This window comes from Sciurus vulgaris (genome assembly GCF_902686455.1).
Source record: "Sciurus vulgaris genome assembly, chromosome: 16".
NCBI classification, from domain to species: Eukaryota; Metazoa; Chordata; class Mammalia; order Rodentia; family Sciuridae; genus Sciurus; species Sciurus vulgaris.
The window spans coordinates 2322875-2589481 of record NC_136477.1 but is presented as its reverse complement, the minus strand read 5'-3'; the positions used below and the strand labels follow the sequence as shown (position 1 = coordinate 2589481).

Here is a 266607-nt window from a genome sequence, read left to right as displayed (position 1 = left end):
AGCTCTTCCGGCTTCGCGCAGGGCGCCGGCCCGCAGTCCAGGTAAACTGCCCGCACTCCTCCCGCCGCGCGCCCCGGCCCTGCCCCAGCAGAACCGCGCGGTGAGGAGGCGGCGGCGGCGGCGTGGTGGGAACCGGCGAGCTGCCAGGCTGGCTGCGGCAGAGGTGGCCACAGATCCGACTGCCAGGGGCGAGGAGGGGGCTCCTGACGTGGGAGGGTCCCCGGGCCTGTGGGGATGGAGCACCGTCGGGGGCGCCAGCGACGGCTGAGGGAGTCCCGGGAGGCACCTGGGCGGGCGGGGAGGCCGCGACCCTGATGGGGAGACCCCAGATGGGGAGAAGGGCCTTCCGGGCCTGGGGGGCAGAGGGCGCGACCCCAGTTGGGGAGACCCCGGATGGGGAGAAGGGCCTTCCGGGCCTGGGGGGCGGAGGGCGCGACCCTGATGGGGAGACCCCGGATGGGGAGACGGGCCTTCCGGGCCTGGGGGGCGGAGGGCGCGACCCTGATGGGGAGACCCCGGATGGGGAGACGGGCCTTCCGGGCCTGGGGGGCGGAGGGCGCGACCCTGATGGGGAGACCCCGGATGGGGAGACGGGCCTTCCGGGCCTGGGGGGCAGAGGGCGCGACCCTGATGGGGAGACCCCGGATTGGGAGAAGGGCCTTCCGGGCCTGGGGGGCGGAGGGCGCGACCCTGATGGGGAGACCCCGGATTGGGAGAAGGGCCTTCCGGGCCTGGGGGGCAGATGGCGCGACCCCAGTTGGGGAGACCCCGGATGGGGAGAAGGGCCTTCCGGCGCCTGGGGGGCAGAGGGCGCGACCCTGATGGGGAGACCCCGGATGGGGAGAAGGGCCTCCTGGTGCCTGGGGGGCGGAGGGCGCGACCCTGATGGGGAGACCCCGGATGGGGAGAAGGGCCTCCTGGTGCCTGGGGGGTGGAGGGCGTGACCCTGATGGGAGAAGTGCCTTCCAGGTCCCTGGGGAGCAGAGGGCACGACCTCCTGGTGGGACATGGAGAACTGGGAGGGTCCCTGGCGGGGTGTGCGGGAGGAGAGTGGTGCTGGCCCCTGACGAAGAGGAAGTAAAAGGGATCTGGGTGTTGGGAATCTAGCTGAGCAGGTGGACAGAGGACCCTGACCGCTTATGGAGAAGGTAGAAGACAGGGTGCCGGGGGAGGCAGAGAGGAGCCAGCCCCTAATGAGGGGGACAGAGGACAGACCTGGGAGGGTCCCTGGCTAGGCAGGGGCTAGGGTTGGTGAGTGGTTTTGGAGAAGAGAAATCAGACCTGGAAGGGTACCGGAAGGAAGGACAGTGCTGGAGCTGGGAGGTTGCTGAGACCTGACTGAGGGTCGAACAAAGTCTTGGTAGGGCAAACTTGCCTGGCGGAGGTCCTGAGACCCAGTGGGCGTGGGTCACCTGGGCTTTCCAGGGAAGGGGACCAGTGGGGAGGGAGGGAGGGAGGGAGCTGGGATGTTGAAACCCAGTGGAACCGGTAAGGGATGGGACCCGGAGTTTGAAAGGGAAGTGGGGATGGGAGCCCAGAGGAGAGATGAGTGGGTAGGGGGCAGGGGGCTTGTATGGACAGGGACACTCAGGGTACAAACACACCCCCTGCCTGTTCTCCAGGGCCTGCTCACTGCAGCACCTCTGCTGCCTCCTGCCTGTCACCCAAGTCAGCCAGCCAGGGCTTGCAGCCCTGGGGAAAGGACGCTGACCCTGTCATTTTTGTGTACTACCCTGTTTCCAACTGGTAGCCTGGTAGAACCTCTTGGGCCAGCTTTGCAGCCCCTGTGGAGCCCACCACCCACGTGAACCGCTCCTTGGGCACCTCATAGATGATTGTTCTCTGAGCAGAGGGCCTTTGCCACATGTTTGTCAGGGTCCCAAGCTGATGGTAGCTTCCAGCCAGGGTTTTGGTCCCACACAGTGGACAGTTAGACCTGGACCAACGTTTGTGCTACTGTGGAGCTCCCTCCTATGGAATTGTAAGGAGAAGCCGTCAGGCTTGCCCCTGATGTTTTCTGCACCCCAGTGGTTTCCCCACGTCAGGCTTGGCTAGCTGTGAGTTTTCCATCAGGGGAAGAATGCTTGGCTGCTGTTTTCCTGAGATGGAGCATTTTGCTCTTTGCTGTTTCTCTGCCCCAGTGGCAGTCTGAGGGCCAAGGCCTGGGCTCGGCCCGCCTCCAGCTGAGGCTGTGTGCTCCTGGCAGCAGGCCCCTGCCTGCCCGCCAGCTCTTCCTTTTCCTTCTCTCTCCAGTGTCTCGCTCATTCCCATGTGCACGTTGCCTTGACTGTTGGGCTGTTGGCATTGCCTTCCAGAGAGAAGTCGAGCATTTACGCTGTTAGGATAGGTCATTGCTGAGGTCAGTGATGTTTTTGTTTTGGTTTGCGTTAATATACTTGCACATTTTAATGCTGCTTTTTTCTGTCCTGTGGTGGCTCGGGCAATGCAACATACACATGGCCATGTGTGTACCACTGCCACCAAGTGAGCGTCCAGTGTCTTTAGGATGGTCTCTGCAAGAGTGTTACTCTTCAAGAAAAGAATAAATATTAACTAAAACTGAGAGTACTATGGAAGTCAGAGCAAAATAAACTTAAGTCTCACCAAAGTTGAAAACAAGATAATGTGTGTTATTTGAATAATTTTAAGTTGCCCCAGCCCTCCTGTTTTGGGGGAAGCCACTTTTTCTTGGAAACTTGAGCCACTTTTAAAATATGTGTTTCTTGAGTAACATGCCATAAGAAAACTGACTGAACAGCAGATTTTGGAAGTTCCCACTTTCTAGCAGTCTTTGGACAATAGTATTTACAATGTCTGCTTCATGAATTGCCCAAGCAAAGACAACAGTACTCCTCAGGAGTTCTGAGTGGGTTTTCTTGGCTTGTAAAGCTGATACTCAAGGCCCCAGATGAGGCTATTCCCACACATAGGGTTGGGGTCTGAGCTGTTCTTCAGCTGTTGGTCAGAGCACTGCATGCACGTCCACTCCCAGGGGGAGGAGGAGAGAGGAGGAGAGTCTGCAGTTACTCATTGATGTTCATTATCTCTTTCTTTAAGGTGCAGGGATGGAACCTAGGACCTTGACATGTTACGTAGGCACTGTACTGCCGAGCCGCACCCTGGTCCTTTTTTTAAAAAAAAAATGTGTCTTGAGACAGGGTCTCTCTAAGTTGCTCAGGATGGCCTAAACCTAGGGATCCTCCTGCCCCATGTCCTAAGTAGCTGGGATTTCAGATGTGTGCCACCATTGGCGTTGGTCATCATTTCATTATTTTATGTAGCCTGGAGTCCCCCATACTCTCTCACAGTTAGAACTGCAGGGATTCAGAATGAAGAAGTGACCCATGTGACTCCAACCGTGCTTTTGCCTGCTCAGGGGTACTGCTTAGCTATGAGGTCAGGGTCTGCTGTGGACACCCCATCAGTGTTTAAGTCTTGTGGGTCACGGGTGTGTGAAGCTCGAAGGGCTGCCTGCTGGGCTCCCCCAAGACTGTGCAGGGCAGGCCAACTTCTGCTGCTCCACAGCTGCCTTCCTGGGGCAGTGTGATGGAACTCTGTGTTCACGCAGTCGCCTACCTGTGTTCCACACACTCCACACCCGTGGTGCTAGGATTGAGCCTGGGGTGTCTACCACTGACTACCCACCCCACCCCATTTTTAAATTTTATTTTGGATAGTGTCTTCCTAAGTTGCTGAGGCTGGCCTTGAACTTGGGATCCTCCTGAGCAGCTAGAATGACAGGCATGGCTACAGTGCCTGGCAAGAAAAGTACATTTTTAAGAAAAATTTTTGCATGACAGAATTATGCTTTCTCAAACCCTATCACAAGTGGATTGGATGCACTTAACACATTTTCAGGGCTGGGGATGTAGCTCAGTGGTAGAGCACTTGCCTAGCATATGCTAGACCCCTGGATTTTATCCCCAGTACTGCCAAAAAAAATGTTTTTCAAGTGTAGATTTTGAATTTTCATATTATCCATTTTAGAACCAAAAATTAATTCATAAACATTGGGGCAAAAGTAAATTCTTAGAAGATCTTTTAATGTCCCAAACATGTTCTCTGTTTCTGAATTTTTATAATCTAACTTTATATTTTTGTTTTCTGAGTGTGGCCATGTGTACATTTAGAATTACCAGACTGACTACATCAGACATAAAAGCTTATTGTCATCATTGTCGTCATTATTATCATTACGTGTGGGGGGCTGAGGATTGAACCCAGGGGCACTTTACCACTGAAACACATCCCCAACCCATTTTACTTTTTATTTTGAGACAGGACCTCACTAAGTTGCCCAGGCTGTCCTTGAACTTGTGATCCTCCTGCCTCAGCCTCCCCAGTAAATGGGGTGACAGGCGCGGCCACCACGTCCAGCTACAAAAGTATTTTCCCATGACTCTTGGAAACAGTCTTTGTCATGAGTGCAGTTGGTTTTCTTTTATGTGGTTAAGAGATGAGGGGACAAAGACCTCTACCTGGATAAACTGGAGAAATCTGGAAGTCAGGGAGCGTGGAGAAAGGAGTCCATGTACTATTTGCTCTCCTTGCAGCACGCGTTAGTGAGCTGACCTGGGATTACATGCAGCCTGACCAGAGCCAGAGGCCATCTCAACCTGTCAGCCGCACATGGGGTGGGAGACCAGGTGGCAGGACTTCTGGTTTCTAGGGGGAGCCCTCCAGTGCTGAAAGGCCAGCACCAGGCAGGGCTGTGCAGAACTCGCGGAGTTTGCCTGTGGAGGACAGGCTGGCGGAGACGCTGTCGTGGCCGGGCATTCATAAAGGGAGCTGCACGCGCAGCCGGAGGAGAGCCTGCTCCTGCCGCGGTGGTTGCTGGAGAGGCTCTGAGGACTTCAGTTTGTGTTGTGAGGTCTGGGCCAGTGTTGGTTGTCATCAGTGCTCTGAATTGAGGTCTCGCTAAGCTGCTGAGGCTGGCCTTGAACTCACGGTCCTGCTGCCTCAGCCTCCCTAGTAGCTGGGATGACAGGCCCACCATGCTGGCTTGCTTCCCTTCCCTAAGGTAGGTGCAAGGCAGCCAAGGCGCCGTGTCCCAGCTGTCGGCCCCCAAGGGCTGACAGTTGTGCCTTGACACCGGGCACTCCAGGGCGACTGCTGCCAGCGGCTTTTGCCACCTCTGCCTGTCGTCTTTTCGAGGCTGCCATTTCCCTGGCTGGAAGCCTCCTGCTCTGTGTTTGCTTGGCGGGTGCTTTGCCCTGGGCAGCTTCCTCTGCTGTTCTAGTGACCGAGTCCCATCAGTCATTTGTCCCTGTTGGCTGAGACTCAGACTGCTTCCTCCAATTCTGCAGCACTTCTTACCTTGAAAAGTCGGATCTGTTGCAGGAGTGGGCTCCTCAGAGAGTTGCTCCCAGAGCAGAGCTGAGCCCAGCCTCAGAGGCCTGGACTGAATGTTCTGGAAGATCAGTGGCCAGCTTTGATTTTGAATGCAGTGGTTGCGTCCAGGGCCGCTGTCCTGTCTGTGGAACTTGCTTGTAAGTGCCTGGCTGGCTGGCTTGTGTGCCGCTTCCTTCCCACAGCAGAGGCTCTGTGCTGGGCCTGTGGAGCCCGGGGAAGTTTCCCATCCCCGCAGGCAGGAGAGGGGCGGAGCCCCACACTACCTCACTGCTCCTGAGGTGTCCCGAGAGGTCCGCAGCAGCTGGAAGCTCTTCACCTGCCTGTTCCTGGGGAGCGTGCGCCTTCTGCCCTCCCTCCCGCCGAGCCAGCAGCATCAGTGAGCCGCTGTTCCATAGTGCGTGACTGACAGGCCGCCACCCACCAGGCTGCCCTCTGTGGGGCACACTCCTTCAGCTGGATGGAAGAGAAGCCCAGGGGCTGCTGCCAGACACAGCCTGGCCCCTGGGAGGCTCCAGTGCAGCTCCAGAAAGTGGCTGGGCTCTGTCCCGAGGGGCTGGGCTCGCCCTGGTGTGGAGCTGGCCTCTGACTGCAGCTTCAGGAAGGTTGGGATGGGGTGGGTGGGGCGGTAAAACCTCTGTGGCCTTGGAACAGCCCAAGATCTCTGCAGCGCACTGGCATGTTTTCTGGGGGTATCTGGGCTTGGAATGGGGATTCCACCTAGAGACACATGTAAGCTTTCAGTCAAAAGAAAGAAAATGTCGGTTCTGCTGAGCCTCATGAGCACACCGTCCAATAGGCGGTCTTGGGGCGGCTCCAACGCTGAGGCCTAGGGTCCCATCCAAGCCCCAGAAAGGAACCAACGTGTATATATAGTATGTCTAAACAGAACCTTGAGAACCTGCTGCTCCCTGGGCAGCACCGAGGGCCTTGCTCGTGCTGCACTGATCGTGGCCTCCAGCCTTCGCAGCGGACCCTCTGCACCCGAGTCCTCTCCTTCCAAGCTCAGCATCTGGAACCAGAGTTTCCCTCAGTGGTGCTGAAAGAGGTGCGCCTGATGCCAGGTCTCTGGCTGCCCGTGCTGGCGTCTCACCGCTGGGGGCGCTAGAGAGGCCAGCAGCAGCAGAACTGTGTCCCCAAGTAAGAACCTCCTCAACAGAAGAACCACTGGGTTTCTCGGGCCTGGGATTCTGGGAGATGCTCTTCCATTTGGTTTTCATGTCTTGGACTCTGTCTTCTTGTGTCTGTGTGCTCCACTGAGGTGTTCTTTGGAAGCACTATCCAGCAGAACCATCACTATACGCCACTGGAAGGACATGTCCTCCTTCCTGATGGTCCCTGGAAGGAGGACACCACTGGCCTCCACCTCTGGTTCCACACTGCATTTCAAAGCCTGGTCTGCCCTCAAGGTCTCCATCCCTTGAGAACAAGCAAGAGCATGTCCCAAAGGAGAGAGGCCTGGGTGGGGAGACCTGGACTCTGGATCAGCCCCCTCTATTCTCAGGACCTCGGTGTCCCGGGAGCTCAGTGACCTTGTGAGCAGAACTGTATCGATGGGTTCTGTCTCCTTTGCACTCTGAGTCTAATCTAGAAATGTGCCCCCCGCTCTGCTCCAACAGAGATTCAGAGTAAAGAGCCACCCAGAGACAACAACTTGAGGCCCAGGGACAGAATTCCAGGCAGGATGTGAGAGCTGGCATCAACAGAGTTGGGCTTAATCCTGGTTTCCCCTGCCAGTGGTGGCGTGAGCATGTCCAGCTTCCTGCCTGAGCTCCCCACCCCCTGGGTTCGTCTCCAGCCCTGGCATTGTTGTCATGGCGACAGCAAGCATGCAGCATTGTAGTGCAGGGGCTGCTGTCTCTCTGAGCAACAGGTGCCTCTGACGGCAGCAGCAGGAGACCGCTGGCTCGCAGACTAAGGGCAGCTTCCCTGGACGAATCTGCAACATCCTGTTCCTGTTCCTAGGTGGCGCGGGCAGCGTTTGATCTCACACCAGCTCTCTCTGAGTCGGTGGCCAGTACTTACAAGCTGGCAGGTTTCACAGTGAGTCCTGGGGCCTGAGTCCTAGCATTGCTTCATGCAGGCAGCTCTGGCCTCCCTGGACACGGTGAGCACCGGCCCCCAGCTGGCCCAGTGGCATGGACTTCTCCTTCAGTGGTGGCACTGCCTAATACCAGGTTAGATGTTCCCATTTTACAGGTGAGTAAACCGAGGCAAGAAAGAGTATGTGGCCAGCCCAAGGCCCTGCAGGCCACTGCAGATCCCACAGCCTCTGCTGGCCATGGTCCCCACAGTGCCTGAGCCCAAAATCCTCTTGGCCATTGCCAGAACCACTGGTGTCCTCAACCCTCCTGTCCCTTCTTGCTCTCAAGTCACATGCACCTGCAGGATTGCCGTGTGGACCGTGTGGTTATGTGGAGAAGCCAGTGCCACAGAAGGACTTTCCTACAGTTCCTGAGGAGGGGCCATGCCACGCCTGCAGGATCCCAGGGGTTTGGGTGATGTGCAGCAGGCACCCTGGGGGCTCCTCAGGAATGAAGGGTAGGCAGCCTGGACGGCCAGCTTACGCAGTTCCAGGACCTCGGGCTGGGCTGCAGGGTGGCCCTCACTGCCCGGAACCTGGCTTTGTGGTCTGACCCTGTGCCTTGCAGAGCTCAGGTGTTGACAGTGGATCTTCTGAAGAGGCGCAGAGGCCACAGGCCTCCCCTGCGGGTGGGCCTCAGGCCTTCAGCTGTCCGGGAGCACTCCTGTCTCCCGCTCTGCGTGGGGACACAGCAAAAAGGTCCTCCCCAGCCTCAGCCAGCTCCTTGCTTTGATCTTGGGCTCCAGCCCCCAGACTGTGAGCAATAAACCTCTGTGCTTTACAAAACCCCGTCTGTGGTCTGTTGGAGACACGCACAGTGGCTGAGACGCTGGCCCTGGGGTGAGGGGTGAGCTTGGTGTGCCTGCAGTGGGCGGCTGGTTTGCAGATGGAAGCTGTGCTGCCAGCAAGCCGGTGCCGTCTCTAGAAAGCTGCCAGCCCTTGGAGGGGCCTCTCCCTGGTCAGCCAGCACCAGGAGGTATGGAAGATAAAGCGCAGCCACTGCAGGGAGGGGGCTCTCCCATGGGCACCGCCTTCCTGAACTCCCTCCCCACTGCCTGGAGCAGGCGGGAGACATGGGGTCTCCCTGCTCTTGCTTGTGACTTCCCGACTGTGAGTGCACCTCCTTGAACCCCCGGCTTTGGCTCTCAGGGCATCTGATGAGTGTCGCCATCCTCCCCTCAGATCTTGGAGGTTGTCCCCAAGGCGTCTCTGCAGAAGCGTTCCTGCAGCCACCCTTAGTGGCTGTTAATTCATGCTGGTGCCCTCAGTCTTGGCCATGCGCTCCCGTATCCAGCCTCAGCCCAGGCCCAGCCCTGGAGCTTTGGCTCTGTGTGGTTGTCAAGAGCAAGACCAGGAACACAGCCTGCGCACGTGGCCTGCAGCCCGGGAGTTTGTGCCCTATGTGGAGAAGTGGCCAGCCCCACCTCAGGCCCCGAGCACACTTCCTCTGTGAGCCACCGGGCCACAGTGTGGGACTGGCCTTCTGGGCATCCTTGCCCTAGTCCTTTGGCCTCCACGGACCTCCTGTCTCTGCCAGGCTGCCTGCCTCTGTGTGAGTCCACCGTGGCTGCTGTAACGAACAGCCACACACTCAGGCGCAGAAACCACACGTTAACTACTTGGCAAATAATGAAGGTCAGAAATCCAAATGGATCTCGCTGGTTTGAAGTCGGGGCGTGGGCAGGTCTTCCTGCCCCCTCTGTGCTGGCACTGGGCATCCCTTGCCCGTGGCCTCACCACTCCACCCACGGCGGTGCGACTGCAGGCCTGGCACCGCCTCGCCTGTCTCTCCCTCTCACCCTCCTGTGCTGGGGCTCTGCTCCTCCTCCTGCCTGTCTCAGTCCCTTCTCACCCTGCTCTATGTGGGGCTCCCCAGCGTCACCCAGAGTGGAGGCCACAGCTTGCAGCTGCCCCTGAGGCCACCAGTTTCCTCAGGCCTCCCACTGGGCTCTCCGCCTCCACATTTCTCCTACAGCAGGCTGGGCACCCAGCTGGCAGCAGCCAGCATGTGTCCCTGCCCTGGACTTGTCCACTGCTGCCAAGGGTTCTCCCACCTTCCCACCAGGATCTCATCCAGACAGCTCTCAGTGCCACCAGCAAAAGCAGTCACCTTACAATTCCCGAGGTCCTCAGGCACCTCCAAGGCCTGGGTGGCATCAGCCAGCCCGGAGGTGGCTCCCCCCCGCTCCCTCGTTCTTCACATGCAAACAGTTTTTCATGCTAAGTTGAGACTTAAAGTAGAAGAGAGCAAGTCACCCTGCAGAAACAGCTCAGTGAAGCAAGTTCGGCGCCCTCCCGTCCTCTGCAGGGCTTCTTCCTGTTCCGCTGCGTCTCATGCTGGGTTTCTGTTCGCTTGCCTTCTGTCCCTGAGCACCTTGCCTGGTGTGTCCCGGCTTCCTGTCACTGTCACAGATACCTGAGATGACCAATTAAAGAGGACTGGGGTGTTTTGCTCAGGTTTGGAGGTTGCAGGGCGCAGCAGCACAGCGTCGGGGGAGCCCATGGTGCCCCAAACCCCTTGCCTAGTGGCCAGGGAACAGAGAGCATCCCACTCTCCCCTCCAAGGGTGCACCCCAGGGACCGAGGCCTCCCACCAGACCCCACCCTCAGAGGCTTCTCCACCTCCCAGTGGCAGCCCCCTGGGGCCAGGCCTGCAGCACAGGCCTCTGGAGGTGTTCCGGGTGGGCCTGCAGCAGTCACGTTTCCTCTGGGTGCGACGAGAACCCCCCAGTTTTGCGTCCTCATCAGGGTTGAGCTGGCCCGTGGCCTTCGGTGGATGGGCTGAGCCCCTGATGCCTCCAACACCTGCTTCCCCCACGAGTTCCTGATCCTTTAATGTCGTAAGACTTCCCAAACATGACGGCTACTCAGAACCCAAGGCGTTATCCAAGTGCCTTTTAAAACCGTTCCAAACACAGGTGACTGTCCTTCTCACAGGCTTCCCCACCTGTGCCATCAGCGACTCCTCGCTGCCGGCAGTGGTGGATTTGTTGCATGTTGGCACGCGCACACAAGGCCATGACAGTGCTCCCGGTGCGTCCTCTCCCCTCAAAAAGCACACCCAAAACCACGGTTCTTGAGAGTAGCTCACTCCACCGTCCACCCTTTTAAAGTACAGCAACGGGGCTGGGGAGGTGGACTGGTAGAGTGCTCACCTCGCAAGCACAAGGCCCCGAGTTCCATCCCCAGTACTGCAAAAAAAAAAGTGCAGCAACAGTGACTTTCTGACATGCATGGGGTTATGCACCCATCGCCCCTAATCCAGAACATTCCGTCATCCCAAAAGAAAACCCATGCCCTTGAGCAGTCCCCTGCCCTCCCAGCCCTGCCCCTGCGAGATGACTGGCCTGGACGCAGCCGCCTGCTGCCAGTGGAGCCACGCTGTCCGGTGCTCCCCACAGGTGGGGGTACTGGGGGTCCCGCCGCCTGGGTGCCATTGCAGCTGCCCCGCTCTTGCTGGCAGAAGGTGTCCACGAGAAAATCAGCTGCTTAGCCTGGGAGGCAGCAGGGCCTCTGCTCAAGCTCTAGTCAAGGTGACCCCAGACAAATCCATCGGCCTGTGCCTTTCACAAGGAATGGGGGCAGGGCTGGTCAGACTCCAGAGGACCCAGGAGACGCTGAGGCCCTGCAGGAGTGGGTAAAGGCCCATGAGGCTCCTGCTATGGGAGACTGAGGAGGGTGGAAGCCTCCCATGGGGCCTGGGCAGCTGCCTGTCCATCCTCAGGCCGGCTTCCAGCCCTGTCCTCCCCTTCTGAGTCTCTCCACAGCAGCTCTGCACACTAGGGCCAGGTCAGCCTCTGGTGGGGTCCTGGGCCCGGCAGAGTGCTGCTGGGCAGTGTCCCTGCCTCCACCACTCAGCCCAGGAGCTCTTCAGTCACGACAGCCACATGTATCCCCAGACGTGGCCCTTGAGTCTGGGGCAGAATTTCCCAGTGAGACCCTTGCTCTCGAGTCCCCGGCGCGGGGCAGTGCTACAGAGCTCCCCTGAACCCTGCTTTCCTGCTGAAGCCGTGGTGTGCTGGCTTGGCTGCCGCAGCCCAGCCGGTCCTCTCTGTGGCCTCTCGGATCTTGCAGCTGTGCATCCAGGTGTCCTTGTGCCCTGCCTGTGCCAGCAATCGGCACAGAAGTGACTGCCCTTCCTGAGCCCCGGCACTGAGCGGCCTGGCCTGCATCCCCTCCTTCCTGGGGGACGTGAATGGCCTACCCTGGCCCACGGAGGAGGCGAGCCACCATAAGCCCATCTGACAGCTTTGGCCTGAGGCGCGGGAGGGAGCCAGCTTGGGTGGGCCTGCAGAGTCAGGAGCAGCAGGCCCCTGGCCTTGCTGTCAAGGGACACACGGCCAATGGCTTTGCCTCTGCAGCCACTGAACTCCACCACTGCAGCCAGCTCAACCTGCAGCAGCTCAGGGAACAGCTGCTGAGCGCTCAGGCAGCTTTGGTGTGAGATGCTCAGATGTGTGTCTTGGGTCACTTGTGTCATTAGATCACACCCTTTTAACTCTTTCCAACCATTTAAAACTGGGAAGACTGTTTTTCCCCGGGGGCTACGTGAAACCAGGCTGCAGTTAAAGAACAGAGCCAACGGACCAGGCAGGTGGGATGTGGCCACCCTTTGTCTTCCACGCTCCCCCATCCCTTCCTGTCTAAGCTCCCCGTGTGATGCCCTCAGGGGGCTGTGACCCCGAGCAGGTGGCGTGCTCCGCAGGCTGGGAACAAATTCCACGCGGGCTTGCTTGGCTGGATGAGGCCAGGAGAGATGCGTCTTCCCCAGTGTTGGCCCCAGGCAGCCCCGGGGTGTGTTGGTGGCTTCATGGCGTCATGACAGCTACTCAACATGAGGTGGGCCAAGCATTCCCCTTTTGGGTCATTGCCACTGCATCGTCGTCACGAGTATCCCTGACACTTGGCTGTCCCAGCCCTGTGGCGGGCATCCGCGTCTGCGAAGCCCTGTGCCATGGAGCTGTCTTTGAGCACACCTTTGCAGGTGGCCTCTCTCCCTCTCCTTGGTCAGCTCGGGCCACTGTGACAAAATCCTGCAGACTGGGTGGCTTCACAGTAGACATTTATTTCCTTGCAGTCCTGGAGGCTGTTGTCCAAGATCAAGGCGTGGGTAGGACGATTTTCTCCCACGGCCTCTTGGCTTGTAGATGGTGGCTAGTTGCTTTCCATCACTGTAGCAAAATACCTGAGGTAACTAACTTATGAAGAGCAAAGGTTTATTTTAGCTGTGGATTCAGAGGTTTCAGTCATGATGGGGGCCCATGGCTTTTAGATATGTGGCAAGTGGCAGTCACATCATGGTGGGAAGACATGACTGCAGAACTGCTTACCTCATGCGCCAGAAAGCTAAAGGGGGTCTGAAGGCCTGGCCGTGGTGGAGCATTGGCCTGACACGTGAGGCCGTGGGTTGGATCCCCAGCATGGCAAAAAAAAAAAAAAGAAGAAGGGGCCAGGGTCCCACCAACTCCTTCTAGGCTGCATCCCCAGTCCTGCAGACCCCCTAGGCTCACCCCTCAAAGGCCCCACCGCCTCCCCAGGGCACCCCTGGGGATCGAGTCTCCGACTCCAGTTCCACAATACACAGCCTCTTCCTTGCGTGGCCTTGCGTGGCCTATGAGCTGTGTGCCCTGCAAGCCTTCTCTTCCGAGGACCCCAGCCCTGTGGGGCCAGACCCCGGCCCATGGCCTCATTCACTCTGCGTCAGCTCTTTAAAGACCACATCTCCAAATACCATTGTCATGGGGCTCGGGCTCGGGGCTCGGCGTCCTACGCTGGAGGGGGCGCAGGTCCACCTACAGCACAGCCGCGGTGTCCTGAGACGGCTCCAGTCTTGCCGCCACATGCCCGGTGGCTCCCTTTGCTTCCTGGGTTGATCCCAGAGCCCTGAGCCAGGTCGTGCCGCTGGGGCTCTTCTGTGTTCGGCCGCTGTCAGTCACACCATGTCCCCATTTTCACTTGCTTTGGGCAGACACCAGGCATGGAGCTGCTGGCTCACCTGGCAGTCCATGGCCCTAGAGAGCTGCTGGGCGCTCCCTGTTCCCATGGGGCTTCTTGGAGTGACGGAAATGTTCTAAAACTAACGTGCGAAGGTTGCACACTCCCCAAGGTACTGAAGCCTCCACACTTTACACTTGAAATGACAAGTTGCGTCGTGTGAATTAGACCTCAGTAAAGCCGTTTTTTTTAAGGCAGCACAGAAATTATAATTTACTGAGGATCAGATTTTTAAATCACAATGATTAAAGTGACTTTTTGATCCTAAACCACGGAGTTGCGGGTTCTTCCGTGCCTCTCCGAGGTCAGTTTGCAATCCCAGGGCCCAGGCCCTCTGGCTGCCTCATGAAGTGCCTTCTGCCCCACCCAGCCACACCAGACCCAGTGTGAGAGCATCGTGGGCTTACACCATGCTAACACACACCCGCCTGGAACCTCAGGTGGGACGGGCCCAGCACTGCGACTGCAGCGTGGCACTTCCTGCCTTCGCAGGCCTCCCAAGAGCCACCCTGGGCCCCGAGCCCATTGCTCCCAGAGCCTCCCAGAGCCCCAGATGGACAGGCCCCGGGCCTGAGCCAGGGTAGCCATAGAGTGGTCACTCCTCAGTGGGAGTGTCTGCAGTGGCCACCACTAGGCACGCCGAGTCAAAATCTGTATCGATTAAAGTGAAACAGGGTTGGAATCATCTCCGATAACGCACGCACGTGTGTGTGTGTGCGGGGTGGGGGTGCTGGGTAGAACCCAGGCCTCGAGCATGCTGGGCAGGTACCCCCACCACCGAACCACACACAGCCCCTGACCACTGTCTTAATCTACTTTTTTTTTTAAAAAAATGTGTTTTTAGTTGTAGATGGGCATAATACCTTTATTCTATTTATTCATTTTTCTGTGGTGCTGAGGATTGAACCCAGTGCCTCCCGCGGGCTAGGCAAGTCTGTACCACGACCCCCAGCCCAGCCCTTGGTCTACTCTTTGACCTCTGAGGTAAGGAGACAAACCAACCTCCCCGGGCTCACCTGAGGAATCTGTTCCTTCGTAGCTGCCAGGGCGCTCCTGCGGTGGCACAGACCAGAGCGTGTGGCTGCTGGCACACATCACTGCTCTTGGGCTGGGTCAGGAGCCAACAGGAGCACCTGGGTCGAGAGGGCTTCAGTGGGTTCCAGAGAAGCAGTGTGCAAGGCACCAGCCAGGGCCACGCTGTCCTGCCCATTCCCAACCTGTAATGCCAAGCAGTCTGGCACCTGCCGCGGTGCCATGGGATAGAATGCCAGGGATGGAGGTCTGGCTGCTCCATTAGGGAAGGCCTAGCAGTGACGTCTGAGCAGCCACCACAGGCAGGAAGAGGTGCTGGAAGGGAACGGAGGGCCTTGAGCAGGGGAAGACACGGACTGTGGGGCTCTGAGCGGATCCCTTGGCTGCCAGATGATGGAAGGATGGTGGCAAGGAGGGCAAGGGGCACAGGCCAGGCAGCCTGAGAGAACATCAGGTCCTCTGGGTGGCTCTGCTCGACTCCTGCTCCTGAGTGGACGCCTCTGTGCTCGCTCCACGCGCCCTGGGTTGAGTGAGCCACAAGCCCAGCACTCACTGTACACACCTGCTTCTACTGAGCACTGAGACTTTATTATTCCCTGAACCGTAGAGTGTCACACCTTGTGGCAGGTGGCATGAGTCACCTGGAGATGGTCAAAGGTCTACGGCATGCTGCCTAGCACCCAAGGTTTGGTGTCCGCGAGGTCTTGGGATGCGCTCCCCGTGGACACCGTGAGATGGTGTGATCCGTTCTCGCCCTGCCGCCCAGTGGGGCTTGGCGCGCTGTCTCCTGTGATCCACGTGGCGTGGGCTACAATCTCTCCTCTTTCCTTTCCATGGCGAAGGGCCCTCCATTCCCACATTTCCCCCTGAGGGTGATGGAGAGTAGAAGGCCCTGGGCTCAGACAAGCACCTGTGTTGGCTGTCTGCGAGATGGGAGCCCCCATCCTCCTCTTCGGAGGGTCTCCTGCTGACGGTCCTCTCTGTGGGTGAGCCAGGCGATGTGGACAGGGGCTCTCAAGAACTGGTTCGCACACAGGAACAGTCCTTGGGGCCAAAAGACCTTCTGTGTCTTAATGACCAGGTGGTGACCTGTTGTGTTAAGCCAGATGGCTCCCAATCCAGGGTGATTCCAGCCTGCCTTGCGGTTCCGTCGCGCCATGTGCGCTGTGCTCAGCAGTGCTGGAGGACATGGTTCTTCCGCACAGCGCAGGCTTTGTGCATGGCCATTTCGCCCTCGCAGGCTGGCGCTCAGCTGTTTGGGGTAGGCGGGCTGAGCCCCGGCGTCTGGGCGGCAGCTATGCGAGATACATTTCTAGGTCGTGGTTATTTTGGACTTGGTCTAATCAGCTGCAGCCCACTAGTACATGGAGTGGCCTTGCTGCCGTGAGAAGTCAGCTTTCTTGGAAGAACCCTGATGCTGGGCTGGAACACGGGCCGCGCAGTAGCTTATCCACAGAGTGGCAGAATGGGTTCGTGTCACCATGGCTGCTTACCCTGTCCCGGTTTCCCCATCTATATATCAACTCAGTAGTCCCCATGCTTCAGGTCGTGGAGATGGTGGAAGAGAATGTGAACCTGTGCCTGGGCAGGAAGGTCAGGAGCAGCAGCAGACTCAGCGCCGGCTCCGGCTGGCTGCAGCCAGGCCGCTTGCTCAGGTGTGCGGGGAGCTGTGTCTAATCGGCTCGGGCTTCTGTGATTCCAGCACCCAGCCTCCCACAGCCTTTCCTCTCCCGGCGTCGGGGGCCAGCTACTCCGTGCAGCCCACTTCTGGGATGGACCCCTCTGCGAACCTGGCCTTCGCCCCGGCTGCCCAGCCGCCCAGCCCAGGAGCTCCCGCGGGGTATGGCTGCTACCAGCCCCACTCTGGCCAGGAGTTTGGTTATAGCAGCCGACCCCAGGAGCCTGTCCCCGGGCCCAGCTCTGCACCCACCTATCAGGTACCCCAGCGTGACCATGGCGGGAGACATAGCTAGTGTGGCATGGATGAGTCCAGTGGTCCCTGTGACCCCCTCCTGTGGGCACTGTCACCTCCTTTCTAGCATTGTCTTGAGGTGTGGGAAGTTAACTTACAGTTCCCTCCTAAGGGACAGTCCCCTGCCGGTGGAAGCTGCACCTGGGGACAGTGAGGCTGCCCAGGGGTGGAGGGGGCAGGGGGCAGGCCTGCTCCGAGACACTTCCCCACCCACAGCATCCAGCCACCGCCAACCTTCCCCCATTTCCACTAGGTGTGACCCAGGTGTCCTGTGCTGGCTGATCAGCCTGCCTCCGGCTCCTGTCCCCACCCCCAGTTCACATCAGTGGACAGCAACACAGGCAGCCAGATACCCAAGCCACCAGCGCCCATCGGGCCCCTCTTGCTCCCTCTCTCTACTCCTCACCAAGGCCTGGGACGTCTCCCTCCAGCCTGCCCTCCTCCCCAGCAGCCTCCTGAACAGCACCTGAACAGCACATTCAGGCTGTTGGGAATTAGCGTCAGCTCCACTAGGCCACTGCGTCCCCCTCCGTCTTCACTCTGTCCCCAGTTCCCCATCGGGCCTGGCATGGGGGAGGGAGGCATGGAGAGCGAGTGGCGGAGCCCAAACCTGGTGGGAATGTGCCCTGGCCCAGGCCCTGAGCTGCTTCCCCTCCTGCTGTCTCTCCCTCGGGGAAACCCTCATGCAGGACACTTACAGCTACGGACAGTCGACAGTCACCAGGAGCTACGAGGACAGACAGCACTACCATCCTGCGGCCTCAGACTCGCTCTGCCAGCCAGGTGGGTGTGTGCTGGACCCGCGGGCGGGACAAGGGGGTATTGGGTACACAGGGAGGATTACGGGAAGTTCCATCTGCAACCTTCTAGGAGATCAGTGAGTGCCTCCCACATATGCCCCAGTCTCAGCAGGCAACTAGGCCTGTGAATGGCAGGGGGAGGAGCCTAGAAACAGAGGCGCTTTGCTGGATGGAGGGGGCGAGTTCTGTTGTGGAGACAGGAGGGAGCCAAGGTGGGCGTGTTCAGCCCTTCTGTGCCTAGCACCAGAGGAAGAAGCCAGACCGATGGCAGTGGTGGGCACAGGCTCACGGGCATGTCACTGCCAGGACCTGGGCTCAGGCTTAAACTGCCAGTAGTCTCCAGCCAGCAGGACCCGGCAGGTCCCCAGGCTCAGCACCTCTGGAGACCATGGTAGGAGGTGGGCTCTGCAGGGAACCTGGGCCTGTCCTCTAAAGACCTACAGAGGCCATGGGAGCTTAGGGGCGGTCAACGCTAACCTCAGCCCCATAAGAGGCAACCAGAGCCAAAGCAAAGTCACCAGCCAGCGCCCGTACTCAGGCCACACCTGCCCATGGCCATGAGGGTTTAGCCTGAGGCCTCCTTCTCCACTTGTCCCCACTTACCCAAGGACACAGGTTCATGCGGATAGCCTGTCCCTCCACCCCTGTCATCAACCACGTTGGAATCCGCCCCTCCCCGTTTTTCTCTCCTTCTCAGGAACGAGCCCCCCAGGCTCTGGCACATCTGTGTACTCGGCAGCCAGCACTTACTACCCGCCGCCACCCACGCAGCCGCAGCCCTCGCCTCCCCCAGGGCCCTCTCAACAGCTGCAGCCCCTGCCACCCCAGCAGCCTTCCCCACCACCGATGGCACCAGTGGGCTCAGCCCCATGGGGTGGCCCAGGAAGCAGCCCTAGGGACAACTCTGCCGGCAGCTTCCCTGAGAAGTTCCCCAGCAGGCCACCGAAGCCCAAGGCGAGCCCCAGGCAGCCCCAGCTTCACTACTGTGACACCTGCAAGATCAGTTGTGCTGGACCCCAGGTCAGCCTCCACCACACCAAGCGGGCACTCGGGCCAGGACCCTTGCCTCTGACCAAGGTCTGCTGGTGACCTTGCACTGTAAAGCATGCGTTAGCATCGCCTCAACCAGGGCCTGCTGGCACCTGGTGGAAAAGCGGGAGCCAGCACAGTGTTGTCGGTGGCCACAGAGGCCCAACCCTGAGCAGGGCGCTCTGCTGGCCTAGGGATGAGATGCAGCAATGGGGGTGTAGCAATTGGGATGAGGTGCAGCAATTGGGATGCTCTGCCAAGCCTGGGTGTGTGCACACGTAGGTGCTGTGTGTGTCCTGTGTAGGCACGTGTGGGCGTGAGAGCATGTGTGTGTGCACGACGCACATGTGAGAGCGAGGGTGCGGCCGGTAGAGCAGTCCCCATCATGTGCAGCACAGGGTCCTGATGCTCAGAGGTGGCCCAGTGGAATCGGGGCCTCCTTCCCTGGGAAGCATCAGCTGTCAGGCTGCATCTTGGCAAAGCACACGCCTGCAGGAGGGCAGAGTCCAAACCAGACTCTGGAGACTTGAGAGGAGCCCCAGAACACTCTGCAGGCCCACCCCTGCCTGCCCTTCCTGGTCTGGGGCTCTCCCCCGAGGCTCTGGGCCTCGAGGCTCACGCGCTTCTGCAGAGTCTGGGACAGAACCCTGAAGTGCACCTCCTCCCTTGTGCACGTGCCCTTGGCAGGGCCTGCTGAGTGCCAAGGCCTGGGTTCCATCTCCAAGAGACCAGAAAGCAAGAAGAAAGAGCAGCAGGCAGGTGGCCTCTGTGAGCCTCAGTGCACTCGGGCGTCGGGGGTGGCAGTGCAGCTTTGGCCTCTCCGGGTGCAGGAGGCCCAGCGAGCCACCCTGGCCTGGCATCTGCCACGTAGGTGATGTGCTCTGAAGAGCCAGCGCTCGTTAGTCCTGGGGCTTGGGCAGCACGTGCATGCTCTGCGTGGCGCTGTGCACCCAGCGGAGGACAGACAGCACCTCACTCCCACCACGCTGGCAGCATCTCCCAAAGCCAGCAGCCAGGCCCCAACCTGACCCTGGCGTCCACACAGTGCCCCCACTCGGGAGTCCGCTTCCACCTGCCCCCGCTGAGGATTCCTGCCCACGTCCCTCCGGCACCCTGCCAGGCCCATTGCCTTCAGTCTCAGGCCGCCTCTGCCTGTTGCCCACTGTGGATGTGGGTCCCTGTGGGCCCCAGGGCCCCAGAGGACATCTCTCCTGCATCCCCCTGGTTGTCTAAGTGGGTTTTCTAGGTCAGAGAAGTGGCAGTTTCTGCTGCAGTCCCCCTGAGGGGCTGTGCCTCCAGGGAACCAGGAGGATCAGGGCATGGGCTTCAGCCAGAGCCCCTGGCAATGCCTGACCTCTCTCTCTCTCTCTTGCTCTCTGCCTCTCTCTCTCTTACGTTCGTTCTTTCCTGCTTTCTCTGTCTCTTCCTTCCTTATTTTTCTTTGGGTCCTTGGGATTGAACCCAGAGGGTGTCTACCCCTGACCCTCACCCCCCACCCTGTTTATTATGTTTTGAGACAGTCTCTCTGAGTCACCCAGGCTGGCCTCCCACTTGGGACCCTCCTGCCTCGGCCTCCTGAGCAGCTGGGATGACAGGCGTGGCCCTCCCCTGGTTCCACACACCTCTTTTCTTATGATGCTCCCACCCTCCATCCTTGTAACTCATGTGACATGTTCACACAGGAGCCTGGCCCTCTGGGGGACACAGCTTCCCTCTCCTTGTGCGTGGAGCTCTGAGCATGTGACATGAAGCATTTAGTCCTGACACCATCTCTGGGTGTCTGAGGGAGGGCCATCCTCCAGGAGCTTGGAGTCAGAGTGACCACAGAGACAGGTCACCCAGCGTGATCAGAGACGGGGAGAGGGCTGGGTAGCTCCAGCTGGAGTGCTCCCGGGTCCTGCCCAGCACTCCCAGGAGCACCTCCTCCAGACCGGTCCCTCCACAGGAGACACTCCCTGGCAGGGCCAGTGCTCCCCTGCACACACCCAGCCCTGCCCTCACGCGCCACGCAAGTCCTGTTGCTCAGGCGACGCACTCGCAGGTTTCCACCTCCCACCCCTGCCTCCGTCTCCCCCTCCTGTTTTTCCTCCCTAGCATCACGGTGGTACCATGTCTTGCATGCTTCTGGGGACATGCTATCTGCAGGGGCGGGTCCTTGGCGTGGTCAGAGCGTCCTGGGCTGCATGCCGCTTGCCTCCCTCCAGGGCTGCAGGAACCCAGTGGGTTCCCCTCGAGGGCTGGGTGATCAGACATTTGCGTGGAGCCCCTCCGTGTATATCAGCAGGTTCTAAAAAGCAAGTGTCTGCACTGTCATCTGGCAGCTTTCCCAGCCTGGACAAGGCCCAGTTGGCTTCAGGCAGCTCCCCGCCCCGCCCCACCAAACCTGTGATTCTTCGGCAACGCTCTCCTAAGTAGGGTGTTTTTTAGCAAAGGGAAGAAACCACCAAGACGTCTTTTGGTCCCAGCTTCGGAGTTTGCTAACTGGGCTTAATGAAGGGACACTTGCTCCTCTCAGTGCCAGAGGGTAGGAGGATGGGGAGAGTGACCTCCGTCTCCCATGGGGGTCTTGCCAGCTATGTCCACGGCCTGCTGGGGAGGGGCAGTGCCTGCTGGGGATGCCAGCTCCGTCCACCTCTTCCTCTTTGCGGCAGACCTACCGGGATCATCTGGAAGGACAGAAGCACAGGAAGAAGGAGGCGGCTCAGAGGACGGGCGTGCAGCCCAACGGCAGCCCATGCGGGACGCCGGCGCAGCTGCACTGCGGCCTATGTGCCGTGTCCTGCACTGGGGCAGAGGCCTATGCTGCCCACATCCGGGGAGCCAAGCACCAGAAGGTAGGGGCCCACACACCGCCAACCCAACTGGGTCCCAGAGGGCCACATGCTGGGGTAGCTACACAGACCAGCAGGGGTCTGGGGGCCTTCAGAGCATGAGGGCCACGGTCCCCAGGCCCCAAGAGCCACACACCTTCTCCCAGCCATGAACATGACCCCTGCCCCTGCACAGACACTTAGAGACCAGTGGCCTTTGCACCTGGGCCACAAAGACAAAACCACACAGCATTTGGGGGCATGCAGAGTGCTGGGGTGAGGCAGATGGTGTTCCCTAGGTGCTGTTTTCTACCCTTCCTGTCTTAACACCAAAGCCTTCCTGTGGCCTGAAAGATGCTTGCAGGGGAAGTTAGTGCAGCCCCACCTGAGAGGGCAGGGAGGCCTGGCCTGCGCCCCAGGCCTGCCGGGCCTCTCAGTCAGCAAGGTCCTGTGAATATCTGCAGGATGCTCACCTCCAGCAATGGGTGGGGCAGAGCTGCAGATTGCTGAGGGAAGCTCACCTTGACCCCACATGGTTACTGAGCAGGTCACCGAGCAGGACGGCTGGGAGTGCCCTGTCCCACTGCCACGGGCCCTCCTGCCCCTGGGGCTTTGCACAGGGCTGTCTTCCAGCCACCCTGAGGAGGCCCACCTCACTCACCTCGTGCTCATTGAGGGCAGCATTGCCCAGCCCAGCCCAGGGCAGGCTCCCTTATGCCCATGGGAACCCGCCCAACCAGAGCCGGCAAGGCACAGGATGGACACAGGAAGGAGCATGGTGGGAGATGGAGACCAGGCAGGGCAGGGCGCAGGTATCCCCTCTGGGCCTGGGGCTCCGTCTGGGCGCAGGGAGGCTCTGCAGCCCGCTGGATGGGGCAGTTCTGAGGGCGGACACCAGGCAGTGCTGGCAGGTGCGTCAGGTGGTCATGGGTGCAGGTGCTAGAGGCCACCCAGCAAGGCCTTGCCAACTGAAACCTTCCACAAATGCCTGGACCCGCAAGTGCTGAGGGATGTGGCCAGAATGTGGGTGCCTGCACCTCTTCTGCAGAGATGGCTGTGTCCAGGAGCACATCCGTCTTAGTTGGAGGCCCCGGCCGCACAGCCACACACCCTGAGCCCCACATCTGGGGCTCTGGGCAGGGGCCTGGGGGGGAGCCTCGCAGGTGCTGAGAGCGGATACCTCACGACAGGAGGAAGGGGCCTGGAAGCAGGGGACAGCTCGAGAAGGCCTCAGCGGGGAGTGATGCACCAGAGACATTTCAGGGGCGCCTGGGAAGGGTGGGGTCCTGATGCTTCCGACAGAGGGACGGGTCCTTTCCAGGTTTTCAAGTTGCACACGAAACTGGGGAAGCCCATCCCCACCATCGAGCCGACGCCCAGGAGCCCCGCCCGCAGCAGCAGAGCCGAGGCCCCCACAGTGCCCAGCCTGCATACTCCAGGCAGGGCAGCCCTGGCCAAGAGACCTGTGGCCTCCAGCACTCCGAGGGAGGGTAGGTGTCCCTGCTTTCCCCGCCCGTGTGCCCCTGGGCAACCTCGCCACCCTCCTCACGTCCCGGGAGAAGCAGCTGTGTGTAAATTTGTGTGCGTGTGTATGTGAGGGTGGGCGACCCTTTCCAAACCTTGGACTTGAGACCTTTCCAGGAAATGGTAGTGTTGCATCTTCCTTTGGCACCGGGGATGGCGCTGGGTGCTGGCAGGCCTCCGGGAGCCCTGGCTCAGCCTGGAGCGTGCCTCCCGCCCTGGTGCTCAGGGTCACACTGGGCCCTGATGAGTGAGGTGGGCGCTGGCAAGCCGTGGCTGCCCTGCCCCCTACACCACAAGTCCGGCTTCCTGTCCGGTGACCTGAGTGGTGACAGCTCCTGTTCTGCGCTCTGCACTCATCTCATGCACCCTCCCCAGCAGCTCCCCCAGGGAGATTTTGTCACTCGTCCCAATGCACAGATGGAAAGACCAAGGCGGGTGCCTGGCCCGGTCACGCAGCAAGCGGCTATAGCTCCCGCCCAGCTCCGTCCAGTAGTCCCTGCTCAGACATCGGCATCCTACACTGAAGGGTGGGAGGTATTTGGGGCCTAAGCAGCATGTCTTCCTGAGTAACAACATGATTTTTAAACTTCTTGCAGTCTTGGGGACAGATCCCAGGGCCCCTTGCAGGACAGCAAGCTCCCAGATGAGCTGCACCCCGGCCTGTGAGGTGGCTTTGAAGACAGAATCACTAAGCAGCTTTCTAGTTTGTTTTTGTGGTCCCAGGGCTGGGACCCAGGGCCCAGCACGCGGTATACACGCTCTACGTCTGAGCCACCTCTGCAGCCCTGCTTTCGTGGTTTGAGACAGGGCCCCACTAAGTTGCTTGCCTGGCTTCCGCCTTCCATCCCCCCTCGGCCTCCTGAGCAGCGGGGACCACAGGCCTGCACCACTGCCTCCGCCACTGAGAAGTTGGCGCAGTGTCCCCCCCCCAGAGTCCACAGTGTGCCTCATTAGCATGCGAAGGGAGACCTTTGGTCCGCAGCCTCGTCATGCTGATGAACTAAGGGTGGAGGCTTCCAGCAGCTGGTGGGTCCCCGGAGGAGAGGTGAAGCTTGGGCTTCTTCCCCATGGATTCGAGTTGGCTTCATGCTTCCTCGCTGTGACTCGAGCAGGCACGGCAGCAACGTCAAAGTCAAACGCAGACAGAGACGAAGCTCCAGCAGAGGAATCTGTGCAACAGGAAGGCTGGGTTCTTGCTGAGCCTGGGAAACATAGGAAAGTTATTTAGTTATTCTGTGGTGCTGGGGATGGAGCCCAGGGCCTCCCACACGCTGGACAAGCATCCCACCACTGAGCTGCACCCAGCCCTTTTGTTAATTTTGAGACGGCCGTGCGAAGTTGCCCAGGCTGGCCTGGACCTTGCCATCCTCCTGCCTCAGTCTCCTGAGTAGTTGGAGTCGTGGGCATGACCACCACACCCAGTCAGAAGTCATCTCGAAGGAGGCCCAGGTGCTTTCTACGCGAGGGCGACTGACAGGGCAGTGGCTCCTACCTGAGGCAGCTTGCAGGTTCGAGAAGGGGCAGGTGTTTCCTTGGGCACCGTGTCACACTGCTGTCCTCTTGTACGCGGCCAGCTGTGGCACACTGTTGTCCTTGAGGTCCTGCCCCAGAGCCCTCTCTCCACACCCCAGCCCACTCCACCGGTCAGGGCTTGGCCCGGTGACTCCGGCTGAACCTGACTACTTTGGCAGGAGCACAGCCCACTGTCTGGGAGGCTCTGATGGCCGTCACTAGCGGAAGGACAAGGAGGGGCTTGGGTTTGTGCACCTCATGCCTGCGTGGCCGGGTGGGTGTGCAGCCAGCTCTGGTTTCTGCTGGAGTGACATGGCTGTCTCCCTTCAGGGACTCCCAAGTCACAGGCCACTCGCAGCAGACCCCAGGAGGGGAAACCGACTCGACACAAGTCTGAGGGGCCAGGAGAACCACCCTCCCGGGGAGGCCCGTGGGAAGCTCCCGGGGGCTGCTGTGACGTGGAGCCAGTGGGGCCCGACTATGTGGAGGAGGTAGGTGGAGGCTGGCCTGGTCCACGCCTGGTGCACGAGGGCCAGACCCAGGGTCGGCTTCGCAACCTCGATGGTTCTCTGTGGGAGATTTAAGTGAACCCGCCCCTCTCCGTGGTGTCACAAGCAGACCTCCGTGGGCCGGAACTCCGCACAGACCCCCGACGGCCCCGGAGCTAGCCAAGCGAGGCGCAGGTGTGGAGTTGCCCCTGAGGAACTGTCCATCTTTTCCCCAAGGAAGGAGGGTGGAAAGAGAAGTTGGGGGGAGAGAGCGCGGCCAGGGGAGGGAGGCCCTCTGCCCAGCCCCTCGTTGGGCCTGAGTGCCTCGGGACCCACAGGGTCATGACGGGTCGGCCAGCTCCCTGCCAGCCAGCTTCCAGACCCTGGCGAGCCTCTCCCGGGAGAAGTGGAACTGGGTTTCCTGCAGCTCACCCACGGCCTGGGCTTCCAAATTCCGGCCCAAGATGGGTCCCTGGGAGTCACCATGCACCTGTGTGGCTGCCACGGATGCCCAGGGAGACGCAGTCAGCCCCGCAGCCCTGCTGCCTCCAACGCCGCCTTGGTGCTCCAGGCACAGAACGGCCCTCACGGTGTGCCTGTGTGCCTCCTGTCCCCGGGCATACCTTCTGTCCCAGCAGCCTGGCATCTTGCATTTTGCCCAGGGCAGAAGGAGCACAGCAGCCAGGACCATGCTGCTGGAGACCCTGCCACCCCGTCACGGGCGGCAGGATCGTGGCAGCGACCCTCAGTGAGGTGGCTGCCAGGGTGGGAACTGACTGACCATGTGGCGCCTGTTGGTGACGTCCCTTGCCCTCGGGGCTTTGGCCTGGAATGAGCAACTGTGCTTCACGTCTCAGGTGTGCAACGACGAGGGGAAAGTGATCCGGTTCCACTGCAAGCTGTGCGAATGCAGCTTCAACGACCCCAACGCCAAGGACATGCACGTCAAGGGGCGGCGGCATCGGCTGCAGTACAGAGTGCGTCTAAGGGGCGCCTCCTGGCTGCCCACCCTCCTGCTTGCTCCGGTTACCGTGGAGTCCCGGGGTAGGGGAGGGAAGGGCTTCTGTCTGCCATATCTAGGTCCACATCATGAAGCACGTCTTTGGCCTCCATGAAACTGAGCCATGGATAGTACCTCCAGTCCCCTTGGGCCTCCAGACACTGAGGTCTGGGCAGCTACCTCCTCCACCATGGACCTAGCACACCCTGTGCCCGCTGGGAGCCCACCCATCCTGGGCTACTGCCTGCCACCTTCCCACAGCACCTCTAGTGCTGCCCAGCCAGGCCGCAGCGTAGACCAACCTTGGGGTCACTCTGCACTCCTCAGGCCCTCCTCACTGTGGATGCTCCCTTTCAGGGTCCTGCACGTCCTTAGAAACAGAGTCCTGTTCCTCTCACCTCAGCTCACGTCTCTTCTGGGTCAGCACTTGCCATACTGCCTGCACACAACACTCAGAGATGGAGCTGTGGATGGATGGATAGATGGACGGATGGATGGATGGATGGATGGATGAATGGACAGATGGGCGGATGGACGGGTGGATGGACAGATGGGTGGATGGATGGGCAGATAAATGGGTGGATGAAAGGATATGTGGGTGGATGGATGAATGGATACATGGACGGATGGATAGATGGATGGGTGGATGGACGGATGAGTGAATGGATGGGTGGATGGATAGATGGATAGATGGGCAGATGGATGGGTGGATGGATGGATATGTGGGTGGATGGATAGATGGACAGATGGATGGGTGGATGGATAGATGGGTGGATGGATGAGTGGATAGATATGTGGGTGGATGGGTGGATGGATAGATGGATAGATGGGCAGATGAATGGGTGGATGAATGGATATGTGGGTAGATGGATGAATGGACAGATGGACAGATGAATGGATAGATGGATGGGTGGATGGACGGATGAGTGAATGGATGGGTAGATGGACGGGTGGATGGATGGGTGGATGGATGGATGGATGGATGGATAGATGGGTAGATGGATGGATATGTGGGTGGATGGATAGGTGGATGGATGGATGGATGGATGAGTAGAGGAGGGATGGATGGATATGTGGGTGGATGGATAGATGAGTGGATGGACTGGATGGATGGATATGTGGGTGGATGGATGGATGAATGAATGGGTGAGTGGATAGGTGGGTGGAAAAGGGATAGATGGGGAAATCAGTGACAGTTTTGTATCATTTGGTCATGCAGATTTGCAGGCAGGTTTGTAAAACAATGAGGGTAAACCCACAGGAAAAACTATAGAACTCTGCCGGTTGTCTCGTCTCTTGCCAGATGGCTTTGACTGGGGGTGAATGTTCTGGCTTAGTCAGGTTGTTTGCACTGTTCAGTGACCACCCCTGTCACTCAGCAGTGCAGTGAGGCTTCCACCTGTAGCAGACAGAACACTAAGGGAATGTAGTAGCCCCTAGAGGCCTGGAGGCCTGTGCAGATGCGCCCTGAACTTCAACAAGCAGCATGCACTCGCTCAGCTTCTTCTTTGGTCCTCTCATTGGGAGCACAAGCCAGGGGTCAACTCTCATTCTTGGTCACTGTAACTGTCGCTCATCCTTGTGCCCCCTCTGCAGCCCCCTTCCCCACCATGGCCTTTGGGCTGAGCAGTTTCGGGATGTAAACCCAGCTGTAAATGCACGGCAAGGTGGCAGCCCTGGGGCTCTCCCTGTGTCCCCGAGGCTGCTGTGGCGCCTGTCCTTTCTCACGACTCACCTTGCCTTCCCAGAAGAAAGTGGACCCCGACCTCCCCATTGCTGCCAAGCCCAGCAGCAGGGTGCGGAAGCTGCTGGAGGAGCAGATGAGGAAGGAGCGGCAGCGGGCCCAGCGGCGGCTGGAGGAGATGCGCAACTGGTGCTCGGAGCTGAGGTGCCTGCAGGACAGGGGCAGGCCTGCCCTCATCCCCTCCCGTGCTGGCCTTTAGGACCAGCCTTTAGGCCTCACTCTGGACGGGCCTCTGTCCCGGTTGGTGAGACTCAGTGCAGTGCCACCACAGAGGGTCCATTGCTGCTGCACCAGAGGCACCCAGTGGCCCCCGCATTCCGCACATCCCTGACCTCCGTCTTCCCCAGTGCGCCAGTGGGCACACTTTGTCATTCCCCCTCTTCACCCTAGAGCAGTCCCAAAGCTGTTCTCTCTCATACCTGATCTGTGGGCTCTCCAGCACCGGCAGGCCTGAGTGAGGAGGAGAGAGAGGCTGCGCCCAGGTGGCAAGGCCCAGCCCAGGGCCCACCTGCCCCCTGTGGCCACGGTCAGTCCTGGCCTTCCCCGGCCTCAGTCTCTCCAGGCACACAGCAGGCTGTGCAGGGCCTGTGGCCTCAGTTCCTGGGAGCAGTGTGAGCGCCTGGCAGGCTGGGCCAGGAGCCCGCAGTGTGAGCTGGGCAGGCGAGGGCGGCCAGCGGTGCCCGCATGTGAGCACATCTGCGGTGGTGGGCTCCCTGTGGCCTGGGTCCCTCACAGCCCTCTGCACTCATCTGGCCACAGGCACTACGAGGCGCGCTGCAGAAGGCCGGAGGAGGAGCCGCGGCCCCAGGACGAGGAGACACAAGCGGCCTCGCCCGAATGGGCCCCTTCGCCTGTCCTGGGCAGGCTGGGTGTGCCTGCTGTCCCACTCCCGGTAGGTGCCCAGGGCGGTGTGAGGTGCAGGCTGGCCTCTTCCAGTAGTGAGGAAGTCCTCTGAGGGCACCAGGCCTGCTGCGGGCCTGCATCGGACCCCCACTCCACAGGCTGGAGCCCAGCCTGCCTGCCCTGCTGCCCGGCCCCGGGAGGCCCTTCAGCTTCCTGCAGCTCCAGGTGCTCACATCTGCGCAAGCCTCATCTTGTGCCCCTTCTGTCCCAACTCCATAGCTCCTGCTGGCCGTGGGGCATGTGTCCTCCCAGGCCAAGCACCAAATTGATGGGAAGCTGAGATTTGCACCTTGCCGAGGGAAAGACCCTGGTTGACTCATGACCCTCTGGCCAGGATATGGCAGATGGGGGGCCTTGGGCCACCAGCTCAGACCTGAGCTTCCTGCAGCCACGGGGAGCCTGCGCTCCTCCTGGTTGCTGCCCTGTGACTCCTACAGTTCTGCCCCAGGACCCCCACCCAGCTGTGCCCTACCTCTAAGCCTGTCTTGCCATTGTCACCTGCCCACCTGCGCCTGGCTCTCTGAGCCAGCCTGGCTTCAGGCTCCTTCTGAGTCCTCATGGGGCCTTGGGTGCCCTCTGAATGCTGTGTGCAGCCACAACATGGCCAGCTGTCTTGTCCCCTGCCCACTTGGTCCCACAGACCACTCGGCGCAGCTCTGACAAGGGTGACCTCTCCCCATAGCCCAAGCGGCGGCCGGAGTCCAGTGATGACCGGCACGTCATGTGCAGGCACGCCACCATCTACCCCACGGAGGCAGAGCTGCTGGCCATCCAGAAAGCTGTGTCGCATGCAGAACGGGCCCTCAAGCTGGTGTCTGACGTGCTGGCCGAGGAGGAGGAGGGCAGCCAGCACAGGTATGCAGAGGGCCCGGCCCTGAGGATGGGCAGCTGCAGGGACCACGGGGGCCAGGGGCCCAGGCCCGAGGAGACCTGGAGCTTGCTCCACCTCTGGTCGGCCTCCGAGGCCCACAGAAGCTTCGCACCCCGAGCAGAGAGACCCATCTCCAAACTCCAGGCTGCAGAGGTCGCTTTCACCTGGGGGCATCGCCCTAGGGCCGCACAAGCCTCTCGCAGCCTATGGAGCAGCAGAGGTCTCGGCTGGGTGGCACTCAGGGAAGTGCTGAAGTGCCACAGGGACGAACCGCTCGGTGAGCCTTGGCCCCCTCGCTGCCAAGGAGTCCCACTCACGGAGCTCTGCGTCAGGGGTCGCATCGGCGTCCTCAGGGGTGCAGGCCCCACGCTGCGTATGCGGAGGAGCTGCGCTGAGGGCCGCGGCCCTCTGTTCCTCTCCTTGGTGTTTTTCTGCATTGGTAAACTGCACAGGACAGTTAAGCACTGGGACTGTGTCCAGGAGCACAGCTCAGCCACGGGCTCCCCTGTGCCCGTGCTGCACTGAGCCCCGTTGTCTAAGGCCCACAAGTGCACTTCCTGCCTGCGGGCTGGCCGGTTCCGCACCTTATACCAAGTGACCCACCGCCTCTGCTGAGCCTGGGCAGCTCTTCTCGCAGTGTGTGACCCACATGGAAGGCATGTGCCCTGGCATGTGGGTCAGGGTGTCCCCATCCAGGGACAACTGTATCTACACTGTCCTGGCAAGTGCCAGAGAAGGAGACCATAGCTGGGAGAGGCTTGCTGGGTGCTGGGTTCCCAGGGCTGGTGGTGGGCAGCCAGGTGGGGTCACTGGCACCCTTCTCTGATGGTGCCTCCATGGCTATCTCAACAGCAGCGCTGTGCCCTCACTTCGGATCCTGAAAGGCGTCATGCGGGTGGGCATCCTGGCAAAAGGCCTGGTCCTGCGGGGGGACAGGAATGTGCAGCTGACCCTGCTCTGCTCAGAGAAGCCCACACACGCCCTGCTGCGGAGGATCACTGAGCACCTGCCCCAGCAGCTCCTGGTACGCTTACACGGCAGGCTCCCTGCAGGCACCTGGCAGGGGTAACCATCCTGGAGGACTTTAGGAAGGCAGAGGCATCGCTACTCGAGAGCCGCTGGCTTGTTTTCACCAGCTGTTGGAAAGAGGGTCCTGGCAGCTCCCGGTTCCCTTGTGGAGGCTGAAACAAGGAGGCTGTCTAATGTCCCAGCCTGGGATGGAAGCTGGGTCGCGGACGCCCAGCATCAGAGGGTGAATAATGAGGAAAGCTGTATGGGAAATGTTTCCAAGCTCAGGCCTGGGCTGGCGGGTGGGCGTTCGGAGCGGTGGCCGGGACCTGGGCTCTTCCCTCTGGGGACCAGCGCCTGTCCTCACCTGGGAGGAGTGGGAGGAAGAAGCCATGGCAACGCAGATTGATAGACACGGTCAGAACCAACCCGCCCAGAGGCCTGGTCCCCCTGCGCCCCTTTCCATGGGTCCAGCACTTGAGGGGAACAGGGCCGTGGAAGTCAAGGGAATAAACCCACCTGAGAAGGCAGGCTCCAGTTTGTCACCTGTGAAGAAACCCAGGCTGGGAGCCAGGTGGAGCGCAGGGCCTTCTTCAGACAGGATGGCGCTTGGGTGCCCTGACACAGGACCTGCGCCTTCTGGAGCAGCATTCCTCACCGCAGGGCCAGCCCTGCAGAGGCCAGGGTGGACAGGAGAGGGTGGGAGGGACCAGGGCCTGGGCTGAGCCAGGCCTGAAGCAGGTGAGAGGGGCAGAGGGGTGGGGGTGACAAGTGCCTGAGCACCTGGGAACGGCCAGGGTGCTGCAGAGAGGGCCCAGAGGCCGCCCTGCTTTCTGGAAACAGCCTCGTGGTAAAGACAAGCCCGAGCCCCAGGGTCATGGGAAAGCGGGCAGGCCCCGCCCCAGAGCTGCAGGCAGAGTCCCCGGGTCGCCCTGAGGGGGGAGGAGACCGGGGCAGCTCAGAGTGGACACAGGCACTGGAGGGATGAGGATGCACAGGGAGCCTGGGCTGTGGGCAGACCTCTGGAGAGTGTCCTTCCCCTGGGGGACGATGGCACCTCGTGGTGGTCGTCTGCTCCTCTCCGTAAGAGGCTCCGTGTTTCTTTTTCTGCCGACCAGCTGCTGCTTCACTCCCTGGGGCTTAAAACTGGGTTGTCTTCTCTTACCGAGTCCTGGGTGTCTTCCACCTGGGAGGTCTCCTCCTCAGGCCCAGGTGCACCTGCCCACTGTGCCCCTGCTTGTCCGCACGGGACCCTCAATGGCCGTGATGTGGCCTGCGTTGTGTTCCAACCCCCAGATACTGACGGATGACAAGTACGAGGTCTCCTCTGACCCCGAAGCCAACATCGTCATCTCCTCCTGCGAGGAGCCCAAGATGCAGGTCACCGTGTCCCTCACTTCTCCCCTGATGCGAGAGGACCCCTCTGTGGACCGAGGTGCGGCCAGGCCCCCAGCCCACACTTCCTGGGCATTGCAAATGCCCATCTTGGGGCCCCACCCACAGCCCTCTGGCACCTCTGGCACCCCAAATTTCACTACTTACCCAAGAGCCGGGTCTTGGGATAGCAGAGGACAAGAGTTGGTGACAGCATCCCACAGCTCAGCTCCCAGGCCATAACACCATCCTCTGGTGGCATCCGCCCCCATAGGCAGGGCCATGTCACCTTCTCTAGCTGTCACAGGCTGGGCACTGGCTGCCTCTGCCCAGGTGAAGTGTGGAGGGAGGTGGTGGCCACAGACAGGGCTGAGCAGCTTGCCCATCTTGCCAGGACCACTTGTCTGTCTCCTTGAAGCCAGACTTGCCCCCGCTGGAGGAGGCCAGGGGCAGGATGGCCTCTAGAACTGGGCACATGCAGGCTAGCAATAGGCACGCCCACACATCTGTGTCCACTGGGGCCTGTCACAGAATCTTCTAGAACAGTCTCTGGAGCTGTTCCCCAGGCCCAGCTGTCCTGAGCCTTCTCATGTCACGGCTGAGGCCATAAGTCACCGTTTAAATGGATGCTCTTTACAACTAGAAGGCTCACAGCAGCCTTGGACCCTGGAGGAGAGCCATGGGCAGTGGTGTGGGCAGTATGGGGAGACACAGGGCCACCCCAAGTGGAGGCCGGGATCTAACAGTGGCAGAGGTTTTGCAAGCACTCAAGATAGGGACCCACTCGAGGTCCCTGCCGGTCTGGACCCTTGGAGACCCCATCGCTCTGACAGGCAGCCCCAGGGGAAGCTCACCAGGAAATGGCACTTCCTGTAGGCCAGCCCCTAAAACCCCTCCCCCCACACATCCCTGCCAATCCCATCCCAGCCTGGTGGAGTCGTTGCCATGGTGGACAGACAGGTCCATGAGGACATCGTGGAGGGCAAAGCCGTGCCCATCCTAAGGTGCGAGCCAGCCTGGGCTGCATGGGCCTCGCTGAGCCAATGCTGTCCTTCCCCCTCCTGGGTCTTCGTCATCAGTGACCAGACCTGTTGCCATCCCATCTGCGTCCTCCTTTCTGTGGTGTATTTGGAAGCTTCCAAAAACAGGCGCAGACTGCGGCTTCCCATCTGCACCTTGACTGACTAGTGGAGAGGACTTAGCACCCACCCTGAACTCCAGCACCCTACAGCTCGCCCCTGCTGGGCAGAGGGGGTTCATAGCAAGGTTTCCAGGGTCCCTTCCCAACCCTGTGGGATGATCTGGGGGGAGTCAAGTACTTCCCAGATCCGAGCTGCCCTCCAGGATAGGAGCAGAGCGGACCGCGCCCTTCCCACTCACCCTCCCTTGGGAACTCTCTCCCATTCCTTCCAGAAGGAACAGAGGCACCTCGGCCAGACCCAGGAGACGTCCTGAGCCCAGAGAGGTGCCTGGAGTCCCTGGCCGCCCTCCGTCACGCCAAGTGGTTCCAGGTCAGGGGCCTGGGGCAGGACGGGGCCTGGCGGCCTCCACAGAGGCTCAGCACAGGGTGCCTCTGTGAGGCCTGCTGGGTTCCATTGCCCCTTTCCTGCCCAGGACAGACCGGGTGGGCCAGGTGGGCACTGCAAGGCATGACGGCTGCTCCTGGTCCTCGGGACTGGATGCCACTGCCATCCACGGCTTGTGCCCACTGGAGGCGGGCCTGCCCTGCCGTGCTGCCCTTGATGCTGGCTGCGTGCCATTCCTGCTGCCCCTTCCCAGCCTGTGCCCTCAAGTCAGGGCCACTGTCCCTCGAATCAGCCGTCACCCAAGCAGCCCAGCTGCCTCCCCAAGAGCTGACTGGCATTTCCTCCCCAGGCGCGAGCCAGCAGCCTGCAGCCGTGCGTGATTGTCATCAGGGTCCTGCAGGACCTCCGCCGGCGTGTGCCCAGCTGGGGGGCCCTGCCAGCTTGGGTAAGACCATCGATGTCCTCACAACCCCCAAGGGCCCTGCAACCCTGACAAGCCAGGTCTCATTTCTCCCAGACAAAAATGCCCCTTCCGGGCACGCCCTGCCAAGAGGGCAGCATGAGCACGGACAGGCGAGGGTATGGAACAGGGGAGGCTGCGGGCGGGAGGACCTGGGCTTGTTACTCTAAAGCCACACTGCAGGGGAGGCCAGGGCCGCATGCAAATGTGGGCACAACAGGGAAATAGGTGGCAGCGGCCCAGACCTGGTGGCGTCAGGGCAGGGAGCCAGAGCCTCGTCCTGGCTCCTCGCTGGTGCTGGGCCACCTGCTCAGGGGGAAGCTCTGCAGCCCCACCCCCCAGTCAATAGACAGTTGGGCCCAGCCATGAAAGGAGGAGAGAAGAGGCCTCCGTGTCCCCAGCGAGACCCTTGGGTCCCCAGTGACTCCCATACCTCAGTGCCAGAATCCGCCACCCAGCACAGGCTCCTCCCACTGCAGATGCCCCTCTTGGTGGCTCAACTGTGCCCTCCCCTACGGGGTCCCCACCCCATCAGCACCTAGAAGTGGCACCTATGTCCTTTCCAAGCTTTTCCACTTGTGAAGTCCTGCTGCGGCCGGCTGCGGGTAGCTGTGGGCACAGCCCAGTCCCTCCCCGACTCTGAGGGAGGCCTGCCGCCTCTCCAAGCCCTGAGCCTGTTCTGGGACAAGCAGGGCCAGTGTCTGCACGGTGTCTGCATGTCCACTCCAACCCTGGGGAGTTCAGGGCCACGTCAGGCTCGTGACCAGCCCCAGGCCTGCCTCAGCCTGCAGAGCTCCCTGCAAGTGTATCAACCCTGTGAACCAAGAAGTCCCACAGTTTCCTGGGGCCACCTCGCACACGTCCCTGCCCTGCCCCGGGAGCTGGGGTGGCAGCTGCTCCTAGCTGCGTGGGTGGACCCTAGCTGAGGCACGGTGGCCCCGAGTAGGCCTCTTCCCTCAGGTGGGGCTGTGACATTGTCACAGCCCAGATGCCACAGGTGGGAAACTGCTGAGAGAGGCACAGGGAGCCGTGCAGCCATGGCAGGAGGCGGAAAGGAGGGAGGGCCGGAGGGACCTGGCATCCCAGGGCCCTGAAGTGTCTGCACCCAGCGGTGGTGGCTGCTCTGGTGGGAGAGGCTGTCTGCGTCCCCAGCACAGCGTTGCCCTCGCCCCCAGGCCCTGGAGCTGCTGGTGGAGAAGGCTCTGAGCAGTGCGTCCAGGTCCCTGGGCCCTGGGGACGCCGTGCGGCGGGTCCTGGAGTGTGTGGCTGCCGGCGCACTCCTAACAGGTCAGTCACTGAACAGAGAGCCCGGATGTGGGCAGCACGCCACGGAGGCCGAGGCCGTGGCTGGGGAGCCAGGGCCGTCCACACACACCTAAGGTCAGGGGCACCCCAGACAGGAAAGCACAGGGCTTGGAGCTGGTGGACGGGTGGAGCAGGGGCTGCTGCTGGGGCGAGGCTGGAAGCAGCCAGTCTGCCTCTGCGCTGGTGCCAGAGCCATCCCTGGTAGCCACACCCGCCAGCAGCAGAGTGCCCGGCAGCTCACACCAGGTGATCGCCGCCTGCTTGGTCCAAATTTATTTGAATAAATACGTTATTTATTCAAAGGAAACCAGCAGAGCCCAGATAGCGGCTGTAGGGAGCCACCCGCAGCGCTCCGCCAGCCCTGAGGAAGTCGCGGGCCTGGGCCAGAGGGCAAGTGGGCAGGAGGGTGGCAGGCAGGCCCCTGTGTGGCACTCCCACCCTCAGGGCCACAGGCCCCAGGCCCTCCAGTGTGGCTGAGAGGCCCTATGTGGCCGAGCAGCCTGTGTCACTGCAGTCCCCCACCAGATGTCCTCACATTCTTTGCTGTCCCCTCCTCCCCCCACGCAGATGGGCCTGGGCTCCAGGATCCCTGTGAGAAAGAGCAGAGGGACGTCCTCGGGTCCATGACCCTGCAGGAGCGGGAGGACGTGACAGCCAGCGCCCAGGTAGGAGGCCAGGCCCGGAGGCAGGGCCGCTACACAGCATCCCCCAAAGAGGCCCCAGCCCCCTTCCCTCCCCCTGCAGAGGTGCTGGGCAGAGGTGGCCAGAGGTGGCAAGGCTGCTGCCGGCATGAGGCCCAGACCTTGGGTTCTGCTGGCCAGGACTGCCCTGGGTGCCCTGGGCTGGCCCTGCCCATCTGGCTTCCTCGAGTGCAGCCAGCTGTGAGTGAAGCCTGGCGCCTACGAAACTCGAATCACGGGTCCCCTTAGCAAGGTGGAGATGCGCAGGGCTGGGCCTCTGGGAGGCGGTCAACAGCTGGCCACACAGGGCCCTGGGAGAGCCCGCAGCCCAGGCGCACCCAGCCACATGCTCTGTGCCCGCTGCTCAGCAGAGATGGGAGGGGTGCGTCCTAGCTGTGTGGGGCTGGTCGGAGCTGCCTGCTGATGCCATGTTGCCTGCAGCATGCCCTGCGCATGCTGGCCTTCCGGCAGATCCACAAGGTCCTCGGCATGGACCGGCTGCCGCCCAGGAGCAGGCCCGGGGCCCGCTTCCGGAAGAGGCCACGAGAGGCAGGCATGGCCGAGGAGGGCGCAGGTGAGAGGAAGCGGGGCCGCCAGGGGGGCGCGGGGCTGTCCTGAGCTTCCGCCTCCCCCGGCCTTCAAGCACATCTGGACATGCACCCACACCTGCCACCGGCCCTCGCGGTGGACAGCGGCCTCCTCTGCAGTGAGGGTCCATGGCGTCTGCCAACACTCGTGTTACACTCTCCCTTGGCCGCAGGCGCTGCCCCCCACAGCCGGCCAGGGGCAGCCCAGTGGCCCACACGCTGGCACTTCCCTCTGGCTTCACACTCTTCCCATACAAAGTGTGTGAGTTCACGACTGGCAGAGGCCTCCAGGGAGGGCGGCTGTGGGGAGCAGGCCGTGGCGCACCCCGCTGTAAGCAGGCCTTCCCGGGGACAAGGGACCACCCCCATGGAGCCCCACCTCACCTGCTCGGCAGCCTGGGGTCAGCAGGGCCACAAGACACGTGTGCCCTCTGCCCCTCCCGCCCAGCACCACCCCTACCTGAGTGCCTTCTGCAGGGGGCCACTCTGTCACAGGCTCTGTCATCCCGCAAGGCCTGGGCTTCTTCAGTTCCTCCTGATGCTATCCCAGTAGGGCCTGAGGCAGGTGGTCCCCAGTGCCCCTTTGGGGGAGCAGGGCCCGGGGCCCAGGCCGGGAAAATGCCCAGCAGGTGTGGTTGTCCCGTGGGCCCTGGGGACACCACCTGCTGCTCCTCACCCTGCCCACCTCTCCCCCTTTCCTTTCCCGACGGCATCGAGTGAGGAAAGCCCCTGTGTTCAGACGTGACCTGTGGTCATTTGAGTCCTTTGATTTTATCTCTGCATCTGAAGGACGGCATGTGTGGCTCCATGCCAGGGCCTCTGTCGTGCTACCTGGAAGTTGGCGGGGAATAAAGGAGACCTGCTTGTCTGCGTGTGGCCCGTGCTCTCCTTTGACTCAGGGTCAGCAACCTCAATGTGGGGCCTCAGTCTCCCTTGCAGGGTGGCCTCTCTCCCTGAGACTCGGTAGCAAGTGTGTATACAGAGGAGCCCAAGGGGCCCCAGTGTCCCTGGCTGCACCCGTGTGATGCCCCCCGCTGTCCCCACGCAGGGACCCCTTTGGACACCAAGAAACACCCTGCCCTGTGCACCCTTCAACCTGGGACCCCACCTCAGGCCTCAGAGCCCTTGGCCTGGTCCCTGCTGCACGCCAGGGGCTAGGAGGCCCTGGTGCTTCCTGGGGAGGGGCCGGAACCCTGAGCTTGGCAAGATGATTCTGCCCACAGAGAACGTCCCCTGCAGTTTCCGCCAGTCTTCACGCTAACCTCAGGGGGCGGACGGGGTTCAGATAAGGAGACCTTTCACAGTGGGCAAGAGCCTCAAGCCCCGAGGCTCCCCAGGCAGTGGTTCAGGGGCAGGCAGGGAGCCATGGAGGCAGAAGCCAGGTGGACGTGGCACCTGCCCTGCTGTTGGGGAGTGGCATGTGTACTTTGGAATGGATAGGAAATGGCCTGGACCCTCTGCCCAGCCAGGGAAGGACACCCCCTGGAGCTTAAGGCCCTGGAGGAGCGAGCAGGGGATACAGGCCATACGTTACCTGTGGGGTACAGGTCAGGGCTCGATCTCCTGAAAAGGCAGGCCAGGCCACTCTGCTCTGCCCTGCCGCCCCTGCCTCTCAGGCACAAGTGGCCCAGTCCTGGGGGTGGCTTCAGGACCCCCTGGGGCCTCCTTGGCCCCCGCCCTTGCCACTGCTTCCCTCAGCAGCCCCTCCTGTGGGGCTCCGCTCCCTCCCAAGCCCTTAGCCCTGGGCCCCACCTCAGGGATCTGCAGACCACTCACCCAGCTTCCAGGCTGGGCCTCCCCACCCCAGAGCCCCAGCCCTCATGGCCAATATGCCAGGAAAGCCCATCACAGCACTTGTCTTTCCAGCCTCAGCAGTAGTCACTGCTTTAGCCCTGGAGGGGCCTCCTCTGTGCTCAGGATAAAACTTCAGATCCCAATAAAGCCCCCAGAACCACCTGCCAATCTGTCATTCCACTGTAGATCCACCAGTCTCTTCCTATCCTTGGAGAGCCAAACAGACTGCCCCAGGGCCTTGGCACATATTGCTACCCTTGCCTACTGAGCTCTCCCCAGGCTCTTCCTCCTCCCCTTCTCCAGATCTCTGCTCCAATGTCACCTCCTCAGAGAAGCCTCCCTGACCACCTCGCCCTGCCACTAACCCTGTTCATTGTCATTACCCAGCTCTGGCTGCAAGCAGGAGGCCCGAGTGGGACCCCATGGTCCCAGGTCTGGGTACACACAAGAGTAACTGAATAAATAACTGTTGAAAGCCGACACCATGTTCTGGACGATGGTAAGGGTGGGCAGTGGCCACGGGGGCAAGTGAAGGGCCGCCTGGCCTCTGGGAGGGCGTTTAGCAACCGCAGCACAGCTTGATGGAACGCGCCCCAGGAAGGGAGACCGTGGTCGTCAAGCCAGGTAGCAGAAACCATCCTGCTGTCAAAGAGTGAAGCGGCCGCCTAGCAACTCCAAGGCACGCAGCTGGGGCGACAGCAGGATCCAGCCTGGGCTCGTGCAGGGCTGGGTGCAGAGGGAGGCTCCGTCTGGGCGGGAGCCCGCTGAGGACCTTAAAGGGCCGTCGCTTCCGACGGACCTTCATCTCAGCCCCCGTCCCACCGGGCCGGGACCCCCGGCGGGGGCCGACGGATGGCGGGCCGCGCGGGAGCCTCCGCAGAAGCAGCCCGAAGCCAGACTGCCGGGGGCGGAGGAGCGTCCCGGGAGAAGCCGAAGAGGGACCGCGGCGCGGCGGCGGGCGTTGCTAGGAGACGCGGGTGAGTGTGGGCGGGGTGACGCGGGCGAGTGGGCGGGGCCGCGGCGCGACCCCGCGGGCGGCGGGGACAGTGGGGACGGCGGGCCCGGAGGGCCGCGGGGACGGGGGCCGGTGGGCTCCCTGCGTGAGGTCCCTGCAGAAAGGCGCGGCGCGCCCGGCCCCACAACGAGGCCCCAGGGGGGTCCTGAACCCACCCCCAGGACCGGGCCACTTGTGTGAGGGTGCTTGTGAGACGCAGGGGCGGCAGGGCGGAGCACAGTGGCCTGGCCTGCCTTCCCAGGAGATCCCAGTCAGCCCACGCGGGGCGCATCTCCGCGCGGCCTCGGGGGACGCGCGACGGCTCCTGCTCCCGGGTCGCCTCCGGGGTTCCATTCCTGCGGCCGAGCGGCTGCCTCGGGGAAGCAGGGGAAGCTTCCGCGGGGCAGGGAGCCAGAGGACCCCGGGAAGCGGCCCGGGGACGCAGCTCCTGTTGAAGCGCGTGGCCCGCGTCTTGGAAACACGTGCTGGGAAGGAGACCCTGCACTCCTGCGCTCGCGGAGCCAGGGGAGGCAGCGCCGCGCCGCACCGCGCACCGCCGGCCACGCTGGAGTGCTACGCAGCCCCACGCCGGCGGCCTGCGCGCAGTGGGTGAGCCGGGCACCAGCAGACACACTGCAGGATCCACTCACAGGAGGCCCCTGGCCTCGCCAGGCCCTGGAGACAGGAAGCGGTGTGGCAGGAGCCAGCCCCTGGGGAGAGGATGCAGCAGTGTTCAGCGGGGACAGTTTCAGTTTGGGAAGGTGAGGAAGCTCTGGAGTTGGACGCTGGGGACAGCCGCGCAGCCCCGTGATTGTGCTTAAGGCCGCTGAGCTGTGACTTAGGCATGGATAAGATGGCCCATTTTATATGTATTTTACCACAATTAAATTGTGCTTAAGATGTTGGGTTTTTCCTACGTTAAAAATTTTGAAAATTTGGGAAAATGGAAAAAGGAAACACATCAATCAATTGCTGAGAAACTCTCCTTCCCAGAGGCTTTCCTGCCTAAGTGCACCAGTGGTGACAGGCGGATGGTCTTCCTCACTGGACCTGGTGACAGCTTTGAATTCTTGCCCAATTATCCTGCACTTGACGGGTCAACTTCGTCTAACTTGATTCTTCTGATGACCTTATGAGACGTCTCTTCTCCTAAGTGTGGTAAAAAACAAAATCCACCCGTTCAACCATTTCAAAGTGTGCAACTTGGTGGCATTTGGGGCATTCACAATGTGGTGCAGCCGTCACCACTTCCTGGAACATTCCACCAACCCAAAAGGAAACCTCATCCCCATGAGCACTCCAGCCCTCCCCGCCCTGCACCCACGACCCACTTCTTGTTCCTGGACCCCCCTGTTCTGCATGTCACTGTGACCTTGTGTGTCTGGCTCTCACTGAGCACAAGGTCCTCAGGTCCATCCACGCTGCAGCTGTGTCACCTCGCTCCTACTCTGGCCAAGGACACTCCAGGTGGATAAACTGAGCTGTGTCCACTGGTCCACTCATGGACACTGATGGGCTGGTTCCACCTTTGGGCTGCTGTGAGGTGTGACTGGGGCGGCTTGGCACAGCACTGGACGAAGGTACCCTCACGTGCCCAGCTGTCCCCTATGTCGGACATCCACATTGTTTTCAGGGTGTAAGTTACGCTGGACCAAACTCTGCTAGATTCCCAAGAAAAGGTCTGGGTGGACAGGTAGGGACGCGTCGAGGCCTTGGAAACGTGTGCACGAAGCTGTTCCAGGAGAACCTTGCCAGTTCACTCCCTTCCTGGCTGAGGGCCTCTTTCCCGATCCTGGCCCTCCTGCACTTTCCCTCCCTGTTTAGTCGCCCAGGCTGGCCCCAAACTCCTGGGCTCCAGCAGTCCTCCTGCCTCAGCCTCCAGAGTAGCTGGGGTGCCAGGCGCGTGCACGCTGCATGGTGTCTTCCATTTTAAAGATTCCTTTCCATGTCTGCGCACGAGTGTCCCAGGGGTTTCCATCTGAGTCATAGCTGCTGCCCTCAGCCCTCCGTCCTCGCCTGTCCCCAGCACCGATTCGTGTCCTGGGCCAGCCTGTGCTGCCTCCCCATCCTTTAGCCATCCCAAACACTACCCTCCCTGGGAATGCCAAAGATGAGCCAGCAAACATCTCTGCACCTGGGCAGAGAAGCCTGCCCTGGGCGCAGGCAGCTCCCACCTTCCCATCCTCCTGTAAAACCAGAGGAAGGCTGGCAGCTGCAGCCTCGCAGGCTGCTGGGAACTCAGCAGTGCCACGCACTTCCTAGTGCTGAGCAGAAAAGGTCAGGCGTAGAGACCCAGGCAGGCTGAAGGCAGGGAGGAGGGCCAGGAGCAAAAACAGGTGATCTGGTTGGAGACCAGAGCTGGTCACAGCACCGGGCCATCATCCCTGCAGCTCGGGAGGCTGAGGCAGGAGGATGGCAAGTTCAAGGCCAGTCTTAGCTACTTAGCAAGGCCCTAAGCCACTCAGTGAGACCCTGTCTCTAAATAAAATACAAAATAGGGTTGAGGTTGTGGCTCAGTGGTCGAGTGTCCCTAAGTTCAATCCCTAGTACCAAAATAATTATAAAAAGAAATAAAGAGGAATAATTGAAAACCCTGAAAGAAGTCTTGAAAATGTAAAAGATCTGACACTGCAAATGTCAATAGAAGGCTGTGGCTCGGTGGCCGAGCAGTGCCCCTCAGCACCACATAAAAATAAAGGTACTGTGTCCATCCACAACTAAAGATGTTTTAAAAAAAGGAAAAGGGACAGGAATTGTCACTAGAAGTAGAATGAAAGAGGAAGAAGAGGTGGCAAGGGTGTGAGGACGGGGACAGAAGTGCGGTCCTGGTCCCGGAAGGGCTCCAGGAAGAGGGCAGGCGCCCCGAGGAGACTCAACCCAGGCGGCACCGCCCGCCAGAGCCCTGCACCAGCGACAGACTCACCAGGCGCAGCTCGCAGAGGTGCCAGGGAGGGAAAGAGACCCGCAGGTCCAGCAGGCCACATGCCTGCCCCCCGCAGAAGCTGGAGGCACTGGGCAGGGGAGCAACACTGCCCCTTGGCTGGAACCCTATCCTCTGCGGCCATTCATCAGCCTTCTGGAAAACCAAAAGGTCACATGCTCCCAAGGCAAAGGAGCCAACCAAGATGGGGAAGCTGGGCCTGGGAAAGAGCTCCCGGGTGCCCGGGAAGACAGGGGCCAGGACTACAGCTGCAGGTGCAGAATGTCATTCTGCTGGGGAGGCCAGAGACCAGAGCAAGTCAGACACACAAAACCAAAGCAATGACTAACTCCAGGGAAATGGAAAAGCACGTCCTAGAAAGCAAGCGTTCCTAGTGTGTGTGGCTGCAGGGCAGGCTATGTTTACACATGGTAGGATAAGCACAGAAAATTTGCTTAATGGGAGTGTGGTAGGTAACTCCCTGGGAAGCAGAATGTCCCGTAGAGCTAAATGTTGACCTTCAGGAACAGGGAATTAGTGGACAACACTCAGCTGATAAAAGACACATAAAAGATACTGTTTGGAAATGTGGGGGAAATGCCAGAGAAACACCAGGGCCTGACCCCTTGACCTCTCTTCTTCCGTGAAGAGTCACTGCATGGCAGGACACATGACAAGTACCCCGAATTCAGACAGTGTCCACGAACAAAGTGCCTTGGAACGCAGCCTCCCTGCTGGACTCTGCTAGCTTCTGCCTGTAACAGAGACCACCAGGCACTGCAGAGTGTGTGACCCCGTTAGAGGCCGAGACTTGGGGACAGGGGCGGGGGTGAGACATCCTGGATAGGGCCTTCGGTGACGCGGCTCCCTGCGCTTCCTCCTGAACCTTCAATCTTAGGTTCCCTGAGGGCCTGGACGTGGCAGGCTCCAGGGAGAAGCTCAAGACTCCCCAAGCAGTGGGGTGTCCCGGGGGGGCCATTCTGGCTTGGACAACAGAGGATGAGAAGATGAGCGGCTGAGAAGTAGCTGGCCTTGGGCAGAGCCACCAAGGACACAGGAGGCAGCTGAACCACACGTGCTAAGTCTCTGGGGCTGGGCGTGTGCAGCTGCGGGGCGAGGGTGCTGGGGGTGTGCAGTGGGAAGCGGCTTCCTGTGCCCCTGCGCAGTGGCTCCGGCTCCCACGCGTGGTTGGTGGAAACATGCGTCCAGCTCCGTCTTCACCATGAGGAGGATGGGGCTCCAGGCAGAGAGCACCTTCCCCACCAGGGCACCCAAAGCGGTCACCCCAAAGGCCCTCAGTGAGCACCTGGAGAAAGGCCCGGCAGGCCCAGCGGGAAAGCAGACCAGGGGGGCAAGCTCTTCCTGGAAAGCACCCGCACGCTTCCCTGGACCCGAGTCCCCGGGCGGGAGGAGAGCTAAATTTAAAGGCCTGCTAATTGGGGCAGTCTGATCTGGCTGCTCTGTTGACAGCGGCCCTGCAGCAGCTAGTGTGCGCCACCTCCCCTGTCCTGGGCTCCGTCTTCAAACTGGGCACGAGGAGGCTGGCCTCGCTGGAGCTGGCACCCCTGCAGCACCTATGGGCTTAAAAAATGATGCTCCGAGCGCCCACCAGCAGCTGCCTGCCCTGAGTTCACGACTGTGCGCGCCCTGCCCACCCCGCACTCGCCCTCGGGTAAGCACAGGGGGCCAGACAAGGAAGGAGAGCAGCGTGGGATGCCACGCTCAGGGCCACCGCAGCAGGGGACGTGGGGATGTCCCACAGGGCCTCAGAGCTTGAGTCTGGTCCTGAGGTGGGAGTGGGCAGCCTTACAGCTTGGCAGAGGAGGCGGCCAGAGCACCTGCCTCCCTCCTCCTTAGCCTCTGGTGTTAAGACTACATTTCCCAACTTTCCATTCTCCAGGATGTGTGGCCTTGTTCCACCAGCTGGGATAAAGCAACAGATCGGTGATTTTCCAGGAGGAGTCCTTAAAAGGGAGGAAGTACTCCCTTCTCTACTTCCTGTTGACTGGGATGTAGATTCAATGACTGGAACTTGAGCAGCTATATTAGATCAAGTGGCTGGAATTTGGGGTGGTCAGTCATACCTATCATCCTAGCAACTCTGGAGGCTCAGGCAGGAGGATCCCAAGTTTGAGGCCAGCCTGGGCAACTAAGCAAGACCCTGCCTCAAAATGCAAAATAAAAAGAACCAGGGTGTAGCTCAATGGTAGAGCACTCCTGGGTTCAAGCCCCAGTACCAAAAAAAAAAAAAAAAAAGTGAAAATATGTGTGCTAACGAAACGTACAGTCACGAGACGGCAGTAGTCCACGTCCCCAACACTGCCCAGAATCACCTCCCTCCATCGTGATTACCTCTGATTCAAGCAGCTGTCAGATGGGTCTCCACCCCACAGCCAGCCCTGACCCGCGCGGATGCCTTGGTGAGGTGCCTGCCGCAGGCCTCCTGGGTTCGCAGCCACTGGTGGTTCTTGCAGCACAAGCAGAACAGATTAGAATGCAGCCTGCGCCTGGCCTCCGGGAGGCCTGGAGTCCCACCAGAGGCATCCACAGGACCATTTTGGCCCCGGCCAGCTGCGTCCCACCTCTCTGGCACCACGATCCAAGGTGAGCTCAGGAGCCTGGAGAGCAGCAGGCATGCAGGCTGCGCCTGCGGGGGGCACTCTGGGCCAGCAGCCATGCGCAGAAGTGGGTGGAGGGTCGGGGTGCCTGGCCGGTGGCAGAAGCCCAGACCCCCAACTGAATGAGGGCAGATCTGCCGCCTTGCGGAGGGGAGGCCAAGGCACCCCTCTTTCTACCTGGTTGGACACTCACTGGACGCACGTGACAGGCCATTCATCTTGACGCCCCACTTCTGGTACCGGGTTTGGAAAGAGGGGCCCTTTGGCTGTAAGTGGCAGAAAGGTCCTGCTGAAGGGGAAACATCAGCTTCCTAAACCAGGCGTGGCCTGCGCCCCAGGCCTGCGCCTCCTTCACAGGCCAGCTGACAGCCTGGCCCCAAGGCCAGGGAGACACAGCCATGTCCAAGCCCCTGCCACTGACAGAGGGACCAGGCATCTCCAGCCAGGGTCCTTCCTGAGCAGGCCCTCTCTGAGAAGGCTTCACAGAAACAGTGCCACGTGAGTTGGGCGCGAGCACGGGCTCAGAGCTGCCACTGGGCAGGCAGGAAGGGCATTCTGAGCAGAGGGAACAGCCAGGGCAACGGTGACCAGAGCGCAGCTGCTCAGTGAGAGGGGCAGACTGGGCGGTCCTCTCCTGGTGTCCCTCCTGGCTCCCCTCCGCGCGCGGCCAGAGATGCAGTGCATGTGGCCCTGCCTGCCCCCAGTCCTTCAGGGCTCCCCGGTGCCGCTGGCTACCACGCATGGACTGCAGGGTCACCTGCCTGCACCAGGGCTCAGGATGTCTGACGGGGGCCAAGAGGCTGTCACCAAGGATAAGAGCAGAGGACTGGTAGACGGGAAGGCCAAGTCCCTCGAGTCCTTCGACAGGGGCAGGAGGTGGTGTCCTGGGCTCTGGGGGCTGGAAGAGTCCATTCCTGGGCACCTCCCGGGGTGGGCAGCTCCCTCCTGGCCGAAGCTCCCTGTCCTGTGGTTCCGACCCGGGTCAACCAGGAGCGCAACTCTTGGGAGTCAGGCGCAGCTTGGGGCCTGTGCCCACGCGGCCAGGGAGCTCTTGGAGATTTGGAGCTCAGCACCTTGATTCTTCGGACCATCATCGCCACAAGGTTGCCTGGGGTCCTGGGAGGACTGCTGGTGCTTCTCCAGCCCCGGGGTTGCTGGCTCCCCGCTGAAGACAGTCCCTTCCCACCCTCTTCCCGTGTCCCTGGCATGTCACGGAGATTGTCACCACAGGGGCCTAGGGCATCTCTGCTGCCCCTCAAACAGAAGGTGCCCTGTGGGGCAGAAGGAAGGCCACCCTTGGCGTGGCGTGCGGTCGTGGCCAGCAGCAGAAGTGGGATTTCCTGGCACGGTTGGGTTTCCGCTGTGGTTATTGAAAGTTCCATTTCATGCCAGTGATGGGGGTTGCCATGTAGGGTGCTCTAGCCCTGTGGCCCTAGAATGACAGCAGCTGGGTGCCCCGCCCTTCGCAGGACCCCACCCTGGGCCATCCCACAGCAGCCCCAAGAGCCATGGGTGCTAAGCCAGTGGATGCTGGGAGCCCAGTGTGGAGGCCCCTCTGCAGACGCCACTGCTGATAACTCAGGGCCACCAGAGAGCTGTGGCCCTCACCCTCCATGGTGCCTGGGTGAGTCTCACCAGAAGGAGCCTTCCCACCCATCCCGTGACAGGAGCCCACCGAGGTGGGTGGCAGGGGCGGGGGCCTCCACGCCCGGAGACTGAGCCGTTTCCTAGTCTCACCACATGGCACCCCACGCCTGGGCCTCCTCACCTCTGGTCAAGGAGGTCAGACACGAGCATGGGGAGCCTGGACACAGGCCTGTCCACAATGAGAGCAAACAGACCTGTGGCCCAGCCTGCCTGCTGGGCAGTGCGGGGAGGCCCTGCAGGCGCCCCATCGGGCGCCCTCCCTTGCCAGAGTCTCCCAGGTGCTTTCTCTGCTCTCCCCGATTTCCCCTGCATGGTGCCGATGATGATGGCATGCCCAAGCAGGTGGCGATTTTTAGGGCTTTTGTTTTTGTTTTCTGGCACCAGGCACAACAGCCCTCTGCTGTGGGTGCTTAAGTGAGACCGAGAGAGCTGAAACCGCAGGCTGGGAAGGGTCCTGGCGTCCTCTGGGCTCTGCGGCTTGCTTACCTCCCCAGATGGGCAGCTCATGATTCCCCCAACCCCTGAGCGCGTGCACGCGCGTGTAGCACCTGCTCCGCGCTCTGCGACCCCACTTCCCGTGGTGGGTGATGGCGCGTGCTCTTGGGCGCCAGGTCAGGACTCTTTGTGGATCCAGAGTGCGTCCTGGGACCCCGCTCTGTCCGCGCGCGAGGCGCAGGGGACCTGGAGGGCGCGGCGGGGAGGGGCCGGCGGCGGCGGCGGCGGCGGCGGCGCGCGAGCAGACCGCAGTGCGGCCGGCGCTAGGACCCGCGGGGGCTCCCGGGCCGCGGCGCCTCCCGCTACCCCCACTCCCTGGCCGTCCTTCCCCCCCCAAAAATGAGGAAACCGAATAACTTGCTCCAAGTCGTGCTGCCCGAGCCGCCCCGGGGTGCGCAGCGGGCTTGCGGGGGCCCTCCTGGGGGCGGGCGCGGGGCGCAACCCGGGGACGCCCCCTGAGCAGGTGAGCGCGTCCGCGGGAATGGGCAGGAGATACCCCGCGGCGGGTGGGGACCCCACGGGCTCTGGGCTGGGGGCCCGGACTGCACAGGAGGGGCCGGTGTGCGCGCGAGTGCGCGCGTCCCGGCGCGAAGCGAGTACGTGGCTGGGGCGGAGGGTGGGCAGAGCGATCCCGGCGGGGCGCGGCGGGGCAGGTTTCTGGGTGCGGTGTGCGCAGCTACGAGCCCCGGGTGTGTATCGGCGCGTCCACGTGGAGGGCTGTGCGCGTGTGGCCGGGATGCGTGTGCCCGGCCCTGCGTGGAGCTCTGCGCGCCCGGGTGGCCCAGCGTCTGGCGCCCAGGTGTTGGTTGTGTGTGTGAGTTGGGGGCGGGGGACAGGTGCACAGTTCCCGGGGTCCGGTGTCTGTCCGTGGATACACACTCGTGCGAGAGTGTGCGCACCTGTCTCTATGCCGAGGGCCCGGTTCATTGGTCCCTGGGTCGGAGCCCGGGGCTGTCTGTGTGCCTGTTCATCAGTGTGCGCGGGAGCGGGGGCTGGAGGGCTTGGGGGGTGTGCTGGAGGAGCGGAATCCCCCCACCCGCGTCCTCCCTGATGCTCGACCACCTGCAGCAGGGGACATGGGAGAGGCAGCCGGGCCCTCCAGCCTAGCCAGCAAGGAGGGGCTTTGGTGTGTCTGTCCTGGACTGGGGCAGGAGATCCAGCTTCTCCAGCAGGGCTGCAATGCCTGCCTCTGGCCCTGCTCCACCTCAGGGTCAAAGGTTCTTGGTAATGACCTTGACTCATCCCTGTTCCCCCTCCCTGCCCCTGCCCACTGCCAGAAAAGAGGAAGAACCAGGCGTGGTCAGGTGGCACCAAGCTCCCTACACATTGTGCTGGCTGCCGGCCTGAGCCAGGCGGGTCCTCCCACACAGCCTATGACCACGGGCTCTGCCTTTCCTGTGCCTCAGTTTCCCTTTGGGGGAGATGGCAGGACGAGGCTCCATGGTCTCCAGACTGGCATTTCATGGCTGTGACTCAACTAAGGAACCTCCCCGGGTAAAGAGCACCTCCCCAAAGGGGACTGAGGGGCCAGCACCTGGGCCTGACCCCGGATGCCTTGAGGGGCTCTCTCTGCCTCCTGGCTGTTGCCCCCACCTGGCCTGGACTGCGAGTGACAGGGACTGGACCCTGGAGTCCCAGCCTACCTGGAATCAGGACTCGGAGCTTGACTCTGCCCCCTCCCCAGGTGAGCCCTCGCCTTCTTGGAGCCTGGCGCCCCCCACCCATCACAGTCAGGATGCCGACCGTGAGTATCCCAGCGTGGGTGCCTCTGTCCCCAGTCCTTCCTCAGCTCGTCCACACCCCTGCAGGAGGCCAGCACAGACCACAGCCACTGACCCCAGCTCCAGCATGCCTTCCCTGCCTTCTGTCCAGAGTCCCCTCTGTTGACTTCCAACATTTCTTAGCCCTCTTGCCCGCCCTCTCCTCCTCTGCCCCTGCCACCCTCTGGTTGTTTCCCTTGTCTGTCTCTCCTCTCCCTGTCCCTCCTCCCCTCGCCTGTCCTCACTCTCTGGCTTCCCCATGCGCCCTCACGTCCTCCCCGCGCGCTCCACCCCCTCCCCAGAGGCGCTGGGCCCCCGGCACTCAGTGTATCACCAAGTGCGAGCACACGCGCCCCAAGCCGGGGGAGCTGGCCTTCCGCAAGGGCGACGTGGTCACCATCCTGGAGGCCTGCGAGGTGAGTGCGGCGGGGGGCGTGTGCGCACGCGGGGCTGGGGTGTCCCTCGGGACCCAGAGCCCACCCTCGACCCTCCCCCGCAGAACAAGAGCTGGTACCGCGCCAAGCACCACGCCAGCGGGCAGGAGGGGCTGCTGGCGGCCGGCGCGCTGCGGGAGCGCGAGGCCCTCTCCGCTGACCCCAAGCTCAGCCTCATGCCGTGAGTGCGCCGGCGGGCGGGCGGGCGGGGCGGGCAGCGGCCGGCTGGGCCCCAGCGCGCTGCTCGGTCGCCTCCGCAGGTGGTTCCACGGGAAGATCTCGGGCCAGGAGGCGGTGCAGCAGCTGCAGCCGCCGGAGGACGGGCTGTTCCTGGTGCGCGAGTCGGCGCGGCACCCCGGCGACTACGTGCTGTGCGTGAGCTTCGGCCGCGACGTCATTCACTACCGCGTGCTGCACCGCGACGGCCACCTCACCATCGACGAGGCCGTGTGCTTCTGCAACCTCATGGACATGGTGGAGGTGCCTTGCCCCCAGGGGGCGCAGAGGGACCCAAGGGCCCCTCCCAGGTCTTGGCAGCTGGGCAGACAAGGGACATCCTCATCCCCAGGAAGCTCCAAGGCCCCCACCCCATCCCTGGCGACTGGGATCCTCCTCAGTGCAGAGGTGGAGGGCTTATCCCCAAGGACCACCCACCCCATGGGTGGCGAGTCTCTGAGGACTGGCTGGCCTCTCTGGGGAGCCTGGGAACTTCCAAACGGAGGTGTCAGTCCAGAGGATCTTCCAGAATCCACCGGACATCTTTTTCCGGTTCTCATGCAATCGGCCAACTTTGGCATGGGACCCGAGCCCCTCCGCCCCCGACCCGGAGACCACCCCAGAAGCGGGCAGGGCGCAGGGCCAGGCTCACGGCCCTCCCTGTGTCCCTGCAGCACTACAGCAAGGACAAGGGCGCCATCTGCACGAAGCTGGTGAGGCCCAAGCGGAAGCAGGGCACCAGGTCTGCGGAGGAGGAGCTGGCCAAGGGTAGGTGGGCACAGGTCCGGGCGCCTCCCGGCATGTGCTGGAGCTGGTCGCTATGGGACTGAAGGTTCTTGGGCTGCCTGGGGCAGGCGGAGCGTGCCCACAGGGACAGATCAGCCCCATGTGCAGTGGATTCCTGCGCCTGCTCATGCCACGTCACCTGAGCCAGACACCTGGCCTGAGCTCCTTCCCTCCGAGCCGGTCCCTCCCCGGCCCTGGCCACCCTCCAGCCTGGAGCCTGAGTATCCAGTCTGCCCCGGAAGCACTTGACTCTCCCAAGCTAAGGATGGACCCAGTACCAACCGGGAAGCGCCAGGGGTTGGGAGGAAGAGGAGGCTGCAGCCCAGCTGCAGGGCAGGGCGCAGAGCAAAGGAGTCTGGGGAAGCCAGAGTCCTGGAAGATTCCAGAACGTTTATGGGTCTCCATGTTTATTGTATGTTTTGCCTCTATGTGTTCATGGGTGGTCAGAGATAAAGGAGGGTGACGGGAAGCCCATGGGCATTTGGAGGGACAGAAAGGATGGCCCCAGCCTGAGACCGGAGGGTTTCCTGGCACTGCCTCTAAGCTCCAGGGCGAGTCCCGGCCAAGGCTAGGTGTGCAGGTCTGAGGGGGATGGCTTTGCCAGCCACCCAGCTTAGGTCACTGGTCCCGAGCATGGGGTTTCTTGGGCACTGCTGGGGAAGGTGGCTGCAGGAGTGTGTGTCCACGGCAGGGTGCCATGTGGACCCCACGGGAGGGTCCCGCCGAGCACCCCTGACCAGGCCTTCCCCTGCAGCTGGCTGGCTCCTGGAACTGCAGCACCTGACGCTGGGGGCGCAGATCGGAGAGGGAGAGTTTGGAGGTGAGTGGCCAGAGCAGGAGGTGGCGGGCGGGGTGGACCCAGGATGGGCGTGCGCCTGAGCCTCCGCTTCCATCTGCCCTGCAGTAATGAAGTCTGGCAGGGGAGCCCCAGGCCCTGCAGCTTCCAGGCTGGCCTGGGGCGGAATGCCATGCCCTCTGGCCCAGGGCAGGGGTTCCCACCTCCTCTGAAAAGGTCCAGAGCCTGAGCATTTCTGGCTCTGTGGCCCGGTGGCCGCTGTCTGGGTCACCGAGCCCATGCCATGGAGCCCTGAGAGTCCACTGGGCGGGGTGACGATCCCATGCTGTCCGACAGTCTGCACCCTTGGTTGCGCGTTTTTGCTTGTTTTGTTTTTGGGGTTGTCTTTTGGTGCTGGGATGGAACCAGGGTCTCGCCCTGGCCAAGCGTGCCCTCTGCCACCGAGCCACCAGCCCTGTCCTCTTGGCATTTTTGAGCCCTTTGCAAACAAACATCCCTGAGCTGCGGGCCTTCAGCAGTCCAGAGGCCGGGTTTTGGCCCCAGGCGGTGCGTCTGAGATCCCGGCCTCCCAGGGTCCCTGGCCTGGGGTCTGGGCCTGCAGGGCGTGGGGCTGGTTCCTGCAGCTGTGTCAGTGTGCCTGGCGGTCCCCATCGCTGGTGCTGTCCTGATCTCTGTCCCCACCCACGCCCCAGCTGTCCTGCAAGGTGAGTACCTGGGGCAGAAGGTGGCCGTGAAGAACATCAAGTGCGACGTGACGGCACAGGCCTTCCTGGACGAGACCGCCGTCATGACGTGAGTCCCGGGCTGGGGCGGGCCCTGGGCGGGTCCGGCCGCCTCTCACGCCCCCACCCGCCCCCAGGAAGCTGCAGCACAAGAACCTGGTGCGGCTCCTGGGGGTGATCCTGCACCAGGGGCTCTACATCGTCATGGAGCACGTGAGCAAGGTGCGGCCCGGGCGCAGGGTGGGCGGGGCCGCGCGGCCGGAGCCGACCTCTCTCCACCCACAGGGCAACCTGGTGAACTTCCTGCGCACGCGCGGCCGGGCCCTGGTGCACGCCGCCCAGCTCCTGCAGTTCTCCCTGTGCGTGGGGCTCCTGGGGGGAGGTGGGCTCCAGGGTCCCGGGGAAACCGAGGCAGTGAGCTGGGAGGGCCCGGCCTTCTGAGGCTCTCGGGGTCCCCACCCAGGCACGTGGCGGAGGGCATGGAGTACCTGGAGAGCAAGAAGCTGGTGCACCGAGATCTGGCCGCGCGCAACATTCTTGTTTCCGAGGACCTGGTGGCCAAGGTCAGTGACTTCGGCCTGGCCAAAGCCGAGCGGAAGGGGCTGGACTCCAGTCGGCTGCCTGTCAAGTGGACGGCGCCCGAGGCTCTCAAACATGGGGTGAGCCCCCTTCAGCACTGAGGGCTGCTGGGTCCCACAGAGTAGACTTGGCATCCCAGCTCTGCTGTGTGACCCTGGGCACAGCACGAGACCTCTCTGAACCTCCAGGGCAATGGCCCTCCAGTAAGCACCAGCTCGTAACCCTTCCTTTTAGCCCTGCCCTCTGCTCAGTTTGCCCACCTTTAAGTGGGCATGGGCTCTGGGCTGAGGGGAGGAGTGTCAGGGCTCACCTGGATGGGGACCCTGCCAGAGGACTTCCTGGAGGAAGCGAGGCCGCGGCAGGAGCCCTGGCCTCCTCATCCTGCTTTTGGGCCCACAGAAGTTCTCCAGCAAGTCGGACGTCTGGAGTTTTGGGGTGCTGCTGTGGGAGGTCTTCTCATACGGACGGGCTCCATACCCCAAGATGGTGAGCAGGGCCTCCTGAGGACTGGGCACGGCCCCGCCGCCCGCGCTGATGTGCCCTTTGTCCTCAGTCGCTGAAGGAGGTGTCGGAGGCCGTGGAGAAGGGCTACCGCATGGAGCCCCCAGAGGGCTGCCCGGCGCCCGTGCACACCCTCATGGGCAGCTGCTGGGAGGCCGAGCCCGCCCGCCGGCCGCCCTTCCGCAAGGTGGCTGAGAAGCTGGCTCGGGAGCTGCGCAGTGCGGGCGCCTCAGCCACCGTCGGGGCACAGGACGCTGACGTGTCCACTGCACCCCGAAGCCAGGAGCCCTGACCCCAGCCAAGGGCCCAGAGGACTGATGGAGCAGGGGTGCAGGGCAGCACACGGGCCAGGCCCAGGGAAGGCCAGGCCGGCGTGGGCAGGGCAGGGTGGACGCGCAGACCTGGGAAGCAGAGGACGGTGGCCTTCATAAAGACCAGCTCCAAGGCCTGTTGCTGTCGTGTGTCTGTGGCCCCGGCCCCCTCCGCCCGGGGACCGCATGGACCTTGCTGGCAGCCTTCGTGCCCCACTGAACCCGCTGTCCCCGCCTGGTGCTCCACTGATGGGCCCCGTGGATGTGGATGCCACCTGGAGCACGCAGGGGCCCCGTTGCCGCCCATCGAGGTTCGCCTGCTGGGACCCGCCTGCAGACCTCCGAGGGGACAGTGCCCAGGGATCTCGCAGCCTGGGGGCCACAGAGATCCCCACGGGACGCAGCTCTCCCTGAGGGAAAGCCCAGCTCTAGGGTTCCTGGGAGAAGGCCGACAGCCATCACGCCCCGTCTCCTGTCCCTGGCCACCGCCCACCCCAGTCCCAGCCCGGAAGAGGCTCTGCTGTGGCCTCACCCTCCTCTGAGAGGCTCGGGGAAGCCACCTTGCCCTTCTCCGTGTCTCCGGTTCCCGGGTGGGCACCATGCTGGGAGCCCGTCAGCCCCAGGGCACCAGGGCCCACAGTGCCGGCAGCTGGGCAGGCGCCAGAGCCGAGGCGCACCCAGCCTCTGCATCCAGAGCCAGCCTCCCTACCCGCGCCTGCAGCTCAGGCCTCTCCCAGTTCTGCCCCCACGACCACCAGACCCCAGTCACAAGGATGCCATCCATGTGAGCAAGAGGGACACGTCCTGCCCCCCGCCCCCTCCCTCCAGGGCACCCAGGGTGTGCAGGCCCTCCTGGGCACAGGGCCCACAGCCCTGGTGTGACACACCCTTGTGCAGGGCCTAGCCCCTGAGCCGTGCCTGGGCTCGCACCTCTGAGGACGGCTGGCCAGGCTGCCCCTCCTGTTGCAGCCCGGCTGTGTGCCTGGGACAGTGGACCTCCAGGGTGCCAACTTAGGTGCTTACCCGGGGAGGCCTGGGCACACAGGCTAATTGACCCCTGCTGGCTGTGCTGTCCCTCCCGGGGCCTCAGCAGCCTCTGCCATAAGCCAGGCTTTTCCCCAGGTGTGAGGACCCTGAAGGCTCACACCAGTGAAGGAACAGTCGCCACAGGGCTGGCAAACAGCTGGTGCTCAATGTTGGCCCTCAGCTTTCTCAGTTGACTTTCCCATTCGCCAGTGATGAGGATACTGCAGAGGTGGGGCGGGGCCGGGCACGGCCCTCTCGGCCCAGTTTCAGTTGCTATCATGGAATGCCTGAGACCAGGCCAGGTGTGAAGGAAAGAGGTTCATTGGGCTCTGGCCAGGAAGTCCAAGGGCCCTCACCAGGGCCTTGGGCTATGTGGAAGGTCCAGTGGGCACGTGCCCCACCTCTCCAGAGCAGAACCAGGTTCCAGCACAGGAGCTGCCGGGGGCACAGGACCACACAGGCTTGCCCCAGCTGGCAGTGGCCAGAGGCTGCAGCCCGCCTCTCGTGCTCACCCAGCCCTGCCCCAGCTGAGTCCCACGTGGAGCTGTCCCAAGGTCAGGCTGGGCTCCTGCATGGCCCCTGAAGCCCTCCCCGCTCTGTGGCCACCAGCACCTGAGTAGTTTAGTGGGAAATGGAAGGGCAGGAGGCTGGGAGGGTCGCCTAGCCAGCTGGAGGGCCCCGTCCCTTGCCGCCAGCCCCTAATCCGCCCTCTAAGCTGACAGCGTCTGGAGCGCCAGCCCCACCCCTCCGAGTCCCCGCAGGCCCCTGGCCTTCCGGGCCACCCAGGGCAATGAGTCCACTGAGGACGGGCTGCCTGGGTGTGGAGGTGCAGGGCAGCGGCCCTTGCGCCCACTGCAGCTTTCCGATGGGGCAGCCCTGGCTCAGGCCCGGGCCTCCCGCCCCTCGCCTCTGCAGCTGGACCCGACGCCGGCCGACTCCCGGGGTCTGTGTGGGCCCTTCCTCGCTCCTGCGCCCCCCTCCCTTGGAAGCCTGCGTCCCTCCCCTGGCACCTGCCTGCTCACTGCGCTGGATTGGCCTCCCACCTCCCCCATGCCTGTGTCCAGGCCCCTTGGCCCCTCACCCGGGGGTCTGACCCTCCATCCCACGTCCTGCTCCTCGTCCCTCCCAGGCCCCACCAGGCCTCCAGGCTCTCCCTGCTGGGGCCACACCAGCCTCCTGGTCTGCTACCATGCTCACGTGGACGCCCCTTTGCTGTGGCCTCCTGTAGTGCCCAGCACCCTCCCTCGCCCGGGTCGCCTTCCTTCCCACGGGGCCTCCCTGGGGAGTTCTCTCCAGCCGCCACACTGACGGTCTGTTTCCACCACAACGCCAGCTGTATGACATTCCTGTGTGTTCCCGGGACACAGTACATGCTCAGGAAATGCTTCTCACAGGAGCCAATGAGCAGAGGAATGGCGAACTTCTATTCATACCTCAAGACCCAGCCAAAATGCCCCTTAGCGCTGCCTGTCCAGAGGAGCCCACCACACCCGCCCCCGGCTCACTTCTGCTCAGCTGACCCCGGGACTCTGAAAGCCACCCTTGCTGGCCCCCCCTGATAAAAATGGTGACAGTGGACGCTCCCTGAGCAAAGCTATCTGCTCTCTCCACCGAGACTCCATGGGGTGGGCCTCGGGTCCCCATTTTGCAGCCAGGGAAACTGAGCCTGGAGGGGGAGCCAGGCCTGCAGGCTCAGGGCAACCCCGCCTGCAGATGGGGCCGCCTCAGTTAATCGGCTCCAACTAATCCTCCCCTCCCCTGGGCTCAGCAGACGCCTGGGCCCGCTGGGCCGGTGGAGGGCGGCCAGGCCGTCAGGAGGCACAGGTGGAGGCCTGAGGCCAGTCTCCTCCTCCTCCTCCTCGAGGGTCCTCACACACAGAGACAGGGACAGAGCTGGCACCAGGGAGAGGGCGCAGGAGCCGACGCACCACGAGTAGTGGAAGAGAAGCGGCGGAGAGAGGCCCACCGGAGAGGACCCCGGCGGGCAGAGGCCTCCCACTGTCCTCCCCGCCGGGCGAGAAGCATGTTCCTGAGCCCGGGAGAGGGGCCGGGGACTGAGGGTGGGGGCCTGGGGCCAGGCGAGGAGGCCCCCAAGAAGCACCGGAGAAACCGCACGACCTTCACCACGTACCAGCTGCACCAGCTGGAGCGGGCCTTCGAGGCCTCGCACTACCCAGACGTGTACAGCCGGGAGGAGCTGGCAGCCAAGGTGCACCTGCCCGAGGTGCGCGTGCAGGTGAGGCCCCAGCCCGGCTGGGGGCCGAGGAGAGAGGGGCTTCCTGCTCCTAGAGGCGGGAGCAGGAATTTGCGGCTGGGAGGGGTGCATGGAGGGAGGGGCCACGGGAGCCTGCGAGCTGGGGGGCAGGGGCAGCACCCCAAAGGCCTCCAGTGCCAAGAGATGAGCCTGGACTCCCGGAGGCCAGGGGGGCACTGTGGCAAGGACCAGTGGAGGCAGGGTGGACTTGGGGCCGACCCCTGGGGCCGGGCGCAGGGACCCATCAACCCGGAATCCAGGGCCAGCACAGCCCGGCCACTGGCGTCCTGGCGGTGGTCGTGGGTCAGAAGGCTGCGAGGCTGCGAGACGGGAGGGGGCCCGGGAGTGGGAGGCAGGGTCCCCGCTCACGCAGCCCCCTCAACCTCCAGGTGTGGTTCCAGAACCGCAGGGCCAAGTGGCGCCGCCAGGAGCGCCTGGAGTCGGGCTCAGGAGCTGTGGCAGCCCCGAGGCTCCCCGAGGCCCCCACACTGCCCCTCGCCCGCCCCCCTGCCCTGCCACTGGCCCTGGAGCCCTGGCTGGGCCCCGGGCCCCCGGCTGTGCCGGGCCTCCCCCGCGTGCTGAGCTCAGCCCCCGGGCTGCAGGCGTCCCTGGGGCCCCATGCCTTCGCTCCCCCCTTCGCTGATGGCCTCACCCTGGAGGAGGCGTCCCTGCGGCTGCTGGCCAAGGAGCACGCGCAGGCTCTGGACAGAGCCTGGCCACCTGCCTGAGACATGCCTGGTGACAGCAGCCAGTCAAGCCAGGCTGTCACCAGGGAGTAAGACCCTGTCCTCCCTGTGCCCTCTCCGCCTTGCAGCGAGGGCAGCACCCTCCTGCCCAGCCAGGGCCCTGACCTGCCCCGTGGGCGTCCTGGGCCAGGGATCCTGGAGTGTTCGCCTGCACACCTCAGCTGCCCAGCCCCCCAGAAATGACAAGTAACAGCACCAGCCTCTCCTGCATGGCCCCGTCCCTTCACCACACACCCACCAATCGCTCTTCCCGCCACCAGTCCTGGGAGGCGGGCTCCACGGTCAGCCCCTCAACCAAGGAGGCCCGTAGATGGAGGCCCATTGCCTAAGGTGCACGGCCGGCAGGGGTGGAACTGGTGCTGGGGGGCAGCGGCCACGTCAGGGACACACAAGGTAAGGGTCGCAGCAGGGCTGGCTGCTGGTGCCCCACCTGGCACACCCACCCCAACCCCAGCCCCCCACTGGAGCCCGTGCCTCGTCCCGGACCCCCAAGCCAGTCCATGCAACCTGCTGGCCCTGCCCACCCACTCTCCACCCCAGCGCTTCACCGTGTCCCAGGTACTGGAAATGCAGCAGTGAAGCAGACATGGAATATTTTACAAAACAACAATAAAAACAAAACAGTATAGAACATTAGACAGTGTAAGTGCTAGAAAAAAAAACCAGGTGACTGCAGCATACGGCAACTTTAATGGGGTGATCTGGGCAGGAGCAGCCATGGAGCAGTCCGGGAGAAGAGCACTCTGGGCATTGGCAGACCTGTGCAAAGGCCCTGGGACAGGTGGCCTGGTGTCCTGAAGGCTCAGCAGAGGGCCCCTGTGGCTGGAGCAGTGGAAGGAGGGGTGCGGGAAGTGGCCAGGCAGGCAGGCACAACCCTGAGAACCTGGGCACCGTCTGCCCAGCAGGGGCAGCACCCGGTAATCTGCTCTGCAGTCTGCTAAGAGGATGAGGGCTCCCGCCTCCCTGGGACGGGGCAGTTAGTCGGAGGAGCTCTTGCAGGGTCAGCAACCAGAGGGGCCTGGAGGGGACAGGCCCAGCCAACACCCCCCCACCCACATACACACAGCGAGCACCTGAGGCCAGGCCCAGGGTCCTGACCATCAATAGTTCTGGGTAGGGCAGGTTCTCCAAGAGGCCCCCACTGGCCCTAACTGGACACTGCCCCTACACCCCTCCAATCTGATGTGCCTGGGTCTGGCTCCTGGGCCCCCCACAGCTGGGCTGGGTAACGGGATGCAGGAGCTGGCCTCCCCCTGGGCTGCGTGTCAGGCTCACGATGCAGCTGGGGAGGGCAGAGAAGGAGGCTGAGCCCCGGGCTCAGCGGGACAGAGCGGTGGAGGACCTGGAGCTAGAAGGGAGGACCAGGCCTCTGAGCCTAGCTGACTGGCCCTGGAAGTCTACCCCCAGTTCCACTCAATGAGTGGCGGTGTTGGCTGGGAGGCCTGGGGCTAGGCTGCCCTGAGCGCCACCCACTGGGAGGATAAAGATCGGGGACAGACAGAGCCACAGATCTGGACCCCAAAGCCGGACAGCCGACCCTTGGACCTTTCTGTTCCTGATGCTCACAAAGGCTCTTCTGCCTCCAGCGGCTCAGGTCGAGGCTCAGGCGGGACCACCTCCCTGTCCATGTCCGGGGTTCAGACCGCTGGGCCAAGGCTAGGAAATCCAGCAGCCCACCGAGGCTGGGGAAGCGGGAGGAGCAGAAGCCCAGCCGGGGTGTGGGGGTGCTCCCGCCTGCGGTGTTGAGCGCACCGCGGGGCCTGGGGCCTGGAGCCTGGAGAGGCCTTCCTCCTGGACCTGGAGCCCCCACTGCCCAGCTAGAACTTCCTGCCCCTGCTCAGTCGGTTGTGGCGCCAGATGTTGAGCTTCCTCAGCAGCCGCCAGTACTCCGGGGTCTCGGGGTCCAGCTCATCCAGCTTCTTTGGGGGGCCCACGTTCATCTGGAACAGCCTGGAGGGAGGGCGGGCGGGAATCAGGGCTGGCGAGTCCCCGGGTGGTGACCATCAGGGCCCCGGGCTGGCCACCCTGCACAGATGTCCTCAGCCTCGGCTGGGTCCACTCACCACTCAGGGTACTCGGCGTCCGGCTTCAGGGCCACATCCTGGCCTTCCTTGTAGATGTTGACGCCCATGGCGTGCGTGGTGAGCCGGACAGGGTCGGTACACACTTCCGGGTCCTTCAGGGCCTCGCTGACCACGCTGCCTTTCCCGCCTTTAGCCCCCTTCATGACTGGGGGCGGAGGAGGAGTCATGTCAGCCCAGCTCCGCCCTCCAAGGCCCGCCTTCCCTTCCTGTCCTCTCTTCGGGGGCTTCTAGCCCTGGCAGGACTCTTCTACCTCCGAATCATGGGGACCCAGCTTGCTGAGAACTCCCTCTGAGTTGTTTTGATTCCTGTTCATCTCACGGAGAAGGCCTCCCTCCACCGGCCCGACGCGTCCGTAATTCCTAACATTTGCCTACTTCCTCCTTTCAACACAGGAGATCAGGCAAGGCTGCATCCAGGTAAAATTTAATAACTAAAGTAATAAAATTTGGTACTTAAGAGGGGGCGCACATCGTTCTCGGATTCCCGGGGCGGCTCGTCCAAGATCACACAGCTACTTGGAAGCATAAATAGAATGAGAACCTTAGCCCCCCGCTTCCTTCCAGCCTACCCGCGCCTGCGCACTGAAACACACCGCTCCCGCACAAAATATTCTCGCGCGCCGCAGGGGCTCACGCCGACGCCTGCGCACTGGATGCAGTCGCGCCCTGAGGCGTCCGCCGAGCGGCCAAACTGCGCCTGCGCAGCCAGCCTGGCATCTGTTTCCGCACCTGCGCAGGAACTCTAGGCCCGCCTTCTCAACCAGCGCCTGCGCGCTACCGATTCCCCGTGTGTCCACCGTACCCCTCTTGGTCCCTGTTACCCCGGCTCACTCGGTTTTTTGGCATAGTCCCGAACCAAGAGTCTTCCAGGAGAGGCAGAGTCTAGGATCTCCCGGGTTCCCCAGCGGGCCCACGCACCAGGAGCCCCGAAGAGGCGTCGAGCCGCCATGACGTGTGACGAATGCGTGCACGCGCTCGTTTCCGGGAGACTTCCGCCGGCCTGCCCGAGGGGGGTACTTGGGATCGTAGGCCCCGGGTGCTCCTGGGAAGTGTAGTCTTCCCAGCCTCGGGCATTACGTTTATTATTGTAGACGGTTCCAGTACGAGATGATACGCAGAGGACGTTTTACTAATTTCTTGCTGTTCTTCAGATACTTATTTATTTTAAATATCTCACCTTACATAGTCCTGATTCGATTCAATGAGCAATTATTTGAAAGCCTAAAAGAAAGAAAAGTCAACGCTTTAAATATATTATTACTATATTCTAGACCTACTGCTAAATCCTTAACCTGCAATTAGGAGGTGGGTCCCACTATCCTGCTCGGGTGGGTAAAGTTCCTAGGCCGATCCCAAAGCCCGGGAGTACCACTGTCTTCCTGCTGTGAGCCAAACCAGAAGTGCTTCTTCAACAAGATTCTTCGCTGCGCCCAAAGTTCCAGAAACCACCTGTCACTCTTCTTCAGTATTTCTCAGCCCCACTTCTTGCCACGTGCCATCACAGCCATAAGAACCAAGCAGTGATGAGTAATCCCATTTTGCGGATAGAGGGCCCGTGCTGGCTCTCTCAGAGCGTCGAGTCTGGAATTCGAACCCGTGACTCTACACCGCCGGAGCTCCAGCGCCTCCTGGTGGCGAGATGGGCGGAAGGACTACATTTCCCAGCAGGCCCTTCGAGGCCGCGCATGCCCGGTGGGCGGGGCGTCGGCGGACAGATGAGCGAGCGTCCGGGCTGGGAGTCGGCGAGCGGCGGCTGGCAGGGTCATCGGACATGTCGCCGCGGGCGCGGGGGCCCCGGGGCCGCGCGGGCGGGCTCGGCCTGGGTTCGGCAGGTGAGCGGGACGGGTGCCGGGTCCGAGTCCGCTGGGCCGGGGACGCGCGGGCCGGGAGGAGCCCCGCGGCCTGCGGGCAGCGCTGGGCAGCCGGGGCGGCTGGCTGGTCGGTGAGAGCGGGGCGCGGCCCTTGCAGGCGCGGCGAGGACCACGTCGCGCGCGCGGTGGGAGCAGCACCCGTAGGAGCAGGTGCCCAGGAAGCCCCAGCTTCGGGTCCCTCTGTGAGCCGCAAGAAGACGCCGGCCTGAGCCCCAGTGACCGTGGAGTACCTGGCGCCCCCCGGGCCCGGCTCAGAGCCTCCCGCCATGGACTTGGAGGAGCCCAAGGACACGCTGGTGCCCTCGGAGGACCTCACCCCAGAGGGGCAGTGGGACGCGGTGCCGGAGGCGCCCGGCAGCCTGAGTCGGATGGAACTCGAGGGGACGAGCGTTCAGGACCTGGTGCGACACTTTGAGGCTCTGCCCAGAGATCTGGCGGGCCTGCCCCCAGACAGCGCGCCCTGCCCTCTGCACATTGCCACTGGCCAGGGCCTGGCCCCGCAGGAGTCGGCCGACGTCCGTGGGCTCTTGTCGGCCGAGGCCGGCCGGGATGACCTCCTCAGCCTTCTGCAGTGTGAGGGGCACTCGCCTTCTGAGCCGGGTCCCCAGGAGCCTCCAGAGCCCGCCCATCACCTGCTGCCGCCCCCTGAGGATGCAGATGGAGAGTCAGGGCCCCCCGAATGGGCAGAGGGCGCCTCTGCCGAGCAGGGCGGTAGCAGGAGCTCCAGCAGCTCTCCCGAGCCTTGGCTGGAGACCTCACCTCTGGTCACAGCTGAAGAGCCACCTGCCGGTGCCCAGGTAGTGCCTGCTCTGCCCTCCAGGTGTCCTCTACAGCCTGGACCCAAGCAGGGGGACTCAGCCCTGTCCCTCTTCTGTCTCCTTCCAGAGCCCCAAGACCCTGGCTTCATACCCTGCCCTCCAGGAGGGTGAGTGCCCTTCCCACCCCGCCCAGGGATTAGGGCTCCCGAGGGGGCATTGAGGTTTACCAGTAAGGATGAGGTTCTGCCGAAGCTCTTGGCATTTTGATTAGGTTCTGGATGGCCAGGGAACAGAGTCCAGAGAATGTTCTGGAGCGAGTAGGGGGTGGCAGGACAGGTGTGGCCTTGATAGCGGTGAGTTCCAGAGTGAAGGCTGGCAAATGACCGTCTGCAGGCTAGTCTAGCCTGCTCTGTTCTCACAGGCCTGTCTCTTCTTAGTACTTTGTTTTAGCTGTAGGTGGACACAATACTTCGATTTGATTTTTCTGTGGTGCTGAGATGGAACCCAGGCCCTCACGCATGCTAGGCAAGCGCTCCGCCGCTGAGCCCAGCCCAGCCTCACAGGTCTCCTGAGCCAGGATGGCTCTTGCGTTTTTTTTTTCTCCAATTCCTTTATTTCTCTTTGCTTATTTTTATGTGGTGCCAAGGATCAAACTCAGTGCCTCGCACATGTGAGGCGAGCGCTCCACCACTGAACCCCTCCCCCAGTCTGGCTTTTGCATCTTTACATGGTTAAAAATTTGAAAGGAAATTGGTATTTCTCACAGGAAACTGACGCGTGATTCCGGTTTCAACGTTAATAAAGTTTTATTGAAACCTTGTCACACCTACGCACTCATCACCTGTGGCTGAGGTGGATGAGGACAAAGCCCAGGACAGTCATGTTCTGTGCAAGGACAGGTCAGTTTCTGGACAGACCATGTGGTGGTCCCAAGGACTGCCTTGCCTGGGGACAGCACAGTCACCCTGATGTGAGTCCCCGAAGTCCTGTGGGTGTTTCTCAGTGAGCCCACCATTAAGCAGCATACGACTGTTATGCTGTTATGAAAATACTGTTTGGTCCTTCACAGAAGAAACTTGCCAGTTTTATGTCCTAAAGGTGTGAGAAGAATCTGGCCATTTGGATGTTCTAGTGTTTTCCCCAAACCACCTTAAGATAGAAATCAAGTAGCAAGTTCTGTGGCAGAGAGGGGAGCTGGCTTGAGCCTGTTACTCTGAGAAGGTTCTAGGTTCTTGGGTGGGGCTAGCACTTGCCTAGGGGGTTCCAGGGCTTGGCATTCTGCCTCTGGTCCTAAACTCAAGGAGCCTGGGCTGTGCAGGTGTTCTGGGTCACTGAGCTGAGCTGTCTGGTGCTGCTGGACTGGGAAGGTCCAGCACCCTGGAGGGAGCAGACTTTATCTGCCCTCTTCTGGAACCCGGGCGGAGCTGCCCCACGTCGGCCTGGCCTGTGCTTCCAAGGAGCAGAGTCAGTGCTCCTCGAATCAGTGGCAGAGCTGTCAGGGTCTGGGCAGCTCCAGGAAATCTAGGCTCTGCATGGCTCTGGGCTGGGCTGGTGCTAGAACTGTCCAGAATGCTCCTAGAGCAGGATTGTTTGTGGACTGTTCATACAATTCTGAGAACAGTGGTTCAGTGAGGTTGCAGACATGGAGGGGCTTCCGGAGCCATAGGAAGATATCCACAGCCACGGTGGAGACTTCTAGAACCAGGGTCAGGACCTGGCTCAGTAGGGTGCTTGCCTGGCACGTAGGAGCCCCGGGTGTGAGCCCAGTGCCACAAACAAAAGTTTCTGGAATCCTGAAGTGGGGCGATCTGACTCTGGAGTGCTGTCGGTTTGTGGAACCCCTGCTGAAACGAGGTCACCTAAACCTGCCAGGGAGTTCTGGAATCGTGGGTTCAGGGCCTTCTGTCCCACACGGGACCGTGTGAGTTCAGACGTGGGCCGTCATCTCTGCCCCACCGAGGAGCAGAGTTGTCATGTGTCCTGGCCTGGCTGGAGGGGTCCTGAGCAACCGGGCAGAGTAGGGTCTGGCATTGGTTGGGCAGTTTCAAACCAGAGCAGTGTTGGAAGCGGGAGGAGGGCCATCAGGTCCAGGCTGAGAACAGGGTCCTGCACACAGTGTCCAAGAGTGCTGTCTGGGTTGGATCTGGCTGCGGGCCTGGATCCACATGGGAGTCCTGGAGGGGTGGAGGACTGCTCTGGACTGATGAGTCCTGGACCTGTGAGGGCCCAGCCTTCTGGAGGGTTTGGGGACTGTGGGCGGAGCTTCCTGACTAGCACGGTGAGCCAGGGCAGAGAGACACTCAGGAACTGAGCTGCCCAGAGCCCCAGGGGCAGGCAGGCCCCGGGACTCCTGAGGGCCAACCCTGTCCCCACTGTTGCCCCCAGTACCTGGTCCCTGTGACCACGAGGACCTCATGGATGGTGTCATATTTGGGGCCAAATACTTGGGCTCCACCCAGCTGGTGTCGGAGCGGAACCCGCCCCCCAGCACGCGCATGGCCCAGGCCCAGGAGGCGATGGACCGTGTCAAGGTGAGGCCGGGCGGGTGCACAGGGGCCCAGGCCTGTGGGTGGGTCTTGGGGGCCTCCATTCCTGCACTCCCCACAGGCCCCCGACGGGGAGACCCAGCCCATGACAGAGGTGGACCTCTTCGTCTCCACCAAGAGGATCAAGGTCCTGGCTGCGGATTCCCAGGTACCGCGCAGGGCGGGCTGGGCCACGCAGGGTCAGGCCCGGAGCCTCCCCCGCACTCCCGTCCTCCCTCCCCAGGAGGCCATGATGGACCACGCCCTGCAGACCATCTCCTACATCGCCGACATCGGACAGGTGCTAGTGCTCATGGCCCGGCGGCGGCTGGCTCGGAGGTCGCCCCAGGACAGAGGCCGCCGCCTGTGCAAGATGACGTGCCACGTCTTCCACGCAGAGGACGTGAGCCCACACCGCGCCCCGGAGCAGGGCCACAGGCCTCCCTCGGCCCCACCTACACAGCTGCCCCCTGCGTCCCCACGGCCCCGCCCTCCCGGGAAGCTTGGGACTCAGCCGGCTGCTGCCTTCCGGCCTGGGCTCTGGAAGTGCAGGATTCAGCCTGAGAGCCACTGGCCCCCTGGTCAGGGACCAGGGCTTAGCATCTTCCCTGGAGGACTGGGGAGGCTTCTTGAAGGAGTGGGGTTGGAGGAGGCTTTGTAGGTGACAGGTGTGTGTTGATGAAGCCCTGCCACGTGTGCCCGCAGGTCTCCCTGCTGCCTCCACAGCTGAGGGCTGCTGGCTGTCCCCTTCCTCCCCTAGTTTCCCCAAGGTAGTGGCTGTCCCCAGCTCCTAAAGTCCCAGGGTGGTTGGCCATCTCCTGAGGATCCTGTCCTAGGTAGGGCCTGAAAGGCCTATCTCTGAGGATGTCAGGGACTTGGGGACCTGAAGGGGACTGTGAGGCGCCCTGGGACACCACACCTCCCGCAGGCCCAGCTCATCGCACGAGCCATCGGCCAGGCCTTCACTGTGGCCTACAGCCAGTTCCTGCAGGAGAGCGGCATTGACCCCAGCCAGGTGGGCACCGGGCCCAGCCAGGGGGCCAGCAGCCCTGGCCATCTCCACAATGGAGACCTGGACCACTTCTCCAACAGTGACAACTGCAGGGAGGTGAGCCCGCGCCCGGCCGATGCCCACTCCCTGCCCGCGGCAGCACGCCAAGCAGCCCTCCCCTTGCCGCCCTGTCCCCACCAGGTGTGCATCGAGAAGCGCAGGGGCGAGGGCCTGGGCGTGGCGCTGGTGGAGTCGGGCTGGGGCTCCCTGCTGCCCACGGCCGTCATCGCCAACCTGCTGCACGGGGGCCCCGCCGAGCGCTCGGGCGCCCTCAGCATCGGGGACCGCCTCACCGCCATCAACGGGACCAGCCTGGTGGGGCTGCCCCTGGCGGCGTGCCAGGCGGCCGTGCGCGTGAGTCCCCGGGAGGCAGCGCCCCAAGGGCCCCTCAGAACCGAGCTGACCCCGCCCCTGCCCGTGCTCCCCACTTCACCAGCGGCCGGCCGAGGGCCCAGCCCCCGGTGAGGCCCGCCCCGCCCCGCAGGAGGTGAGGCCGCAGCTGTCGGTGAGGCTCAGCATCGTGCACTGCCCGCCCGTCACCACTGCCATCATCCGGAGGCCCCACGCGCGTGAGCAGCTGGGCTTCTGCGTGGAGGACGGCATTGTGAGGCCCGGTGCGGCGGGTGGGGGGCGGCCCGGTGGGCGAGGCCTGAGCGCCCTCTGCCCGCAGGTCTGCAGCCTCCTGCGCGGCGGCATCGCAGAGCGCGGGGGCGTGCGCGTCGGGCACCGCATCATCGAGATCAACGGGCAGAGCGTGGTGGCCACGCGACACGAGCGCATCATCGAGCTGCTCACCGAGGCCCACAGCGAGGTGCGCGCGGCGGCAGGGCGGGGCCGGGCGGGGCCTGCGGCTCGGGCCTGCCCTCAGCGTGTCCTGTCCCCCAGGTGCACATCAAGACCATGCCGGCCGCCACCTACCGCCTGCTCACAGGCCAGGAGCAGCCGGTGTACCTGTGATGGTGACCACCTCCGTGCCTTCGCCCTGGTGGCCCTCTGCAGCTGCCTGGGACCCCAAAGGATTTGTAGCCACGTTATTTTCTAATGTAAAAAATTAAAGGTTTATTGAATGGGCAGTTTTGGATCAGGATCTGTGGGGCCGAGAGGAAGGTGTGGCCCACCCTCTCACCCCCCATCCTTCCCAGAAGTCACTAGGAACCAGAAAAATCCTGTTCGCCAGCTCCCGGGAGCCGGTTCCAGGTGCTGCAGGGGAACGGCTGTGGGGAGGAGGCTGGCACCCGGGCGGTCACAGGTCTGTGGCCGGGCCCCAGTCGTAGCCGTCCTCGTCAGAGGAGTCCACGTCTCGGGCTCTAGTGAACTTTTTCCTTAGGGCTTCCCGTTCGTATGTCCTGGGGACCAAGAAATGAGAGCAGGGACCTTGGGTGCGGAGGTGGCACACGCTTACCGGGGTTGCCGCCGCCTGGCACGTGCGCGCAGGCTGGTCAGCACACCTGGCGTTCCTGGGTAGGGCCTCCCAAATGCCGGCCCCCTCAGCCTCGGCCAGCTGACGGGGCTTGGGGACGACTCGGCTCTGTCGTAGCCCCTAGGCCGGGTGCACCAAGATGCCAGAGCCTGGTGGGGGGTCTCCCTCAGCCCCCAAGGTTGGGTTGCAGGAGAAAGGTCGAGGGCCCCAGCCTGCAGCAAGGAGCCCCTTACCTCATGCTATCCTGTCGCCACTGGCCCTGGGGGCGACTGCTGTCCACCTTGAGGGAGAGAGAGAAAGCAGGGTTCAGACTAGCCCACAGAACGGGCTGACCTCTGCCCGGGCACCACAGTCCACCCTGATTCTAAGTGGGAAAATGTGTGGGGAGAGCCAAGGCCTGAGGGCCAGAGGAGAGCTGGGTTCCTCTGTCCAGCTGTTGGGGGGGGACAGTGGTCATGGCTCAGAGGCGTTCATGTGTGAGGTGCTGGCCACAGCAGCAGCCCCTGAGCAGCTGCACAGGTTGGGCACTGCACGACCCAGGGAGCACCTACAGTCTGACAGCTTTTCGGATTATGCAGCTGGAGGGTTGGAGGAAGTGGCCCTGCTGAGAAGGAGTGGGGTAACATCCGTGGTGTTAGACATTGGGCCACCATGTGCTGAGGCGCGGAGAGGGTCGTCACCACAGCCACCCTGCAGCCTCAGGAGCTGGCCTGTGCCCAGAGCTTCCACCAGCAGGGCTGCGAGCTTCAGAAACGGCTTCCTACCAACCAAGGTGGCTGTCCCGCTCCTCACCCTCGCTGCTAAGCGACAACAGCGTAACAGCTATTGACAGCATCTATCGAATCACGCAGCTCAGGAGGCGGACGCAGGACCGCCCCAGGTTCAAAGCCAGCCTCGGCCGCTTAGCAAGGCTGTCAGCAACCTAGTGAGACCCCGTCTAAGGGCTGGGCGTGGCTCCAAGGCAGAGCCACCCTGGGGTCAACCCCAGCACTGCAAACCGGTCACATTCACACAGCCCAGGGGCACGGTAGCCCCGGCCCCAGGGGAGCTGAGGCCGAGGATGGCTGAGCAGGACTGGAGACCAGCCCGGGCCCACGGGGCCGCAGGAGGCGTGCTCAGATCCTGTGCACGCCCACCCACACGGGGCCTGTGCGTCGCGGCTCAGGCCACTCCCTGCGGCCACTCCTGTCCTTGCTCTAGAGTCGCTAAGTGGCTTGAATACGCCACGCCTGGGGCCGCCACCCGTCCCTGGATCCTGGCCAGGACCGGCCCTGCTCACCTGGGGGCCCTGGTGAGCTGGGACCCCCCCACAGTCCCTGGGGCTCAGGGGCTCGTCCAGCTGCACAGGCTCTGAGGACCGGGCCAGGGCCGGAGCCCAGGGCCCCTCATCCAGGTCCGTGAGGGGCCCGCCCTCGCCGTCCGTGTCCTCGTAGTCGCTGTTGGCGCGGCTGTCACAGCTGAGGTCGGCGGCGCTGTCGGCCAGGCCGAGGCCAGGCAGGTCCAGGACGTCCTCCGAGGGGCTGTCCAGCTGCAGGGGAGACAAGACCCCCACCCGGGCACAGCCTGAGCCCAACCAGACCCCGCCCGGGCTGCCGCGCTGCGATTCCCGTCCCAAGCCAGGTGCAGCCGACCCCCAACCTCCACTGGCCTCGGGCAGAGGCCCACGCATGGGCCCAGACCTGCGCCCGGACCCGCGCCCAGCGGAGCCCCAGCTCGCCACAGTCCAGGCACTAAGCCCAGGCCCTCCTGACCCCGAGCCCCGCTGGGGACAGCGCCTGTGACCCTGCGCCTGCTCGGCTCGCCCCCGGCACCTGGTCCTCGGCCGTCCAAATGGGCCGAGTCTGCTGCTCCTGGACGATGGCCTTGAGCTCCTGGTACCAGGAGTCGCTTGTGCCGCTCAGGGCGACGGTGGCTGTGGGCACAGGGTTTCGCTGGGGCTGCCATGGTCGGGTGGGACCCGCGCCCTCCCTGGGCCCCTGGCTGCCCACCCACCTGTGAAGAGGTGGCCACTGTGCTTCCGCAGCTTCTGCGCCTGTGTGTACAGGCGGCGGGAGCTGCGACGGGAGGCAGGTGCCAGCCACTCGCGCAGGGCCTTGAGGGCCGCCCGGCTCTCCGGGGAGCAGAAGATCACGATGGGGTAGTACTGCACGTAGTTGAGGCGCTCGATCGCTGAGGGCGTCACATCCAGGAGCGCGTGCTTGTCCTGGGCAGGCTCACGGGGGGTGGGCAGTGTTCAGAGAGAAAGACGCCACAGAGACGAGAGGAGAGGAAAGCGGGAGGGAGTCTGAGGTCAGAGTGGACCACAGCTCCTCACTCACAGCCCACAGCCAGGCGGGGTCTGCACAGCTTGGTCGGCATCCAGAGCTCCTATCTGGCCTCTGCCGCAGGCTTGCTGCCATGGGACTCTGGGCAGGCTTCCTCTCTCAGCCCCCACCTCACAGTCTCCAAGAAGGCATGGTGACAGTGGCCCGGCCAGGCCTCCCTCCGCAGCCCGATCCTCAGAAGGGCCTGGAGCAGGGCAGAACTCACTTTCTCGGCGATCACCCGCACGGTGTCCAGTTTGATGATCTTGCTGGGACTGTCGGTCCTGGACATGCTCTCTGGGGAGGGCAGGGCTGGTTGGCAGCTTCAGGAGTGGCCCCTTGCCCCTGAGACCATGCCTGCCAGCACCCCCTACTCAAAAAGCCACCATGGCCCCCACTACCCTTGAGGGAAAGCCAGTGCTGCACCAGGGGCCAGTGCTGGCCTCCTGAGCAGGGCACTGGCCCTGGGCCCCTGCAGACCTGGCCTTGGGGACGAACATCCCACAAAGCCTTGACCACTCTCAGTGCGTAAGTATTCCTGGCTCCTGGGCGGCGTGGGGTGAACCTCAGTGGTTAGCGCTTGCCTAGCCTGAGCCCTGGTTCACCCCGGCACCGGCACAGGGCGAAGTCATGGGCCAGACCCATCCCGAGAACGCAGGCAAGAACTGCCAACCCCACGGCAGTGCGTGAAGGAGGGTTCAGAGGTCCACCTGGACAGATGGTGCCAAGACCGACTGTCGGTGCCTGGTGTAGGCCTGGGGGCACTGGGGTCTGTTTGTCTAGTGTCACCAGCGTGGTCCTGCCTCTTCCCCCCTCGGGACCTGGCTTCTCACCTGCAATTTCAAACTGATCAGGCATGTCAGCTGTCAATTTCTGCATAGCTATGTCGGCCACGGGCCCCAGGATCACCACTGGGCGCTTGAAACTCGCTGAGGGGCAGAGACCAAAGACAATCAGGGTGCCACGTGTGGAAAGGCTTCCCTGCGCTGCACCACATCCAGCTGGGTCCCTGCCGCCGGCTCGGACTACATCTCCCAGTCTCCCTTGCCACTAGGGATGACCAGGTGGTGAGCTCTGACCCATGGGGTGCACGCAGAGCTGATGGGGGGTGCTGGGTCACTTCCCTCTGGGGCACAGGCCCCCTTCCTGGACCACACGGGGTGGAAAGCAGGATGGACGCTGGGTGCGGCTCGCTGCTGCAGTGCTTGCCTAGCACGCACAAGGTCAGTTCCTGGGTTCACAGAAGTCTGTCTTCTGTTTCTGCTGGTATTCTCTGATGTGTTACAGCTGCAGAGCATACCTAACCCAGGGGTCAGCAAACTAGGACCCGAGGGCCACATCTGGCCCACTACTTGCTTTTGTAAATACAGTTTTATCAGGACACAGCCACGTCCACTTGCTTACGCCCTGTCTGCACCTACCTCTGAGCAGGGGTCAACGTAATAGTTTCAGCAGAGACCATTGGGCCCAGAGAGCCTGAAATGGTGAACTAGCCCTCTTCCCACAGGAAACATCTGCCAGTCCCTGGCCTAACAGATGAGCCATTTACCATGAAGAGAAGAGGTATGGAATGCATCCTGGGGAGAAGGGTGGCCTTCCCCTTGTCCTCCAGGATGATCTGCCTTACAAAGCTTGGTACAGGGGCTGGGGCTGAGTGGGCAGCCCCAGTGGGCATGTGCGAGGCCCTGGGTTCCATCCCCAGCAAGGCCAAAAAAAAAAGCTCACTACGTCCAGATTTCCACAGGCTCAAGAGCTGGGAGAGCGGGAGGTGTGGCACCTCGTGGTGGCCTCCTGTCTGGATGGCCACTGTGCTCACCGAGGACGCACTCTGGCATCTCCAGAGGCCCACCCACACCGCCTGGAGCCAGCGCCACCTGACTTCTAATACGCTCTCCTGAGCCTCCCCTGGGTCTCTGCGGGCAACCATTGTGCAGAGCTGCGTGGCCCCTGTTGCTTACGATCGTGGTAAAACACCAAGGACATACACGTGACAGTTCCGACCTAAACACAGGCTGAGTACAATGCCCAACCACTCTCAGTTCCTCCACAGGGCCGTGGGGCCCTCACCTCCACCTGGCCTAGAGCATTCCATCCCCAAGGGACCCAGCCGGGCAGCGGGCACAGGGCCCTGGCTCCATGCCAGCACCTTGAAGAGCCGCCTGTGTCCCTGTGTCGGCGCTGATGGGAAAGATACTTTGCATACAGCACATTAAGTAAGTTGTCAGAACGAGCTGCGACTCCTCCTTCCTCTCTAAGGCACAGTGGTCCCCCGGTGCCCTCGCGGCTTTGGTTCCAGACCCCACAGACGCAGAGATCCGAGCCGCGAGTCCCTTCTATAAAACGCAGTGCTGTTTGCTTAGAGCTGCTGGGGCCTTTGGATCTCCTCCGGACCGTGGCTCCCCTAATGACAAGAGGCCCCGCGTCCGGGAGACGCGATGACCGGGGTCCCTTTCCTGGGCGCATGCCCGGTTCTGCTGCCTTCAGAAACAGGTCCCACTCACGTTAAGGAACGCCCGCCCCGTCCCCTGGCCCTGCAGTGACCCCCGCGGCCTGCTCCGCGAGGGGCGGGGTCCCTGCCCGCCCCGCCCGCGGCCCCGCCCACCTTCTCGCAGCACCACGCGCTCGTAGGGCGGGTAGCGGCCCTGCCTGGTCAGGGCGGACAGGTCCTCGCGGCTGCGCTGAGTCGTCCTCTTGGCTCCTCGACGGAGACCCCGCAGCCGCCAGAACTCAGCGCGCGCGTTGGAGCCCCCGGAGGAGCCGGGCCCCAGGCCCGCTGCCCGCTGCGCGGCCTCCAGGCTGGCCAGCTGCTCCGCCCTGGGGAGAGGGGACAGCCCTGAGCTGGGCAGAGCCCGGCCCAGAGTCACCATGCCCTGATCCTCAGGCCGGAGGCCACGGCCCCTCCCCGGACGCAAGGGGCTCTGAGGCGGGGCCGGGCAGGCCCTGAGCTGGGGTCGCCCGGGGTCGCCACAGGGTCTTCAGGAGGGGCTGGCTCTGGAGCTGGAGGAGGACACGGGACTGGGTGGCCGAGCCGCTCCGGCCCTGTCCCGGGAGGTGGGTTTCCTGGCCCAGCGACTCCGGGGTCCACCCTGGTTGCCAGGCAGTGGGGCCGCCCTCTCCAGCGGGAGACAGGCTGGGCGGCGGGCGCAGACGCACCTGCTCTGGCTGGGGATGAGGCCCCGCTCCTGCTCCCGAAGGTCGCGGCCCATGCGCGCTGCCAGCCAGTGGCCTCCCCGGTGACCGGGCCCGGGGCCCCGGTAGAGCGTGTCCACCACGTGGAAGACATCGCCCCGCGTGAAGCCCAGGCCCGAGGGTGGGCTGGGCTCCAGCTCGAAGTGCGTGCGGACATAGAAGGAGTCGCCCAGGCGGGACTGCACCATCTTCTGGAAGACTGGGGGCGGGGCGGGCGTCGGCAGCCGCGCAGGGCCAAGGACTCGCCGCCCCAGGGACCGGCCCGATGGGCCCCGGGGCCCAAGCCCTGCGCCCACAGCTGCGCTCCATCCAGGCCCAGGTGGACTCACTGTCCTGCTTCCGCTGCATCAGCAGCTCCACGTCCTCGCCCGGTGGCAGCCCCAACAGAAACCCCACGGCCTCCTCGCGGGTCAGGCTCCGGAACGGCGTGCCGTTCACCTGCCGGAAGGGGTGAGCCAGAACGAGGCCCCCAGCTGCCCTCGGGGACAGCGAGACCCACGGTCTCCAGTGGCCCTCCCCGGGGCTGGCCACCATGGAGACTGGGGACCTCAGCACAGACAGCTGGGACAGGACTGTGCTCAGTGCATGGAAAACCAGGTGTCAGAGACACGGGTACATGGCTCAAGGGAGTAGGGACGGCCGGACAGTGACCACACTTGGCAGCCTAGCCTCTTGGGAGGCTGAGGCAAGAGGATTGCAAGTTGGAAGCCAGCCTCAGCAACTTCATGAGACCCTGGGCTGGGGGTGGCACAGCAGTCAGCGCTGGCCTGGTGAGTGCAAGGCCTGGGCTCTGCCATGGACGAGGACACAGTCAAGGACTTTGAGACAGGGCTGCCAACACGAGGCAGGTTCTGATGCCCACAGCCAGCATTGTGGCAGAGGTGCCACGGTGGGGACAGAGGGCCAGAGGGCACAGACGTGGCTCCCAGGTCAAGATGTGGACATGAGGGTGGCCCAGGCCAGAGCAGGAGGCCTCCGGGCTCCTGGGGTGGACTAGGAGGATGCCTGGTGCCACCTGCAGGGAGGCGCCGGTCACCTGCAGGATCTGGTCTCCCTCCTGGATGTCCTGCCCGTCAGCGGGGCTGCCCGCCTGCACCCCCGACACAAAGATGCCCACGTCGTTGCCCCCGGCCAGCCTCAGCCCGATGCTCGCGCCCTTGGGGAAGCGGACCACCCGCGTGTCTGGGCTGTACCTGCAGGAGGCAGAGGGGTCGGGCCAGGGCGGACGGGAGGAACGCCGCCCCCCGCCCCCTTCAGCCACTCCGGAGGACGGGGCGGCGCCCTGGGCGGGGCACTGGGCGGGCTTGCCTCGGGACACACACCCGCGGTCCTCCAGACTCTGGCCGCTGGGCGCCCTGTGAACGTCACAGCTGCTCTCCCTGGGCGAGTCTGAAAGGGAACAGCTGGCCTCTGACCCCGCTGCCCAGATGGCCTCCTGGGTTGCCCCTGGGCGCCCACCTCTCGGGCACCAACCCCCCCCCTTCAGCTCGTGCCCACCTCCTCCTGCTCTGCCTGGCACAGCCTCACTGGCTGGATCAGAAAATCCAGGGGAAGGTGCTCAGAGTCACCAGCCGCCCGCCCTTCACTCACCTCCTTCTGAAACGGTTCTGGAGTCCACTGACCTTTCCCGCCGAAGCTGGGGGCTCTCCCTGGTGGGGACCAGATTCGGGGTGAGTGGGGAAGAGGTCGGGGGCAATTTTATCTTTTATTTTTAAAGGTCTTAGAGATGGGTGTGGCTCCTTGTATCACCGTCAGCACCTTCTGGGTGCACTCGAGGCCGGCAGGCAGGGGCTCTGGTCCAGCACGGCAACGAGGCTCCCATAGGACCAGGTCCCGAGGGGAAGAGACCGGCACCACCACCACCCCCGTGAGGGCCAGCGAGGGCCGTCTGCAAGCCGGGAGCACGGGGCCACCTCCACCGACCACGGCCTCCGGGACCCGGGATGGCGCCCGTGGCCACGCCCGTGCCACAGCAGGGCTGGACACCCGGGACCCGCCCGCTCGGCTGCCCTCCTGGGAAACCCTGCGTCAGCGCCTCTCCTCCCGCCCGGGTACGCACACGGGGGAGTCGGCTGCGCTGGCCTCCGGGCTCTGCTGCCTGGGCCCCTGCCGCGGTGGCGGTGGGACGTGAGATGGTGGCGCCTGTGACAGCTCCGAGGTGAGGTCCGAGATGTCTGTGAGCGAGGAGCGCCGTCAGCCAGGGTCACCTGCCGGCCAGCTTCCCGGGGGGAGGCCGAGGCCCCAGACCAATGGGAGCCTCAGAAGACCCGCCTCGGGAGGCTGGAGCCTCCGTGTGCTGTGTGGCCTCCGGCAGGCTCCTGGCACTCTCTGAGCCTGCAGGCAGGCTGCGGGCGCGGGCTGGGCCCTGCCTGGGGCTGCCTACTAGCCCCTCACCCTCCAGGACGGAGCTGTCGCTGTCACTGACGGCAGGAGGGATGTTCACCAGGAACTGCCCCTGATCCCTGAGCACCAGCAGAGTTAGCTTCCCTTCCGACTTCTCGATCAGCCGCCTGGTGTCGCTCAGGGACAGATTCTCACTGGACACTCCATTAATCTGAAAGGGACCGAGAAGGAAGAACAGAAATGAGGAATTGAGAGGTGGGGACCCTAGTAAACAGAGCGTTTGGTGGGAAGGGGAGACCAGAAACAATCTCCAGGGGTTACTAGAAACAGACACTCCCTGGGATAAATGTTAGATCAGATTCTTTTCTTTTGGTGCGGGGGATTGAACCCAGGGGCGCTCAACCACTGAGCCCCATCCCCAGCCCTTTTAATCGTATGTAGAGACAGGGCCTCACTGAGTTACTTAGGGCCTCGCTAAGTTGCTGAGGCTGGCTTTGAACGCATGATCCTCTTGCCTCAGCCTCCAGAGTCTCTGAGAGGACCGGTGTGTGCCGCCATGCCTGGCTGAGAATTGGATTCTTGCTGCGGACGGAGCCCGTGCAAACAGACTGGCCGCAGAACTCTAGGAACGATTTCCTCTGAAGGGTGAGGAATACGAGGGGGACACAAATAAACGGACCCTCCCCTCCTCTGCCTCGAGGAGCAGGTCTGAAGTGGTACGAGCAACGTCGCAAACGGACCCGGGAGTGGGACCAATGATAGCGGAGCAGCCGTCGGAGGCGGCTTGGACACACAGTCCCTAGGAAGGGCTTTGCGTCCCTGCCCTCACCAGGAACCCATTTCTCACCTTTTCCCTGGGGAGCATCTGTTTTCAGCCATCCTGGGGATTGTGAGTTTCTAGTGCCCCCATCAAGTTATCTACTGTCTGCCCCAAACCACTAGAAACAGACAACTCTAAGGAGACATCAGAAACAACCAGTGGAAGCGTTCGGGCGTCCCACAGCCGGACCCACTGGAAACAGCGAGGTGGGGCCGTTCTAAGTCCTGTCTCTGGGCCACCAGGCCCGACCAGCTAGGGTGGTCCCAATTCAGCACTGCAGCCAGCTGGCCGCAGGATTCAGAGGCGCAGCACAGTCCAGGGAACTGAATGTCCACCCCAAGGGGACACCAGAAACCACCTCTGGCTCTGCGCCTCACTAGCTGGGGAAGCCGCGCTTGATGCCCGCCACCTCCGCGACACAGAGGAAAATGGCTTGGGGACTGTCTGGGCCACCTCCCCGAGTTGGACACCGCCAACCCCGGCCCCGGTCTCGGCCCGCGAGATAAGCCCAGGCTCACCTGTAAGACCAGGTCTCCTTCCCGTAGCCCGCGGTGCCGGGCGGCCAGGCCAGACTCCGCGATGTGCTTGATGAAGATCTGGCTGCCCAGCCTGACCCCGAAGTCTGCGTGGAGGAGGGAACTCAGGGCCCTGGACCGGCCCCCAGGCCCCAGGTGGCCAGGTGTCCCCATGGGATGGCCTCCTGGCGGTCAGGACGAGGACGCCCTGGGACGGTCAGGTGGCCCACGCGGTGCGGTCCTTTCCTGGGGACACCTGGCGGCTTGTGCTCACCCTCGCTGCTCTTCCTCTTCACCAGGACGGATTTCAGGGGCCTCATCAGCACATCCTGCCGCGGCAGCCGCTTAAAGCCGGACACCAGGGCCAGCCCGTGGGCCTCGGAGCCCCCACCCGGGCTCCTGCGCCCACGGCAGCCAGCCCTGGCCCGGCGGGAACGCTCGCCCCCGGAGCGGCCAGAGCCACTGGACGAGTCGCCCTCATAGCCCTGGCCATGGTCAGCCTCCTCCAGCCACCAAGGCCCGTCCTCCTCATCCGAGCCCTGGTGCCCTGGGCCGAGGGTGCTGGACTTGGTGGCCGGCAGCTGGACTCTCCGGGGACGTTTCACCGTCTGTTAGGGTATGGACAGGAGGGGTCAGCCAGCTGTTGGGCCTGGAGGTGCTGGCGCACAGGGCATGGCTAGGTGTGGCCCTCGGCCACAGCACTGCCCCAGCCGGGGCCACTAAGGACCCCAGAGGACGAAGAGCAGACAGTGCCTGCGGGCAGCCCGCACCCTGCCGCTGGCCAGGCCGCTCACCACGTTGGCCACCTTGGCGCAGGTCCTGAGGATCTGGATGACGAAGGTGGATGAGACGCTTTCCACGGAGACGCCGTTCACCATCACAATGTGGTCCCCCGTCCTGCGGGGACGCGACTCAGGGAGGGGGCCTCCCGGGGACACCTGCCCTCCTGGCCCCAGTGACCTCCTCTGGCGACAGGCCACGGCGGAACCCAGGAGGGGCACGGCCGCTGTCCGTCCTTCCTGCTCCCCTCCGGCCCTCCCTCCCTCCCCTCTGGCCTGGTCCCCATTTGGGGCCTGGCCTCTAGCCTCCGGCCCCTGAAAGGTTCCCAGGACTCTGGTCCAGCAGGGCCTGGGGGCCACTGTGACCCCAAGAACCACAGGAAGAGGACCGTGAGGCAGCCCTGCCTGGGTCACGCGGCCCCCACGCCGCCCCTGCAGGCGCCCCGGTCCTCACAGCAGCCTGCCCTCGGCCGGCCCGCCAGGGACCACGTCAGACACGACCACAGCTCCCCCAGGCCCGCGGGGACGGTCCCGGCCTCCAGAGATGGCGATGCCAAAGCCTCGGCGGGGGTCCTGGAGGAGGAGGAGACCAGAAGGGCTTTGCCCTCGCCCAGGACAGGGGCTCCCACGTGGAGCTGGACAGAGCCGCCGGGCCTGGGCGCAGGCAGGGAGGGCTCACCTTGCAGAGTGTGGCCGTGTGCTGTTCCCAGATGGTCAGCTCCTCCATGCCTGCCACCTGGACAGAGGGGACAGGGAGGTGGCGTCAGGCTCCTGTTCCAGCCTCCAGCTACCTCTCACAGGACCTCAGTTTTCCTACCTGAAAAGTGGGTTTGCCTCAGTGGCCCTCCCTGGGGCTGCTTCCGGCCCCAGGGGACACCGCGCCCCATCATGGCCCACTGGCCCACAGGGACCTACAGAGAGAGCCGCCCCCTCCAGGTCCCCAGCTCAGTCCTCCCCCCCGGACCTCCCTGCAGCCCAAGTCCTCCCTGTGGTCCCGGAGGCCCTGCTCGACCTGCCCCGTCCCCTCCGCTCCTCCTGCCCCTGGGCCTCCCAGGGCTGGCGCCCCTCCTGAGTCCCTCACCTTCCATCAAGGTCACGGTCCCTGCTCTCCTGGCCCTGCCCACGCTGTTGGGAACTGCAACCCTTGCCCGGGGCACACCCCTGGTCACCAGGGGCGCGCCCTGGACTTCCATCTCTGTTCACGTCCACCTCTCGCTCTAGAATGTCAGCCCACAGGACAGAGATGCCCACCTGTCCTTTACAGCCAGCCCCGTCCTTCCTGACCACACCCAGGCCGCGGCCTTCCAGCAACACTTGCTGATGGAGGAGAGTGAGGGCAATGCTTCCCGTGCCCTTAATGCCCTCACCAGGGGCCCTGCACCGTCTGCGCCCCAGGCGAGGAGACGGAGGCACAGAGAGGCAAGCTTGCTTGCCAAGACAACAGAGCAGGAGGACGAGACGGGAGGTGTGTGGTTCCCACAGTGACAGGGGTTCTGTCTGTGTTTGTACCAGGCCTTGAACCCGGGGCCTTGGCCACTGAGCCACGTCCCAGCCCTGTTTTGTATTTTATTTAGAGACAGGGTCTCACTGAGTCACTTAGTGCCTCACTGTTGCTGAGGCTGGCTTTGCACTTGAGATCCTCCTGCCTCAGCCTCCCCAGCCACTTGGATGACAGGTGTGCGCCACTGCCCGGCTCCGACTGGGTCTCCCTAAGTTGCCAAGGGCCTAAGTTGCTGAGGCTGGCCCTGAACCTGTGGTCTTCCCGCCTCAGCCTCCCAACCCTGTGCGCCACGGTGGTGGCAGTAGATTCTGTTATTCCCATGCCCTGAGCAGCTGGCAGTGGAAGCCGCCTGGCCTGCTCCGTGCCAACTCCTATGCACCCTTCACAACCACGCTGCTGCCTCTGCCCCCACACCCACCCTCCCTCTGGACCGGCCTGATTGTGGGCTCTGCGATGTCAGACTCTGGCCTTGTCTCCTCTGGGGGCTCTGGGACCAGGCGTTGTCCCCACAGGACTGGCCCTGGGGAAGAAGTGATGGATGGCACAGGTGAGAGCCCAGCCTCCAGGCCCAGCCTCCCTGCTTGGTCTCAGAGTCCTCCAGGGAGGCCTGTTGCTGACTCCCCAGGGAGCCAGGCTGACACCATGCTGGCTCTGCCTCTGCAGGCCCTGCCCCTCCCCACCTGAGCCCCCATCTCAGGGCTGCTGTACGGAGGAATGCACCCCAGCCTCCAGCCACAGCACTGCATGCTTCCCTCGGACCGGTCATTTAACCCTCAGAGTGACCGCAGGAAGCCACCTGGCTACTATTCTATTTCACACAGAAAAAAAAGGTGGCCCAGAGAGGCTCAGGAACTTGCCCAGGATTGCACAGCACATGGGAACCCTGGCACCCTACCCTGGGTCCTTGCTTCTAACCAGCCCAGTGTGGCTGTTAGGGTTTTTTTTTTTTTTGGCTTCTGAACTTATTTTTCAAACACAGCCTCTTGGATGGGGGTGGAGCTCCGGGGCGGGCCCTGGGTAAGGTGCTCCAGGCCCTGGGTTCACCCGCTCTGCAGAACAGCAGAACACACACAGATTCTATTTCCTGGCTTTACTTAAAAACAGCCCCAGGGAGCCAGGCCTCTGGGGGGCAGGTGGCCCAGGCTTGTCCCTGCTTGCTGGTGTGGGCTGTCTCCCTGGACACCAGGCTTAGTCTAGACCCACCGGGCTCCCGTGCCCCAGCCAAGCCCTGTGAGGCCCACCTCAGCTTGGCTCTGCTCCAGACCTGTGGCGGCTGTCCCCTGTGCCGAGGACACCCATGACTTGAGGAGTCCCCTTGTTCACCCAGCTGGCTGCTCTCAGGGAGCCCCTGACCCGCCTCCCTGCTTCAGAATCGATTCCTGTTCATGGCATCTAAACCCACCTGTCACTTGATCACCTGGTGGTAAGTTCTGTGAGGATGAGCACAAATCACTCTGGATGTGTAATGCCCAGGTGACCAGCCACCAGCTCCTCCCCTGGCCCCTCCAATCAGCCACCTGGCCTGATCCCACAAACTCCTATTCACCCTTCACAACCCCACACTGCTGCCTCTTCCCGGGAAATGAGTCCTCCACCTCTCCACACCTCCACCCGGCCGTCGGGACCAGCCTGATAGTGCGGCTCTGGGAGGTCAGAATCTGGCCCGGTCTCTCCTACAAGGTCCCCAACCTGGGGACTCCAGGTGGGCAGGGCTGGGGGCTCTGGGACCAGCGTTGTCCCCACAGGAACCGGTGAAGGGTGGAAGGCCTCAGCAGGTGTGTGCTGAGTGCTGAGTGCCAAGCCCCTGCGCCCCGCCCCTCAAGGTGAGCTGCAGAGAGCGGTCCCGCCCCACGGGACCAACCCCGGGAGGAGAGGCCCGGCGCGCTCTGCCCCTCCCCGCCCCTCCGGGAACAATGGCAGGGGAGGGCGGCTGGGAGGCCGATGCCCCAGCTGCGGAGGGGACTCGGGGAGGTTCCTCGCAGCCGGGAGGAGGTGGCGGCTGGAACTAGACCCGCCCGCGCCGGAGCCCGGCGCCTGGCGCTGCGCTGGGTTCACCCTGCAGGCGGGTGGACAGGAGCCGGGGCTGGGGCTCCGCTCGGGGGGAAGCCCCCGGGGCACGAGGCCTCCCCGCCGGCCGCTTTGCTGGTGCGCCCGCGGCTCGGCGCACAGTGGGCGCCCGGTGAGCGGCGGCGCGCTGGCCCGCAGCCCGGCCCCGCGCCAACGGCTCGCTGGGCACCTGCGGCCGCGGCGCGCTCGAAACGCCTTCCCCGACCCTCCGGGTCCCCGCGCGCGTCCCCTTCCCAGACAGGCGCGGGGAGGGCGGGCGCTGACCGCCCCGAGGTTAGCAGCGCGGTGGGCCGGCAAGGCGGAACTCGAACCCAGATCCGCACCGCCAGCCTCGGGGCCTCCGTTCCCTCTGCCCTAGGTAGGCGGAGTGCTGGGGCCCTGGGTCCGACTCCAGAGCCCCCTCACCCGCACCCCAGCGATCCCCTCCCCCTCCGGCCCCGCGGGCTACTCGCCTGGAATCTCACCGCCATGGTCCACCCTGGGGCTCGCCAGCACCCCGGCCCGCGGGGGGCCTGGAAACAGACAATCCGACCCCACGCCGGGGTAGGGGAGGAGGTTGGGCAGGGTCGCGGCGGAGTGGGGACCCCGCTGTCGCCCTCCTCGGCCCGCTCGGCGGCTCCCGGCTGCACCTGCCCCTCTTCCTCCTCCAGGTCCCAGGCCGGCCCCGCCCCGGCCTGACACGCCTCCGGGAAGCCGCGAGGCCGTCTTGGCGCTCGCATCCCCCGTCCCGGGTTCCAGACCCAGGCGGAAGATCCGCGCCGGACTTTCCGTGCAGCCGAACACTCGCCTGCGGCCGGGGCTAGAGACCGGCTGGGCCGGGCTGAGAGAAAGAGCCGGCAGGGAGTGCGGCGCGCTCGGAACGGAGCCGGGATTTGGACGGTTTTTCCATCCGCGAAAGGGGCACTTTTAGAGGTTCATCTGGGAGACCTCCTGGATCAGGAGCTTGTGGAGGTCCAGAAACTCCTGGTTCTTCCGGGTCACCCCATCTCCAGGAGGCCGATCTCCAGGAGGTTTATGCCATTTCACGGGGGGAAACTGAGGCCCAGAGGCAGGTGCATGGTCTTCCTCCAGGGGCGCACGGCGGTCGCGGCCTCGCGGGTCCCCGCACACCCGCTGCTGGCCGCCCGCAGCGGCAGAGGGGCGCAGAGCAGGGGCGGGGGCGGCGCGGCAGGGGATTCGACAGGCTCGGGGAGTAAAGGTCGGTCCTCGCCAGCCCAGGCCGGGATTCGGAAGGTAGGAACCAGGAAGGACAGCGCGGCGCGGGAAAGCCTTCACCTGGAGGAACGCGTCCACCTGCGGCGGAGGAAGGAAGTCACCTGGTGGGCGGAGCGGGCGGCGGCTGCGCCCACGCGGTCCTGCTCCTTAAGAGGAAACGCACCTGAGCCCAGCTGTGCCCGCGACCGGCCCGCCCGCAAGGTCGCGGGAGCAGCTCGGCAGAAACCCGGCTTCGGGGTTGGGCAGTCCGACGCCAGGCCAGGCCGTGCGGAGGGCGGCAGAGCTGACTGCGGCCGCTGGAGGGCGCCGCAGCGAGGGTTTTGAAGGCTGGGCAAGAGTGCCCCTGGGGCAGAGCGCTTGCCCCGCCTGTAGGTCCAGCCACTCCTGAGAATCGCGAGTTCAAGGCCAGCCCCGGGGAATTCAGTGAGACCAGCCTCGAAATTTAAATTTCAAAAGCGCTGGGGTGGCGGGGGTGTAGCTGAGTGGTGGATGTCTTGCCCAAACGTGCAAGGCCCAGTACCACAAACGAAAAACTCTGAAGGCCCCCAAAATGACTTCTCACCCTTTCCCTGAAATTCTACCCAAAACACTAGTCCAGGGATCCTCAAGGACCCCCGCCCCACAATGAACCTTTCCCAAAGTGCCTTCTGGAGTCGCTCTTGGAACTTCAGGTCTGGGAGGGTTCGAAATCCAGCCTTTTCACCTGTTCGCTGTGTGACCTCAGTGAAGTCACTGTCTCCTCTCTGTGCATCAGTTTTCACTTCTGCAATTGGGAGAAATAATGACTCCTACATCTGACATTTAGCAAATGTTACCAGTAAGGCCCAGAGATGGCTCACAGCTCCCTGGGTGCACAGCAAATGTCCTGCAGGCCCAAGCCCCACACTCGCTCAATGCAAAAAGCCATTCGCCTGGGCTGGGGTGCAGCTCAGTGGCAGAGCACTTGCCTTGCATGTGGGCAGCACTGGGTTTGAGCTTCAGTATCACATAAAAATAAATAAACAAAATCAAGGCATTGTGTCCATCAACAATCAAAAATATGTTTTGAAGAAAAACACCTTCAACCAAAACTAGGGCTTGCTGAGCACCTACTGTATACCCATGGGCATCTCAGCCTTTCTCCCACGAAATCCGGCCACTGGGGGCAGCACGACCAGGCAGAGGAAGCCCCAGGGTCCCTTAGCAGCTGGGTGAGTCTTAATGAGTCAGAGAAAGACATCAATTCCCGGCCACCCACACTCAGGGCTCCAGGCTACAACTGCCCAGGAGTCACCACTTGGGTCTAGCAACATCCAGTTGGCGACACACACTGGTGACAAGTCGTGTGTCCCACCCCAGATGCCTCTGGACCTTGGCTCGGAGGCTGGGAGTGGTGGCTGGCCTCCACCTACCCTCCCTGTGGGCAGCCATATGGCCAGATGGTGGAGGGGCGATCCCGGCCCTGTGGGCCCCAGAACCAGTGCCTCTCGCCAGGGAGGAGAGACTTGGTGCCTCAGGTTCTGGCGCAAAGGCGCTCCCGGCCGCGGGCGGACAGGCAGGGTTCTGCTCACTGCCCTGCAGTGCTGAGAAACAGTCCTATGTGTCCCTGCCCGAGGTACCGAGGTCCCACTCCAGCCCCTGACCGAGGAGGGGCGACCGTCCAGGGCCAACGTCCTGCCACCAGAGGCGAGGCAGGGGCAGGGGGCCCCTGGGGACCGCTCGAATCACCTGTGAGGGCCCAGGTGAGCGGCAGCTGGCGGAGGCTGTCCTGCTGCCCCCATGCCGGGAGGTTGGGGCCACACCTGTGACCTACCCGGTCAGCTGGAAACCCAGGAAGGCCCTAAAGAGACAGCAGCACCACAGGCACTGGCTCATGGCTGTAGCATTTATGGAGCCCCTGCTGTGTACACAGTGGCCAGCCACAGGGCTGCTGAGGGGGTCAAGCCTATAGTCCTCGGGGAGACAGACGCTGCGGGGAGTCTCAGGGGAAGGAAAGGCCCAGAATGGCGCTCATGGCCATGCTGAGGAGGCCGTGCGGGAGACGCAGGGTGGCAGGAGGGACGGGGAGAGGATCCAGCCCCAGGCGCCCTGGGGAGGGGGAGGCGCTCCTGGCAGAGGGCAAAGGCCCTGGCGTGTTGGGGGCACAGCGGGGCGCCCGTGGCTGGAGCAGAGGAGGGAGGCAGGGAGGGCGCGGCAGGGGGGCAGGGCCCGCAGGACCCGGGCTTTGGCGGGGAGAGGCTGGGAGCCTCGCGGGCTGCGGGCCGAGGGAGGGCCCAGGCTCACCCGCGCCCTCTGGTGGCGGCGCGCACAGCGCAGGCTGTGGGTGAGGGCGGCGCGGGGGCCAGGGAGTCGGGGCTGCGGGAAGGCGGAGGTGACCTTCCTTTGTGGGACCCTTTGGGGACAGGGACACAGCCAGGCTGGAGGGCGGCGTCCCTGAGGGACGTCCACCAGAGGGACCCACCGCCCGCCCGCAGCCCCGCCCCAGGGTTCCACCGCAGGGCCCCGCAGGCCAGGTGGGCCGCACAGGTCATTTGGGTCTATTGATCGTTCTGCTGGGGGGCACTTTAAAATCAGGGAGCAAAAGTTCCGGGGTCCCCCTCCTGGCTCGCACTGCCGGCCACTCCCAGGGACAGGGACGCTGTGGAGACCCAGGAGCGGGCTTCCCGCACCCCCCCCCCCCCGGGCCGTCGGCCCGCCTGTCCTTAGTGTCTGTCCTTCCCGAGACCCCAGTCCCACCCGGCGGGATTTTATAGACTGTCCCTGGGGGGTGAGGGTCCCCGAGTCAGCCAGGGTCTCGATGAAGGGCAGGCCCCGGAGCAGCGGGACCTGCCACCATGCTCAGGGGGACACTTGAGGGCCTGGGGCACTCTAAGGAGGAGGTGGGGGGGGCAGAGCCTTCTAGAAGGCTGCTCGAGTGGCGCTGGGCTTCCTCTCCTGAGCCCCAGCAGGAAAAGGAGGTGAGGTAAGGCGCCCTGCGGCTGGAGGGGCGTCCCCACTCGGGAACGGTCTGCACCGAGCCCCTGACCTGGGCAGCAGCTGGTGGAGGGCCCGTAGCACTGGCCTCTGTCTTCCAGTCCCTGCTCTCAGCCCCCCCGGGCCCCACCCTGCCAGTTCCCCAGGGCCGGTCTGGTCCCTATGTACCTCGGGGCCAAGCCTGACTCTGTCCCTAAAGGGCACTGCTCAGAATCTTAGATGGCTCTCCTACGGCTATGTGTTCAATTATGGAGCACCTACTGCATACCAAACCCCGTCCTGGCGCCAGGAATCCTCCAGTAGTGATAAGCACAGCTCTGCTGGGAGATGTTGAACAGAGAGGCCCCGGGGATGCACAGCCTGTGAGCTGAGCGTCCGCAGCTCCTAGCACGCCCTCAGAGGGCACCAGCTCTGGGCCCCTCCTAGGTGACCTGTGCTTCTCCTTGCCTCCAAACTACTTTAGAACCTGGAAAATGGCAGCAAATCCCCAGCCAGTGGCACATGATTTTTGGAGGTTCAAATGCAAATGACTTGCTGTACGCGGTGGCCACGCGTGTCATGCCAGCAGCTCGGGAGGCTGAGGCAGGAGGATCACGAGTTCAAAGCCAGCCTCAGCACAAGCGAGGCACCAAGCAACTCAGTGGGACCCCGTCTCTAAATAACACAAAACAGGGCTGGGATGGGGCTCAGTGGCCCAGTCCCCTGGGTTCGATCCCGGCACCAAACCAACCAACAAAACCAGATGACCGTGTCCTGGGGAGACCTGATCATCACTGGTGGCTCGTAAACACCAGTTTAGTGATGTTTGCTGTGCCTGGGCCCAGGTCACCCTTACTGGCAGCGTGTGTGCCATTCTCGCTGGCTCCCTGTGGGAGAGACCCCCTGCCCGCTGCTGATCTGCCGAGGGCCAAGACTTCAGCTTCCTGTGGACTGACGTCTTGATTCTGGAGCTGGGGCTGGACCCAGGACCCCGCGCCCCGAAGCTGCACCCAGCCCAACCCTGGACCTTCCAGAAAGGAAGCTGTCCCCGACGGTCAGGAGGCCAACGGCTTCGTACTGGCGCTTGAGGGTGCCCCTCAGCCCACTAACCCTAACCCTAACCCTAACCCTAACCCTAACCCTAACCCCAACCCCAACCCCAACCCCAACCCTAACCCTAACCCCAACCCTAACCCCAACCCTAACCCTAACCCCAACCCTAACCCCAACCCCAACCCCAACCCCAACCCTAACCCCAACCCTAACCCTAACCCCAACCCTAACCCTAACCCCAACCCTAACCCCAACCCTAACCCTAACCCCAACCCTAACCCCAACCCTAACCCTAACCCCAACCCCAACCCCAACCCTAACCCTAACCCTAAGCGCCCGTGCACTCCCATCTTAACCCTCCCCTTCCCTCCTCGTCACCCTGGGCGTCCGTCTGATCGGCAGGAGGCACTGGTTCTACCAAAACCTTCCAGAATGTGCTGGCTTCTCCTGCCCTTCGGCGTCCACCTGGTCCCCCTGTGGCCTCACTCACAGCCTGTCCTCCCCACAGCAGCCACCGGGGGCACGCAGGAGCACCTGACTCAGGTCCCTCCTCTGCCCTCAGCCCTCATGGCCCCCACCTCCCTCTAGGTCAAAGCCAAGTCCTCCCCGTGGTCCCCAAGGCCCTGCACCGCCTGTCCTGTACCCTCCTGCCTCACCTCCCCTCTGCTGCAGCTGCAGGGGCTTCTCACTGTACCGACAAGATGCCAGGCTTTGTCCTGCCCCAGGGCCTTTGCACACCTGTGCCCTCTGCCTGAAGCACCCTCCCCAGGCATCAGTGTGGTCAACTCTTCAGGTTCTCCGAGTCTTTGCTCAAATGCCAGCTGTTCAGTGAGCACCCTCGTCTTTCTATTTGAAATTGCCGGGTGTGGTCAGCAGTGGGGTGCTTGCTGAGCATGAGTGAAGACCTGGGTTCTAATTCCAGCTCCGAAAAAAAGGAAATAGAAACCCGCTAATCCCTGACACAGTCTGTGGCGGAACTTACTCACTTGTTTTTCTGTCTGTCTGTCTTCCCCCCAAGCCAGGAGCCCCACAGAGCAGGGTCTTGGACTACCCACTGCTGTACCCAAAGAGCTGCCGACTATGCAGCTGGCACACAGTAAGTGCTCAGTAAATGCCAGTTCACTCCCAGGCAGCCCTGCCCCTGCTGTGCCTCCCACTGGCCTCAGCCATTCCAGAGGGTGTGAGGCTGCACCCTGAGCAAACACTGCTCCCTGGCGCCCTGCCAGGCTGAAGCCGCACGGCAGCAGCCCCAACTCCCTGCTTGGACTTTCCCCGGACTCAGAGCCATGCGGAAGCACTGGGCCCGGCAGGCAGGACTTTTTCAAGATGTTGAGCATGGGGTGTTGGTTAGAGGACAGGGTCAGTCTCCAGACCATCCCCCTCTTCTGCATTTGGACTCTTGTCTACCTGACAGCCCTACTTCACTGTGCAGCCTTGGGTGGGTGGCTGCCCTCTCTGAGCCTGGATTCATCTGTAAAATGGGGTATGAGATGGGGTAGTGGGACTGGCTTCGCGTTCTGAGTTTCAGTTGGGGTGGGAGGGCGCACTCTGAAGCCTGCGCGACCTGGCACCTACAACTCCTCAGTTTGCTGTTCCAGGAGGCCACCAGCCATGAACTCATCACCTGCAGGCAGGCCAACCATGGCCCAGGGAGGAGAGGGGCCCAAGCCGGAGCTCTGGAGCCCAGCGTGGGACCTGGTGGCAGAGGTCCACAGGCCAGGGCTCCAGCCTCCCTGCAGCCCCTGGCCACAGTGCCCCAGGCGACCCCCAGTGCCCAGCCCGCCCTGTGTCCCCGGCCACAGTTGCGGCTCCTCCCAGCCCCAGAGGCCTCCTTGGGCCTGGACAGAGCCTGGGGTGCAATCGGACACTGGCCTCTCCGGGAAGCTATCTTTGTTCTCCCGTTTGGGAGCAAATGACCCAGAAAACACGTCCCTGTCCCCTCCCTTCCTCTCCCGGGTCCTTCGCCTTCCTCTCCCGGGCTGCCCATCCATCCTGCGCTATGCAGTGGGAGGTTTTGCCAGCAGTGAAGATCAGCCGGGTCCCTCAGAGTGCCCCCCATGGTCCCCAGGCAGGGTGGGGCCGCCAGGTCTGGGCCTCTGGGCCTCCTAGGGAGTTCTGGGAGGGCCGGACCTGGTGGCCGCAGCTCTGCCCCACGAGGCGGGCTCTGGGTCTGGGCAGGGAGGGAGGGCCGGCCTCCTGGGTTTGGGGATGGAGGGAGGCCCTCCGGTCCCCTCACTGCCCTGCCCCAGCACCACCAGGCCAACGACAATCCTTCCAAGGTCCCAGTGTCCTGGGCAGGCTGCCAGGGCAGGGACGATCCTCAGGAACGCTGTCGCGCCCTGGGGAGGGGGTCCCACCTGGGCCGGTGGGCCTGTCGGCACAGTGTGGGGTCCAGCAGAGCAGGGCTGGTGCTGACCTGTCCGGCAGGCTGGGCAGACCCTGGAGGCGGCACGGCGGGGAGGGGACTGGAGCCTGGCTGCACTGCCGACCTGTCGCCGGACTGGTCCTCCCTGTGGCGGCAGCCGGCGGGCAGGTCCCTGGCCAGGTGAGCCGCACAGCTTGTGGGCGAGGGAGGACCCAGCGGGCTGGCTGGGCGGGTGCCTCTGTCGCAAGGGACTCTCACGTGGGAGCCGCCGGCCTTAACCCCTGCTGGCCCGGGCGGCTACGCCGAGTCCTCCCTGTGCGGCGCCCCGCACGTCCGAGGACGGCGGGCCGCGCGCGGCGGGAGTCGGCGAGCGGGGGACCCCGGCTCCCCGCGCGGGTCTGCGCTCTGCTCCCCGGGGCGCGGGTCCCGTGCGCCCCGCTTCCCGGGGCTTCAGGGAGAGCCGGCAGCGACGGCCACCCAGGCCGGACCTGCGCGGCGGCTCCTCCGAGAGCTAGGGAGCCCACGACGAGTCAACGTCTGCCTCTTGTCGCTTCGTTAAGAGGCGGTTTAGCCACTTGAGATCGGTTTGCAGACGGCGCCAGAACAGGGCTTCACACAGAGCTTGGGAAGCGGGCGCGGGCGCCACGGCGGTGATCCCAGAGACTCGGGAGGCTGAGGCAGGAGGATCGCGAGTTCAAGGTCAGCCTCAGCAACCTAGCGAGACCCTGTCTCAAAATAAAAGCTGGGCATGTAGCTCAGTGGTTAAGCACCCCTGGGTTCAATCCCCAGTACAGGAAACAAACACCATGAGCTTGGAGCCCAGCCTTCTGTCCTAATTGTTATTATTACTTGGTGTTTCAAATTTCTTCCAGTATGTACTGTATTTATATAAAATATTATATATATTATATAATTGGCCCAGGGCGCTCTACCACTGAGCTACATCCTCAGCTCTTTTTATTTTTTATTTTGAGACACGGCCTCACTAAGTTGCTGAGACTAGCCTGGAACTCGCCATCCTCCTTCCTGAGCCTCCTCAGTTGCTGGGTTGAGGACAGGTGTGCACCACCGTGCCTATGGAGATATATATACACACATATAAACATACCTCTCTATATCTATATGTATTCACCTGCTGTTTTTTTACCAGTTTTGTTTTTTCTTTTTTGTGAGCTGGGGTGGAGCCCAGGGCCGCATGCGCGCTAGGCAAGCGCCCTTTCCTGTGCCGGCCCGCAGGTCCGCCGGTGTGCGTCACTCCGTAGGCGGCAGCCTTTGAACCTGCCTCCTATTTCCTCGTCCGCTTGCTGGCCATCTTCAAGGCGGGCATTTTGTCTTGCTGAATCCTGGCATCCCCTGTGGTCCAGACAGTGCAGGGTACACAGTAGGTGCTTGATAAATTTGGGGGGCCGGATGGCGGATGGTCTGCAGGCATGTGATGCGGGGCGGGGACTCACCTGTGCTGACGTCAGAGCCACCTGGCCACCACCAGGGGGCGATGGAAACCAGGCCACCCGTTGCCGCCCGGCAGCCTCAGTTTTCCAACACCGCAAAATGGGACCGTGGGGCGGGGAGTGGAAATGAATGGCCGAGACCAACAGCGCTGTCGCACGGGACCCCGCCCCCGCTCCCTGCCTGCCCCCCGTGCCTCCGCCCCGGCCAGTTTCCTTCAAGGTCATTATTTTTAGCAAAGGCACACACACGCATTTCGCGAGCGGAGCCGTCCCTGCGGTGGAGACAGTGGGAGCCGACCCTGCGTCCCCGCAGCTCTCCCCGGGGCCTCCTCAGCCTCTTGGACAGATCATCTTGACTTTTACTTCCGCGTCTCTGAATCATGCCCTTTGATGCCACTTCTTGATCTTCCAGTTCTGCTTTTTTTTAAAGTTGCTTCCTTTTTATTATTGGCATCGTATCCACCCGCTGCCCTTCCTGAACTGCCCAGGCCAGCGGCCTCAAATCGCCCTGGCACATGCGTGGCCACGCGGCCTCATGGACTCAGACTGTCCCACCCCCCACCCACCGGCCTTGGGCTGCAGGTCTGGGGCAACCCTGGGGACCTGTGCCTGTGGCAGGCTCCAGGGGAGGCCAGGCTGCCTCCAGGGCCCACACTTAGGAGGCTGGACTGAGTATTCTCTCCCCACAGTTTCAAGGCAGGTCACTTCTATTCACGGCAGGTGGCCAAGGAACACTTCCTTCAGAAAACACTGGTGAGCGCGCACGCAGGATGCCAAGCGCACCGCTCCCCACTGCTAAGGGTGCGGCTGGGGCCACCAGCTGTCACAGGGCAGTGCAGCGTCCCCATCACCCTCTCCAAAACTCTGTCCCTTCAACACTAACCCTGTCCCCTCCCAGCCCCTGGCTCCCACCAGGCTGATTCCTGTCTCGGTGGACCTGAGGACTCCAGGGGCCTCCCGTGGATGGACCCTGCATGTGTCCCTCTGGGCCTGACTGGTGTCACTGAGCACCTCCTAGTAGGTGTGAGGATGTCTTCCCTTTGCATGGCTGAGTGTGCAGGAGGCCCGCACCCTGTGGGCCCCTGACCCCTGCGCCTGTCCCCTCTGGGTGGGCTCCCCTCTAGCTGGGCACAGCTAATGGGGAGTCCCTGGCCCTCCGGGGCCTGTTGACCATCTCACCTCTCCTCCTTTCTTGGTCTGCCTCCCTGTACCCACAGACAGCTCTGCCCAGGCATCGTCGGGGCTGAGGCCTGACTGCCACCTGCCCATCAGTCCATCCCTGGGCCCCACACAGTCCATCCTTATGGGCTTCCCACCGGCCCCTCCAGCTGTGGCGACAGAGCAGGCCCAGGCCTCTGGAATGGGGCCCCTGGGAGCAAATACCCCGGCTCCATTCCTCACCAGTGGGAGCCGCACCCGGCCCGCAGGGAGACGGGCGAAGAGTACAGCCTCTCACAGCAATGCTTACTGGCCGCCGGACCTCAAGCTTGGCTCAGGGCTGCCCAGCAGAGCCACCAGGTGCTTCGGCAGCAGGACCTTGTCCCTGGTGCCAAGTGTAGGACCCCCGGAGCACCATTCGCCTTGCCATTCTGAGCCTCTGGCAGGAACCTTTTCTCTCGAGTGGTGCTGAGATGGAACCAGGGCCTTGGGTGTGTGAGTGACCCTCACCAGGAGCCGCATCCTGTCCCTGTCCCTGCGCAGGTGGCTAAACGGAAACGGAACCACAAAGAAACAACCCCTGGCTTCGGGAGACCTCGCACGCAGGCCCCCGAGCCTGGTTTTCCACGTCGCCACTCATGACTTACTATTCTCAACGGGAATATGGAGTGGGGGCACATGGCATGCACCTGTGATCTCAGCCCCTCAGGAGGCCGTGGCAGGAGGATGTCAAGTTCCAGGCCAGACTCAGCAGTTCAGCAAGACCTGGTCTCAAAATGAAGTATAAAAACGGCTGGGATGTGGCTCAGTGGTCGAGCACTTGCCCAGTAGGTGTGAGGCCTTGGGTTCCGACCCCAGGACCCAAAAAAAAAAACCAGAAAAAAAGGTAGAATCGTCATACATATTAACATTTATGTCGTGGCAACACACACTTTCGTTTCCTAAAGTTGATATTTACCATATTGTCTAATTTATATATTATGCTTAATAAAATATAACAGATTCTTAGCACATGACATTTATTGTTGACATTCATATGAATGATTAAAATTTATTATTTAGATATAGACATGGATCTAAACATTCAAGTATATATTCATATAGGTACACTGGTTTATATGTGCATATACTTCTGTAACTCATGTAAATTCATATAAACATAAATGAGTATCATTACATGAATAATGTACGTGTATCTATGTGATATACAAATGTAATTATGTTTCCTTATATTTATATTACTCATATAGATACAATTATATAGTATAAATGCATTATATGTCACCACATGTAAACATAATATATAAATATAAATATGCAAGTACTTTATATTTGTATCACTCATAAACATAAATCAAGCATGATACGAATAACGTAAATTCATTCCTTAATATGCAAATATAAACATAGGTAATTCATACTTCCATATTAATTTTATATTATTTATCCAATTACCAGCACTTATTCGTGTTCACAGTATATAATTTATAGATTATCTCATGTACTTTACGAAATAGGAATATGACGTAATATAACTTATTTATGTTCAGAGAAATAACATAGACATTTTACCATTGTTTCTCGTAACAGTATAATACGTGCTAATAAGAAGCAGAATGAAACGCCTGCATGAACAGTGCGTAACGTGAGCGGCGGAACAATAACGCTGCTGTCGGTTGCGAATGTTACCTGCGGCTCGGTGCACAGCGCTACCAGTGATCTACCCTGAAGACAACGCGCGGTTCTTCCAGCCCTGGGCGCGCGGGGGCGCTCGCGGCGCTTCCGGCCGGGGCCGCACGAGGCCCGCCCCCGAGCCCCGATTGGCGGTGCGCGCCATACGTCAGCTCCTGGCCCCGCCCCGGCTCCGCCCCCGCGCGCAGCGGCCCCTCCCTCCGCCCTGGGCCGGCGGCGCTTGTTGTTTAGCGGCGGCGGCCGAGCTCGGCTGCTGCCTCGGGCCTCGCCGCCGCCATGGAGCTGGAGGTGCCGGACGAGGCGGAGAGCGCCGAGGCGGGGGCCGTGCCCTCGGAGGCGGCCTGGTCGTCGGAGAGCGGGGCGGCGGCAGGTAACGGTGCGGCTGGCGGCACCCCCCTCGGCACGAATGGGCCGACCGGGTCCCCCCTGCCGCGGTGCAGTGGGCCCGCCCGGGCGCGGAGGGGCGCGGGGACCCGCGGCCGGCGCGCCGGAGCGTTCCACTCGCGGGCGCGCGCGGGGGGCGCCGGGACACCCCACGCCCTGCCCGGGGGATGCGCCGCGCGGGCCGCGAGGCTGCAGCGCCCCGCCCGTTCCGGGGTCCCTGGAGGGGACAGCCGGTGTAGGGGCGGGAATGGGTGCGGGGCCCCGTCTGGGAGCCTGTGGGTGGAAGGAGCTCCCTTTGGAGGCGTGCGGGGAGGAGGGGTCCTCGCGCCTGGGGGGACCCGGCTCTGGGAAGCAGGGTGGGCGAGCTGCCTCCTGCTGTGGGCACGGGGTGGTCGACCTCCTCTGTCTTGTTGGGAGGGGCCGCTCTGGGTGTGTGGGATGCTGGAGTACCCCCATTCTGGTGGGCGCCCTACCTCCAAGGCGCTTCAGGGCTGGGGGGTGACATTGCCCCAGATGCAGCTTCTGGCCTGGAGCCACCAGTTTGGGCTGCCCACCTTGTGATTGTCACCTTTTGAGCCTCCCCCCACAAGCAGTCACCCCTAGGGTCTTGAAGTGCTGTGGCTGTTGGGGTGAAGGTGGGGTTTCTGCTTTGGGGCAGCCTCTTGGTTCTATGTCATCCCTCCTTCTGGAAGTCTCCAGACCTGGGTGCTGGTGCAGTGACTGTCCCCTCCCTTTCTGGGCCTCAGTTTACTTCCCTGTGAAACATGGGGTCTAAAGGGATTGTGTTTTAAGGTGTCTTCTGTGTCGGAGCAAGTGCGGTGGAGGAGACCTTGCTGCCCTGTCCCTGTCTCCCCCTGCCCCCAGGCCTGCTGCCCGCCAGTGGCCGCACCTGCTGTGCAGGGCATGGCTTCCTTGTCCTGTTCCCATATGCCTCCTGGCCTGCGTCTCGCTGGGTGGTGTGCAGAGCCCAGAGAACGGAAGGGTTCCTTCTCTGGCGAGGTCACAAGCTCCCAAATAGGAAGTCACTGGATTTGCAAAACCCTGCGCTTCCCGCAGGCAGCCCTTGCCGACAGCGGTGGTGGTGTCTGCAGACACCCACACGGGTATCCGTCCTCCTGCTTCGACCGGCCTCCCGAAGCTTCCTTGGCAGGAAGGCGAGGTGATGCTGTGCTGCCCGGGAATTGGAAGCAGTGTCTGGAGATGGGAGAGCGAGGGAGAGGACGAAACCCCCCACTGTGGGTCTGGATGCTGCTGCCTGCTTCCTTCCCCACGGCCATCTGGAGCCGCCTGGTAGCTGACCCCATTTAGCCCCGTGAGCCACTCGCCTGCCTTCTTTGCTGTCACCTGGTGGCCTGGCCAGCACCAGGCATGGTGGAGGCAGCGGGCCCCAGAGGGCCCCTTCTCAGCCCTCCCAACTTCTGCTGTCAGCCCTCTGCTTGGGCAGTTCAGGGACACGGTAGCCCCAGCCCCAGTGGCCACGAGAAAGCCACACGGCAAATATTTGCCTTCTCAGCGTCTCGGTGATCCGACTGGGGACAGAGGAGCTAGATCTGGGCAGGGGGCTGGGAGATAGGGAGTGGCCTGCCCTCCTGTCCAACCCGCCAGCTGGCTGGGATGGATCTGCGCTGCTGCCCTGGGAACCACTTCTCCCACCTCGGTGTGGTGGAGTTTGGCCCGAGACTGCCCACGTGCCTTCGCTGCTGCCCCTGAACACACAGAGCGAGCTCACCCACGAGCAGTCACCAGCAGTGGCTCTGCTCGCCCTCCGCCCGGCTGCCTCCTGAACCGGGCCTCTGCCTCCGCACCGTGGCCTTTGGGGCTGGAAGAGTCCTCATTTTAAGGGCTGAACGGCGTCCCTGGCCTCCTCTGTGCTGGGGCGCCCTAGCCATGATGGCCACGAGTCCAGATGCGGTGCAGCCTGCCCGGGCGGGGTCCCCCATGAGGACCTCATTTTGCTGTGTGACTCGGTACCGGTCCTGGGGAGGAAGCCCAGAGCAGTCTTGCTGGGCAGTGCTTCCAGCCCTGCCACTCTCCTGCTGTGTGACTTTGACCTGTGCGCCTGGGTCTCAGGGCGGGAAGTGGGGCGGTGCTGGGTCGGTCAGCATCCATTGCCGCCTGCCAAGGCCTCTGCCCAGGGGGCTTCATCCAGCCCCTGGCAGGCCTGTCCTCGTGGGTGGGCTGTGGAAGCAGCGTCACCAGCCTGTGCCTGGTGCTTGGTGTCTGGCGCTTGCTGTCCCAGCCGTGCACTGTCTGGGTCAAGGGCAGGCAGATTGAAGCAGCATTCCCAGAAAGGCTGGGCACCTTGTCGCCTGCAGCACCTGGCGGGGGTGCCCCCAGCAGGGGTGATTTTGGCCAGTCTGATGGCAGGTGAAACGGTTCTCACTGGTGCTTAGTCTGGTCAGTCTGGGGGCTCCTTGTTCCTGAGGCCTGGCCTGCAAAGGCTGCCGGGCTGGCCTGCGGCAGTGTCTGTGGCTGCCAGGCCCATGGGGGTTGTTGGGGGCACCTGGTTCATGGAAGGGCTCCCAGGAGGCTGGAGGCTTGGGGACACCCGCAGGGCCCACTGGGGGGCCTGAGCCAGGGTCTGGGTGTTCCTGAGCCCGTCTCCTGAGGCTGCAGAACAGTGGCCTCATTCCTTCCCCCGCCCCCGCCCACATCTAATCTGGAGGCAAATTATGTCAGCTTCGCCTTCAGAATCAAGCCAGAGCTACCCGCATCCCCTGCGCCTCGGCCTCCCCCTGCGGCCCAGCATCTCTGCCTGCCTGGACCAGTGCTCGCTCCACTCCTGCCTCCCTGCCTCTTCCTCTGCTCCCACAGCTCATTCCAGAAGACCCGTTAAGAACTGGCTCAGGCCCTGCCCCCTCTGCCCACAACCCTGCATGCTCCCACTCACTCAGGGTCAAAGGCCACGTTGCCACGTTGCCACGTCCTCCCCTCGACCCACAGAGCCCTGACCCCTCCCTGCTGCACCACTCCAGCTCCTCACTGCTCCAACAGCTCACCAGCTGGATCCTGCCCCAGGGCCTTTGCACAGGCTGCATCCTCTTCCCGGAATGTTCTTTTTCGGATCTGTCATTTGCATTCTTAGATCCTTCAAGCTTCTGCTCACATCTCTCAGGCCTCCTGAGCCCTCCAGCCCCTCCCTGTGCCCCTAGTTATGCCCCTCCCACCCTGGCACTTGTCACCTCCTGACACAGTTGGCTTTGCAGCCATCTTCTGACTGGCTCCTCTCCCTCTGGAGAGCTCTAGGGAGCTGGCTAGTGTGTCTGGCTCCCACGGTGTCCCTGGTTCTGGAGCATCCCAGCACCCACAGGTGGACTGTGACCAGGTGCACCAGGGCGGCCACTGGGAGGGTGGCAGGTGGGGAGGCCTGGCGGCCTGCATGCAGCTCCCTCGGTACCTCCTCTGGGCCAGGGGAGGTTGGCGACCTGCCAGCAGCAGAGCCCAGGGTCCAGGCTGGCCTTGGGGGCAGAGGGCTTGCTAGTGGCCCCTGGCCACCTCCTGGCTGTGTGACACCAGGCACTCTGACCTGGCGGCCTTGGCCTCCCCTGGGAGTGTCCCCTGTGCTCACGCCAGCGTCCTGTGCCAGCTGGTAGCGTGGGCTGATGCCCTCGCCCAGCACCACCGCCTCGCACCGTGGTCGGGGAAGAAGAAGGCAGAGCAGCCGCTGTGGTGACGGCGGTGGCGGGTGGGCAGGGCAGGAGGCCAGGGCGTGAAGGAGAAGCGGCTGCCATGGCGTGCATGTTGGTGGCAGAGGGAGCAGCTGTGCAAAGGCCCTGTGGTGGAACGAGTGTCCCCTGGGAGGGGAAGTCGGGGTGGCGGCAGCTAGCGGGCCCCATGGGTGGACCAGCTCTGTTCTGGGGACAGTGAGTGGCCCTGGCAGAGGGAAGATGGACAAGAGGAGGTGGGAAGTAGGGAGAGGGCAGGCAGGTCCTCCAGGGCCCTGTGGGCTGCCGGGAGGATTGGCTTTGACCCCGAGGAAGGCAGGAGACGTGGAGGGCTGAGGGCAGAGAGAGGGCCTGACTCAGGTGTCTTCTGGCTGCTGCAGGAGGACAGGCTGTGGGAGTGAGAACAGGAGAGGGCACCGGGGTGGAGGCCCCTACTGCTGGGGACAGCTTGGTGGTGGCCCATCCCTGGCCACCTGCAGCACCATCTCCATGGCTGACCCTTGGGAAGCCAGCCCCGTATTGAAACAGGCCGGGCTTGGTTCTACTCGGGCACAGCGAGGCCCCGGGGCCTGCTGGCTGCTGTGCCCCACTTGCCACATGCAGGGTCCCCAAGGAAGCACTGGCCAGCAGGGCGGAGGCCTAAGACCTCCCCAGGGCTCCGGGCAGGGCGGGCCAGGCCTGGCAGCCTTGCCCCGTGGGGTTGTTTCCCAGGCTCAGGGCCCTGGCTGGGGTGGGCTGGGGCGCTGTGCGGGCTGTGGATGGTCCCCAGCCGTGGTCCTGCACTGAGCCGCCCGCCCGCCTGCTGCGCCGCTGCCGTCACTGCTGGTGACCCCTGCTTGCATGAGCCAGAGCCTGGGCGGCTTCTCACTCTGGTGCTGCCCATCTCCTGGGCTCGCGGCTCGGGACGGCGCCAGGGCTGCGCTGTCCGAGCTGGGGAGGGGTTACCTGCGGGGCAGGCCGTCCGTCCTGCGCGCCAGTGCCCCCTGCTTGGGGCTGAGCCGCCGGTCTTGTTTTAGGAGCTCTTTGCGTGTCACGGGCCTCTTATTCCCTGTGACGTCTCTGTGGCCATCGCCTGGACCACGCGGGGTGGCCGGGGCGGGCAGCCCTCCCTCACGGTTTCCCAGTGTCCTCCTGGTCTGGAGTCGTGGTTCGAGTTCTAGGAATCTGAGGTCTCCCTTCCACCCGGTGACACCTGTCCCTGGGGTGGCCCTGGGTCAGGTGCGGGGCCCGCACTGGCCAGGCTGCTCGCAGAGGCCCTTGGCATCTGGACTGGGTCTGGACCGTTGGCCATGTGTCCCCTGGCTGCGTCCTCCTCCTTGGGAACAGGCAGCCGGCAGCCAGGCCCCTGGCCTCCCGCCTGCCCGGGGCTCAGACGCCCTTCGATGTCGCGCTGCAGGGGACTCCGCGTGCGTGCCCTGCAGGCTGGGGTGGGGGCGGAGCCCAGGCCTCTGTGCTCTGAACCCGACCTTTCACGCGGCGGGAGCAGTGGGCAGCTCCTGCGCTCGCCGGCCACCTGGATTCGTCGTAGCCAGTGTCACTCGAGGCTTTGTCCCGCCTGCGTGGGACTCCACGAGGCCCCTGGAGAGTCCCCCTGGAGAGTCGGCTGCGCCTGACAGACGAGGGCCCTTCGGTTTCTTTTTTCATTTTGGGGGGCGTTTTTTGGTACCAGGGATTGAACTCGGGCACTCGGCCACTGAGCCGCATCCTCAGCCTATTTGGCATTTTATTTAGAGACAGGGTCTCACTGAGCTGCTTAGCACCTCACCCTTGCTGAGGCTGGCTTTGCACTGGAGATCCTCCTGCCTCAGCCTCCCGAGCTGGGGTGAGAGGTGTGGCCACCACATCCAGCATGCGGTGCCCTGCTCCTGGCGGTGCCACTCTGCGGAGCTGGACGCTGAGTTAGGGTCGCTCCCCCTCGCCCTGCCCAGGACACAGGCCGCGGAGCTTGGGCCGCCTCAACAGGGGGGTCACAGACGCAGAGTCCTCCCCTAGTGGGAAGGAGGCCGAGCCCCTGCCCTGGAGCCGCCATGCACCGCCCGAGTGTGCACTGCAGAGTTGGGTTGTGCCCGGCTCCCCGGCTCAGAACCTGGAGTCCTGAACAGGCGGCCCGCCTGTCTGTCCGCGGGGCAGGACCTCATGGCGATGGCCTCCTGTGGCCTGGTGGCAGAAGTGTGAACCAGAGGGAGGGACCGCAGGGTGGGGCGGAGCCAGGATTGCTTGGCGCTGGAGATCGAGCAGAGGGACGCCTCTCCCCGGGCCACATCCCGGCCCTTTTTTATTTAGAGACATGGCCTCACTGAGCTGCTGAGGCTGGCCTAGAGTTTGTGATCCTCTTGCCTCAGCCTCCTGAGAGGCTCTGGGGTGCCTCTGGGGAGCTGGCTTGTCCCCACGGGAACGACACTGGCCCCCACGAAGGCGGGCTCCCAGACTAGTCCCTGCCCCTCAGGCCGCACCTCTTCCGTCTCGAGCTCCTTCTCCGTGCTGGGGATGGAAGCGGGGCGCATGGAGCTCCACCCCTGAGCCGCAGCCCCAGGCCCCACTGCTGACGGGGGTGCACAGATCCTGGGGTCACACTCAGCCTGTTCATACTGTGGCACTGTCCAGGCTCGGGGTGAGGCAGTGAGCTCTCTGGGGACCTGCGCAGGTCACCTGGGAACAGGCTGCTGGCTCCCTGGGGCTCTGCGGGCCACCTGGCAGCAAGCTGGCCGTCCCTGTGGCCACCATGCTGCTCAGGAGCGTGGTGGCCTCTGTCTGCCAGGCACTGCCGGACAGCAGCTGAGCCCCAGTGAGGACTGCTGGGAGCGCCCCATCCCAGGGCCTGCTTGAGGGGCATCTGCCTCTGCCCTGCTGAGGACAGAGGGCATGAGGGTGGCCATGCGCCAGGACCGGGGACCCCTGTTCAGCTGTGCCTTTCCTGGGCCGCACTCCGCCCTGGACCTGACCCTCCCACCTGGGCTTGGGTGGTAGAGGCCAGGCTGGGAATGTGCAGGTGTCCCCCAAGGCCCCAGAGTCTTCCTTTGCTCTCTGTTGACCATGAGGCTGGTCTGGGTGCCTGGGCATCGCGTCTGCCCCTGGAGCCGGCAGGGAGACACGTCTGTCCATCTGTCCTGCACGGGGGACACGAGGGAGGTGTGACCCCGGCTGTCCCGTGACCGTCCCCCACGCTCCCCCGTCCCAGGCCACTGCCGTGGTCCTTCCCCTGCCTCTGTTCCCGGGAGGGCAGCTGAGGCACAGGGAGGCACGGCCGCCCCCGACCTCGTCCCCGTCACGGCTACGGCCACCTGCACGCCCGTCCTGCTGCTGGGCCTCTCTAGGTGCCAGAGGAGCAAGGCGTCTGAGGGGGCACCACGCACCCCGCCTGTGGCTGCCTGTCTAGCTGGGCTGCGGGCACCCAGAGCTGCCCGTCCCGCCGGCCAGGAGCCCTCCTGCAGGCCCCCACCCGCCGCAGTGATGCCCAGGGACTGCCCTCCCAGGGCGCCTCATGCGGCCGGACAGCATCCCGCTGGCCAGTGCTGGCGGGGCTCTCCCTGGGCTGCTGGCTTTGGGTCAGAGCCCCCACCGCAGCCGCCCCGGGGGACCGGCCTCCTTCCTCCGCTGCGGCCTCTCCTTCCTGTCGCCGCGTGGCTCCGTGGTGCAGCCTGGAGGCCCGCGGCTGTCCTGGGAGATCCCGTCCCCCAGTGCACATGGGTCCTGCTGGATCCCAAGCTTGTCCTGTGCCTGTGGTGAGGGCCAGTCTGCTGCCCGCCAGGGGAGACCCAGCCCCCACACTGCTTGCTGAGGATGCATCCTGCCCAGAGCGGTCTGGCCTTGTCCGAGGCCATCGCCGACTGGGAGCACGGGCGGGGTCCTCTGCCGCTGCGCCTTCCCTCCTGTGTCCTCCCGCTCAGCCAGGCGGGGCAGGGTGGCAGCCCCGGGTTGGCCGCGTGGTGGGTTCTTGAGCCAGGTGCTCCGCGGGATGCGGGTGGCCTCCCACGGGCCCTATGCAGCGAGTGGCGGACAGAGGCGGAACCCGGCCAGGTGCCCGTGTGACTGCTGAGGCCCTCGGGCTCCCGAGGTCGGTTCTCGGACGCGTCGCCTGTGCCTCCCGCACCCCGTTGCACAGGCAGCGCGTCCCACCCCGGCCCACAGGTGACCACCGGGGCACAGGCTCCCTGCCAGGCCGGGCAGAGAGCCGCCGGGCTTCATGGCCTGGGCCCCGTGTGCCCCTGAGCTAATGGTGGCCCCTCTCCGGGCATGTTTGCAAGGGCAGGTCGGTCACCACTGCCCAGTCGAGAGGCTCTGCCGGGTTCCATGGCTGGCTGGCTGGCGGGCTGGGCCAGGCAGGGCGGGCGGCGCCTTCAGTGTGGGCCCCGTCTGCTGGTGTTGGGGCAGCTCAGGTGGCCTCGACCTCTAGGTGGGAGGCACTCGCTGACAGCGTCCCTTCTGCCTCGTCTGATGGGCTGAGCAGCCCGAGGCTGCCCTGGGCAGCAGGGGTGGCAGGCGCTGCTGCCGCCCAGGCCTGGCTGGGGTGCCGGTGGCCATGTCTCTGTCCCTCTGCTCCTAACGACCTCGCTGCAGTCCCCAAGCTGGCCCTCTTCCTCCTGAGGACACTGAGGCCTGGAGGGAGAAGTTCAGGCCACTTGGTAGCCCGGTGGCCGCAGGCAGAGCTGCAGCTCCAGAGTGCCCAGCCTGTGTCCTTGGGGCCTCCCCTGGGTGGGGACAGGCCAGTGTAGAGCCAGGCCGCCTAGGGCCAGGCACAGGGAGGCGGAGGAGGGCCAGGACGGGCAGGGCAGCTTGGGCGCTGTGGAGCCTGGGGGAGGCACAGGGGCGCTGGAACGGGCCGGGTGGCGGCCCAGCACCACACAGGGCCCGCCCCGTGCCAGGGGTGTCCCAGCAGCCTGGCCTCCAGGAGCTCCCAAGTGTGGAAGGGCAGCCATGGCCTGGGGTCCATGGGGCAGGCCGTCACCACCTCACTGCCCACCCCGTGTTCTCCTGGCTCTTGCTCCAGCCAGGGGACTGATGGTCAGCGGGGAAAGGCCAGGGGGGCCGTGCCAGGCCACACCCCCCGGCTTCACTCCCACGGGACCAAGCGTGCCCACGCGTGCCCGTGGGCTCCTGTTGTGTGACTGGCAAGCGCAGAGTGTGAGCGCAACCACGCCAGCTGGGCTCCGGGTCTGGGTCCAGCACTGGGCCGAAGACACCGGCTGACCCAGGTCTGAGGCTCTGCGGGTCCTCCTGGCACCTGGCACCGTGGCGGCTTCCGCACTGCGAGGGTCTGAGAGCCAGGTGGACCGGCGACCTCACCTGGGGTCGCAGGTCTGTAGCTGCACTCAGGTTGTGTGGCCTCGGCCTCCCTGTCCTCTGCAGGACGGGCCTCCCCCAGCACCAGCTCTTCCCGCGCAGGTCCCGCTGCTGAGGAGGTACAGGCCTGCAGCCTGCCCGGCCCTGCCCGGCCGAGTGAGGGCCGGGAGCCACCCGGGGTGCTGGGCTTCGGACGGCGTGGGGGCAGCTTTGCCCACAGGTAGCCATCGGCCTGGAGCAACCCCGTTCTTGTCCTCAGGCCTGGCCCCAGGCGCCAGGGTTTCCCAGTGCGTCCACTCTGGTGCTGGAGACCCGTGGTCACCCCTGACCTCTGCTTTGGTGACCTGGTTTACCCTGGCACCTCCCAGCATCCCATGCTCAAGCAGAATGAGTTGGGGTACAGAGACCCAGTCCTGGCCATGGGGACTGGATCAGGGTGGACGGTGATCTGAATGGGCCCTGGGGCTGTCTGTGGAACGGGCACAGTCTCAGGTCTCCCAGGATAACAAGCACCTGCCTTGGTGGGGTGAGGTCAGCAGAGAGGCCTGGAGCACTGAGAGGTAGGGAGATGGAAGCCTCTGGCCCCTGGATCCAGCCAGACCTGACGCCAGTCACTGCCCTCCTCAGTTACGCCAGGTCTGGAGCATCTCCTGAGGAGGGCAGGAGTTCTTTGTTGCACCTGGTCAGCCCACTTGCTGGGGTGGGGGTGATGTGCTCATGTGAGGGAAGGGTGTGGCTGTGTGCCAATAAGGTTTTATTTATAAAACGAGGCTGCGAGGCTTTGCTGGGCCTTGAGTTGAGAGGCGTGCCCCAATGCTCAAGCAGCCCAGGGAGCCATGGGGACCCTGCCTTCCCACTGCAACCTGGTAGCCAGGGAGTGGTTAGGATGGAGGCCAGCTGGGGACAGGCCTGGGACGGCGTGGTGGGAGGGCTGCCCCGCACAGGTGGCCAGCAGAGGAGGTGGACTGCAGGCCCCACAGCCCAGGCCAGGAGGGAGCTGGAACGGTCGAGGACCCAGAGAAGACGGTGGGGCCAGGGGCTTGCCCCCGCCCCGCAGCACCCAGGGGCCTGGGCTTTGCAGGCGTGAAGCCTTGAGCGGGGGCTTGGGGTTGGGAGGTGTCTGGGCCCCTGCATGGTGGGCAGCAGTGGGTGGGGTGCAGGCAGCCAGGTGTCACAGTGATGTGGGGAGCCCTGGGGGCCACTGCTCCCCAGGCCCAGCAGCAGAGCAGGAGCGGTGGGCCAGAGCCCCCTGCATGTAGCCGGGAAGGAGCCACATCCAGGCTGTGCTGGCCTTTGGCTGAGGCTTCTTCCTCGAGGAGCCCCGCCTAGGGAGGGGGACAGGTGGCCAGGGACAGCAGGACCTCGAGGCCAACATGTGGGAGCACATGGGCCTGGCTCCATCTGGACGCTGGGCTCCCTCTGTGATGCGGGGGCAGCGGGCAGGCGTCCACCGCTTGCCAGACCCAGCAACACCAGGAGCAGCCGTTCTAGGGTCCGGGTACCTCCTCTGTGGGCAGTGTCCCACACGCCCAGTCCTGAGTGTCCAGCCGTGTCCAGGATCCCTCAGGCCCCAAGCCCAGCAGCCATCTTGGTGGTGGACCCACTGTGCGCTGAGCAGGTGCCAGCCCACCTCCTGGGAAGACCCTGCGCTCCCTGGCTGCAGACTGCCCGCCTCACCATTGCCCTCCTCTCCGTCCCAGGCGTCTGCCTGGGTCCCCTCGCCTGCTGTCACTGTGCTCCTACTGTGTGCCTGGCATGGGGCCGGGTTGTGGGGGCGTAGCCACAGCAGGGCATCCCAAGTCTCCAGTCTCATGGGAAAGAGCAAGACGCTAAACGGAGTGACCCCAGATGGTGCCGCACTCGCCACGAGGAAACAAGTGGCAGGGGGCGGCTGCTGCAGTCAGTGTGGCCACCATGGCGAGCAACGGTCTCTTGGAGAGATGTCAGGCGAGCATCGGGCAGAGGCCCTGAGGCAGGAATGCCCCTCTCAGAGGCAGGGGCGGGCACCAGGGCCCCAGCCAGCTGGCGTCCGGTCTCCTGGGGCAGAAGGGTCCCCACAGCGCTGCAGAGCGTGGGAGCGTGGGGAAGGACTCTTAGGGAACTCAGAACACGGACGCGTCCACGCGCTGGGCGTGGGCACCTGCCCGTCCTGGCGTTACCCGTGCCCTCGCTCCAGCGGTGTGCTGGTGCCTCCCAGGTGCCCCCGCCCTCCTTCACAGCACGGGCAGCGCCAGGTGCGCTGTCCTTACTGTGTTCCAGAATCAGCTGCCCCCGGAGGCCTGAGTCCAAGAGGCAGCAGAAATCAGACCCAGTCCTGCTCAGTGGGACAGGTGGGGACAGCAGCTGCTGGGGTCTTGGTGCCCCTCAAGCCTGGGGAATATGACGGGTCCTCCCTGATTGGAGAGGACCGTCCCCACTGGACAGATAAAAGCCAGAGTGAAGCCAGCCAGGCCAGCTGTGGACACGGCAGGTGTGGGTGCCAGGCAGCTGCCTGCCCTGGTCCTCCTGGCACCGTGGCACGGCCTCGGCGTGTCCTCTGTGCCACCTCAGGCCGCCTTCTCCACTTTCTTTGGTGGCGATGCCTGGTCATCAGGCTCCGAGGGCCTCCGGGAACCCCGTCCCCACTCCTCCTGCTCCTCTTACTGTCGGACCCGCGCCTCCACCGCAGAGCCTCGTGGGCGCTCACCCCAGGGTGGACGCTCCGCCTCCCCTGCCCTGTCCTCTTAGCTGTGGCCAGTTTTGTGGGTGGTGCTGGGGGCTGGACCTCGGGCGCCTAGACCAGCTCCTGCAGAAAGGCTGCGTCGACCGCTCCTCAGCGCGGTGCGTGCTCCCGCGTGCTCCTGGGTGGCACGCGGGCCTCCCGTGTGCTGGGAGACCTCGACCCAGGGCCGTGCCCCGCCTGGCTCGGTACCCGGGTGCCTCCTGCGCTTAGGGCTGCTCTGGATCTGGAGGTCTCGCGCTCTGGGAGGCTCAGGTGTTTCCAAAGTGGCCATGGTGAGAAGAGGCGATTCAGGCCGGCTGTGACTGGACTGGGGCCCACGGGCGCCTGACGGCGGGGCAGGTGCGAAGGGGCCACGGTGCCAGGCCAGCGGGCCTGTCGTGGCGCCATCTCCAGGACTCACGCTGAACTGCGGGGCCGGGGCAGAGCCCGCTGGGTTGCCACAGCTGTGCACCAGGATGGAGGCCGCGAACGAGAGCGGGCCATGGCGAGGGTGATGAGGGGCCGTGGGAGGCGGGGACGTGAGGCCTCTCTGCTGGACTCCGGAGCCGGTCTGTGAGCAGGGAGGCAGGCTCCAGGCAGAGGGCGCAGCTGCCCAGAGGCCCGGGGAAGGACGGCCTGGCCTGTGGAGGCAGGGAGGAGCAGAGGTGGCGGGGGTGGCGGGGCAGAGCCGCGGCCGTGCCCGAGGCACAGGGTCCTTCGGGGCAGAGGGCAGAGCTGGAGTAAGGCTGGCCGAGCCCTGGCCCCGGGCGGCAGGGCCTCCCCTCTGCTCCCCTGCCCACCTCGCAGCCGCTCCATGTCGGAACACCCGCCCCGCAGCAGGGCCCTGGGACACGTGGCCCAGCATCAGCCCCCCACAGCGCCCAGCGGCCTGGGTCAGCAGGCGCCCGGGCCCAGCCCGCTGCTGTGCCTCCTGCGCGCCCCATCTAGCTCTGCTCCCACCTCTTCCTTCCCTGGGGCCTGGCCCCTCCACCCGTCTGGGCTCCGGTCTGCCTGCCCAACTCCGCCTGGCCCTGCTGACTCAGCAGCACAGCAGCCCCGGGGGGCTGTGGTGGCCCCAGCTCAGCTGAGGCCCGATGTGCCAAGAGGAAGCGACATCTGTCCGTCAGTCCGTCAGCAAACATAGATGGGGCCACACCCAGCCGGGGGACCAGGAAGGGGCGGTGGGTCAGGCGGCTGGCGAGGGCAGAGCACGAACAGAGGGACTGGCAGGGACAAGGGCCAGGGCCAGGCAGTGGGTGCCCGAGAGGGTCAGGAATGCCGAGGCGGGAGGGCTCATGCTGCAGGCCGGTCAGCTCTGGGCCCGTGGGAGGGGCAGGCCCGTCCCCCTGGAGCGCGGGATGTCTCCTGCTGGACCCAGGAGCTGCCCAGGGGCGCAGAGTGGGGGTGGCAGGGGTCCCCGCCGGATCCTGGTGGGAGCCAGGGAGGAAGGGGACTGGGGCTCACCCAGGCCCTGGCCGCCGGGTGGCCACCCACAGCGCAGCCCGGAGGTGGGCACCCAGCACAGCCGCCTCTGCTTCCCCTACCGCTATTTTTAGAATTTCATTTCCTCGAGCGCGTCGGTCACGACTCAGGCTGGGTGGAGCCCCTCAGGACGGTGGCCACTCACCGAGGCCTGCCCAGGCCCTTGGCGCTCCTGCCCTGCCTTCCTGGGCGTGCCGTGCAGGGGCGCAGAGCAGGGCCTGGCAGTTCGGGAGGCAGCGTCTGCTGGCCTGCCCTGGGGGTGCCCACGTGGGGCTGAGCTCCCGCCCAGGCCCCCAGCCCTGGACTCTGCGCCCAGGACTCGCCCTCCACGGGGCCTGCTGGGCTCCCTCACCTCCTACCGTTGTTTGCTCCAGCCGGCCCGAGTGGTCCCATTCCTGGCTCTGCGCCTGCCTGACAGTGCCCGGGGTGCCAGAGGAGGTGCCCAGGCAGGAGTGGGCTCCTGCGGCCACTGGGCCAGCTGACCGCAGCCTGGGCCTCAGGACAGTGGAAGCTTGTTCTCTTGGTCTGGAGCCCAGAAGGCTGCCCCACGGTGCCGTTGGGGCCGGAACCTGCCCAGGTCCGTCCCAGTGTCAGACGGTGGCCTCGCGCCTGCTCCTTGGTGGCATGGCGTCACCGTCCCTGCCTCTGCCTTCTGGTGACACCCGTCGCTTCCCCGTGGGGACGGTCATCCTGGGGGAACCAGGCCCATGCCACCGCACAGCCTCAGCCCGCTGGTCAGCCTCAGAGACGGTCAGGTCCTGGGGCTCCCCGGGGACAGGCACTCAGGAGCCCTGGGTGCAGGCCAGCAGGGCAGCGCCTTCCCCAGGCCAGTTCTGCCCCCAGCGTCCCCCTCAGACCGTGCACATGGCGCTTGGTGGGTCTCTGTGTGCCCAGTGAGGGCAGGGCACCGACTGGCCGGGGACCCGCGCGTGCAGGAGCCGGAGGCTCTGCAGGGCCAGGCCCACCCATGAGGACCAGCAGGGTGGCCCTGGCCACCCGCAGCCCCCGGCCTCTCCTCCTCCAGTGACCCCGGGAGGACCAGTCCCTCCCAGCCTGCTTTAGAGGGGGCCCCTCCCTGGCGCTGCCCCTGCCCCCTCAGGCTGGACGGCTCCGTCCTCACAGCCCCCCCAGAGCAGGGAGGCCTGGGCCAAGCCACTCCTGGCACCTGCAGCTCCTGTGCGGGCAGGCACGTGGCACTTGGGACCCTGTCCCAGCACTTGATCCCAGGACCTGGTCAGATGCCCTGGCCTCCCTGACCCTCAGTCTTCTCGTCTCTGAAGGGCAAGTGAGGAGCCCGCTCCCACGTCCTCAGGAGAATCCAGGCTGGGCTGTGGTTGGGTGGCGCCTGCACATGCCAGGCCCTGGGTCTACCCACAGCACTGCAGGAAAGAGAAAGTGACCCTGCTGGTGCCCAGGACGACGGCCACCTCCACCCTGGCTCTGGCAGGACACTGCTGTGTGTGGCACAGTGGCCCTCTCCTGCCAGTCCCCTTCCCTGAGGCGCAGACCTAGCCAGCGTCGCCTCCTCGGATGCGCCTCTCATCTGCCAGCCCCTTGGGCCAGGGGCTGCCAGGAACAGGGCAGAGCGGGAGTCCCCTGGCCCCTCCTGTGCCCGCCCCGTCCCCACAGGGCAGAGGGCCACAGGTGCTCAGCCCGGGGCACTGGCCAGTTCCCACTGACCACAGCCCCCAGCTGCTGCCTGGCCCTGGGGACCTGGCAGGGACTACGCTCCCGTCTCCTCCTGTTATCAGCTTCCCTGTGACGCCTGGGCCTGGTGGGTGGAGCTTGACCCCGGGTCCCCCCCACCCAGAGCCACGTCCGGCCCACTCCTGGGTCCTGGGGCGGCCCGAGGCCTGCAGTCGCCCAGCCTCTGCCACCTCTCGCCTGCTGTGGGGCTCCCAGCCCAGGGCGATGGTGGCAGGCGCTCAGGGCCCACACCTCTCCCCAGTGCCACCAGGCCGCGCAGCGCCAGGCTGCTCGGGGCTGCTGGGGCTCCGGGTGGTGACAGCGGGTACCCAGCGGGGCATCTGAGCTCCTGGAGACAGTGCGGGACGGGACGGGGGCTCTGCAGGCTGAACCGTGTCCTTCTCCCCTCAGGCCTGACCCAGAAGAAGTCGACCCCGTCAGAGGTGAGTCTCCAGGGGGCAAGGAGGACAGGGTGGCCGGCGGCTGTGGGTCCTTGGACAGCTTACTGCCCCTCTCTGGACCCAAGTGCCATTGAGGGTTGGTGGGCAGAGCGAGCCCGTGTCTGCCCTGCAGGGGTCAGGAACAGGCGGGGGTGGACCGTGCCCCTGCAGCTGGCCAGGCGGGCTGCCAGGCTGGGCGGGGGCCGTGACAGGCCTTGGGTCCACCTGAGCTGGGCGCTCCGGTCCAGCTGCTGCCAGGGTCCTGGAGTGTGCCTCCCGCAGCAGCGGTCACTCTGCACTCCACCCCACCTGCCAACCCCTTCGTCCCTCTTGGAGTCTCCCTAGGCTTCCTGGGCCACAGCCATCGTCCATCCAGCCCCCTTCATCCACGCTGCCTGTCCTAGCCTGGTGGCTGCACAAGGGTGGGTTGGTGCGGGTCAGTGTCCAGCGGGAGTGGAGCTCCTGGGCGGCTGTGAGGGGCAGGAGGCCCAGACCGCTGGGGAGCAGCCTGCGTGGCCAGCCGTGTGAGCCCCCGGCCTCCAGCAAACCCAGGAGAGCGGAAAGGGCTCTTCCACCTGGCAGGGACCACAGCTGCGTGTCCACCTGGGTGCAGCCCCTGGGCACCTCAGGGCAGGGGCCACTAGGGAGGAGTGTCATGCTGCAGGCCCAGCGCCCAGAGGACTGTGGTATCCGTCCCAAAGGGCCCCCTGATGGCCAGCAGGGGGTGTGTGCTGCTGCTCGCCGGGTCGAGGCCCAGGCCCTGAGGCCCAAGTCAGCTGGGCTCCCTGAGCGGCCAGGGTGGGCGCTGGTCCAAGGTCGGTGGCCGCCAGAGGGGCCAGGACCCAGCTCTGCCCATCCCCCGGCCGGCTGTGTCTCAGGTCTCTCTGGGGTCCCCAAGGGGTCCGTAGCTCACGCCACCTGCCCTCCAGCCTTCAGCAGCCTGGTCCACTCCCCGCCCAGGGCCTTCTTAAGAGGCACTGCCCTTGGACAGCAGCCGTCATGACGGGGCAGCTCCTGGTCTGCATAGTGGAGGTCTGGCAGTGTGGCCCAGGGCCCTCTCCCGGCCCGCGAGGGTGGGCTGCCTGTCCTGGCAGCTCTCCTCTGGAGTGAGCGCTGTGGCTGTCTGTGCTGGACACTGGCCCGGACAGCCGCCTGCCCTGCCTGCGGCCCACCACCTCCCTAGTCCCAGCTGGCCTGGGCAGGCCCCGCAGGCACCGCCTCTGGCCCTCGCCAGGTTCCCAGGGCCCAGGCTCCTGGTCCACTTGACTCCTGTTTCTTTGTTCCAGGCCCTGTCAACGACGGGACAGCCCGGCCCTGGCCACGGGAAGAAGTTGGGTCATCGCGGCGTGGATGCGTCTGGAGAGACCACCTATAAGAAGGTTCCCTTTCTGCCCTCGGCGGCGGGCGGCTCGGGGCACGGGGTCAGGCGTGCACTGTGGCGTGAAGGCTGGAGGCTCGGGAGGCCCAGCCCAGGCAGGGGCCTGTGTGCGGTCCTGTCGGGTGACCTTCAGGCCCCAGGACAGGAGCGCTGGGACCAGTCGGGGCGCCAGGGTCTGTGCCAGGGCTGCCCTGGGCTTGGAGTGCAGGTGATCAGCAGGGAGGAGCGTGCCTTGGGCTGGCATAGGTGGCCCAGGGGACCCAGGCCTGCAGGCAGCACTGCCCCTGCTGTCACGGAGCCCCAGAGGACAGGGTGGCGGAGCCCAGGTCTGGAGACGGTGCAGCTGCTCCCTGTGGAGCACTGGGGCCCCAGTGAGCGCAGTGGTCATGCTGCCATCCCAGCGACTTGGGAGGCTGGGTCAGGAGGAGGATGGCAGGCCGGAGGCCAGCCTTGGCAGCTTTCAAGACCCTGTTTCAGAATCACAGGCTGAGCTGGCTCCGTGGTGGAGCCTGCGGTTCAAGTCCCGGCACTGCAGGAGAGCGGGGAGGGTGGGCTGGGCGTACCGCTGGGGGGCAGCGGTCAGCACCTGCCCCGCCACACGGGCCCCAGCCCCATCCAGCACTGAAAAGCAACAGGACCTCCTGGCAGTGGACTGAGCCCTGCCGAGCCAGGGCAGCGGGGCTCGGGCACCGGGGCTTCCAGGACCTAGCCAGAAACGGACTCTGGGGCTGTGGAGTCGGGCCGGGCCCTGCTGGCGGCGTGGCTGGTTCCCTCCCCTGCAGGGCCGTGGCTGCATGGACCCCACGCTGGGGGCAGTTGTGCCAGGGGCTGGCTGCAGGCTGAGCCATGGAGCGTCCCGGGCCCGGGCTGTGGCCAGAAGCCCCTACCGGGGCCTGATGCCCGTGTCCCTGCAGACCACCTCGTCCACCCTGAAGGGGGCCATCCAGCTGGGCATCGGCTACACTGTGGGCAACCTCAGCTCCAAGCCAGAGCGCGACGTGCTCATGCAGGACTTCTACGTGGTGGAGAGCATCTTCTTCCCCAGGTGGGCGGCTGGGCTCTCCTGCGCGCAGTGCAGCCCCCTCCTGAGGACAGCAGCAGGCCTCTCCTGGCGTCCGGGGCTCTGAGTCCCAGCCCTCCAGGAGTCAGCACTGGCTGTGCTGGGTCACTGGTCCAGGCCGATTCTAAGAGAGAAGCAATGGTCAGGGGCGGCTCAGGTGGAGCCCTTGCCTGGCTCCCCTGAGGCCCTGAGTCCGTCCCAGGCACCACAAAAAGACCCAAGAAAAGGTGGAAGCTTGTTTCTGTCTCATCTAAAGATACCCATAGGCAATCCCTGGGCTGGTCAAGTGGGTTCGTGGTGTTGGTTCCTTCTAGTTACTGTGCTTTGTTATCCTCCATGTGTGGCTTCTGTAACCAGCAGTCCCTTGGTGGCTGCCCAAGCTCCTGCCATCACATCTGCATTCCGGCAGCAGGAGGGATGAGAGGAAAAGGGTCCACCAGTAAATAGTGTGTTCCCCTCATGTCTCATTGGCCAAGTAGAGTCACGTGGCCATGCCTAGCTGCAAAAGAGGGTGGGCGGTGTCGTCTACCCTAGCAGCCACGTACTCAGGAACATGGTGGGCTCTGTGGCTAATGAGAGGAGGGGTGGGGCTGCTGGGAACGCCCGGGACTGGCCACAGCGCCTCTGTCCCAGCAGGAGCCCTGTGGACTGGTGGGACTGGGCACTGGGACCAGAGGGAGGCACCCAGGAGCCGCCGTCCTCATGGAGCCCCGCGTCCTCCTCCACAGCGAAGGCAGCAACCTCACCCCCGCCCACCACTTCCAGGACTTCCGGTTCAAGACCTATGCGCCCGTCGCCTTCCGCTACTTCCGGGAGCTCTTCGGGATCCGGCCGGACGACTACTTGGTGAGTGAGCGGCAGCCCTGGGGCAGCGGGGTCAGGGCCACGAGCCCACCCACGGGAGCGTCCGCTTGTCGGCCTGCACGGCAGGCCCCGGTCTCATGGCCAGGATGGCCATCCTTGCCTGCACCCCGTCAGCTGGCCGCAGGGTCGCAGGCCACGGACTCGGGCGGCGGGCAGAAGGCAGAGGGCCTGGGCGGCTCGTTCCCACCGCCCGCCCTGCTCCAGTACCCTGCTGGGTCCCACCCATGGCAGAGCCAGTGGCTGGCCATTGGCTGGCCATCGGGTGGCCCTCTGCAGTCCTCCCCTGCGCTCCTGGGGTCTGGTTGAGGGGCTGCCGGGCGGCCCCCGGGCACTGCTGCCCCGGACCTGCTGAGGCCACGTGGGGCGCGTGGCCCACCCAGCCTTCCCCTCCCCTGGGGATGCGCCCAGCGCCCCCGCGAGCTCAGGAGGGCGTGCAGAGGACCTGGTGCGGAGCCTGGTCCCAAGGCCGGGGTGTCGGGCTGTGGCGGGGCTCTGGCTCTCCTGTCGCGGGGGCCAGCACACAGACGGAGACGGGGGCACCGAGGCTCTGCTGGCACTAGGGAGAAGCAAGTTCCCTCGGCGCCAGGCGGCTGGGCGGGCCCTTCCTCGCCCGCGGTCTGTCCAGGGGAGGCTACGGGGCCTGCACGGGGGGGCCCTGGGGCCCAGTGTGGCCTCTGCTCTCCGTGGGTTTTGTGGCTCGTAGCTGTGGGTGAGGAGAGGACAGACAGATGGCCAAGGCCTCTCCCAGCCCTCCACACCCTCCCGGTGTGCGGGGAAGGTGGACCGAGGACAGGAAGGTGCAGCAACGTCCGTGGGGTGCAGGGAGGGACGAGCCACACGGCTCCTGCCGTGGTACAGCTTCCATCCCAGAGTTGCCTCATGGCCCATTGTGGCTCCTGGGTCTGCAGCTCTCAGCTCAGCGTCCCAGGATAGGTAGGAGAGGAGATAGGTAGGAGAGGACAGCAGCTGCGCCAGCCCTCTGTCCCGTTTCAGCCCTCCCCGAAGCCCACTCCAGCTTCCGCTCGCGCCTCCTGGGGCAGCGCTGATGACCCCCCAGCCATAGGGGCACCTGAGAACAGGTCTCAGCCCCTGCCCCTCAGCCGCCTCCCTCGCCGCGAGGCGCGCGTCCTGGGCCGCCGGCAGTTTCGGCGAGGCCGGCGCTGCCCTGTCTTCCAGTACTCCCTGTGCAACGAGCCGCTCATCGAGCTGTCCAACCCGGGGGCCAGCGGCTCCCTGTTCTACGTCACCAGCGACGACGAGTTCATCATCAAGACCGTCATGCACAAGGAGGCCGAGTTCCTGCAGAAACTGCTGCCCGGCTACTACATGGTGCGCCTGCCGCCGTGCGCCCCAGTGGCCCTCTGGCCAGGGGAGGGGGGACACTGGCAGCCCCCCGCCCCCACTGCATGAGGCTTGGGTCCCAGGAGTCCTGTGCCTGGGCAGCAGCGTCGCTGGGTGACCCCCAGGGCTGAGCGGTGGTGACTCAGGCAGGGGGCAGGGATGGGCCGCCAGCTGGTGCCTCACAGCAGACCGGCTGCTTGGGTGGGCATGGGTGGGCTCTGTCCCCCTCTCGGCCCTGGGGAGGGACGGGTGGGAGCGGAGCCCCACTGCTGGCTGCAGGCTGGCGGCCCCTCCCCTGCAGAGCCTGGGGCCAGGACGGGAACCGGGGCCTGCGCCTCAGTGTCCCTGCTGGTCGTCCCCTGCTGTACGCCGAGGGCGAAGCTTGGGCTCCCTCGTGGGGGCTGCAGCATGGTCTGTAGGACCAGAGGGCCTTGCCTCCTGAGCCAGGCCTGGAAAGGTCCGGGGGCAGCGGGAGGCGGTGGGCGCAGACCTGGGCCCCCGAGGAGGGAGGCAGCAGGCCACGTGGTTCTGAGGCTACCACCTCGCCGATAGAACCTCAACCAGAACCCGCGGACGCTGCTGCCCAAGTTCTACGGGCTGTACTGCGTGCAGTCAGGGGGCAAGAACATCCGCGTGGTGGTCATGAACAACGTGCTGCCGCGCGTGGTCAAGATGCACCTCAAGTTCGACCTCAAGGGCTCCACGCACAAGCGGCGGGCCAGCCGGAAGGAGAAGGAGAAGAGCGCACCCACCTACAAGGACCTGGACTTCATGCAGGACATGCCCGAGGGGCTGCTGCTGGACGCCGACACCTTCAGCGCCCTGGTCAAGACGCTGCAGCGCGACTGCCTGGTGAGGCTGCCCATCCCCACAGAGCCCGGGCCCTGTGTCAGGGCAGCGGGCCCCCCCACCAGGCAGGCAAGGCCCCTGGGGAAGCTGCGTTGCTGCCAGTGGAGAGCAGGACATGGCCCTGCCCAGCCCTGGTGGCCTCACCTAGGCCCAGGCACGCAGGCTGCCTGTCCTCAGAGCTGAGGAGTGGAGGCTGCGGCCTCGCTGACTCCCAGGTCCCTTCCAGATGCAGCCTGGCCCTCAACCTGTCAGCCACCCTGCTCCATAGGGGTGGGCACTTGCCCTGGGTCACAGGCCACGCGAGGGAGCGCTTCCAGGTCGGGCCACACCCCAGGCTGTCACCTGAGCCCCGGGGACCCTCTGGGGTGGGCACTAGGCCTGCGGCCAGCCACGTCCAGCATGCTGTCCCCCAGGTGCTGGAGAGCTTCAAGATCATGGACTACAGCCTGCTGCTGGGCGTGCACAACATTGACCAGCACGAGCGTGAGCGGCAGGCCCAGGGCGCCCAGAGCGCCTCGGACGAGAAGCGGCCCGTGGGCCAGAAGGCGCTCTACTCCACTGCCATGGAGTCCATCCAGGGCGGGGCCGCCCGCGGCGAGGCCATCGAGACCGACGACACGTAGGTGGCCGGTCCTCGCCCGCGCCCCTTGCGGGAGGGTGACCGTGGCACCGTGCGTGGGCAGAACATCCCGAGACACCTCCCAGTGCTGTGGAAGGTGGCGCCCGCCCCCGCCCTGAGGGAGGTGGCGTTCGGGCCCTGGTAGTGAATGGGGCCAGCTGCTCCCCTGGAGGGCGTGCCAGGCCCTGCAGGTGCTGTGCAGCGGCCCTGCCTCCGTCTCTGCATGCGAGGGTGGCTGTACGCGTCCCAGGTGTCACCCCAGGGGCGAGGTGGACCAGTATTTGTGACCCCGTCAGGGTGGAACCTCATCCCAGCAGCACCTGGGCACTTTGCACTGACCATGGGAGGCCACCCAGAGCGGCCACGTGTGCCCAGTTCAGCCCCGGGGCCCTGGAGGACAGTGGTGCCCACTTCCTGCTCAGGAGGAGAGGGCTGGGGCCAGGACCAGGGTGCCCCCGGGGCGGGCGCAGGTACCCTAGGTCCCCGGCTGTGGCAGGGCATTGGAGGAACAGCCTGGGGCCCCGTGGCATAGGGGGTGCGGGCCTGGCACGGCTGTGCCCTAAGACGGTGGTCTTGGCGTCCGTAGGGTCCTCGGGGCCAGCAGGGAGCAGGTGAGCTCAGCCCTGCCTGGTGTGGCGTGACAGCCTGGGTCGGCCCTGGGGTCTGGCTCGCGGTGGCTCTGGGACAGCTCGCCCGCCGGACCTCACTAACTGCACCGCAGCAGGGCCTGGGTGTGGCCGCCTGTGACTAACGCGGGCGCGGGTGCTGGTGCTGGCCTGCGCCGGGTGGGGCCCCGGGCAGTCCCAGCCTGGAGGAGGGGCAGGACTCGGGCTGCCCAGCGGCTGCAGGCTGGGTGCCGGGACCCTCAGCTGCCCCCCAAGCGGGTGGCCCCCTGACTGCGCCCCTCCCCGCAGGATGGGCGGCATCCCGGCTGTGAATGGCCGCGGGGAGCGGCTGCTGCTGCACGTGGGCATCATCGACATCCTGCAGTCCTACAGGTGCGCCCGCCCGCGGGGCCCGGGAGGCCTGGGCGGCCTGGGCCAGGGCTGGGTGCTGACCCACGGCCCCTGTCCTGCAGGTTCATCAAGAAGCTGGAGCACACCTGGAAGGCCCTGGTGCACGACGGGGTGCGTGGCTGCTGCTGCCTCTGCCCGTCCCCCAGGCCAGGCAGGGGCGGGGCCCCGGGGAGGGGACCCTAGGCCCAGGCTGAGCGGGCAGGGCTCCTTGGGACAGCTGATTTGTAAGTCAGTGTCCACCGGTGAGGCATGCAGCCACCCATGAGCACTGTGGGTGAGGTGGCCAGATTCCCTTAACACGAAGACTACAAGGACCACACGCCCGGGGCCCGGGCCCCCTGGTCTGCCCCTCAGGCGCCACTCCAGTCTTCTCTGAGGACTGAGGCCCACCACGGTCTTGGCTGGGTGGTGGGCTCTCCTTCCACAGCCCCCACATGGGCCAGTTCTGACCAGCGTAGCCATAGCACCTCAGGGATCCTGGCCTTGACTGGGGAGCTGCTGGCCCCGGGGGGTGGAGGCAGGGGCGCTGCTTGTCACCCTGCATGCTGCAGGATGGCCCCTGTCCAACCCAGCCTCTTCAGACCCCCGAGTTTGAGAATGGTGCTGTGGACCGGGGTGGACGGCAGGGCCTCTGCTGTAAAGTGCAGGCTCCCTGCTGGTGTAAATCTACCATTGTGCTCTGGCCATGGCCTCCTGGTGCTGGGACCCCCGGTCTGCCCAGTACCAAGGAGTGGTACCATCTGTTGCTGGTCACGAGAGTGGCCAGAGACCCGGTGCGTGGAGGTCTGCCAGGAACGCCTGTGGGCAAAGCCGGCTTCAGGCGGAGCTCTGCCCACGCCTGCCGTAGGTCTGCTGGTTTCCTGGATATGTACTCGTGCCCTGGTGCACAAAGCAAAGACGCAAGTGTCTGTAGTGGGAAGACTTCCTTCCCGTTCCCTGCCACCCGGTTTCCAGCGGGAGCTACTGCTGCCTGTCCCGCGTCCCCTCTCTAGAAGCCACAGCACCATTTAAGCAGAAGGCGCCTCTGTCCCAACGTGGCACCTGTCCAGGGCTGCCCTCACAGGGAGTGTCCACAGCAGCTCACCCAAACCCTAACCCCTTGGGCGCCCCTTCCCTTACAGGACACAGTGTCCGTGCACCGCCCCAGCTTCTATGCAGAACGCTTTTTCAAGTTCATGAGCAATACAGTCTTTCGGAAGAATTCCTGTGAGTTGCCTGAGCCCTGCTGGGTAGGAGGGACTCCAGAGCACTGGGCTGGGTAGGGGACAGGGAATCCAAGGCCCAGAGCACAGGGGCTAAGTCCCTTAACTGTGTTGCTGCTGTCCAGGCCACTGGCCCAGAGATGCTGAGAAACCCGCCTAGGTCACACAGCGGGCAAGGGTGGAGAGCTGAGTTGCAGCGCCCCCAAGGCCCATGGAGTCCACCTGACGGTGGGGGCTGCCGTAAAGTCCTGCTATCGCTAGGTTGATCGCAGAAGCTGCTTCTGCTCTTTCTGGCCCCCACCCCAGAGGAAAAACCTGGTGCTGGGTCCCCAGGAGTCCGAGGGAAGCAGAGTGGGGTCAGCAGGAGGTACTCAGCCTCCCTGGCACCTGTGGTGGCCCTTCCCTGACCTGGAGGGACAGGCAGACAGGGGCAGGACAGTGGTGTGGCGTGGGCAGCTGATGCATACCGGGTGGACCTGGAGGGCACTGCGCAGCGGGGCTCCCAGCACAGATGCCCGCCCTCCCTCGCAGCCCTGAAGTCCTCACCGTCCAAGAAGGGCCGAGGTGCCTTGCTGGCCGCCAAGCCCCTGGGGCCCACTGCTGCCTTCTCCGCCAGCCAGATCCCCAGCGAGCGCGAGGATGCCCAGTACGACCTGCGGGGCGCCCGCAGCTACCCCACGCTGGAGGACGAAGGTGACTGCCAGGAAGAGCAGGGCCTCAGTGCAGCCAGCCCATGCTGGGGGGTCAGGGGGGCCTGGGAGCAAGAGCCGCATGGAGGACGGAGCACAGAGGACGTGTCCCTGTCACCGGAGGGGAACAGGGATGTTGCCAGAGAAAGCACTGCATGGGTCCTCCCCGTGGCCCCCACCCCAAGGGTTCCAGGCCGGACCGGGCTGGTGTGCGCAGGCGCGAGGGAGCCGCAGGGCGGCTGCCCGCTGCTCACGCCTCCTGCCTCCTGCCTCCTGCGGGCGTATTCAGCACACTTGCCTCCACGGGCCAGGGCAGGACGGGAGGTGGGAGGTCGGGCGGGACATGCGGCCTCAGGGCCGCAGGGGTGTGGCAGCAGCTCCAGGAGGTGTCTAACGCCCCTCCATGCAGGCCGGCCCGACCTCCTGCCCTGCACGCCACCCTCATTTGAGGAGGCCACCACCGCCTCCATCGCCACAACCCTGTCGTCCACCTCCCTCTCCATCCCCGAGCGGTCCCCCTCGGAGTCCTCGGAGCAGCCTCGGTACAGGTGGGCGGGGCTGGTGGGAGGGGCTTGCCGCCGTGGGGGCGGGGCAGTGGGCTGGTGGGAGGAGCATCTGGCGGGCCGGTGGGCGGTGGGCGCTGTGGTCTCCATCCTGGGCTCTCCTGGGCGGGACTTGGGCCCCCTTCACCTGCTGCACTCTCTCCGTAGGCGGCGCACGCAGTCCTCCGGACAGGATGGCCGGTGAGACCCCAGCCCCTCCGTGGTGCCCCAGCTACCCCCTCCGACGCCAGCGATCTTTGCCCTCTGGTCTTGGCGCAGAGATTGAGTGCTCACACCCTGCTGCCAGTGTGCTGATCCTCCGCAGGAGCAGGGGGACTGCTGTGCCCCACACCTGCTGTGCCAAGGGCCCTGCTGAGCACCAGGGTCACAGAGGAGCCAGGCTCAAGCAGGGACTCCCCACAGGGCTGGCTTGTGGGGCCCTGGACCTGAAGTGACAGGGGTGCTCCTGGGTGGGGGGCCTGCCTCAGCTCCCCATTGCCTGCAGGCCCCAGCAGGAGCCGCACGTGGAAGAGGACCTGCAGGTCACGGTGCAGGCAGAGCCCACGTGCAGCGTGGAGGTGATGGTCCCCAAGGAGGAGGACACAGGGTGAGTGCAGGCCTCCCGCAGGAGGAGGGGCCAATGGCCTGGCGTTTTCTTACTGGTTTAAGGAGAGTGACTTTATTTTAATTTCTTCTTGGATGAGACACTCAGTCGCATGACTGTCCCCCCAGGGTACCCTCGGCGATGTCCAAGGGTGTGTGTGGTGCCTTGACTGGGGTGCCCTGGCCTGCAGTGATGGAGGCCGGGGAAACTGCTTGGCACCATGCAGGGCCAGGACCCACCAGAGAGCAGTCTGGCCTCGGGTTCCACGTGTCCAGGGTGCCCTGGATAAGAGTCTCTGAATATCTGAGGAATTGAGGCTCTTTAGTTCCCTCTTATAGGCGTTTGTTTCTTCGTTTATTGAGGGTCTTGGTTTTAGTCGCCTGGGGCAGGGCTGGGACGGAGCCCAGGGCCTCCCTTGCTGGACAGCTCTGCCCCAGCCGCCTGGCCTTGCTGTTCTGTCTCGAGACGCGTCTTGCGGGGTTGCTGAGGCCGGCCTCCTCCTGCCTCGGCTCTGCCGGCGCTACAGTAGCGCAGGCTCCTGGGTTGCGCCCACACCCGGGTTTGCTCACACGCAGTCTCTGCCACTCAGCACGGGTGGGTTCCTGAGCCTGGTGTGTGTGCTTGCAGGGACATCCTCACCGCAGACACAGTTCTTGGCACTGTGGCTCCCAACACAGATGCCCAGTCACGGAGCCTCAGTGGGCACAGCCTTGCTGTCTCCCCCCGTGCCTGGGGGCGGCAGTGGCACCACCGCGTGTGGGCCGACTCGGGGCTCCTGCCTGGGCCTGGCACGTGGCAAGAGGAGACAGCGGTCCCTGCCCTGCGGGGAGAGAGACTGAGGCTCAGAGGGCATGTGAACTCCCAGGGTGGCCAGGGGTGACCCCGGCCAGCAGATCACCAGGCTCAGCAGCATCGCTGGGCATCTTGTGCTGCCCACGGGAGACGGAAGTGCCGGCAGTGTCGGTCGCCGGGGCCTTTTGCTCCTGAGGTCAGACAGGGAGCGGGAGGACCTGGCTCAGAGCCATCCGTGTCCCCAGGGTGGAGGCCTCCTTGACCGGTGCATCTGCTACCACCGTGGAAGTGGAGACTGCCAGCCAGGCCTCGGAGCCCGCGAGCCAGGCCTCGGACGAGGAGGACACGCCCGCCGCAGACATCTATTTCGTAAGTGCCCTGCGGGCGCAGCCCCAGCTCCCGGCGTCCGTCACTGCACACGCCCGTGTGCACGCGCGCTCTCACACTCTGAAGTGCACACGCGCACTGTGCACCTCGCCCGGCACACTCAGTGTCCTACGCGGGCACTGTCCTGCTACACACTGCTGCGGTCACGTCCACGTCTGCCTCCCTTCCTGCCCCACCTTCTTGGCGGCGGCCCCGCCCAGGCTCGGCTCCATGGCTCTGGGCTGACCCCAGGCCCTGCTGGCCTCGTCCCCCCTCCTCCAGCTGCGCCGTGATCTCTGGCCTCCTTGGACTCTCAGCATCGCTGGGCAGCCAGGGCAGCCCCAGGGCTTTTTCCTCTGGGTGGTGGGCTAGGCCAGGTGGACTCTGGGAAGGCAGGAGAGCCCTGTGCGGCCCTCCGGGGCTAGGGACCGGGCTTCCTGCCCTGGGAAGCTGGCACTTCCCTCCCCAAGCCAGGGGTTGCCCCCACCCCCACAGGTGGACACAGGTAGTGGGGCTGCAGTCCAGACCCCCCAGGTCCTGGGTTTTGGGGTCGCTGGCTCTAGCCCCACTTGGGGTCAGATGGCCCCAGCTGCAACAGGAAGGGCCAGAGACCCCCACCCTGTCCTCTGGGGCACGGTCACGGGGGAGCCGGCTTCCTCGCTAGCACGCCTGCCTTACCTCTGTGCTGCGCCTGCCAGGGCCCAAGAATCCCCCATGGCCCTGGAGAAGGACAGAGGGCGCGGCCATCCCCGCTGGGGGCTGGTGTGTGCGTGTCCTGGCCTGCTGGGGTCCTCCGAGGGCGTTTCCCTGCCGGCTGGGCCCCGGGCAGGCACAGCCCACAGGGCCCGTCTCCCGCTTTGGCCGCTGCTTGCCTCGCCCCTCCGCCCGCCTGGCCTGCGGCCCGCCTCACCTGTCCTCTCTTCCTCCTCCGCCCCGGCCAACGGCCCGAGCAGTTCACCGATGGGAGGTACTGGATTTACTCCCCCCGCCATCGCCGACTGCGGGCCGTGACGCCGAGCCCCTCGGGGACTGTAAGTGACCGCAGCCAGCCCCTGGGGAGAGGGGCCTCGCCCACCTTGGGGCAGCAGGGAGCTGCAGGTCCCTGGCCAGAAACACGGTGACCAGCAGCCTTTTTTCCTCAGGACTTAGGAAAGTGACAAGGGGTTGAGGTCAGCCAGGCTTGCCCCACAGGGCACTGTGCTGTGTGGCTCTTGACAATGTTACTTAGTCCCAGATCAAAGCGGGCACTAAAGAGGACCACCCGTCCCTGGGCCTGTCCTACAGGTGGCAGCAGGATCCACTTCAACCCCAGCCTGCTGCCACCCCACCCGAGCTCTCCTGTCATGTGGTGGGTGGAAACCTGTCACCACCCAGCCTCACCGGTCAGGGCCAGCCAGGACCAGTAGGACGGCTGCAGACCCACCGAGGCAGCAGCTGGCCCCCATGTGCCGTCTCAGAGGTGCAGAGGCCAGCGTGCCCCAGAGCCCGCCACAGCTCGAGGCTGTCAGGCCCCAGCCTCCACTGCTCACTCTTGGCCAGACTCTGCACGCCCCCCTGGCCCAGCGGGCTGAGTGGGCTGAGCTTCATGGCCCGCAGGTGCAGACCCCAGGCGAGAGCTTCTGCTCTCCAGGTGGAGCCCTCTGGGCACTCACCCTGCTCTGCAGTCCTGGGTGCAGCCGAGCCAGCAAACGTGCCCGGGGACGTCACACCTGCGTTAGCTGTGGCCCCTCTGTCTCTGGAGGACAGGAAACTGGCTGTGCTGCCTTTCCTGGAGTGTCCAGTTTTCAGTGTCCCTGTCCCAGGAGCAGTGTGGCCTGCAGGCCCCGGGGGCTGCTGCCATTGGGACTTAGGGGGCAGGACCCCGCGGGTGCTGGTGGAGCCGTGGGCTCTGTGGCCAGCTCCTACCGTGACCTCCGTGTGGGTCCCTGCGCCAGCTCCCCGGCCTTTGTGTTGCCACTTGAATTCCCCTGAGGCCCAGGGCTCCTGCGCCCCCTGCTCCCGGCCAGGCTGTCGTGTAGGGCTCGCTGCCCATGGTGCCCAGCAGCCTGGGCAGCTCACGTGGGAACGGATCTGGCAGCAACTGGAAATGAGTGGGCAGAGGTGCGGGGGCTTTCTTGGTGGACGGTGCCTGGCAAGGCCCAGAGTGGTGGATGCCCCAGGGGCAGAGTGGGGCAGCACCAGAGTGCTGGGGCGGGGAGCAAGGACAGCTTGCTGCTGGCTTGTGTAGTCCAAGGGCCCTGTGGGGCCCGGCTGAGGGACAGGGTGGGCGTGTGTTCTGGCCTGGGAGTCTGCCCAGGGAGGCCGGAGGAAGAAGAGGAGGCCCAAGAGCCCCTGGGGGCCAGAAGGCTTCTCAAGCAGGGAGCAGACCCAGGAGGGACAGGGATGGGCATCCTCCCTCCTCCAGACTCCTCCCCAGACATAGCTAGGACAGGTGCAGTTGGGCCTGGCTTGCCGGGCCCTGGAAAGGCGCCCCTGGGCCTGGGACTACCAGCCTCCTAGGTGCTGCCACTGTCCAGGTCCCGACAGGCCTCTGTCAGGTCCAGAGATAGGTCGGGTGCCCGCCCACACCACCCAGGACGGTCTGTGAGGATGTCCCGGGGACCTGCTCCCTGGTGCCTGTGGCAGTGGGTGGGAGGCTGGAGAAGCCTCCTGGAGGACAGAGGCCAGCCGCACCTGGCACTCCCTGCTGTCCCCTGCTGCCTTGCACCGCTTCCTGCTGTCTGCGGTCTGTGCCCAGGGCCGTGGTGGGGCAGAAGCGCCGTCAGAGAGGGCAAGGGGCCTCGCCCTGTCGGCCCGGGGTCCGCCTCTTTTATTTTCTCCTGTCTCTTCTTCCTCACCGCCTGTCGCGCCTCCTCGCACCCTGCTCTTCTGTGCCCCTCCTGCACGCGCACTCGCCACCTGCAGCCCACCGACGAGAGGAGCTGGGTGTACTCCCCGCTTCACTATAGCGCACAGGCGCACCCCGCCCCCGACGGCGGCAGCAACACAGTAAGTGGCCGGGCGGCCGCTGGCCCAGGCCCAGCCCAGAGGCTGAGAGGACGGCCGGCCAGGGAAGCAGGCGGGGCGGGAGGGTGCAGGCAGCCACTCTGCCTGGGTAAGTACCTGCCTGTCGGCCCGCAGCGGGCACCTCGCCAGGCTGGCTCCTGGCACCAGGCGTGGTCAGGTGGGGTCAGGCCGCACAGGTGGCCTTGGGCGGGCTGGGGTCCGGGCCCAGCCCACAGCGCGCTTCACTGCTGCCCCACTTTTGCAGTAATCTATGCAGCCCCCAACCTGGAGCCCAGCGCCCGCCGCCCCCAGAGGCGTCGCCTGCCCCCAAGGCCTGGAGCCCGGAGACCTGGCCCAACCTCATCCTCCTTCGTCCTCCCCCGGACGCTGATGGCCAAGCCCCTCCCTGCCCCATGGGGGCGTGGCGTCCACCACCGACCTGCACCCACGGGACGGTGACCCTCCAGAGCGTCAAATCGTGTAGTATTTACTTTGCACAGAGAAGGAAGCACCTGTGCGCTTTTTTAGGAAAAAAACAAAAAAGAAACAAAAAACAGGAAGAGAAGAGACTCCACCCGCTGCTCTGCGGCCTCGCCCACCGCGCTCGCCAGTCTGCAGGGACAGGCCTCCGTCCCCGGGACCTGGCCCAGCTGCCCGCAGAGCCCACACTCCCATCTCAGCCTGGCGGCCTGTGGAGGAGACTGGTGGCTGGGAGTGCAACGGCCACTGTCCAGAGGGTCCTGAGGCCACCCCCTCCTCACCTGGGAGCAGGACCCCTTCCTCGGCATCACGTGCATCCTCAGCAGTGGCCTCCGCACCTGTTTCCGGCCACTAAGAGGGACAGCCGAGCCTCGGCATCCAGCACCAACGTCAGAGGTTGCAATTCAGACCTCGCACTCGGGTCCCCAACAGCTGCCCCTGGTGGAGCCCGGGGCCGGGGACCTAGCTGTCCCTTCCTAGCACACTGGTGCCAGAGGGGAGGACCCCCCGGGAGACACTCCTTTCAAAGCCAAATGTCCGGCTTTGGGAGGAAAGGCGGCCAGGCCTCGGGCCACGGGGTCCCAGAGCTGGTGTCCCGGCGAGGGGCCAGGCGCAGTCAGGCCTGCTCGGCGGGTCAGGGCACATCCAGCCCGGCCAGGGGCTTCCCTCTTTCAGGGATGGCCATGCATGCTTGCACTTGTCTCCTCCAGCAGTGACAGCTGCTCCTAGCCACCATGGCCCCAGACCCTTCTGTGTCTGGAGGGGTGGGTCGGAGCCGTCACTGTCCCCGCAGGACCACTGGAGGGGTGTGTTGGGGTGGCAGGGCCTCGGTGGTGGAGGCAGAGGTGGGCCTGTGGCAAAAGCCACTCTGGCCTTCACTGGGCAGGATGCACAGGGACCAGCCCCCCGGGAACGTGGAAGTCCGTCAAGCCCCGTGCCACCTCACGCCGCCCTAGCCGCCACTCCTGGTCTCCAGCCCACAGCAGTGGCAGGGGCCAGTCATCTCCCCACCTCCACCCAGAAGGCCCCTGGAGTCTCTTCGCCCAGGAAAGGGACCTCATGACCTCACAGGGGGCTGCTGCAGGGGCTCAGGCCCATCAGGAGGAGCTCATCTGGGGTCCCCAGCACCCTCCCTCCTCCGGCCAAGAAAGGTCGGTTTAGGCTGCAGAAGCAGCCTTGGCCGTTCACGGACTTCCCCATCTGCTGGCTCTGGTCAGTCCCTGCCCATTCCGTGGAGACACCCAGCAGGCACTTGGGGAGACAGGGCAGAGGTCAGAAGGGGCACCTAGCATCTGGATGACCAGCAGGCACAGCTGTGTCGTCACTGCACCTGGGTCCCCAGGGGCCTGGCACCAGGAACACAAATCTGCAGAGGTGGCCTGGAGCGGTGGGCACCACCCCTCATGCAGCCAGAACTGTCCAGGGCGGCTTGGCAAGGCAGGGAGTGGCCGGCGTAGCCCCTCCCGCCTGGGCGGTCACAGCCCGCCTGTGCTGGTGGGGCCATGGCAGGAGAGACTCGGGACCTCGTGGACGCCACAGCAGTCATGTTTTTGTGCTAAGTGTCACAAAGAACCCTTGGAGACCCACGTTGTGTTGTGTTTTTTATGCCTTTTGGGGACTGTGAAGCAGATGTCAAAGTTCCCCTGACCTTTTCGAGAGGCCATGTTTGCTTGTGATGTGGGGAATCGGGGTGAGGAAAGATCTGTTTATGTCGGGCAAACTCCTGGCCGTCCTCAGACCCCCACAAGGAAGGCGCTGGGCTCACCTGCCATCTCTCCTCCCGTGGAAATCTGTAAATACCGTCATGATCCACTGCCCTCCCGGCTGGCTCTCTAATGGCTGCTATTGCTCAGACCGTGGACAGTGTCCACATTACAACTGTATAAACTGTACTGTAAAAACCAAGAGGCATTTTCTCTGAGACTGACAAGGTGGAAACTCCCAGAGTCCCCTTATGGCCTGTGTCCCTCCTAAGCCATCCCACCACATCCCCCCCACCCCCGCACCTGGCTCAGTGCAATATCCTGTCCCCATGGGGTCCCATGCCATGGTACTCTCGCCACAGCCCCTCGGTCCCACCCCGGGATGAACATCCCCCACCTTTTCTCTGGTGGTTGAAAACTGCGTCCCCTGTGCCCACCCCATCTCATTATTATGGCCAAGCCAATTCCAAAACGGCAAACCTTGTGTGTCTTAACTATCACCAGGGGTTCCTCGTCCTCAGCCCCTGTGGTCTGGTGTGTGACAATCCAGAGCATGGCTTCCCACGGCACTGACGAGGAGGCCGTGTCCCTCCAGCCCAGAGTGGTGGGCACCCCTGACAGTGCGACCACTGCTGGCCCCAGATAGCACTTGTATGAGCCCGGGCCCCCCACCCGGCCACTTCCCCTCTTTTTACGTTGAGGAGATCTCTAATAAATCGGGTATAAACATCGACTTGCCTCTGCCTGCTACTCTGGTTTCCCATGGTCTGGTTGGGAGTTGGAGGACTGCTGAACTGCAGGGGAAAGAAACCTTTGTGAAATCTGTAACAACAGTAAGACCCACCTGTCGTCCCACTGACTCCCGAGGCAGAGGCAGGAGGATCACGAGAGCCCAGGGGATTGAGGCCAGCCTGGGCAACACAGTAAGCCCCAAATACCTGAATGGGTATGACCTCCTGTGCACTACAGTGCAGCTCAGAAAACATTTCAAAGCCTTCCTTCATCATTCACGAGTCCCAGCTCAAAGGACAGACCCCATCCCCAAAGTCTTCATTCCTACCAGAGTTGATCCAAGGAAGTGAAGTATGGACCTCTTTAGGAGGACAATATTTCTCTAAGTTAGAAACTGCACTGAAGGCAGACCCTGCCTGTGAGCAAGCCCTGGGAATGATGGACTTGGAAAGTGATGGACACTTGGGTCTCTAGCTGTCTTCCTTACTTCCAGTAATAGCATATGGTGCACAAGAGGCAGCTTGGGGTAGAATGTCTGCCCCATATGTAAGGCTGGTTCTCAGGAACACATCTATGTGTCTTCCAAACAAGGCCAGGCCTTCCCATTTGGGGCCATCCTGACATCCTCCACCCCATGGCCAGCAGGATCATTATCAGGAGCAAGAGGAGTGGCTTCTGGGTTTCCTTTGGAGGAGCAGAGCGCACACAGCCAGCATTTATGGCCTGTCATGTTGTATCTGGAGATAGGCGTTTAAGAACAGTTAGCTTAAAACACTAAGTATTGCCGCCCTCCAAACAGGCACCCCGGCCAGCTGTGGGCAGACTGCTGGTGGGCAGCAGACACGGGCTGGGGAGCTGGGGCCTCCAGACCTGCCCCCTGCTGTCCCACACTCCCCACTGACCCATGGAACTCCATCTAGGAGCTAGTCCTGGGCTTATCTCTCCCCAGGATCCACACAACAGATCCCAACTCCACTCTACCTCACTGGGGTAAGGAGGGGTGTTAAATGCCTTTCCCTCTCCAAATCTGTTTCCCCATCTATAAAATGGGTTGATGGGCATTTCAGGAAGTCATCCAAGTTTTCAAGAAGCTTAACCTGCGAAATGCACAGCTGTTCACTGCCAGGTGGTGGAGCACGACGGCAGACTAAGACTTGCTGCCTCCGGCTTTTCTGGAGCAATCTAGACTCCAACTGTCAGTCTTCCTTGTTCCCCGCCTTCCCGAAACCGTGCTCCCGGACACACCTCCTCCTGTGGCCACGCCCTCTCCTGGTCCACCTCCTAGGCTCCGCCCACCAGGCTCCACTTCCCCCTTGGACCCACCTCCCAAGACCCCGCTCCGTTCCTGGTTCGTCTTGGCTCCGCCCACAATTCCCCAGGTCCCCAAGGCGCGAGGACCCGCCCGGGACAGCCTCCAGTACTGCCTGAAGGAAGAGTGCTCCGGCTCTGGAGTCGACGGTCCAATCGGAGTCCGTCACGCGGACCGCATCCGCGGACAGGGAGGAGGCTCTGGGGTATGGGGTCCTTGCCGGCTGGAGAGACCGGAGGGGCTGTTCTCTAAGCTCAGGCGCGACCTGGGCAGCCCCGCGCGCGACGAAGCCGAGGAAGGCCCCCGGCGGGGGCCCGGCTCTTTGCGTCTGCGCCGCCGCCGCCGCCGCCAATGGGTCGAGATACACGCTCGCGCTCGCGGTCCGTGGGGCGCAGGAGCCGAAGGCAGCGGAACCAGAGCGGAAGTCGGAGCCGGAGCAGAAGTCGGAGTGGGAGCCATGAGCGGCGAAGCCGGCGGCGCCGGGAGGACGAGCGACGGCGCAGGCGGAGGCGGCGGAGTCGGGAGCGCAGGTGGGACGGCCGTGGGCGGTGCAGGGGAGGCCAGTGTCCTCGGCGTCGGGAGCTGGGAGACCCTCGACGTGTCAGGGCGGGTCTCCCGGAGAAGGGGCTGTCGGCACCCGGCAGGGCGGCCGCTGGTTAGAGGGGCCGCAGGGAGCGAGGCGCCGGGCAGCAGGAGGTGAGGCGGCGCGGTAGCCGGAGGCCTGGCGGTGCAGAGCCCGAGTGCGTGGAAGCTGGTCATTGTCGGCAGGGAGCCGGGGAGCCGGGGAGCCGGGGGAGAATATCGAGCGGGAAGGTGACAGCTACCTTTGGCTTTCGCAGGCAAGGACTGGGGGCTTGGCAGGAGTGGCACCAGGTGGGTGGTGCAGTTGTCCCCGGTAGACGGCCGTCCTGCTGGGAGGCATGGTGGAAAAGTGCGTGGAGCTGAGAGGGACTTCGGAAGTAGAGGTGGCAGCCCTTGCAGGTGGAGTTGGGATGTGCCAAGGGAGAAGGGCGATGGCAGGTAGTGGATCTCGGCTGACTCCCAGAGCCTAGTCTCGGCTTCCCCGGAGTCCACAGCCCTTTTCTCCTGGAGATGGGGCATTTGACCAGGCTTGCCTGAGTCCACCAGGCACAAGGAAAACAGGACAGTGACCCCCAGACCTGGGTCCCAGTACTAACTCAGTCCTAGGTGGCTGCGATGCTCAGGCCAGTCCTGCCCCTCTGTGGTCCCAGTTTGCCCATCTGTGTCCTCAAGTCTCCACAGGGTTTCTCCAGCTGTTGTCCATACCATAGCCAGAATGGCATAGTAAAACACGCTTTCCCTTTGAGTCTGATAAATGGATTGTCACCCAGGAATTCCAGGAAGATACAAGTGGCAGGATAAAGAAAGAGATGACATGGGGGTCAGCAAACTATAGCCTATGCACCAAGAATAGCTTCTACTTTTTTAAACGCCAAGAGAGGGAAAATCAAAAATAGATGTGTAGTTCATGACCCCTGAGGATCATATAAAGTTCACATCTTCGTGTCAAAAAGTAAAGCTTTGGGGCTGGGGTTGTGGCTCAGTGAAAGAGCACGTGCCTGGCATGTGTGAGTCCCTGGGTTCGAGCCTCAGCACCGCATACAAATAAACAAAATAAAGGTTCATTGACAAAAATTTATATATATTTAAATAAAAGAAGTAGAGCTTTAATGGAACACAGCCATGTTGTGCCCTGTCCACAGCTGGGTCTGCGCCACAACAGCAGAGTTGAGTGCTCGTTCATAGCCTGTGTGGCAATCAAAACTGAAAACATTTACCATCCTGTCCCTTGCACTAAAAGTTTGCTGAGTCTGGTTGAAGCCCCAGGGTTTAAGTAAGACCCTGGTTTAAATGAACTTGACTTAGCATTGGGTGAAGCATGGCAGTAAGTCTTGTCATCATCAACTTGGTCTTTTTCTGTGTACTATTTCCTGGTGTCATTCATTCACAGTGATTATCCGTCAGATTAGAGTGGTATCATTTGTGATAACAAACTGAATTTGTGGGCTGGGGATATAGCTCAGTTGGTAGAGTGCTGCCTTCCAACGAAAGCCCTGGGTTCAATCCCCAGCACCGCAAAAAAAAAAAAAAAACTGAATTTGTAGTCAGTATTCAAAATCCCCAAAATGGTTGGTTTTCAGAGTTTAGGTGTTTGACATGAGCTGAAAAGGTAAAGTCTTTAAACAAAAAAGTGCTTGGTTGTGGTTCTCTGCCTTCAAAGACCCAGGACATTAAAGAAGTCACTCCAGTGACCTGTGCCTGGTGGACCCCTGACGTCCTTTAAATCAGTTTAAATGTTGCTTACACCTGGAGGCCTACCCTGATGCTTTGAACGAGGTCAGGGACTCTGGTTCCTGCTCTTGCAGTCCAGCTCACCTCCCGCTGCCCTGCCTGCCTCTCCTCAGCCACCCTGGCCTCCCAGCAGAGGACAGAACCTCCTTGCTGGTCTTTGAACATGCCAGACATGTTCCTTCCTCAGGGCCTTTGCTTCTGCCGTTCCTCCTTTCTGGAATACTCTTCCCCCCATCCCCACATGTCCCCTTAGCTCCCTCTCCACTTCCTGGAGGCCTCTGCTCCATGTCACCACCTCAGAGCGGCCCCCTGACTTGTCTGACCTGCAGCGCCCCCCAGTCAGTAGTCTTTGTGACTCTTATCTCAGTGGTATGCGGGGTGTAGGGGTATGTGGTTTTCAGGTGGGCCCCTGGGTAGCGAGCCCAAGAAGGCAGTAGTGTCAGGGTTTTGTTCCCTGCCGTGTCCTCAGAACTGGGGACAGTGCCTGGCAGTCAGCATGCTCTTGGTAAACATCCGAGCAGTAGGCACTAAGTGGGCCTTGACGGGCACTCTCCTTAGGTCGGATTCAGAGGAAGAACGGTGGCCGCGACCGGGCAGGCGAAGCCGGAGCCCCCCTGCACCCCAGTGGTGCTCTCGGGATCGGTCCTCACAGTCTGACTCTGGGGAGGAGCAGCTGCGGGGCTCATGGGCCCGCCGCAGGCGCCGGCGCTCTTGGTCCCCCAGCTCCTTAGCATCCAGTGCAGCGTCCCCGGGGCGTCCCCAGAGCCCTGGGGCGGCAGCAGCAGCGCTGAGCCAGCAGCAGAGCCTGCAGGAGCGGCTTCGGCTGCGGGAAGAGCGGAAGCAGCAGGAGGAACTGCTGAAGGCCTTTGAGACCCCCGAGGAGAAGCGCGCACGGCGGCTTGCCAAGAAGGAGGCCAAGGAGCGCAAGAAACGCGAGAAGATGGGCTGGGGCGAGGAATACATGGGCTACACCAACACCGACAACCCTTTCGGCGACAACAACCTGCTGGGCACCTTCATCTGGAACAAGGTGAGCAACGCAGCTCATGCCCCGCATGCTCCAGGCGCCTCCGCCTGCGCTCGGGCAGAGCTGGAAGCTGAATTTGCTTTTTTGGTGCTTGGGATTGAAGGCACGTGCCAAGTCATGCTATCCCACCGAGGTCCACCCAGCCCCCAAAAGTCATTCTGTTTTAAGTGATCCGGTGCTGGTGTGGCGCTCAGGGCCTCGTGTGCACCGAGTGTGCCTCAGCGTGACGAAGCTGGCACACACGTGCATCACACACTCCTGCTTCCGCCGCGGAGACTGCAGCTGGTTCCACAGCCATGGGTGCTGTGGCTTGTCATTTTGTCCACTGGCCAGTTAGCCCTCAGCCCTGGGCAAGAGGCTGACACCTGCAGCCGCTTTCTCACTGTGTGCTGCCAAAGGTGACTCCAGCAAGGGTCCCCCTGCCTCTTTGGCCTCACGTGCTCACCGGCAGACCCTTGGTGGCCCTTGGCCTGTGGCATCCCTCCAGCCGCTGCTCAGCTGTCAAATGACGTCCCCATACCTGTGTCTTCACATGACCTTCTTTTTGCGTGCCTTTGTCCCGGGCATCTCTCCTGGGGAAGACACAGTCTCAGGGCCCAGGCACGCCAGGCGGCCTTGGCTCAGCTCCCCAGTACCTGTGCCATCTTCCACCGAGGCATGCCCAGGGTCCCAGCATAGGATGTGGACAGAACCCAGAGCAGCTCCCACCAGTGCAGAGACATCATACAGGGTACCGTCCCCACCCAGGCCGAGTGTGGGGAGCAGCTGCGCACCCCAGCCACTGGCACCGCCGTCCCTCTGCCGTGTCTGCTGCTGCCCCCTGTGCTCCTTCAGATCTCAGCTGATGTGTTCCCTCTCCAGAGAGAACACGTTGGCCCCTGCCCATGTACCTTTATCAATATCAAGGAAGTGCTTCCAAACCCACCACCTGCCAGGGCCTACCACAGGTGCTGGGTGCGCAGCCGTGTCCCCCACTGGCAACTGTGGAGGCAGGAATGCTGTCACTGCCACCGGGGCTGGAGAGGGCCACTGAGGGGCTCCAGAGCCAGACAGCCCCAGGGCATCTGGAAGCATGTTTTTCTGGGTACCAGGGGGATTGAGCTCCCTCACTGGGTGTTGGGATCCTGGATTGGAGGCAGTCACAACTGCTAGATGATGTCAGAGGGTTCAAGGTCATTGGGCCAGAGCCAATTGTGTGCTAAGCCTGCACCCTCACACCCTCTGTCAAAGGAGAGGGACATAAGGAGAACACTTGCTACGCACTGGTGCCCCTTGGGGTTTGAGTTGGGGAACCATTTACTTCCTTCTCCATGGTGACCCTGGCAAGGTCGCAGACTGAGTACCCTCGGTCCCTGTGCCACTGCCTCTGCCCTTGCCACATGTGGTCAGGAATCTTGACATACTGAGGCCTGGCCTCCACGGGGTCTCTGCAGCAGACTCTGTGAACCTGATGAGGCCCCAGGACTGCCCAGGAGAGCTGCTTGCAGGGCCTCCTGCAGGGTGGGGTGGGGTCAGGACAGCACTTCAGTTCTGCTGCTGGTGGTGGCCCTGCTACTGTGTGCCATGTTGTATGGGTTGGCTTTGGGGACACACTGGGCGTCAGATGCGCAACCGCAGGCAGGCACTCCTCTCTACAAAGGAGAGGCTTCAGCCAGTTAGTGCTGTTGAGGAGGCCAGGGCTCACCGGGGAGGTGGCAACTGTGCTCAGTGGGCGTGAATGGTTGTTCTAGGCTCTGGAGAAGAAGGGGATCAGCCACCTGGAGGAAAAGGAGCTGAAGGAGCGGAACAAGAGGATCCAGGAGGACAATCGGCTGGAGCTGCAGAAGGTATGGGCACTCAGGGTTCGCCCCACCCAGGGTCAGGAGGGCTTCACTCTGCAGAGCCTGGAGGCTGACTCACCAGGTGTAAGACCCACAGGACTTGGTTAGTTTGTATGCGGAGTCCAGGGGCCTGGCTTCAGGCACAGCTGGATCCAGGTTTCTACTCTCCTCTGGACTTTACTTCCAGATGCTCCTTTGAGGTGGCCCTGATCACTCCCAGCTGCTAGGTATCCTGTAAAAAGGGGGGGCATCTTGCCCCAGGGTCTTTCCAACACCTCAGGACTCTCTGGAGCCATCTCCGTGTGCAGGGCACCCACAGCGGGCCTCTCACCTGGCATGCTGCCTGCAGGTGAAGCAACTGCGGCTGGAGCGGGAGCGAGAGAAGGCCATGCGCGAGCAGGAGCTGGAGCTGCTGCAGCGGGAGAAGGAGGCGGAGCACTTCAAGACCTGGGAGGAGCAGGAGGACAACTTCCACCTACAGCAGGCCAAGCTGCGGTAGGTTGCTGTGCCCCACACCACTGTCGTAGGCTGCACGCCTGCTTCCACCCACACTCTCACACTGAGCCCACACGAGGGCCGTTCCTCATCAGCCTGATGGACATGGACAGCCAGGCTATGGCGGCATGTCCAAGCCCAGGCCCGGCCCCTCCTTGCCATGCTGGTTGCTGGCAGCACTGGCCCCAGCGAGGGACTCCCTCCTGGTGACCTCAAGCTCTTCCCCCCTCCACTGGGGCTAGACCAAGGTCAGCTCCTGGAACATGTCCCTGTGGGTGCAGAGCTAAAGCCCAGTGGGAGGTGGTGCCCTCTGGTCCCCTGACCCGCCTTCAGGGCCACACAAGAGCCAGGTCCAGGGCAGCCCCAGAGGCCCTTGAGGCCTCCCTCCATCTGGACTCTCCTCAGGGCATGCTCCCTGCCCCACCTTGGCCGGCCTCTGCCTCCTGGCCACTCCTGCTCACCCCTCCTCCGGGAAGCCTTCCTGGGAGTTCATCTCCTGCCCTGCGCAGGGCAGGGCCTTCAGCAAGGAGGGGGCACCTGGCTCCAATTGACGTTGCATACCCCACAGCTCCAAGATCCGCATCCGGGATGGGCGGGCGAAGCCCATCGACTTGCTGGCCAAGTACATCAGTGCCGAGGATGACGACCTGGCTGTGGAGATGCATGAACCCTACACCTTCCTCAATGGCCTCACAGTAGCCGACATGGAAGACCTGCTGGAGGACATCCAGGTACCGGGCCGCACCCTGCCCCTAGCCACCCCCTGCCCCGCCCTCCTACCCTGACCACCCCCTGCCCCCAGGTGTACATGGAGCTGGAGCAAGGCAAGAATGCGGACTTCTGGCGGGACATGACCGTCATCACCGAGGACGAGATCGCCAAACTCCGCAAGCTGGAGGCCTCAGGCAAGGGCCCAGGTAACTGTGGGGCCAGCACTGCCCCAACGGGGGACCTGAGGGCCAGCCGGGCAGCTGCTGGAGCAGGTGGGAGCCACTCCAAGGCCTGGTGCCTGTGCAGCCTATGTGGCCTTGTAGCCACGGGGAGCAGAGGAGCTGCCTCTACCTGACGCAGGCTGCCCGGGAGCCCAGGGCTGTCCAGACCAGTCCCCATCATGCCTCCAGAGCCCCGGGTGTGTTGGCCTAGAGCCTCACACTCAGCCTGTCCGGTCCCATGTGGCTCCTCGACCCTCTGCCACCAGCAGGGCTTGGAGAAGCCAGCCTTTCAGGCCGGAGGTGGTCCTGTCCCGCCTCCCCCACTGCGTGCCCGCAGCAGTGGTGCCCTGCTCCCCAGCCCGGCACAGTGCCAGGCAAGCTGCAGAGAGCCTGGCAGTGGGGCTGTTGCAGAGGTGCCTTCGTCCTGGTGGGAGGCGGCCCCCACGAGGGGGTTCTCAAGAGCACGAGTGGTGTGGGTAGGCAGGTGGAGTGCGCAGATGCAGACAGCAGAGCCTATGTGAGCCCAGGACCAAAGGAGGCTGGCTGTGAGGCCACACTGCCTGGGGCTGCAGCCGCCTGATGGGCAGGTGGGCCAACTGTGGGGCTTGGTCTTGGCAGCACCTTGCTTCTTCCTGGGGCCTTAGTCTGGTGAGGAGGGCCTTGTACCTGGCCCCATCCTGTGGTGATGGTCTCCAGACTCCATGCAGAAGAGGGGGCTTATCGGTCGTGGGTGGCTCTCCCTGCCAGGGTGCAGTCCTTTCATAAGCCTCTTCAGGGGGAACAAGGCACAGAGAGAATGAGCCACTTGCCCAGGGCCACACAGCTGGAACTGGCAAAGCCAAAGTGTGGCGTCTGGCTGCTGGGCCCCTCCTCCCAGCCTCCGTGTGGTCCTTCAGGGTATGTTGGAGAAAGTCTATAAGTGGGGCCGCAGAGTACTCACTGAGGACCGGGACGCTGAGGTCCCCAAACCCAGTGTCACTCACCTGGGCAGGAGCAGGAGCCACAGTCCAGCCTCCCCTACCTAGCACTCAGGCCCCAGGGCCAGGCCCTCAACACCTCCCAACCCAGGTCCCTGTCTCTCTCCAGCCTTGTGCAGGGGCAGGATCTGGCAGGGGTGGGGGTGCTGCTGGGCCGAGGGCAGGGGGAGGGCTGGCCTGCTGAGCAGCCCAATCCCACCCTCCGCAGGGGAGCGCCGCGAGGGGGTCAACGCCTCGGTCAGCTCTGACGTGCAGTCGGTGTTCAAGGGGAAGACGTACAGCCAGCTGCAGGTCATCTTCCAGGGCATCGAGGGCAAGATCCGCGCCGGCGGCCCCAACCTGGACATGGGCTACTGGGAGAGCCTGCTGCAACAGCTGCGAGCCCACATGGCCAGGGCCAGGTGAGCCTTGGCCTTTGCTTTCCCCTCTCAGGACCTTGCTGGGAGCCACTGCAGACCAGGGCCATGCAGGAAGGTGATACTGGGGCCACCAGCCTGGGGTCAGCCCCCACCCCCACCCGGCCCAGATCTCCCTCTGGCCTTTAACAAGTACCAGCCACCAGGCCTCACTCCCTGGAGTCAGGCGTCACAGGAAGCCCTGGGCTACTGTCCCCGCCTGCCTTCACGGGCCCTGTCTCCCAGCCTCTGCAGCTGTGCACGGATTCCCCGCGTGCTTGGCTCAGGCTTGTAAACACAGCGTCTGGTCCCCGTGCTGTCTGCCACTGTTATTGTATAAATGCCTCCAAATTTGTCCTGATCAGTGTCCTGCCGGGCCCCCACTTTTGACCCATCCCAGCCTTGGCCGTTTGGGTCATGTCCCCTTGTGCATGCCCTAGGATGGGCATGTGTCCCCTGCTACCGGCTCCCATGGTTCACACGGTCCTGGTGGCCAAAAGCCTTGACTTGGGGTTGCTGTCCCTGGCTGGTCCCTCAGCCCCAGTTTCCTGGAGAAGGCAGGGTCGGAGTGGGTCTGAGGGCACAAGGGCGGGGCATGCCCTCATCCCGGCTGCCTGCCCTATTGCAGGCTCCGGGAGCGCCACCAGGACGTGCTGCGGCAGAAGCTGTACAAGCTGAAGCAGGAGCAGGGCGTGGAGAGCGGGCCCCTGTTTCCCATTCTGAAGCAGGAGCCCCCATCTCCCAGCCACAGGTAGGCGGCGGGCAGTGTGCCAGGCGGGCGGGTGCTGCGGGCAGCGAGGTGACTGCCCGGCCCACCGTTCCCTCCCGTGCAGCCTGGAGCCTGAGGAGCCGGCCCCCACGCCGCCCGGGCCCTCTGTAGAGGCCGGGCCCGCCGAGTCCGAGGGCGACGCTGCAGCCCCGGCGGAGGGCGAGGCCGAGGGCGAGGCGGTGCTCATGGAGGAGGACCTGATCCAGCAGAGTCTGGACGACTACGACGCGGGCAGGTACAGCCCGCGCCTGCTCACGGCACACGAGCTGCCGCTGGACGCGCACGTGCTGGAGCCAGATGAGGACCTGCAGCGCCTGCAGCTGTCGCGCCAGCAGCTTCAGGTCACAGGTGGGAGGCGGGGCGGGGGCGGGGCAGAAGGCGGGGGCGGGGCCGGGGCGGAGGCCGGGCCGGGGCGGGGCGCGGCGTTGACGCAGCCCGCTCGCAGGAGACGCCAGCGAGAGCGCGGAGGACATCTTCTTCCGGCGGGCCAAGGAAGGCATGGGCCAGGACGAGGCGCAGTTCAGCGTGGAGATGCCGCTGACCGGCAGGGCCTACCTGTGGGCCGACAAGTACCGGCCGCGCAAGCCGCGCTTCTTCAACCGCGTGCACACGGGCTTCGAGTGGAACAAGTACAACCAGACGCACTACGACTTCGACAACCCGCCGCCCAAGATCGTGCAGGGCTACAAGTTCAACATCTTCTACCCCGACCTCATCGACAAGCGCTCCACGCCCGAGTACTTCCTGGAGGCCTGCGCCGACAACCGCGACTTCGCCATCCTGCGCTTCCACGCCGGGCCGCCCTACGAGGACATCGCCTTCAAGATCGTCAACCGCGAGTGGGAGTACTCCCACCGCCACGGCTTCCGCTGCCAGTTCGCCAACGGCATCTTCCAGCTCTGGTTCCACTTCAAGCGCTACCGCTACCGGCGGTGATGGCGGAGGCGGCCTGAGCAGCGGAGCCATCTGGGGACCCCGGCCAGCCCACATCTGCCTCAGGCTGGACCTTCCGCCGGGCCTCTCTTCCCCCGTTGTGAAGTGGGGGTGGCCACAAAATCTGCCTGGCTGAGGGGACAACAGGACAGGATGGTCAGCTGGTGTCCCCACATGTCCAGAATCTGCAGGACCCAGCAGCTGTCACTAAGCCTCCCTGGCCAGCAGGCTGAATGAGGCCCAGGCCGGCCTCCACCCTGGCAAGCTGCAGAGGGGAACCAGCCTGCACCCAGCCACCTGCCTCCACCAGGAGGGCAGGGCAGGAGGAGTGGGGCCCAGATGTGGGGTGCCAGTGGTGGGAAGTGTGGGCCCAGGTCCAGCCCCCAGACTGTCACAGCATGTGATCAGCCCCAGGACGGGTTCCAGGGCCCGCCCACATGGCAGCAGCGGAAGCTGGACCCTCACACACGTTCCAGAAGAGACCAGGCTCTGCAGCCAGGGCCCCAGCTCACCCTGTGAGCCACAGGGTCAGTTCCCCTACCCCAAGGACAGACGCATCGCCCACCAGTGTCCGTCTCAGCCAGGACCGCAGGCGGGTCAGGGGTGGCAAGGGCTTCCCCGGGTGTGCCCCAGGCCTGGTCCTCAGCCACGCAACCCCTCTTCTCAGGTGGCCACCTGGAGGGCCAGACGGGGCAGTGTGTCAGGCAGCCCCAGAGGACCCATTCCAGCCCAGGACCGGCCTACCACCTGTTTGATCTGGAGATGATTTTTTGTTTTCTAAAAAGGTTTTTTTAGGTGGGGAAAAAAAAATGTAGTTTGGTTTCTTTTGACACGGCCAGCTCTGGAGGGCATGAGCGGGTGAGCCGTGCTCTGGGCTGGCAGAAGTGCAGCAGGTGGCACGGCCCTGCCTAGCACGTGCCATGGTGCAGCATCTCAACAGTCACAACCAAGGCCTTTCACACAGCCACAGCATAGGAGGCAGCCGTCCCGGGTGGAGTCGCACGGTCCCCAGGCCTCCTAACCCGCTTCCCAAGGTGGCGCACTGCCACTCTGCGGCCAGGAAAGGAGTCAGGCTGCTCTCCCGGGCCGGGCTTCTCAGGAGGAGGAGAGGGGAGCCAGGCGCTGTCAAGGAGCTCCTGGCGTGGAGAGGCAGAGGCCAGGGATGCTGCCTAGCACCTGGCGGCACCCAGGCCTGCCCTGGCATCTAGCTGCCCAGGCTATGGAGCTGCAGTGCCCAGCAGGCATCAGGGCCTGCTTCCCTCAGGACAGGGTACCTCCTCTAGAGCCTCTGATGTGTGGAGGGTGGCAAGTGCATCTGACCAGGGCAGATTAGACTGTTTCCTTTTTTCGTGGGGGTGGGGATTGAACTGTGGGGCACTCAGCTACTGAGCCACATTCCAGCCCTATTTTGTATTTTATTTAGAAACGGGTTCTCCCTGAGTTACTTTAGGGCTTCATTAAATTCCTGAGGCTGGCTTTGAACTTGAGATCCTCCTGCCTCAGCCTCCCGAGCGCTGGGATGATAGATGTGGCCATCGAGCCCGCTTAGACCATGTTTCGTGAAAGGCGGGGGTGTGGCTCGGCCTGGCCTGTGGCTCTGTGCCAGTGCTGCACACACACCAAGGGCACCCTCTCCACACCAGACCTCGGATCTGACTGTCCCATATGGAACCCATGGCAGACGTCACTGGTGATCACAGTGGATCCCCGGCCTGAGAACTTGCGTGGATCCTGGCGTGGAGGTGGCGCTGGTGGTGTGGCCAGGCTGTTGGGCTCTGTGCCCGCCAGGGGCTGCATGATGGTGCGCATGTCTCCTGCAGGGCCTGGCTTCTCTTGGTCATGCCTGTCTGCAGTCCAGGCAGGGCGTTGGCCCCAGGACGCGGACCTCTGCAGGCAGAGTGACCATGCAGTGCTGAGGAGGAGCCCCTGGAGGGGTGGGCTCCCGGGAGGAGTGACCGAGGGAGAGGGTGGGGCCTGCCATGAGGGGCAGGGAGCAGGCGGGCTGCAGGCCAAGGAAGGAACTGGACCCTCCTGGGGCACTTGGAGCCGTGGGAAGTGTGGCCCTCGTGGAGTGTTGGGAGACTTGGCGGCTGGAGGCCCTGCACCCTCCCGGCCTCTTCCTTCCCTTGCTGTGTTGGAAGCTAAGAATAGCTGCCCCCTGCACGGCCCCCACCGGAAGCCTCGACCACAGGGGCACATCCTGAGCCCAGCCTCTGTTCCCACCATCAGACCCCAGGCCACCTTGCCTCCTCCCACCCGTGCCTCCTGTGTGCCTTCGTAGGGGTGGGGACCAAGCAAGGCTGAAAGGTCCCCGTAGGCTACACACACCCTTACTCCCACCTGTCAGAGGCACCAGGAGAAGAAAGTGGAAGCTGGGTGCTGTGGCCATGCCTGTCAGCCCAGCACTCAGGAGGCTGAGACAGGAGGATGGCAAATTGGAGGCCAGCCTGGGCAACTTAGTGAGACCCTGCCTCAAAATTCTAAGGAAGGGCTGGGCGCCTGCCTATCAGAGTGAGGCTGTGGGTTCAGCCCCAGCACTGAAAAAAAAAAGTAGGAAGTCAAGTGTCCTCCGGCCCCGTCCAGGCTGTTCCAGAAGGGACACTGGCCTTGTTATCTCAGAGCTGAGGACAGAGGAAGAGCGTGGAATGACCTCGGTCCACCCTTCCTCAGCACCACCTGAGCTCCGGCCCTCACCCTCTTCTTGCCACCTCTCCTCTTTTCTGGTACTGGGGGTTGGGTCCAAGGGGGCTTGACCACTGAACCACCTCCCCAGCCCTTTCTGGTGTTTATTTTGAGAGAGTCTCGCCAAGTAGCTTAGGCTAAGTAGCTGAGGCTGGCTGGACTCACACTTGTGATCTGCCTCAGCCTCCCGAGGTGTGGGGGCTGCAGGTGAGCCCACGCCTGCGCATACCCACCTCCCTGTTGACCTGTTTCCTGAGGCCTCCTGCTCCCTCCCCTTCAGTCACAGATCTCAAACCTGAGAGATGCCCAGCCAGCCCACAAAGGCCCAGTCTCCCATGTCCTTTCCCCAGTGTCTGCCTGGCTCACCCCTCGGTTGCCCTAAGCCATATCATTTCTTTGGCCCAGCCTTGTGTAGGGCTGGAGGGTCTGTGTCCAGCTCTTGGTCCAGCCTTGGGGATCCTGAAGGGCAGGCCCAGCTGGAGTTCAGCATTATCCCCTTGTAGTGAGGGATCCAGGGAGTGAGAGTGCGTGGGCAGTCGGGGCTGTACAGAGGATGGGGCCTTGGAGCCAGGGCTTTGCCAGATGCATAGGAGTTGGTGGGCCTCCTTGTGGAGCAAGAGAGAAGTTAGGGTTAAGTGACCCTGAGACTCGGACATCTGGAGGGATGCAGAGTGCAGCCGGCCTGCAGGCCGGAAGAGCAATGGGTGGGGAAGCAGGGAAGGGGCTTCCGGACCCTGGGGGGAGGGCAGGACTGGGCCAGGCGGGAGCCCATCCTAGGGGACCGGTGGAGCAGGGTCAAGGCCCGGCCAGTCATCCTGATCACGCCAGACCTTAATTCAGGGCCAAACTTTGTGTGTGCAAACTAAGGCCAAAGGGGCCCAAGTGCCCCTCCGGCCCCAGTCCTGCCCCTCACATGGCCTCAAAAGGTGATCCAGGCTGTGGAGCCCACCAGAGGCGCCCAGCACCTGGGTACGCTGGGCAGGGAGGACATCTGAAAGGCTGCCTCCCTCTGCCGGGAAGTCCCAGCACTCCTCCAGACTCCGCCCTCTCCAGTGCCACGCCCGCCCGGGCCTCCCCGCCTTCACATCCCTGAGGGGGCCTTGGGGCTGGTGACAAGCCATCTGCCTGGGAAGTCCACCCCAGCCCCGTCTCGGCCTCCTGGCCTCTGCTTCTGGATCATTTCTGCAGCGACGCCTACTTCCATCCTCTCCACCCTACCCTGAGTCGGCCGGAAACAGCACCTCTCCCCCGCCGCCGCTAGCCCTGGTTTCAGGCCACTCCCGGTCACCCAGCCACCCGCGAAGGCCAGCACCCACCCTCAGGTCTCTTCTGCTCCTCTTCCCAACCTTCCTTAGCCGGCCTAAGGAAGTTGGAGGGACAGGTCACCCTCCCCCAAGTGACTGCATCTTCCACATGCACCTCCACAGGGGCCTCGAACAGATCCTGCATTTATTACGCACCGACCGTGCGTCAGATGCGACCCCACCTGGTTAGCCAGCTTGGGACCCCCGTGCACCGGGTCTGGACCTCCAGGGAGCCAACCGGGCCCGCCCCGCCCCTTTCGGGCTCAGGGGCCACCCAGACCGCGAAAGCCGTGGGAGCCCCGGGAGGGCCCCCAGAGAGGCCGGGGACCGGGCGCAGGTCCGAGGGGCACCCCTGCCCCTGCAGCCTGGGGTCCACAGGCGCCCCAGCCCCGGGGTGTCCCGGGCAGCGTGGAGGCCCCCAGCAACCCCTAGCCAGGGCCTGGGGGCGTGGCCACCGCAGGGCCGGGGCGGGGCTGGTGAGCCCCGAAGGGCAGAGACAGACTGGGAGGCAGGACGCGAGAGCCGGAGCAGAGGCTGCGTGGCGGGGCTTGCACCCACCCGCCAGGGCCACCCGCACCCCCTCCTGGTCGGGAGCGCCCAGGGCCTGCGCCGCGCGAGGCCGCCCTCACCCTGACTTGATCTCCCCGCCTTCCCAGGACCCTGCGCCGCCCACCCGCCCAGGTGAGGTCTGCGCTGGGCTGCGGGTTGGGCGTCTGTTGCGGGGTGCCGGCCGTGCGGGCGTGGAGGGACCTGGCGCCCCGGTGGGCGGGGAGCACTGCCGTGGTCCTGTCTCGGCCTGGGCTGGGAGGCAGGCATCCCAAGGCCACCGGCGCCAGCAGGACTGCCCAGCCTGGGGAGGGTGCGCAGCTGCATGTGGCCCCCTGTGCATCTGTGTCCGCCTGTCCCTGCCAGGCGGCTGCTTGCCTTTGTGTTCTCCGTGTGTCTACCTGTGAGCATGTCTGCCTGCCGAGCTGTGTGCCCCGCTGTGTGCTGTCCCCGCGGGGCCACCTGGGCACATGTGCCTTGGGGTGGTCACGGCAGCCCTCCTCTCCACCATGATCCATCAACCTGGCCCCCACCGGCCCCTCGTGCTCTGATGGGAACCCCGCTGGGCAGGCGAAGTGACCCAGGCTCAGAGGGGGCCACATGAGGGGGACCCAGCGAGGCACCCCCAAGCGTAACTGCTCTGGAAACACCGAGGGCCTCCATCCGGGCGGGGGGCCTCCTGCGACACAAACAGGAAAGGTTCCCGGAAGCTGCTCTGTGGTGAGGGGAGGCGGGCAGGCTGGGGCTGGCAGGTGCCCTGGTGGGAGGGTGTGCTGGGTCACACTGTGGGCCCTCCATCAGAGTCCACATGGGGAGCTGGGCCAGGCTGGCCAGGTCTGCAGTTCCAAGCTATGTCCTGAGAGGTCAAGGTCACCACTCCTGCCTGGTGGCCCCGGGGCAGGAAGGGCATCAGGCTGGGCATCCAGCAGAGCCCCGGCGGCGATGGCGTCAGGATGGGGCAGGGCAGCCAGGCGCCAGCAGGCCTGTGCTGCCCCTCTGTCTCACAGGGGCAGAGCCCCGCGCTCGGCGTGGCAGGGAGAGATCGAGGCTGGCCTGGCCTCTCTGGGAGCTTCAGGGCTGGTCCAGGACCCAGGGCCAGGCCGAGGGCTGGGTGTGGACAGGGAGAGGGACAGGCTGGGAGGTGGCGCTGGGGGGATGGGGCCGAGATGAGCCCCCGCCAGAGGAGGGGCCGTGCCGGGAGCCAAACGCCACATTCCTCAGGCTCGGCTCGGAGCCCAGCCGGGAGCCAGGGCGCAGCGCCCGGCCTCGGGCCGCCGAGGGAGCCCCTTGCACCGTGGGACCCTCGGGCCTGGCGCCCCAAGGCGTGTCCGGACCAAGGACTCTGGGTCCACCCTCCAGGGGGAGAAGGAGGCTGGCGCGAAGGTGATCCCAGGAACCCGGGACCCTCTGGATCCCGGGGCTGGGGGCCCACTGGAATCCCAGAAGCCCGGACCCTGCACGGCCCAACCTCCCCACTCCGCATCCACGCCTCCCGCCAGGTACAGGGAGGGCGTTCCTCCAGGGCCGCTCAGCACGGTGGGTCCTCCACCAGATGGGCGCCCCCGCCACGCTTCCTGGCTGACACAAGAGGCTATGGCAGGTGCCCCTGCTGGTCCGCCCATCTGGGGGACTTGAGACAGCCGTGAGCACCTGAACCCAGGGCGGGACAGGGCACGGGGACTGGAAACCACCATCTGCGGCCAGGGGACTTGCAACAGCTCTCAGCCTCCCCAGGCCAAGGGCTTGGGGTCAGGGCTCTGCTCCCAGCCGCCCACAGTGTGAGCCGCCTGGGGTGGCCGAGGGGCCCGGGAGGCACGAAGGACTGGCACCACCCAGGCTGGTGGAGGCTGACCCAGGCAGGGGTCGACTCCTGGAACATTTGGAAACAGCCCTTGCCAGCTGGAGGGGGCCGTCCCTGGGGACCCCAGCCCAGGAGTTCAAATCCGAGCGGCAGGAGCTTGTCCTGTGTGCAGCCCAGGGCTGCCTCGCTGTGGCCTCAGGGAGCCCTCCAGTTCTCGGCCTCCACTTCCCTCTGGGGGACCACCCCACCCAGGCGGCAGAGGCCCTGGCTCTTGGCAGGGGGACATCCAGGGTGGCCGTCAGGAAGCTGGGAGATCTATGAGGCTCTGTAGGGAGGAGCCGAGTGGAGGCCGTGCTGCGGGGCCAGGAACGACCTCAGCTTGCAGGGAACCTGGCCCGGCAGCCCTCCCAGCCTGCAGGGGCACCCTTCACAGGAAGGGAAACTGAGGCCCAAGCAGGATGGGAGTCCCAGGCAGAGAGAGGGCACTCGGACTGGCCGGGGCTTGACTACCGCCCGCCCCGTGAGTCTCTGGTCAGCTCCCGACGCTGTGGCCTTGGAGGCGACGGCCCGCCCAGTTGCCATGCCCCGCGCGGCTCCGCCCCGGGCAGATCCAGCCCTGGCTCCTCGGGGTGGGGGGCCGGTTGGTGCCTTTCTCGTCCTCTGTGGTATGTCCTCAGCAATCAGCTGAGTTTTTCTTTTTCCTCTCTCTCTCTCTCTCTCTCTCTCTCTCTCTCTCTCTCTCTACCAGGAATTGAACCCCCAGGGTGCTTAACTGCTGAGCCACATCCCCAGCCCTTTTTTTTAAATTTGGAAACAGTCTCGCTAAGTTGCTTATGGCCTCACTAGGTTGCTGAGGCTGCCCTCGAATTTGCAATCCTCCTGCCTTGACCTCCCAGCCACTGGCCTGCAGGGAGCTGACTTTTTAGCGCCTCGCTTCATGATCATCCACATCTGGCCTGGATTTTGCTGTGCGGTGTTCGAGCGGCTGTGTGCTGGGTTCTCCCCTGGGCCCACCCAGTGCCTGCTGCCTGCAGAGCCCATCCCTACAAAGGCGCTGGCTTTTTTATTTCCCAAAATGGAATTGGAACTTCTGGGTTATTTTTTTATTATAAAAGTAAAGCCACGAACATGGAAAAAAGGAATCACCGCTTCCCGGGAGAGGCAGGACGTCAGCACACCCTGTTCTCCAGGCTCACCAAGGAGGTGCCCGCGGGCCCTCACCAGGAGCAGGACCTGCGGGGGGGGCGGAGCAGCGCCCTGGCTGGCAGCCAGCCGTCCGGAGCCTGGTGCGCTGGAGGCCGGGTCCGAGCCGGCGGCTGAAGTCCGTGCTGGGCCCGTCAGGGCTCAGCCGTGGGAAGGATGTGAAGCTGAGGCTCCAGAACAGGAGCCACCAGCCTGGGGCTGCGGTGAGACCAGGGCTTGCCTTCCAACCCCGGCTCCTTGTCTTTCTCTAGGACCCAGAAAATCTCTCCCGGTGCCCCTGAGGAGAGGGCCCTGGTCTTCGCCCTCGAAGCTCCTGAGACTGCGGTAAGGGAGCGCCGTGGGACGCGGGCGCGGGGTGGCGGGGGGGCAGGCCGGGCGCAGCAGCGGGTGAACGCAGCCTCTCTCCACCCCAGGTGCGCCTGCACCGGTGCCAGCCCAGCCGCCGTGCCTCACCGGATGGGGTGGTGACCGCCCCGCACCATGTGGTCCAACAGCAGCGCCCTGGGGCCCTGTTTCCGGCCCACCAACACCACGCAGGAGGAGCGGCGTCTGGTGGCCTCGCCCTGGTTCGCTGCCTCCTTCTGCGTGGTGGGCCTGGCCTCCAACCTGCTGGCGCTGAGCGTGCTGGCCGGTGCCCGGCAGGGCAGCCCCTGCCCACGGTCCTCTTTCCTCACCCTCCTGGGCGGCCTGGTGCTCACGGATCTCCTGGGGCTGCTGGTCACCGGCACCGTGGTGGTGGCCCAGCACGCCGCGCTCTTCGACTGGCGCGCCGTGGACCCCGGCTGCCGCCTCTGCCACTTCATGGGCGTGGCCATGGTCTTCTTCGGCCTGTGCCCGCTGCTGCTGGGCGCCGCCATGGCCTCTGAGCGCTACCTGGGCATCACCCGGCCCTTCTCACGCCCAGCAGCCGCCTCGCAACGCCGCGCCTGGGCCACGGTGGGCCTGGTGTGGGCGGCGGCGCTGGCGCTGGGGCTGCTTCCGCTGCTGGGCCTGGGCCGCTACACCGTGCAGTACCCGGGCTCCTGGTGCTTCCTCACGCTGGGTGCCCAGCCAGGGGACGTGGCCTTTGGCCTGCTGTTCACGCTGCTCGGCGGCCTGTCAGTCGGACTGTCCTTCCTGCTCAACACCATCAGCGTGGCCACCCTGTGCCACGTCTACCACGGGCAGGAGGCCGCCCAGCAGCGCCCGCGGGACTGCGAGGTGGAGATGATGGTCCAGCTCCTGGGCATCATGGTGGTGGCCAGCATCTGCTGGACGCCACTGCTGGTGAGTGCGGGGCCGGGGTGTGGGAGGGGCGCCCCTGGTAACTGGGCAGGGGAGCTCTTGGGCCCGAGAGCCCCAGGAGGGTTTCCAGGCTCCGGCTGGGGTGCCGGGGCCTCCCAGAGGAAGGGCATGGGAGCCCCGGCCGGGAAGGATGAGTAGGAGCTGCGCCAGGCAAAACCTGGAAGGCATTCTAGGCAGAATCATGCAAGACCTGTTTCCTGGTGCGACTCTGTGCCCGTGCCCGGGGCCGGCGGGAGCTGGCTGGTGGCAGGAGCTGCACAGGCTGCTCTTTGGTGAACCGAGAGCAGCCAGCACCACTTCATTTCCACTGGAGTCAGAACAGGGTGAGCCAGCCACCCTGGGCCAGGGGCTCCATGTGGACGCTTACCAGGGGCCTGTGAGCCTGAGGCCCTGGGGTCCACCCAGCACCACACACAGGCAGAGGACAGGAGGCCCACCTGTCGGTGTGTCTGCAAAGAAATCCGAGCATTTATTCACTTATTCCCTCCACAAACACCTGCCCTGGCCCCACGAGCCAGTGAGAGCGCTGCAGAGCCCGCAGAGAACAGAGTGAGGGGCCCGGTGCTTCCCGGGTCTGCCCAGCAGGTGGACTCCTATACATCCTTTAGAACCTGCCTCCTGTGGCCGAGAACTCAATGCTTCAAGAGCCCGAAGCCAGCTGGGCATGGAGGCCGGGGCACGAGGATCTTCTGGGCAACATCCAAAGGTCTGAGGATGTAGCTCAGTGTTAGAGCATCGCTGAGTTCAATCCCAGTATCAGCAAAGGAAAGGAAAGAGCAGGAAGGGCGGGCCTGGAGACTGGAAGGCGGAGAGGAGACCGCAGACCTCGGGAGTGTGGGGGAGGAGCGCTCCGGGAGGAGGGCGCAGCCGGGCACAGGCCCTGGGGTGCAGCCTGGCGAGTTGCAGGCACAGTGAGGAGCCCATGTGGGGGAGCAGGGAAGGAGAGAGAGAGGGGGTGAAGCAGGTCGTGTAGGCTTGACCCCGGGGGAGGTGGGAGCCACGCAGGGCTCTAGGCAGCGGGGTAACCTGAGTCAGGTGCTTGCAGGCGCCCTCTGGCTGCTGCGGGGAGGACAGGCTGGAGGGGCCCTGGTGGCAGTGTGAGGTCTCAGACCCACCAGGGTCTGCTCTGTCCCCAGCTTCACCCAGCACACAGTAGGTACTTAGGAAATAATTCTAATGTAGCAATACATTTTAATAAAATACAAATTATTTTGACATACTATAAATTTTAGTTATAATTAATTGTAATTATACAAGACAATTATATTTATTTTCTTATTATAACTAATAGTTGCATTATTATGCAAGGTCGTGATTACATAGTGCATGATACCTAATGTTAGGTAATTATATACCTAACAAATTATTATCATTAATAATTACATTAATTAAATAATTATTATGTTACTTTAAAAAATCATGCTATATAAAAACATTAAAACAGTCCTTATGTTTTTATAAGTCTAAACTTCATATTGAATGAAATGTGTTAAAATAATCAAGTATAAACTATTTAGCATGTAGAAATTCAACACATGTAAAGGAATTTTTTCCTTTTTGGTGGGTGTGGTGGGATACACCTGTAATCCTAGAGACTCAGGAGGCTGAGGCAGGAGGACTGCAAGTTCGAGGCCAGCCTCAGCTACTTAGCAAGAACCCAAGCAGTTTAGTGAGATCCTGACTCAAAAACTAAAACGGTCTGAGGGCATGGCTCCGCGGTTCAGTGCCCCTGGGTTCCATCCCCAGCACCACAAAAAAAACATGTGAAAGGTAAATGTTAATAAAATAGTGCTTGAAACCGGACAGGCGAGGTTGCCAGCGGGATGGTGCTGGCGGCAGCACACTCCGCTGGGCTCTGCCTTTTGGCGGAGTTCAGTTGTGTCCAGGAGAGGGGCAGAAGCAGGTGCTCCTTGTGGACTCAGCAGCAGCAGCTCAGAGAGGTGGGCAGTTCTCCCCAGGTGGCACAGCCAGGGGGCATTTCAGGGCCAAAGGGCCGCCTGGAGGCTTGCCGCCTGCTAACGCCCTGGCCCTCGCAGGTCTTCATCGCCCAGACGGTGCTGCAGGACCCGCCTGCCATGAACCCGGCGGGGCAGCTGTCCCGGGCCACCGAGCAGCGGCTGCTCATCTACCTGCGCGTGGCCACCTGGAACCAGATCCTGGACCCCTGGGTCTACATCCTGTTCCGCCGCGCAGTGCTGCGGCGCCTGCACCCGCGTCTCAGCGCCAGGCCCAGGTCGCTGTCCCTGCGGCCGCAGCCCGCCCCGGGGTCCAGGCTTGCAGTAGGGCCTGCGGCCAGACCCGGGCCTGGCCCCCTGCTGACCCGTACCTCTCTCTCACCTGGCGCCTGCCTGTGCCCCTGTCCCTGGAGCCGCCTCCCCCGGAGCCCCGCTCCCAGCCCCGACGAGGGAGGCGCGGGACGCTGCGCCCAGGACCAGCGGCGGCCCGGCGCTCCTGGGAACCCGCCCGCCAGGCTCTGCCTGGAAGCCGCCAGCGCCGTCGCCCCTTCTTGCCCAAATACACCTGCGGCCCCCGCTCTAGTCCCTTCGCTTCCGGAGCAGCGGCCTGGACAGGGGAGGGTACGGGGGTCCCGCCTCGCAGGGCGAGGGACGGAGGACCGGCTGCGCGCGCCTCATGGACGGAGCGTGCGCCCAGCCCTTTGCAGGCGGCGGCGCCCCAGGCTCCCGGCGCCGCGGGGCTTCTGGGAGTAAACCCAGTTGGCGGCTGGGGAGAAGGGAGGGAGGCCGTCGGCGGGACGGTGACCGAAGCAGGCCCGCAGGCGCTCCGCAACCAGGCAGGGCGGCCCTCCCGCCCAGGAAGGGCCCACGAGGGCGCGGCACACAGCGGGCGCCCTGCAGGCCTCGGCCTGATGTCCGTCCACTCCCAGCCCCGCAATGACACAGGCGGCTGCAGGGCGCCATGGGCCTTTATTGCCAGGAGCCCTGAGGTACCCAGGACGGAGCGCCCGCCCTCCCGCCCCGCCTGGATCTGCTTACACCTCCCCGAAACCAGGGCCCTGAAACCCAAGCCCCTGTTTCCATCCTCCGCACCTGCTGGGAAATGAGGTCACCTGCCTCATCTGGGGGCCAGCTGGGAGGGGCAGGAGCCAGGAGGATGTCATGCGCAAGCAACCCGTGGTGGGGGAGGGACCCCTGACTCCCTGAGCTTGGGGGAGGGGCACAGGGTGCCGGGACCCCAGGAGGTATCCCCGGGGACAGGACTAGGAGTGGCAGATATGGTGGGTCGGGTCCCAAATGGGGCTTGGGGAAAAGGGCTGACTTCTAGGGGCTGAGGGAACTGGTGGCGGGGGGCAGGTGGGAGGTGGTGGTGCCCTGCTTGGGGCCAGGGCTGGCCTAGGTCCCTGTCCCAGACGGCGGGGCTGAGGTGCAGGCCCAAGGGCCTTGCAGGGGCTGGGGTTGGGGTTCTGGGGGATGGACCTGGGGGCTGGGCTGGGTCTGAGAGACCAGGCTGAGCTCCAGTCACAGCCAGGGGCCTGTGGGTGGAGCCTGTTGCTGGAGCTCAGCTGGATGCTTGAGCTGGGCTGGGTTTTGGAGGAGTGCTGGGTCTCTGCGCTGGACCGGGATCTGGAGCGGAGATGGCTCCAGAGGTGCTCTGGGTTTGCGAGCTGAACTGCATCCAGGGCCTGCACTGGGCTCCAGGGCTGGACAGAGGCTCCCAGCTGAGCTGAGTTCCAGAGCTGGTTGGAGTTCTGGTGCCGAGTTGAGTTCTAGAAACAGGCTGGGTTCTGGAACTGGAGCGGGGCTCAGAGCTGGGCTGCATACTGGAACTTGTCTGTGTCCCTACGTCCAGCTGAGTGCCAGAGGTGGCCTGGGATGTCGCCTTGAGCTGGGATCTGGCTCGTGGCAGGGGTTCAGAACTGAGTGGAGGGCCAGGGTGGGTGGAGCTTCCGGGCAGTGCTGGGGCCTAGAGCGAGGCCAGTCCCAGAACAAGGCAGGGTCCTAGGGCCTGGCCCCAGGGCTGCACTGGACTGTGTCCCAGAACTGGACTGGACTCCAGCACTTAGCTGGGTTCTGGAACTCAGCTGGGTCTCAGCAGCTGACTGCATTTCAGAGTGGGCTGCGTTTTCAGAACCAGGCTGTGCTCCAGAGCTGAGCTGAGTTCTGGGGCTGGGCAGGTGGACTTCTGAGCTGGCTTGAGCTCTGGAGCTGGGCCAGGCCGTGCAGTCTGTCCGGGTCCCAGAGCTGGACTGTGCTTTGCAGGGAGAGTGGGGCTCGGCACGTGGCCGAGTCCCAGAGCTGGCTTCAGGGGTGGGTGGCATTCCAGCACTGGAGATCGGCCTCGTCAAAGCCGCCAGCTGGGCTCCAGAGCCGGCTCAGTCACAAGAGCTGGACTCATCGCCATAGCTGGATGGTGGACTCAGGAGAGGGGCAGGTACTTGGAAGCAAATGGGTTTTAGAGCAGAGTTGAGGTTGGGTTCTGGATTGGGCAACAGTGTGGGCCTGGCTTTCTGAGCTAGTCTGAGTTCTTGAATGGGGTTTGGTCTGAGAGCTGACTTGAATTCTATGACTGGGCTTATTCTGGAGTCTTGCCTGCGTTCCAAAACTAAGTGGTGCTCCCAAGCTGGCCTGAGTATCCAGGTAGGGCGCAGCCACCCAAGTGTCTTGAGCCACAGAGACAGGTCGAGTTTTATAGCCAGGCTCAGTCTGAGAGCTGGACTGGGTTTCAGAACTGGGATTGATCGCCAAACTCAGCAGAATCTTAAAATCTGTCTGGGTTCCAGAACTTGGTCTGATGTCAGGGCTTGACTGAATTCTAGAATTGGGCTCAATCTCAGATCTGGCCTGAGTTCTAGAACAGGGCTTGGTCTCAGAGTTGAACAGGGTTCTAGAATGGAGCTTGGCCTTGGTGCTGCTCTGAGTTCTAGAAAATGGTTTGTTTTCAGAGCTGAGCTGGGTTCTGGAGTCGGGCTTGATCTCAGAGCTGAGTTTTGTCTCCGAGCCTGTCTGGTATCTAGAGGTGGATTCTAGCTCAAAGCTGGCCTGAGTTCTAGGGCAAGATTTGGTCTCAGAGCTGAGCTGAGTTCTGGAGTCGGGCTGGTCTTGGTGCTGCTCTGAGTTCTAGGACATGGTTTGGTCTCAGAGTTGAGCTGGATTCTGGAGTCGGGCCTGGTCTCAGAGCTCAGCTGAGTTCTGGAATTGGGCTTGGTCTCAGAGCTGAGTTTGGTCTCAGAGCCCGTCTGGTATCTAGAGGTGGATTCTAGCTCAAAGCTGGCCTGAGTTCTAGAGCAAAATTTGGTCTCAGAGCTGAGCCGGGTTCTGGAGCCAGGTTTGGTCTCAGAGCTGAGCTGGGTTCTGGAGTTGGGCTTGGTCTCAGAGCCTGGCTGGTCACTAGAGGTGGATTCTAGCTCAGGGCTGGCCTGGGTTTTGGAGCACAGTTTGACTTCAGAACCGGGTTGCATTCTAATGTAGGACTGGGTTGTGGAGCTGGGTTGGGACTCTGAATGGACTGGGTTCTGGAGACGAACCTGGCCTCTGAGCTCTGTTGGGTTCTGGAGCAGGGCTGGATCTCAGATCCGGACTGGTTTCTGGAGCAGAGCTGGACTGTGGACACTGGCTGGGGCAGTGGGTTGGGCTCCGGGCTGGGGCTGCGTCCAGCCCTGGGGCAGACTAGCCACAAGCCTCCCTGGCCTCGCCAATGGCGGCCCACACCTCCACCACAAACTCGTCCGGGAAGGCAAACTCGCCCAAGACGGAGTCTAAGCAGCGTGCAAACTCCTGGACGCTGCCTGTCTTCTTGGACGTCTCCACCATGGTGGATGCTGTGGGCAACGTGGAGGGACACGGATGAGGGCGCTCTGGCCTGGCCTCTCCTGGGGTCCCACCTCCTCCCAGGGATGCCCGCCCCCAGGCCCCCGCTTACCCTGGCCCCTTACCCAGCTCTGGGTCGCGAATGCCCATGTAGCTCTCCAGCAGGTCGTCCACCTTCCGAGCGGCCTCCTCCTCAAACTCGCTGGGCTAGGGCACAGGAGAGGAGGCGGGGGTGAGAACCGCCACCCCGCGACCCCAGGGATGAGCGGCGGGACACCCAGCACTGGTGCCCCGGGCTCTGGAACCACCGCCCCCTCCATCAGGACCCGCTTCACGGGCCGGAAACCGACGCTGGGAGGTGGACCGCGCTGGGCCCCACAGCCCCGGAAGACCCTCCCCACGCTCACCGCCTCCTCACCGTGGCGGCACCCCCAGAGCGGAGCCGCAGGGTCTCCCTCCCGCTGGCCACTCGTGCTTCCACAGGACATTTGCTGCTCCTGCTCCTCTGGCTGATCATATCTGGAGGGGACACAGTGGGGCACAGGCCTGTGTTCTGGATGTGGAGAGCCCTGGGAGGCCACAAGCTGAGCCTCCCTAGAACCTTCTTGTCCCCCACCTTCCACGGGTGAGTCTTCAGAGACCCCATTCAAGGTTCCACTCTTCCTGCCTAAGACACGAAGCCACCAGGCCTCTGGGGTGAGCCACGTAGCAGACTGGACGGAGACCCATGTGCTCCTGCCTCGGCGGTTCCCCGAATCCCCCACCTCAAGTGACTCGCTACAGGGGACCCTCCTGTGGCTGGTGGCTCCATCTGCAAAAGCCCCCTCGGGGAGACTCGCTCTTCCTTGCAGGCCTGGCTCCCAGAGTTCATGGCCCGAAACAAGACAATCTAAAACCTCATGCGCCTGTCTCCTGGGCCCCCTGCGCGCGCCAAGGCACTTCTGGAGTCCCGCTCTAGAGCGGTGCTACCCAAGGGGCCCCCACGATGGGCCACGGGCAGCCCGTGTCCGTCCACATCACTCCCTCCAGAGGTCCCGCCCTGAAAAGGAAGAGGCCAGCTGTGGAGGCCCCTGGGGGAGGTCCCGTCCCCAGGCACCCTAGCGAGGTCTAGGACATCTGTGACGGTCACGTGCTCCTGGCATGGCTCCTGGTCTGGAGCAGGTGGAGGTCAGGGATGTTGCTCAGCACCCTGCAGTGCCCAGGATGCCCCTCCAGAGAAGGGTCCAGCCCAGTGTCCACCGTGCCCAGGCTGAGAAGCCACATCCAGAGCAAGCTCGTCTCGTCCAGGGGCCAGTCACAGACTTCCCTGTCTAAAGTGCCATTCTAGAACATGCCACAGTGTCATGGGGCCACCTTCCAAGCTCCCAACTGGCCACAAGGCGGATCGAGACGCCTCTCTATCCGACCCCTCTGCCCAAGCTTTCCCCCCACAACCGACCCTCTGACGATCTAGAAAACCCCTACCCGTCGGGATGCAGGGCCAGGGGCTCTGCCACGTACAAGAGGCATCTAGAAACGTCCTTTGTGCCTATGGTGCTGGCGTGGCGCCAGGGCCCTGCACACGCTGGGCAGGTGCTCGGCCACTGACTGTGTCCAGCCTGCCCCCCACACTGCGCGGTCGCCAAGTGGCCCCTTTCCGGGAGCCCCCGCCAGCCCAGGTGGCTCTCACCAAAGGCTCTCCTGGGCTGCACCAGGCGCAGGGTGAAGGGTTGGGACTTGGGCAGCTCCCGGAGCATCTTGGCCACCTCATAGTGGCGGCAGCCGACAATGGAGTGGTCATTGATGGCCTCGATGCTGTCGCCCACGCACACTGCCTCGACCCGGTTGATGATGCTGCCCTCCTTGATCCTCTGTGGGGACCCAAAGTCACTCTCAGGCAACCTGGCCACCTGCCTCGGGTCCCCAGAACCCACTTGGGTCCAGAGGGGCAGTCACTCAAGTCAGATCCCCAAGCACCCAGGAAGTGACCGGCCCACCCCAGGGCACCTTGATGAAGGCATAGCCGGCCCCGTTGTCCGTGATGGTCAGTCCCAGGGCATCCTCTGTCTTGGTGAGCTCGACCTCCTTGGTCTCACCACGCACATGGGCAAAGATAAAGTCCTCCAGCCCTATCTGTCCACCCAGGAGCTTTTGCATGTCCACCTTGTGGCTGTTGAGGGTGCAGAATAAGATCTGTGGGAGAAGAGGGGACCCGAGTTCACCTCAGCCCATTCCCTCTGCACCACCCAGACGCTGCGAATCAACCACTCCATGAGCGCAGAGCCAGAAGGGGAAAACCCGGTCCAAAGAGCTGCGGAGCTCACCTGTGGGAAGTGGCAGGGGCTGGGACCTGGGAATGGGGAGGGGGAAGAGGGAAGCTGCGTGGGGGATCCCTCTCCCCCACCTCCCCCACCCCGACTTCCATGTTATACCCTGCTGAGGTGTTTTAGGAGGATGGGAATTTCCTGGCGCCCTCTTGGGACTTCAAAGCACATAACCTGGCTGGAAAGCACCCGCTCCGCAGCCGGCTGCAGCAGCGCACTTCCCACCTGTGAGAGGTCTGCCCAAAACCCAGGGCCTCGGCGCCCAGGGACCACCGGGCGCCGCCCAGAAGGCAGGAATCCACTCCTAGCTGGCCCGCGGAGCGGGTTCCTGGAGGACGTAGGAATTCCCAGTCCCAAGACCTACTAATCTTTTGCGCAGGGCGTGCCAAGGGGTCCCTTGTGGCATGGTGGCATGGCACGCCCCGACCTCCGCCAGCTCCCACCATCCGGGGGGCCTGAGATCTAAGATTTCCTAGGAATCTGGGATCCACGGTCTCCCGTCTAAGGTCCAGGCTCCCCTCTCCGCCCGGGCACCTCGGGAGCGGGAACCCGGGGCGCTCACCTCGGTGGGCGCGATTCCGAAGGCCTCTGCGATCTTGGCGTAGAGCTCGCGGACGTTGGTGAAGCCTTCGATCTTGCCGGTGGGGCTGCCGTGCGCCAGCTGCGTGCGGAAGACGAGGCGCGGGCGCACGCGGGGCGCGGCTGGGGGCTCCGCGGGCGAGGGCGGGGGCACGGGGGCGCGCGGGGTCTCAGTCCGCGGGGCCTCACGGGCAGCAGCGCTCTCCATGGCCCGAGGAGCTCCTCCACCCACACAGGCTGCGGCCGCAGCCTCCGGATCCACCGCTTCCTGCAGCCTCCCCTCCCCCTGTCCAGGGCGCGACAGCCGAGTCACCCTGGTAAGGCGATCCGGGAACCAGAGCCTCCCGGGAAGGCGACACCGTGGGGTGGGGAGGGGAGCACGGGCCCCAGGTGTCCGGGCCCTGCCAGGGCCAGCAGCACCCTCCCTGGGGACGTCTGGCGGTCCTCAGGGGCCTGAGCTGTGGACAAAGAAATAACAAGGATCACAAATAAGGTCGGGGACAGCTGAGGTCCCCTAGCACTCATTCTCCGCTAAGTGTGTTCATTTAATTCTTGCAACAACCCTAAGAGATGGGGAGGGACGTTATGCTGGCATGCTTTGAGGGGCACCCGATCCTCCTTTGCCCACAGCCCTCCATGACTCCTTTTGGGTCAAAGCTCAAGTCCTCCTTGCACCCCCGAGGCTCTGAAGGGCTCTCCGTCCCACCCTGCCTCCTCCCTTTTCCTTCTCTCCACACCAGCTCCTGACTATGCCTCCAAAGTCAGGCTCATCCCTGCCCCAGGGCCTTTGCACAGCTGTGCCTTCTGCCTGGATGGACTTCCCCAGAGCTCTGCATGGTTCACTTCTGCACCTCTTTGTCTTTGACCAAAGGCTACCTGCTATCACCACCTCTGAATCTATCTTCCCCAATGTCTCCTTAGCATTTAAAGGTAGCATTTGACACATTAGCTACTTCACTTTCTCACCTTGTGTCCTGTCTGTGTCCCTGTCTACAGGGTCAGCTCCAGGAGGGCATGGCTGTGGTGTCCTTTATTCCCTTACTGCCTCGCTACACACAGTGGGTGCTCAAGCAGCCTTGGTGAGGGAGCTGCAATGGACAAGGACACTAGCCCCAGAAGTCTGTAAAACCCCTGGGTTGTGGCACTGGAACCACCTGGGCATCCATCAAAATTCCTGGACAGGAGCGTTGGCTCATTAAACTGCTCCTGTCCTGTGGGTGGCATCCAGCCACGTGAACCAGGCATTGGTGGAAAGAGGCAAGTTCCAGGAGGCTTTGGGCAGGGAGCAGTTGCTGTAACTTAGAAACCTGCCAAATGAAGCCAGGAGGTGTCCTCGCCTACCATCCCAGTTACTCCGGAGGCCGAGCCAGGAGGATCACACATTGGTGGCCAGCCTGGGCCTCTCTCCCCACCCCCCACAGTGCTGGGGGTTGAATCCAGAGCCTCATGCAGGCTGGGCAGGCACCTGTCTCAGAACAAATTCAACAGGGCTGGGGATGTAACTCAGGGATAGAGTGCCCTGGGCTGCCTCCCCAGGACCGTGGCCAAACGATGCCAGCTACGGGCGGGAGGGCCTGAGGACCTGGCTCAGTGTGGGATCAGACAAAGGGCACACAGTGTGGCTCCACTGACAGGAAATGCCTGAACCGAGACAGGAAGTCAGTCTGGCTGTCAGGCGCTGGGTGACTGGGGAGTGGCTGCTCACAGGGATGGGACTGCTTTCGGGTGGTAAGAACATTCTGGAACTCAGTAGAAATGATGGTGGCCTAACACCGTGAATGTGCTCAACGCCAGGGAAGCGTCACTTTCAAGGGCTGAAACGGCAGCTGCTGTACGGCAGCACACAGGAGGAGCTCACCACCGAGCCAGTGCCCGGGAGCCGCACGCTGCCCTCAGGAGTGGGGGTGGGTGCATGAGTCCCCCGCTGGTGTCACGGGGGACCCGTGTGTATCTCCTGGCTCAACCACACCCCAAAAAACTGCACACTCACAAGCCCGGAACGCAAACTCCCCGTGTTTATTTTAGAAGTCAGGACTGAGCTCCACACGGGTCCCTGGACCAGACAAGGGGCCTGCACAGCCTTCCCCCGGGGTGCAGCAGGGATTCTGGGGCCCACCCGTGTGCCTCCCTGCCTGTGGGGCACATCATGCCACCCTTCAGGTGAGCAACTCTAGGGGTCCCACATTGTGCAGTGGGCGCCTGTGCAGCCTCCAGCCGGGCGTGCGGCAGAGTCCTCCTGTCTGGGTCCCGCAGTGTGACCTGCCCCAAGAGGCAACAGGCTCTCTAGGCCCTGCGCCCACGGGATTCTGGCTGCACCTCCAGTGGCCGGTGCTTCCTCTGGGTTCAAGAAGCTGCAGATTGAAAGCTAAAGGGATACCGTAGAAATTTAATTTTAGGGGGGCTGGAGCCCCCAAGGTGCAGAATGGGGCCTAGCCCCCAAGGGTGGACCCCAGCCTCTCCTTCACTGGGGTGGGGAGAGGGTGGAGCCAGAGCTGCGTCTCTGCATTGGTGAGCGGCTGAGTCCTCACAGGTGCTCGCTGTGGGGAGAGAGGAGGAAGGAGGCCGGCATCAGGCTGGGCGCCCACGTGGTCCCCACTCCTCCAAGCAGACACCAGTGCGGGTCCCAGTGTGCAGCTGGGACCTCTCCTGAGGTTTGGGGGAAGCTGTGGACCCAAGTGGATCCCACCAGCAGCACTGACAAGACACAGGCCACTCGGTGTCCCCAGGAGTGGACAATAGTGGACTACCCTACCAGCCCTCTGGTAGTCCCCAGGGACCTCACTGGCAGCTAAATTGGGAACCAGGCCCCAGTACCCGGGCACACACCTGGCGACCTGGGCCAGGATCTCCTTGATGCGGACGATAAGCCTCTCGTGCTGGGCCGGGTCGCGTTCAATGGCACCATGTAGCCGGGCCATGTAGAAGTCCAGCGTGCCCAGTGTCGGCGTCTCGCCAGTGCCTGTAGAAGACCGGCAGGTGGTCAGCAGCCCCAGGGACTCATGGGGACTAGCTCCTTGGGGCCGAGGTTCCGGGGGCCTGCAGGAGGGGTCACTGGCCATAACAGTGGGTCGGGTCGGGGGCTGTCAAGGTCAGCTGTGGGCCGGAAGTTGGGCCGGCGGGGTCTTGGTGGGGTAGGGCCGTGGTGGTGGGGATCTGTAAGAGCCGCAGAGCGGGGTGCGAGGCTAGGGCAGGTGGGCACGGGGGACCTGCGGGAGGGCCAGTGGGACTAAGGAGTTGGGGTTTAGCGGGGACCGGAGGGGTGGACAGGGGTGGGCCTCAGGGTACCGGCTCACGGCTCAGTGGGCGAAGGGCTTGTGCTCAGAGGCGAGGGAGCGACTGGGGTGGTCTAGGGGCGTGAGGGAAGGTCAAAGGCGCGGGGCTCCGTAGTCGGGGGCGGAGACGGCAGAAGGGCTTTGGGTGACCAGGAAAGGAGGATGCGGTCAGAAGGGACGAGGCAGGGAGGGTCAGCGGTCCGGGGGTCAGGCAGGGAGGCGGGTTCAGCGCACACCCAGCTCAGGGCGTCGGGAGGGAGGCGGTCCGCGCTCGGGAGGTCAGGGGCGGGCGGGGCCGGCGGGGCCGGCGGGGCGGGGCCCGGGAGGGGGCGGGCCCGGGGGTCCGCGGCGCTCCGCACCCGGCACCGGCAGCGAGGCGAAGCTGGCGGTGAGCGCCTGGCGCACGGCCTGGAGCTGCTGCTGCAGCGCCAGCGTCCGCCTCTCCTCCAGCGCCAGCTCCTGCTCCAGGCGCTCGCGCGCGCTGCTCATGCTCTGCGTGTGTCTCTGCAGCACAGCGTTCTGCTCCTCGAAGGCCACGTTCATCTTCCGCAGACGCCGCAGCTCCGCCTCCCGCGCTGCAGCCGGGAGCCGGGAGCCGGGTTAGAGCCCCGCGCTTGCCCCGCACGCCCCGCCGCCGCGGGTCTCTGCCCGAGCTGTGCTACCCGCCCCACCTCAGCACCCAGGTCAGAGAAGGTGCCTAGACTTTTGAGGCGATCCCCCCGCTTCCCCTTTCTCCCACATCTACTGCGCTGGAACTCTTCAACGTTCACCTTTGTTTTGGTCCAAGAACTCTTCAGTGAAAATGGGAACATCGAAGGTGGAGAAGCCGTCGCAGTCTCCACCCTGGGACAAAAGGCCAAGGTGGCAATTTGGAGGGAAGGGAGCCACACCCCCTGGATGTTCCCTGAGACCGGGAGGGGCAGTCCGTTTAACATCCACCCGAGGGTCTAAAAACCTCCAGCGCTCTTCCCCGCCCCATGCTGCTTTCCCGGGAGGAACATTACCTTGTGTCCATTCAAGAGCGTGTTCATGAGCCCGGAGCCAGAGTCCTCTGGTGGGGCAGGGAGGAGGGTAGGGTCAGCCTCCCAGCTCTCCGCCGCCTACTTGCCCCTCCCCTCTCCTCAGCCCTCTTTCATCCCGGTCAGGCTCCCCACGTGGGCCCCTTTGCAGTGCTGAGTGAACCCCATGCACGTGTAACCGGTTATGTCTCTTCTCTGCACGGAGGGGACCTTTGCCTGGGCAGGGTCAGCACTACACAGAGCAGGCACACACAACTGGACTCCAGCAGGCTCACCTTTCTTGATCTTCTTTTCTTGGATCTTCTCGGCGCACATCTTATAGGCCTCCGACTGCTGGTAGGCCCGCAGCTCCTTCATGTACTGCTGCTTCTCCCGCTCAGCCTCATCCAGGTAACGCTGCAGGGCAGGGCAGCGTCCAAAGGCTCAGCCCAGCCCAGATGAGAGGCCTCCATGGCCAGGACTCTGCCTCCATCACCCAGATCTGTGGCCCTGCCCCCCGCAACCTTCCAGAGCTCCCTATGCTAGTAAGGCTGCTGCCCAGGGCACCTTAAGAGCCCCCACCTTGATGCCTCCCTCTCTCTGCATAACCCTGCTCTAGGCTGCTCCACGCCACACCGTGTCTGCCTGTTGAAATACCACTTTCAAAACAGGTGCAAACGGAAAGTGGATTTGTTAAATTTCTTCAACATTTTTGCAATTTTGAAATTAATTACCAGAATTTGAGACTCGCAAGATTTCGCCAAAAAATTTGGCCCCCATCTCAACATCTTTGGATATAACATTAAGTTTTAGATCTATCTCCCCTGTTGTTACAATTGCCAACTATTGGGGGTGGGGTGGTCATGGATGTTCATTTTTCCAAGCGGAATATGAACCCTCCCACAACGCGATGCTTTGGGGGACGTGGTTGCAGGGATTTCCGAGTGGGCTGGGGGATCAGCAGACGTAGCGCCCCTGCCGTCCCCACCTGCTTTTCTGCAGGCTGCAGCTTGCTCCATTCTGCGCCCAGCATCTTGGTGATCTCAGGAAAGGGCAGATCCGGGTGGCGCGTGCGGATCTGCTCCCGCCGCTCGTTCAGGAAGCGCACGTAGCCTGTCACCGGTGCCTTGGGCCCATTCGGCAGAATCTTCTTGCGCTTCTTGCCCTTGGGCCAGCCCCGCTTTTTCACTGGCTGCAAAACCCGGCTGCGTTGTTGGGTGGGGCCCGGAGGACTGGAGCGGGACTCAGAGAGGGGGCGGAGACTGTGCGGGCGGGGTTAAATGATGGCAGGGCCTAGTAGTCCGAAAACTGGGAAGGGCTGGAGGCATGACCCGGTCAAGGATCAGGACCCGGGCGATTAGAGGAGTTCCTGGCCAGGTGAGGGTATCCGACTTACTAGGGAGGGGGCTGAGCCCAGGGATGTGGTTAGCTTGGGCTGTGGGCGTGGCTTCTTGGTGGGGGAAGGCGAGGCCCAGAAAGAGGCGGGAAGTGGGCGGGGCCGTAAGCGTGGGCGGAGCTACCACTGGGCAGTGGGCGGGATCTGGGCTTAGAGCGGCAGAGTCTGTTGGGGGCGTGGCATCTAGCACCGGTGGGGTCTCTGCTTCCAGAAGAAATCGGGGCTGTGGGCGGAGGCACCAGGAATTCAAATCTGGTCTTGGGCGGGGCTTCAAGTCGGGGGGCGGAGCCCGGAGGCCTCCGGGTTTTAGGGGGAAGGAGTCTCACCTCCTCCTCGTGGGACCCCTTCTCGCCGGCCCGCTGGCCCTCGCCGCGCTCCTGCTTGACAGCCACCACGAAGCCCCCGTGCTGGCCCGGAGCCTTGCCGCCCGCCGGCCTGGGACGAGGGGACAACAGGGTTACCCCCACCCAGGAGCCTTCTCTACCCGCCACGCTCACCCCGAGCGTTTTGAGACCACGGAGCCCGCGGAGTTGGCCAAGAGGGGGTCAGGATCAGGGGGTCGAGACTGCATCAACAGCGGGGAGAGCCGGCAGTCCTGGGAGGAACTGGAGCCCAGAAGCGGGGTCACAGGCTGGAGTCTGGGGAGAAGCACGTGGGGATCCTCGACCCGGGTGGGGGAGTCACGACCCTAAGGGGCGGGAGTCCAGGAGCTCGCACGGGGCGGGGGGCGGCGCACTCACGCGGCGACCGCGCTGGGCTGCTTGGGACCGTGGGACATGGCCGCTCCGGGCCGGACCTAGAACACAAGCAGGCAGAGGTGAGGGCCCTCGAGCCCCGGATGGCGGGGTCCCGCCCCCACCCAGACCAGGAGCCGCGAATGCCGGGCCCGGTGCGCCTGGGGGGGGCCGGATCCGGGGGCGGGGAAGTCCTCGAGGGCGGGCGCCCCAGGAATCCTTTGTTGGGCGATCGCCCCCCGGGAGGCCGGACCGGCTTCCCTCCAGCCCGGAAAGGGCCCCGCCCCGGCTCCGGGACCCCCGCGCCCCCGCCCCCTCTTAGGACCCCGAGTTCCGCGGCTGTTTTCACCTCCAAAGAAACTTTCCCGGACCTTTCGACTGCGGCGACGCTCCAACCAACCGCCCCGAGCCCGCCCCTGCCGGCTGCTCCGCCCCGCTCCGCCCTCGGCATGCTAATGACAGTAGTGGCGAGTGGCCCGATTGGGTGCTGCATCCCTCTGGGGCGTGACTATGCAGATGAAGGTCAGCGCGCCCGTGAGTGATTGGCCGAGTAGGCTGCGGAGCCGCGTGGGAAGGTGGGGCGGGAAGACTGCGGGCGGTGCGTCAAGTTCGGCTGCGCTCGGCTGCGCTCGGGACCAATCCAGGGCTCCTGGAGGCCTCGCTGGGCGGAGCCTCTTAAAGGGCCAGTAGGCGCGGCACGGACGGCTCCTCCCAGCTTGAAGTGGAGACTCCCCGCCCCTGCCGGATCTGGGAGCTGAGGATCCAGGTTGGTCCCGCCTCAGTTGCCATGGGGACAGCGGCAGGTTGCTAGGGAAGAGGTTAAGGACCTGGGGGCATCCTCCAGTGTTAGGGCAAGGTGGACCTGTTCTTAGCCTCCTGCAAAAGCTGGGGAGGGGGAGGGTTCCGGTTTATTCACTTAACTAGAGTCCTTGGCACCTCGCCCAGTCTGGGGCTTCTGGGCGTGGGGATTGCTTTACCCCTAGAACCAGGGTTTTCCCTCCTGTGCAATAGGTTTTCTGCACCATGTCCAGGACCAAGAGGCTGGACTTGGGGCTGGGCTGTGGCTCAGTGGTAGAGCGCTTCCTTCCTCACGTGTGAGGCTCTGGGTTCGATTCTCAGCACCACACATAAATAAATAAATTAAAGGCCCATCAACAACTAAAAGAAGCGGGGCGGGGGGCTGGATCCGGGTCTGGGTCAGGGTGGGGATGGGGTCATAAGCTGGGCTGGGAGCATTCGGAAACGGATAGTGGGAAAGAAAGCCTGCTGGGAGGGACCTTCCAACTAGGTGGGCAGGGGGCTCTGCCCTGAGGGCAATATCTGGATACCCCACCACAGCCCATTAGACCCTAAACAATCTGCCCGCCCTCCCAGCCTCCTCTGCTCCCTCTCTTCCCCTCTCCCTCTCTGCTCCACGCTCCTCACTGTTTCTCATTTCATTCTTATTCCTTCCCATATCCTGGGCCTTTGCTGTTTTCTACTCCTGGAAAACCCTTGCCCCAGATATGGGCCTCTCCTGGGCCTCTTTCAGGTATTTGCTCAAATGTTTGCCTCTTCAGCAAGGGCTTTCCACGCTGTAGTTCATCTCTTTTTCTCCCCGCTCCATATGCATGTTTGTGAAGCAGGATAGATTTTTTTTTTTTTTTTTTAAATATGAGGAGGGGCTGGGGGTGTAGATCAGTTGGTAGAGTGCTTGCCTTGCAAGCACAAGGCGCTGGGTTCAACTTCCAGCACCAGAAAGAAAAAAAAAAGTGTGTGGTGGGTTTTGCTTGCCTCATAAGCAAAAGGCCCTGGGTTCAATCCCTAGCACAAAAAAAAAAAAAAAAAAAAAAAAAGGGAGAATAAAGGAAGAACAAGAAAATAGACTTTTGATTTGAATTTCTTCATACCAGACCTGTCACTCTCCAAGCAGTGTCTCTCCCAGGCCTGTCATTCCCAAATTTCTGGAAACCTGTAAATATCAAAGTTACTGGAACTTGACCAGCTTATGAAAAGTACCTTGTGCACTGTTAGCCCACCAACAGACTAAGAGAGAGAGAGGACATTTTAAGACACCTGTACCTTGGAGGACTTTCCAGTGTTGTCTGCTGATGAGGTAATGGAGACATGCTGCTGAGAATGGCCAGCCCATGTGAACTAGCGTCCAGGCCCACCCTCCCCCGAATTTCCTTTACGGAAGAGCCTGAAAACCTCCAGGGTGTCCCTCACTCTCAAGGTGGCCCGCAGGGCATGCCCTGCCCCCTCCTACATCAATCTCTGCCTCTACTGACAGGAGCTGAAGTTCCGAGTCACGCACGTCAAGGACCGGCTTGTCCTGAGTTTCCCCAGTCTCTGGGAATCGCTCAACACCCTCTTCTGGTGACATCTCTTTCCCAGTGACATTTCCTGTCACTGCATGCACTGGCACCGCCCGCAGCCCTGCCCCTGCCAGGTGCTCAGTGTGTATCGTTGAGTAACGTGGGGACGCATTCTGCACGTCTCAGGGACCAGGCAGCCGCTGTCCACTCTGAGGACAGCGTGGCAGTTCCTGGAAGGGCCAGATGAACATGAGGCGGTCATTCCACCCCATCCTGCTGTCCCGCTGCTGGGCACAGCCTCGAGAGAAAAGGAAGAGGTGTCCAACACGGGTGCAGCAGTGCCAGGCCCTCCCTCAATTCCGCCCCCAGCACCAAAGCAACAACCAGAGCGCACACAAATGTCGGCGACCCTGAGCTCACGGTCACCAGAAAGTGAAAGCGGCGAGCCAGTTATTTGAGGATGAACGAATAAGTGAAATGTGCCTCCACACAGCTGCTGGGGAGGCTGAGGGAGGAGGACAGCAAGTTCAAGGCCAGTCTGGGCCATTTAGCGAGACCCTGTCTCAAAATAAAATAAAAAGGACTGGGATGTAGCTCAGGGATCCAGCGCCCCTGGCCTCAATCCCCAGTACTACAAACAACAAGACCCAAGGAGCGCTGCGCTGATTCCTGCTGCAACAGGAGGAAGCCTGGAACATCCTGGTCGGCCAGAGACAAGCAGCTCCGCAGCGCAGGACTCCATTGGCAGGAAACGTCTGAATGGGAATCCAGAGACAGGAAGTAGATTTGCGGGTGGAGGGCCTGGGGAGGGGTCGGGGTGCTGCTCAAGGGGACAGGGCTCTTTTGGAGGTGATGGGAATGTTCTAGAATTCAGCTGCGATGATGGTTGCGTGGCCCCGCAGGTGTGCTTAAGCCTGCCTGATCATGTGCTCAGCGGGCGCGTCCGCGGCGTGTGAACTCAGCCCCAGTAAACCTGTTCTCACGGGCAGCCCAGGGCTGAAGAAGAGCTGGCCTGGAATCTGGACAGACCCGGGTTCCAGACTGCTCCGTTGCTCAACTGGCTGGGTTACCTCCCACCTCCCTGTGGCTCTGCTGGGGGCGGGAACAAGACCCTGGCAGGACGGGAAGACTCCCTCCGCCAGCCCTAACCTGATCAGCAAGGCTCGTGTGGGCTCAGCTCTGTCCTGCAGCTCCCAGCGCACCTTGCCAGCATTTCAGGGGGGCTTCCTGTGGGTCGCGAAGAGAACAAGAGCCAGGCATCTGTAATGTCAGTGATCTCAGCGGCTCTGGAGGCTGTGGCAGGAGGGCAGTGAGTTCAAGGCCAGCCTCAGCAACGCACCACTAGACAAGCAGGCGGCCACTGAGCTGCACCCCGCAATGTGTTTCTCTGTGGGCGCCAGCAGCCCGGCCTGAGGGTGGCTCGTCCTTCGTCCCTTTCCTTCATTCCCTTTAATGAGTCACTTGGAAATGTTTACAGTTGGGAGCCAGGAAGGGCAACTGTAGTCCTAGGACCGTGAGGCCACCCAGGGTGGCTTAGCTGACACCTGCTCGGTTTTTTAAATTAGATTTTATTGTGCAAACAGTGCAGGAGGCTCCCAGTTCCACAGAGCCGGAGCAGGACGGCCCAGGCCACCTCGCTGTCCACGCCCAAAGGCAGCCCCTGAGGGTTCCTTCACGCACCTGGCCTGGGCTGGGGGCCGGTGGAGCTGGCTGAGCACAGGGGAGGCCTGGGATCCCTCCACAGCAGCGGGTGGGGCCGCACACACCGCCCAGCAGTATCCATCTTCACGTGACGCTTGCCCTGTGTGCGTGCCTGCGTCCTCATTTCCCCTTTTTATGAGGACATCAGTCACACTGGATCAGGTCCCACCCTGATACCTCATCATAACTAATTCCATCTGCTTGGACCCTATTTCCAAATAAGGTCACTCTCTGAGGGCCGAAGGCTGGGACAGAGCCTCTGAACCTGTGGGAGAGAGGTCCCTGTGCATACATGTGTGCCCCGGAGCCGGCTGCCAGCCCTGCCAGGCCTTTGGATATCCCGCTGCCTCCGTGCCACGGGCACCCACCTGCTCCCTGCTGGACTCTTCCATGACCTTCTCTAAGTTGGCCCGGTGCTGTGCCTTTCATCCACGTGGGAGGCCCAGGGAGGAGACTGGCAAGTCCCGGGCCAGCTGGAGCAGCTTAGAGAGACCCTGTCTCAAAATAAAAGGTGCTGGGGTGTGGCTCAGTGGCAGTGCCTGGCTCCATCCCCAGGGCCACAGGACAAAGCCTTTCTTCTGGAAAACCTCCGTGTGTCAGGCCAGGCCAGACCTCCCTCCCTCCCCGAGCTGCCCACCGAGGCTCAGGTGACTTTGCCACTGTGCACTTCATGGCCCAGTGGTGACCATCCTGACTCAAGTGTTCCTTTTGACCTTGCCCTTTGGAGCTCCTGGCCTGCTTTCTCAGGGAAAGTAGGAAGACATGAGATTGTGAGTTGTGGCGGCTCCCATTTCAAGATGCGTTTATCTCAGGGCTGGAAAGGGAAGGCGGGCGCTCTGCCTGCTCCGCCTCTTCTGAGCCATGTCCTTGGCCCTTCTTTTTACTCTGAGACAGGGCTCACCAAGTCGCCAAGGCTGGCCTCAAATATGCCATCCTCCTGCCTCAGCCTCTTGAGATGCTGGGGTTACAGGTGTGGCCACCTCACCCGGATCCCTTTCAAATGTTTATGGACATTTGTTACCATGAAGTCTAACTTTTCTCCACTATGTGAGAGGGACCAGGGTTCCCACAGGCATGGACACCCCAGTCTCCGCAGGCCGTTTAGCAGAGCAAGTCTAACAGGGTGTCGCTTCAGCAGGTGTTGGCGTGCTGAGAAAGCAAATGGGATGCACAGGAACAACTGCCCCAAATGGCTCCTGGCCCTGCAGCGGAGTGGGGACGGGTCCCAGACTCGGGAATTCTGGGCAGTGATGCACGCCCCAACCGTGTGGTTGGGTGATTGAAGCCAGTGCCCCAGTTTCCCCTGTCATGTGGCGTGGCAGCTGGTCACCTTCCCGAGGCTGCTAGGGATTCAGAGACGCCATTCGCATACAGCTCGGGACAGGGCCGCCTGCTCCAGCAGGGAGGTCCAGCGTCCAGCAAGAAGGAAGCCCAGCCAGGGTGCAGCTGATGCTGAGGCAGAGCGCGTGCCTGATGCTGGCCAGGCCTGGGTCCTCTCCCAACTGCCAGGAAATTCACCAATTAAAATCACAAGTTCAAGGCCAGCCTGGGCAACTTAGGGTCCTATTTCCCACAAGCGCTGGGCTGGGAAGCTGCCTGCTGGGGACCAGGAAGTCCCGCCACCCAGCACCGCCTCTGTTCCCTCGGCCACTCCCCACTTCCTGCAGAGGGAGACTGAGGCCTGGTGGGCTGCCTAAGGCTGCTTGCCTTTGATCTAGGCGTGCCTCCCCCCTCCGGTCTGTGAGGTTTCTGTGGAATCTCGGACGCCCCTCCTCCCCATCACTGGGCCTGGGTCAAACAGGATCAAAGCTACCCCCGACACCGACACCGTGAGGCTGGACTGGGGCCACCAGGATATCTGATCACTGGCCAGGGGAGGGGTGAAGCTGAAGCGGGACTGGCGTCGGGGGGGCGGGGAGCTGGGATGCTTTGGGGACATCAAAGGCTGCCAGGATCTCTTCTGACCTCAGGCCTACCTAGCCCAGGGGCCCGGTATTCATCCTTCCTGGCATGCCTCCTCCTAGACAGGACCTTCTCTGATCTTGACCCCCAAATCTGACCCCTTCCTGGGGCACGTGTCCCCTTTACTGGCTTCCAAGAGTCTAAAATAAACTGCCCCCCCCCCCCGTTGCCCTTTTTATCTGACAGTCCCTGCTCCCCTGGCTAGGGATCAAATAGATATCCTGGTGGCCCCGTCCAGCCTCAGGGTCGGGCGGGGGAGTCAGCCACAGAGGCGTCCATCCTGTCCGACCCGGGCCCAGGACGGTGGCGGGTCCTCCATGACCCGTCCCTGGCTCTCCAGGGACGCTGCCTCCCTGGTCTGACTCTGACTTCTCCGGCCCCCAGGGGAGCTGCATGGAGGGTCTAGGGTCAAGGCTGATCTGCTTCTGCTTTCCCCACGAAGTCAGGGCCAGGAAATATTAGCTGGCCCCCGAGAGCCCAGGCGCACGGAGGCACCCCCGCTGAATCTGCCCCAGGCTGCTGGGCTCTGGACCCAGGGAACACTGCCACCTGCTAGGCACGCGTGTTCGGCTGGCCCTCCCCTGCTGGTGAGCCGATCACTCAGATGCGGAGGTCCCACAGAGCTGTCTGGATCCCAGATCTGCCTCCTGTCAGCTGCAGGGCCTCCTGCCAAGTGACTTGGGTTTGTGTCTCCTTTTCACATCCTTAAAGTGGGTACAAAGTGTCCAATCTCCTAGGAATGTTGTGGGTAACAAATCACACGAAACCCTTCCTTGCATTATTTCTAAAAGCCCCTTGCCAGAGAGGACAGAACTCCTGGTTGGCGTCCCCTCCCAGGGGCCATGGCTGCTCCTGTCTCCTCTGCCAGGTTGTCCCTCTTGGGCCTTCCCCTCCACCTTCCTTTTCAGAAAAGTGGGTGAGGTCTGCCCGCATGGGCATAGGGGTGACGGGCGTAGGGGTCATGGGTGTAGGGGTCACGGGTGTCGGGATCGTATGTAGGGCCAGGGCTGTGCTCGGGCTGGCTGTCTGGACCTCTGGGTTGGAAGCAGGGAGTTGAGGTCACCCCACCTTTTTCTGCGTTTCTGGCCCTCTGCCTACAGTTCCTACCACTCAGTCATTCCACTGACTCCCTTTCTTTTTTCTTTTTTCCGGTGGTGCTGAAGACCAGCCCCAGGACCTCTCCCGAGCTAGGCGAGCACTCCACCGCTGAGCCACACCTCGGCCCAGGACAGGCATCCCTGGGACACTGGCAGGACAGGCATCCCTGGCAGTGAATAGGACTGCTACAGTGGGGAGCAGGGCTGCGGAGGTGGGAGAGGATAGCTGGGTGCGATGGGGCAGCGCGGGGTGCAGATCCAGAGCAACGCCCGAGGGGGCTTCCCGGGTGCCACAATTAAGAGCTGACACTTCTGTGGCGTTTTGCATCCATGGTACCAATTCTAGAGCTGGAAGACAGAGGCCCGTGCGCCGCTTAAGGGACTAGGTGTGAACGTCAGGATTCTGACTCCAGAATTTAAATTCTAAAATACCGCGGCAGGAGGCCTGGGGGCTAGAGGGAACGCACCCAACCCTGGGGGCCTGGCAACCGCTGGCGTTCAGTGACACATTCCTGGAAGGCCGGCAGAGGGGAGGCAGTGGGCCCCGGGCACCTAACTCCCTGCGGGCTCCTGACTCAGGCGCCCTTGAGCACCTGGCTTCCCCTGTCTAGGGCTGGTTCCCGCCCGCTCGTAAAATGGGAGGGAGACTAGCCTCCGCCACGTGGGGCGCTTGGCACAGTCAGCACTCATTAAATGCCAAGTGGTGTTGTAATGACGAGCCCCATTGTTATCCATAATAACTAATTAATTAGTACTAATATATCCTCACCGCATCCCATTGGATCTCTCAGGCCAGGAAGTCACCCTGCCCGGAGGCGGGCTCAGACTCGGTCCCCACCCACCTGCGTCCCCATCCCACCCTCACCTCCCCGGCCCCCGTTAGGCCTCGTAAAGCCGCGGGCGGGCGTGGGTGGCTGGACCTCCAGGCGCTAGTCTGGGTGGGCGGAAGGGATGCGGGCTTCTCTACTTTACCCGCCACGAACCACGGTCCGGCTTCTCGCAAACCCCAAGAGTCCCCGCAAGGCGCTAGGACCCCGAAGACACCCTATGGGGAGGCCCTGCCAAGCCCAGGGCCGCGCCCCCTCCTTGGTTATTGGCTGGCCAGGCCCCGCGCGCGGTTTCGATTGGTGGAGGCGGCCGCCGCTCCCGGGATTTCCCCGCCGCCGCCCCGCCCCGCCCCGCCCCGCCCGGGTCGCCAGCTCCCGGCCCTCGGGCAGGGCTGCCGCAGACGCGATCTCCCGCGGCGCGGAGGACAGCCTGGCGCGGACTCGCGCGGAGTGACCGGAACGCGGTGCGGGCCGGGACGGCCCCGCGGTCCCCTCTGCGCCGCGCAGCCAACCCGGGGTGACGTCCCCAGCGCCCGCGCCATGGGCCCGGGGCCCCCTGCGGCCGGAGCGGGGACGCCCCCGCGATCGCTGTCCCTGGCCGCCCGGCTCAGCTACGCCGTGGGCCACTTCCTCAACGACCTGTGCGCGTCCATGTGGTTCACCTATCTGCTGCTCTACCTGCACTCGGTGCGCGCCTACAGCTCGCGCGGCGCGGGCCTGCTACTGCTGCTCGGCCAGGTGGCCGACGGGCTGTGCACGCCCCTGGTGGGCTACGAGGCCGACCGCGCCGCCGGCCGCTGCGCCCGCTACGGCCCGCGCAAGGCCTGGCACCTGGTCGGTAAGGCGCCCGCCCCGCCCGCCTCCCCGCCCGCCCTGCGCGGGGCTGCAACTACCCTGTGTGGCCAGCCTAGGCCGGCTGTTGCACTGCCCAGTCACTGCCGAGACCCCCTCTGGCTGCCCCGGGGATGAGCCTCCTCCATCTGTCTGTCCCGTCATCCAGAAACCCTCTGTCTACTTATAACCCGGGTTTCCCCACTCTGTCCCATGCCTGAGCCCCACCCCACACCTGTGTGTACAGGCTCTCACTGTCTGCTGTCCTATGGACTGAGTCTCCTCCACCTGTCCCCCATCTGAACCCCGCTGTCTGTGACCTGCATTCCTCCCCTCTGTAATTCTGTTCGGTGGCCTAAGCCTGCCCCATCTCTGCCTGTCCCTGAGTCTGAGCCTTCTCCATCCGTCCCACTGCCCAGTATCCCTCTGGCTGCTGGATCCATGAGCTGCTTAACTGCCTTGTGTCCCCTCTGCCTGCCTATGGCCAGCCTCCCTTGTCTGGCTGCTTTTAGGCTGCCGTCTGGCCTGCAGGCCCTTCATCTAACTCTTCCTGGGGCCCTGGAACTGTCTGTCCGGCCCCAGGGGGCATGCGCACCCCTCTGGACTGGGTCTGACTGCCCAGCACCTCCCTGTCAGTCTGTCGGGTCCATCCTGACCTTTCTGATCAGGGAGACCATCTGGGAAGGTCACGCTGCCTAGACTCCCTCTGTCTGTCCCCTGAGCACCCCTGTCCAGCCCTGCCCCCATCTCCAGTGACCTGGTGCTTTAGGGGGTGAGGGGTAGTGTCCAGCCAGCCAAAAGCTGGGAACTAGGTGGGACTGGAGGGGCCAGGTCTGCCCTGTGCTTGCGCTGCCTCTGACCAGTGTGGGTTGTCCAGGGGAGTGGGCCACGAGTCTGGCAGAGTTGCAGATTAGAGGGCTCCGGTGAGGGCGAGAGGTGCCGGGGCAGGGTGCTGGGCGCTCCCTGATAAGACTAGCCTGCTGCCACCCTCCTGCCACCAGCTGGGACCGTGAGACCAGCCCCGAGGCTTTCTGTTGTTTGCCCTGGCAGAACCGCCAGCTGCATCCTGGCATTTCAGACCTGCCAGGCATGTCAACAGGCAGGGCCAAGAACCCTACCCACTCCTTGAAATTCTACTGGTGGGAAACCAGGAGGGGCGGGCTGGTGCCCCTTTGCCCTCGGGGGCAGTATTTGACTAGTGAGTGACATTTTTTGCAAGATGCAGCAGATCTCTGAGGGCTTGTGGGCAGCCAGCATCCTTGTGGTCATGGCCTGGGGGCTGGATTTTCAGGTTTCACCGATGTCCAGGATGCCCATGTTCTTCCTGGGTCACCTAAGACTGGCCTCCTGGAACAGGAGACAGCAACGTCATTCCTTTCCCGGGGCTGATGTGGGGCTTGGGTGCAGGGCCCGGTCCAGCCGCTTGAGCATGTAGCTGGGAAAATTCATTGACCCACGGGTGAGGCTGTGCCTGGGTGCAGATGGCAGGAGCGGGGCTGGTGACCTGTGGCGGTTCCCTGGAGAGCATGCTGGGTGTGCAGAGGCCCTGAGGTGGCTGTTGCAGGCTGACCGTGTGCCCATCGTAGGTGGGAGGGCCCAGCTGACCCTGGAGGAGGGTCTGAAGCCCCAGCAGAGGTGGGGGCTGGACAGGAACCTCTGTAGGTAAAGAACTGCCAGCTTGTGTCGCACAAAGTGGGCCTGGGGACAGGTGCCTTCCAGACAGCAAAACCTGCACCTTCCCCACTCAGTGGGCACACGGGAGACCCCCATGTTGGAGAGGAAGCCAGGCAGCCTCCTGGTGCCTGATAAGATGATGAGTACGTCATTCTGGCAATAGTGCCCACCTCTCCGTTTTACCCGAGTGGGGCTGGACTGTGGGGACAGGGATCCTTTCCTTAACAAGCTCCTCAGGATTTTCCTCAGACCTGGAGGACCCTGAGAGCCAGACCTGAATCCTCCTCTAGACCGGGGCTTCAGTCAGAAAGCAGAGAGGACACTGGCCTTGGGGCTTAGCAGGGTGAATAGGAGCGTGGTCAGGGGGCAGCATTCCAAGCCAGGGAAGCAGCTGTGCAAAGGTGGGAACTGGCGTGGCTGTGGAGCTGCTGAGGCAGGAAGAGGCTCAGGAAGAGCAGGGTTCTTGCCTTGCACCCTGACCCCGTGCCCACCTGAGGTGTGGGCTGTCATGACCTCCGTTTGTGCAAATGGAGGCCTGGAGACACTTGCCTCCGGCCTCCCAGCCAGGCGGCCTAGGCCAGCAGGCGTTAACCGGACAGGGCAGCCAGATGGAATCTGGCCGGGGAGGCACATTCTCTTGACTGAAGTCCACCCTTTGTGTCCTGCCCCCAGGGTGGCCTCCAGGTCCCCAGGAATGTGCCTGGTGCCCCTCCCAGGCACCAGCTCCAGCAGAGTGGGTGCTCTGAAGAGCAGGGGCGTCTGGTTTCACTTCCCAGCCCCCAGGCTGCAGGGGAGTCCAGGCTGGGAAGGGGAAGTGGGCCGCAGAGGAGAGGTGTGGGAGCCCCAGGCTGGGCAGGCGGCCGCAGGGTGCTGGCTCGGCTCCTCCCCTGGGCGTGGCGTGGTGCCTGCCACTTGGGGCTCTAGGTAGAGGCCTCTGTTGGTAAAGAATCATCGGTGGCACGGGATTTGTCCAGGCACTGAGGATGGAGCCCAGCAGCTCCCAGCTCCAGCCCGAGCTCCAGCCCGAGCTCCAGCTTCTATTATTGAGAAGGGATCTCCTGTGTCACTCAGGCTGGCCTCCAACTTGCCATCCTCCTGCCTCGGCCTTCCGTAGCTGGGATGACAGACGTGCCCACATGGGGCTACCCCTCGGGAAGCCAGCAGGGTCCAGGTCCTCTGCTCAGCGTCAGGGACGCAGGAGTAGTGGAGAACTTTCCCTGCTCACCCCACTCTGTGCAGGGGGAGCGGGAGGCAGACAAGACGCTGCAGACAGACAGGATCCCTGGGTGCGCTGACGGTGTCAGGAAGAGAGTCGGGCTGTGCAGCAAGTGTCCAGGGCCAGGAGGGGCCTGCTGGTGATGGGCTGGTCAGGGAGGGCTTCCCTGCGCTGCTGACATTCTAGCTGAGCCCAGGGGTGGAAAGGAGCTGGCTCTGCCAAGATGTGAGGGAGTGTATGCAGACAGAGGCTGCAGCTGTGCCAAGGCCCGGGGGCAGAACACTGCTGGGGCACAGGGAGGCAGGAAGTGGGTGGTGTGGCCCATGGGCACAGGAGCTTCCCATTCATTCTGAGGTACTTTTCTGAGCAGCAGGTCTCGGGAAGTGGTGGGCTATGCTCTGCTTTTCAGTGAGTCCTCAGGCTGTGATACCTCAGTGTCCCCAGGAGAGCCCTGATAGTTGATGGGGAATCAGGGCCTTCCCAGAACCACCTGTGTCCTGGCTGGGGGCCTTGAGGGTGCTGGGCCTGGGGGGAAGGGGTAGGGGCTTGGGCGGGGCCTCTGTTGTGGACAGCTCTCTGGGGCTCCCCATGGGCCGGTGACCTGCTGCATGACCTCATCGGCCTGTAGCAGCGTCCCATCCCATGACCAGGGATGCAGGCCCACTCCCGCCCCTCCTTCCTCCCTGGCTACGGGGGCGCTGCCCGGCGGATGGGGTCCGTGCTCAGTGCCCCCGTCTGCCTGTCCCTGGCAGCTGCCCTGCCTCCACTTCCCTCCCCGGCCTGCCCAGCCTGACGTGGCTCCCCCACAGGCACTGCCTGCGTGCTGCTGTCCTTCCCCTTCATCTTCAGCCCCTGCCTGGGCTGCGGGCCCTCCACGCCAGAGTGGGCAGCCCTCCTCTACTACGGGCCCTTCATCGTGGTCTTCCAGTTCGGCTGGGCTGCTGTGCAGATCGCCCACCTGAGCCTCATCCCGGAGCTGGTCACCAGTGACCCTGAGAAGGTGGAGCTCACCGCCCTCAGGTACCTCGGCGGCCAGGCTAGCGGGCAGCCAGGCCAGTGCGGCTGGGCGGCTGGGGGGTGAGGCCCTGGAACCCAGGGTAGTGCAGCTGGAGGGTCACTGCCAGTCTCTCGTTCAGGTGGGGCCAGGACCTCATCCAAGGCTTGGGGTCCCCCTTCTGCGTGCATGTCCCTATGGCCGTGTGCTGTCCTGCAGCCATAGCGCATGGTGGCTGGGGCATCTCTGATCTCAGGGGGCTGTAAGCCCACTTTAGAAGGGTCATCCCATCAGGCCAGGCCCACCCAAGACAGCCTTCCTAAGGACCAAATCACACCTGCAAGATTCCTTTATTCCGCTTCACTGTGTCACCTACACCTGAGAGTGGCATCCTGTCCTGGATTTACAGGGGAGGGGACTGGACAGAACAGGAACCACAAGCCATTGTTGCTCCCACTTGGTGCATTTGGGGCCTGGCTCACTCCCGACTAGCTGCAGGCACTAGAGGACGCTGTTCTGGCAGTGATGATAAGAGCATTTACTGAGTGCTTGCTGTGTGCTAGGTCTCTGGGAATCTGGGAGGCGGGAATGTAACATCTTCCACAGTCCAGAGGAAATGTCCGGAAGCCAGGCTGTCTTTTTGCTGTGCTGGGGACAAACCCAGGGCCTCTGCGCCCTGGGCCAGGGCTGACGGGCTGAGCTGAACGGCGGTCCTGGGTGGGGCTGGCCCAGCATCTGCCCGCAGACCCCCCTCTGCACTGCCCTGGGCTCCTGCCGGCCCTTCCACTTCCCCACTGTGGCAAGTGCCAACGACAGGCATTGCCCAATGCCAGCGTCCCCAGGGCCCTGCAGGGCTGGGCCACTCTGGGCTGCTCAGCGTGGGGGCACATGGACTCTGCAGGTGGCATGGTGCCACTTTCAGCAAAGGAACCAAGTCGGGTCACAATCCAGAGGTGCCCTTCCAGCCTGGCTACCAGTCTCCAGGCATGAGTGGCCCTGGTGGTTCCAGACCACAGTCCTCCTCCTGCAGTGTGGGGACACAATTTGAGAGCCATCTTTAAGCAACTTGGTTTTCAGATTGGTGGCGGCCTCCCTGGTCCTGGGTGGTGCACGAGGGGCCGGCTGGGTGGACTGCATGCAGGCGCGTCCCTGGGGCCGCCACGTGGCTGCGCCCGGCCCCCGCGCTGAGGCCCCGCCCCCGCCAGGTACGCCTTCACGGTGGTGGCCAACATCACCGTCTTCGGTGCCGCCTGGCTGCTGCTGCACCTGCAGGGCTCCTCGCGCTCGGGACCTGCTCAGGACGTCAGCGTGGGTGACCAGCTGGGGGTCCAGGACGTGCCGGTGTTCCGGGTAAGTCGGGGCTGGCGGTCACCTGAGTCCCTGCGCCCAGGAGTGCTGCCACTGATCCTCCTGCCGCCTTCCCAGAACCTGTCCCTGATGGTGGTGGGCGTCGGCGCCGTCTTCTCGCTGCTGTTCCACCTGGGCACCCGGGAGGGGCGCCGGCCGCGGGCCGAGGAGCCCGACGAGCACAGCCCGCTGGTGGCCCCGCGCCCGCTGCCCCTGCTGCTCTGGAAGCACTGGCTCCGGGAGCCCGCCTTCTACCAGGTGGGTCCGGCCCTCCCGGCCGCCTGCGCCAGCGCGGGCGCCTTCGCCTGGGCCCCGCGCTCCTGCGGGCCAGGAGCGCGGGGCCCTGGCTGAGCCCTGGCTGTCCCCTCTGGTCTGCCCTCAGGTGGGTGTGCTGTACATGACCACGAGGCTCATTGTGAACCTGTCCCAGACCTACATGGCCATGTACCTCACCCACTCCCTCCACCTGCCCAAGGTGAGCGGGCGCGGGGGCCGGGCGGGAGGGGCCCCAGGTGAGCCCCGTCTGACGCCGCTGCCACTGCCCCGCAGAAGTTCATCGCGACCATCCCCCTGGTGATGTACCTCAGTGGGTTCCTCTCCTCCTTCCTCATGAAGCCCCTCAACAAGCACATCGGGCGGAACGTGAGTGGGCGGCCCGCGAGGGGTGGGTGGCAGTCCGCGGCGGCCGGGAGCGCTGGCTGCTGGCTTCTCCGCGGCCCCGGGGTCTGCCCTCGCCTTAAAGGACTGGCGTTTGGGGGCCGCTTGATGGCGAGCGGGCGCCAGAGCGTGGCTGGCCTCCTGCAGCTGACCTACTTTGCCGGCCTCCTGGTGGTCCTGGTCTTCGCGGCCTGGGTGGCGCTGGCGGACGTGCTGGGCGTGGCCGTGTACGTGGCGGCCGTGCTGCTGGGCGCAGGCTGTGCCACCATCCTGGTCACCTCGCTGGCCATGGCGGCCGACCTGATTGGCCCCCACACGGTAGGTCTGCTGGGCGGCGGAGAGGGGGCCTGAGCCCGCAGGCCTGGTGCTGACCCCTGTCTGTCCCCCAGCACAGCGGGGCCTTCGTGTATGGCGCCATGAGCTTCTCAGACAAGGTGGCCAACGGGCTGGCTGTCATGGTCGTGCAGAGCCTGCACCCCTGCCCGTGAGTGTCCCCTAGGGCCTGAGGCCATCCCTGCTGGGTGAGGGCCCATAGGGAGACGCAGGTGTCCCCCGTGGCAGTCCCTCTGGCTGTCCATGCTGCCTGCTGTGACCGCGGCATGCAGGCAGGGCAGCCCGGCCGCAGGGTCGGGGTCAGGGGACTCAGGCTGCAGACGCGGGTTCCAGAGGCAGATGGTTCTGGGGTGGCACGGGCAGCACTCGGGAGCCTCGGCGGCCGGCCGGCCCATCAGGGAACCGCAGACGTGGACGTGGGTCGAGGCCGGGCTGAGTGCAGTGAGCTGCCTGTGGAGGCCTGGCCCGCAGGACAGGGCCTCTCTGGCTTCCTGAGGACCTGGAGGGCCCCTGGCTCTGGACCAGTGAGGAGGCACAGCTGCGCCAAGGCCCTGGGCAGGGCTGAGGGGCGTGTTGCGGTGCAGTGAGGTGTCCGGCTGGGGCGGACGGCAGGGCGGGGAGGGAGGAGGCAGGCAGAGGGGCTCCCAGGCAGGTGGTGCGGGACCTGGGGGCTGCAGGGAGGACCTGGGCTTTGACCAGAGGGAGGTGGGACCCCGGAGGGCTGCGGGCAGAGGAGGGGCCTGAGTCAGGTGCCCTCTGGTGGCTGCTGTGGGGAGGACAGGCCGTGAGTGAGGGCGGGAGCTGGCACCCGTGGCCTCAGGGCTGGGCCTCAGGTGTCCTCCCGGCCTTCTGTCCCCGACAGCTCGGAGCTCTGCTGCAGGGCTTGTGTGGGCTTCTACCACTGGGTGATGGTGGCTGTGACTGGTGGCGTGGGCGTGGTGGCCACCCTGGCTCTGTGCAGCCTAGTCATGTGGCCCATCCACCTTCGGAGCCGTGAGTCACCTCCCCTCCTCCCCCGGGGCGCAGCCAGCCAGTGGGAGGAGGGGGCTGCGGGGCAGTGGGGGGGGCTCCTCCTATGCCACCCTCACCCCTTCCTTCCAGGGGACCCTGGAGAGCGGCCCTGACCGTCCCCGGCCTCCTGCAGCTGTGCCAAGGGACCACTGCACACCCCCAGGCACCTCAGGCCTCCGGGAAGCCCCACTGCCCTGGCTTCCTGGCTCTCCATCTAGCCCTGCCTGGCGGCTGGGGCAGGACCGATGACCCTGGGCTCAGCCCTGCTGGGGTGGGGACACCTGGCAGGGTGTGCCGACAACCAGGGGCCTGCCCCAGCCCTCCCCCCTCCCAGCCCTCTGGACCATGTGGCTGCCCTGCCTCTGGGGGTGGCAGCGAGGGTCCCACAGGGGTGCCCAGCCCAGTGTGCTCCTCACTTCCGTCCTGGGAATCTGAGTTTGCTTGGTGCCCTAATCCTGCTAGGAAACCAGGCCCTGGGGGCGTGGGACAGCCTGGTGTGGTGGCAGCCGTGCTGCCCTGGGGGCTCGGGGACCCACTGGGGTGTGAATAAAGAGCTTCCACGGGTGCGGCTCCTGTTTCATGGGGACGGACAGGGACCTAGGGAGCTGACGTGGGAGGGGGTAGCCGTGTGCCACGCCCGCTCGGTGGGTCCTCGGTCACTTGCGCCTGGTGGCTGCGGCCCCAAGCGTGGACAGACCCCCGGGCGCAGCTGAGAGGTGGCGGACGGGCAGCGGCTGGGCAGAGCGAGCTTTATTGGAAGGTGGGCGTGAGGGCGGGCGCGGCCTGCTGGCCGGTGGCGGCGCAGTAGGGGTCCAGGCCCCACCGCCGGTAGTCCTGCGCGGTGTAGCGCGGGCGCTGGGGCGCCGACAGCTGCGGCACGTAGTCTGTCGCGGGCGAGGGCGGCTCCGCCTTGAAGCGGTTCCTGTGGACCACTGCAGGCCGCGGACGGGTCAGCGCGCGTCCCCAGCATCCCTGCCCGCCGCTGCCCAGGCTCCCGGACCTCCCGGCCAGGTGGGCGCGCCCGCTCACCATAGTCCTTGCCCCGCATGGGCCTGTCCCGCCACTGCACGCTCCCCCACCGCGCGCTGGGGCTGCGGTACTGCGCGGGCGTGCAGGGGTCGAACCAGGCGGTCTCCCGCAGGCGCTGCGTGTAGGCTGCGGGGGAGGAGGTCGTTGGCGCCCCGCCCCCGCGGGCCGGCCTGGCCACCCGGGCAGGGCGGAGTGCGGGGCGGGGGGCGCTCACCCGGGGGCAGGCTCTGCTCCCGGTAGCCGTAGCATCGGTGCCAGCGGGAGTAAGCCTCGCGGTGCGGGCTGTCCTGGGCCCGGGGCAGGGTGTACCAGGCCTCCCGGGGGTCCGCGTTGGTCAGCCCCGTGTACCACGCTTGGCCTGTTGCATCCCGTCCCATGGGCGAGTACTTCCAGCGCGTGGCCTGCTGGATGGCCGGTGTCCAGCGGGGCCCCTCCAGGGACTGGTAGTCATCGCTGAGGACCGGGAGCAGAGCCTGAGCCTGTGGCCGCATCCGCCGCAGCCTGCCTTCTTGGCAGCGGGTGTTGGGGCCCCACTGCCATGTCTGCCCTTCAGCCCTGGGCGCCGGCCCCAGGTGTCGGAGCGGGGAGGCTGCACTGCACCAGCGGGAGACCCTTCCACTCCTTTGGCCTGTGAGCTTTTCTGGCCGGGGAGGGTGGGGAGAACGCGAGGGCTGTGGCTGCTGCTGGGGAACTGATGTGCTTGTCCAGCTGCCAGGACCCATGGGTTTCTTCCTCCAGGGCCCCTGGCCTGGAGGCGCTCAGGTGGGGTGAAGGAGGGTGGGGGTCAAGCACGTGGCCCAGGGAGGACATGGTGGTCCCAGGATGGGTAAGTGATGCAGCTGCTCAGGGAGTGCCTGCCGGGGAGGCCTCTGCACCTGTCCTGGGCCAGGACAGGGAGAGAGCCGGCTTCCCCAGGAGGCTGCACACAGCACATGCAAAGGCCCTGGGCGGCAGGCAATGTGTGGAGGGGCAGATCAGGCAACAGAACGTGCAGCACGGAGAGGAGTGGAGATGTGCTGCTGGTGTGCAAGGCCACACCTGGCGAGGCACTTCCCACTAAGCCAGGCTGCCAGCCGTCCAGGGCTGAGTGCTGCCTGGCACCAGGCCTGGGCTTGTCTGGGCCCTGAACGAAAGCGGTGCAAAGCAACAGCACAGGGAGAGCCTCTCTGCTCCCAGACCCGCCGCTGCCTTGGCAGCGTCCTCCGCTGGGCTCTGGCAGGCAGGGTGTGCACCCCTCCACTCAGAAGCTCCTGGTTCATGGGCCTTCCCTCCTTTCTGAGCTCCTTTCTTCCCTTGGAGGAGGAGCACAAAGCTCCTTTCTGCCCACTCTTTTGCACAGCTGTGTACTTTTCCTTCTTGGTTCATCCGCAGGTGCCCATCAGCAGACACAACTGGGTGGAGGAGTGTCTGCCTTTCATGTCCACCTGGAGTCTCAGAAAGCAACCTTATTTGCAAGAGGATTTGAATAGATGCACTCATTAAGATGAGGTCACTCTGCGGGTGGGCCTGTTCTGGTGCTGTGTTCTTTAAAGACACGTTTGACACCCGCAGGAGAAGGCACTTGGAGGTGGCCGTGGCCTGCTAGGGCCACTGGGAGCCGCAGAGAGGTGGACGGCCCCCGAGCCTCTGGAGGGGCTGCCTGCCCTGGGACCCTGATCTGGAGTTTGCCCCCAGAACCAAGACTGTTGTTGTTCGGGCCCCTGGGTTGGTGGTCCCAGCCGGGCCAGGCCCAGCACCTGCACCCCATTCCCGCACCGCTGCTGCCAGGAAGAGGTGGCGTTGGGGAGCCGCCGGGTGGCTGGAAGGCGAGGGTGTCCACAGCATGGCCGATGACACTGGACAGAAGAGAAAGGCCAGGCCGTGTTGGGGGTGGGACAGGGCTCACCTGTGCAGAGGGGACGGGAAGTCAACCTCAAGGGTGCCCAGGGGGACGTAGGGCCGGGCGGCCTCCCGCCTCAGGGTCTGCATGTCTGCCTCTGTGTCCCTGCAGGCTCCCGCCAAGAAGGCCTCTGGGGCCATTGTTGACAGCGACAAAGGCCACCTGGCAACAGGGCGGGGCTGGCCCTGGTCCCACCCTGGCCCTTCCTCCCTCCGCAGCCTGGGGAGGCCTTCAGTGCCCACAGCTGGTGTGTCCTAGCCTGGGATGGCACTGGAGTCACCAGGCCACCTTTGCATGGTGCGTGGGGCTAGGAGGTCCCCAGCCCCTGGGTCTACCTGGGCATGGCCCTTCCCCGAGTCCCCCACAGGGGACAGGCCCTGGGCCCCGGGGCCCTGTCATGCTACAGCTGGTGGCACACCCAGAGCAGGAGTGCAGGCGCCAGTGTGCTCAGCGGGCTCCGTGGGGGACCAAGGGACACGCAGCATGGTCTATGCACGGGTTTGAGTGTCCTTTGGCCACAAGCGAGAGTGAGGTGACACGCTGCAGTGTCGAGACCTGAGGACCTCGTGCCCAGTGAGACCCAAACACGTCCAGGAAAGGTCCAGGACCGAGTCCAGAGACAGAGGTGGACTCGTGCTGGACTGGGAGCGGGGAGCCTGCGCACGGGCCGGGTGGGTTCTGGAGTCGGTGGAGGTGGCCGTAAGCGGAGTGGCTTGTTCATTTACGTCAGTGTATTCCGTGTTTATTTCGCCCTGAGCAGAAGTGTAAACAAGCACAACAAAACCCGGAGTCTGCCCACCGTGGCACCCTGCCCTGGCCAAGCCCGTCACCGCCCCCGGACAGCCTCCAGCAGCGCCTGCCCTTTCCCTCAGCCAGCCCAGGCTGTGGCCTCCCTGGGAGACCCTGCCCGCCCCCGGCCCGCCGAGCTGGCGGTGCGCAGACCGCCCCCAGGGCTCCCTTCACCAGGAGGCAGCGGCTCCCAAGGCAGCTCGCCTCGCCCTCCGTCCCATCCGTGGGACAGCTGAGCGTAGGCTTCTCGTGACCTTGCTCATCCTCGAACCTGCCCACTGGACAGCTGGAGGGAGGGTCAGTGTTCCGTTCTGTCCTTCCTGGGCCTGGGACAGGGCCTCGCCTGGAGGGAAGGGCAGTGGTCAGGCCCTTGACCAGCCGCCCTGCAGTCCTCCGGCCCAGGCCTCCTTTTCCCGTGCACTGTCCCCACCAGCCTCTGCCCCGCAAGGCACCACGGGCCACCCCTGCGTCCCAGGAGGCTCCTCCTCGGCCCAGCCCTTGCCTCCCCACGGGGCCCGTCCACTGTCCCTCGCGTCCTTCCCTTTCACCATGACAGCTTAGCTCCAGACCTCCCTCCTTCAGTGCCAGGCCTCGCCCCTCCTTCTGGGGTCCTCCCGTCCCTCCAGCCCCTCCACCTGGGATCTGCCCGAGCCTCCTGGTCCCTCCCCTCCGTGGGACCCTCCCTCGGTGGCAGCAGCACGGGGGACCTGGTGCCATAGGACTGCGCCTGGGGCTTGCCCTTGGCAGGAGCTGCTGCACTGTCCCTCGCGTCCCTGAGGTGGGCCAACAGAGGTGCTCCCTTGGCTCTGGACAGGCCCCCTGCCAGTCCCCCCTGGGAGGAGGACAATGGTGCCCCCAGGGCCCCTCCCACAGCACCCCGCCTGAACGCCGGAAGCAGCAGGCTGGTGCTGCCTGGGCCCCGCGAGGTCCTGCAGAGGCCCCCGCGGCCAACCAGGCTTGGGCCACAGGCACCTGCTCCAGGCTGGGGAGTGAGGTTGGGGGACACGGGGCTTGTTTTCTTATTTAAAAAAAAAAACAACAAAAAATAAGATGCTGGCCAATCAGAATGCACGCTTCAATGTACACAGCCGGCACGTGGGCGGAGGCCTCGCTTCCGGCAGAGGAGGGGTCCATCTGCCCAGCAGCAGAGGCCGCCCCGTCCACCGGCACAGCTCTGGACTTCTGGACAGGACACAGGTGAGGGCAGAGTCACAGGTACATATATACACATGCACACAGCTGCACGGCTCCAGACCTGGGGCACTCAACCCCGCGTGGCCTGGCTGTGCCCCGCGCGACCCGCAGCCCCGGTTCACGAGGGGACAGGGCAGCTGCTCAGGCCCAACCACGCCCATCCTGCGGGCTCCCTGGCTGGGGCGATGGACGCAGGATGTTGGGGAAGCCCAGGGCCTCGGGAGGGGCCTGGGCGCCTGTCTCCTGTTCTCGCCAGCCTTCCTGAGGCGGGCGGCCAGCAGCAAGGGTCAAGAGCAGGTGAGGTGCCACCGCACACTGCTGGCCATGTGGTCACCTGGCAGGATGCCCACGCCTGCAGGCACAGCAGCATTCAAGTCTCGCCGGCAAAGGGGACACAGGGAAGCAGGCGCAGGTGTGCGGGCAGTCCATGCGCAAGTCCCCGTGGTGTCGTCCAGGACGCGCCGGGCCTGCTCCCTCACGGTGCTCCCGTGGTGCCTGCCGCTCCAGCGGCACCAAGCCACTGCTGGGCGGCGACAGAAATGGCCGTGAAGACGCTGCTGCCCAGGGTTCCTCTTGCCAGGCCGCGCCGAGCGGTTCCGGCTGGGCGTGGGGTCTCGGGCCTGGCTGCCCCTTGGCCGGCTGACGCAGCAGGCAGTGCGCGGGGGGCACGTGCTTCCAGGAGAGCATGCGGCCCAGTGAGGCGAGGACACAAGCAGGCAGGTCCCAGCGGCGTCCATCCCGCTCTGAGCACCGACGGGCTGCACTGGGTCTTGGCCGCCGCGAGGGTTCTGGCCCCGGTTCCCGCCCCAAATACTGGTGGACATGGTTCACAATCAGGCGTTTAATCAGACTCTCCAGGCCCAGCTCCCGCCCTCCCAGCTGCGTCCTCTGGGCTGTGTGCGGGCGGCGGCAGGTCCATGCGAATGGAGGAGCGGGGTCTGTGCCCTGCAGGAGGCTGGCGCCCTGCGCGGCTCTACCGGATCCGAGTGAAGAGGTTGAGCACAGACACGGACTCCTGCGGACACGGGCCGTGAGCCGAGCCAGCACCTGGGCTGGGGCTGGGAGGGCTCGGCCCACCCACCCGCCTTACCTTGGTCGAGCGGGTTTTGCTGAAGACATTCCAGAACCTCAGGGTTTCGTCTCCAGCACCAGTGACGATGGCCTCCCCGTCAGGGGACATTGCCTGTGCAGAGGACAGAAACCCCTCCATGTCCTCGGGTCTCTGCAGGCAGCCCGGGGACAGAGTTGGGGGCACAAGGCTGGGGAGCAGGCGTGGGCAGCCAGATGCCATCAGAGCCACAGGGGCAGAGCCTGACTCAGAGGCCAGGAGGGAGGGCAAGGGCCAGGGCCACACAGGGCAGGAGCAGGACAGAGCATTGAGACCAAAGGACGGTCGAATGAGCGCCCAGGAGCCAAGGGGCACAGACGTGCACAGGCGGACACGCTGCGGGCAGCACTGTGCCACGCGGCACTGCCAGGGGCCGGGCTCGCACATGCTGAAGCTAGCGCTCTACCCAAGAGCTACACCCCAGCCCAGCACGAAAACATGTTTGCTGGAAAGAACTTGCAGAGGCCCGGAGCAATGGCCACGCCTGTCATCCCAGCTACTCGGGAGGCTGAGGCAGGAGGATCACAAGTTCGAGGTCAGCCTGGGCAACTTAGCGAGGCCCTGTCTCAAAATAAGATAAAAAGGCCTGGGCTGTAGCTCAGGGGTGGAGCGCTTGCCTGGCACATGCGAGGCCCTGGGGTCCAGCCCAGCACTGCAGAAACAGAGCCAGGGTATCTGGAGGGAGCTGCCCCTGCCCTCTGCCCTCTGCAGCTACAAGCAAAGGGCTCTCCTGTCACGCCCTGGGTTATCTGAGGTGGACGCTAGCTGTCCTTGGCTTAGTTCTTATGTGACGCGACACACGTAAAGAAACGGAGCTGGGCAGGAGGGAGGGCGGGTGAGGCACTCTCAGCCAAGGATGGCCTGCACCAGAGCAGGCCTGGCCCCGCAGTCTCCTCCCTGTGTCTGGCAGAGGCACCTGGCCAGACGCACTCACCAGGTAGAGGACGCGGTAGGAGTGCCCAGTGAGCTTGGCCACCTGGGTCAGGGACGGGTACTTCCACACGAGGATCTGGTTCTGGGAGTAGCCGTGGGTGCTCACCTAGGGGAAGGCTTGGTGGGTGAGGACGCAGCAGCTGTTTCTGTGCCCAGGATGGAGGTGTGTTGGAGGAGGACGGGCCTCCCGGTCGCCCCAGGGCGTGGGGGCCACAGAGGGATGGGCAGGAGCAGGCCAGTGTGCTCAGGGGCGCCAGGCTTCTTCCTCCACCCCCTCCCCACGGAGGCAGCCCTGGGCGTCTGCCGCGCCCGTGGCGGCCCACTCACCAGCTCGTTGGCGTGCTTGGACCAGGCCAGGTTGCACACCTGGGAGCCCGTGTCGATGCACTGCAGCGGCTGCCCCGTGAGCGTGTTCCAGAAGCGGATGCAGCGGTCGGCTGTGCCCCCACCCGAAGCCAGCAGGCCGTGCTGGTGTGGGGACCAGGCGATGGCCTTCACAGCCGCCAGGTGCTCCGTGTACTGCTGCACAGGACTCAAGCTCGAGTGGTTCCAGACTAGCAGCTGGAGGGCAGTGGCCGTGAGCCTGGGCGCAGGTCCCCATGGCCAGCCCCAGGGAGGAGGCGGCACCTGTGCCCTGGGGCCTGGCCCTCCCTCGGGAACTGGCAGGGCACACCCTAGTCACCCTGCTGTCTCAGCAGGGCTCGCCGAGCAGCAGGGGAGGAGCGGGCGTGGCGTGAAGGTGGGCTGGGCGGCGGCCCCCGTGCCTACCTTGTTGTCGTTGCCCCCAGAGGCGAGTAGCTGGTGGTCCGTGGACCACTTGAGCCCACACACCTCCTGCCGGTGACCCTGCAGCCGCCGCTCCGACTGCAGGGGTGGAGTGCGGATGTCCCGCTGCAGGATCATGCGGTCCCGGCTCCCGGAGGACAGCTGGTCAGCGTTCCAGGCCAGGGCCCCTGGAGCAGCAGAGGGCAGGGGGCTCAGCCTGGCCTGGAAGCCTGACCCAAGGGCGAGGGCAGGGGGCCCGGCTCCTCACCCACGCGTGCCGTGTGGCCTTCCAGCATGGACAGCTTCTTCCCCGCAGCAGCGTCCCAGATCTGCACAAAACCCTTGTGTGTCCCAACGGCCACCAAGTTCCCCTGGGAGCAACGGCAGGGCAGAGGGCAGTGTCAGGCCCTGGCCTGGGGACAGGCAGCCTGCCCTGGTCGCCTGGCTCTCCTCTGCCCATGAGCTGGGGATGGTGCCTCCAAATCATCCCGACAGGAGCAATCAGGAGGCAGCGGAGGAGCCCCTGGGGTGCCAGGGTGGAGGGCCTGCGGGGCTGTGGGGGCTCAGGCGTCAGGGCCCAGCCAGTGTGCTGGGGACGGGCAGCTGCAACATGGGCGCAGTTCACACAGAAAGCAGCCCACTAGGCTTCTGAGCCGGGTTCCACGGTGCGTGAGGGCGGGCTGGCACGGCCGCGGGCTCCCCTGCCTGTCTCGGGTCCATTCAGGATGCATGGGGCCACTGCCAGGGCTTCCAGACTAAGGGCAGCGGGCGGGCGAGGCCCAGGCTCCCAGAGTGGCGAAAGCTAGGCAGAGGCCGGCTGTTCCTCAACACCAGCAGACTCCCAAGGAGCTGGGCGCTCCTCCTGCCCTGCCGGCCCCTCCAGGGCAGGGGTGTGTGGCCAGGCCAGGGCGCGGCTGCTGCCATGCTCTGGGGGGACTGTGAGCGGGGTCCCAGGGCGGTGTTCCTCTCTGCCACTGTCCACCAGGAGCATGCCCAGGTCAGGACGGCCAGGGGTGCACCCCAGGGTGATACACGTGTTCTCCAGGGAGGTGGGTCCTGGACTCACCCGCTCAGACCAGCCCACGGAGGTCACAGAGTCCCCTTCCACGGAGAGGTCGCAGAGCCGCGTCACCTGGGGACAGCACCTTAGCGTGAGATCGTGGTCCTCACAGCCAGGATCTGTGGGGCACCAGAGCAGGCCCTGGGCACAGGGGAGGACCCAGGCCAGCACGGGGACAAGTGATGGCTGGGCAGGAGCAGCCCGGGCTGGGGCAAGGAGCTTGCTGTCAGGAGGCTGTGCAGGCTGCGGGGCGAGGCACAGCACGCCAGGGCGGGCACGGGTGCCCTGTGCTCAGCCCTCCTCCGCCCTGTGCGCTGGTCTGGCCCCGAACCCTCAGGCCTTGAGCCCATGACTGCCGACCAAGGAGGCTGGCTCCCATGCAGCCCGGCAGGTGCGTGGGGCACTCTGGCAAAGAGGAGCCTTCACCTGCTGCCGCCAAGGCGGGGACTCTCCCGCACTGCGGCCACCAGCCACAGCCTGGGGACAGGGCAGTGCCGTGCCTGTCCAGCTGCTCTGCCCAGGCCTTCCTGCTGAGGGCTAGCTGGGAGCTGGGCAGGGAGAGGCCGCAAGGACCCTCCCCAGAGTCCCTGCAGCACTGGTACCAGCCGGGCCGGCCTGTGCCCACGGGGCCCACCTGGCTGGTGCACGCGCTCCACAGGTACACACAGGTGCCCAGCCCCACGCTGAGCACGTTCAGGGATGACCAGTCCACCAGGTTCAAGTAGAAGTCGTCCTGTAGCTCAGGAGCATCCAGGACCTTGAAGGGGATTTTGGAGATCTTGCGGGTGGGTTTCCGCGGAGACCGGAGTAACTTCTGACTGGAGACGGTGAGACAGGGATTTGGCATCAGGCGGCCAGTGCCCTCTGACAGCACAAGTCACTGACGGCACCTCCACCAGCCTTGGGCCTGCTGCCAGCTAGGTCCACTGTGCTCCCATCCCTGGGGCCTGTGGCTGAGGAGGCCCTGCACCCACAGGTGCTTCTGCCCTGGGGATGCCTTCCCCGCTTCCCCGTACCCCAGGGTGTGCCCAAGGACGCGGGGCTCTGTTGTGCACAGCGAGGGGCCACTGGGTCCCCTCTGGGGTGCTTGTGCCCCAGGCTGGCCCCTCCTGGGAGCCTCCTAGGCCCAGAGGGTCGGCACCACCCAAGGGGACGGGGACTCACCTTTTGTTGCTGACGGGAGACAAGGAGTAGGGGGACACGTCGTTGCCATCGTCCGGGCTCGAGCGCTTGGTGCTGAGGGAATACTGGGGGTGGGGGCATCAGGGTTCAAGAACCCCCTCAACGCCTGGCACCCCTCGGCTGGGACACCATGGGCATGCACCAGGGCCACTGGGAGCGGCCCCATCTGACCCTGCTGCAGGCCCCCACCCGGGACAACACAGGAGGGGCTCTGGGGGCACTCCTGCAGGGGGCCAGGCCACAGGGTCCCTTCAGCCTGCACGTGCTCAGGGGGCGATCAGCAAACAGCCTGGCCTGGCCCAGGTGACCCCCGTCTCCGGTATCTGGGGCACACTTGGGGCTGGGGTAGGGGAGCAACCAGGCCGTGGCCAGACCCCCCCCGCCCACTTGCTGGGTGCTCAGCCTCGCTGCACCAGAGGCCCCGGAACCTGGCCAGCGGTGCAGCGCCAGGCGGAGCCAGCGTCCCCAGCTCACCGTGAAGAGGCCCTTCTTCTCAGGCGTGGAGGGCTGCAGCCTGCGGTCTTCCGTCTGCGGGTCCTGCACCTTCTCGATGCCCGCTCCCAGCAGCTCGTTCTTCAGCAGGGCTGAGTAGGCCAGGCCGTCTGTGGGTACCGCACACAGTGAGCCCAGGGTGGGCGGACGCAGGGGGTGGGGGCATGGGCGGGGACCCCTGACCTTTGCCATTGTCTGAGGTGGCGTCTTTGGCTTTGCGGTTCTGGCTGGGAGACTTGTCGTTTTCCTGCAGGAGAGGGGACAGATGAGGTTGTGTACAGCCACCCACTGGACCTGGCAGGACAGGGCTCAGGCAGAGGCTGCTGGACCTGGGGGCCCTCCCCGCCCCAGGGCCACTCACGTTGATCCTGTGGAAGTTCACGCTCCAGTTGGCCCCGGCACGTGAGGGGATGAAGCGGTCCCCATGCTTGCTGGGGGAGGACACTGGGGAGCTGGCGGGTGTCAGGGTGCGTCGCATCTCTGAGACCTGGAAGATGGGGGTGACGCTGCTTTAGCCAGAGCCCCAGGAGCCCCAGGCCAGCCTCTCCCACCACAGCCTCTGTTTGTGAACCCGAGGGTCGGGTGAAGCGTCTGGTCAGCTGACATGCTGGAACCTGTTGGTGGGGCCCAGGTCTGCAGGCGCTGGGCTGGCCCAAGACCCAGGCAGAGGGACAGAGGAAGCGGTCTCAGAGCAGGCCTCTGCCAGGCCCAGGGGGCGCGGGGCACCAGGGCACTCAGGTCACACCAGGCCACCTGCCAAGGCTGCACAATACCAGAGTGGCCAGCAGCCACCACAGAGGGGCCTGGGGAAGGATGCGCTTGGGGCCCCGTGGGTGGCAGGCAGGACTCACACAAGGCATCGTGTTCTCGTTCTGGATGACGATCTGTCGGAGCAGCCGCCGCTCATAGTCCTGGTCCATGGTGGGGCAGGGCAGGGCCTGCCGGCTGAGTCAGCCTGAAGCAGGAGGGCAGAAGGTCAGTGTCAGCAGCCAGCAGGGTCACAACAGGAGTGGCCAAGTATCCAGTGTCAGTGGAGCTGGCTCCTACAACTCGGGCTCTGGGAAGGGACAGAAAGCTCCTCTCGGGCTGCTCCACAGGGGCGTTTGCTGCGACAGGGCGCGCCCAGGTCCCTCCCTGCCCACCTGCAGACCCTCTGACCCACCTACTGCCCTAGGGCACGTCTGTACCCTTGGTCCCTGCCTGACTGGGAAGGGTCTCTCTGCCCTGGAGGTCTCCACCCAGGAGCTGGCAGGATGCAGGTGACACAGCGAGGACCTGCCCTGAACACAGTGGCCTTGGTGAGCTGCCACACGCCACGGGGACCATAAGCCTCGCCTGCACATGTGCGAGTGTGCGTGTGGGCTTCAGGGAGCTTTGCTTCTCTTTGCACGGAGTTTGCCAAGAACAGGCACGTGGGGTCCAGGGCCAGGCTGAGAGGGCAGTGGCTCAGGGATGCCCACATGTGGCCGTCACACCAGCTGCCACACCCTGCAGGGGTCCTGTGTGCTCTGCCAGCCCAGGGAGACCTCGGAGGGACAACATGCAGGCTGAGGCCTGCAGGTCACTGGCAAGAAGAACCCTCTTGAGGGAGCGGGGTGCAGCCCAGGCAGGTCGGGCATGGCCTCCGTCTTTGTGAACCAAGTTTCATCAGCATTTGCCATGCTTCTGCCCTGCGTGGTGGCCGGGAGAGGCGTCTGCACAGGTGCCAGCAGAAGTGTGTGGCGTCCAGGCTGTCCCTGCTCCCTGGCCTGCTCTGTCCCCCAGGACGCCGGCCTCTGCAGCCTAGCCCTGCCACTTGGGCTACTCGGCCTGCAGCCCTGAGCCTCCACCTGGTGCCACAGTTAGCAACAGAGTAGGGGACAAGTACAAAAGCAAAGTCCCTTTCAAGAACCAAAAGCTCTAAAGTACAGAGCCCTGGCTGGGTGCAGTGGCCACGCCTGTCACCCCAGCTGCTCAGGAGGCTGAGGCAGGAGGATCGCAAGTTCAAGGCCAGCCTCAGCAATGGCAAGGCCCTAAGCAACTCAGTGAGACCCTGTCTCAAAATAAAACACAACACAGGGCTGGGATGTGGCTCAGTGGCCGAGTGCCCCTGGGTTCAGTCCCTGGTGCAAAAAAAAAAAAAAAAAAAAAAGACTCAAGAAACAAAAGCACCCCCTGCAGGAGCAGCAGGGTGACACCTACGCGTGGCTCCAGAGACTGGGCAAGGGCCGAACTCCCCACCGTGCCGTGCCCCAGCGCACGCTCCCTGCTGTCAGCCGTCAGGGCCACCTCCAACGCCCCACCCTTCCTGAACTGAAGCTGCCCCGCGCACACTGCCGCCGCCCACCCCACCGCTTCTTCTGGTCAGTCCTCAGACAGCTGAGCAGGGACCACAGCAGGGGAGGAGGTGGGTCCCCAAGGAGACCTGCACACAAGATGGGGTCCAGTCCATGTCGCGCGTCACTCGGCCACGAGCAGGAGACCTGCTATGTGCTGTGACACCGTGCTCAGGGAGATGAGCCAGTCCCAAAAGGCCCAGTGCCAGGCGACTGTCACAGGATCCCCAGGCCCACCAGATCCTGAGGCAGGCAGGCGAGGGTGTAAGCGTGTGCCTGTCCAGACTCCTGAGGAAGACTGTGTGGCCGTGCCACCCAGGGCGGGCCCAGGACGCGGGCATGAGGTGGAAACACATCTGCCCTGCTCCATTCCCCACGGCCCCACTGGCCTCTGAAAAGTTCTGGGGCCACAGTCAGAGATGGTGTGAATCAGGTGAGCGACCCTGGACCCTGAGCTCCTCAGTGGACATGGTGACAGGGCAGCAGAGAGGACCAGGTCCTACCCACTGGTGGCAGGCGGCCAGCATCCATCTCATGGCCCTCAATATGGGGCCACCCTCCTGCAGAGGGGTCTTGGAGCACCAAGACCAAGCACGCAGCACGGACCGGGGCTCCTGCTTGGCTTGCCCCTGGGGCGCCCGCGTGCCAGGAGGAGGGCTGCCAGGCGCAGGCCCAGCCCTCCCATCCCAGCTAAGGCTCCCGAAGCAGCTGCCACCTCCTGGTGACCACTTCCCACCCCTCCCACCTGCCCTGCAGAAGTCCCCAGCATCCTCCTGTGGCTCGACACAGTGAACAGCTTTCCATGCACTGGGGCCACAGAGCAGCTGGCGGGGGTGGCTCCTCGCCCTTCCAAGTCTCCCCTCTCCAGTGGATGTGCCCCCCAACTCCCTGAAGGCCTGGGCGCACACACAGGACACGTGGCTGCCCGTATGCCGGGTCCTGGTGGACTCCTGGTGGGAGACAGTGTCCTGACCCTGGAGCCTGGCCACCTTTGGCCACAGTGCCAGGCTAAGAGACAAATGAGCCCAGAGGAGCACACCCTGAGGGGCCACAACTGCCTGCTCCAGAGGCTCCTCCTGACGGCTGGGGGCTCGCCCAGTCCTGCTGCTCTGCTGCCCCACTAAGGCTGGGGACAATCCCGGGCACTGAGCTAACTAACAGGAGCTGACCGAGCCATTCACAGGGCCTACGCAGCTGGAGGCCACGGAGGACCCTCCGGTCCCCACTGGTGCTCAGGCACGCTGTGAATCTGCAGGCCCACAGGTGCTCACTGGAGGGAAGCTGGGAGCAGGGAGCAGACGCCACCTTGCACAACGTTTTAATTGGGTGAGGGCAGCCATACCTATAACCGCAGTGGCTCGGGAGGCTGAGGCAGGAGGATCACAAACTCAAAGCCAGCCTCAGCCACTGACCTGAGAGGCTCGAAACAACTCAGCAGACCCTGTCTCTAAATAAAACACTGGAAAAGGCGAGGGTGTGAGAGTGGTGACGAGCCTCTGGGTTCCAACCCCGCGCCAAACCCAACACACATTTATAGGTCTTTTGATTTCTTTTTTTTGGGGGGGGGCTGGGAATTGAACCTGGGGCCTCGTACATGCTAAGCACATGCTAAGCCATGCTTCGCCAGGGAGTCACACCTGGGGCCCAGATGCCACCTCCTAAAGCAGCGCTGCCTCAGGGAAGCCACTCTGGGGTGGGGGCTCCTGGGCATGTCCAATAGAAGCCCTGCTCAGTCAAGGCCACACACGAGGGCACATCAGCCCAGGGGCAGTGAGGACGACTGGGAGCCAACTCTTCATGAGCAGGGTCCACCCCTGACCAGAGCGAGGCAGCGGCCCCAACACCGCCGTGACAGCCGGGCACACACGCCACAGGCAAGCAGCGCCGTCAGCTCCGCAGCTCACAGGGGCCTGAGGAGCCCAGGGGCACTGCTGCACGTGGCTGCCACGGTCAGCACCACTGCCTCCTCGGGTTCAGGGCTACCAGCCCCACAGCCATGCGTGCCCCTCACAGCAAGCGATGGAGCGACAGGACTAAGGACCACGCTGGGTCACCTGGGGCCCAGTGTCACCGCAGGGTCCCCCAGGAGGTGGGCTCATAAGGGTCTGAGTCAGAGAGACGTGCTGAAAGATGAGGGGCAGCGAGCGGGGCTGCGGGGCCTCAGAGCTGGGGGCGCTGCAGACGCCCCAGGCTCAGCGGGGCCGGGCCGCACCGCACCCCTGGAGGATTCTGGACCTGGGGGAGCTGCCGTAGAAGCCACAGGGGCTGCGTCCTGGGAGGCCCCAGTTCACCTGCACCACAGAGAGGAGCAAAGGCTGAAGCCCGAAGAGGAAGGGCCAGGGACTCGCTGATGGAGAAGGAAATGTCTGCGACACACCGTTTCACTTAAGGGAACAAAGACAGCTCGGGCGTGGCTCAGGGTGGAACGCTGTCCAGAGAGCAAGGAACTGGTTCCACCCCAGCCAAGCCAGGAAAAGGCCACCCTCAGAGAGCAGAGCAAGCTGGCACAGGGTCTGAGCAGACCCTCCTCAGAAAGGACACCTGTGCTCCCGCACGCTGCGGAGCCACCAAGCCCGAGCATCTTGCCCCTGCAGACGGGCAGACGGGGACAGCGCCCGTGCTGGCCCGCGGGGAGCTGCGCACAAGCTGGCAGGAGCTCAGAGCTGGTGCTTCTGAGAGGACGACTTGGCAACTGCCTGCAAAATGTAAAAGTGCACATCCCTCTGAGGCGCTCGCAGGCAGCCCCGACTTCTAAGAACTCAGCAGGGGCTGCGCACGCAGGGAGCGCAGCTGCTGGCGGGGCTCTGCAGACGCCAAGCCAGGTGGGAAGGACCTGCTGTCTGCACAGCTGGAGGAGGTCGGGTCTGGGAAGGGGGACAAGGCGGGTCAGAGGAAGTCCCAGTTAACCTGCCGCCACTTTTACTTCCTGTGTTTGGAGTCACGTGGATGCGTCAGCTGTTCAAAACCCAAACCATCCCCTCCGCCGGGCACTAGACTGTGCCCCAGCGCCTTCTCACTCTGGCTGCGTGGCGGAAGTTTCACAGTGAAATGTTGGTGGGCACAGATCCGAATGTGCTATTGTGAATGAGCCATCAGTGTGCCTGGACACCATTTGGGCTCCACGGGGTCAGAGGACTCAGAGCAAACAGAGCCCACCCAGAGCCGGATGGGCCTCAGCTGAGCCTCAGCCAGGCCTGCAGAGTCCCTCAGGGCCAGCCTGCGGGGCGCCCCCAGGGAGGCTCCTGCCTGAGAGATGGTGTGCGGGGCAGGACCCTCAGCTGCTGGCCAGGGTCACCGTGGGTTAAAGGGAGGTTCTGCTCTCATCAGAGTCCCCCAGAATGGAGACAGGGGCCCCTCTGCCACTGCCACACACAAGCCTTCCACTTCCACGCTTCCGACTGCTCCTCTGGGAACACAGCACGACTGGGTGAAGAGCAGCCGGGGTCCCACCCAGCTGGGCCTCAAGCGAGGCTGACCTGTGCCAGGCTTCCGCTCCCTGGCAGGGTGCCGTTCCGCTCACAGTAGGGATGCACAGTCCCCCCTCTGGCTGTCCAGCTCTGGGCACTCTGAGCTCCTGTTCCTGTGCTCTCCTGCTCCTTCTCACCAGGAATTCAGCAAAGGCAGTTCCATGTCACTGTACCCAGGAGTTCTGGCCCTGGCCACTCTGCCCCAGGGGATGCCAGCAGTGTCCAGGAAGGCTTGTGATCGTCACCACTGGGGGGTACAGTGCCACTGGCATGGAGCAGGTGGAGGCCAGGATGTCCCACTGCAGAGAATGAGACAGGTGTCCACAGGGCTGCAGGCGATCCTTTGCTCCAGGGCCAGGCCAGGGGGTGAATCTGCATGCATGAGACCACTGGAGTGATCAGGCTGGCCTTTAAGCCAGCAAGGCCCAAGTGGCCAGAGGGCAGCCCTGTGCCCTGTGTCCCTCTTCCAGCTGAAGCCGGTGTGGTCCCAGAGAGTGCTCTATTGGGTGAGAAAGGGGCAGGGTACCAGCTTTCCAGGCCATGCCCCCATGTGGGCGGAGCCACTGAAGCTTGCCACGGGACAGAAGCTGCAGGGAGCCACCTTGAGGCTCAGCCTGAGGCTCCCAGGGTCAGTACGAACGTAGGGTGGTCTGCAGCATGACCAGGGCCTGGCCTCCTCTCTGGCCCCGGGCAGCCCTGGGGACCTCTCCCAGAGTCCTCACCGGCCAGCAAACCATCCCCAGGAACAGAGCAGTCTGGCTCAGAGGCCCTTGGCCAAATTTTGACTCCTTCCAGTCCTGCTTATCTTGAAAAACTGGTCCCTACTGTTTTCATATTCTGAAGCTCTTCAAGGAACAAAAGAAAGGCCGGCTGCTGTGATGACAGACCTGTGACCCGCTGAGCAGGCTGACTGTGGGCTGGCCAGGACTGCCCTGGCCACGGCCACGGTGGACACCGGGCAGTTCTCAGGTGGGGCCCCGGGCATGCAGGGTGTGCAGCGGCGCCCCTGGGCTCTGCCACTCCAAGCCAGGGGCTCCTCCAGGAGTGACGACCACATGTCCCCAGACATCACCCAGTGGATCCTGGGAGCAGAATCATCCCTACGTAAGGAGGACTCTGGCCTCCAGGAGCAGCAGCTGACCGACAAGTACGTGCAGACTGGCACCTGCCAGCCCAGGGAGCCCCCAACCAGCCCCTGGGTGCCTGTGTGGCCCAGGCCCTGCCCCAGCCACCCACAGACCAGCCCTCCATGTGCACTCATGAGCCCTGCAGACAGGCCCAGTGCCACCCTGCGATGTGGAGGGGATGGCAGCAGGCACGGCGAGGGAGGAGCCGGGCCCTGAACTGGCAGTCTGGCCCCTGCACCCACGCTCTGGACCCCAGACAAGGCTGCTCCGGGGCTAAGACGCCCAGCACTCCACAGAGAACAGTGGGGCTCTCTGCAGTCTGGCTCAGCTGGAGCTGTCCAATGAAGGACCAAGGTGACACAAGGCCAAGGGCAGCCTCTCGGGGGCACAGTACTGCTGTCTAGGGCACCCAGATGCAAGAACCAGGAGGCCAGCATGGTCCCAGGCATCCCCAGACTTCCATGCCACCTGGGCCAGCTGCCTCCTCCCAGCGGGGTACGAGGTCCAACTCCGTCTACAGGGCTGGGGCAGAGGCTCCAGAGAAAAGAGCCGCAGCACGGAGCGTCCAGCTCCCCGTGCACACCCATTTGGCCTTTTCACCTGCCTCCCAGAGTTGCTGCACAAAACACATCACCATTATCACCACCTTGTCCCCACTAATCTGTTCCCACCACCTCCTCAGGTCTCTCAGCTTCACAATGATCAGAAGCAGCTATGCAAGCAACCGAGAACATTCCCTCGAGCCCAGGCCCTGTGGTATCCCATGCCAGCCACCACACAGCCCTAGCCAGCAAACCTCCAGGGCACAGGAACCACCTTGTAACCTTCCTGCCCCTCCCTCCCTCCAGTGAATCACAAGCCCTGGTGACATTCTAGAGGGAAAGAGCCTGGGCTATGGACAGCCAGCCCTGGCTTTGAGCCACCTCAACCCTTACAGGCCACAAGGCTTTGGGCACCTCTTGGGACCTCGGTCTCTTCATCTCAGGTAGAGGTACAGCTGTGGCAGGGCACAGAGCTTGTGAAGCAGTCAGTTGCAAGCCTGACCCAGGGGTGCCCAGGAAGCAAGTGGCCAGTCCCACAAGCTCAATGACAGGCACATGACAAGTCCCCAGACAGCCTGTTTCCTGCTCCTCTATCTGCGCAGTACAGGCAGGCTGTGGCAGGCAGGTACCCTGGAGGCCATCCTACCATCCAGTGACCTCTTCCCACGCTAGGGAGAAAGCCAAGAACTGAGAGCAACAGGGCTCCCCAGTGGCGAACGGTCAGTCCCACAGGTGGCTGATGACATGGGGAGGTGACTGGATCAGAACGCAGCCCCAGCCACACACCGAGAACTCCAAAGGCCGGGGCCTCCCCAGTCAGGGATGAGAATAGCCAGGGGCCCTTCAGCCCTCAGTGCAGTCAAGATATGGCCCAAAGGCCCGGCATGCATAGGGGCTGCTTCCCACCCCGGGCTCCGACAGGAATCCTAAGAAGCAAGTCACTCCCGAGGAGGTGGTGCCCAGGCCTGAGCCACCCCCAGCACCCACTCATTCACAAGCACATGCTTATCCCTCCAGCCCTGCCTCAGGGAGAATTCCAGGCTCTACAAAGCTGGCATCATGGCTCTGAGGTTCAGAGGCTGAGAATCCCACCCCATGGTTCCTGGCCAGCAGGGTGCTCCCACCTCCAGTGCCCCCCCAAGAGAAATGCCGCTCCAACTTGAAAGGGTGTGTGCAGGAAGACCTGGGCTTCTGTCCGTGGCCCACCCAGCACCCAGCCAGTCTGCCTTGGTGACATGGGTTCTGCAGCAGCCCACATAAGGCAAACAGTCCCTGCTGCAGAAGCTCAGAGCATCAGAAGGTCTCCCTTGGCTAGGGCCACTGCAGTGCCCACCCACAGGTCCAAGGAAGGACCTCAGGGGAGTAGCCTGGGGTGCTCAAGTGGCCTTCCCATCCCAGCGTGGCAAGGGCAGGGGCTGCTCTGTGATGGGCTGTCCTGGGCACTGCAGGTGAGCAGCAGCATCCCCGCTCTACCCACTCCATGCCAGGACACTCCAGTCCTGACAGCCACCAGGTCCTCAGGCACTGCCCAGCGTCCACTGGTGCCCACCCGCACCTGGAGGTCAGTCGGCCACAGGCAGAAGTGAGGCTCTAACACTCTGCAGCGCGGATGGGCCTGGAGGGCACCGCGCCGTGAGGACCAGATGCACAGGGACACACCATGACTCCCTTGGTAGGTGAGTCCAGAGGCAGGAAGGGATCTATGGGTTCCAGGGGCCAGGGTGGGAACGGGGTGATTGCTCGTGGGACAGGCCTCTTTGGAGGGATGGTTCTACAAGTGGACAGCGGAGACGGCTGTCCAACTTGGCAAACATATAAAACCTGAACTGTGCGTTCCTACTGTCACTGGTGTGGCGTGCCAGCTGTGTGCACACCACTGTGATCAGAAACCTAAAAGATGGATGGAATTCTAAAACAAGGTAGAGAAGGGAACTGAAGGATGAGCAGGTCAGGCAGGGATCAGGGCGCGGGCTCACTCCCAAAGCCTGGGCGCAGCGCATGCACAGACTGCTGGGAACGCCGATGAAGCCCGGCAGGAGAGGCAAGTGGGTCTCCTCCTCCCACAGGTGAGGTCGACGGGGCAGGAATGTTCACATGGGGGCTTTGGTTCTGGGCTTGCCCCAGCCCTCACCACAGCACACACTGGACAGGCATCCGGGTCGCCAGGGCAGGCTCTGCAGGGCAAAAGGGAGGTGTGGGCAGAACAGTGATGGGCAGAGCTGGTGAGCAGGAGGTGACTAGGGGCCACAGGGAGCTGTTGGTGACACAAAAGAGGGGAAGCCACATGCTCCCTGTGACCCCTCCAGCAGGGGCCTGCTCACACCCAGCATGTGCTTGGGAGCAGCAACCTCCTCAGGACACAGCCCCAGCTGGGGACAGGGTGGAGACCAGACAGTCATAGCGAGCACCACAGGCTCAGTCTGCGCTCCCCGTGGGGCTGCCCCCAGCTCTGTGGGCAGGGTCGTTCTTGGGGGTGCAGGGTCCTGGGCACTGCAGGGTGCTGAGCAGTCTCCAGCTTCCACCCACTTTGTGCCAGGGTCCCTCCAGTTGGAACAACCACAGATGCCTTCCTGAACTGGCCCAGCTCTGGAGGAAGGCAGGCAAGGGCGCTGTGAGGTGTTCAGTTCCCCACACCCAAGTGCCTGTACCAGGAGCCCCCAGGATTAGCCCACCAAACAGAGTGACTGGATATTCATTCCTCTCAACCAACCCATTCCAGGCCCCCCAAGCCTGGACGTGCCCCACACACAAAATCCAACCCACCAGGAACCCCAAGGACTAGTAAACAGGTGACACTTCCTGCTGAACAGAGAAAGCAGCTCGAGCACCGACACAGACCCCTTCAGAAGTCCTACTAGGCTTCTCCATCTCCTCCGGGGCCTCCTGTCTACACCCAGATCAATCACTACCCCGCCAGGGCAGTCCCAGGTTTCACCGGGGCAACAGTCAGAGGAGCCACCGGCCAGCACACACTGCTGAGACATCGCCACCAGCAAAGCAGGCATCCTGGGAGCAGGACTGAAGACCACAGCTCTGTTCTCTGGGGCAGCCTGGGCCTCACAAAGTCCCCTGCAGCGCAGCTGCTCCCCACACGGTGCCCGGTACCCCTGTGACAGCCCAGCACTGCCAAAACAGACGGCACCCTTCGCTCTTGACATGGGCCCAGTGGTTCATGAGAAGTTCTGTGTGACCAATGGCCTTGGATGCGTTCTGGAAGCACCCTGCACCACTTTGGGCACAGTCCTCAGGAGACATCGGTCAGGAGCTCCCGGGGGGCACATCCAGCCACCATCAGAGATGCTGCCCAACCTCCTCACTTCACAGTCCTTCCTTCAGGACCTGGTCCTGGGTGGCACTGTGGGCTCTGCCTGAATGGCTTTTCATTAGGCAAATCACCCACATCCAAAGTTTGGTGAGAAGGCTGGGGGAGCGGCCTCCCCAGCAGGAGGATGAGGTCATCAGTGGCCTGGGGTTGGGGGATCTGCTTCCCAACCAGAGAAGTGCCGGGATTCAGGGCACGAATTTTGGGTGGAGAAAACAGGGAAAAACCAAAACAGGTTTAGGCATCTGCACATGGGTGGGTCTCAGGCTTTGGGTCAGGAACAGGTCTAGAAAGGGGGTGTCCATAGGCTTTAGTAGGGGAAATGGCTCGGGGTGGGGGGCAGACAATACATGCAGGAGGTCAGAGGTGGCCAGGAGGGATGGGGGTTCAGATGGGAGGCTGGGCAGCAGATAGGCTGTCTCTGGTTTTGGTAGGGTCACTCTGAAATGGGAAAGCCGAGTGTTGAGGGACTCACTGGCTGCAGGGCTAGCAGGGTGGGAGAAGAGAAATCTGAGGGGTCCGGTGGGATGGGGCCATGTAAGCACTCAAACTTTGTCCCCTGGGCAATTTTGTGTCCCTGTAGAGGACAGGGTCCAGCACCCGAGTCGGGTCGTTTCCGGGTGCCCGGGACTCATACTGTATCTTATTGCGGGGAAGGAGTCACAGCAGGCTCGGCCAGCCGGGCAGTTTAAACGTGGGAAGCGACAGGGCCGGGAGGGTCGGAAGGTGCAAGGCCGGGACTGACAAGCCAGAGAAGCGGCCGGGTAGGGGCGTGGGGCTGCTGGTGGAGAGGCTGGGGAGGTGGACGGGACCCCGGGCACTGGGGGCGGCGCTGAGCCTGACACTTGGGGCGGACGGCGGGCGCTGCCTGCGGGGCAGCAAGGTCCCGGCAGCAGGTGCCGAGCGGGGGGCGCGCAGGGCTGAGCGGCGGCGCTCGGACTGGGGCTGGGACGGGCGGTGGGGATGCTGAGGTCACCGGCCCGGGCACCTGGGGCGCGGACCAGGGGCTGGAGGCTCCTGCAGGGGCCCGGGCTGCGGAGGGGTGGCGGCCCGGCGGTCGGCTACGTTCGGGGGTCGCGGTCGACCCGTCGCCGCCTGGGGCCTGGGGGGCGGGTCCCCCCACCCGGCCGCCTCACCTGGCTCGCTCCCGTCGCCCGCTGGCTCCCGCCGGCCCCGCCTCTCCCGGCGCCGTGCCGCACCCGCCTCCGGCCCCCGCAGCTCCGCCAGGCCCGGCCGCGGCCGCCGCTGACGGGTTCCCGGGCTCCGCGGTGCCTAATATGGCGGCGCTCGCTGCTCCGCGGCCTCCCGGCTCCCTCCCTCCGCCGCGCGCGCCCGCCCCGCCGCGCGCGCCCCCGCCCCGCCGCCACGCCCCCACGCTGGCGCGCTGCGTGCCATCGCCCCGCCCTGCCCCGCCCCCGCCCCCGCCCCGCCCCGCCCACTCCGGGAGGCTGCGCCTGCGCGCGTGGAGCATCTCGGGAGGACGTGACGTCTCTCGCTATTCGAATCAATACAGGAAGCGAGGCGCCACGCGTTGCCAAGGGCAACCGCGGCCGGAAGGGGCGGGCGAAGAGCTGAGGCTGCGCAGAGAATGGGGAAATGGCTCTGCTCCGTGGAGGGCGTGGCTCCTGTTAGAATACGGTGTAGGTATTGGACCCCGAGGAGTGGACCCCGAAATGGTAGACCAAAGGCAGGCTCGTACCTCAGTGAGGCAGTCACGACGCGTAATAAGGCGGAGGGGACCCAACACCAAGAAACTCCACTGCTGGGACCGTCATTCAGCAAACGCTTGGCTCCCACGGAGTGCTCCTCCCAGCCCTCATCAAACAGCAGAACGAGCCCGATGGAGACCCCTGGCCAACAAAATAAACAACAAAAGCATTTTTAAAAAGATCCCTGCTCAAAAATGGGCAAAGGCTGGACCTGGGGTGTGGGTCAGTGTGAAGCCCTTGCTTAGCACGCGTCAGACCCTAGATTCCATCCCCAGCACCGCATGAAAATGCGGGACTGGAGGCAAGGATCTGAATAGACATTTCTCCAAAGAGGAGATGCAAATGAACGATAGGTGCATGTAAAGATGCTCAGCATCTTCAGTCATTGGGGAAATGCAGATCAAAGCCGCGCTGAGATACTAGTTCATGCCTACCAGACTGGCTTTGATTCAAAACAAAACAAATCAGAATAGTCGAAAAAGGAAAGCAAATGAATGTTGGCAAGGATGTGTAGAAATAGAAACCCTCCTACACTGCTGGCGAGGTTGTAAAATGGTGCAGCCAATGTAGAAAACACTTTGGCAGTTCCTCAAAAAGTTAAATATAGAAATACCACGTGACCCAGTAATGCTGCTCCTAGGTATCTACTGAAGAGGAATAAACACACATCCACTCCAGCCGGTACTTGGCCACGCCTGTACTTCGGAGGCTGAGTCAGGAGAATCCCAAGTTCAAAACCAACCTGGGCAACTTAGTAAGACCCTGTCTCAAAAATTTTAAATGGGTGAGGCACAGGGTTCAAGTCCAAGCACTGCAGAAAACAAACTCCTACACAAATGTTCATGGTAGACTCTTCATGGTAGTTGACATGTGTAAACAAGCCAAACATCCTTCAGCTGGTGAATGGATAATGGCCCATGCAGACAATGGCATATTAAGTGTGGGTGCATGGGTGTGGGACCTCCTGGGATGTGGGAGTCCCTCCTGCCATGCCCTGACACTCCCTGCAACAATGACATTTGGGTGGAGACCTGCAAGAAGAGTGGACACCACAATACCTAGTTTCTCCTTCTGCCCCTTTGGTATGAAGTGATGTGTACTTTATGAATACCTGATTTCCAGGAGCTCTGCAGCTATCATACGGTCCGGAGCAGAGTCATTCGGCATATGTGACATGATCCATCTAGGAATTTTAAATTTTCTAGTAGCCACATGTAAAAGAAAAATTCTGGCAGAATTCATTTTAATTAAGTACTGTTTTATTAAAATATTTTTGTTTCAACATGTAATCAAACTCAACCACTATTAATGGGGTATTTTATGTCATTTTTCTCAAACTCAGTCTTGCAATTCAGTGTGTGCTGGTCATTTACATCCCATCTCCACTGAGATGCTAATTTTCATCAGAAATCCTTCATCTCTTTGTACATTTTATAGCAGGAAAAAATAGATTTGCATTTCCCAGGTATTTCAAAAGGCTTAAAAGTTTTCCAAGCACTGAATCAAAGTTTCAGCTTTATTCCCTTTGCATTTAAATTGCTTAGATTTTGAAAATTACAAATTCAGTTCCAGAGTGGCACCAGCTAGTTAGGGGCCACCATGCTGGCTGGTGAAGATGTAGAATATATCTTCCATCACGGACAGTTCTGGGATGGTCTGGAATAGTGCCAGGCACCGAGGATCGGAACAGGTGGGCTGGGGGCTGGGGTGTGGCTTAACTGTACAGCCTGCACTTAAGTGAGCACAAGTGTCACCAGAGAAGAGGTGTCCTAGGAGGAGGGTGGAGTTCCTGGAGAGAGCAGGGAACTGGATTCAGGCTCAACGGGGTCCCTGCCTCATGTGACAGAAAAGAATTTCAGCACATGCCAGTTCACAGGAATGGGGAGGCTTGTCAGAAGCAGACACACCCTCCAGGGAGAATGTAGCCATCTCCAGGGGGAGATACTAGCTTTGAGGTCCCCGGCTCTTCTCCAAAGGACACTTGGGGAGGGGTGGGGACAGGAAAGTGTCATTCTGAGGACCCTGAGGCTGATGTGGTCTCTGTTATCTGATCCATAGATAGTACTGGAAAGTCACCTAAATTATAGATTTATTAAAACATCCTCTCTGCCTCTTCTGCTTGCTGGGGCTGATCAGCAGTGCGCAGGTAAGAGTGACGGATTTCCCAGGAATCCGGGTGACAGGCCTGGAAAGGCACGTTCTGACTGACAGCCCTATTCCTGGTCCTGCCTTCAGGTCTCTGCCTGTTTTTTTTTTTTTTTTTTTTTTCCCTAGTTGTTGATGGACCCTTATTTAATTAATTTATCTGTATGTGGTGCTGAGCATCGAACACAGTGCCTCACACATGCCAGGCAAGTGCTCCACCACTGAGCTATGACCCCAGCCTCCACCTGTTTTTTCCTTCTCATTTATTCTATCCTATCTCAAAAGGACCTGGGTTCCATCCCCAGCACCAAAAAGGGGGGGGGGGATGTTGCGCAGAGCAGCTTGTTAGTGACCATCTTTCCCTTCTGACCAGACCTGATTTCTCTTTCTTCAGACCCAGTACCAGGCTCAAGAAAGGTGTTCCTAGTAGTGAGGGCTTGCTGCCATGCCAGGGTATCAACACTCCAGCACCTATTTAAAGAAATCGGCCATGTGCAGAGGTTGCAGGTGTGCAGCCACAAGCTGAGGACCCCCAAGGGTTGCCAGCTACCACCAGAAGCTGGAAGGAGCGGAAGGACAAGGACCCCCACCCCCACCCCCAGTGCCAGGAGCGAGGCTGGCCCTGCCAACCCCTCTCAGGGACTTGTGGCTGCCAGGACCCTGCTGAATTAGCCGTGGTGAAGCAGATGCCCATTAATGGTGACTTCCTGATAACTTGTTTTTCTGTAGCATCTGAAACAGCCCCTTTGGAAATTAAAGCTCCAAGATTTTTTTAACTTCTAAACCACCTCTTACTGAGAATGAAAACGTTCAGACTACCAAGAAGCCAGGACTAACGGGCTCTCTGGCTAGCCGAATCTGTTCTGATCCTCTTCTCTTACAAAGGATTCCCTGTCCCTGGAGTTTTTGGAAACTGGTGATTTGAGGCAAAAATAAGTCTCCTCTATCTTCCTTCAAAGCAGGTTTTGAGTAAGTCAACTTTCCTGCTGGTTCAACAGCCTTCCCTGGTGGTACAAGGCCTGGCCTCTGCCCCTCCCACCTAAGAGTGACGTGGAAGCAGACAGGAGACACAGGTGCCTGGGCTTCTTTGGTATCAGTTACACACAGGCCTGTCTGCAGGGTCCAGACGCCAAGGTCTCAGACTTACACAAGCCTTGTTTTGGGGTGTGGCTTCTGATAACTGTTTCCTGTGCCCCTGGTCTATCTGCTCCTGCAGAGCATCCTGGGGCCCTCACACCTGGCACGCAGCCCACAGCCCACTGTCAGCACAGCCCTTGGCCTTCTGGAAGCACTCTGTAAACATCATCCTGAGCCATAGTGCATCTGAGGTGTGGCCCCAGGTGGTTATCTGGAGTCTGCTTTGACACAGGGAAGCAGCACGCCCCTGAGAATGCTGGAATATCGCTTTCAGGAGGCCAGAAACTGGATCCTTCTGCAGCTTGTGTCCACGGACTGTGCCTGGTACACAGGGATTTCTACTGATCATGAACTGACGTCTTAAAACGGCAGTTGGCCTGTCTCCTGACTGCACGCTCTGCTTTGCCCTGTGCTATGGTCTCACGGATTGCCCGTGTGTTTGTTTACTCATTAGAATACGCAGATGCACATATATGTGTTTATGCCTACATGTATATATGGGTTTCTTGCGTGTCAGGCAAGCGCTCTACCACTGGGCAATATCCCCAGACCCTGGCCCTGCCCTCCCTATATATTTTAACTTGCAATACTGGGGATCGAACCTAGGGCCTTTCATATGATAGACAAGTGCTCTATCATTCAGTTTACACCCCCAGCCTGGCCCTTTTTATTTTATTTTTATTGTGATTATCCTTTCATTTTTATGTGGTGCTAAGGATCGAACCCAGGGCCTTACACATGGTAGGCAGGCCCTCTACCACGGAGCCCCCCTTTTATTTTTGAGACAGGGTCTTGCTCAGTTGCCTGGCTGACCAACAGCTTGCCATCCTCTTGCCTCTCTCTCCCTCTCCAAGTAGCTGGGAATTACAGGTGTGTGCCAACATACTTGGCTCCCTGCCCACATTTTTATTGTTGTTATTATTATTTTGTGGTACTGGGTATTGAACCTTGGGTGCTTAACCACTGAGCCACATCCCCAGCCCTTTTATTTCTAAAGTTTTATTTTTTATTTTGCAGGATCTTGCAAAGTTATTTAGGGTCTCACTAAGTTATTGAGACTGGCCTCCAACTTCCCATCCTCCTACCTCAGCCTCCTGAGTCGCTAGGATTACAGGCATTCCCTACCATGTCTGGCTCCTGCCCACATTTTAAAAAAGAAAGATTGTGTTTGAAATCTTTGCCGTCTGGCTTCTTAAAAAGCATTTGCTGGGCCAGGTGCAGTGGTACAAGCTTGTAGTCCCAGGAACTAGGGAGTCAGGGCCAGAAGATTTCCAAATTCGACCCCAGTCTGAGCAATTTAGCGAGGAGGGGTGTGGTTCAATGGTACAGCACTTGCTTAACATGTGTGAGGCCCTGGGTTGCATCTCCAGAACTGTAAAAATAAAAATAAAAAGGTGAAAAAATGATCGAAGAGATCAGATTCTGATTGTTTCAAAGGGAGGGTGCAGAGGTTGGTTTAATGCTGCTCCATCCTTCCAGTCACTCATGTCAAATACCCTGTCCATTACATATAAAGGCATCTTTGAAAATACTTTTCTAATTTCATGACTTTCAATAAACAAGCAAAAAGAAAAAAGCCCTGTCCTCGTCATTGGCAGGACTCCCCCGCGCGCGCGCGCACACACTGAGGCGCTGGGGGTGGACGTGAACCCAGGGCCCTGCACATGCCAGGCAAGCGCTCCACCACGGAGCTGAACCCCAGCCTTTGCAGGATTCTCTTTCTCAAATTCCAGATCCATTCACTTGTGTTCCAACTTCCAAATCAATCCAGAAGGTGAGTACTTCGGTCTCCCTGCTTTCTCGTTTGCCTCCAGCAAAGGAACCGTTTACACCTAAGTCGGGCGCCTGCGCCGGACGCCCCGGCGGTGGCTGATCTTATAGGGTCTGGGTCCCGCTGCCGGGACTGCCTCCAGCCTCTCAGCCTTTTATTTTATCTGACTCTGCCTTTCAGGGCAGCCCTGGAACGCCCGCGCACGGACCCTGGCCGCCCTGCCTCCAGCTGCACCCCGGGGGCTGCAGATCTTTCACCACCTCGTTTTGCACCTCCGCCTTGTGTCCCGTCTCCCTCAGACGACAGCGGTGTGCGCTTTCGAACGGCGAAGGCGGCAGGCTGGTCCACGGCGCCCGCGCACTAGTTATTAAACCACCGAATGAATGAACGACGGATCACGTCCTCTTTTTTATCTCTCCCTTCCCTCCGGGGGCTCCAGCCTCGGATCATTGGTCACGCCCCCGGGTCTGGCCACGCCCCCGAGACGCTGCGCATGCTCCTTCGCCAGCCGGCCTCCGCGCCGCGCGGAATCGGCGCGAACCATTTCCACTCGCGTCGTGGGGGGATGCCGGAGGGACTCTTCCAGAGTGAGGGCGGAAGTTGCCCGTCCCTTCCCCTGAGGTATGTCCCTGATCTGTTGCTGCGGTGCGGGTTTCCATTTTGTCACCGGTGCTGGCTGGGGCTTCCGCTGCTTGCGCAGCGGCAGCCGTTGGCCGGTCCCTCCGCGGCGGCGTTGGCACCGTCCGGCTGGTCACGTGGGCGGGAAGATGGCGGCGCCCAGGGTGCGCTGTGAGCGTCGCGGCTGTTGAAGCCGCCGTGGGAGGTCCCTTCGGGTGTGGCGTCTCGGAGCTCGTCCGGGTGGCGGCGGCGGAGCACGGTGCGGGGCCTGGTCTGGCGCGTGGGCCCGGGGGGCGCCCCGAGGGGCCTCTGGGGTTCGTGAGCAGGGTGGCTGGAGGGGTCTCGCCCTGGGGTCCCGAGTCCAGCGAGCTGGTCCCCCTGGTCTTGGGGATCCCGTAAATCCGGGGGCCCCTGCAGCAACCCTTTTCTCCGGCTTGGGGGACCCTGGGCGGCTTCCGTCCCGGAGCACCCACTGGGAAGCTCTCGAGACGTCGTCCCTGCGGAGGCCGGTCCTCGCTGGGGATCCTCCGAGCCGCCCTTCAGGAATCCCGGGACGCGGCGAACCCTTTCGGGGGTGGGATGTCTTGTCCCCGCTCTTTCTGTTGTAGGGTGTGATTCCTGCATCCTTTCATTAATATATCTTGTCTGTGTCTAAGACCTTGGTGGGGGCAAGCGGATTCTTAGATTTTGCCTGGATTAGGGACCAATCCCCTCACCCCCACATCCAGGAAAAATAATCCTAAGGTATGAATATCAGGACTTCCCTTGCCCTGAGCACAGAGGTGGGACCTGGGCTCCCTGGGAAGGATTCATTAACTCCCTGTAACTTATCAAGGGCTAAGTAGTGGCGGGTTTGCCTTTTTAAACAGGGTGGTCAGAGAAGGCCTCCGCCAGAGGGTAACGTCTGAGCAGAGGTTCGAAGGAAATCAAGACTTGTGAGCTGTTTCAGGTGGAGACACTAAGCCCTTGGGTGTGTGACTGGAGCTGCACGACCTCCCCTCTCCTTCCCTCACTTTCTTCTGTAGTCGCAACTTAAACTTCCTGGGAAGCAAAAGAAGCCTTTCTGAGGAGTCTCCAGGGAGGCCCTGCAGACTGGAATTCAGAAGCCCTGAGTTTCTGCTTTTGGGCAGATGCTGCTCATCCGTGTAGATAGAACGAGGAGTCAGGTCTTCAAAGCCCCTAGTGTCTTGCTAGCTCCTGCTCCTGCCTTTTGTGGTCTCTGATGCCTCTTCCTCAAGGTGTGATCATCCTTTGATGGCACCTGTCCTAGGTAGCTGTGCCTCCCTCATTATGCCCAGGCAGCCCTGCTGACGCCACTGGAAACCACAGAGGGCTGCAGGCATGCCATGGCCTGCTTGCTGTGCCTGTGAAGCACCTGCCAGGTTTTCCACTGGTTTGGAGGGCAGAGGAGTCCACCCTCCCAACTGTCGCTTCATCCTTTTTTACCTTTTGTTTTGTTCGTTTTTGTGAGTTTTGAAGGTTTTGAAGATAGAACCCGGGTTGCTCTACCATTGAGCTGCGTCACCTGCTCCGTTAACTTTCTATCTTGAGACAGGGTCTTGCTAAGTTGTTCAGCTGGACCTTGAACTTGTGTCCTGCCTCAGCCTCCTGGATAACTGGGGTTACAGTTGTGACTGCCACAATCAAAAGTAGTGTCATTTCATCTTAATTTGCCCATGCACTAGAGCACTTGTGATTTAGAGACCAACTCTGGACCATACTGCCTGGGTACGTGGTGCATGCCATCATCCCAGCTGCTTGGGAGGTGAGGTAGGAGGATGGCAAGTTCCAGGCCAGCCTGGGCAAGCGAGTGAGCTCTTGTCTCAAAAGAAAAAGGGATTGGGGATGTAGCTCAATGTAGAGTACCTGGGTCCAATCCCCAGTACCGGACAACAGCTACTACAACAAAAAATCCAGCTCTGCATCCTGTCCCCCGGCAAATAAGGCTGTTTCCTCACCTGCAAGATGGAAATAAGTCTAGTACCCACCCCATGGGGCCCTGGTGAGGATCAATGAACATGAAGGGCTTATCAGAGAGCCTGGCACATGGTAAAGGCTGTGTGAATGTCAGCCACTATGCTTGTTTTCATCGAGGACCTACTGTGCACACCCTGGTGCTAAGTGCTGGTAATACCCTGGTGACCAAGAAAGTCTCAGTCCCTGTCTTCAGAGTTCTGGTGAGGGATAAGGCTGACCACAAGCCAACATCCAGTACAACGTTTGAAGGAAAAAGGGGCAGGGCAGAGGCAGAAGGACAGCATTGTAGGCTGATCGAGGAAGGCTTCACTGAGGAGCGACGCTGAGGTGCAGGAGAGTGAGGATGAGCTCCGGTTCCGGGAGCCAGCAGCCTCGGGATGCCCTCAAGCACTGGGACTGGGCCCGGGTGGTCTCATCCGCCGCTCCCGTCCACCCTCATGTGGCTGCTGCTGCTGGAGACTTGGCTCCTGGCCACAGTCCCTGACCCAGCCCCGTACTTCACAGCGTGGCCGCAGACTGCCCTTGCAGCTGCTGTGCCCTTGGTGCTCCAGCTGGTCCCGTTCAGAGGAGAGGGACTGTCGGGTCAGAGCATGACTACCAGGAACTGGGGACCATGGGGGCCATCCTGAGGACCAGCCACCACCGGCCCTGGGGCTGCCGAGTGGAGAACAGATCCATGGGGGTCCTGACTTATAAGGGAGAGGCGGCCCAGAGAGGGAAAGTAATTTCTGGAAGTAGCATAGCAAGTAGGCAGGTCAGAGCTGGGCTCTCAATCAAGAACCTTGGCTGGTCAGCAGCTAAGAAGCTCCCCAGCCACTCAGGAGACTGAAGCAGGAGGATCACAAGTTCAAGTCCAGCCTGGGCAACTTAGAGACTGTCTCAGAGTAAAAGAGTGAAAAGAGCTGAGGCTGTGGTTCAGTGGCAGTGTGTTCCTGGTTCGACATCTCTAGTGTCCCCCAAAGAGCTCCTGCAAGGTCCTGAGGATCGAGCGGCGGGGCGCCTCTGACCTGTGCCCCTGTTCCTGCTCTAGGTTCTGGCTTCCCTGGGCTTCCAGGTCCCGTCAGCAGGCAAGCATCATGGTGACAGAGCAAGAGGTGGAGGCCATCGGGCAGACGCTGGTGGACCCCAGGCAGCCCCTGCAGGCCCGCTTCCGGGCACTCTTCACGCTCCGGGGACTGGGGGGCCCGGGGGCCATCGCCTGGATCAGCCAGGCCTTTGCTGACGATTCCGCCCTGCTCAAGCACGAGCTGGCCTACTGCCTGGGCCAGATGCGGGACCCCCGCGCCATCCCTGTGCTCCGGGACGTGCTGCGTGACGCCCGCCAGGAGCCCATGGTGCGGCACGAGGCAGGTGAGAGCCAGGTGCCCCTCCGGCCACCTTGCTGGCTCAGCTCACAAGGCCTGGCAGGCCAGGGCCAGTGTGCTCAGCTCTGCATGTGGGACTGACCCCTGCAGGGACGGAGGAGCCCTCCCCTGCCCTCTGGGTCCAGGAGACCTATTCCCCCAGGCGCCAAGGTGCAGGCCTGTCGTCCCCACAGTCGGCAGGCTGAGGCAGGAGACAGCAAGTTCAAGTCCAGCCTCAGGAACCTCGCGGGCCCTAAAAAACAGCTTTGCCATGCAGTAGTGGGGCAGGGCACAGATTGCTGCCCTGACAGTGCAGCAGCCTTCCACCGCAGGACGCATCTCCAGCCTCCCCTGGGAACCCAGGGAAAGCTGCCTGCCGAGCGCGCCTGCCTTCTGCCACCTGCGCCCCTGCTGCAGCCCCACTACCGGGCCCCCACCGCAGGGCCTTGGCCTTTGCAGTCCCACAGGCTCCAGGGAGGTCTCCCTGCCCCACGCGGTCCTGTCCCGTGTGTCTGGTGTCCAGGTGTGATGACAGTCTCTCCACCTAGGGCAGCGACTGGGCTGGGGTCTGCTGGATCTCTGTAGGAGCAGGCTCTGCGGGAGGGCTGACCACACTGGCTGTCCTGGCCACCCTGGGACCACCTCACGGCGGAGCTGCTGTGGCTGTCGACGTGCCCGGGAGACAGCGTGGCCTTTGCCAACCAGCTAACATGAGTCTGCTGCTTCTCAGGGGAGGCTCTGGGGGCCATTGGGAGCCCCGAAGTCCTGGAACTCCTGAAGCAGTACTCCACTGACCCTGTGGTCGAGGTAAGGCCCCTGAGAAGCCGTGCCCAGTGCTTCCCCAGCTCTGGCCTCCAGGCACCTGCTGTCCAAGGATGCTGCGGGGAGGGCAGCAGCCAGGCCTGAGACCACACAACCACCCCACTCTGCAGCCCTCCTGGATCCTCCCCCATGTCCAGCCAGCCCAAGACCCCCTGCTCTCTCCTCTGCCACCCTGCCTGGCCCACTGGACCTTGAGGGTCTCACGCCCTTTTCCACATCTCTTCTGTTTTTTGGGGGGTGATACCAGGGATTGAACCCAGGGGCACGCGACCACTGAGCCACGTCCCCAGCTCTTTTTATATTTTATTTAGAGAGGACGTCTCTCTGAGTCGCTTAGCACCTCACTAAATTGCTGAGGCTGGCTTCGAACTCTCCATCCTCCTGCCTCAGCCTCCCGAACACTGGGTTGACAGGCGTGGCCACCGTGCCCAGCACTTCTCATTTTTGAGGTAGCGGTTTACTGAGCTTGTTCACAGCTTGCGCTTCGTCCCTCGAAAGCGTGCTCCTGAGTGGACGCTGTTTGTGCAGAGGCGTGAGCAGTCCTTTCCCCTCCTCCCTGGGCCTGTGTCTGTCACTGGGTCACACACCTCAGTCCTCAGGTTCGTCCACACTGCCGCTGTCGCCTCGCTCCGCCCAGTGGGTGGACGACCTGCTTTTTTTTAGGTTTTCCTTATTTTTTTGGTACTGGGGATTGAACCCAGGGGTGCTCTACTCCTGAATCACATCCCCAGCCTTTTTTTATTACTTTTCTATTTTGAGACCGTCTGCCTATGTTGCTTAGAGCCTCACTAAGTTGCTGAGGTTGGCCTTGAACTTGGCGATCCTCCTGAGCTGCAGGGATTATGGGGTGGCCACTGTGCTGGCCGGACCTGTTTGCATCAGTTCATCCTGGATGAACACGGGCGGCCTCCACATTTTGCCCATCAGGAACCATCCTGCTGCCGCCTGTGAGCACTCAGCTCTGAGTTCTCCTGGACCTGCCCTTCCAACCTGCTTCCCACGCCCCTCTCTTAGCAGCCGGGGAGGGTCCACATGCGACAGAAGTGTGGGATGTTCCGCGCTTAGAGCACTCCCGCCTGGTCGCCTCTAGGCAGAACCTGGGTCAGTGCAGCCCGCAGGCCCTGCACACCGGCTCTGCCCTCTACCTCGCCCTCCCCACAGGCCCTGCCACAGGGCCTTTGCAATGACTGTTGCCAGGTCTCCTCTCCCTGACTCACACTCTCACCTGCTTCAGGCCTCTGCCCTGAGGTCATCTCATGGAGGAGATCTTCCCCATCCCTCTGTCCAGTCACTTCGTTGCCCTAACACATCCGTCCCTGCTGGCAAGCCCAGGAGGGCAGGGATAGGGTGTCATGGTCTCTGCATGTCCCTAGCCTCAGGCCCAGGACGGGAGGCATCTGTGTGCCCCTCCCCCTGCAGGTGGCCGAGACGTGCCAGCTGGCCGTGCAGCGGCTGGAGTGGCTGCAGCAGCACAGTGGGCAGCCTGCAGTGGCGGGGCCCTACCTCTCCGTGGACCCAGCCCCGCCTGCCGAGGAGCGCGACGTGGGGCAGCTGCGGAGGGCTCTGCTGGATGAGACCCTACCGCTGTTCGACCGCTACCGTGCCATGTTCGCCCTGCGCAATGCCGGTGGCGAGGAGGCTGCGCTGGCGCTGGCCGAGGGTGAGGAGGGCCCCTGGGGTTGGGCAGCTCCCCGGGTTACGCCTGTCATCCCGGCTCCTTGGAGCTGAGGCTGGGGGATCCCAGGGTGCAGGCCGGGCGGGGCGTCCAGAGCAGAGCAAGGGCTGGGCGCGCTCCTGCGGTGGCCGGTCCCCCCGCCCCGGGTGCCGCCCTGACCGCCCGCCCCCCTGCAGGCCTGCACTGCGGCAGCGCCCTCTTCCGCCACGAGGTGGGCTACGTGCTGGGCCAGCTGCAGCACGAAGCGGCCGTGCCCCAGCTGGCGGCCGCCCTGGCCTGCGCGGCCGAGAGCCCCATGGTGCGGCACGAGTGCGCCGAGGCCCTGGGCGCCATCGCCCGGCCCGCCTGCCTGGCTGCGCTGCGGGCGCACGCGGCCGACCCCGAGCGCGTGGTGCGGGAGAGCTGCGAGGTGGCCCTGGACCTGTACGAGCACGAGCGCGGACCGGCCTTCCAGTACGCGGACGGCCTGGAGCGGCTGCGCCCGCCGCCCTGACGCCTGGAGGGCCCGCCCCCGCCGCCCCTTTGCCCCAGACTAGCGGCTTCCCGTTTGTGGGCGGGTCTGGTTTCCTCCCCCTCCCGCGGTCCCTCCCTCGGGGGTCTGGGGTACCCCAGCCCCGGCGCAGGCTGTGCTGTGGGGGTCCGGGAAGGGGTTTGGGACGGGGCTGGGGAGGGATCACGGGTGGCTCCAGCTTCACTAGCAGTGGGCAGTGGGGTCCAGGGCCCTGATCTCGGCCACGTGGTGCGGGAGGTGGCCCGGGTGGGCCGGGCCAGGGCGCAGGTTCCAGGTGCTGTGCTGCTGCGGAAAGATTAAATGATTTTGCCCGACAGTAGCTCCCTCTAGTGTGTTGGGTGGGCTGCTGGGAGCATCGTGCTGTCCATTCCTTGGGACCATCTGCTCCCTCCAGGGGCCCCAGGGAAGAGCCTGCAGCCTGGCCTGTCCTCACGGCCAACTCCTGCCAGGCCCAGAAGCGGTCCAGGGGTGGTTCAGAGCCTGCTGGCGCCCAGCCTGCTCCCGGGTCCTCTGCGGGGCAGCCCATCCAGCCCAGGACAGGTCTGCCTCTCTGTGTCCCCAAAGCCACAAACCAAACGGCTGCCAGAAAAACGCAACGCAAGTGGCACCTCCTCGGGGACAGTGTCCCAAGCCCTGGCCTCCGTCCTGCAGACCCTGCCCCGTGCTACTGCCAGCCGAGGGCATGCGACAGCGCAGTGAGAACACGACAGCTGGGCGCCCACAGCCACCCCATCCAGGCCTGCCCTGGCCAGCCATGGCCAAAGGTGTGCCCAGCGAGGACACTCTGGCTCCTCCAGACTTGGGGCCTAAAACAGTACTAGGGTTGGGTTGTGTCCCCTGAAAGATGTGCCCAGGTCCTGACCCCCAGTACCTGTGAGTGTGGCCTTATTTGGAAGTAGGGCTGTGTAGGTGTCATCAAGACTCAAGATGCCATCCTGCCGGATTTGGGGTGGGCCACATCCAGTGACCAGTCCTTATTGGAAACAAAGGGGCCAGGCACAGTGGCCACACCTTTAATCCATGCTACACTGGAGGCTGAGGCAGAAGGATGGCAAGTTCAAGGCAAGCCTGGGCAACTTGGCGGACCCTGTCTCAAAAAAAAAAAACAAAAACAAAAAAAACAGTTGTGGGGGTGTGTCTGGGAGGAGCACCTGCCTGGCAAGTGCTGGGCCCTGGGTTCCACCCCAGGACAGGGGGCAATGGGGAGATGCCCATGGCGGGTGCTGCTGCCACAGCTGCAGGGGAGGCCGAGAAGAGGATTGTGTGAGTCCTGGAGTTTGAGGCAGCCTGGGTGACGTGGGGAGGCCCTTTCTCAAAACAGTGCACCCAAGATGGCGGGGCAGGCCCTGGGCGGCTTGGCCTCTGCCTCTGCACCCCTCCGGACGGGCTTCCCCTTGGCCCGGTCACGGGGCACCTGTCTTCCCCCAGAGCGGGGGCAGGGAGGGACACCACAGTGGTCTGGACAACAGGGTCCCAAGCACCCCACAGGGTGGAGGGTGCAGGACAGGGTGGGTCCTCAGCCCCTCAGGTCCCCCCACCTGCTCAGCCTTCCAGCACCCGCAGCCCAGCTCAGCTGCCCCCAGTGCCCACCTGCAGCCTCTGCACGGCCCCAGCTGCGCCCTCAGCTGGCACCCACCCCGATCCCCCTCTAGACCACAGGGGGGCCGCCTGGTCTCCATCTTCCCTGGCAGCCTGACCTGGCAGGTCCCTCCTGGGAACGCCATCTGCATGCAGCCTCCCAGCCCTGGCACCCCGTCTCCTCCTGGCCCCTGCCCGCCCCTCCCAGGGGCTCCAGCCCTGGCACAGACCCGAGCCCCAGCTGCCCAAGGTCTCACTGGACAGCAGAGGAGGCCTAACTCAGCAGAGGCCCCACTTGCCTATGCCCCGGCTCTTGCTCTGTGCACATAAGCCCCTGCGCCCCAGGAGGTATTGTGCGTGGCTTCGTGTGTGTGGGGGCTCCACCTCCAGCCACCCCAGCGCACCCCAGCCTCTCGAAACAATTTCACTGAGACAGGGTCCTCCCTGGTGCCCGGACTGGCCTTCCCCTTGCATTTTATCAGCCCCATTTCACAAAGAAGCCCCAGAATCCAGGACATCCGAGGCCTGAGGCTGTAGACATCTGGCATCTGACCCCCGGTCTCCTCTGCCCGCCCATGTGGCCTTGTCCTGGCTGTGTCACTCCCAAGGAGTGTCCCCCTCAGGGAGTGGAGACCATCATTCCCGGGCTCGACCTGGGAGCATCAGGTTTGGATTGATGACTTTGTCTCCCATCCAGAGCAGCCTGGCTGCCCGTACCCTGGTCCCTGGTTCTACCTGAGCCCCCACTCGGTCCTCCCCACAGATGCCACCAGAGGGCGCCTTTGAGCACCAGAGTCAGGCCCCTCCACCAGCCCTCCACAGCTCCCACCTGCCTGCGGCTCAAAACCCTGTGGCCCCCAGGACCTGCACACCCTGCCCTGCCCCTGCCCTGCCTCCCTCTTCTGCTCCAGCCACACGGACTCCTGGCTGTGCCACCAACTCCCCAGGGCCTTGCACAGGCCTTCCCCGTACTCCGGGCGGCTCCCTTCCCCCTGGAGACCTTGGCTCCAGTGACACTTCTTACCGGAGTCCATGGCTACCTCTTCCCCTGGAAGGGTGGTTGAGCTCAGAGGCACTTTACCACTGAGCTGCACCCCAACCCTTCTTAAATTTGATTTTTAATCAGGGTCTGAGTTTCTGAGGCCGACCTCAGGCCTTTGATCCTCCTGCCTCAGCCTCTGGAGCAGCTGGGATGACAGTCGTGGCTTGGTGACTCCTTTCCCTGCCCCATCCTCTACCCGAATGTGCCAGTTATTCGAGAGTTACCCTTCATCTCCCTGCAGCACAGAGACAGACCTCTAGGAGACAGGGACTCTGCAATGTTCGCTATCCTAGAACCTAAAGAAGTGCTTGGCCACTGGGTGCAGGGGCCACGCCTGACATACAACTGTTTGGGAGGCTGAGGCAGGAGGATGGCAAATTTGAGGCCAGCTTGGGCAAGTTAGTGAGACCCTGCCTCAAAGTGAAATTTGAAAGGGCTGTGGGTGTGGCTGAGCGTCAGCACCTGCCTGGCCGCTAGTAGCCCCGGGTTCCATTCCCAGCACTGCAAAAACAAGAGTGCCCACAGGGTGCCCAGTAAACAGCCCAACAGGTGAGCTGCAGGCCGGCCACGAGAAAGCCAGGGTGGGCGTTCTCAGGAGGCTCGGCAAGTGCCAGGGCCCTGCGTGGGGCGCTGTGGGAGGAGCAGTTTTGCTATGATTACCGCAGACGGATGGAGGCCCCGGGGAGCTGCCACAATCCTCTTAGTTCAAAGCCCCTTAATACTCCCGCCGCGCGGGTCACCTCTGGGCTTCCTTGCTCCAGGCGGCCGCCATGCCGGGGCTGGCAGATGAGGAGCCGGAGGACTGGAGTGCCATCCCCCCCATGTATGAGGAATACCGGCCACCCCCCCTGGACACCATCCGCCTGCCCAGGCATGGGCTGTACCTGCTGATAGCGGCCATGCTGGTGCTGGCCGTGGCCTACGCCATCGTTGGGCACCTCATCAAAGACCTGGCCCATGACCTGGCTGGTGAGCACTGCCCACTGCAAGCTGGCCTGGGTAGGACTGGCCAGGGAGGGGGCGTCCAGGGCCTGTCCTGGGCCAGGGAGGGGGTGCAGGGTGGGGCCAGGAGGTCCCTCACCAGCGTCCCTGCTGCAGACTGGGCATTTGGCCCGAAGCCCGGCCAGGAGCAGGCGCCTCGGCCAGAGCGGGCCAACAGCGTGGCCGTTGAGGACCTGGAGGAGCTGGATCTGCAGCTGGCCCTGGCCTGGAGGGATGAGGAGGACGCCAGTGGCGCTGGAGAGGGCGTCCCCTCGGAAGCCCCTGCCCGAGACCCCGTCTTCCCTCCGGCGCCTTCAGGGACCCTCCAGTCCTGAGCCCCTGGAAGCTGGGATGAGCGGGCCTGGACCCGGCTGCAGCCCCCAGACGTCGAGTGCCGGAACCCGTGGTCCCCAGAGCCGTCCTGCACTGACCCGCCCCAACCCTGGGAGGCGGTCCCCTTTCTGGGCTAGAGGGCTCCGCGGCTGGACGCTGGCCACTGCCATCCATCCTGCCCCCCAGAGCCCAGCCCCACTCGGCCTCAAGCAGGCTGCCCGCCGTCTGTAAGTGAAGAGCGCCAGGCGTCGGAGATTAAAGCGTGCTCAGCCCTCTGCTAGTGCCTGGACTGCTGAGTGGCCCTGCCCTGCCTGGGCGCCGCTAATCTCTGCCTGTCGGACAGGTCCCGACACGGGGCCAGTGAGCCGAGCGGGCGGTCCTGCCCCGTCCCCCTCGCACCCATCCCCACCTCAGTCCCCTCCTGGTTGCCTGGGGCTCCTGGTGTCCAGATTCGACTGTGCGCCCCAGAGGGTGGCGCTGGGGCTTCCTTCCCTCGGATGGGGCACACAGCAGGAGCTTCACGTGTGCCTGCAGGGCAGCATGGAGCGGACCCACGGCTGGTCCTGGGGCTGCGTGTCTGGGCTCCGTGTTAGCTCTGCTGACTGACCTGTCTGCCCAGAGGTCATGGTCAGAATCCCTGTGTATGCAGTAGGTACTCACACGTTGTGTCAAGGGCTTCGGGCCTTCTTGCACGTGCCTGGGCCATGGCTGCTCCCATGGCTGCTGGGGTGGGTCCTTCTCTGCCCGGGCAGGGCTTACTATCTAATCATCCTGAGGCCCAAGGCCAAGGCCACTAGTGCCTGGGTGAGGGCTCTGACTCACCTGCCCCGTGTCCCCGTCCCACAGCCAGCCCAGCACCCAGACCTGGTGGTGGATGGAGGCCCTGTGGCCCATGGGCTGCCCCAGGCTGGTTGGTGCTGCTGCCCCTCCGTCCCCTCTGGCTGTGACCGCACGGGGCTGCTCTGGGCTCCGTATCTCGGGCCACCAGAAGGAAATGGGCATGATGTGTCTGACCACCAGCGGGGGCCCTGCGTGCACTGGCCAGACCTGGGGCTGAGGTCCGGGGCCAGCGGGGTGCCAGGGCCTCAGCAGCCCCACAGGGCATGGGCAGCGGGCAGAGGGGGCGGCCCCAGGGCGGGGCGCGGGGAGGGCCGCTCCCGGGTTAATGTCACGCCGGGTCCAGAGTCTGCCTGGGGGCGTGGGCAGGAGCCCGCTAGGTGCCAGGCGCCAGGGCCTCGGCCAGACCGGCTGCTGCCATCACTGCAGAGGCTCCTGTAAGTGAAGAGCACCAGGCGGCTGAGATTAAAGCGTGCTCAGCCCTCGGCTAGCGCCTGGACTGCCAAGTGGCCCTGCCCTGCCTGGGCGCCGCTAACCCTCTGCCTGTTGGACAGGTCCCGACGCAGGGCCAGTGACAGACCTGGTTGTGCTGCTGGCTCGTGGGCGATGAGGGCCCTGGGGACACTGGTCGTGCTGGGCACCTGGCTCCTCTCGCCCGCTCAGGCCCAGGGTAGGCGCCCGCGCGGCTCTGGGCAGAATCGTGGGCCCGGTGGGGGCGGGGCGGGGGGCTGTGGAGCAGGACTGAAAGGGAGGCCTTGGGGAGGGGTCCCCACCCGCGGAGCCCCTGCCTTGTCCCCGAGGCCTCCCCTCCCCAGCCCTACCTGGCCCCCTGTGGCCCCCCAAGTCCCTCTTTGGGCCCCTCCCACTGGGTCCCCCTGAAGGCCCCTCCTCCTCAGGGAGCCCACCTGCCCAGCTGCCCTCCTCCCAGCCCAGTCTTGGGGGCGTGCCCCCTCCAAGGCCCCCCAGTGCCCCGACCCTCCTGTCCCCTTGTGCGCCCCTGACCTGCCTCCCCGACAGCCGCGGAGCGGCACCTGAAGCCCTGGCTGGTGGGCCTGGCGGCCGTGGTGGGCTTCCTCTTCCTGGTCTTCCTGCTCATGCTGGCCAACCGCGTCTGGTGCTCCAAGGCCAGGTGGGCCCTTCCCCCCGCTGCCCGACCCCTGGGCCCTTCCCAGGACAGCCCCGTCCCCAGGCCACCTCATTCCCTGCCCCTCCTTGGACGGGGCTGGCATCTCTGCCCTTACCAGCCCCGGAGGGCAGCCCCACCAGGCCCAGCCTCACCGCCCGCCTTCGCCTCGGCAGAGCTGAGGACGAGGAGGCCACCTTGAGGACGGAGCCCAGCGTGCACCGGGACCAGAGCCCCAGGTAGGCCTGTGTGGACACTGGGCGTCGGGGGTCTCGTGGGTGGACGCGGTGAGCCGTGTTCCCGCCCCAGGCCTCTGCGCCGTCCCTGGCCAGGACACCTCGCAGGTGGGCGAGCTGTTGCTCTGGCTCTGTGGCGTGAGCCTGCAGCTGCCTGGCCAGCCGCGGTGGGCGACGTGACACCCAGCGCCCCGAGCGTGGGCTGGGCAGAGGCCGGTCCTTACTGCCCTGTGGCCTTGGCATCCCCACAGTAAGGGACGCAAGAGGGAGAAGAACGGGAAGGAGAGAGAGGCGGAGGAGGGAGGAGAGCGCAACCCGGCGCTGGAGCTGGAGGAGCGGGAGCCGGGAGCCAGGAGGACAGCGCTCTGAGGAGCCCCCGCGCCCGCGCGGGAGGCCGGCACGATGCCACGGGAGTCAGGGCACCCCGTCCCCGAGGTCGCTCTGGTGTGGGCATTCCCGCACTGCGGGGCACCCTGGCCCGGGGACGCTTCCCCTCCCCACAGTCTCACGGCTCCACGTGTCTCTGCCCACTGCCTGGTTTCTTTTCCCTTCGCCTAATGTCTGTTGGCCAGAACTTGCCCCTTCCCACAGGCTTGGGGTCTCTGGGGCCCCGGACCTGCAATAAACAGCCTACAGGAACCCTCAAGGGCCTCAGGTCTCTGCGCCCGGAGGGGAGCGGCCTGGCGGGTGTGGGAGCTGGTGCCCAGCCGGTGCCCAGATGCCCCGGGCGGATTAAGCACTCCGGCGTGGTCTTGGCTTTGTGGCGGGAGCCCTGGACTTTGAGCCCCATGGCGTCTCCTGGGACGTCCTCGCTCCCTCCCCACCCTGGTCTGGGGGCACGTGACCGTTTCCGAGAGCCAGTCTCCGGCCTGCAGTGCCCCAGATGTGCTGGCAAGGGCTGGGCACCTTCCGTCTCAGTGTGTGCCCCTGCCGGTCCCCTCCTCCCTCTCAGCTGTCTCTGGCACGGCTGCACCATTGAGCCTCCAGCCCTTTTAATTGTATTTCGAGACAGGGTCTCGCTAGGTTGCGCAGGCTGGCCTTGAACTTTTGATCCTCCTGCCTCAGCCCCCCAAGTGGCTGGGATGACAGGCGCGGCCACCATGCCTGTGACATCAGCCATTCCTTAGTGAGGCGCTTGATAAAGTCCAGCATTTGAGGCTCCATTCTCAGTTGGGTGGCAGGATTCATGACTGTCCGGCCCAGGTGCTGGGGAGCTTCCCGCCCTCCTGCACCAGCAGCTGATCAGTCCCAGTTAACAGAAAGACGGATGTTTCCGGAACAGGTCTCCCTGGCTGATGGCAGGGCTGGAACTGGAGCCCTGGCTGCCCCAGTGATGAGGGCACCTGCAGGTTCTGCCCAAGGTCAAGCCTCGAGCTTCGTGTCCTAGAGGGCTGTGGGTAGGGGCAGTCTTCCATGTTCCTCTGGACTGCTGCGTGGCCCTGGGAAGGTGGCCCAACCGCTCTGAACCTCTAGGTGGCTCCTTTTCTCTGATGGAGAGCAAAGTTCTGACCACCCCATTCTCGAGGCTCTGCTGAAGCTCGAAGTCCACGAGGCTGAAGGAGCCATTGAGGGGCCCACTGCCCAGGGAAGCCAGGCCCCTCTGCCGGCCCTGGAGAGCTGGAGGTCGGGGTAGATGTCAGGGAGCCAGGGTGCTGGGGTGCTTGGGCCCCTCTAGCCCCTCCCTCGGGAGCACTGGCCACACCCCACCCTGGGGATGCCCTGGGCAGCAGCAAGGAGAGAGGACCTGGGTAGCTGACCCTGGAAGGCCTCAACCAAGACCCCCTACTCAGCCGGGGTCTTCAAGCTGCGGGACCCAGGGCTGCGGCGAGGCCCCGGTGGGGGTGGGAGGCCACCTCAGCTTCCGCTTGGCATGGCGAGGACGCTGCAGGCGGGCTCCTCCTCTCGGGACCTGCCCCTCCCTGCCCAGCAGAGCCCTCTGGGGGCTTGGCCTCTCGGAGCCCTGCAGAGGTTGCCACCCCGACCTGCGGCTCAGACAGGACCCATGTCTTCACCACCCCAGCCACTCGCTCCGCCTGTCCGCTCTGTTCCCACCTGTCTGCTCACTGTCCACCCATCCAACTGCCTGCTGGCACATCACTGCCCCTCACCCACCACCTGAGACCCAGGGAGCCTGAGGAGCTGGAGGCCAGGAGGAGGCTCGGCTCCCGCTGGGAGGCTGAGGGGACTTGGATGCCCCAGGTGCAGGGCCGGCCGTGGGGCCGGCAGGAGGCCTGGACCCTGCAGAGCTTTATCTGGGTCCTTCTGATCCGGCAGCGCAAAGGGGAGGCAGAAGAGGCTGAGAGGAGCAGGGGAGAGGGCCTCGGGCCTCCAGGTCTTGCCTGCACTCTGCCCCAGCTGCCCCTGTAGGAAGGAGTCCGGGCAGCAGTGGGAGCTTTGCTCACCCATCCTGGGCTCTTGTGGGGGTCCTGGGAGGCTTGCCCAGCCCCCAAGAACACCGGCTGCCCCACACCTGTGCTGCTCCTGGGCTCCACGGCCTCCCGTCTCCCTGGCCCTAGCTTTGAGAAGACCCAGGCTGGAAGGCCAGGGACACAGACAGGCTGATCCCGAGTGGCCGGCCTGCACAGGGGACCGAGGCTGGGGGCTTGCAATGCCAGCCAGGGGTGTGCTGGGCAGGGGGGAAGACCTTCCTACAGGAGGAAGTGACAGGACGGAACCAGGTCCCTCCTCTGCCCACAGTCCCCTTGGGTCCCACTTGGTCAAAGCCCAAGTTCTCCCTGTGGCCCACAGGCCCCTACACGACCTGCCCTGTCCCCTTCCTGCCTCCCTCCTCCTCACATCTCCACTCCAGTCCCGCGGGCTCCTCCCTGTGGCTCCAGCGCCAGGCTCGTCCTGCCCCAGGGCCTTTGCATGGCTGTGCCCTCTGCCTGGAGCTGTGTAGATCTGCTTCCTTGTGAGGCCCCTCCCCTTGCTTCCCCCACTCCCCAGCACAGTGCTCCTCTTTCCATTGCCACCCTTGCTCCTGATGTGAAGGAGGCTGAGCCCCAGGGAGGCTGCTCTGGATGTCCTCCCTGCTGTGTCCTCTGGAAGCATGGTTGAGTGGCAGGGACCTGCCAGGAGAAGGCAGGCAGGAGGCACCTTGGGAACTGGAGCAGAGAGGAGGGACTTCCTGGAGTTCCCGGAGGCCAGGGGGAGCTCGAGGCTGTGGGCGGGGCCTTGGGGCGAGCTGCCAGCAAGCTGCAGGCGTGCAGGGCTCCTGTGGGCGCTGGGGACACGGGGGTCAGACCATTCTCGGGTGGCATCCTGGGCCCTGCGGGGTGCTGAGCAGCGTCCCCACGTCCACCCCCGGACCAGGACACCCTGGTGGTGACGGCCACCAGGGCCTGACCTGGTGCAGGGGGAAGACTCGCCCCACCTGCAGCTCACTGTGCCCCAGCCCCCCGCTGAGCGCAGAAGGAGGCCGCAGCAGCCGGGAGAGTGGAAGCAGAGCTTGTTTAATTTCCAGACATGTTCTTTTTTTTTGCCTTTTATTGAATCTTTTAGGGACCCCCTTTTTTTTGCATAGGGAAACAAATAACAACAGCCAGAGTCACTTCCTGTAAATGGTACTTAGGTAGCGCGTCCGCAAAACCAGAAAGACCGCGTGAGTTACAAGGTCACGACCAGGCACGAGCCCGCCCCACGGGCGCCCTGTCCCTGGCCCGGGGAGGGACCAGACAGCGGCGCCCACAGGCTGGGCGGCCTACGCGGGGCTCGGGGTGCCACAAGCAGAAAGCGAGAAACACTACTATCCTGGTGTGTGAGTAAATACGAAGCAAAACCGAAAACTCAAAACCTTAGAAGATGGAGGGGCGAACCCCACCCCAAAACCTGAAGGGGGGAGGGGGGCGGGAGCGAACTCGGAGGGACACATCTCCCTGCTCCCCGTGCCCTGGCTGTGCCCGTCCCTCAGATCCCCTGCTTGTCCAGGCGCTGGGTGGGCAGGGAGCAGGGGCTGGGCTGGGCCCCGGCTCTCAGAGGGGCTTTGGCTTCTGGCTGGGGCTCAGGGTGGGAGAAGGGGGCATGCATGTGGGGAGTGGGCTTCGGGGGTCCTGTCTGGAGGGGCCCCGCCCAGCCAGGAGGTGGGTGGGCGCGAGGCTTCCTCCCTCCCCGCCTGCCCCCTCCTGGCCCACGTCTGAGGCCTGTGGCCGGGCAGGGGGCCGCCGGGGGTGGGGAGGGGCCCCAAAGCCGCAGCAGCAGACCGTGAGGCACTGCTGCGGAGTCGGATTTGGTATGGTGGGCAAGGTTCTGCTGGCGCGGCTTTGGGGCTGCCTCTGCCCGGCCCAGCCGCCCCCACACCTGCCCTCTGCCTTGGTGAGCTCAGGACAGTCGAGGCAGGCGGTTTAGGAGAGCCTCAGAGCACGGACGCTGGATGGAGGCAGCAGGGGCAGGAGCGCCTGGCCGAGGACAAGCAGCACAGAGCCCCAGCCCAGTGCGCGGGCCCAGGCACCTGGGCAGCCAGGGGCCGGAGCGGGCAGGGGCTCGTGCCCATCCTCCCCAGACCCTGTCTTTTGGTGGACATCATGGGGCAGCCATGGTGTGGCAGGGGATGCGTGAAGGTCCCTAGCTGGGGGACAGTGTGGTGGCAGAGGCTGGCTGGCGCTGTCTTCCTGGGAGCTGCGGCCCAAGAGTGGCCCTTTGGCCCCAAGTCCTCCCTGTTTCGTGGGAACTGATTGTCCAGCCTGGGGCTCGAGGCCCCGCCAGCCTCTCCCCAACCCATGGGGCCAGGTGGCTCCCTCCCACCAGGCCCTCCTGGCAGTGCCAGGGCTCTGCCCGAGGACAGGGGTGGGGCCACGGGCATACACGAGGGGCTCTCTCTCATCTTCCCCAGTATGAGCAGGACCCGAGGGCCAGGCTGAGGCTCTGTCTGGGTGTGGCCAGCGGGATGGGCTTCTCCCTGGGGGTGGGTGACGGTGGGCTGGGAGAGGACCCTTCTGGAAAGATGCCTGTTTCTCAGAGAAGCCTCACCGGGGCGGAGGCACCCGCCCCAGGATGGCACGCTGCCTGGCATGGACCCGCCTGCCACCCTCACCAGGGCCTGAGCCCAGGACACAGGTGGGCCGCGCCCCTGGCCACCTTTCTGGGTGAGTGCTGCCGGATGCTGGCTGCGGGGGACACAGTGGTCCTGGGGACTGTGCCGCCCCTTCCTCTGCCACTGCAGCTGTTTCCTGGGTGACACTGAGGAGGGACACAACTAAAGGCCAGAGCCCGTCATGCCAACACGTGAGCCTGGAGGCCGTGTCTGAGGGCAGGGTCCTGGCCAGGCTGGTGCTCGCCCTGTGCCCTGGGGGCATGAGCATCCTGAGGGCAAGACCCTGGGGATCCTCTGCCTGGTGGCCCCCTGCAGGATGCTGAGGTGGGCAGCAGCAAGGGGCCCAAGTCGGAGACTCCTGCCCTTGGGCTGCCCACTGACCACCTGCTATTGTCTCAGCTTTGGTCAAGTAAGAGCGAAAGGCTGGGATTAAAGAAAGAACAGGAAAACTCAAATGGAGGACAAGACAACAGCCTGGCGACCCCCTGGGCCAAGGCCGTGACTTGGTGCCCTGGGCGGGCGGCCGCGCCAGGCCTGGCTGAGGACAGACAGATATTGCATATACGGGGTTTGTCTTCTCGCGATCCGCTGCGCCTCCTGCTCACGGCTGGAAGACAGAACGGGGGCTGGGTGCCACCCGAGGCTGGTCCTTTGGTGAGAAGGACGGGGTGCCGTGGGGGAGAGGGGTGCCCTGGGATGGGGTGGCGGCCTGTACCCAGGGCAGGTCCGAGGTCTGTCCTCTGGGCAGGGACTCCGACGACCCCGCTGGAGATGGGCGTGGGCAAGGTGGCAGAGGGGAGCACCAGGGAGCCCGGGTGCCCTGGAGCCGAGGAGCCGGCCAGGCAGCAGGGCGAGCATCAGATGCCCACTCCTGCTTCCTTCAGGGCGTTCTTCTTCTTTGAAAAAAAACTGTTTTTCTTCTTTTTTTTTTACGAACAAAACTACATCCCCTTGGACTGCTTCATTCCACGTCCCGTCTGCTGAGCTACGCGTGCATACATGCAGCTGTGCGCTGATACTGTTGAAGTAATACTTATTCTCAAAGGCAAGGCACATCATGTGGTAGAAAATTTCGTGCAAATTAGGAAACATGGAATTTTTTAAAGGATTTTTTGTCTTTTGCAAGAGGGGGCGGGAGGCGGAGGGGAGACAGAGCCAGTATATCTGCCATGCAGGCCCGCCATGGGCGGGGCCAGGAGCCGGCCGCGGGATCCTAAGCACCATGCAAAGTCAGGTACAGAGTTGGTTCTGTGGCCCGGCCAGGGGCCGGCGGGAGAGGGCCGTGTCCCCCAGGGCGGCCCCCCTCCCCCACCCTGGCTGAGAAGCTTCCAGATGCCCCTGCTTTCCCGGAGAGCAGCCCACGCTTTGGTCCCCAAATGGTCACCCAGTGGAGGGGCCCTGAGGACGGACGGACGGACAGACAGAGGGACCAAGGGTTCGAGGCTGAGGATGGCGGCCCCTCTGGGCGCAGGGCTGAGAGGAGTCTGTGGAAGGGTCTTTCTCCTTATAACCAGCAGGTTCGCCAAGGCCCTGGGCCAGTTTGGGAGGAGAGTCCAGAGCGGGGAGAGTGAGGTGGGTGGGCAGCGTGGGTGGGCGGGCCTGAGGCCCTGCCCCGGATGATGGCTCTGGCCCGAGACGGGACGGGTGGGGTCGGGTCACGGCGGCTGTTCCCCGGAGCCAGGCGTGACGGGTGTCAGTTGGGGTGCGCGGGCTGGAAGGGGTCCTCGAGTTGGGGCTCAGTGGCCCCAAAACACCCAGCACCACCTTCCGAGCCCCCAGGACGGCGATCCGGGGAGGGGGAGGGTGCGACGGGCCGGGCGCCGGCTCCCCGGCCCCGCTTAGTGTTTTTGGAGCAGCTCAACGGAAACGCGTGGCAGATGGGGCCCTGAGGCTGCGGCGGCCGACCTGCCCGCCAGAGCCCTCCCGTCAGGTCCGGTGGCCCTGCCTTCCGCCCGGCAGCCTGCTCTCCTTCCGGGCAGCGGCTGCCTCCCCTCACGGGACGTGAAAGTGCAAAGGGTCCCTGGGCGGAGGCGCCCGGAGGGCTGGTCCAGGTGTAAGGCACTGGCGGGGGCGGGCGCCCTGCCCAGGGCCCAGGCTGCGCCGCGGGCGGGACGCCCGGGGACGCCCAGCGCCTCCCCGGGGGTCCCATTTCTCTAGCTCTGGGGGCACAGCAATGAGGGGCCTGAGTGGAGTGGCAGGGAGGGGAGGGTGGGAGCCCGGCCACGCTGTCCCAGCTGGACAAGGGGCGGCCGGTGGGGATCAGGCACTTGAACCACTCGCCTCCGCCTCCGGGTGGGGAGCTCCCCGCCCGCCCTCAGTCCTCGGAAGGTGCGCGTCCCGGGCGGGGCTCCTCGGGTGCCAGCCGGGGCGGGCGAGGCCGGGTGGGACTGGGGGTCTAATTGCATAGAGACTTCTCCTCCCGAGGGCCACAGACCGAGTGCCCAGCATGACAGGGCCAGGACCGTCGTCCGGGCACTGGGGAGGGCGCGGCCAGCCTGCAGGGCCCTCCTGGGCTCCCGAGAGCCTGTGCGGCATCCTTCCCTGGTGAGGGCCAGCGTGGGGTCCCTGCCACGTCCAGGACCTCCCAGATCCCCTCTTCTGCCTCCCCTGGCCCCCTTGACGTCTCTGCGGTCCGAGGCTGGGGTCCTTGCCGACCCCTTCCCCACCAGCACCTGCCTCCCCTTTTTGGCAAACACCGTCCACGGCGGGGGACTGGCCAATGTCCCCACACTGGCAGCGGTGACGCAGGCCCAGGAGAGGTGGCTGTGCTGGGTGTCCTGCCCGTCTGTCGCCCTGGCCACAGGCGCCAGGTTGTGCTCACCTGGTCTCTGGGCAGCGCTGGGGCCACAGGGCAGCGGGTGGGCAGCGGCATCTGTCCCTCTGGAGCAGCAGGCGGGAAGGAGATGAATAACTTAGGAAGACCCGTCGCTGCCTCCGGGCCGCGGCAGTCGGGGGCTGACGGCTGTCTTCGCCTCTGTCTTGGGTGCGTGCTTTCCTTATTTTTTCCGGTTGGTCTTGTCCTCCTTTTTCTCTTCCTCCGTGTGTCTGTTTTGTCTTTTCGGCCAAGCTGGGAGTCGCCGGGGGATGATCTTGCTCGCTCTGATTTTCCACCGAGGACGTGGGCGGGGGCCACGGTGCTGCCCCTGGGATTCCCAGGACGATGGAGAACAGGCGGGAGACCTCTGTTATCCCAGGTACCAGGACTGAGGGGCCGGAGAGGAGAGAGGGTCAGGCTGGCCCGGCCTCACTGCCCTCGCCACACCCGCCCTCTGACCCTGCAGCCTGTGCCGCGGGGCCCGGCCGACAGCACCCACCTGCCAGAAAGTCCCAAACAAGGCTGCCTTCTCTTAGCACCAGGGCCCTGTGACTCCGCGATGCCCGTGCGGCAGCGTGCACGGCCTGCAGCCTGGGCAGGGGTACGGTGGCTCTCTGCCACCAGGACAGGCAGGGCTGGAGGGAAGCCGGAGCGGGTCCTGCCTGGGGCGAGGGGCCCGTGGGAGGTGTGGCTCCACCTGGTCCCGCCTCCAGTGCAGAGGCCTGTCTCCGGCACCTGCCCAGCCCAGGCACGGGACCCAGGCTGTCCACACTGGCTGGACCATCTCTTCCTGTTCAATGACTGCAGATGGCTACGCGGAGGGCTCTTCCCTACCCCTGTCTATCAGCGGAGAGCGGGGCCCAGGCTGGTCAGGTGGCCTGCCCAGGGTAACCAGTTAAAGGTGGCCAAGCAGGGGCTCAGGCTGCAGGGCCAACCGCTTTGCCCGACTGCGTCCAGGCCTCACTGTCCTGGACAGATGCTCCCGGGTCTCCCACCCCTCAGCAGCGCTCCGAGGGACAAGCTGCATGGAGCCTGGGCAGTGGGCGCCTGTGAGGGGACAGCCAGTCCAGTGCCCACAGAGCAGCGGCAGCACAGAGCCCTGAGCAGGGCGTCTCCCTCCTCTTCCACTGAGGCTGGGGCCGTGGTGCCTGCTGTGAACTGACAGTCCCTCCACCCCGCCCTCCAGCCAAGTTCAAGTTCATCTTGGCCATTACCTCATGTCTGGTTTCCGCTGGCAACCAGACAGGCTGGGGCGTGACCCTGGGGGTGGACAGCCTCCCTCATCTCCGCCTGCCCAGGGTGCCTGCCTGGCTCCAGCCCCGAGTGGGGGCAGCTGACTCGCCTCTGCACCCCCGCTGGGCAGCCGGCTGTGGGCGCAGCGTCCACACCCCGGAATGGGGCTCTGCATCCCCCAGCGGCAGCAGGCAGCTCAGGGCGGCCCACAGGAAAGACGTGGGGTGGAGGGAGAGTGGCGGGCAGTGACAGTCAGGCGGAGGGCAGCCTCCAGGAGGACCCCGCAGGGCTGGGCCCTGCTCCCTCCCAGCCCTCCCAGCCTGGCCTCCCCTCCAGGCCTCCCAGTGATGGCCACCTGCCCTCAGTGCCCCAGAGCCTGCTCCGCACCCCCGGCTGGGCCCTCACTCTGAGTCCTTCCAGGGCCCCCACAGCCCCGGCAATCCCGCGCCCACCTCCCAGCCAGGTGGCCACTGGAGGCTCCTGGGTCAAGGTGTCTCCCCGCACACCCTGTGTTGACCACCTCCCCACCTGCCCTCTTCTGCCAACCATGCTGGGTCCTGCCAGCCCTGTCCCACCCTCTCCAGGTCCTGAGGGTCCGGCTGGCAGGGGGAGCGTGGGGAGGTGGGTTCCCCCAACCCGTCTCAGGTGGGCACGGCTGGGGCCAGCTCAGTCTTTTGAGGTGAAGCTGCCTGAGGCAGAGTCGGGTCAGAAAGTGGCCTGGAACGGAGAGACTGACCGTGGAGGCCAGACCGCAGGGAGGACGAAGAGGCAGGGCCTCCCCCCAACCTTATTAGCTCTGATTTCTGAAGCAACTGGGACGCCCATGGCCTCCTGTGGGCAGGGTGCCAGTATGGTGCAGAAAGGAAATGCCTGGCTCCGCCAGCAGTGGGCGCAGGGGTACGGCCACCCACGGGACCCCTCTCTTTGGGCAGGAGGGTGTGTGGGGAAGCCCTGCCCTTTGTCCTTCAAAGGCTCTCTGGGAGGTGCCCAAGGTCAGAGGAAGAGACAGAGGTTCAGAGTGTGTGAGGCAGAGCCGGGCAGCAACCTGGTCTTCTGACCCCCAGGAACCCTCCAAGCCCTTGCATGCTGGTCTCCTGCCCAAAGTCCCCTCCTTCCTCTCCAGCTAGTTCTGTAGAAGAGAGGGAGGCCGAGTGGAGGCTGGAAGGAGCAGGCACTGCCCTGGCCAGAGACTCCTGGGAATGCAACTAAGGCGGGGGGTGGGGGGGGCGTCCTCCCTCCACACTCTGGCCCCTCTGGGCCTCCAGGAGCAACTGGGACAGTCACACAGGGGCCCCAGGTGACCTGGGTACAGCAGGATGTTCCTGTCCTCAGCTGGGGTCTCAACTCTGGTGGCCTTCTCCCTGCCCCTGCCTGGGCCTCTGGTTTGTAAAACCAGGTGGCTGGGGGTGTGGACACTGAGGTCTTGCATGGCCAGTTCTGCAGAGCTGAGAGGCCCGGGCCTCCAAGCCTCAGGGCTGCGGCCACCACTACCCTCTCTGTTCCATATCCCGCGGCCCGACCAGCACTGGGGAGCAGAGCCTCCGAGTCCAGCCTGCACAAGCAGCAGACCAGGACCGACAGGAGGGCAGGGGCTGGGGATGCCTGGGCCTGGGGCTGAGGCCAGGCTGGGGGGACCCTGGGCAGGCCACGTGCTCCTCATCGCCCTGAGCCCTGGGGCACTCGGCCCTGAGGACAGCCTGCCCTGCCTGACCCTGAGCCCGTCCTGCAAGCAAGCCCCTCCCGGCCCCTCACTGGCTCCATCACCTGCCGGACCCAGTGGAGGCTGGGAGCTGTGCTGGGGGGCCGCCACGCCTGTCACAATGCCCCGGCGTCCAATCCCTCCCCTCCCCGGCCAGGAGCATGGGAGACGCGGAGGCTAGGGCACAGGCTCTGGGCGATGGCTGTGTGACCCTGGGCAAATCCCCGGCCTCTCTGGGCTTCAGTTTCCCCTCTACAAATGGGCCCCTCGTCTCTGTCTCCGGGGCGGGAGATGCCACTAGGAAGCGGTGGGCAGGGTTGGGGCCGCTTCATGTCCCTGGGCGTGGTGTGCCCTCCGAGGCCAAGGCCAGGGACATCCAGCCCTGCCCGGTGTCCCAAGAAGCCAGCAGCGGGCTCGAGGCCCTGGTGGGCTGTGGGCGGCCGGCCCCTGTGCCAAGCGAGGACCACGGGCCCAGCAGGTCTGCTCTCCCTGCGCCCCCGGCCGGCCCCGCCCCGCCCCGCCCCCCGGCCGGCCCCGTGGCCCCTACCTGTGCCTGATAAACGCCCGCAGGATCCCTTGGTGCTAATCCCACAAAGGAACGGTTTGCAGGGGACGTGTCGGGCGCAGAGTAGGCTGCGGGAGGAGAGAGACCAAGAGCCCGTTAGCGGGGGCACGGACAGGGGCTGCCCAGGGTCACACAGCCGGCCCTGTGCACCCAGCTCCTGTAGCCTCCAAGCCACTGCCCTTCCTGGCTGACCGGAGCATTCGGAGGAGCTGGGGGTCCTGACTTGAGGGGCCCCCGGGGGTCCTGGCCAAGGCTGCCAAGGTGGAGGGGGCGGCAGAGGACGAGAGCCATCGTCCACACGCCACCCTGAGCCACTCGGGGTGCTCCGCTCTGCGCCCAGCCCGCACTGACGGGCCGGGGCCGTGAGTTACCGAGGCGTCTTATTTGTTGACCGTCCCCTACGGAGCGCAGGGGCTGCGTCTCCAGCCACTATCTGCATTGTACCCTCCCTGGTTCACTGTGTCAGTGCAGGTGACTCAGGGCCCACGGCTGCTGCGAGCAGGCAGCAGGCGGGCGGGCGGGGCCGCACGAGCTCAGTAACAGAGGCAGGGAGGCCAGTGGAAGGCTGCCTGGAGGCACGGCTGGGAGGTCTGGTGCAGGGAGGAGGGGGGCCCTGTGCGTCCACATCTGTGAAGCAGCGGCTGCATGCCGGGCACTGGGCACTTCCAGCTTTGGACCATCTTCTGCTGCGCTGGGGTGGACGCGGGGCTCATGCCCGCTGACGGCACTCATCCTGAACCGCAGCCTATCCTGAGCACAGTCCCCCGCCCTCCCAGCCCTCCAGCAAACTCCACGACCACCCTTTCGCCTGCGGACCTGGGGGTGCACCCCTAAGCCTCCTTCTGACCCGGGTCAGACGGTTCCCCGCTGCCCTGCCTGTTAGGCCCGTGACTGACACATGTGGCGGAAAAGACTGAGGCCCAGAGAAGGGGAGCGTCTGCCTGAGGTCACACAGGGCACGAGCTGAGAAGGAGGCTTTGGAGTAAAGGCTGGCCCGGGGGCCCGGCATGCTGCAGCCTGGTGCTCAGAGAAGGCCTGTCCCGGTGGGCACGCCCTGCGCCGGGAGGAGGGCAGGCTGTGAATGCTGGCCGCAGCGCAGGGGCGTTTGCTAGCCTCCTGTCACGAGGAATCAGGGGCGCAAAGACACGGATGTTTAAAACACAGGAGGGGCAGCTGGGCGCAGCGGCCATGCCTGTTACTCCAGCGCTCGGAGGCTGAGGCAGGAGGATCTCGAGCTCCAAGCCAGCCTCAGCAGCCTGGAGAGGCGCTAAGCAGCTCAGTGAGACCCTGCCTCTAACAAAATACAAAAGGCAGGAGGGGCGGATGGAGGGCCAGCTCCCCAGCGTCACGCCTGGCCTCAGTGGAGATGGGGTACTGGGGCCTGGGAAGGACGTGGATCTGTCTGGCCGGTGCTGGTGGCCAGGGGAGGCTGTGCTGGAGCCACTGAGGACGGGCGAGCCCAGGACGGGGGGCCAGTGGCTCCCAGCTGCAGCAGCTCCAGCCACCAGCTGTCCTCCGAGCTCGGGAAGGCCAGTGGGAGGGGCTTCTGGGGTCACCTGGGCAGGTGGGGATGGTCTGTCTCAGGGGAGGCCCAGCCAGCCACCTGGAGGGACAGGGCCCCAGTGTCCACGCTCCCACCGGAAGCCGGGCTTCAAGCAGCAACTGTCGTTTCCCACAGAGGACGTGGGGGACGCCGGGGGCTGGGGACACGGGTGCGGCCGTGTCGGCTGCCAGGAGCTCCCTGGGCACAGTGGGTTTCTGGAGGCCAGCTGGGCAAGGGGCCCCGGGCCACCGGCGAGGGAAGCAGACCTGACTGGCCAGGGCGAGGCTCTGTGCCCGTGGCCAGCGCTAGCTGGGCTCCGCAGGGCAGCGGGGCGAGGGCGGGCGCCGCTCCCAGGAGCTTACTAGGGCAGGTGAGCGGAGCGGCTCCTCCCACGGAGGTGGCGCTGGGTTTGGTGGCTGGGGGCGTGCCGACCGAGGCAGGCCCAGGGGCAGTGGCACCAGCATCTGCGAGGGAAGGCAGTGGCTGGACAGTATGAGCTGACCACCTCCATTTAACTGGGGGGACAGAGACACCAGGTTAGGGGCTGGCACCCCCTCCGCGGGCCCTCCCGGGGCCGACGGCCTAGCCCTGTCCACGTCCAGGCCGGGTGGCGGCCGGGGGCCGGAGCTGAGGCCACGGGAGCCTCTGGGGACAGTGCACAGCAGCACTGCCCTGCGCACGCTGCCCTCTCCGAGCCACCTGCACGGACTCGCTGCCCTTCCCGGCCAGGCCGCCTCATGCCAGCCGGGCAGGACGCTGACCGGCTTATTGGGACACGGTACGTGTGACCTGGCCCGAGGACCCTGCTGTGAGCCGCCAGGAGCCTGGGCCCACCGGCTGCTGCCCTGCGTGCTCCGGCACAGTCGGCCGCCCCCCGCAGACCGTCTGCGCGGACCCACCCCACGGGTGAGCGGTCAGCACGGGATTCCACACCCACCTGCCGAAGCTCGCGCAACAGAGGCCGAGCGTTCCAGGGCCCAGAGCCAGGTCGCCGGCCGCCACCAGCCAAGCCCGCGCACCCCACTCACCGGTCCGGGTTGCTGGCTGGCTGGGTCGCAGGCCAGCGAGACGAGATCTTTGAGGGGGTCCTGGGGGTTGAGATGAGGCGGGTAGCGGATGGCCGTGTGCGGGAAGTAGGTGGAGGCCGTCTGGGGCAGGATGGACGTCGTGGGGAAGTGCAGGGCAGAGGACGGGTGGGGACTCCGGGCAATCCCTGTGGAGACGCAGCAGGCGGGTCATGGCCCTGGGCTGCTCTGTGGCTGTGGGTGTGACCCACGCCGCCTCTGGGTATATTTGACGGTAACGATGACAAGGACAGCCACACAGCAGAGCCAGGCAGCACTACCCACAGACTAGGCCCAGGTGTGTCCTCAAGCCCATAGACCCCCAGGGGACCCCAGAGGCGCCTAGGCTCGCCCCCCACTTTTTTCTTGTAGGGCTGGGACGGAACCAGGTCCTTGTGTGTGCCAGCAAGCGCTCGGCCACTGAGCTGCGCCCTCTTTTTTATTTCGAGACACAGTGTCGCTAAGTTGCTGAGGCTGGCCTTCATCTTGCCATCCTCTTGCCTCAGTCTCCTGAGCAACTAGGATGACGGGCGTAGCCACTGTACCCAGCTCCCATCTTTTCAAAACAGAGAATGTCAGGGTGGCCCTAGAAGATGTCACCTGCCTGTGGCCACACAGCAAGCAGGTGGTCAACCTGGGATTTGAGCCCAGGACACCTGGTCCCTTGCCCGCCTCTGCCTCGGGCCTTGGCGAGGTCTTTCTGGAAAGGGCTAGAAGAGACTCTTATTTAACACAGAAGCACGGCGGGCCTGTGTCTGCGGCTGATCTGAGCCTCGGCCACCCTCGAGGGGTGGACTCGCTGGACGGCACGGCGCCAGCCACACGCTCGGCACTTACATCTGGAGACAGCCTGGGTCTGTGGGCTGAGCAGGCTCCACACAGGCCACCGCAGGGGCCGGGGCTGCTGCCCTGTGGGGCTGAGGACCACCCTGGGCAGCGTGCGACTGGCAGGCTTGGTCTCCTCCGGTGGGCGGTGTGACCCCTGTCCTAGGACACTGCCGTCCCTCCCAGCCCCGCGCTGCGGGTTCCCAACCTCCCGACTCCCCCTCCTGCACCCTGCTGGCCCTGGGTCAGGCTCTGAGGCCCCGCTGGCCTCCCACTGGGCGCGAGCACACCACAGCATGTCCCTGCTCCTGTCCCGGTGGCAGAGGGCACTCCGCGTGGCACCTGCTTCTCTGGACGGTTCGCGGGGCAGTGTCCTGCCTGTGGCAGGGTGGCCCACTGGCTGTGTCCTGGGGCTGCCTGCACCCCGGCCCGGCCTGGAAGCCGACCGTGCGCAGGTGGTGCCGGCCCCCTGCCAGCCACACCTGAGGGGAGTGGGCAGCCCAGGGCCTGGCTGGCCCGTCCCTGCTGACCTGTGCCGGCCTCCGTGGTGGCCACGCGTGTGGCAGGCCTCCTCGCGTGCTGGAAGCACCAGAGGACTGTGTGAGGCTCTTGAGGCGACAAGACGGCTGGGTCATGTGTCGCCCCACTGGTTGGGCAGGAAGTTGGGCCAGGCGCAGTGACCGGCCACTGATCCATGCTGCTGGGTGTCGCGACCCTCTGTGACCCCTCTCCTCAGGAAAGTGTGTGGGGCGGCGGGCGGCCTGGCCTTGGCCCGACCTCTTGGGGCCCTGAGGAGGCGGCTTGCAGTCTGCCCACAGTGCCCGGGCCGGGCGGCAGCTCCCAATTCTGCCCGTCAGCCAGTGTGTCTGGGGGTCCAGGGGGCACAGTGGGGGGGCGAGCCCCAGGCTCTCCTACGGGCATGAAGCCTGAGCACACCTCTTGGCAGAGCTGAAACTCAGCCTTGGGCACTCTTCACCACTTCTGTGTTGGTCTGGCTGGAAGGCTACAGCAATAGGGCTCCTGGTCAGACCTCTAGTGGGACTTCCCAGGCAGTGATGGGTCTGAGCAGAGGGTCCAGCCACCCCTCCCTGCCCGGGTCCAAGACACTCACCGCTGTGCACAGCGATGACAGGTCGGTGGTGCTGGGTGAAGCTGGAGAGACGGGGCGAGTCCTGGGGGGATGGGCTGTTGAAAGGCGACTTGTCCATCTCAGTCTTCTTCACCGGGGACGAGATGCCTGTGGGGGCAGGGGCTCCATGAAGGCCCAGGGCGTCAAGCTCCCGGGGGCCCCAGACGTCCCCGAGGGCCAGCACCACGGGGGAGCAGGGTCGCCCATCTCCTGACCCCGAACCCCTCACAGAGGGGCAGGCCGGGCTTGGAGCAGGGCAGGGGCGTGGGTCGCAAGGCCAGCGGGGCAGGCAAGCTGGATGGCCAACGGCAGTGCCCAGGACGCCCCCCCAAAGTGCAGTGTCCAGAGCCTGCCCCTCTCGCATAGGATGTGGAAGCCCACCTGGGGTGGATGGCGCAGACAGGGCGGCTCCCTCCCCACCCAGCCTGGGAGGGTGGTGGGCAGCGCCCTGGGCCAGGGTCCCGAGCAGGTCTGGCAGGGGCTCAGGGCAGAGCCAGGGGAGGGCCTGCAGGCGGATGCCCAGCTCAGTCACCCGCCAGCCCAGGCGCCTCCTCGTCTCTGCTGCTGTGGTCACAGTGCAGCTGTCCCTGCCCGTGTGTCCCCACTGCCCTGAGTGGCCGCCATATGGCAGTGCCCTGGAAGTGGGTCACAGGGCCTGGGGGTGGGCAGACACTATGCCCAGTGGCCACCGGCAGGATGGGCCACCCAGGAGGCCTCCACCTGGGCAGCACCAGGGCCACCAGCCCAGGGCGACTGTGAGCAGGGCCAGCAGTACGAGGTCAGCCGGTGCTCGGGGACCCCCTGGGACAGCGGCCCTGCCTGCGGGCTCCAGGAGGGCGAGGCGCCTTCCTACAGCACGTCAGGGTGCCCCGACCAGGCAGCTGCCCGAGCAGCACAGCGGCACGTCCCATGGGCCTGGACAGCACTGGCCACTCTACAGACCCTGCTGTGGCCCTTGGTCCAGACACCCTGGGTGGACACACGGCCATGGGCTCCCCCGTGTGCTGGACACTCATGTGCTGGTGTCCCCAACTTGGCACCATGACCCTCACTGAAGGAGGCCCCCAATCTGCCCCACGTGGGCCCCAGCCGCTGGGATACTGCTCCTTGGCAGGACACAGGCAGGCAGGTTGGTCCCCTGAGGACAACAAGCGTCCAGAGTCCCAATGGGGCACTGACCCCTGCCCCGTGTGGCCAGGGCACCTGGTGCTGGCTGGTTCCCTGGGTGTATCCTGGGCACTGCAGGTGCTGACCAGGGGCTCCAGGCCTGGCGCTCCCCAGCGGTGACGCCACCATGTCCCTGGGCATGGCCCTGGGTCCCCGGGGATAGCACACCCGGGCGGCTCTGCCACTCGCTCTCCCCTCCTCCCCGGCTTCCTGTCTAGATGGCCCCCAGGCAGCACCTTGCCAGGGCCGGTAAATCGAGTAGCTGGCTCTGCTCGGCTGGCTCTGCACCCCAGTGGACACACACTCCCAACTGGAGGGCGGCGGGGTGGTCACAGCCCAGCCTCTCAGGCCCGTGGCCCTGCCTGCCCCCTCCTGGCCACCTGGATGGCCACCTGGCTGGGAGGCGGGACTCACACAGTGCCCTATGGCCTTGGACGGGCAGCAAAGCCCGTGAGGGCCCAAGAGCCTTGCCCACTTCCGGCCTCTGGCCTCGGGGCATGACTTACCAGGGCTCCATTTCCCGCTGTGGAACAGGGTGACGGCACGAGCAGACTCCTGTCCACTGCAGAGCCCCACCTCGGGGTTGCAGGCCTCAGCCCCCGCGTCCACCAGGACCCACCTCACAGGGTGTTTCTGGGAGTGGGTACCCCAGGGAAGTGGCAGGGCATGCTGCAGGGGCCCGGAAAGGAGCTGGCAAGGTGGCCTGGGTCCCCCAGTGAGCAGGAGCAGCAGGGCCACCATCGTGAGCCTGGGGCTGGTGCTCCACCCACCCACCGGGCAGGGCGGAGCTTTCCTTGCCCCGGGGGGCACACGACTGCCTGCAGCAAGACTGCACTCCCGGCACCTCTGGCAGCTAAGGATGGCCGCGTGCAGCCTCCTGGGCGCAGAGACTGACAGAAGAGGTGAAGTGCTGTTTCTGAAAAGAACAGGTGGGTTTTTTGTACTGGGGATTGAACCCCGGGTGCCTGAGCACTAAACTATACCCCCAGACCTTTTAAGTTTTTGAGACAGGGTCTTGCCAAGCTGCTGAGGCTGGCCTCAAACTTGTGATCCTCCTGTCTCAACCTCCTAAGTCACTGGGCTTACAGTCATGACCACCACACCAGCTACCTTGACCACGAGGTGGGAACAAGGACACTTTGTGGAGCAGCAGGCTCCTGAGTCCAACATCGCAGCTGCCCAGGTGCGCTAACAGCTGGGCGTTTACCTGTGAGGGAAACGTACTGTCCTTTGGGTTGGCCATCTCCTACAAGTGAACTTGAGCTCACTGCACATAGGGCCTTTATGGAGACACACCAGACAGACAGGATCCCATGGACACTGAGCCACAGAGACACCGTGACCCACAAATCAGAACCTAGTGAACAGAGACGGGGCTCCTTGGGGCTGGACTGCTTTGGTAGTCCACACCATGAAAGGAGGACCCTCGGGGTCCCAATGTCCAACAGACGCATTAGAGACTGGCAGATGGGGACTCCAGGAAGATACCGCAAGCACAGACCCTCTGCTTCCCGGCTTCCCACGGCCAGATGGCTGCTTTGCAACATCCTACCACGTCTTCCTCCCAACTTTCCCCAAGAAGCACCCTTCCAGCACACGCACCTGGGAAACAGCACCAAGGCTGCCTAAGCTCCTGTCCAGGGTCACGCACGCAGCCCCAGGCGGAGCAGTGGCAGGGCTGGGATTCCAACCCCTTCCCTCCAATGTCAGGAGGATCTGGAGTTCAGGCCTGAGACCACCGTGGAGTGGGCCCTTCAGCATGAATGAGCTGAGAATCTGAGGGATGCCAGGCTCGCCCTCCTCCGGGTCACGCCAGCCTCCAAGTCAGAGGCCAGGCCGCTAGAATCCTAACGCAAAAGGGACTCTATGAGGCCGGCGGAGGCAGCGACCCCAAAGAAGAGATCTTGGAGGAGACCAAGTGACCCCAAGGAGCTGCAGACTCTATAACAGGAGTCCCAGAGAAAAATGCCCTGGAGAGGATCCTAGGAAGCCACCGGGCACAAGGCGCGCCCCTGGGAAGGACGTCGCGGGACTGGAGGCCCTGAGAGACGGCGGGCTCCGAGGGCACTGCAGTCCTGCGGAGCAACCCCACGGAGGGCCAGGGAGAAGGGATCCTTGCATCACAGGACCCTCTGGCCGGGAAGGGAGAGACCCTGCGGCCGAGCGCGGGAGGAAGCGCCCAGCGGGTCAGCATCTCGCCAGCTGAGGCTCAGGGGCCCCAAAGACGCGGACCTCTGCAGGCAGGGCGCCGAGGAGGCCGGCGAGCGGCAGACCCGGTCCTTCCGGGACAGAGCGGAACCAACCAGCTATGGGAACACGTGAGCCCGGATTTACTTCCAAAGCGCGCAGCCGGCGCGACCACAACTCCCAGGAGGCTCCGCGGCCCCAGGCCGACTTCTTTCCCTGGCGCCCGCGCAGTGCCTGCCGGAACGTGTAGTCCCTGCCGCCGCAACCCCAACCGGAAGGCCGGCTCTGGCCCCGCCGTCGGCCCTACCTCCTTCCATGTCCTCCGTCCAGTTGCGGCTGCTACTCGTTGGAGAGCTAGGCGAAGTGTAGTAGTCGCCGCCGGGGCTTGTGTCCACGTCCTCCTCCATCGAGCCCGATTTGTGCCGCTTACTCCTAAGGGGCGAGGGAAAGGGAGGCCGGTTACCATGGAGACGCAGGGAGGCGGTGGCCGACTTTGCGGCTCGAGGGGCGGGGCTAGCGCGAGGCCTCGCGCGACCTGGGCCTGCGCCTGGGCCCGGTAACACCTGCTGCGGGGCGGGACGCCTGGGCCGCAGGGCGCAGAGCGGGACCCAGGCGGCCTGCCCGGCGGATCGGAACGCCCCCCTGCAGCCGGGAAACCGGCGCACTGTCACACCGCGTCTCGGAAGGACCTGTGCCTGGGTCCTGGGGCCGCGGGCTGGCCCGGGGGGCTGTCGGGAGGGTTGGGTTTGGTCTCTGCGGCCAGGCGAAGTGTGGGCCAGGCATTCCAGGGCGAGTGGCCCCCAGCTGGTGGGAGGGGACCCGGGCACGCACCCGCTGGAGGAGGTGCTGGGCAGCGTTCTTCTCATGCCGGCGCTGGCAGGGTTCAGGTCGTACGCCAAGTGCCCCTGCAGCTCTCCCAGAGAGAAGTTAGGTCCTGTTCCGGTCACGACGGGTGCTGCCCAGGCGACAGAAAGGAGATGAGGGAGGGAACCATCTGCCCTGGGGGGCATCCCGTGGCAGTCCAAAGGGGGACCCCTTCCCAAACTGGTCTGGTTCTTAATTCGGCCAGAATCTGCCTTGTATGGATCAGAAAGCCGCAGCCATGGAGAGAGGCCAGGCCGGCTGTAAGGCAGAGGAATGGGCAGCGCTGGAGGCCAGGTCCGCGGATCTGACCGGGAGGTTCCTGACCAGTGTTAAGCCCCTGGGTTGGGATCAAAATTGGAGCGTCCAGCAGGTCCACAGGGAAGGCCAGGGGACAGGCAGGGGGCGGCTGGGGCCCTCTGGGGTCTCCTGGGATAGGGAGGAGGGGGAGGATGAGTGTTGGGCGGAGGATCTTCAGCGCCTCTTCTTAGCATTTGGGTCCAGGTGTGGGAAGAGGGCCTGACATTACGACCTGGGGCTCTGGGAAGGACATGGCCACCTCCCATCCTGGGAGTCTTTGAGTTGGTGACAGGGGTATCTGGAGAGGATGAGGCGGGGTAGGGCGAGGGTCCCTTCTCTCTGAGCCCCTCAGTCCTGACATCCCCTTCCCTCTCCAGGTCCCAGCTCAGGGCCAATGGGGACACTCACTCCGGGACACTTGGATGAGCTCGGTGACACTGAACACGCCAGAAGTGACAAAGCTCTCCTGGAAGTCAGTTGTATCTGTAATAGGGAGATGGTGGAGGTCAGCAGGCAGCTGGGTGAGCAGGGCCCGTCTCCCTCCTCTACCCCCGACTGCCCAGGCTCTCGGGCTGGCCTGAGCCTGGCAGCCTTGCAGCAGGGGATGGCCAGAAATGTGCAGCCTTGTCCAGCCGGGGTCCACACAAGGCCCCTCACCTTGGTCTGGAGCCCATGTGCAGTGGCAGGCTGCACTGGCCAGTGGAGGCCAGACTCCCTGGGTGGGTGATCACGGGCAGGTCACACCCTGACCCCAAACCTCCACGTCCCCGTTCTCAAAGACGGAGATGGTGAGCGCTCTCCTGGGGGTCACAGTGAAGCACACATCAGCCCTGGACTGCCTGCCCCCCATTGCCCGCTGCCATGCTCCCTGGCAGGAGGGTGCCTTGTCCTGGCCCTGCAGTGTGCCTGGCACCTGGACCAGAGCTCAGCACCCAGCAGGGGCTGGTGGGATGGGAGCAGCTGGCCGCGTGGGACTCACTGGTGTGGGTGTTAAAGGTAACGGACACATGTTCACAGCTGTGTGGTTCCCCGGCAGAGCTGGAAAACAGCCTGGCGTCCATGGATGGATGAGTGGACACATGTGGCCCATCCACCATGGGTGTCCTCAGCCAGGGCAGGAGCAAGGTGACACAGCTGCAGCACGGATGGACCTGAGGACCTTGTGCTCAGTGACAGCCAGACACATGAGGCCACAGTGTGTGACCCAACAATGGGAGTCCCGGACAGGAGTCCAGAGATGGGACCTGGACCTGTGGGTGAGGCTGGGGAGGGTGGGGTTGTGTTCAGGGCGAGGAGAAGGTTCTGGACCGGGTCAGGATGCTGGGGGCAGGGTCTGTGGAGGTGCTCACTGCCACTGACTGCTCGAGGACAGGTCATGCTGCATTATACCCCAAGGACTAGGGATGAGGCCCACCCTGCAGAGGCTGGGTGCCCGAGGTGCTGAGGCCGGCAGGGCAGGGCCAGCCAGGGCTCAGCGGGCAGTGGGCACAGACCTCACGGTGCAGGTGGGAGAGGGTCGAACTCCGCTGAGGGCCAGTGCTAGGCACATGCTGGCCACCCACCCCGTAGTCAGCTGCTGGGATCAGGACGAGTTCCAACGCCACGTTCCGCTACCTCCCAGGGCCACCGTGTTCCAGGCCCCAGGAACAGCCTGCGCCAGGTCCCCGGGCTGGCACACACTTGGAAAGGGGGACACCAGCCGCGTGGAGCAGGAGGATCCAGGGAGAGGGGCGGGAGTGAGGTGGGACTGCCTGAGCACTCGGCTCCCGAGGCGGTGGGCACAGTTCCTCTCCCAGCCCCCAGGGGGCAGCAGGGCTGCGGGGAGCTGATGACAGTGCCCAGCGTCCAGCCGTCCAAGACCCAGGCCCTGGCACCTCGGGATCCAGGCGCCAGGTCACGATCATCTGGCACGCCAGTTGTCCATCATTCACCATGTGCCTGGGGCCCTGCCGGGAGTCTCAGGGACATGTCTCAGGGAGGACAGGGCGGCGGCCCCTGAGTGTCCAGGGGAAGTGGCTATAGCCGTTTCCTGCTGACCCAGCTGGCTGGCCAGTGTCAGTGCGCCCCGCCCTCCCCACCCGGGTTTCCTGTTTGTGCAGCGCCGTCCAGCTCCAGCTCCAGGGGACTCCCTGGCAGGCTGGGAGGACAAGATTTCCTCCGCCAGACGCCCAGGGTCCCCATGGGACCAGGCCAAGCGCCACTGCCCCCGCCTCTCTGAACATCTGGCTTGTAGGGAGGCCCAGGAGGATGAGCCGCCGGCCAGGGAGGAGTGGCCAGGGCCTGAGAATCTCCTGGACCCTGCGTGGCCTGCCTGGGCCGGCAGGGATGCCCAGGCAGCTTCCTGCCGTCCACTCCTGGCTCCTCCTCCCCTTAGTGTTCCTCTGTGTCATCCCTTGCCCTCTCCTTTCTCCAAATACTTATTGAGCACCTACTGTGTACCAGGCCCTATTGTAGACATGAGGGTGTGAATGTGCTCGAGGCAGGTGACACCATGCTGGGTGTGGTGGCCAGCCTGTGATCCCAGGGACTCAGGAGGCCCAGCAGGAGGATGGAGGCTAAGCCCGGCCTGGGCACCTCAGTGAGGCCCTGGCTCCACATGAAAAGCCAAGGGCTGGGGTGTGGCTTGGAGCTCACACCCCCCTGGGCTCCAGGGCCAGGGCCCTGGGCATCGGTGCAGGGAGATCAGGCACAACTGCCACTTCAGCAGAAGGAGGTGGGCACAGGGCTGTGGCCAGGCATTGCTTGAGCTGAAGGCACCCAGGGAGGGCTTTCCTGAGAGGACCTGGGGACATCTGGAGCGGGCAGCTAGCTGCCCAGGTAGCAGGCACAGGAGGGGCTGGTGAGTCGGAGGCAGAGGGAGGAGCCTGCGGGGCAGCAGGGACAGGGAGTGGGAGCCAGGAGGGCCTGGCCCAGGGGCTCACAGGTGCCTCTGCCGCAGGACAGCCCATGAGCCCTGCTGGGCCCTGCGGCCTCTTCCTGCTCTTCGGGGTCCCTGCTGCCCACCCCTGGGGGAGCCGACTTCTCCCACTGGCCTAACGCGGTCCCTGGGGCTGCAGGGCGGTCCCAGGCTCCCTTGGTGCGGCCCCTGAGTGGGCTGATCTGTGGCCCTAGCCCCAGCTCCTCGGGTGCCCTGGCAGCCGCTCCCTCCTGCAGCCCCTGCGTGCCCAGCTGTGAGATGGAGCAACAGGGGCTCCAGTCTGGGCTCTGCTGAGGCCAGGGAGTCCCCACGGGAGGCAGGGCGGGGGGGGGGGTGTGGAGCCCTCAGCCTGCTGCCACGGCGCCCAACTCACCCAGCGTGATGGGCTTGCTGTCCTCCTGGTCGGGGCCCATCCCTGCCCGGGGACTGCCACTCTGCTCCGAGTCTGCAAAGAGAGGAGGAGGAGGAGTTGGTGGCAGCGGGGACCTCCAGCCCCAGAGGCGATGCAGCGTCCACCCCGGTGCCCCGTTCTGGGCTGGTCCAGAACGTGTTGAGGGCTGGGGTCTCGCCTGGGCCCCTGTCTTGCTGACCCTGGAGGGTCATGACATCTGGCCAGGAGCCCTGCAGGCACCAGCCAGGCCCTCAGGCCCAGTGTGCACTGCAGGAGTGAGGCAGGGGCTCTGCAGATGCCCAGCTCCCCTGCTGGTCTCTGTCCTCTCTGGACCTACTCCTGTCCTGCTGTCCTACCCATTCTACAGATGGGGAGGCTGAGGGCAGTGGTCTTTTCCCTCAGCCTCTGTCCCTGTGGTCCTGGGTCTGGGGGTCTTGAGTTCTCCTCGGGAGGGCTGAAGGGTGGCCCTCTGGCTGCGATGCCCCCACCTGCCTTCCTGGCCTGGGGACTCCCTTCACCTGGCTTCTTTTTCCTCTTATCTAAAAATAATCGGCTCCTTGGTGGATATGGGGGACTTCATGGAGGCTGAGGCCCGTGCCGTGGCTGTGCAGTGGCCGGGTGGCTGGGTGGGGAGGGGTACAAGGGCGCAGCCAGGCAGCACCCCCCTCCCAGGCCATGAGGGAGAAGGCAGGAGCTGCTGTGAGGCAGGGGGAGGACCAGCCCCAGGACTGTGGCCGGGCGGCCCCAGACAAGCTGTCCTGAGCCTCCCCGCTCTCCCCGGATCAGAAGGCTGCCCGAGGCTGTGCGGTCAGCACAGGCGGAGAGTCGGGATAGGCCTCTGGCACCAGCTGCTATTTTTTGGCCTTGGGATGGCCGTGGACATGGTCACTGTTGCCCCTGGGGAGGCTCCTGTGTGTCAGGGTGGCTCCAACTTGGCACTCTCCTGTGCCCGCGGTGGAGGAAGACGCTGCCCGTGGCTCTGTGGGCTTGGGGCGTGCACGCCTGCGGTCTGCCAGGCCCAAGGTGCCCAGGCCCAGGGGCATGCAGGGCTCTGAGAGGGTGGAGTGGCCTCCCGGTTGTGTCACCACTGGGCAAGGTGGGTTGGTCAGTGGCCAGCAGGAGTGTGTCCTGGGCTGCCAGCTGCCCTCAGAGCTGACCAGTCCTGCTTGGACCACCTGGAGGCCGGGTACAGGCAGCCACGCCATTGGGAAGGGCCCAGTCCGGCAGCCAGCCTCGGCTCCCGACCTCTTCCAGCTCAGGTGGGCGACCGGTGCTGCTCCCCAGCTTTCCGGACCCCTCAGCGCGCAGTGCTGCAGTGCAGGCCACGCCCACTCTGGTCCCGCCTCAGGGCGCAGCGCCCCATAGCACCTTCTGGGCCGCACCTGGGGCGCCTCATTCCAGATCCCTATTTAAGAAGGGGGACCCGAGGGCCGTGTGACCAAGCGCCGGGCAGCGGCTAGCACATAGGGACACCTCCCTGGGGGTCTGCGTGGAGGTGACTGCATCTCTGCCTCGCATTCCCTGTCGGACCTTGGACCAGACTCACCAGCCTCGGTCTCCCCATCTGCTGGTGGGCAACAGCACAACCCCTCTCCAGGGTCCTTGGGTTGCCAAGCCCAGGATTGACAAGCCACGGGGCTGGCCACAGGTGGCCCTGCAGCGGGGGGCAGGCCTTGACCCGGGATCTCCCAGCTGGAAGGTGAGGGTGTTTGCAGGAGGGCTTGCTCCGGGGTCTGCATGGGAGCCTGTCCCTGGCCAGCAGGCAGCCTCCTCACATCCGGGCCTTAGAGCAGCGTGCTCTGGCCTACAGTGCTGGCTGGTCCTCCGGAGGGACGGGAGCTGGTAGGAGTGGCCATGGGCTTTGGTTCCCCTGGTCCTGTTCTGGCACTGGGGACTGAACCCCTGCTACTCGCTGCTGACCACACCTGGCGACGGTCTGTGCTGCCCAGGCTGGCCTGGGACCCGCAGTGTCCTGCAGGGCTGCAGGAGGTGGCCACTACCCTGGCCCTACTCTTGCCCTGGACTTGGGGAAGCGCCCAGTGGCCCCCTGGAATGTGGGGCCCAGGGTCGGCCCAGCAGGCTCCTTCCTCGGTGGTTCTTGGAGCTTCTTTTTAAACGAGGTTTCTAGATAACCCGACGCGGCAGCTACGCCAGCTCTTCCCCACCTTCACGTCTTCCTCCTTGGTGAAGAATCCCGCGCGCGTCGCCGTCCTGTCTCAGCCGCTGCTGAGCTGCTGGGGCACGGAGCGCACCGCAGCTTGGCCGTCCCCACCGCCTGTCGGCCCCTCCCAGCCCAGCTGCCACCACGCTGCTTCCCGTCTCTGTGGCCCTGAGACTCCGAGGACCTCCCATGTGGGGACTCGGTGGCCCTGTGTCCGGCTCACGTTGCTGAGCGCCATGGTGGGGTCAGGGTCCCCCCATCCTCACCCTTCTGGGAAGCTGGACGGTTCCTCTGCCACTTGCTGACCACCGTCCATTGCTGGGCTCCTGGGAATCCCGACGTCCAGGCTGTCCACTGTGGGCACAGGGGACTGGCCACAGGTGACTTCTCACATTTAAATTAGTTAAGCTGACATGAAGTTGACAGTTCAGTTCGTCAGTGAAAATGGCCAGGCTGCAGGGCCTTGGGAGCCTAGCTGCCCAGGGCTGCTGGCAACCAGGTGGCCAGGGCAGAAGGTGCCACAGGACAGTTCTGCTGAACCACATCCGTGGACAGTGGGGGAAGCGTAGAGACTCATCCCACTACAGAGACCAGCCTAGAGTGGACCGTCCATGGGCCCAAACAGATGCCAAGTGGACGGGTGCAGGTCTGGCTAGTGTCCTGGCCCAGCTGCCTGAGCCCTGCTTGGGCAACCCATGTCCCGAGGAGCCGGATCAGGGCTCCGTGGTCCCTCTGGGGGGCGTGGAACTCATGGTAGGAGCTGAGGGAGGAGCAGGTGCCCGAGACCCCGGGTCAGGGCTGGGGCGCGAGCCCCGTGGGAGCCCATGCAGCTTCACATCAGGCCAGGGCGTGGAGTCGGGTCAGAAGCACAGCCAGCGGCCCGGGCTCCTGTTCCGTGGCCCGTGAGCTGACGCAGGTCTTTTCCGCTTTCAAAGGCAGCACAGAAAGGAGGACCAGGCAGCACAGCTGCAAGCAGCCTGTCTAAAGGCCACGTGGCCCTTCACTGAGAAAGCTTGCTGCCCGCTGGCTGTGTGTCCTGGCGCGAGTATTTGATATCTCTGAGCTTTGCTCTCCTCATTCACAAACCGGGGTTGAACAGCATCAGCCTCAGCTCTTCCTGGACTGCTCAGAACGGACGGCTCAGAGCTTCCCAATGTCACACGCGGGGGACAGCAGTCACCCCAGTGGGCAGGTGCCACTCCCTCCTGGCGCATTCAGTAGGCGAGTAGGCGCAAACAGGTCTAGAGGGCCCCACGAAGGGGCACGGGCAGTGAGGGGCCAGCACGGCCTGGGGAGGGCTGGGCAGCGCGAGCCCCAGGGGTCGTGTGGCCCGGCCACCAACGCCTCGTGAGCAGCTCCCCTGGCCCCAGCACCGTGGATGCGCTGGCCTCAGTGCCCCTGGGAGGGACGGGACCGTCGCCCTGCAGGGGGCACCTGGCAGAGCACCAGTGGGTGGCACGGGCCTGGGTCCACTAGGCTCCCGAGCCTCCTGTCGGGCCACGGGGGTCTCGGTGCCTTCACCCCGGGCACCGCCCGGCTGCCGTCTGGTGATTCCGGGCATTTGGACCCCGGCGGGCACCCACCACAAAACCTCCTCCTGCTGGCCACGTGGCTGACTGGCGCGGGGCCCCAGGTGGGCAGGGAGGCCCTTTGCAGCTGCCTGCCAGGACCTGGCAGCGGGCGCCCTGGGGCTGCTGCCCACAGGTGGGTGCACTGGGGGCACCCGGCCCAGGCCGCTGAGGGCAGCGAAGGGCGTCCGCTCGCTGAGCTCTGGATGCTGAGCTGTGCGCTGGGCACTGACCCTTCTCATGCCCTAGGACAGTTCTTGGTGAGGCCAATAACCCCTGACTACCCAGAGAGGGTAAGCCAGCTACCGGGGTCACACAGCAAGGCGGGCGGTGGTAGGCAGCCCCCATGTCGTTGCAGCTCTTGCGCACAGACCCAGGACGCTGCGCCGGGCGTGGGCTCGCTGGACAGTGCTGACCTGAAGGCTCCCTGCCCGTCGTTCCTGCGGCCTCTCCGACCTGGCGCTCCGAGCACCTTCTCTCCTTTGCTTGCTTGGTCTCTGAGCTGGGGTCTGGCTCTGCCGCCCGCTGGCCTGACTTCCTGGGCGCGAGGACCCTCCTGCCCCGGCCGCCCGAGGGGCTGGGTCACAGGCAGCCCACCATTCCTGGCTCGGTCCCAGCAGGAAAAGACGGACACGTCCTCCTGCTGTGGACAAAAGCGGGACCCAGGCCCCTGCTGTGGACGGCAGGGTGGGGTTTCCTGGGGGCCCAGAGGGTGAAGGTGCCGTCCAGGCCTTGGGCGTCCCTGGAGTGGCTCAGGGGGACGGCAGGCGGGACTTCTCAGGGCCTTTCAAACACGCTGGGACTTATTTTCCTGGTGCCCAGGATGGACCGCAGGGCCTGGCACACCTGAGCCCTGGCTCCGCCACCCGCCACGGCCAGCCCTGCATTAGGGACCTGGAGGGTGGCAGGGCCCCACCTGTGCCCTCTGGGCATGTCTTGTGGAAGCGAGGCTCATGTCCTCACACCAGGGTGGCCTTCCCGCCTGTGGCCCGGCCTGGCCTGGCCGCTTCCCCGCCTGCCCAGTGGGCGTCCTCGGCCGACCTACTTCGTGGGCCTCCGCTGTGCTCAGAGGGTTTCGGAGACGGAAGGCCACCGTGGTGTGGGTGGCACTTCCGCCTCCAAGGATCTAAGAGCATCGTCCTGCCTGGGCCTGCTGCCCTCCAGGCTCCGCCTCCCTCAAAGGGGACCACAGCCCGAGTCCTCCCCGCAGCCACAGGGCCCTCAGTACCTGCACGCCCCCCGCTCTGCTCCAGCCACACAGGCTCTTCTGCCCCAGGGCCTTTGCACGGCTATGCCCTCCGCCTGGGACACCTTTGGTCCGGATGCCCACAGGGCTCCCTCTTCCCGATGCCTCAGACCTCTCAGAGACCATGCCTGGCGCGTCCCTCACCACACTCAGCTCGTGTAGTGACCCTGGTGCCTGGTGGCAGCGCTGTTTCAGTGACACCCTCTGCTGGCCGGGGCCAGTTCTTGCTGCCCAGGTCCACGCAGCGTTCATGTGCAGCCGGGGACGTCACCACCCCCTGCAGCTTGCTCAACAAGCACGTGACCAAGGCCACAGCAGCCGTGTGAACCGGCCGTCCGCAGAGCGTACAAACTGTTCTTTCCTGTCCGTGGCCCAGAGCCCAAATTTGGTGTGTCCCAGTTCAGGACAAAGGGCCGCCATGGTGGCCAGGGGCCCCACCCTTCCTCTGCCCGGGAGAACACCCTGCGTGCTGGGGACAACACTTCCGCTCTCAGCAGCTGGGCGACCAGCATGGAGCCCCTGCTTCCACCTGACAGATGTTCACAGATCCGCTACCTGCCAAGCGGCAGGACCCCAGGGGGTGGAGGAAGGGGCTCGGGGAACAGAGGCAGCTTCACCTGTGCGGTGGCCCAGGATGCAACTGGGCAAGGCGTCAGGCAGGGGCCTGAGGCCTGGGGGAGCAGCAAGTGCAAAGGCCCTGGGGCAGGAGGTGTTTGAGGAACAGAGACCCTGCGGCTGGAACGGCCTGGAGGAGAGGCCAGGCCACAGGCAGGACCCTCAGGACTCAAGCTGAGAGGAGACTGTCCCAGTCTGTGTCCTGTTTCCAAGCATCTCTGGGCACCAGGAGGCGGGGTCGGAGCCTGTTGGTCGGGTGCAAAATGGAACAGCCGCTGTCAGCAACAAAGAGCCGGGCTCAAAGGCGGCCCCCGACCCGCCTGCCCACGGCTGCCAACGAGTGGACACGGCTCCAGTGTCCACAGATGGCAAAGGGACATCCAGCAGGGGCCACCCACTCCTGGAGGTCACTTGGCCAGGAGGAGTGAGGGGACACAGTGCCGGTGACGTGAGCAGACGCAGCAGGACACACTGAGTCGCCCAGGAGGTCCGGGTCTTGGAGTCACAGGGCGCAGTGGGCGGGAGCCAGAAGGGAAGGGTTCCGGCCTGGGCACTGGGCACCGGGCACGCGCTGCAGGGCTGGTGGGTGGCGAGCGCGGGCCTGGGGCAGAGCAGCTCCGTCTGCAGCACGTGAAGGCTGAGCCCGGAGGCTGCAGCGAGGCCGCGACGCCGACTTAGAGCTGGCGCATCCCGGCCTGGAGCCGCGGTTTCCAGCCGCGGCCGCTCGGAGAGCTGGCCCCGATTATTTTCCGACCTTTGCTGCGTCCAAAAGTGGCTGGTTCTGCCGCCGCACGTCCGCCAGCGGGGGCCGGGGAGAGGCAAAGCCAGGCCCCGGAGTCTGGGCTCCCCGCCGGCGCTGCGGCCTCCTCCCTGCTCCCTCTCAGGAGGACGCAGGCGTCCTCCCCGGCTCCGGCTCCAGCCGCGCCCTGGCCCTGCTCCAAGCCTCAGCCCGGCTCCCAGCGCCGACTGCGTCTGGGGCTATAAATAGTATGCAGCTCTCCTTAGGGTCAATGGCCGTGGTCCCTCCTCTGCCCACCTGCCCTGGGGCAGAGCCCAGGCCCTCCCTGTGGCCCTGCCCTGCCCTCTCCCTGCTCCAGCCACACAGCCTCTGCCCGGGCCTCCCCCTGCCCGGCTCCCGCCGCCCCAGGGCCTCTGCTTGGCTGTGCCCTCTGCCTGGGGCACCCTCCTCGCACATTCCCACCAGGATCTCTCCACTGACTCAAGTCTCCGTCAGACCCGGGTCCGTGTCCGCGGCTGCCCGCCAGGCCCAGCCACTCAGGGGCCCGTGTTCCCCAGAGAGCCAGGGCACAGGGCACCCCCAGGGCGACCTGCTGGGCAGACCCTGGGCCTCCCGACTCCCCTTCACAACCGGAGCGTAACAACCTGGGATTCCTTGATTCAGTGCCTCTTGAGCACCTACTGTGTACCCTGTCCTGGGTGCTGTGGACACAGCAGTGAAGAGAACAGAGGGAAACGCCAACCCCATGGGCTCACATCCCGAGGACCAGAGAGGGCGCCACAGCGTGACAGCTGCAGGCTAGACTGGAGTGGACTTCCCTGGTGGTGTGTCTGCCCCTCCCGCGGGCGCTGGGCCACGTCCCCAAGCCCAGCACAGGGAGCAGTGCTGTGTGACCACAAGAGAAGAGCGTTTCCCCTCTGAGCCGCCATGTCCAGTAGAGCATGCGACCTCCACCCAGCCCTTCTCCAAAGGGAGAGGCAAGAGCTCCGCCGTCCAAGGCATCCGGGGCCCGGGATATGTGGGAGGCCTGGACGGGAGGGGGCAGGTGTCCTCCCAGGCACTGGCCTCGGCCGGGCCTCCCAGTGTGGCCTCCCCAGCTCCTGGAGTCTGCACCACAGTTTCCAGCTCCCTCTGCCCGGCGCCTGGGCCTCGGCCAACCTGCTCGGGAATCACTTTCAAAGCGTCCCTGCTCCCGGCCTGGCTCCGCTCCCTCCGGGGCTGGCTGCGGGCCTGCAGGGACCCTGGGCACCACGGCTGGCGGGTCGGGGTGGAGGCCACCGCCTCCCGCCTGGCCCCGGGTGGCCTGGGGACCCCAGGGCCGCTGTTGCGGGCCGCTCGGGGCCTTGGCCCGCTCCAGGCTACAGGCCGGGGCTCGTCCCAGCCCTGAGCGTGGAGGCCGGGCCTCCTCCTGACATCCCCGCCCCGCGGCCATTTTGTTCCAGATGCTTCTCGGCGGGCAGCCATCTTGTGCGCCCGGGAGGGGCCCGGGCGTGGGCTCCCTTCCTGGGCCGGGCGGGACACCATGGAGGTGGCTGTGCCCGGGCTCCAGGCCCCATGACCTCCCTGCCAGGTGCCCGCTGCCCCCGGAGTGAGCAGGTGGTGGGCAGGAGGCAGCCGTGCCATGTCCCCATCACCCGTCCCGTTGCCAGCGTAGCCTCGTGGTGCCGCTCGGCACAAACTTGGGGTGGTGCGGGGTTGACCCTGGGGTCAAACACACCCACAGGGCCTGGCCAGGCTCCCGACCTCCATGTCAACGTGTCCCGAGGGCGGGCTGACCGCCGTCCCCCGCCCGCCCCTTCCCGGCGCCCGAGGAAGCCCCTGTGGCCACGCGGTGCACAGCCAGGTGCACCCCCGTCTTCTGCCGCCCCTGGGCCTGTCACCCGCCAACCCCGGCTCCGGGAGGCCTGGGGCCACACTGGTCAGGTCCCTGAGCCCAGGAGCCTGGAGGGGCGGCCTCCTCCTTCCCTGGGGCCCCGGGCAGAGCTGGGCACACAGTCAGTGCTCACTGAGTGCTTGCCCCGTGGCACTCATAGATGCTTGCACACGTGACACGCGCGGTGGCCACTGAGGCCAGCCAGATGCACAGGCAGGCTCGGGTGGAGGAGGCCAGGCGGAGGAGGCCGGGTGCCCTGGGGAGGCCGGGTCACGCAGTGCGGGACGCGGCGCTACCCTCCCTCCTTCACGCTCCGCCAAGGCCGTGTCCCTCAGGAGTCGCTGGCCGCCCTGGGCCTGCACCTCGGGGGGCAGCGGCACCCGCGCGCCACGGAGCTCGGAGGCCGGCTCCCTGTGAGTGGCCGGGCGGGAGCCCTGAAGTCTCCGGGCCTCTGGTCCAGTTGCTGACCCCCACCAGGTCCTAACCCAGGGCTCCTGGCCGCGGCCTCGCCCACCCCGCCTGCGCATGCCCAGGAGGAGGCAGGACCCGCAGGACCAGCGGCCAGCCGGCCCTGCCCCTCAGGCCTGGCTGCTGCCACCGAGCCCCCGGCTCCTCTGCTCCGCCAGGCTGCCCTGAGTGCCAGCTGCACCCCGCAGTCCCCAGGGTCCCAGCTCCCACTGGTGCCCGCTGTCTGCCATCCGGGCAGAAGCCGGGGCACCGTGACACCGAGCTGAGCCCTCCTCCTTTCCCACAGTCACCACCTCCCCGTGAGGCCAAGCCTGCAGGCCACGAGGCCCTGTGCCTCCTGCCCTGGCCCGGCTCTGCCCAGTCCTCTCCCCTGGCTTCAGCCACAGGGCTCCTCGCTGAGCCTCCACCACGCCAAGCCTGGGCCTGCCCCAGGGCCTTTGCATGGCTGCGCCCCTGCCTGGCAGGCACAGCCGCCCCGGCTCCTCGGTGCTGGTTCCTCCTCCCCTTGGGGCTCAGCTGCAGCGCTGGATCCCCAGACAGGCCTCCTGTGCTCCTCGAGAGGGCCCTGCGCCCCTCCCTGACCACCTCGCTGCCTTGCTGGCCACTCACTGACATCACGTCTCCATCGTTCGCCCCTGGACTGTACCCCACCGGGGCGTCCCCGAGGCTAGAGCCGTGCCCGCACACAGTTGGCACTTATCGTGCGCCCTTCCACAACCCTGAGGCCGAGCCTCTCACAGACAGGGCAGGCCACCGGCCTGAGGTCACCGGAGAGCAGGCAGCCAGGGCAGGGCCCACGCGCCCCGCTGCCTAGACGGAGCACTGAGGCTCGGCAGCGCAGGACCCCCTGTGGCCACGTGGGCCAGCATCGCCGCGCCCTGCCCGACCCGGGGCCTGGCGCCCACCGGTGGACACACTGCCACGGGGAGGAGCGGGCGGCAGCCGCGGCCAACCATGCAACACAGCAGGGACAGCAGTGGCTGGCCGGCGGGGCTGCACACAGGCCGGGAGGGTACGGGACCAGGCCCCTTTAAGAGCCTGCCTGGCCGCCAGGCTGGCCCGCCTCCCTTATGTAAGTGGCCGCTGCCCTCGGGTGACCCGCTTACATAAGGAGGCGAGGACAGGCCTGTCCATCCGGCGGCAACCTGTCCCGGGCCGTCTGCGGCCGGACTCACCTTCTGCACTCGTGCCCGCGGGGGACGCCCGGCCCCCAGGCAGCTCCCCAGGCAGGACGAGCGGGGTCCCCGGCCCGTGGGTGGACGGGCCGACACTCCCATTGCTCTGCAGGTGAAACCAAGGCCCAGAGAGGGCAGGCAAGCGGCCTGGAGCTGCACAGTCCCCCATGGCCTTGGCCACTCTGGGCCCCCTTGTGAAGCGGGCCTCCAGTAGGGCCTCCTAAGCAGGGCCTGGTACACAGTCAGTGCTCAATAAGTGCCCGGCGGTGGCAGTGCCCAGCCACACCAGGCTGCTCCAGCCCTCTACCCTGAGGACCTGGCCTGGCAGCTGTGCGGCCAGAGGTGCCCACTGTGTGCACGTCTCGGCCCAGAGCCTCCCCAGCTGCCCAGCAAGCCTGCAGGGGACCCCCACCCAGGTGGGAAACCGAGGAAGCCAAGCCCTACGCCCCTCCTCCAGGCAGCCTCCCAGTCCGTGTCCACCCCACAGGGCTGGGGCGCTGGGCACCGCATGGCCCCCTCCTCCGTGGTGGGCACTGGCCCTTTAAGGCAGCACACTGCTTTGGTGTGTCCTGGGGTGACCCCAAGGGGAGGGTGTGGCCAGGAACAAGGGGCCCATTCAGCTGCCCAGGCCACCTCCGCCACCTCCGGGCAGCCCACAGGCAGGGTGGGGGGCAGGAAGGCTGGCAAGGCCGGGAGGCTGAAGTAGGAGACCGGGAGCAGCTGGCACAGAGGCCGCGGCCCAGGCAGACAGTGCCACTGGCCCAGCCACACCTGCCACCGGGCCCGGGTCAGGCAGGTCAAGGGTTGAGGCTGCCCACTGCCAGGCAGGCTGCAGCCCCAAGGTGTTCCTTGATCCAGCCAGGCCTGTTGCCTGTCGCCTGCACCAAAGTCCTCGAGGCCTGAAGGTGGGAACCTGAGATGCTCTGGGAAGTCCTCTGATGCCCCCAAAACCCCTTCTCCTGGGCAGCGGGCCCTGGAGTCTCCCAAACCTGGATTTGAATCCTGACCTCCTCTTAGCTGTGCAACCCTGGACCACTGACTTTGCCTCTCTGGGCCCAGTTCCCTTATCATTAAAGGCAGTGTGGGCTAATTCCAGCCTCAGCAGGTCCCTGCGAGGGTCAGATGAGACCAGGATGAGCGAGAGGGGCCAGGCGCTGCCCAGGCCAGCCCCAGAGTGCCGTGTGCACCCACTCCAGCTCAGACAACCCCGGCACATCCCCTATCTCCACACCACTGCCTCCCGCGGGGTGTGCGGGCTGTGGGCGAGCCGCTGCTGGTGGCCTGGTGGGAAGTCCTCCCACGGATCTGCCCGCCAGGAGGAAGCCAGCATCCGAGAGCACACGGTCAAGAAGAGGCCGCAGGCTGGCCCCAGCCCGCGGTGGGGCGCCACGGACCACGGAGGCCTCAGCTTCCCATGTCCCCGCCCAACGACCGCACAGCCCCTCACCCTGCCCGGCCCCAGCAGGACGGAGGGCCAGGGAGGAGCTGGGTCTGCCCTGCCCTGCGGGTCGCCCACTCCTGGGCAGCGTCCTCCTCCACCCGCACCTTCTGGGTCGGCCGGAGAGTCCCAGCGTCCCAGGGCCTGTCCCCGGAGTGTGAAAGCCCCATCCCAGGTGCCCGGATGGCCTGGGCACGGCTTCCAGACCTGCCCTCGGGCTCGCCAGAGCCGACCTGGGCACCCAAGCCTCGCTTCCAAGCTCCCTAGAGCTCACAGCGTCTGCCCACGGCGCCCTCCGGGCCGCCACTGGCCACGTGTGAACGGGGCACCTCGAGGGCAGCCCTTCTGAATGAGGTGTGCGTGGGACTCCAGCCACAAGGCTGCCCGGTGCCCTGGCCTGGCCAAGACGTCCCAGGGTGTGGGCCCCGGGAAGGCCAGGGTCTGTCCCGCAGGACCTGGGATGGCAGAGCCCCCCTCCCCACCCGCCCCGGCCCGTCCCTCTGCCTGGTGCCCCTCCAGTCTGCTGGGGACAGCCAGGATTTCCAGGGGGCCCCTGGGCGGCCGCCTGTCCCCCTCTGGGGCCCGGTTCCCCACCTGGATACAACACCGTGTCCCCAAGTGCCCCTCCTCTGCCCCTCTTGGCTTCTGACCCACCTCTGACTTCCTGCCACGCCCGGGGAAGGGCCGGGGCTGGCCAGGCAGCTGGCAGAGGGGGACGGAGATGTCCCCAGCCGCCCTCAGCCGCCCCCGCCCCCGGCAGCCAGGCACGGGGCCAGAGTGCCAACTGCAGCCCGGCCAGCCGGCATGGCGGCCACAGGTGCACTGCCTCCCTGCCCAGTCCTGACGCTGCCCAGAGGCCGAGCCCCACCCGGGGGACACGGCTGCCTGGGGCTGCCTGGGGCTGCCCTGGAGCCTCTGCGGCCGCTTCTCAGTGCAGACCAGCCGCACAGGGTCCGCTCACCAGGGAGCCCCACCTTCGAGCACTCGGCCGGCGAAGGTCACCCTGCTGCCCACTTCTGCTCCTTCTGCTGCTGCGGACACAGAGACCAGAGGTGCATACGCACTTGCCTAGGTGGCACAGCAGGCCAGAGGGCAGAGCTGGGAGCCGAACTGCAGCGGTGACGCTAAGAATCGTGCCACCGCTCCTGCGGTACCCCGGCTCCGTCAGGCCACCGCAGAGGGCACGTCGCAGACCAGCAGCCCGAGCAATGTCACCCCGTCACTATCAGCATTATGAGCGAACTGCAGTTTTCAAACCGTGGTGAAATGCAAACAGGAGTCCACCACCTTCGGCCAGCGTGGGGTGCTGGTGTGGGGCCGCCTGCAGGCTGGCGGGCGCGGCACTGGGCACCGGCCCCTCACCTGCCCACTGCAGCCCTGTCCCGGGCTTCTCGAGGCAGGAGACAGGACAGGGCAAGCCGGGCAGCCCGAGCCGCATCCCTAAAAATACACCCTCCGCTGGACTCTGGACCCTGTGCCCACAGCCACCTTCCCTGCACAGGTGGCCGCTGTCCACCTGGCTGCCAGCTGGGGGTGCCAGGAGCCCACGCACCTGCCACCAGACACCTGGTTGCCAGCGACGGCCGCTCCAGGGTCACCCGAGTCCCGTCTCCTCACTGGGGTGGACGGTGGAGAGCGGGGCGTTCAGGGTGTAGCCTCCCCTCCTGCTCCAGGGGTGAGGGAGTCCAGGAAGGAACGTGCACTTATTGAGTGCCTCAGGTGTGCTTCCCGGGGGCGCTCGCTCCATCCTTGGTGCAGCGGGCACAGCTCCTACTGCCCACTTTACGGACAGCGAAACTGAGACCCCGGGACCAGAGGACGGGCCCTCCCAGGGCAGGGCTGCGACGGCCGGGCCCCTCCTCCTGCCACAGGAGCCCGGAGCCTGGGCTGCGCCTCAGGGCGACTGGTCCCAAGGCTGGTCACCCGAGGCTGGTCACCCGAGGCACTCGGTCCTCTTGCTCGCTAACTCATCCACCACACACTGATCATCCGAGCGCTGTGCAGAATGTGGATTCACTGGACGGCCTCAGAGTTTTCTAAATCTGGTTTTCCAGAAAAGGGAGTTCACTCCTTTTCTAAAGGACCCCTGGGGTCTCATTACAGCCTTGCCTCCCAGGAGCTGTGTGGCCTCAGGCCAGTGACTGACCCTCTCTGAGCCTCTGCTTCCTTATCTGAACATGGGAGGAGGTCAGAGTCCCTTCTCCCAGGACGGTGGAGAGATTTAAAGCAGCCAAAATGTGCAGCGAGGGCTGGGGTGGGGCCCAGCGGCAGCGCGCCCGCCTGCCATGAGCAGAGCTCCAGGTTCATCCCCAACATGGCAACGAATCAAAAAGGAAGGAGGAGCAGCAGCAGCAGCAGCAGGCCTGGGCCTGGCCGCAGTGGGCACTGGGAACATGGCCGCTGCTCTCACTGCTGCTGGCCTTGCTGCCTGGCCGTGTCATCCAGGCAGGCTGCGGGCACCCCAGCCCCTCCAGCAGCCTCGGGCTTCCCAGCCAGCCCACAGCGCCACGGCGGGCGACGGCTGCAGGAGGTTGGCACCGTGTGAGGCGGGAACGGGAGGCTGGCCCATGGCGGCGTCAGCAGATGGGCACCATCTGGGCTGGCAGCTGCTGGAGCGGGCGGGCCTGGCAGCCCCTCCCCCGCCCTGGCACAGCGCCCGCCCGCGCTTCAGGTTTCTCGGGCTGCCAGAGGGGGCGGGGAGGCCCGGCTGGGCGGCGGGCCCTGGGCAGCGGCTTCCCTCTGTGCCCTGGTTCCTCAGACTCCCCACAGGCAAGGCAGAGCGGAGCTGGGCTCCCAGTGAAGCCACGCCTGGGCCCTACCCCGCCACAGCCTGAGAGCAGGCCCACTTCGGCTGCCTCAGGGCCTTTGCACGGCTGCATCCAGCTCCCCTCTAGTCCCTGCTGGCTCCCTCCCTTCCTTCGGGCCTCACGTCAGGGCCACCCCTCCTGGGAGGCTTTCCCCAGCACTGCAGCCTGGGCGCAGCCTCCCTGCCTGGTTCTCCTGTCCTTACTCGACGCCACTTGTTTTCCTGCTCATTTACATTGTTGGTTTCTCGCCCAACCGCCCGGCTCACTCTCAGAGACACGCGGCGTGCGGGCGGCCCCCAGTGCCCCATGGTGGCTCTCGTCACCCCATCAGGCTACCCTGGGGCACACACGTGCAGCCCTGGGAATGAGGCCCGTGGCCACTGGGGTACCAGCTGGATGCGCTGGGCTCTCGACTGTCACAGCCGTGCCCAGGGGACCTTCTCAAGATTGTCCCCACACGACCTCCATCCAGCAGGGGGGCCCTGAGATTCCCCAGTGGGGTGCGGCCCTGTGTCCACCTGACGCCCCTGCCCAGGTGGGGGCAGGCTCCGCGTCCCTGGCTCGGAGTCCCTCCCGGTCTCTGTGTATCTGTCCTCTCTCGCTCTGTGGGCTCCAAGGCCCCGTCCACCCTGTGCCTTGTGTCTGACGACAGAGGCGGGGTCTCCTCTCAGCATGTGGCAGGTGCCCAGTGCCCCGCGCCCCTGCAGAGGCCAGTGGCTCCCCCGACTCCCACCTCCCTGTTAGCCTCAGGGTCACAGCCACCCCCAGGACCAAGGGAAGCCAGGCCCCACACACTGGCCGGAGCTGGGACCCCTGCACCCCTGGGGGAAGGGAGGTGATGGACCGTCCCCTGTCCAAGGAGACTCCAGCAGGGATAGGCGCAGGAGCCTCGGGACATGCCCGCGGCCGGTGTAGGAGCTTCCCCGGGGCGGCTCTGCAGGCCGAGGCCCAGGGACGGACCTGGAGGAGCAAGACCAAGGGCACCAGGATCACAGGCAGCAGGCCCCGCCCCTGCCCGCAGCCTGTCCTCGGCCGCGTGAGGGTCTCCTAAGCCGCCACCTGGGCTCTGGCGTCCCTCTGGCCTCTGTCTCAGAGAGGGTGGGGAGGCTGCCCCAGCTCACCCGGCCTGAAGGCAGCTGAGCTGGGGGGGCCCAGGCCCCTGGCCCCTGTGACTCGGGGCATGCAGGACGGGCAGGCGGCGGGTGAGCTGGCCAGGGATCCCCTGGAGGTGACGGGGGCGGGCTGGGAGCAAGGGAGGGCACAGCCTTGACCATCCGCAGCCCTCAGGGGCAGAGACTAACCAGACTGGCCGGCAAGGCACGGGCGCTGGACGAGAAGGTGTCTGGAGAGGCAGGCAGGCCTGGCCTGTTGGCCGAGCCGCGGGTGGGGGGCCTGCAGGGTGGGGGAGGCGCCCAGAGATGTGCTGACCATGCAGAAAACTCGCTTCAAAATTTTATCAGCGCAGCGCAGAGGAGGAGGGGGCGGGGCGGGCGGGGATGGATGTGGTGGGAGACCAGGACCCGCATGGTAATGAGCAGGCAGCCCAAGGCCGCCCCTGCCCCTGCCCACCACAGCTGGTCACCTTGAACGGCTCTCTGCTTCTGCACCCCCCACTCCAGCCCCGGAGAATTTGTTGCTAACTAGTGGGGGGAGGCTGGGCAGAGGCTAAGGTTGAGATCGAGGACTCAAGGTCACCAGGGAGCCCTGTCCTGGTCTCTCCACTGTACGCCTGGCCACTGGACACCCCCTTTGTCCACCGCTGCCTCAACAGAGCTGGGCGGCTCTGCTGTCACGTGGAGGAGGAAAGTGAGGCTGGAACAGAGGCAGGTCACACAGCCGGGAGGCCAGGCTGCACCTGGAACCCAGTGGGTCTAGCTGGCAGGCGCTCAGCCACAGGCCTGTGGTGCCCGGGTGGGGCATGTGCCCTCAGGCACACCTGACCGTCAGGCAGCCCCGCCCCTGCGTGCCCCAGCCTGGCCTGTGGGCAGGCTGTGATTCTGCCCACCCGAGGAGCCTCTGCTGACCTCCACTGACCCCTCCAGATAGGCCAGTGCTCAAACTGCCATGCCCGTGATCTTGGGAAATTTCCTGCAGCGTCACTGAGCTAGGGACCCAGATGAGCTCCATTTTACGGACGGGAAACTGAGGCTCACAGCCAGGAAGCAGCAGGACCCTGCCCGCCACAGGGTCTGGCGTGCACACCCCACCTGCAACCCCTGCCCAGGCTGCCCGCCTGCCTGGGTGCCTGCATGCATGCGCCTGGCCATCACACAGACACCTCGGCCACACCTCTTCCTCCGGAAGCGGCCATGGATGTCCCTGCAAACCATGCCGGCCTCAGAGTTGGGCATCTGCCCGCAGAGCCAGCCAACACTGGCAGGGAGGGCTGGCATGTGGCACGCTCAGGCCACAGAGCCCTCACTCAGCCAAAGCCCCCTGGTGCCCAGCTGCCCTCTCAGTGGGCATGGTGACCCTGGCCACTGGGGTAGCCTGAGAGACAACCAGGGGCCACAACAGCAAGCCCAGGATCCCCAGCCTTCCCTGGAGGCCCAAGATGGCCTCGCCACCTCCATGCCTGTCTGACCCTCCAGGACAGAGCCATCAGAGACCTTCGACAGCCACCTCTGGGTGTGGCAGTGACCCTGCCTCCCCTCTCAGACTTTCCTGCACCACATCTCCCCCCAGGCCCCCCGTCCGATCCCTCGACCCAGTGTGGGCGGCCTCCTCTCGGACTCGCTGCCCACTCTCCCGCTGGAGGCCTCCGCCGGGTCTGCCTCCGCTCTCAGACTCTACAGCCCCCGCCTCGCCCCCTGGCCCGCGGGCCCCCCGGCAGAGGCCGCCCCGTCCCCCCAGCCGCTCCCTGCTCCCGCTCGGCGCGCGGTCTGCGCAGGCGCAGTGGCGCTCACCTCGCTCGCGCACGAAGTAGGCCAGGTAGAGGTCGAGCTCCTTCACCGCCACGCCGATGTGGTGCGGCTGCACGCAGAGCACCGGGTGGCCGCACTGCGCCGCCTTCACCAGGCGCTCGCCGTCCGTGCTCTCCAGCGGGATGCCCTTGAACAGGATGACCATGACCAGGTCCAGCCGCCACACCTTGTCGGCCTGGCGCAGGCAGTCGATGCGCCGCATCTTGCCCTTCTGGTCGGGGTTGGAGAGCACGCAGCCCGGCGCCTTCTTGCCGGTGATGGCCAGCACGAAGTCCTCGCGGCACTCGGGCCGGATGTCCTTGCGCAGCTTGGCCAGCAGCCGCGACGCCCACTTCTGCTTCACCTCGGCCTTCTCGCCCAGCAGCTCGTCCTTCACCGCGCGCTCCTCGTCCTTGGACATGCGCTTCTCGTGCTTCTTGAAGTACTTGCGCTTCCGCGCCTGCAGGTTGAACCAGGTGTAGGCGAAGGCGCGGACGTGCGGCAGCAGCGCCTCGATGAACGGGTGGAACTCATCCTGCGGGGAGAGGCCACAGGTCAGCCGGCCGAGCCACGCGCCCCACGGACCAGATGCCCGCCACGGACGTGGCCACGCCCAGGGAGCCTGATTCACCGCAGCCCCGGGCCCTCCGCGCTGGGCTGCCGCCTGCGAGCCCCTGCCCCAGACCGCGAGCGTCCGGGTCCCCGATGCCTGCAGCAGGGCCTAGCGAACAGCAGTGCTCCCGAGCCGGGGAAGCCCAGGCCCGGGCCTCGTCCCAGGCCACTGCTGGGCAGCGAGCGCCGGCGGTGCGGGGACCTGAGGGCTGCTCTGCAGCTCTGGCACCGAGAACCCCGAGAACGCCGGCGGGAGCCAGATGCGCACACAGCGCGGCGCCGGCAAGGGCATGAGGGGCCAGGAGGGCCTGGTCCCTGCCCAGCCCCAGCCAGGGGCCAGGACTGAGGCCCAAAGAGGCCAGGAATCCAGACGCAGCCGCTAGTCCCCTGGGGCGGCCAGGAGGGGAGATCCCTGGCAGGGCCTCTACTTCTCCCCACCCTCCTTCCATGAACCCACTGTGCGGACGAGGGAACGGAGGCCAGAGAGGCAGGAGCTGAGCCATCCAGGCTCCGAGTTGGGGAGAGCGACCTGGGCCCGCCCCTCTACTCTCTCCCTGGAAGACCCAGCCCAGAGATGCAAAAGCAGAAGCCATGGCTTGTGCCCACTGCCCCGTCCACCCATCCCAGTGGATGGTTAGCCAGCCAAGATACCCAGCATGCAGCTGAGCAAAGGCCAGCCACGGGGGACTGCATCTGCAGCCCCAGCCCCTGTGGGCCCTCTGAGAGCACGCAGGGCCGTGGGGCGCTCGAGGTCACTACCCCACTGTTCAGAGTCCAGTGAAGGCCGGACCTGGTCCTCGCCTTGCAGTGGGAGACCAGAGAGAGGCAGAAGAGGCGGAGCAGCCGCTTCCTCCCCTCCAGCGCCTCTTCAGGAGTACAAACCCCGCTGTGCTCCGGGGCCACAGCACGGTCAAGACGCTGCTCACTGTTAACCTGCTACTCTGAGCCATGGCTGCGCTCATTATTTTCGTTGCCTCTGACCCCCCAGGAGGCAGGGAAAGCCCAGAGCTCTGCTGCCCGCAGCCTGATGGGGAGACGCAGCCCAGAGAGGGCGGGAGCCGGGAGCCAGGGCTTGCTTCCTGGGGGCTGCGCCTGTCCCACCTGCAGGCCCACTGGGAGTCCCAGCTCCTCTGGGACCACCCTGGCTTCAGGGTGCCGGAGGGAGTGGACGTCAGATTTCGTCTATCACCAAGGCTCCCAAAATAGCCTCCCGCCTGGCGAGACCAGGGCGGGGCAGGACGGACTTGGCTGGTGCCAGCTCAGCTCCCCTCTCCAACGTCCCCAGAAGTGAGTCACCATGACAGCTGTGACCAGGACTGGACCTTGGGGCCCTTTCCCACTGCCCCTCCTCCCCCACGCTGACCAGCTGAGGCCAAGGGAGGATGGCACCACCCACCCTGTCCCTGTCCTGCCTCTCGGGGTTTTCCCGAGTCTGGATGCCAGGAGACATCTGAGACCCAGAGATGGGGAGCTTTTTGTCCAGGGTCACACAGCTGGTCAGCAGAGCCGGGACCAGAGCCCAGGCCATCTGGCCAGAGAAGAGGTGGGGGATGGGTGGAGACACAGGTCACTGCCTGTGGAGGGGCCCAGGTGAGCGGAGGCCAGGACAGCGGCACGTAGGCAGTGACTGCTGCCCGTGCCTTGGCGCTTGCTGGAGTACCGATAGGCAGCGGAGGGCGCGGTCCTGTCCCTGGACCCTCTTTCTGGAGCCCCCTCCCCTGGGCTCCTCCTCCCGGGCCGCCCAGCTCCTGCCCCTCCACCTTCCTGGGAGAGGTGCCAGGGAGGCGGGCAGGGGTGGGGGCCCACGTCACAGTGACCCCAGCTGGTCAGGGAGTCAGGAAGACAAACAGCCTGTAACTGGGTCAGGGACCTGCTGCCCGATGCTCCCTCTCTGCCCATATGGGAGGTCAGACCAGGTGAGGGGCAGGGCCAGTCACCCTCTTGGTCCCCAGAGACCTACAACAACTGGGTGCTCGTCCCTAGCCCCACGGGCACCCTTACAGGCTGAGGCGCAGGGGACAGCAGGTGGGCCGAGGGGCCTCCCACGGCAGCCCTGCTCCTGCTCCCCAGGGCTCTCCACGTCCGGACCCCACGGACCTGGGTCTCTCAGCCCAGCTTGGTGACCCTCCTCTCCAGCCTGGGTCCCAAGCCCAGGGAAGGAGGCTGTGGCCCAGGAGCCAGGGTCCCCTCCTGGGCCTCCTTCATCCTGACAGCTGGAGGAGGGGCCACAGCTGGGGTGCGGGGTGCTGCCCTGCTCCGCAACTCGGGGAGGCAAGGTGGCCCAGGCAGGGACGGGCCTCTCCCAGAAACTGGGACTCGCTGGCATCGGAGGGCAGCAGGCTGGCGGGGAGGCTGGTCTCCGACCTCGGTGCCCCCATCCGCCCGCACCCGAAGCCTTGCCCCACGTCCTTCCTGTCGGCGTTTGAGTCGCAGACTGCACCGCAGCAGGCTTCGCTTCGTGTTCACACCCAGGCCCCACCAGCGCCACGGTCAGCCTGTGACCTTGGATGATCCTTCCCTCAAGCTCAGCACGTCAGAACTCATGACGGTGGACCCTAGGAACTGAGTGGGCACCTACTGTGTGCCCTCCCATGTGGTGCTGGGGCACAACGTGCTCGGGCTCAGTGGGGTCCTGGGGCGGGGTGGATGCTCAACACCTGACCGGTGTGCCGCGACCTCAGGCGAGCAGAGACAACAAGTCCTCTGAAGAGGCCAGGGCAGGGAGTCCAGGGGCGGGCAGGTGGGGACCCAGGAGGTCTTCTGCAGAAGGGGACACGTGAATGAAGACGTGAACGATGGCAATCCAGGTTAAGAGTCTTCAGGTGGAGAAAGCCTATGCAAAGGCCCTGGGGCCTGACTGAGCCTGGAGGCAGCAGGGGAACCTGGGTGGCTAGACCAGGGGGAGAAGGAAAGGTGGAGGGGACAGGTGGTCGTTTCGGGCCCTGGGGGCAACAGGAAAGAGTCTGGGTTAGTCCATAGAGGGAGACCCCTGCCAAAGCAGCTCTGGATCTCCCCACCCACCTCTGAACCTCAGTGTCCCTGGAGGAGGATGAGGCTGAGCCTCCGCGTTGTCAGTTCTGGAATGAGGCTCACACCACCCAGTCAAGAGACCAAGGTGTCAGAGTGAAGTCACCCCCAATGTCACACAGCCACCGGGAGCCCAGCTGGGACCCGGGTCTCCCTACCCCAAACCCCAGACCCACTCCTGGGCCCCCTGAGCACACAGTGTGGCCCCTCGGCTGGGTCTTCAGCCACACGGGCTGACCCCATGTGCCATCACCTGCCTGCGTCACCCCTCTGCACATCCAGTTCATGGCTGTGTCCACCTGGGTCTGACGAAGGGCTGGGAGGGGAGACCGGGGTGTCTGGGGGGTCACCCTGCCTCTTTCCCCGGGCCCAAGCTTGGGTCGAGCTCAGCAGAGTGGCAGAGCGCAGTGGCAGAGTGGCAGGGAAGGTGCTGAGTGGAGGAACGCGTGACAACTGTTAGTCCAGCAATGGCCGCAGGGCTGCAGCTCTTATGTGGCACCTGCTGGGTGCCAGGCACTGTCCTGGGAAGGACCTGAGCAAAGTACCCTTGTGTCCCACTCGATGTGGGTGAAACAGGCTCAGGAAGGCCAGAGTCCCTGCTCTCGACCAGCAGGTCTTTCATTCAAAAGGCATTTATTGAACACCTACTGTGTGCCAGACCCTGTACCAAACACTCAAGTGTCCAAGCTCCCTGAGCCCTCAGGCTGCCCTGGAGCGGAGGCCAGAGACACCTTCACCAGCTGGACGACGATGAATCAGTCTGGGCCGTTGGGGGCTGAGGTCATGTCCCCAGAGTTGCAGAACTGGGGACAAGGACAACTGGATTCCAAGCATCCTGAGCAAGACCTCCACGTGCACCTGAAGGACACCCTGGGTCTGTGTCCCGGCGCCCCCGTCAGGGCCGTGCCCTGCGTGCCAGGGCTGCGCACGCGTGGGTACATGGTGTGGGGGGTGGGCTGTGCACTCTCAGCTGCGGGGTCTGCGTCCCGGGGTGGGGGTGACGCACACCGGGTGCTGCTGGGCCAGAGGGGGGCTGGGATGTGGTGGTGTTTCCCATCTATTTAGTGCAAGACAGGGAGGGAGGCGGCTCTGGCAGGAAGAGGGAGAGGGAGGGAGCGGGAGCGGGAGAGAACGCTGACTCGCCAGAATCTCAGCTTCGTGATTTACAGGGCGCCTGGCCCTGGCTCCCGCAGAGGGCGGGGAGGCAGAGGGAGACACAGACAGGGAGACCGTGAGGCTGTGATGTCGAGGAGGGAGGTGGCCTCTGCGGGCCTGGGGGGCACAGAGGGAGCCCCCACCTGCCCAGGCCAAACAGCCCTCAATCCTGGCCCCCCCACTGTGCTGTGCCACCCTGGGCAGGCCCTGACCTCTCTGAGTCTTGGTCCCTCTCCCAGCTCCGAGGTGCTGGGGCTCCTGGGCCCTGCAGAAGCCCCCGATGCCCCTCCAGAACCCTCCCTGGGCTGGACCCACTGCCTCCTGCCTCCCCACCCCACCTGCCACTCAGGACGAGGGGCCCTTCACGGAAGACCTATCTAACCCGCCGGCGGGGCTCTCCCCCAGCCTCAGTTTCCACGCTGGAGAAACAGCCGTGGAAAGAGGGAGGCCAAGAGGCGTGAGGGAGAGCAAGGGCGGGAGAATGAGTGAGGGAGGGACTGGCCGGCGGTGGCCCAGGCCCAGCAGGGCCGGGGAATCCTCCGCTGAGCAGGGCAGCCAACAGGGATTTGGCCCCAAACCCGGAGTAACTAACGTGGAGGTGGCGGCGGCGGGCGGGAGGCCACCTTCCCGCCAGCAGGATTTATGGAAATAACGGCTCCGCAGTTCCTCTTAAGAGTAAAAGTGAAAAGGCGTTTGAGTCACCGCGGAGACCGGGACAGGCTCCCAGAATCCTCCAGGGCTGCCCTCTGCAGCCCCACTCCCCCCGCAGGCGGCAGGCACGGTGGCACAGCGCGGGCTGGCACCAGGCACTGCCCCCGCCCCCTGCAGGCCTGGGCTCCCCAGAAGGATCCGGGTCGGATGGGCTAAAAGGGAGCTATTTTCGGTTGGGCTCAGGTTGTGAAATTAGCCATGTAAGAGACTCAAGGAGAGACAGGGCGGGCAGAGACGCAGACAGGAGGGGAGAGGAGGCAGGAGAGATGGAGAGAGACCACCGGAGAGACGTGGGAACAGGGTTAAGCCCGGGAAGCCAGAGAGCCAGGTGGGGGAGTCGGCACTGGCAGGCGGCGTCCTGCTGAGTCCCCTCGGAGCCGCAGGCTGATAGGCTGAGCCACTCCAGGGAGCCAGCGCTGCACCAGAACTGCAGAGGACCCAGAGGGGCCCAGCCTCCTCCTCAGGGCAGGGGAGCCCCTGAGTGGGGACAGCCCTGGCCTGGCATCTCTGTCCTCTGTGTCCCATCTCTGCCTCCCTGTCTCTGCCTCCTGCACTCAGACCTGGCTCTTTCTGAGCCCCTGGACTGTTAGGTTTTCACCCAGAGCCCCCTGGCCGACCCACATCCTGCTCCTGGGGAAACTGAGGCCACGTCAGCACAGCCAGTTCTCTGAGGCAAAGCCAGGCTACGCCCCCTCTCCCCCGGCAGCAGCGGGACACAGCCCTGTCCCTGGACCAGCTGGACGGGGAATTCCATGGCTGCGGGCCCCTAGAACGGCCTCCCCTGGCTGGCCCTCCAGCCACCGCCAGCCATAAACTAGGGAGGGCAGGCAGACGGTGGGAGGCCAGGCACCACTACAAGCACAGAGGCTTCCAAGCCTGCCCAAGGTCACACAGCAGGCCCAACTGGAGCCCTCCCTCGTTTGGGGGACCGTCCAGGAGACACCTGCTCCAGCAGCCCTTCTCTCCAAAAGCTGCTCAGGCGAAAGAGGGGCAGGGGCTCATCCAAGGTCACCAGGGATCACAGGAGGTCCAAGGGCCCCTCCCCATCTCCCACCTTCCCTGTGGAGTCGCCTCAGTGGCAGCTGGAGGGTCCATGAGAAGCAGCACCCTGAATGGGCCCTCCAGAAGCATGCACCGGGACCCTGGGCCTGGACCCTCCAGGAACAGGGACGGCTTCCACACACTCCCCGCAGGCTCCCGCCCTGTGGCGCTCCAGACAGGGCTGCTCTCCTGCACCTGCCTTAGTCTCATTTCACCTTGGGGAAACTGAGGCCTGAACTCCGCTGGCCTAAAACCGCACAGCAAAATTGGAGGGGCGGGTACTGAGCTGGAAAGCACGGGTCCTGGGGAGCTGGGAAGGCGGGGGGGGGGGGGGCGGGGGAGAGTCCCCTGGCAGTGGCTGGGACAGGCCCGGGGCAGTCTGGGAGTGCGGCCAGGGGTGAGAAGCTAAGGGAGGGGGCAGGGGCAGGTGCCGGGCTGGCGAGGGCGCACAGCGCCGCAGTGCCCGGGCCAGACCCTGACGCCCGGCCTCCCTGCTGCTCCCAGCCGCTCCGCTCTGGCAGCTCAATAATTCAGAATCGATGCGGCGAAAACACCGGGAGGGTGCTGGGGGTGGGGCAGCGGGGCCGGCCCGGACGTCAGAGCACCCTCCCCGCCCCCGCGCTCCAACTTCGGCGCCCCCTCCCCCTCCGCGCACACGTGGGCAATAATGGGGGGAAAGGCGCCCGAGGGCTGCGGTGGCGGGTCACCACCTGGGCCGGGAGAGGCCGGGAGCACGCAGAGCTGGGGAGGCCCGGCATCCGGCCGGGACCCCTGGATTCCTCCCGTGGGCAGCCGGGGCTCCCCCTCCCGACCCGCCGAGTGCGGGGGAGCGCGCCCCAGCGGAGTGCGGGAGGACCAGGCTGCAGCCCCAGCCCGGCGTCCAGGAGCGCCGGAGGTCCTGGAGCGGGTCGGGGCGGGCGAGGCGGGAGTCCCGAGTAGGGGTCCAGGGTGGGGGTCTCCGGCCCCCTGGATCCTCCGACCCTCCCCCGGACCCGGGCCCCGTGGAGGGTGCACCGGGCCGGCGGCGGGAGGGACGCGCGCCTTTTCCGACCCGCCGCCTCCGGCTTCCAAACTCCCGAGCCGGGCCGCGGGGGGCGCGGGGCCGGGGGCGCGGGCTGGGGGCGCGTACCTGGGTCAGGCAGAGCGGGGACGAATACATCCCGGGCGCGGCGGGAGGCGCAGGGCGGCCGGAGCGGGCGCGCGGAACTTACTGAGTCATTTTTCCAGCCCCCCCCGCGGCGCTCGCTCGCCGCCTCCCGCGGCCGCTCCTCCTCCCTCCGCTCCCTCTCTCCAGCGCCGCCTCCCCGGTTCCTCTGTCCGTCTCTTCCTTTCCTGCCCCCCCTCCGCTCCCTGTCTCTGTCCCTCCTCCCTCTGGCAGCCTCTCCTCTCCCTCCCCCCAATTTCTCTCTCCTCCCACCGCGAACCTCCCACTTCTCCACATCCAACTTTCAAAGAAACGAGGGAAAAAAGAGCGCGAGCGAGGAAGGACCCCCCCGCGTCCCACGAGCCCCCAGCCTTGCCAGAAGCACCAGTCCCCCACCCGGGAATGGGACCGCTGCCCGGGACCCACCGACCCCGACCGCAGCGGGTCCCCTGGGGCTGCCCGCCCGGTCCAGCGGGAAGGTCGGGGCCGGGGGTGGTGGACCCCAGGGGCAGAGGTGGATGCGTACCCCCCGCCCGTCCCGAGCTGGCCGGGAAGTTGCAGAAACGAGCCAAGGCGGGCGGGGGGGGAGGGAAAGAACGAAGAAGTGACGTGCGCAGAGGCCGGCGGGAGCGCGCCTTTCGCCTTAAAGATGTACGACTGTCAGGACACACCGCAGGGCGCCCGGCGGGGGGCTCCCAGGACACCCGCTCTCCCTCCTGCCCCCAGATCCAGGCACCGGCTGCAGTTGCGGGGCTGGAGAGGCTTGGAAACGACGCCCCCTCTTTTGGCCAGAAGAGCCTCCACTAACAGAGGGACCTCCAGGAATCTGTTCCCGCTCAGCCAGTGCCAAAGGGGCGGGGGCAACTGGCCGCGCCCGTGTTTCTCCGCAGACCCAGGATGAAGGTGTCCAGGCAGGACCTCAGCTTGCCAGATGAACCCTCAAAGCCTCAAACCCGCCCCCGCTCCCGTGTCCAGCCCCACCAGAGAGCCCATTTCACAGCCTGAGAAAATGGGGCACAGTGAGCGTGGATTTGGAAGCAGGCCACCTGGCCCCAGAACCCACATTCTTAGAGCGCTGCTGTTCTCCCTCTGCAACAGAGGGCGCCCCCAGGTGCCTAAGGCGGGGCCTCCCCAGGCTCCTATCCCCCAGCCTGGTCTAGAGGCTCCTGCATCTCCCACTTCCACCTCAGATACCCTCCCACCACAGGGCTGAGTGCCCACTCCCGGTGCGTCTGCATACGAACAGCAGCACCGCAGAGCCTTGACCTCTGTCAGAAGCCCACCTGGAAAGCCTGGCCCATCTGACTCATCTCAGCTGCCCAGGCTCTCCCAGCCCGGGGCCAGGCAGGGTGTCTGCAGCCGAGTCCTCCTGTGGGCTGCTGGGTGGAAGGCGGCAGGAACCCACAGCCCCTTCCCTCTTCGAACAGTGCTTAGCACATCCTGAGCGCTCCACAGGTTTTTTTTAACTTACTGTGCAGTTGAAGGGGGGCCCTTAAAACCCCAAGGTGTTGGGGACGGGTGTCTGGGGATCCAAGTGGCAACCTAAGGCAGTATTTTATGAAAACACGCCACAGACGCAAATAGGGTAAGCCCTCAAATGCACAGACCCTGCAAAGCTGAAGTCAGCCCCAGAACATTCCCCCGCTCCCCGCCGCCTCCCCCAGCCTTCACCTGGCAGTTTAGGCTCCTTCTGAAGGTAAGGCTGGGGGCACACAGACGGCCCTTTTGAAGCCTCGGCCTCCTCATCTGTGAAGGGCAATGATGGCGGCCAC

The 266607-nt window shown here is 64.1% G+C and overlaps 18 protein-coding genes and 2 long non-coding RNA genes across 43 annotated transcripts in view; 12 read left to right on the top strand and 8 right to left on the bottom strand.

Annotated features, from left to right (window-relative positions):
• ZFR2 (zinc finger RNA binding protein 2) overlaps nt 1-36923 on the top strand; it is a 37022-nt gene extending 99 nt beyond the window's left edge. Inside the window, exons 1-18 of one of the 4 annotated variants that reach the window (XM_079116031.1) lie at nt 1-41; nt 16161-16395; nt 17120-17213; nt 17928-18250; nt 20911-21093; nt 22391-22559; nt 24436-24596; nt 25451-25570; nt 27345-27481; nt 28097-28229; nt 28923-29095; nt 29964-30135; nt 31416-31554; nt 32907-33004; nt 33369-33464; nt 34655-34766; nt 35352-35449; nt 35906-36923. The exon at nt 1-41 is cut by the window's left edge and continues 99 nt beyond it. In XM_079116031.1, coding sequence (XP_078972157.1) covers nt 1-41; nt 16161-16395; nt 17120-17213; nt 17928-18250; nt 20911-21093; nt 22391-22559; nt 24436-24596; nt 25451-25570; nt 27345-27481; nt 28097-28229; nt 28923-29095; nt 29964-30135; nt 31416-31554; nt 32907-33004; nt 33369-33464; nt 34655-34766; nt 35352-35449; nt 35906-36082 — 2661 coding nt within the window. In that variant the 3' untranslated portion in view covers nt 36083-36923. Of the gene's footprint in view, nt 42-16160; nt 16396-17119; nt 17214-17927; nt 18251-20910; nt 21094-22390; nt 22560-24435; nt 24597-25450; nt 25571-27341; nt 27482-28096; nt 28230-28922; nt 29096-29963; nt 30136-31415; nt 31555-32906; nt 33005-33368; nt 33465-34654; nt 34767-35351; nt 35450-35905 lie in introns of all 4 variants that reach the window. The other 3 variants (XM_079116030.1, XM_079116029.1, XM_079116028.1) reach the window with 3 other exon arrangements.
• Nucleotides 36924-38749: 1826 nt separating this feature from the next.
• On the top strand, nt 38750-52761 carry MATK (megakaryocyte-associated tyrosine kinase). Of its 7 annotated transcripts, none has more exons than XM_079115944.1 (14): nt 45796-46001; nt 47797-48013; nt 48204-48263; nt 48582-48695; nt 48779-48894; nt 48974-49193; nt 49604-49697; nt 50470-50535; nt 51204-51303; nt 51371-51446; nt 51519-51592; nt 51697-51892; nt 52212-52298; nt 52366-52761. In XM_079115944.1, exons 2-14 carry the CDS (start codon nt 47942-47944, stop codon nt 52603-52605), a joined length of 1515 nt encoding a protein of 504 aa, XP_078972070.1. In that variant the 5' UTR covers nt 45796-46001; nt 47797-47941; the 3' UTR covers nt 52606-52761. The 7 variants fall into 7 exon arrangements, with proteins under 7 accessions (XP_078972075.1, XP_078972070.1, XP_078972069.1 ...); XM_079115943.1 differs by having other exon boundaries at nt 45797-46001; nt 51371-51455; XM_079115949.1 differs by lacking the exons at nt 45796-46001; nt 47797-48013 and adding an exon at nt 38750-38822 and having other exon boundaries at nt 51371-51455.
• Nucleotides 52762-55647: 2886 nt separating this feature from the next.
• On the top strand, nt 55648-56682 carry RAX2 (retina and anterior neural fold homeobox 2). The gene is made up of 2 exons (XM_079115269.1): nt 55648-55886; nt 56294-56682. Exons 1-2 carry the CDS (start codon nt 55674-55676, stop codon nt 56630-56632), a joined length of 552 nt encoding a protein of 183 aa, XP_078971395.1. The 5' UTR covers nt 55648-55673; the 3' UTR covers nt 56633-56682.
• A 1767-nt stretch (nt 56683-58449) lies between these two features.
• Nucleotides 58450-59721, bottom strand: MRPL54 (mitochondrial ribosomal protein L54). The gene is made up of 3 exons (XM_079116047.1): nt 59566-59721; nt 58714-58879; nt 58450-58600 (listed from the first exon to the last, which is right to left on the bottom strand). Exons 1-3 carry the CDS (start codon nt 59681-59683, stop codon nt 58468-58470), a joined length of 417 nt encoding a protein of 138 aa, XP_078972173.1. The 5' UTR covers nt 59684-59721; the 3' UTR covers nt 58450-58467.
• Nucleotides 59722-60409: 688 nt separating this feature from the next.
• Nucleotides 60410-66010, top strand: APBA3 (amyloid beta precursor protein binding family A member 3). Of its 2 annotated transcripts, none has more exons than XM_079116033.1 (11): nt 60410-60566; nt 60703-61402; nt 61491-61530; nt 63749-63894; nt 63971-64057; nt 64133-64291; nt 64817-64996; nt 65081-65293; nt 65424-65508; nt 65610-65750; nt 65825-66010. In XM_079116033.1, exons 2-11 carry the CDS (start codon nt 60872-60874, stop codon nt 65992-65994), a joined length of 1752 nt encoding a protein of 583 aa, XP_078972159.1. In that variant the 5' UTR covers nt 60410-60566; nt 60703-60871; the 3' UTR covers nt 65995-66010. The 2 variants fall into 2 exon arrangements, with proteins under 2 accessions (XP_078972159.1, XP_078972160.1); XM_079116034.1 differs by having other exon boundaries at nt 60411-60566; nt 65424-65543.
• Nucleotides 66011-66142: 132 nt separating this feature from the next.
• On the bottom strand, nt 66143-87642 carry TJP3 (tight junction protein 3; the record flags this gene model as incomplete). 2 transcript variants are annotated; one of them, XM_079116027.1, is made up of 21 exons in its annotated part: nt 66143-66285; nt 66593-66639; nt 67639-67887; nt 68171-68271; nt 68352-68562; nt 68889-68959; nt 69496-69591; nt 71265-71476; nt 71816-72050; nt 72181-72289; nt 72888-73044; nt 73174-73240; nt 73442-73500; nt 73911-74025; nt 74246-74405; nt 75533-75636; nt 75804-76137; nt 76324-76426; nt 76763-76881; nt 76988-77044; nt 87433-87642. In XM_079116027.1, the coding sequence occupies 20 exons, from the start codon at nt 77033-77035 to the stop codon at nt 66183-66185; spliced, it is 2700 nt and encodes an 899-aa protein (XP_078972153.1). In that variant the 3' UTR covers nt 66143-66182. The 2 variants fall into 2 exon arrangements, with proteins under 2 accessions (XP_078972153.1, XP_078972152.1); XM_079116026.1 differs by lacking the exon at nt 87433-87642 and adding an exon at nt 80329-80595.
• Nucleotides 87643-87941: 299 nt separating this feature from the next.
• Nucleotides 87942-91065, top strand: LOC306645881. Its single transcript, XR_013759758.1, has 2 exons — nt 87942-88024; nt 90123-91065. It is a non-coding gene; the product is annotated as an uncharacterized lncRNA (long non-coding RNA).
• An 869-nt stretch (nt 91066-91934) lies between these two features.
• On the top strand, nt 91935-124602 carry PIP5K1C (phosphatidylinositol-4-phosphate 5-kinase type 1 gamma). Of its 7 annotated transcripts, none has more exons than XM_079115106.1 (18): nt 91935-92111; nt 107351-107382; nt 108666-108758; nt 109672-109802; nt 110546-110663; nt 111675-112010; nt 112575-112874; nt 113285-113490; nt 114405-114488; nt 114569-114617; nt 115628-115712; nt 116240-116401; nt 116807-116939; nt 117108-117140; nt 117445-117546; nt 118581-118704; nt 119655-119732; nt 121606-124602. In XM_079115106.1, the coding sequence occupies exons 1-18, from the start codon at nt 92018-92020 to the stop codon at nt 122143-122145; spliced, it is 2700 nt and encodes an 899-aa protein (XP_078971232.1). In that variant the 5' UTR covers nt 91935-92017; the 3' UTR covers nt 122146-124602. The 7 variants fall into 7 exon arrangements, with proteins under 7 accessions (XP_078971232.1, XP_078971236.1, XP_078971231.1 ...); XM_079115110.1 differs by having other exon boundaries at nt 91936-92111; nt 110583-110663; nt 111908-112010; nt 116807-116945; XM_079115105.1 differs by having other exon boundaries at nt 91936-92111; nt 116807-116945.
• LOC306646516 lies at nt 117618-125935 on the bottom strand. Its single transcript, XR_013759862.1, has 2 exons — nt 125699-125935; nt 117618-118363 (listed from the first exon to the last, which is right to left on the bottom strand). It is a non-coding gene; the product is annotated as an uncharacterized lncRNA (long non-coding RNA).
• Nucleotides 125936-126228: 293 nt separating this feature from the next.
• CACTIN (cactin, spliceosome C complex subunit) lies at nt 126229-135877 on the top strand. The gene is made up of 10 exons (XM_079116608.1): nt 126229-126440; nt 128782-129253; nt 130981-131076; nt 131420-131565; nt 132134-132296; nt 132368-132482; nt 133683-133875; nt 134498-134620; nt 134703-134986; nt 135084-135877. The coding sequence occupies exons 1-10, from the start codon at nt 126262-126264 to the stop codon at nt 135572-135574; spliced, it is 2262 nt and encodes a 753-aa protein (XP_078972734.1). The 5' UTR covers nt 126229-126261; the 3' UTR covers nt 135575-135877.
• A 7334-nt stretch (nt 135878-143211) lies between these two features.
• On the top strand, nt 143212-147099 carry TBXA2R (thromboxane A2 receptor; the record flags this gene model as incomplete). The annotated part of the gene is made up of 3 exons (XM_079115075.1): nt 143212-143431; nt 143521-144373; nt 146428-147099. The coding sequence occupies exons 2-3, from the start codon at nt 143588-143590 to the stop codon at nt 147097-147099; spliced, it is 1458 nt and encodes a 485-aa protein (XP_078971201.1). The 5' UTR covers nt 143212-143431; nt 143521-143587.
• A 2683-nt stretch (nt 147100-149782) lies between these two features.
• GIPC3 (GIPC PDZ domain containing family member 3) lies at nt 149783-153534 on the bottom strand. Its single transcript, XM_079115276.1, is given in 8 exon segments — nt 149783-149914; nt 149951-150167; nt 150282-150363; nt 150564-150574; nt 150577-150675; nt 151826-152006; nt 152143-152328; nt 153022-153534. Coding segments are annotated over 7 exon segments (936 nt in total). The 5' UTR covers nt 153247-153534; the 3' UTR covers nt 149783-149914; nt 149951-150015.
• A 1547-nt stretch (nt 153535-155081) lies between these two features.
• HMG20B (high mobility group 20B) lies at nt 155082-159880 on the bottom strand. 2 transcript variants are annotated; one of them, XM_079115201.1, is made up of 10 exons: nt 159788-159880; nt 159445-159500; nt 159031-159139; nt 158297-158500; nt 157605-157725; nt 157315-157361; nt 157081-157153; nt 156670-156885; nt 155865-155997; nt 155082-155575 (listed from the first exon to the last, which is right to left on the bottom strand). In XM_079115201.1, the coding sequence occupies exons 2-10, from the start codon at nt 159480-159482 to the stop codon at nt 155563-155565; spliced, it is 954 nt and encodes a 317-aa protein (XP_078971327.1). In that variant the 5' UTR covers nt 159483-159500; nt 159788-159880; the 3' UTR covers nt 155082-155562. The 2 variants fall into 2 exon arrangements, with proteins under 2 accessions (XP_078971327.1, XP_078971328.1); XM_079115202.1 differs by having other exon boundaries at nt 159810-159857.
• Nucleotides 159881-167681: 7801 nt separating this feature from the next.
• MFSD12 (major facilitator superfamily domain containing 12) lies at nt 167682-175636 on the top strand. The gene is made up of 10 exons (XM_079114916.1): nt 167682-168160; nt 171853-172063; nt 173243-173387; nt 173463-173642; nt 173767-173859; nt 173934-174026; nt 174189-174359; nt 174431-174525; nt 175237-175367; nt 175476-175636. The coding sequence occupies exons 1-10, from the start codon at nt 167863-167865 to the stop codon at nt 175496-175498; spliced, it is 1440 nt and encodes a 479-aa protein (XP_078971042.1). The 5' UTR covers nt 167682-167862; the 3' UTR covers nt 175499-175636.
• Nucleotides 174576-179141, bottom strand: TEKTIP1 (tektin bundle interacting protein 1). Of its 3 annotated transcripts, none has more exons than XR_013759848.1 (4): nt 176629-177372; nt 176415-176540; nt 176046-176317; nt 174576-175140 (listed from the first exon to the last, which is right to left on the bottom strand). XR_013759848.1 is itself a non-coding variant. In XM_079114915.1 (4 exons), exons 1-4 carry the CDS (start codon nt 178431-178433, stop codon nt 176136-176138), a joined length of 681 nt encoding a protein of 226 aa, XP_078971041.1. In that variant the 5' UTR covers nt 178434-179141; the 3' UTR covers nt 175953-176135. The 3 variants fall into 3 exon arrangements, 2 of the variants coding, with proteins under 2 accessions (XP_078971041.1, XP_078971040.1); XM_079114915.1 differs by lacking the exon at nt 174576-175140 and adding an exon at nt 178300-179141 and having other exon boundaries at nt 175953-176317; nt 176629-176867; XM_079114914.1 differs by lacking the exon at nt 174576-175140 and having other exon boundaries at nt 175953-176317.
• Nucleotides 179142-180633: 1492 nt separating this feature from the next.
• On the bottom strand, nt 180634-197921 carry FZR1 (fizzy and cell division cycle 20 related 1). 3 transcript variants are annotated; one of them, XM_079115192.1, is made up of 15 exons: nt 197726-197921; nt 195362-195441; nt 186668-186771; nt 186178-186303; nt 186000-186063; nt 185799-185926; nt 185307-185389; nt 184777-184960; nt 184149-184214; nt 183351-183453; nt 183086-183270; nt 182645-182878; nt 182319-182423; nt 181367-181459; nt 180634-181291 (listed from the first exon to the last, which is right to left on the bottom strand). In XM_079115192.1, the coding sequence occupies exons 3-15, from the start codon at nt 186734-186736 to the stop codon at nt 181250-181252; spliced, it is 1482 nt and encodes a 493-aa protein (XP_078971318.1). In that variant the 5' UTR covers nt 186737-186771; nt 195362-195441; nt 197726-197921; the 3' UTR covers nt 180634-181249. The 3 variants fall into 3 exon arrangements, with proteins under 3 accessions (XP_078971318.1, XP_078971317.1, XP_078971319.1); XM_079115191.1 differs by lacking the exon at nt 195362-195441; XM_079115193.1 differs by lacking the exons at nt 180634-181291; nt 181367-181459; nt 195362-195441 and adding an exon at nt 181468-181945.
• Nucleotides 197922-203789: 5868 nt separating this feature from the next.
• Nucleotides 203790-210609, top strand: DOHH (deoxyhypusine hydroxylase). 2 transcript variants are annotated; one of them, XM_079115756.1, is made up of 5 exons: nt 203790-203972; nt 206977-207296; nt 208020-208096; nt 209531-209771; nt 209963-210609. In XM_079115756.1, the coding sequence occupies exons 1-5, from the start codon at nt 203845-203847 to the stop codon at nt 210277-210279; spliced, it is 1083 nt and encodes a 360-aa protein (XP_078971882.1). In that variant the 5' UTR covers nt 203790-203844; the 3' UTR covers nt 210280-210609. The 2 variants fall into 2 exon arrangements, with proteins under 2 accessions (XP_078971882.1, XP_078971883.1); XM_079115757.1 differs by lacking the exon at nt 203790-203972 and adding an exon at nt 204079-204228.
• Nucleotides 210610-213578: 2969 nt separating this feature from the next.
• On the top strand, nt 213579-214560 carry SMIM44 (small integral membrane protein 44). Its single transcript, XM_079114019.1, is given in 3 exon segments — nt 213579-213886; nt 214016-214180; nt 214183-214560. Coding segments are annotated over 3 exon segments (435 nt in total). The 5' UTR covers nt 213579-213687; the 3' UTR covers nt 214254-214560.
• A 1025-nt stretch (nt 214561-215585) lies between these two features.
• Nucleotides 215586-216843, top strand: SMIM24 (small integral membrane protein 24). Its single transcript, XM_079116652.1, has 4 exons — nt 215586-215738; nt 216086-216197; nt 216368-216430; nt 216679-216843. The coding sequence occupies exons 1-4, from the start codon at nt 215675-215677 to the stop codon at nt 216794-216796; spliced, it is 357 nt and encodes a 118-aa protein (XP_078972778.1). The 5' UTR covers nt 215586-215674; the 3' UTR covers nt 216797-216843.
• A 7721-nt stretch (nt 216844-224564) lies between these two features.
• On the bottom strand, nt 224565-264995 carry NFIC (nuclear factor I C). The gene is given in 12 exon segments (XM_079115215.1): nt 224565-224659; nt 227751-227836; nt 229674-229736; nt 229739-229826; nt 230340-230524; nt 232312-232437; nt 235991-236115; nt 236515-236638; nt 237253-237327; nt 240135-240206; nt 257149-257680; nt 264821-264995. Coding segments are annotated over 12 exon segments (1524 nt in total). The 5' UTR covers nt 264851-264995; the 3' UTR covers nt 224565-224641.
• Between the last annotated feature and the right edge of the window lie 1612 nt (nt 264996-266607).

Excerpts from the sequence above, each read along its gene's own strand:
- MATK (XM_079115943.1), top strand. The coding sequence starts at position 47,942 with ATGGCAGGACGAGGCTCCATGGTCTCCAGACTGGCATTTCATGGCTGT. Across the intron at positions 51,304-51,370 it reads GACGAGACCGCCGTCATGAC|GAAGCTGCAGCACAAGAACC; the intron begins GTGAGTCCCGGG and ends ACCCGCCCCCAG. Across the intron at positions 51,893-52,211 it reads CCGAGGCTCTCAAACATGGG|AAGTTCTCCAGCAAGTCGGA; the intron begins GTGAGCCCCCTT and ends TTGGGCCCACAG.
- RAX2 (XM_079115269.1), top strand. The coding sequence starts at position 55,674 with ATGTTCCTGAGCCCGGGAGAGGGGCCGGGGACTGAGGGTGGGGGCCTG. Across the intron at positions 55,887-56,293 it reads TGCCCGAGGTGCGCGTGCAG|GTGTGGTTCCAGAACCGCAG; the intron begins GTGAGGCCCCAG and ends CTCAACCTCCAG.
- MRPL54 (XM_079116047.1), bottom strand. The coding sequence starts at position 59,683 with ATGGCGGCTCGACGCCTCTTCGGGGCTCCTGGTGCGTGGGCCCGCTGG. Across the intron at positions 58,880-59,565 it reads GGACTATGCCAAAAAACCGA|TCATGAAGGGGGCTAAAGGC; the intron begins GTGAGCCGGGGT and ends CTCCGCCCCCAG. Across the intron at positions 58,601-58,713 it reads GACGCCGAGTACCCTGAGTG|GCTGTTCCAGATGAACGTGG; the intron begins GTGAGTGGACCC and ends CCCTCCCTCCAG.
- APBA3 (XM_079116033.1), top strand. The coding sequence starts at position 60,872 with ATGGACTTGGAGGAGCCCAAGGACACGCTGGTGCCCTCGGAGGACCTC. Across the intron at positions 61,531-63,748 it reads ATACCCTGCCCTCCAGGAGG|TACCTGGTCCCTGTGACCAC; the intron begins GTGAGTGCCCTT and ends TGTTGCCCCCAG. Across the intron at positions 63,895-63,970 it reads AGGCGATGGACCGTGTCAAG|GCCCCCGACGGGGAGACCCA; the intron begins GTGAGGCCGGGC and ends CACTCCCCACAG.
- PIP5K1C (XM_079115105.1), top strand. The coding sequence starts at position 92,018 with ATGGAGCTGGAGGTGCCGGACGAGGCGGAGAGCGCCGAGGCGGGGGCC. Across the intron at positions 112,875-113,284 it reads CGCTGCAGCGCGACTGCCTG|GTGCTGGAGAGCTTCAAGAT; the intron begins GTGAGGCTGCCC and ends GCTGTCCCCCAG. Across the intron at positions 113,491-114,404 it reads GCCATCGAGACCGACGACAC|GATGGGCGGCATCCCGGCTG; the intron begins GTAGGTGGCCGG and ends CCCTCCCCGCAG.
- CACTIN (XM_079116608.1), top strand. The coding sequence starts at position 126,262 with ATGGGTCGAGATACACGCTCGCGCTCGCGGTCCGTGGGGCGCAGGAGC. Across the intron at positions 132,483-133,682 it reads GGCCTCAGGCAAGGGCCCAG|GGGAGCGCCGCGAGGGGGTC; the intron begins GTAACTGTGGGG and ends CACCCTCCGCAG. Across the intron at positions 134,987-135,083 it reads CCAGCAGCTTCAGGTCACAG|GAGACGCCAGCGAGAGCGCG; the intron begins GTGGGAGGCGGG and ends GCCCGCTCGCAG.
- HMG20B (XM_079115201.1), bottom strand. The coding sequence starts at position 159,482 with ATGTCCCACGGTCCCAAGCAGCCCAGCGCGGTCGCCGC. Across the intron at positions 159,140-159,444 it reads CAGCCCAGCGCGGTCGCCGC|GCCGGCGGGCGGCAAGGCTC; the intron begins GTGAGTGCGCCG and ends CCCTCGTCCCAG. Across the intron at positions 158,501-159,030 it reads AGGGGTCCCACGAGGAGGAG|CCAGTGAAAAAGCGGGGCTG; the intron begins GTGAGACTCCTT and ends CGGGTTTTGCAG.
- MFSD12 (XM_079114916.1), top strand. The coding sequence starts at position 167,863 with ATGGGCCCGGGGCCCCCTGCGGCCGGAGCGGGGACGCCCCCGCGATCG. Across the intron at positions 173,643-173,766 it reads GGGAGCCCGCCTTCTACCAG|GTGGGTGTGCTGTACATGAC; the intron begins GTGGGTCCGGCC and ends GTCTGCCCTCAG. Across the intron at positions 174,360-174,430 it reads ACCTGATTGGCCCCCACACG|CACAGCGGGGCCTTCGTGTA; the intron begins GTAGGTCTGCTG and ends TCTGTCCCCCAG.
- TEKTIP1 (XM_079114914.1), bottom strand. The coding sequence starts at position 177,136 with ATGGGTCCTGGCAGCTGGACAAGCACATCAGTTCCCCAGCAGCAGCCA. Across the intron at positions 176,541-176,628 it reads GGAGCAGAGCCTGCCCCCGG|CCTACACGCAGCGCCTGCGG; the intron begins GTGAGCGCCCCC and ends CCTCCCCCGCAG. Across the intron at positions 176,318-176,414 it reads CATGCGGGGCAAGGACTATG|TGGTCCACAGGAACCGCTTC; the intron begins GTGAGCGGGCGC and ends CGCGGCCTGCAG.
- FZR1 (XM_079115192.1), bottom strand. The coding sequence starts at position 186,736 with ATGGACCAGGACTATGAGCGGCGGCTGCTCCGACAGATCGTCATCCAG. Across the intron at positions 184,961-185,306 it reads TCTCCCGTCAGCAACAAAAG|TCAGAAGTTACTCCGGTCTC; the intron begins GTGAGTCCCCGT and ends CACCGTCTCCAG. Across the intron at positions 183,454-184,148 it reads CCGTGGGCTGGTCTGAGCGG|GGGAACTTGGTGGCCGTTGG; the intron begins GTGAGTCCAGGA and ends CGTTGCTCCCAG.
- DOHH (XM_079115756.1), top strand. The coding sequence starts at position 203,845 with ATGCTCCTTCGCCAGCCGGCCTCCGCGCCGCGCGGAATCGGCGCGAAC. Across the intron at positions 203,973-206,976 it reads TGCCCGTCCCTTCCCCTGAG|GTTCTGGCTTCCCTGGGCTT; the intron begins GTATGTCCCTGA and ends TTCCTGCTCTAG. Across the intron at positions 207,297-208,019 it reads CATGGTGCGGCACGAGGCAG|GGGAGGCTCTGGGGGCCATT; the intron begins GTGAGAGCCAGG and ends GCTGCTTCTCAG.
- SMIM24 (XM_079116652.1), top strand. The coding sequence starts at position 215,675 with ATGAGGGCCCTGGGGACACTGGTCGTGCTGGGCACCTGGCTCCTCTCG. Across the intron at positions 216,198-216,367 it reads GTCTGGTGCTCCAAGGCCAG|AGCTGAGGACGAGGAGGCCA; the intron begins GTGGGCCCTTCC and ends TCGCCTCGGCAG. Across the intron at positions 216,431-216,678 it reads CACCGGGACCAGAGCCCCAG|TAAGGGACGCAAGAGGGAGA; the intron begins GTAGGCCTGTGT and ends GCATCCCCACAG.